Genomic DNA, 273595 nt, shown 5'->3' with positions numbered 1-273595 from the left:
ACTCTTTGCTGAAAATGGATAAAAATGAACAGCAGCTTTAGGAATTTATCGATTAAAAAAAATTTGTTTATAGGAAGAAGAGCAACTATGATATGCATTAGGAAAATATGACAATGATATGTAATGTTTCGAATTGCAGCAGAAAAGAGTGGGTATTGCTTCTTTAGATATATTTTTTTGCTTTTTTGTTGTCACTTTTTATTTTATCCTTTTTATATATTTTTTTTCTCTTTTCTCCCTATCTTTCTTTTTCAATACCGTTTTTTTTTTAAATTTTCTAAAATCTTTTCATAAAAGCTACTCATCAAAAACGCCTGGAAACACTAAATAGGGATAAAAAGCTCCAAATCCTCAAGATGAGTGTTGGTGAGCAGAAATAATAATGAACGATGCCGAAGAGGGCAACGAAAACAAACTTAATGTGTTTTGAGTGTGCTTTCTTTCCAATTCTACTCTGAGAAAGGGAATGCTTTTGGAGATGGTAGGGTTTCTAGCTCAACAATCTTATTTTTTTTAATACCAGCCCGATATTGGGAAAAACGTTACATATGCTGGACTTCATTCTAAATGAAAATGCTTATTTGGCATATATTACAGAAACCTGGCATGGGAGTGTTTGTTCTATTTTGAACACCGGGTTCCTCTGAATTAGGCTGGCAGAGACGTTGCATCTATTTAGTAGAAGTCTGTATTGCTAAACCAGATGTTCCAGCCAGCTGCCTGCTGATTCTGAGTTCAAGCTGGCATGTGCCTGTGGATCAAGGGACAATGTAAGAAACTTCTCCCTGATTCAGAGGTGGCATTCAACCAGTTCTGACAGGTTCTGGAGAACCGGTAGCGGAAATTTTGAGTAGTTCGGAGAACCGGCAAATAGGTTGCCCCCCACCCCACCCCCCTGCTGCCTTTCAGCCTCCCACTGATCTTTTGTTGTTGTTGTTGTTGTTGTTGTCCTGAACTGGAGAACGGAGCTGGAAAGCAGGTTAATGGGGTGGGGAGGGAATGGGGATTTTGCAGTATCCTTCCCCTGCCAATCCAAGCCACGCCCACCAAGCCACACCCACAGAGCCGCTAGTAAAAAAAAATTGAATCCCACCACTGCCCTGATTGGTATAGATTTGCCAGACTCTTTATTCTGCTCCTCTATATCATATTCCTGAAGCAACAGAATGAGAGCTCCCAGCAGTTAAAGTGTTTTTGCTCCCTGACTTTTCCGTAAGATAATCAAGATTACTAAACTTGCGACATCATGAAGTAAATGTTCAAAACAAACCTGAAACCCCAAATGAACCAGCATTCTCTGGCCGTTAATTCTAAAATATTTCCTCCCCCCCCCCTTCCCTTTCTTTTGTATGCTCTGCTTGAGAGCGTCTGCACTAAATATCTTCTTAAATTGTACAATATGGCCTCAAGCACAGAATGTCCTACCAAGAGAAGTATATCGGTGCCCTCTCTAACATGATTCTATTCCCTTTTTTATTATTATTATTTAATTTATTTTTAAATTTATTTAGTTTCATTATTTAAAGAAAACTTTAGGTTGGATTCTTACAATTGCTGTGGCCCTGGAAGACTTCAGGCCCATCAGTCTAAGAGTTGGAGCAGTCCTCCCCCCCCCCACTCTAAAAATTCCTTCTATCATCCTTCTGAAAAAAAGTGGAACATGGAGATATTTTGATCATATCAGGAGAAGACTTCACCCTTCATATGGTCTCAACCACAGAGGCCATAATTATCTTCCAAAATTCATCTCCTTAGTCCCTGAACCCTCTATGTTCCTTTAGAGCTTCCTTTCAGAGTTATTACGTTAAGTTTTAGAATATTTGATTTTGTTTTTAAATTCAGTGACAACTGATTGGTGAGTTCTTGACTCACTGATTAATGGGCTTTCTAGGGGTAGCTTATAAATTGAGCCATTGTCCATCTAATGCAGGGGGGCCAAACATCCCGCCTGCAGGGTGCTTAGATCTGGCCCTTAGGGGCTGCCCTGGAAACCATGAAGGATCAGCCTGCGGTGCCTCTACCAGCAAAAATGGAACTCGGGAGGACCGTGGGTGGCCCCCCCTGAGCTCCATTTTTTGGCTGTGACGGGGTCTTGCAACACTCTGCCAGAAAAAATGGAGTTCAGGAAGGCCATGCGCGGCCCACCCCGAGCTCCGTTTTCACTGGCAGAGTGCTCAGGCCTCCACAAGCCCCCCTGGCACTAGTGACATCAAGCTGGCCATGCCCACCCTGGCTACACACCCCATTCCCCCCCCCCGAGGTCAAACAGAACCCTGATGCGACCCTCAATGAAATCAAGTTTGACACCCCTGATCTAATGGTATATTTCTAATCTGATTTTTAGGCTTCAGCTAGTCCTGGGTGCAGATTTTACAATGAATTGTCTTTCTTCCACTTGGTTTCATTTCATAGGAAATGAAGGAAGGAAGAAATATATTTTTTCCTCTGTTTTGGATACATTTTCTGAATTTTAGAAAATATGTGTGTTTTAGAAAAGAACAAGTGTGACTTATTATTATGGTTGGTTGCACAGTCATCCACATGTATAAACTGGATTTGGCATATAATCTGTCCCAATGCTCAGGATGACAGACTGAGGTGAGACTGAGACCGAGCAAAAGGATAACAGACTTTTTTTAGGCTAACCATTAGGTCTAACCAGCGGCTGCTTGGCTCACTACCACAGCAGCCATTCAGCACTTTTGACAGCTCTTTTCTACCCGGTGCCGTCTGATGCGCAACCCATCAGAGCACCCCTGCTCCCCGCGCTGGGAGCGGACCAAAGTGGAAGCAGGACACAGCACCCCTCCATCATTAGTAGGTGGATTCATAGTCCCGGAGGTATGCTGTGCGACATCTGGTCCTCTCGGATCTATGCAGCCCACCTTTTGGCATTAGCGTAGCCCTGGGTATTTCCAATGATTCTGGAACGGCACACAATGGATCCTCAGCCCCTTTGGTGGTCGGCAACACTGGAATAAAGTCCAAGTCCATTGGTAAGTCCCTTTCATTCCTTGCCTCATATTCGATGTGGTCTCCAGGTTCATCTCTGCCATCTGTCTCTTTGCTAACACTTCCCTTGGGCATGTTTGGCAGGAACTGTACAGCTTATAGATTAGCCTTATAGTCCCACCAGCCCCTTAATTGGTCTATGTGGCGGCACCACATTCGACCATCTCCAAGAATAATTTGGTATGACCTGGGACATGTCACCCCTATAACCGTCCCTGCTAACCATAAGGGGTGCCCTGAGTAATTCCTTGCATAAACAGCATCACCCTCTTGAAATTCCCTGACTTTACTTGTGGAATCCATGGGCTTCTCAGGGGCTACTTGTGGAATCCATGGGGTGTAACTGGTCTAGGCTGTTTTTTATTCTCCTGCCCATTAACAACTCTGCTGGGCTTTGATTGGTTTCAGGACAAGTGGTGGCATGCTGCAGAAGCAGGTATTTTGCTGCCTTTGTGGGCCAATTCCCTGACCCCAACCTGGCTAAAGCTTCTTTTGTGGATTTCACTGTTCTTTCAGCCAATCCATTACTAGAGGGGTGAAAAGGTGCAATCAAGGCGTGCCTGATTCCCTGTTCAGCCATGTATAACTCAAACGACCCTAGTGTCAATTGTGGCCCATTATCTGAGACTAATATATCAGGTAACCCATGGATGACAAATCGGGCTCTAATGCCTCAGTAGTGGTAGAGGCCATCAGTACCTCCACCCATCTGGAATAAGCACCCATCACCACTAGGAACATTTGTCCCTGCAAAATCAAGGTGTATCTGAGACCATGGTGCCCTAGGCTTTTCCCACTCTGTGGGGGGAGCCTTGGGTGGATTTTACCTGGATTCCTTTCACGTGTGGCAGCTTGACACCTTATCTGTGATAGCCTGGTCCATCTTGGGCCACCATACATAACTTAATGCGCCTTCATGCGCACTAGCCCTAGGTGTCCCTCATGTAGAACTCGAGTCCTCAATGGGGAGGGAATGACCACCCTTTTTCTCCACAATAAACAACCTTGCATAGTAGACAGTTCATGTTGTCTTGTCTTGAAAGGTTTGAGTTCCTCCCCCACAGTCTTGGATGGCCAGCCCCTTTTAACATAGTCCATGACCAGGGAAAGTAGCTGGTTCTTTGCAGAGGGTTTAGCCACATCGGCTGCAGTCAAGGGGCACTGTAGCTCCTTGATGAGTAGAACCATGTGTGCAGGTGCTGGGCCTTCTACATTCACGGGCAATGAGCATCTGCTTAAGGCATTCAGCATGACTAAGATGTTTCCCTGGACGATGTATTAGTTTGTATGAATAGACTGCCAGGAATACAGTCCATCTTGTCTTGCGTGGTGACATGACTTGGAGTGTTTGAGTGTCCCCTGAGAGCAACCCAAGCAACAGCTTATGGTCTGTAATCAGTTCAAAACTTCGACCATATAAATACTCATGAAATCTTTTAACCGCAGTGACTAATGCCAATGCCTCTTTATCAATTTGGCTATTGTTCCTTTCAGCCTTAGATAGCATCCTGGGGAAAAATGCAATGGATGCCTCAACTTTTCTTGCCCAATTACTGATTCTGTAAAATATTTCTCTTTTGTAATTGTGAAGCAGTCTTCTCTTCTGTTTGTTGATGTCAAGGAAGTTTTCTTTATAAATGGTGGTCTCATTGAAGGCATCGTTGTGGGTTGAGGAGCTCTGTAAACTTTTGCTAGATGTCCCTTCCTTCCACATCTTAGGCAATCTGTATTTCTGAATTTACAGCTAAGGCATGCTTTTTGAAACATTGTCTTTTCTTTAGTGTCACTGTTATTGCTTGGCAGTCTAAGGTGCTGACCATTGTCTTCTTCGTTTGAGCCTTCCTCTGTTTCTGTTGCCTCAGAATGAATTGATTCCATTTTGGCGGGAAAACCTGAGATGTTTGTTAGCTGGATTTCTGTAGATGATTTGGACAGTTCTGCAGCCTTAACTTCATTTAAAGTTAACTGTAATGGTAGCTCCATTTTGGTCAGTAGGTGATGCTGTAAACAGAGATCTCTAATGCCACATACAAGTCTGCCACATAAGGCATTGTCTAGATTTTCAAATTCGCAAAAGAGGGCTGCTGCTCTTAGTGAGGCAATATATTGATTAATAGTTTCACCGTCTTTTTGGTTTCTGTTAAGTCCTCGAGGCTGCAACACCATTGACTATCATTGCCGGCCCCTGATTGGTTGAGACGCGAGCAGCCAGCTGGCGGGAGAATGCAGCCGTTTTATTGGTTCAGTGTCTGACAGCTCTAGTATAGAAAGGGCTGTCAGCTGTCAAATGTTGCTGTTTGCCGGGTCGAGGTTTGCCTTACATTTTGCCATGTTATACTATTAATAAAGGTTGTGTTGGCTTCAACCTGCCTTGCCCTCAGTTCCTGTCTGCCTCGTTCTCCCTACAGAACAGTTTTTATGATAAAAGGCATGTCGCCTGAGTATAACCGAAGGCATTGGGGAATAATGGCTTTTTAATTTCACCAGTAATGTTTCCCAAGCTACAGTGTGGATTTTCTGAGGTGCCAGTACGTTTCTGGACATTTGGAATACCTCAGTTCCACAGAAGGTTAAGAAATATGCCTTTTTTTCTATCATCAGATATTCTGGTATATTCGTTTGCTAATAAAAAGCATTTGAACTTATCTAGGTATGTGTCCCACGTTTCTGTAGCTGGATCAAAGGTGGCAAAAAATGGTAGGGTTGCCATTATCACTGAATAGGTATCATTGTCCTCACAATCTTCTTTTCTGGTTCTTCTTTACTTCAGCTCGGAATAGTGACAGTTCTTATATTAGTGACTCACTCCATAATCAGCTTCGTTTAGTGCCTCAGTTTGGGATGAATACCATGTTCATCGCCAATTGATCTGTTCCAGTGCTCGGGATGACAGACTGAGGCAAGACTGAGCTGAAGGCTAAAAGACATAATTTAGGCTAATAATTAGCTCCAACCAGCAGCAGCTTGGCTCCCTGAGCCGTCCAGCACTTTTGACCAATGTTTTATTCCCGGAGCCGTTTGACGCACAACCAATCAGAGCGTGCCCTACTCCCTGCACTGGGAGCGGACCAAAGTGGAAGCAGGATGCAGTAGCGTCTTTATCCACTTATTGAGAGTTTCCCAAGAACCTGGGATAGGTAGACGTTGTTGCTTGGTGATGCTAAAGGTATTGTCACAGGATGTAAGCTGCTCTATGTAAAGTTGCCTTTTGCAATTGATTGATGGTGATTTTGTCAATGCCAATAGTGTTCAAAGGATGCTCCAGATATTTATTGTTATTTGAAAATATTTTGATAGCTTTTGTAAACTATTGGCCGGGGGAATCCTCAACTCCATTTTAACATTGCCATCTACTGGAGGAATTAAGAAATGTTAATAAGAGATTTGAACATCTTGTAAAAGAGATATTGATATTTTCCCCCCTGCATAAAATACTTAAAAATTATCTTTAATTTCTCCCCTTCTCCAAAACGTTCTAACAAATCTTAAAGGTGAAATAATGATATTATATACGGTAATTTTCTAAATAAGTTTTATTTTGCAAAGAAATAACCAAGCTGTTAGGATATTTTCTCATGTCTTGAAAGAGTGTCTGCAGGGTGTGCAAAGCAAATATTCCTTAAGATATTATGAATCTCTTTTAAATTCTAAGGTTTAAAGAGTATATGCAAAGTTTTAAGTGCGCCCATTTTAAGAGGAGATATATAATAAAATTTGAACAATGATGTTTCCCAGTGAAATTCTGTAAAAATATGCACAGTTCTTTATTAATGTGACAATAAACATCAAAACTAAATACACAGCATGAAGGAAAAATAATTTTAATCCATAAAGCAGAAAAAGATTTCAATTTCATCAAATTTATTTAATCATTTACAAGAATTACATGGCTCTTTACTTCATACCATGATTCTGGACAGCTCAGAACAATCCACAAAACATAATTAAAAACAAAGGTAGCCTTCCCCCTGGTACCAGACCAAACAGTCTCACAACTCAACCCCCAATCTAGTCCCATGCTTGGGGGGAAAACCAAGTATTCACAGCCCTCTGGAAGGCTGAAAGGGTAGACTACTAGGTTGACCACTGAGAAGGCAGGTGTCCAAGGTCCCATCAGATGGCAACATTTAAGGGATATAAAACATACCCACCCTACATAATAAAGTAGGACAGATAGATAGGCAGTCTTGCAAGTAACCTGGCCTTATGCCCGGGATGGCAAACCTACGGCACACATGCCCGAAGTAGCATGTGGAGCCATGTTGCCTGGCACATGCGGCATCGCCCATTCCTCTTCGGGGTTTCTGGTGCGCATGCACGTGTGATGATCAGCTGGCCTTCATGCATTGCGGCAGTGCCGGAAACTGGAAGAGCTAGTCTTTTGTTTTGCAGCTTGAGCATGCACGCTGGCTAACTGATTATCTCTCGTACATGTGTGCCAGTAACCGTAAGCCTAGATGGCTGGCGCACATGTGCTCGCTGGAAACCAAAAGTGCATTTTCTGGCATGTGCATGCCCCTTGAGCAGCTCCTCTTCCAGGTTGTGTCCCAGATGAGTGCGCATATGTGTGGGCTCCCTTTTCGGCACTCAGTGCCTAAAAGATTCAACATCACTACCCTATGCCATGTAAGACTTTTAAAGGTGATAACCAGGCACCTTGAACTTGCCATTAGAAAGTAGCTAGAAGCAAATGTAGCTCACGCAACAGTGTGGTTACTTGGGTGAATCCTGTTCATGCTGCTATATTCTGACTACCCTAAAATAATACCCAACTGGAAAATAAGCCCTAGCGTGATTTTTCAGGATGCTCATAATATAAGCCCTACTCAAAAAATTAAGCCCGTTAAGATCGTTAGCCAGGCAGATGCATTTAGGGCCGTATTTCACAGAAAATAAGCCCTAACGTATCTTTTGGAGCAAAAAATTAATATAAGACCTGATCTTATTTTGGGGAAAACATGGTAGTTGCTGCTTCTGGCTGGTCTTCAAGGGAAGCCCCATGTAGTGTGTATTGTAGTAATCCAAATATGTGTGTGTATATAAATCACTTTTAAATGTGGAACATAAAATTTACCTGGTGGTTCTGATTTAGCTGGTCAATTTATAATAATCAAACAATAAATTTTTAATAGATATACCGTAATGACAAGTATAATATGGAAACCCTTCTTAATCTTTCTAGAACATTTTATCAAACAAATGAATATGTAATGACAAAAAAATAAGCTAATTCATCAATGACAGGACAATCATGAGATGAACGGCATATGACAATACACAAAAACCACTATTTCTCAATTAAAGAAGCAAAGGAAGTAGCTTGAAGGGATGTTTTTGCTTTGAACTCCCACAAAGCCAAATACCCCTTTTATGCATAGCTTTAATAATTAGAGGGCTGATTTAGTCTAGTGGTTAAGGCACCAGGCTAGAAACCAGGGGGTTCTATTCCTACCTTAGACATGAAAGCCTGATGGTGACTTTGGAGCAGTCAGTCTCTCTCAACCCAACTCACCTCACAGGGTAGTTGTTATTGGAAAAGTAAGAGGAAGAAGGAGTATTATGTACATTCAATTTGGCAGCTATTAAGATTGTTCGGCGTGCAGGCACAAAGATAGCCAGGGAAATGACTGAAGCCTGGGAAACGGGCCCCTTGTCAGTCAACAGGAGAGTTGATTTACCTCCAGCTTATCAGGTACTTAAGAGCCGAGGACTTGGCAGCACAAGGAAACAACAGCCAATCGCTAGCCATCAATACACCATCAATCAATAGGAAGGCACCGCATAAATATGGTGCATAGAATAGGCCAAAGCACACATACTGGTAGAGAGAATTTCCCTGAGGATGGGCTCCAGCATGAGTCTGAAAGCTCAGAAGACAAAACCTCTGCTTCCGGTGAGCATCCCAAATTGCAGTATAATGTATGTTCACCACCTTGAGTCATTTATTAAAAAAAAAAAATGTAGTTGACTTACGACTGTTTGCTAAGCAACTGTTTGAGGTTACAACAGAACCTCGAAAGGGCCAAGTATCTCTGTCTTGGAAATGAGCACCATTTCCAAGTGGCCACAATTCATAGCCTTCGTTGTGTAGGATGGCAGTGTAATGGAGTGGCTGCTTCCAGAAGATCCACCATAAAAGTTAAGTGATTGATGGATGACAGGGTAGGGAGGAAGGTGTGAGACGCATTGGGGTGGGAAGCAGGCCATTGGGGTGGGGACTCTCAGGGGCACAAGATGCCTCAAGGAGTGGAGGAGGCCTTGGGAGGCTCAGGTAAGGTGGACCTGGACCTGCATTGTGTTTTCCAGAACCTTCCATTCCAAAGCAACCCATGATCCACTTTAACATATGCTATTAACCATATTGCAGAATATATAAAGCAGGAGTGTCAAACTCCTGCATGGGCCGGATCTAGCCTGCGGGGTCCTAAATCTCGCCCACGGGGCCAGCCTGGAAATAGCAAAGGACCGGCCCACAGTGCTTCTAGCAAAAACAGCACAGGGGAGGTGTGCACATCCCAGCCCTTCCCATTTTCAGTCTGGACGGTCTCCTGCAGCATTCTGCCCATCAAAATCGGGTGTGGGGGGCATGTGGATCCCGCATGCCATTTTTGGCCTGTTTGGCCTCCTGCAGCACCTTGCCAGCCAAAACAGGGAACAGCAGCATGCATGGCCCCCCGCATCCCATTTTGGCTGGCAGGGTGCTGCATGGGGCGTCCGTCCCATCTGCCGTCTGTCTTGTCTACCCCCGCCCCCACCCGGCCAGCCCGCAGAGGACAACTAAAATGCTGATCCGGCCCTCAAAGAAATCCAGTTTGACACACATAGAATAACAGTATCAGTAATAATCATCGATGCGGAGCTGGAAATTGGGCCTCTGCTCAGAAGTAAATATCAAAATAAGGTTGGCAGCACATTTTGCTACCAAATATCGAAAGTCCACCCCCAGCTAACTCAGCAAAAGCAGCAAAATTGGCAGTTGGAAATAAATAACAGTAGTGAATGCAGCTACCAAGATTAGCAGTAGTGAGCATGGAAAATAACAAAAATCTAAACGTATAAAATAATTCACGAAGTGGAGTTTAATAAATGAGCTTCATTGTTTTCTAATTATCCAATTAATCTGAAAAAGCCACTGATTATGGCTTGGGGGTGGTTTTACTATTTCAATTAGTTTACTGAACAGATTAGATGGAATGTGCTAATTAATGCTCTTAAATCTTTTGAGGGTAATATTGCTTGAGTTATTATTCCATGCGCTATTAACAGAGCAGGATCCTGGAGTTATATGGAAGATCTTTCTTTCTATAGCACAGGGATACCTCTCCCACTAATTCTGGAGGGAGAGCTAGAAAGTCTTCTGTTGTTGGCTTCTGTGAGAGGAGATGGCTTTCTTCCCATTTCAAAAAGTCAAAGTATAAGAAGAGCCCATGGAAATTAAAAGTTCAAGAAGGCAAGAATACAGGATACCTGGCTGGGATATAAATGGGCTTCCGGAGAAGCTTCTCAGCCTTTTTACTGAGCTGCAGTGGTGCAGTGGTTAGAGTGCAGTACTGCAGGCTACTTCTGCTGATCACTGGCTGCCAGTAGTTTGGCAGTTCGAATCTCACCAGGCTCAACATTGACGCAGCCTTCTATCCTTCTGAAGTGGGTAAAATGAGGACCTAGATTGTTGGGGGAAATATGCTTACTTTGTAAACCGCTTAGAGAGGACTGTAAAACACTATGAAGCAGTAGATAAATCTAAGTGCTGTTGCTGTTGCTATTGCTATTTTCCCACCAGTGCCTGGATAAGCTGGATGTCTCTTCCTGCTGTAGAAGACCTTTCACCACAAACAGAGTGTACCTTTTCTGCTGTCTCTCTTGCTGCTTTTACCCTGTAGAATATCATTCCCTACTCCTCCACAATCCCATTAATCTAGTCTGCCTGCCTCTCAAAAAGCCTTAGAGACCGAGTCCGTCTGTCCCCCAAGAATTGGATCTTATCGTATGGAGATCCTCAGTCATCCAGGTCATGGTTGTCCCAAAGGTGCTTTTTCAAAAGGTAACTGGACTTTATTTTTCCTTGAAGACATTTTGCTTCTCATCTAAAAAGCTTTTTCAGTTCTGTGTTGTTCCTTGAATTTTTATATTTTTTTTACGTAGCTTTTATTGATTTTTCCATGATGGACAGTATACACTATATTGCCAAAAGTATTCGCTCACCCATCCAAATAATCAGAATCAGGTGTTCCAATCACTTCCATGGCCACAGATGTATAAAATCAAGTACCTAGGCATGCAGACTGTTTTTACAAACATTTGTGAAAGAATGGGTCCTCTCAGGAGCTCAGTGAATTCTAGCGTGGAACTGTGATAGGATGCCACCTGTGCAACAAATCCAGTCATGAAATTTCCTCGCTCCTAAATATTCCAGTCAACTGTCAGCTGTATTATAAGAATGGGGAAGTGTTTGGGAACGACAGCAACTCAGCCACGAAGTGGTAGGCCACGTAAACTCATCCAACATCAGTGTGTGATCTCACAAATGCGCTTCTGGAAGAATGGTCAAAAATTCCCATAAACACACTCCTAAACCTTGTGGACAGCCTTCCCAGAAGAGTTGAAGCTGTTATAGCTGCAAGGGGTGGACCAACGTCATATTGAACCCTATGGATTAGGAATGGGATGTCACTTACAGTAAGTTCATATGTGAGTAAAGGCAGGTGAGTGAATACTTTTGGCAATATAGTTTATGTTGCCCCAGATCTTGTGCTGAGGAGGGTGGCTATAGAAGTTGACTGATGAAACACATGCATAGCTTTCTTACTAGGAGATTCTGGTCTGAGGCCTTGCACAACTGTCCCAATTTGGAAGCAGGGTGGGGGCCTAATCCTTGTGGGGAACTATTTTCTTCTGCCAAATAATGTTTTGGCCAAAGTCATAAAAATGATCTTAAGGTGTTTTTTTCCTAAGAGAGACAGGTGTGTTCATAATATTTTATGAAAACGCTGAGCCGACTACGAACGTCTATTTGTCTGAAGCTCTGACAGCCAAAACTAAGAACTAGTAAATCATTTTGTGTGTGGTCAAAATGGCCCTGATTAACAATGAGGGGGCGGGGGGGGGAATTGTGTGTGTTTATATTCTCTGGAGAAAATGACATTGCTAAAGCAAAAATAAAACAAACTGCATTTGTAAGGCTTCCCAATGCAAAATTTACCAATGAGCAGAATGCAGATTAAAAACATTTTCAATACCCAAATACGGTTAACAGAAATGAACACAATAGATCCCAGGCGGAAACAAACATGCCCGAACTGAACAAATATTGCATACCGATGTAACTTATCTCAGAGCTTGCGGGGGGCAGGAAGAATGACGTTTTCAGAAATCATCTAAAGCCTTACAGAATCAGGCCAGCCTGAAACTTGGAGGAAATCCAGAGGGCATGAGCCACAACAGGGAAGGTATGCCTCCTAAATTCCTCATATGTCATTACTTTATTGGGGATGAAGGGATAAACCTGTAGCCACTAGAGGCCAATTAATTAATAAATTTCCATCAGGCAATGCTAACTCTTAATCTTGTTGGATCTTTGGTGATTAATAAAAAGCTGAAGACTTAGAGATGAATTTATAGAAAATGAGGTGAGATATGGAATGGAAGTATTTGGTTGCCTTGTAAGAGACGGCAATAAGCAGTTAATGTTGAATATACTTTTGAGAGGTGAAGGGAGAAGTTTCCTAAATTTTCTTTCCCCTGCTTTTTTTGTTGTTGTTTGTTTAGGAGGGGATTCTTCACTTTCTAAATATTTCATTTTTAAAATGTACTTTTGTAGTAGGCTTTTATCTTATCTGTTCAGTATAATCCTTCATAAAATTAAACAAAAAGCAATGTTAACTCTTAGTGGCTGCATAGGTAGATCTTCTCCAGGATGATTTTCCAAAGGTGTATCCATCCTCATTATACAGATAGCCCTCGACTTACAACCACAATTGGGCCCAAAGGTTTTGTGGCTAAGACAATGGTTGAGTGAGTGTTGGCCAATTTTACAACCACCAATTCTTACCATAATTAAGTGAATCACTGCAGTTGTTAAGTTAGTAACACGACTATTAAGTGAATTTTCGTTTCCCCGTTGCCTTCGCTTGTCAAGTAACAAAAGGTAATCACATGACCCCAGGAGACTGCAACCATCATAAATACATGCCAGTTACCAAGTGTCTGAATTTTGATCAGATGACCACAGGGAAATTGCAGTGGTTATTAAGTGTGGGAAATTATCATAAATCACTTTTTTTCCAGTGCCATTGTAATTTCAAACAGTCACTAAATGAATATTGTCCAGTAGAGGACTACCTATAATTAAGTCTATGCACTTTGCTTAATTTGAAGCCTGGTTATTTGTGCCTTGAGTGAAAACTCTGTATTGCTTTGTTTGTTTTCTTGTCTATATCACTAAAATTCTCAGGAATTTCTCCAACACAAATGTTTAAAAGCATAATTACTCTTTCTACTTAAGTCCACAAATACACTACAAATCATCACAGTAATAATGTACTTTTATTCCAGCCAGATAAGCGAATGTATTTTAACGTATTGAAAGTTTCAAGGTAAAGAAATCAAATATCTGTTCTAAACAATCCAATTTACTAGAGGATATTTACTCAGTAAAACTATATTCTCCCTTAATGGCCCCTGTAGAATGTGATAGCAGAACAAAAAATAGAGATTAATACAGTAAATAATACTGTGTTTATAATTTTAATACAACCAATCATTGGCTAACTTTAGTGTGGCTTTTTAACAGTGGACAAAAAAATGACGTCTGACATTTTAAATATATTAAAATGTAGCATAACAAGTCTTTCAATATGTGTATTGATTTACCATAAAAATTACCGTCCTTCAGAATTGACCTCTCACAAATAAGATGAAGTAAGTCTATTTCTGGATTGTTACAGTATATGATAGCAACTGTTTTCTTTCTTTTTCTTTTGCAATAAAAAAAATTACAGAGACAGCAGTTTGAATTTGCAATCCCAGGGGTATTATATCCACTGGAGAAAGACCATTCAATGACACAACATGTTTAAGACCACATCCAGAAGCATCCTTTGCAAGTTGCAATGACATCAAAAGGAAGACATCAAAAGGTCATGAAGTTGCTGTACCAATGAAGGGCTTATGCAATGACATTATGATGCATTCGCATAAGTTGCATAATTTGTGTGATTTCATCACACACGTGTCATTTATTGCCCTTCCAGACAACTCTGACCTTTCTTTTATTCAATAATCACATATGTTCGGCTAAGAGAACCAGAAATAAGGATTTTCAAGCTACAGTGAATAAGTACTGAATAGATGACTTTTCACAAGATGTAAGTTATAACTAAGAAAAATTGAGGTATCCTCTTTCTTTTCAGTAGATTTGATGACACATCTAAAAGTACGATTTACTACTGCTGACATGAACAGCTAAACAAAGGTAGTTACTTTATGAAGGAGATGAACATAGTTTAATAGAATGAAGGCAGCAAGATTCATTATTTTAGTGTTCACACTAAATGCCAGCTTTGCAGTTTCATTTGAAACCAACAGCGATCATGAAACGTCATGAAAGATTTAAAAAAAATCTCCTAGAGCGATTACTAAACGAATCATTATCACACTAGATCAGTAAACCCCAGAAGAAAATAACAACAATAATAATAATACCAGTGTCTTATAATTTAGGTCCTTTTTCTACTCGGTGCCTATTTTTTAGACACAATCCATAAAAATTGGCCACATCGCACATTTCATTTATCTTTAAAATGTTGTATCCCCATAAAAATGCCAGGTACAAAGTCTGACGTTAGCGTCCATCCCTAAATTTAAAAGATCAGCTAAAATAAGTTTAAATTATTACAGTATTTACAAATCCAGCAGGTAGAACAGCCATCATGGCGGCTTCTTTCCCATCTTCCTAGCAGCTGTCATCCTTCAAGCAGCTTTCACGGCTCTGTCACCTTCTAGAAGCTTCCTCATTGATCATCAGTCATTTTGAGCAGTTCTAGAAAAGCCCCCACAGCACCAAAGTAACCCTTCAAAATGATTGAAAAGGAGGAGTTAGCAAAAACAAATCCAAACTAAATTATTGCAATATTTAACAAATTTAATATTGGGAGTATTATTTTAAAGGCGATAAAAGAAAATGCAGAAAATCACAGAGAAAAGTATTAGCATTAGCTAATTTGTATGCATCCAGGTCAGGGGTGGTATTCACTTACTTTCCCTACTGGTTTGCAAATATGAGCATGCGCATGTGAGCTTTGCTCGCATGCGCCCCGTCCGTGCATGAGCTCAGCCTTCTACACATGCACTTTGGCTTGAAAACGTGCTTTAAAAGGATGGCATAGAGCCATTCACCCGCGATTTCCACTACTGGTTCCGGTGAACCGGTCCGAACCAGTTGAATACCACCTCTGAGATTCCAACTACTTAGTAAATATTCGATGTGACAAACAGGTATACAGAACCCAAAGGCGTTATTCTTTTTAAAAAATCACCTCTTATTTTTAATCAAAATCTCAGTTGATTCATTAAAAGATTTCAGTACTCGTATTTTTTTGGGGGGGGATTTACTGCCGGTGACATTACACACTCAACCTGAAACAGCAACACAAGTTTGTTCCCAAGTTTAACATGTAGCAAAAGATAATCTTCTCCAGAATAATTCAAGCAGGGGGGAAAAAAAGTGGGTGGTAAAGCTAAAATTCCTCATATAACCTAGGGCTGTGCAAAATCATTCAGAAGGTCATTCTGTGGGTCTGCTGAGGAGCTCAGTATCAAAACAGTGCATCCCCTCAAGGGCTTAGCAAGGCCGTTCCACACTGAGCTTGCACAAAACACACTTCTGCCAAGACGGCTACACAATGTCATCTGTGCATGATTCTGCACAGCTCTAGTACAAACAAGCTGCTGCTATCTCTACGCTACAGGATATATCAATAATTACTCTGGTAAGGACTTCGAATAGAATTCAGTTACCAATTTATTTCTGAAATTTGTTGGCCACCCATCTTACGTCAATGTAACTCTGGGCGGCTTACACTTTTAAACAAAGGGAAGGTAGAAAATTAGCAATGCAATCCTACCCATCCACTCAGAAGTCCCACAGAATGAAAATTGACTTGTTTGAAAACAAGCAGATTAATTGCAGCCTCCTTACTGCTTTCTGATAGGAGTTTGTTTCTAGAGTCTCTGCTGGATCAAATACTATTTCATCAGCAGAAGGACCCAATGAGATGGAGCCTAATGTTCTTTCTTGTCTAATATTCCTAGATGCCCTCACAACTTTACTAAAACATATGCCTTTATGCAGATATTGCCTTATTCAACAGACAGTAATTTGTTTTCCCATTCATGATTTAGAGCAGAGGTGGGGTACTATGGCCCTTTTATGACTTATGGACTTCAACTCAATTGAAGTCCACAAGTCATAAAGAGGCCATTGTTCCCCACCTCTGATTTAGAGTGAACATTACCAATAATGATAGCTATGACAGGAATTAATTGATGTTGTAAGCCGCCCAGAGTCGCCTTGCAGTGAAACTTCATAAATAAATAAATTCATTACCACATTAACAAATATAATGCTTTCTTTTAAAAATGGTTTTTACCTCATGTTCCAAAAAGAGAGCTTTGAGTTGTCCCTTTGACCAATAGTCCATGGCATAGGCTAGCACCTTCATAGCAACTGTGTTGATTCTCAGGAAGTTGCCTACAAACACCACTCGATCAATATTCTGTAAAATTTAAGTAAAACAAGTGAACTTTGTGCAATTAAAAGGCTCTTATCTCCAACCTTCTACAGTGCAAAATGTTCAACAGTGCTTAATGTTGCATTATTGATATTTTGGACAATAAGACCTTAGGCGGACAATCCAAAATGGATGAACTTAGTTATATAACACAATCAATCCTAAATAACATTTTTCTGCAAACCGACCAACAGGGAAAAGAAATATATACGGTTACAATATTTTGCTTTTTCAAGTTTATTGAAGACTCGTTCTATTCACTGACACATTATTTGTTTACTATCACATAATCTTACATATTTTTAATAGCCATCTCTATAGATTATGAGAATAATCTCTAGCATGTTAATGAACTGGAAAGATAAATTATTCAGGCCTAACTGCACTTCTTTCTATATAACCATACATGGGCTGACTATTTTTTCATTGATAAATGTTCTTTTATAGGTTCTCTGGAAAGGATTCTGGCCACGTATATCCAGCAGGCACTTAATTTTCGTCCCCAAATATAGTGGGTCATCTAAATAATATGTAATTTCGTGCATTCTAGAGAAAGCTTTATTTGTCTAGAACCGCGATGGCAAACCCATGGCACGCGTGCCAGAGGTGGCACACAGAGCTCTCTCTGTGGGCACGTGCGGCGTTGCCAACTGCTCTTCTGGTCTTAACACATGCCGGAGTGCCGGAAGCCCAAAGACCAGCTGGTTTCTTCAGGTTTCCAGCATTCTGGCACGTGCGTTCCGGTTTGGGCAATCGGTACCGAAAAGGTTCGCCATCACTGGTCTAGAACAAACAAATAAAACAAAACAACTATTTTTTAGGCATATCTGTGCTGATGTAGTAGAATCTGCAGCTGAAATGGGAGGAGGAGTTAAGAGTCTGGGGAGTCTGGTCTCCATGAAGGGGGGAGTCAGTAAAGAGGATATGACTTCTTCTCCCCCAAATCCCTTGGGTCCTTATCTAGTTGTTTCCATGAGAAGGCATTTAGTCTGGTGAGATTCTTGTAAATAGGCAAGTAGCAATAAATATACTTCTCTGGTCTGTTTGCTGTGTCTTTCTGTTTCTTGCACCTGACAGCTAAAGCACTGAAGTGATGCATTTCCCCAAGTATTAAAGAAATGTTATAAATACCATGTGGAAGTCTGAGTTTACCAAGCCACAGCCTTTGTGCAATTCACTGAAACTGCCTAGAGACAATTTTGTTCTCATCGTGGAAGATTAAAGTTAATTTTGTTGCTGGCAGTGATGCTAATTGCTGAAACGGCCAGAAAATGTCTGACAGTAAAGAAGGAAAGGAGCATCCAGGTATTTACTAGAATTTCAATATGCTACCACCACCCCACAAAACCCTACGACAGCCTTCCTCTCTCTCTCTATGTGCCTTCCAGATATTAACACTTCCAATTCTCCATATTCTCTGCAATTGACCATAAGAATTGAGGAATTCTGAAAGGGGCACAGGTTAGAAAAGACTGCCTAGAAATTAATTCCATCGCTGCCTATGGCAAGGATATGAATTTGTACTGTAAAAACCAAAGGGGAAAAAAAGACAGCAAAGTTCCACTTTCTGGACAGAGAGGACCACTGGTTTGAAAAAGGAGTCAAAGAGGCCATCTACATTAAGACTGAACACTCTTCTCTCAATAGAGGGTTAGGGATATTACACCACCTCTCTCCTGTTTACAACACAGTCTTTTCAGCAGTTCCAAGAAGGTTCCACATCCATTTGCACTATTCTGGTGACGCCGAGGGCACAGATAAACCTCCAAGTGGCCTCAACAGCTCTCAGAAAGAGCACTAGCGACCAGATGATTGTAAGGAAAATAAATCCTTCCACCCTGCACCATTTAGTCAGAACTGAAGAAGCTTCTTGGATGAGAAGTGAAATGTCTTCAAGAAAAAACAAAGTCCAGTTGCCTTTTGAAAAAGCACCTTTTGGGATCATCACTATTTACTCTTTGTGTATTTTGCTCATCAAAAATATCCTTATTCGCTTCTGCCCCTATAATAAGCTATTTTGAAATTCACCAACATTTGAAAGAATAATTCCCTACCAACCGCAATGAAATCCTTATTTTGATAATATTTTTTCACCTTTAAAGAAGGAAAAATTAATTATCATTCAAGCTTGTAGCTAAACAAGCATCAGCTCCTTTTAGTCATTACTGCAAGTTATTTTTGCTCTGAAATGTTGGAGGTGCTAACATGACAAACCTTAGCATTAATCATGCATATTTTAAGCTTGTCTTTCTTGTCAACCAAGGGGGTCCTCTGTGATCCGGTTTAATTTAGTCTTGGTTTAAATTTTTAATTACTATAAAAACAGAAAAAATACTGTTTCAGATTTTTTTAAAAAATAAGAAAGTTACTACTAATATTTCTGGACATTTTAATACTACAAATTAAGAAACCGGTCACCATTTTTGGTCTAATGAGCTATTACTAGGTGGATTCATTTTTTGGATGCACTAGAAAAACAACCGAAACGTGCCTTTGAGTTCAGACCACAGTTGAAGTTTCTTGAACTGAAGTAACTATGGGATTAAGATGCTGCATAGACAGGTTCTCACAATTTTCACAGTTATGGACTCCAACTATGTACTGTAAGGCATAAGCTTAATTTAGATTTCTCCCAATATTTTGGGAAAATCAGTGCTCAAGCCATGTGGTCATTTGCACTTCTCCCCAGTTATTTTATACAGTCTCACTTTAACCACCAAATCAAATCAATCACAGATCGCCATAAGAACAAGCTACCGTCCGCCACAACTGCAAAATCAGCAAAATTCCATCTGCCCTACAAAACCAGAAACTATTCTTTGAAAAGGCTCCCGATTTGCCAATGTGAGTATTATGTTAAACTTGCTCATGGATTATTAGGCAAGCAGCTGCAAATTGTTAGACCACAACTCAAAAGGCCAGAATTCAAAAGACTGTATTAAACGAGCAGAAATCTCCTGAATTCCAGACTTTTGCAAACATGTGCTGGGATTCACACATCACTGGAACACCTATCTAAAAATTGCAGCCAATTTCTGCTTCTGGAACAGAAATTAGATAGTAACGCAAATGTATAATTTATTTGAAATATAAAGAATCCCATTCACATATGTTCTCGCAAGCCTTCATTAACAATACTCCTCTTTCAAAGCTAAAGAGGTCGTGGTAAGAGTTCTCCCTAGGTCTCTTTATGTTTATCAAGCTGTGTTGCTATTGCAGTTAACTCTCTATGCTTTGATAGCCCTGTACAATGCTGCTTGAACTCCATGCCACAAGGCAACACTGTAAAGAAGCTGAAAGCAAAGAGGAAGTTCGGGACCACTTATTATTGCAGAGGCTTCCACTGATATTCCTATGTAAAATATTCAGGAATATTAAACGCTTATGGTCACCAATACATAGAAGCAACTGAAACAGGCCCTCGCTTTGATACCCTAACATCTTACACCTGCATTTCACCTAACCTACTCAACCATTGAACTATTTGACAGTATGCCAGTGTCTTCCTCGTGTCGTATACTTTCTTAACTATCTTTGACCTGAAACATGGCATAGAGAGGCAATATATTGCCAACATATATTGAACCTGCATGCTGCCAGGTTTTACCAGTGGGCAGTAAGATAAGTATTGTCATTATACACAGCGTCTATCTTAGCTTAGCAGCCACTGTCTGGGATAGGTTATGCCAAGGCCAATTTGCTTGAAGATTTGTTGGCCTTTATAGCTGAAGCCCCCGCATCCACGTTCAACATCCTAGCAACGATGTCACGCTCATAACAGATGCTAGTGATATCTCCGAGGAGGAAACCAGGCTCCAATTTCTTCTCTCCTGCAGATACCATCAGACTCCCGGGGACAAAAGCCTTCTAGGCCCCAGGAGCAGGCGAAACCTGTTTTAAGCAAGGTCTGAGGACTTGGTAGGATGGAAAGCAGCCTCAGATGACGACGGTTCCCAACAACTGACGTACCTTCACAATACTCTGATATAGTCCTGATCAAATCACGTGTATAAACAGGCATTCTTATGGCTTTAACTTTACAAGATTGTGTAGTTTTCTCTGCTATGGCAAACATACACATTGAAAGGTAGATAGCTCTTGCTAATTGTTGTTATGGCAGTGCCACTAAAAACAAAGTTTTCAAAACGTAGATTGGAACCAAGACAGACCATCGGACCAAACAACATATGCAAAGCATACTGAATAGGCTGCCTCAATAACCACCCAACAGTACCATTAAGTTAAGTTAATGGGGTTCACATTCTTTCAGTGTAAATACTGGAGCAGGGGTGTGTAACTGGCTGCCGGCAGGCCGGATACGTCACATGCAGACCACACCCACCGCAGCTTTGCGAATGGGAAAAACGTCGCGAAACATCACGTGACGGCAACGTCACACGGCGAGTTTGTGCCCTAGAGGCTTCAAATTAAACAGCATATCTGAAAAGTAAATCTTGAGCAAACACAGAATCCCACTTACAGGCTCAAAGAATTAGAAGTCTCAGGAATAGTGATCATTCCACTTAGGTGAAGTTCTTAACAACTTAGCGAAGAATTTATAAAATTATATTCGTCTTTTTTTTAAAAAGAAAAATAGTAGAGCCAGTTCATATCATGGAATAACACGCTTTAAAGTAGGGGTATCCAGCCTTGGAAACTTCTGAACTTCAACTCTCATAATTCCTCAGCCAGATATGCTGGCTGAGGAATTCTGGGAGATGAAGTCCACAAGCCTTAAAGTTGCCAAGGTTGGAAACCTCTGCTTTAAAGGATTGTTCACTATTTTCATTGGTAGGAGAAGGTATATAAGCCAAAAATCCCACTCCTCTTAGTAACCCAAAAATAGCTTGCTATTAAAATGATCTCACCTCATTCAAGGCGCACATCCGAGCAATGGAGCCAATGTTATTGGTGATGGTGACTAACGTTGCTCTTGCCAGATCCTCTTTGCTGATTGTCTCTCGCTTTTCTTTGCTCATCATGTTGCCGAAACTGTGTGATAATACTAGAGGATGTGATCTTTCTTATATTTTTTCAGAAAGGCCAAGGTTTCTAAAAATATGTTTTAAAGAATTTGTCTGGGATATACAGAGTCATTCATCCAAGGAAGCAAAACACACACTCACATACAAATGTAGAGAACTAATCAATTCCAATTATAGCTAATCCTATTGTTAAATATAACTTTATCAAGCATATAAGTTATCACAAAAGACTTAATATTGCTTTTTCTGGCTCGCTAACCTTCTAGTGTTCTCAGAGAAGGATATTGTAAAACAATTGAGAATACAGAAAAGTCAAAAGGATCTAGGATTTAAAGAGCATAAAATAAGGAATGCTTACAACACGGTTTAAGTTTAAGAAAAAAAAAGTTATTCCACAGAGGACCAAGACAGAAAGAAAGTAACATGGTAAAAATTCCCAGAATACAGAACTTGGGGCCATCCAGGTCTCGATTTTTTAAAAATATTACTTTACACGGTGCATTGTCAAGTTTTGAAATGTAATATTGCAAGATACAATGTTGGCCACTAATCTGACTGATTTCTAAAGGGAATTGGATTAACTCTTGTAGGATGTAGCCAGTGGTGGGATTCAAATAATTTTAACAACCAGTTCTAGGCCCTAATGACCAGGTGGGTAGGTGTGGCTTGGTGGTCATGTGACCATGTGGGCGTGGTCAACGTCACTCACATCATATGGGTGCTTTGCCTTAGCTATTACAATGTAATAAGGGTTAACTGGAGAGGCAGTTTCTGTAATCAGGACAATAAAGATTAGGCTAGAAACAACACCAGAATGTTTCCTTCCTGCCTTCCTTACAGGATTAGCCCTGTAAAGTGGAAAGAAACAAAATAAGATTTCTTCCAACCACGGGTTCTCCAAACTGCTTACAAAGTTAACAATCGGTTCTCCCGAATAGGTGCGAACTGGCTGAATCCCACCACTGGATGTAGCCCTTGGTCACAATTATCTTGCTTTTATTCTTATAAAACCAACAGAGCCATTGTACTGGTGAGCCTTGGCTCTGATCCAGCATATTTTTTACATTCTTATGAACAAATGTGGGGGAAGTCTGTTTATTCCAGTCCTCTCAAATAAAGTTAAACTATGTTGGGTTTACTGCACACAGACTGGGTTCCTCAATCACAAAACAGTAATCATGATTCAGCTGTAGAGGGCGTGATAAATAAATAAATCTGGAAAGTGGGTGTGCCAGGCCTACAGTAAAACATTCTTGCAGTTTGGCAATTAATTTGAGCAACAGCAGTGATAAATTGAATTGTGCATAATACAATTTACTAGGTATTTTCAGGATGCTGGTTGATTTTCTGATTTCATTTTACAATGTGAAAACCCATTATATTTCATTTTATATTTATCAATCCTGATGAGAGAAGTTAATTCACTGTAGACCATCTAGGGCCGGCCTGTCAAACTAGCAGCGCACAGGCAGGATACAGCCCACGGAGGCCACGGCTACCTCGGCTCCGCAAAGGCAAAAAAGTCATGCTACATCACGATCTGGCCCACGACGTGATCCAGTTTGGATTGCACCCCTGATCTAGAACTTTAAAATGGTTGCTTGTGACTTCTAGAGCATGCTGCAAAAATCTAGCATTTTACTGGAGGTTTAGAATGCACAAAATGCAATTGAAGCATTGAGAAATTATCCCCCAATCCACAAAACCCCATCTTCCCTCTCCGTGTGGCCTGACCCACTTTGTCATCCTCTTATTATTCACTGCAACCTTCAGTGTCAAACCACTCACTGCTGTAACAAAGGAGTGTAGCCATTAGGCTGCAAAACACTTCCTGTCCCTGTTAACAGGACAATAACAGCTGATTGTCATTGCTACAGCTGACTAACATGGAATGGATGGGGATGGTAGTTAGATTAGCATGAAGCAATATGCTATTGTTGAATAATACAAGTATAAATAGAAGGCACAGGATTTGCGTTGTGATTTGTCCATGCGTACCTTGATGCAACAGCAGATCCTTGAAGACCAAACCGTTCATAATCTCCTCCATAAATATCCTTCACCAGCTTATCAACATTGGTGCTGTCTCCTTTAGCTGCCATTTCTAGAGCTTCTTCAAAGGTCTCACAGCCAGTCAGCAAACAACACAGACCCAGGAATGTACCACCACCGAGACTAGAAAGCAAAAAATATCATTTCATATGCTTAACAAGAATTTGGGTTTGTCTGTTCCTATCAGTCCAACAATCCTTCAGGCGGAAGGAGATAACCAAATGTTATACATTTTGGGAGGGAGCCCTACTCCTTAAATTTAAAGAAGTGAAAACAGCCTATTGTAGGCATACAATTAAACCCAGAGCAGTGATTTTGATCTCTAGTTTGGACCAACTGCTGTCAGTTTGATCAGCATTTCCTATGGACAAGATTGTAGGTATCATAATCTGGAACATCTAAAAAACACCAGACTAGATTAGCATTAGATGGGAAAAAGCAAAGCAAGCTGACAATTTCTTTTGCAGAACCATTAAAAGGTGGGATACTTCCTATTTCAAAACTAATCAAAATTGGGTTTTATATTTTTTCTTCTTCCATCCCCATGCCTCAGCTTGAAGTTCAGATCGCACAGGAAGCTCTAATCCCTTTATAATTCACAGCAGAACTTTTCAATCTAAAATAATAAATATGAATAGTGTTGCTCATTGCGCCAATGCCACACCCAAAATGCAAATCTTAGATTCAGCTACTGTGTGGTGGGGATCCCAATTCCCAGCCCAAGAATGAGCTGAGAGTTATTTCGTCAGGAAAAAAAGTTCTTTTGGGAAGATAGCATATTCACCTGGTCCCTGTAACTCTCTTATAGTTGTCTTTGGAATAGACTGCTAAGATGCTGACTCCGGAGCCTATGTTAACTAGCAACATAGGAAAGGGGTTAGCGAGGCAGTAAGGCTTTTTCTGACACCGCTCAGGGGATGAGGGGTTTTCAAAATAATAGCATTCCGGCTGCCCATTGAAGCCGACAGAATCCACATAGAGAAGACCTTGAATCAGGCAGTCCAACTCATCTAGCTTATGAAGCTGGAGGTCAGCAATCTGGAAGAGAAGTTAATAAATGAACATTCGTTGACGCAGCAGAAAAATCCGCAGAAAGTCAAAAACATAACAGGGTTGAAGACTTTGTACTATTTGAATTACCCAATAGATCAACACCCTGAGTATTAAATAATTATTTACACAGGAAGTGTCAAGCCAAGTATGCTGTCTGCCTGACGACACATGTGTTTACCTGGTTGTGTTATGTTTCTGAGAATTAGGAGAAAAGGTTTATTTATTACTTTTTTGACGAGGTCTCACTATTCAGGTCACAGTAGAACAAAAAAATCGAAGATGTTTTGAAAGGAGGATTATAAAGGCAGTCCTCGACTTATAATCACAATTGAGCCCAGAATGTATGTTGTTAACGGAAATTTTGTGAAGTGAGTTTTGTCCCATTCTGTGCCTTTTCTTGCCATATTTGTTAAGTGAATCGCTGAAGTTCTTAAATTTATAACATAGTTGTTAAGTGAATCTGGTTTCCCCATTGACCTGGCTTGTCAGAAAGTCACCCAAAAATGGTCACATGACCTTGGGGCACTGCAACTGTCGTAAATATGAATCAGTTGTCAACCATCTGAATGTAAATCCCATGGAGACGCTGCAACAGTCACAAGTGTGAAAAATGGTCACTTGCTGTTGTAATTTCAGTCACTAAATGAACTGTTGTAAGGACTACCTGTACCAATTTTGCTGTTATTTATTTTGTACAATGACAATAAAGGCTACACTACTGTTCCTCTTTTTCGTGTTTTAACTCTGATCAATCATTTTTTTAAAAATGCACGTCATGTTTTGCAAGTAGTGATGAGATTTTTTTTTAAAAAGTGTGTAGTGTAGAAAAATCCTCAAATCATTTATAATTCTTAGAAACACACAGTTGCAACATGCAGATGTTGTTCACACCAGCAGTCTGTTAAATGTGAAAACCTAACCAAATTTTGTAATTCGCTGTTTCATAACCATTTATTTTCAACGTAACTACAACTAACAACATTTCAGGAAGCTCCAGGGTGATTTCATGAAATGAAACCTTTTTTTTTTCCCAAAAAAATTTTGATTATTATTTTTTAAGGGCTGTAAAATCGAAAAAAAAGTTTCTAATTCTAATTTATATGCTAAATTCAATATCAGGTCAATGGGTCAAAGTTACAACAGCACTAAAAACAGTAGAGTATGACCGTTTTTCAGAGTTTCACTACTTTCCAGCATCCCCATGATCATGGGATCAAAATTCAGATGCTTAGCAACTAGTTCATATTTATGACCGTTGCTGTGTCCCGAGGTCACGTGATCCTCTTTTGTGACCTTCTGACAAGCCAAGTCAATGGGGAAGCCAGGTTGACTTATTGACTTATTAACTGCAGTGATTCACTTAAACCACGGACCTGGGAAAGTTCGTAAAAAGGGAAGCAAAATTCAATTAACAAATGTCTCACTTAACAACAGAAATTTGGAGCTCGAATGGGGTCGTAAGTTGAGGATTACCTATAGGCATAATACAAATGACTACATAATTGAATCAGCAAAAGATTAAAAAAAAAAAGCTCTTTACGTGGCTTCGGTTACACATCTCTTATTACCTTCCCTGCTGTTGAGGGCTCTATCCGTTACCAGTCATGAATTATGTACAATTTGGAACCCATGGCTAGAGCTTTCGTAGCCGATTAATAAAGGTGTTGATAGATTTAAGCGATTCCATTTCAAACAAGGCTGTCTGTGAATGCCTGAAGCATGAAACCCAGCAATGCGGGGCGGAGGTGTGTGTGTGTGATTGTGTTACCTATTCCCCAGGCTACACCCCACCCCAAAAGATATACTGTATACACCTCTCACCTTACCTGCCTTGCCTCACCTTATCCTTCAAGCCAAACAGCCAGTATGAGAAGCACGCTGAATATTGTGTAAGCCTGTGATGGCAAACCTATGGTACGCATGCCAGAGGTGGCACACATAGCCTTTTCTGTGGGCATGCACGCCGTCACCAGCTGGTTTTTGAGGGAGTTAGAGCGCTGGAAAATGGCCCAAAAAAACAGCCAACACTGGCCATAAAATAGGCTGTTGTGGGGCCGTTTTCTGGGCCATTTTAGACAATTTGGGAGCCGTTTTTTGAGCTGTTTTCCTGGCTGTTTTGGGGCCCAAAATGGCCTGAAAAAGGCCCAGAAAAAGGCTTGAAAACTGCCAAAAAACAGGCATGCACACACCGGCCAGCTGATCTTCAGGTTTCTGGTGTTCCAGAAGACCAGCTGGCCGATGCACATGCCAGAAACCCAAAGGCCAGCTGGCTGGTGCATGTGCCAGAAACCCAAAGACCACGTGGCCAGTGCATGTGCCAGAAACCCAAAGACCAGCTGGCCGATGCATGTGCCAGAAACCCAAAGACCAGCTGGTCAGCGCACGTGCCAGAAACCCAAAGTCCAGCTGGCTGGTGCATGTGTGCATTGGCCAGCTGGTCTTCAGGTTTCCAGCACTCTGGTGCGCACACATTGCACGTGCGTTCCGGTTTGGGCACTTGGTGCCGAAAATGTTCGCCATTTCGCCATCATTGGTGTAAGCTGTTAGCATACTCAACAAAAGGCACACAACTATGGAGTTCTCACTGTATCTTTTCATTCCCTGTTTCAAGGAATCTCATTGACAATCATGAGACGGCAGAATGAGAAAATGGGGGGAAACTTTTTTAACAAACGTTTCACGTCACAACATGAATGTTGGGCTCAATTTTGGTCATAAGTCAAAGACTAACTGTATTTGGGTATTTCCTATACTGGTAGTCCTCAACGTATAACCACAATTGAGCCCAACATTAATGTTGTGAAGCTACTGGTCAGAGGTGAAGAACGTTAAGATGCAGGACTCAGTAGTTGGAGAACCAGAGATTTCTCACTGAAAGCAAACACAGGCAGTCCTCGACTTACAACAGTTCACTTAGTGACTGTTCAGTTACGTCACCGAAAAGAGTGCCTTAGGACCGTTTTTCACACGTACGACCATTGCAGCATCCAAAATTCAGATGCTTGGTGACTGACTCATGTTTATGACGGTTGCAGTGTCTCAGGGTCCCTCTTCTGCGACCTTCTGACAAGCAAGCTCCAGGGAGAAACCAGGTTCACTTAACAACCATGTCATTAATTTACCAACTGCGGTGATTCACTTAACAACTGTGGCAAGAAAAATCGTAAAATGGGGCACAGCTCACTAAACAAATGTTTCACTTAACAATGTAAAATTTGGGCTCAATTGAAGACTACCTGTATTACATTCTATAGTTGTATACTAGTCATAAACTAGTATATTTTGGGCTCGATTGTGATTGAGGACTACCAGTATAAGAAATACCCAAATACAGGTAGACCTCGACTTATGATCACAATTGAGTCCAACATTTCTATTGTTAAGTGAAACATTTGTTAAAGGACTTTTCCACGTTCATTTCACTACTGGATTACTAATTTATCACCTGCGGTGATTAAGAACCGTGGCAAGAAAGGTGGTAAAATGGGGCAAAACTCACTTAACAAATATCTCACTTAACAACAGAAATTGTGGGCTCCATTGTGGTCATAAGTCCAGGACTACCTGTATAGACATGACAAATCATTTGGCACAGGTTAATAAGGCTCAGTTTCTGCGGGAAAAAAGCATAGCCACCTAACCAAAAGTAAAGGAAATAATAATAATAAAAAAAACCTCCACTCTTAAAATGTAGCTCAGGTTTGTAAGCTCTCCTAAGTGACTTCTGAATCAGAAAGCCGGAAACGGCCTACCATTCATATGACAGGTTTCCCAATTTTGCTTTATGGGATGCAGGCTGCTATCAAACAGCACTTTTGCAAGATTGATAGCTGTGTAGAGTTTAGCGGGACAAAGTTTACCACAATTCCAATGCAAATAATTTCTTTTTTAAAGTCTCAGTATAGCACAAACCAGTGGTGGGTGCCTACCAGTTTGGACCGGTTCAGCTGAACTGGTAGTGATTTGGTGGCCTGGGTCACTGGAACCAGCAGCGATCCAGGCCTGCCATGCCCCAGAATCGGTTTCCCGGTTCTCCCACCGCCGGTATATTTCTGCGTACGCACAGAACAGTTTTCAGTAAACTGCGCATGTGCAGCAATGTATGTTGGGCGCGCACACGACCGAAGTGAGCAGTGCGCATGCAAAATGCCCTCTCTCAACGAACTGGTAGTAAACTGGCTAGAAACCCACCACTGGCGCAAATGCTGACAGGACAAAATGGCACCCTTCTGCCCCATTGCCATCTAAGATTTGTGAAGTCTGGGCCAAATATACCTACTTACAGTATTAATGCCACTAGAGAATTGTCAGCCTCTGTTTCGCTGTTTGCTTTTGGCTGCCATTGAAACAAGGAGGGGGAGGGGCTGGTATTTGGGAGGGGAAGCTTTAGTACAGGAGAGATTGTAAAGTGCGAGTTTTGGTCTCACCATTACTGTAGCATGCTGGAGATTAGCGCTTGGTGTCGATCAAGGCCAACCGTCCACATACCTACCTGATGATGCTCCTTGAAGATGGGACTCACATGACACCTACAGGATTTACAGATTGGACAGTGGGATGAGGGTTACCAGGGGGAGGGGGTCACATATTGATATGCATGATTTTGCGCGCTTTTGCCTCAGATCTTGCTTTGCTTAGCTGCTATCTTTTCATAACCAATAAAAGTACTCTTAATTCTGAAAAATGGAGTTAAGTGGTTTCCTTCTTGGTTACTGAGGGAGGCCGGCTTGACAGTAAAATGTTCCTCTTAATGAATGCATTTAAGCTAAAAAGTGGATTTGATGTGATTAAAAAAATAAAGACGACTTTCCTGAATTTGATTTGGCCGTTTTACCACAGGGAGTAGGAACGCTCCTGAACTCAGACAGAATGTAAATTCACCTACCATTCGGAAATCTTCTTCAAACTTGTAGGCTCCACCTCCAGTGGCACAAAGCGTGGTATGCAAGCTTGAAAAGTTTTTTTCGCTGCCCATCTGTATAAACCTGTGCATAGCACAGCTCGGGAAACGGATGAAATGGAGATTCCCTTTACGTCCGCACATAGTCAAGTTTTTCAGTTCCAGGTGGACATCTCGGATCCCTGTTTTACCGTAGGCTGTGTTGGAAGTTAGATACTTCCTGATGCTTTTGAGGTTTTCCACTTCTTCCTGCTCTTCTTCAGCAGTAATGTCTTTTGGTTCAAAGTATACCAGTTTAACAAGGGTCCCACCAATGTCCATGCCAAACCATGGGAATGCTAGAGGAAGGAAGGGAATAAAGGTTACTGCAGGAACGCTTTAAACAATAGTTATAGATATTAACTGTAATAGTTATGTTTCCCCGAAAATAAGACAGGGTCTTATTTTCTTTTGACACCCCCCCCCCCCCGAAAAAAGCGCTTTGCCTTATTTTCAGGGAGGTCTTATTATTTCTGAGGTGCAAGAAACAGCGAGTGTGGTCACCTCATGGCTGCTACTGTGTTGCAATATTTTCGGGGAGGGCTTATTTTCAGGGGAGGGCTTATTTTAGCCCATGCGCTCAAAAGCCCAATTGAGCTTATTATCCGGGGAGGTCTTATTTTCAGGGAAACAGGGTAGACCTTTATTATACCACCAAATTATTGCCAAAAGATATAGTTACTAAGATGGCCTAGACCAGCAGCCCAGATCCTTTTGGGCACCTGGGATTGGTTCCATGGAGAGAGGTTTTTCTGAGGAGGCAGGATTTCACGTGCTGCCTACATCCTGTGGCTGGGACTTTGCTTGTTTGCGCAGATGGATTTCTGGCATGCTGTGGACCGGTTAATGGACTGGGGTTTGGGGACCCCTGGCCTAGACCAAACTTCCCCAACCAAGTATTCTCTACATCAGGGGTCCCCAAACCCCAGGCAGCAGCCAGGTGCCATGCCATAGCCTGTTCAGAACTGAGCCATTGGGGCGTGTGCGCATGTAACCATCCCCTCTCCCTTCCCACCACCACTGCCCCTGCTGGTCAGCCAAGCCAGAAAGGTTGGAGCCTGTTAGATTGTTATCATCTAGATAATGCTTCCAAAGGACTGGAAATTATGGAATTTCAAATGCATATCTGGAAAGCCTATTCCATCTTTTAACAGCAACAACAGTGATAACAGTGTTATCAGCCAAGTCAAATGATTAACTGTGCATATTGAATCAGCCTATGATATGCATATTTAGCACAGAGACTCATTCAACTGTTTATAAAGTAATTCAGTGTATATGTTCAGCCAGAAATCATTCTCTTGACCTCAAGGTACCCTATTTTATCTCCTTCCGATGCCTGCCTGAAAGGGTTTTCCCCCCTTTTTTTCTTTTATATTACTGTGACAACTTGCTTTTTCCCACCACATTTTCAGCAACAATATCAGCAAAGTTCAGAATTCTCTTTTCTAAACTTTAATTAAAGGCTCCTTCCCAAAGACTCCTTGAAAAAGGAATCTCTCCTTTTGTTTTATTATATTAAAATATAATGCAATGACCATCAACAACCAAAATACAAATTAATATTGGATTTACTGTTTGAAAAAACAAGTGTCCATGAGCATTATGATAACTTCTTTTTGGTAATTAAATAATTCTTTGAATCTTGAAATTAACAAAAACAACAACCTAATGGAATTTCGCCATAGAGAAGATTCTTGCTTGATGCTACAGGCAAGAAAGCATCTAGATATGCCTGTTTTGGAATATAGCCCATTCATTATTCAACTTTTAAAGATGCCAGGGCTCAAGGAGTACCACATTGCTTCAATTAAATCTACTTTTGTTGAAATGATCAATGCAAATATAAAATAACATATTTATCCCAAAGCTTATTGCTAACTTCCTGCAAATATTGACACAGCAACAATATGCCAATTATTCTGTTTTGTTTTTGTTAAATTACTGAAGCATGATTACAAAGGAAAAAGAAAGGAAAGGAACAAGATAGCCACACTTCTGTGATCTCTTTCCTAGTCTCTGTCCATTAGGAAACAACAGCCCCAAAATAGTCCCTGTTCTAGTTTTGGCATCCCCAATACAACTGTTGAAGGGGGATGCAGTAACGGTTCCACATTCAATCACATGGAAATATCTGCCTCTTATCAAAATATTTTTGCATTAGTATTGTACATTCCACTTACACAATAACTATATATAATTAGTGCCAAAGTACAGTAACTTAAAGTCAGTGCTATAACTAGGAGGCCAAAAAACCATCTATCCATAATCACACATCCCATAGGATTTATAAAACTCCAATTGCAATTTTATGTGCATTCACCAGGAGGCATACCACACTGAATACAAGGCAGTTTATTTTATATAGTCCTATGATCGCCCAAGATCACCGCAGATGGGGACTGCAGCCAAGAAATTAACTTGCTCCTGGGGAAGGAAAGCTATGGCAAATCTGGACAGCATACTAAAAAGCAGAGACATCACCCTGCGTATAGTCAAGGCTATGGTTTCCCCAGTTGCGATGTATGGCTGTGAAAGTTTGGACCATACGAAAGGCTGAGCGCCAAAGAATGGAGGCCTTTGAACTATGGTGCTGGAGAAGACTCCTGCGAGTCCCTTGGACTGCAAGACGATCTAACCAGTCAGTCCTAGAGGAGATCAACCCTGACTGCTCTTTATTTTTTTTTTTTTTTTTTTTTTTATAATAAAATTTTATTGGTTTTTCAAGATTTATAGGGAAAAGGGTAAATGGACAGGTATACAAATTTTGGCAGTTGCAAAGTGTGTGAGGCCCCCCTCCCTCCATACCCATAGTATACATTTAATATAATGCATTAGTATATAATTGATTACAGTCAGCATATTAGTTCTATTATTAAATTCAATCAAATTAAACATTACAGTATAAAATCCAAATATAATTCCATTTTCACTTTCGGTCAGTTTATAATAATATGATTTTCTTGTTTATTTTTGTGATCTGAGTCTTCTTGCTATTGCCCCATCTCCCTCCACTGGCAGAGCTCTGGCCCCTCCCGTGTCCTGCGTGTCCGTTGTGGTATCTGGTGGTTTCTCTAGGAATGTTTTATTTTTTTCCATAAAGGCCTGCGCCTCTATGGGTGAATTAATTCTAATTCTTGTCTCCTCCCAGAATATCAGCATACCTTCAGGCATCAACCATCTAAACCACACCCCTTTCTGGTATAATTTATTCGCTAATTGCGAATAATTTTTTCTTTTTTCTCTAATCTTCTTAGGGATCTGCTTCAGAATGGTTATCTCCATATCATGATATATCAATGCTTGCCCCCTTTGTACACCCAGAATTTCATCTCTTGTGCTTTTTCTAAGAAATTTAATATGAACCTCCCTGGGTACATTGTGTGTTCTAGCGTAAGCTGAATTCACTCTATAAACCAGATCTATATCCCACCCCATCTGTTGTTTTTCTTTGTGTGTGTAGTCAGCCAGAATGTTTGTCATGATGTCCCTTATATTTTCCCCATCTTCTTCTATAACATTTTGAAATCTAAGATAATAGGACATTCTCTCAAATTCTAATTTCATCTGTTGGATGTCAAGATCTTTGTTCCCTTTCTGCACAGCTTCCACCCCCCCCCTCACCTCCTCCACCCCCCCTTCCACAAGATCCAGTCTCTGTGAGTTCTTATAAATTTGGGCTTGATTTTCTTTAATTTCATCTTTCATTTCCCTTAGCTGTTTCTTGATTTCCTCCTGGCCCTGTAAAATTTGTTGAAGCATTTGTTGAAAGTCCATCTCTATAGTCTTAGGTTGCATCAGTTCTGTTATCTTGGACTGTGTGGCTGGACTGGATGTTACAGATGTTGGAGCAGATGTGGCAAAGCCAGATTTCCCAGGAGGTGGTCTTTTGGATGCCATCCTTTATAACATTAGAAGTTCAGTCCATATATAAGATAAACAGTTAGAAAAGAAGGGTAGCCAGGTGAGGTCCGGGAGCAGAAGAACCAGGCAGAAGAGAATCTCTCTAATAAGTCTGGCAATAGATGAAAGGTTTCCCCTAGAAAGTTCAAAAAGACCAATCCACAAGAGATTCCTCTGGGAGACACGGAGACAAAGACCGGAAGCCTGAATTTTAAAGGTGGAGTCAGGTTTCACAGTTCATAAAGACAACGGAAGTGTGCCATCTTGCCCTGCCAGTTTTGGGCACAGAGGCATATCAAAGTTTTAAAAAGTTCCAAAGGTCCTCAAATCTCAGTAAATAGTGAAATTAAATTGCAAAGAAAATCATCCAACCTGGGTGAGGCTTCATTCGTTGGCTCTCCCCCCTCCTCCTTCCCCGGGGGCTGAGAGCAAGATTATTCCTCGCCGCTTATCCAAGGGGGGGGGAAACCCCCCTCCCTCCAGCCGCGCCTCCAAAATACTCCGAAAGTTATTTAAAGAAAGCTAACTAGTTCTTTGTGCAAAATAGGGCATGAAGAGAGAAGCAGCCTCACCGCACCGCAGCTGCTTCCTTCACTTGCTTCATTCTCCCGACGGCTTTAGCGAGGCGCGAAGCGCAGAAACGCGAGGCGCCCTCCGATCTAGCTCCCCGGTGCCTTGGGCGCGCGAGAGACCTCCCGCCGGCCGCCGCCGATGCAGGAGCTCCCCGCGATGCCGCCCCTCCGGCAGGACCCCTCTGAGGGGTGTCCTGTGCCCCCCAAGGAGTGGGGAAGCCCACCGGAGAGCCGGAGCGGGCAAAGAGCTGCCCGTCGCCGCTGCCGCCGGAACCGGAACTCCAACCCTGACTGCTCTTTAGAAGACCAGATTCTGAAGATGAAACTCAAATACTTTGGCCACCTAAGGAGAAGGAAGGACTCACTGGAGAAGAGCCTAATGCTGGGAAACATTGAGGGCAAAAGAAGAAGGGGACGACAGAAAATGAGGTTCCTGGATGGAGTCACTGAAGCAGTCGGCGTGAGCTTAAATGAGCTCCAGAGAGAGGATGGTAAAGGACAGGAAGGCCTGGAGGAACGTTGGGGTCGCAACAAGAACAACAACCAACAACGATCACCCAGTTGAAAAGATTCTGATTCCCACTAATCTCTATGCCATGTGCAGAAGAATGGCACATTGCAGCCACACTAGTATGCAATTGTTACATAAATGGGGAAAATGCAGGGTTTCCAATGACACCATGCTCCCAATGCCAGCTGAAATAGGAGAATGGGTGCAAGGTAGCACTTAAATCAGAATTGAGTAAAAAAGCAGCAAGGTATCCTTGGGCAATGAATTAGTCTTAATCTTCTCTTATGGGCACAAGTCCAAAGTTTGTGAATAATTTCAATAATTTTCCCACTTTTTGCACCGAATCAAAAAATAAAAACATTTTCCAACTCTTTTAATGACTGTGTTTCATGTTTAGTATTGTGTAGCTTTTTGTTTGTTGTCACTGTTCACTGTCCAGAGTCACTTCTGGCGAGATGGGCAGGCATATAAATTTGATTAAATGAATAAAAACTTGCACCATTGGTTTTAAACTTCCATTTAGGGAGAGTATATACGGTATGATCATCTAAGAATCTCCTGAATTTGTTCAGTCACTGTTTTTTATCAGGGCAACTTGGTCTACCCAATTATGGGACGGAGCACACTGCTTCCGCTTTTGCCTTTAAGCCCCAATTCAGGAGCCTTCGGAGGCAGTCATTTTCGTGGCAAATGATTTTTGTGTTAAATTTATATTTACCAACAAAGAAATAAAGAGTTTCGAATCCCAGAAGGGTATGGCTAGCTGACGAGAGCTAAATAGCTTGAAATAGATCTATACTAGACTGCCTTTATTTATTTGTCGGTAAATATAAATTTAACATAAAATTCAGTCACTAAGTTATTTCCAACTCTTCACGATCCCATGGACCATAGCACACCAGATCCCACCCACCCACCCACCCATCCTCCAATGTCTCCCTGAATCTGCACAAACTCATATCCACTACTGTGTTTCCCCGAAAATAAGCCCTCCCGAATAATAAGCCCATGCCCATATTTTGAGCACATGCGCTATAATAATCCCTCCCCCAAAAATAAGCCCTTCCCAAAAATATTGCAAGGCAGCAGCAGCCATGAGGTGACCACACTTGCCTCCTGTGCCTCAAAAATAATAAGACCTCCCTTAAAATAAGGCCAAGTGCTTATTTGGGGGGGGGATGTCAAAAGAAAATAAGACCCTGTCTTATTTTTGGGGAAACACAGTATGTTGATGACATCTCATCCTCTATTGTCCCCTTCTCCTTTAGCCTTCAATCTTTCCCAACAACAGGGACTTTTCTAACAAGTCCACTCTTCTCATTTGATGGCCAAAGTATTTGAGCTTCAGCTTAAGTATCTGCCCTTTCAAAGGACAGTCAGGGTTCATTTCCTTTAGGATTGATTGATTTAATCCCCTGAATGGACAGGGTTAAAGTCTAGCCTACTTTAAACCAAATGTTATTACATCCACTTCAGGCTACAGACAGTTGCAGATTTCAGCAGAAGGCTTCTTGCCCTTTGCCACACAAAACCATAGTTCAATATACCCTCTATCAACTGGATTTAGTCAACAAGAGATAGCAAAAGATGAACGAAAGCCCATTTAAGCCTTGCAGGAAACATCAGTTATTTACAGAATGAAGTATCGGAAATTTCAAAGTCTACAACAAAATTATTTGTACGAAAAAGGAAGTATATAAAGACTGGATTGTATCTTGGAATCTTGTATTTTGGAATCAGTTTAGATTGGTTTTCTACAAATAGATATAAACACATTCAAAATGACATGTTTTCTATACTGATAAAACATTAAAATACGTTTTCATATAAAAACTAAGGACTAGCTTCATGTCACAATACTACAACCATTGAATTTGTATAATTTTGCAAAATCCAGATTATTGATAGTGTACATGCTGGTCAATCTAGACTTGGCCCAAATTTTTATTAATAAGAGTTTCAATATGGCATAGTTGAAGTAACAAACATAGCTGTGAAAGGATCATTCTTGCTAATTTGGCAGGCCAAAATCTCCTAGGTTTTTCAGAACATTATCTTTTCTCTGTTCTGTTGATGCTTCCATAATAATTATCTTGATACAGTACATGCTAAAATCTACCTAACTGGAAACTAATCTAGAAGTCAAAATGGGCAAAAGAGGATTTAGTCTTCATGTCACTTAAGCTACTTCCTATAACAAAACTCTGAAACTTTTACAATAAAAGAAGCATTCATGTAATTATTTCTAATCATGCCTTTTTTAATGTGGACATTTTCTTGATCTTCTCACCACTTCAGAAGAAAAAAAAAATTAATTGTACACATTTTTCCTTCTCAACAACTATAGAGGCAAAATACCTTTTCCTCTGTTTGGAATTTCTGAGAAACAATGGTCTGAAGGACGTACTATATGTAACATCAAGGGGCTTACCTCTTAAATATTAAATAAAATTCCAAGGCCAGATGACAGGGGGAAATATCTTGATTAAATACTGCAAAAGTCAAACAGACCTTAGCAATACTGTATTACAGACCATTAAACCCATAGACTGAATTTTATTACAGTTTTATCCAAATCCTATTTGTTTATTATTTATTATTTATTTATTACTTGAACTTATTAGTCGCCCCCTCTCCCCACAGGGACTCGGGGCGACGTACAAAGGTATTATATAGCATATAGAGGAGGTAAGAATAAATAAATAAGTTACAATACTTAAAAAGTTAAAACCCCAGTGAAATTAACCCTTAAAAACTAAAATTACAATTAAAAATGCCCTGGGCTGGGGAGGTTGTAGAGTTATGCCAGGTCAGCTAGTCGAAACAGGTAGGTTTTCAGCTTCATACGGAAGGAGCGAAGGTCGGTTGTAGTTCTGATGTCTGGGGGGAGGTCATTCCAAAGGGTGGGGCCCACTACAGAGAAGGCCCTACTTCTGGGCGCTGCCCTCTGGCACTCTCTGGAGGACGGCACCCGGAGTAGTCCCTCTCTGTGTGAGTGGACGGGTCGCAGGGATGTATGGGGCAGGACGCGATCCCGCAGGTAACTAGGCCCTGTGCCATGGAGCGCTTTGAAGGTGGTAACCAGTACCTTGAAGCGCACCCGGTAGACCACAGGAAGCCAGTGCAGCTCGCGCAGGATAGGTGTTATATGGGAGAACCTCGATCTCCCCATAATTACCCGCGCGGCTGCATTCTGGACCAACTGCAGTCTCCGGGTGCACCTCAAGGGGAGCCCCATGTAGAGAGCATTACAGTAGTCCAGGCGAGACGTCACCAGCGCGTGAGTGACTGTACGCAAGGCCTCCCGGTCCAAAAGCTGTAGATCTCTCTAATTATATGCTTTTGTCATAACACATGCAAAAATCACAGTTGTCTGTTTCTAGAAGGTTAATTACGATTTCAAAATGCAGTCAAGCACAAATCCACTAGCTCACACAAAAGCAGTACATCCTTGCAACAGTTTTTCATCAAAATGAAGAAGTGCAATATATTTGTCATCTACTTTGTAAGATTTCATCACATTGAAGAAACTTGAAATGTCATGTAAGGGCACATCAGAGATCTCATTTGTTGAAAGTCAAGAACTGGAATGGTTACCTCTAAGACAGGGATGTCAAACCCGATTTCATTGAGGGCCACATCAGGGTTGTGTTTGACTGGGGTTGGGGGGAGGTGGGCATAGCCAGCTCGATGTCATTCATGTCAGGGACACCTGTGGTGGCGCAGGCGGGGCTGGGGGGAATCTTCCTGCAACTGGGGTCCTCCCAAGCTCTGTTTCAACTGGCAGAGACACCGTGAGGGGGTCCTTTGCAGAAAATCAACTGAATGTCCTGTCTCCGTATTAGACCAGGAGTACAAAACTTCAGTGATGTAATAATATCTGAAAGCCACATAAAAGGAGCATTCATAAGAAGCATGTAGCGTAGGAGTTACTTCTTGCTCATTCTGTTTTTAATCTGTTAAATCCTGTGGCTTTATGTAAAAAATCTACTACTTGGGGATGGAAATGCCTAATGGCTGCATAATGTCAGTACCTCACACAACCTCTGCACAGCGAATTATTACATTGGGATTTTCAAAATTCACCTTCAACTTAAAGGTAGTCCTTGAGTTAAGACCACAATTGAGTCTGCACGCTGGCCAGCTGACAAGGCAACGTGTGTGCCCTGACAAGTGGCTCCGCGTGCCACCAGTTCGCCATCACGGCCTTAGTGTATGACGTGCTCTGATTATGTAGCTTCTCTATCTTTTTTTTCCTAAATGAATTAGCACTCAGCAGAAGACACTCATTATTTTTATATTTTAAAGATTCATGCAGGATGGATGTGACATACTTGTAAATAGGAATGATGCTAGAATGTAATGGGGTTCATGGTATTAATAGCAGAAAGGGGGAAAAAATCATTTAAACCAAGCCAAGTTTCCATCATTGCAACTTTGCCTCATGATCCAATGTTTTTGTTTTTTAATCTAACAGGTTCCGTGGACTAAAAATTTGAAAACCCCTGTTCTAGAAGGTAATGTCCTGTGCTCTTTTCTTTTCTAGTCAATAGAATCTTTTTACATAATTAGGTACAGTGGTGCTTAAAAGTTTGTAAACCCTTTTGAATGTTCAGCATTTCTTCACAAATAAGGCCTAAAACCTGATCTGTCTCCATACAAATGAACAAATAGAATGTTTTTCCCCCCACTTATTTGTTTCATTCAATGCTCTATCTAGTTTTACGATGTACCGGTATGTGAAGAACAGATCACATTTTAGCTCACATTTATGCAGAAATACTGAAAATTCAAAAGGCTTCACGAACTTTTAAGCACCACTATAAACTAGGGAGCCTGGCAAGCAGTGTGGAAGCTGCCGACAGATACCACCTCACCTAAGAAACTTTCTCAGAATATCCCAGAACAAATGGAGCATTTTAATAATGTTCCCTGTGCCGACATGGAAAAACTGGGTTTTATTTTGTAATTGGAAGAACACGCATTATGCTACAGGAAGAAATGTGTGTCTCTCTTTTCAGGAAATGCTAGAAGTAAAACAGAGTTTCCAACCCTTCTCTTAACACCCCCCCCCCCCCGGTCATTTGGTTAAGGCAAAATAAATTACTTGTCCTTTGCCCCTCCCAATCCCATAATGAAGCAGATTTTGTTATGCATGCTAACATCAGCATAAGCAAACACGCTTCATTATGTCAGTGTTGTGTTATGTACAACTTGAAACCAATCCAAATCAAAGGAATCTGAACCCAAGGAGAGGAAACCATATGAATGACCTACAGAGGGCAAACAAGCTGTAAAGGCCACATGAGGACAGCAGAGAAATTACGGTACACAAATGACAACTGCAGGACGGTATTGCAGTTACATTCATTGGTTCATTTTTTTGTGGACATGGCATTGCCACATTTGATAGCAGCATGTTAGCATACCCTGACCTATCAGTTCAGCAAACCTTTCCCTACACTGCCTGAGGACTGTGTACTTTGAAGTCAAAGAATTATGAAAATGTGGTTGATCAGTATTACAGTAGCCCTTGACTTCTGAACACAACTGAGCCCAAAACGACTGCTGCTAAGCGAGATAGTCGTTAAAGATAATTTTGCCCCATTTTATGACCTGTCTGGTCATAATTGTTAAGTGAAACGCTGCTGTTCTTAAATTAATAACACCATTGTTAAGTAAATCTGGCTTCCCAATTGACTTTTGCTTTTCAAAAGGTCACAAAAGGTGATCACATGATCCCAGGACACTGCAACCATCATAAATATGAGCCAGTTGTCAAGCATCCAAATTTTGATCACGTGGCCATGGAGGTCGTAAGTATGAAAACCAGCCACTTTTGTCAGTGCTGTTGTAACTTAAAACAGTCACTAAACAAATGGTTGTAAGTCAACCTGTACCTGTATTTCCATCATCAAAAGTTTTCCAGAGAATCAGAATACTGTTGTACTGGAGTTCACCTTTGCCTCCTTGTGTTTTATAGTTTTATGGTTCACAACAGCTAAAAAGCAAGAGGAGGCCTGTCTTTCTGGCATAAAACCAATATTCAAGAACACCACAGAGTTTTGGTTTGTCCAGCAAGGTGGAAAGGGTCCATTTCTGCATTCTTCTAAGTAGATGCTCAGAAACCAGGCCAAACAAAAAGATATTAAGGAATGCACCATCTTTCAAGATCTTGAGAAAGGTTGATTTCTGTAAGTTATAGAAAAGCAGGAGAAGATATAAATAACCAGTTCAATATTTAGTCCACCTTAAATCGAATGTACATGTAATCTAAAGGGAATGTAATGTAATCTAAAGGGACGTGGTGGCTCAGTGGCTAAGACACTGCGCTTGTCAATCAACCACTGAACCACGGCAGTTCGGCAGTTCGAATCCCTAGCGCCATGTAACAGAGTGAGCTCCCACTACTTGTCCCAGCTTCTGCCAACCTAGCAGTTCGAAAGCACATCAAAATTCAAGTAGAAAAATAGGGACCACCTTTGGTGGGAAGGTAACAGCGTTCTGTGCGCCGTCAGTGTTTAGTTATGGCAGGCATACAACCATGGAGATGTCTTCGGACCCGCTGGCTCTTCTGCTTAGAAATGGAGATGAGCACCGCCTCCTAGAGTTGGGAGCAATTAGCACATACAGGTGCAAGGGGAACCTTTACCTTACCTTTAAATCTATTTTCTACATTTTAGATCCAGTACATGACATAGATTGCTTCATGAAGTAATCCATTGCTCCTAAATTCTGCATGAACCAGATTACAATGATTCAGGTGTGCAGTAGATACTGCTTGGTGAGTACAAACAAATTGGCTGCAACCCAGCCAATTTACCTTGGGCAAAACACACAGATCCTTGGTAGGCAGCAAACAAAAATAGAGAAAGATGCTAGAGATTAATTTGGTATGCTGCACCAAGCAAAATATTCAACTGAAACCAAATTATCTAACTAGAAACTTAAATAGATGGAAACCTTCAAAGTCGGAGATCCATTTTAGGAGATAAAAGCAACTTTCTAGTTGTGCATCCACCCTTGCCCTCCTTGATTTCTCTGAACTATACTAGGGATCGGCAACCTTAAACAGTCAAAGAGCCACAGAGGTCCTAACCGGAAGCCCCCCGTGCAATTCTGGAGCCAACCGGAAGTCCGGTTTCCCCACCATAGAGTGTCCTCCTCGCACGGTGTCCTTTTCCCTCTACCTGCCCTAACTGAAAGCCCTATCAATTGTGGAACTGACCGTAAAACCTACCCCTTGCAATAGAGTCTCCTCCTGGTGTGCCGTGCTCCCACCCAACCAGAAGCTCCTCTCAAAACTGTTGCGCAGACCAGCAACAGGGGGCCACAGCAGAGGGATGAAAGAGCCATATACGACTCTAGAGCTGCGGGTTGCTGACCCCTGAACTATACCATCAGCTATGGCAGGGGTGTCAAACTCAAGGCTTAGATCTCGCCCCTGAACTTTACCATTAGCTATGGCAGTGGTGACAAACTCAAGGCTTAGATCTCGCCCATGGGACCGCCCTAGAAACTTGGGAACCTATTTTCGCTGGCAGAGCGCTCAGTCCACCATAGGCACCCCCGACATGCATGACATTGAGCTGGCCACGCTCACCCCAGCCCCAGCCCCAGCCCCCCGAGGTCAAACACAACCCTGATGTGGCCCTCAATGAAATTGAGTTTGATACCCCTGAGCTATGGTATCCTTTTGGATCAGCTCAAAATACTGGGAGTGAGTGGCATTGTGTGGTTACTTCACCTCATTTCTCCATGGTCAATTTTAGTTGGTAATGGTGGGAGGGGCAAGAGACCTTGTATTTGGCCCTACTGTGCGGGATGCTGCAGGGTTCAATGCTTTCTTCACTCTTACTCAGTATCTACATAAGGTCACTGGGTGAGTTCATTGGTTGCCATGGGATGAGGTGTCAAATATACATCTTTGAGCCTGGTAAATTAAACAAGACTGTGGACATTTTATCTCAGTGCCTGGAGGTTATGAGGGTCTAAATAAGGAATAATAGGCTTTAGCTGGCAAGATTGAGTGGCTTAGGAACTGGGGGCTTGCCCGTTTTAGTAGTAGGCCATCTTTAGTGCTTGGTGGAGTTGCACTGTCTCAAACAGACATACTACACAACCTGGAAGTCCTCCTGACTCCTGCATGAAGAACAAGTAGGGCTAATCTTTGCACAACTTCATATCTGGGCACCAGTTGTGCACATTCCTAGATTGGGGGCTTTTGCTAATGGTCACTCATGCCCTATTCACCTCTTAATTGGACTACTGTAATAGGGCTGCCCTTGAAGACTACTGGGAGCTTCAGCTAGTGCAAAATGCAGTAGCATGGGCAGTTTATGTGTGCTCCATTGGTTGCCCCTCTGCTTCTGGGTACTGGTTTTGAATTTCAAAGCTGTCCATGACATGGGGCTGAGTTATCTGAGGAATAAACTCTTCCAGATTACTCAACCCATCTAATCAGATGACGCAGAAGCCGCCAATCCCATCTATTGGGAACCTGGGGAGTCGCCGAAGGTGGGCCTTCTCTGTCTGTCATGTACCCATTTCATGGACCATTCTCTCCCCTGAAGTGAGATTGATTCCATCTTTGTTAGTTTTTTGGAAACCCTTAAAACCTGATTATGCCATCAAGCTGGGGGCTGTAGGGCACCAATTAAGTAATGAGTTAGCTCCATTGTTGTTAAGATCTGCTGTCCTCCTTTAGCCTTTGTGATTTTTTTAAAATAATAATAATTGTGCTTATATGTTAACTGCTTTAGAGTTTTGTAATACACCACCAAGAATTACTTTTTCATGAAATAGGCAGCCATGAAAACTTGAGAAATATATATATGTGTATGTCTGTCTCTGTTTGTCTGTCTGTTTCAGCATAACTCTGGGGCGCCTTGAGTAATTTCAACCAAACTTGGTACACAGATGACTTACTCTCTGGAAACAAATACTGTGGGGGTAAGACACCCCTAACACTCCTCAATGTGTGTGTTCTGTTAAGATACAGACTGTTGTGCCGTAAAATGGTTTCTACTGTACAGCGCAGTAGAGTTGCCATGGTAACAGCTTCACAGTACTCCAAAAGGGGGCTCCCTCTGGTAAGGGGGAAAATCCAATATTAGAAATTATGTTTGGTCTGGACATTTTCAATAAGGCTTTGATTATTTTTGAGGACAAATGGCACAAGGAAAATATTTGTAACTAATTTAATTGTCTCCGAAATCGGGGCTTTTCCTGTCTAATACAGGACTAGGATAAATAAATACCCAAGCAAGGCCGGGTTATCAGCTAGTAAATAAATAAATAAGTTCCATTCTAAAGAACCAAACATGGTATTATTCAACAAGGCACATAATAAAAAGGAATACCACAGGGTTCATAAGACCAATTCTAATTATACTGCAGTAATACCCAGATCTGAGCCAAGGAAAATGAACAAGATTATGATAACGCTGGACTTAGTATTTTTATTTCTCCTTTCTTCTTTCATGTCTAGCAGTCATGTAGCTATGTTCAGAACAAACCAGACGTTAGGCTACTCCAGTTCACCTTAACCTGATGTTCTCCTATTCATTTGTCTGACTCTTGGGAATAACAGAAAACCAAAAATCTGGGAATCCTTGTTGTAAGCAATTATTCACTATTCTGGTGAAATAGTCTTTAAAACAGCAAGTCATCTAAAGCCTGAAAGAAATTTCTCTCCCTTTGTTATTTATCATTTTTTTAAAGTGTCTCTTTTATGAAGAAATTAGTATTTCTGCTCCCAGTAAAATAAAGCAAAAGGTGCAATTGTTTCCTACTATTTTAACTGAATTTCAACACAATCCTGAATCATTACCCTAGGATTGAAACATAGCAACTTGGTTTTCTTTTGTTCAGAAGAATTAGTTGGAATGCACCAACCTTGTTACACAATATTAATAAAACTTCGAGCAGTGGGAGGAGAGGAAATTCAACACTACCATTGTTTTATCAGATATAAAACCTGTATTGGTGCAAGAGAATCCAGTTCTACACACTACACTATTCAAACAGGACAGCATAAAATTAATCATGTCACATGAAGATTCTAGCCGATTACATCTAAAACATTTTAGTACTATTAACTGACATAATGCAAAAATATGATGCTCAACTTCACTCTAGATTCTAGAGTCTAGAATATATTAGAAATCCAAATTGTGTATTATTAATACCAAGAAAATGATGGACTAAGACTCACTTCACACATTGGTATGATAATCCTGGATCTAACTGGTGTTGCATAAGACTGTTGGACAGAATTCATAGGAAGGCAATTATTGATTATGAAAAAAACAATCTAATACCTAGGCAAGAGTTTAGGAAGAAAGCTAGGCTAGACTAAAATATTTTCCCCAATGTCAAGTTTTCTGTCCTTAAAAATATCTTCTATTTAATCACAGGAGCATAATTGCATCTGAAATTATACAGCCCAGACACACATTTGCAATCTCTATCACAACAAGGTCTAAGTAAACAGAAGTAATCCAAAACATTACAAGGGTCATTTAACTTGATGGATGCTAACAGCTGAACTATATAGAGGAAAGTTCATTAATGGACAAGACAAGAGAATCTTTAACATTTTATGAGCCTACCTTTGGACAAGTCTAAGTGTTGCCAAAAACTGATGAACTACGTTTTATTAATGCTTTTATTCTTTATTCTTTTCAAAATACAGGTAAGAGTTTATTTTAATGTACCATGGCAAAAGGGAATTCTGATAGATGTCAATACTTGTGTTCAAAGCCAAAGCTGGAATTAATCTGAAGATGGTAGTTCTTCAATTAATTAACATGGCTTACAAGGATGTAACTGAGATCACAAACCTCTGATGCCAATTTCAGCACAAGTTTACTCCAGAGTACACGCTTATTTGTGTACTATAAATAATAATTAAATTTGGATATATGGAGGCAACACCAGAAAAACAGATGCCCAAAACTGCAACTAAATTTAATGAGCATTCTTCTAAAGTAAATTGCTGAAGTCTTGTGCTCAGTAACCACCACTAACTATTTTCATATAAAAGTTTAAAAGTGATTTTTTTGTTTAGTTGAGCAAAAAAAGTGCTCCCAATGCTGGCCTTTCAAAAAATGTCTTTGGAGGAAAGCATGATATATCCAGATCCAACATTATAGTGGAACAGATATGGTCAATTTGTAAGCATCAGTCATAAGCGCTTTGGTTCACAACATGAAACATGATGCTGAGTCTTGTTTGCCTTAGATTAGTGGTAGCATCCTCTTGTATATAGAGCGTAAAGCTTGAAGCGTAACACTCAGCAATGTAATTCATTGAAAATAAGGCTCTAAGGTGTGGGAGCTACTCTTCCTTTTTCCTCTCTGGGACACACATTTGACTGCAGATTGCTACAACAACAATTAATTTGCAACCATTCCCTAGAAAGCTATGGAAAGGGCACACTTTGATTGGAATTAAGAGGCTGGGCGTAATCACCTGGGAAATCATTTGTTTTCCATAACAATAACCTGGCCTACCCAACTATCAAGGCCATTTCAGTCCTGAAACCAGAAGCAAGCATTTCTTAACTTCTTTAGTATAAATCAGAGGACAATATTCCCTTCATTATCTGAAATTAACACTATCTCCACAACTGTTTACAGTTGTCTTGTTATTATTAGATTCGCACCCTGCTTTTCTGTTGTATAATTCAAAGTGGCATTCATAATGTTCCCAACCTCCTATTTTCAACGACACCAACCCTATGGGGTAAGGTGGGGTTAGCCAACATAGAATGACTGACCAAAGTCACCCAGCCAGCTTTCAGGCCTAAAGGAGGATTAGAACTCATAATCTCCTGGTTTCTAGTCCAGCTATTCCACCAAACTAGCTCCCTGTTAGATGCTTACTATGGTATTGCCAAATAAAACCTGAAGAGACTTTTACATTATGTAAACGGGACAAGTATTGCTTCTTGACTTAAAAAACAAATGATAGCAACCATCTTTTGTATAATGCAAACAAAGTTGGAGTTCCAAGTACAGGTTTCAGGTCCTCTCTTTATTAAGCAACAATCACAAATTACTGCATGCAATTTGTAAAGCACACTTTCACATACAAAACTAATAAGCACCTTTTAACACTGACCTCTAAATAATCCTGCCAAACCAGAATAACCAGATTATTCAGTATTGTGTTTTACACAGGCTTCTTCAGTGAAAATTTCTTATTTTGTTACTCAATGTAAACAGTCCAAAACTTCTAGGAATCTCAGTTTAGATGTTTTATCACACCTTTTCCTTACTCTGCCTCATTCAATTTATTCTCCTTAGAAAATTTGAATTTAAATCCCTGTTTTTCCTAATTAAAGCTCTGACTGTGGAGCTTTCAAGCCATTCTTTGTAAAATATTCTTCACAAACTTTTACCTGTCTTCTTGTAGATCAGATTTAATATCATTAAGCAAGCATTATTTGTTGATAATAGAACAAAGATGAAGACTGCATGATACTAATATTCTTAAGTACAGGATTTAAAGGTAACATCACCAGCAACTGTACAAGCTAAAATCAGAATAACAGAACACTGGAAGGGACCTTGGAGATCTTCTAGTCCAACCCCCTGCTCAAGCAGGAAATCCAATACCAGTTTACATAAATGGTTGGCCAATCTCTTCTTAAAACTCTCCAGTATTGGAGCATATCAGAAAGGCTCTTTTTAACTTTGATGCCTAATGGCAACAAAGATTTGAGAACTGAAGGTAAGAGCCACAAATATTAAGGTTTTTAACATTATGCATATTAAGGTCCCAAAAATAAAGTAACTGTAGACTGTCAGTGTTTGAACAGTTGAAAAACAAGCGAATAGTGCAAACAACTATTATGGATGAGCATAAAAATTAGAATATAACAAAAAACATTAGTTAGTACTGAAATGACTAATTAAATTGATACAGAATAAAGAATTGTTCTGAATTGCATCCTTTTTTTGTTCATATTTACATTGCTACATTTTTCCAAAGAAAACTCACTCCAAGATGAACATGTTTAAACTCTTGCATTACTTTTTTAAAAATGTTATATAAGGCTAGAGCTCTGTTAATTTCAGTGGGGTTCTGTCATGTGCAGAAGTAATCATCACAGATGGGATTCCACAATATTAACTGACGAAAAAAATCAATTAAAAAAATCAAAATCAACAACCATATGCAATCATTTGTGAACTAGATTTACATCAAGTTTCTATGATCTGCCACATTGTAGACATTTCTAATAAATGTAAAGTGTTTCCTAGAAACACTTCTGATGGAAATAAACATCTTCATGTATGCATCATTTTAATAAGTACTTTACTTTCTTTAACCTTTTCCTATTTTATCAGCTTCCGTCTGTTGTCTTAAAATAAAACAAACAACTTCTTACATTGTAAAAGTCCCAATCTATCAGAGAATATAATAGGAAAATAACCCTCCAAATATTTCAATGAAACAATGAGTGAACATGTTTTTGGCTCATCTAGTTTAGGAAAAATGGTTTATCTTTCTCAAAATCCAACCAAAAAAAGCCATCAAAACTTTAGGATATTTTGCTGCTCAGTGGGATTATATCTAAATAGACTGATTCAAGGGTCACATTGAATAAAATAGGGTCTGACTTCCAAGTAAGTTAAGAATCGAATCAAGTTGTGAATGTCATTGTTTTAGCAGCATGCACAGAATGCCTTTTTAAAATCTACTTATAAACTCAACACTGTATTTCTAATTATTATTTTTGAGCACTAAGTTAAACTGCTCTAAACATTGAAGAATCTGCTACATCCACACACATTACTCCAAAACACATGCTAGTGAGACTGATCTTTGAGAAATATATTGAATTTCATAGAATTGAACAGGTAGGAGAATTTTTATTCAAACCCAGTAGTATTCAGATAGCATCCTGCTATCCCTACTACCTAGTCAAACTCTCCCTCGTTCCTTCAGAAGTTAGAAGTTATTAGAAGTCTAATAAACTAACTTCATAAAGATGCCACCAACGGCAGAGAAAACTCCATGCTGATTATGAAATCAAGGGTAGCCTTACCGCAAGTTTCGTCTACTTACAGTGTTTCTTGTCAATGATTAGCCTCATTTTTGAGTTACTTAAAAGGAACAGTTGGCTTGAAGCAGGCAATCCAAGTCAGTCTGACTTTTTTACATCCCCAAAACTGGCAAAGCGCTTTATCAAGGGCATATTTATACAACCCATCCACACTGGGGGGAAAAAAACACCTCTCATTTTAGCGCTCTGGACAGAACAAGAGGGAGACACGAGACCAGCCCACATCTTCCCAGCCTCCTCATTGGTCAAGGCCGGGACCGGCCTACGTGGGATCAGTGGGTGTGCACCAGGAGAACGCGCCCCTATTGGCCAAGCCCGAGACGGTATTTAATGAACTGATGTTTGGGCGGCGGAACAAGAAGCAGGCCGTCTCAAGTCAGAAACGCCGGAGCCGCTCCTGGGGAGGCGAAAGCGCGATCAAATCCTGAACCCAGAAACCGCATCACGGGCAAAAATTTATATATTTATATTAAATATAAATATATATCTCAACGGCTCGCAAAGAAGATTGGGTTTTTTTTTTGGGGGGGGGGTCTTCGAAATAACATTCGCGTTTGCAGCGAGCGACGCAATGAACTCCGCCAAGCCCTCTCTTGCCTCTTCCATCACATGAATGCGCTTTGGAAACATTCCGACGGCACACAAGACACGTGAGCCGGGGCAAAGCTGCCCGGCCGGTCTCATTCACAGATTTTAAGTTTCTCCCCCCCCCCCCCCGGCCGTTAAGGAAACAGCCGCGCCACGCCAACCGAGACCGGTCTGGGGGGAAGGAAACCGCCCGGTGCAACACTTCGCTTCCCAAGGGTCCTTTTTTTTTTTTTGCACGCGGGTTCCTTCCTCCCCAATGCGTTGCAATGCCATGCCAGGCGCCCTTCCGAATCGGAACCTCCCGCAGCCTTCGCTTACGCGGCCTGTTCTTTCTGCCCGAATCCATCCTCCGGCGCGCCCTGCTTTTTTTCGTCGGCGAGTCGTGGCTGGAGAGCGGCAGCTCCGGACGAAAATGCAGCGGGTGGGAAGCCTCGCCATGGCCGGCCGGAACGTGGAAGCCGTTGTGCAGCGGCAGCCCATTGTGCAGCGAGCAGGTGGAGGCAGCCGCTGCCGCCGCCGCCGCTGCCGCCGAAGAGACGCCGGCTTGGCCTCGCAGTCTCTCCCCCATGGCGCCGGCAACAGCTGCAGCCGCCACCCCGAGACCGCCGCCCCGTCCTTTGTCTCGCCCTTCTCCCCGCCGCGGAGCAGGCGAAGGGCAGCGTCCCAAGGCGCCCACCGTGCTGGCTCTCCCGGGACGATGACTCTGCCGCCGCCTTCCCCAGGCAGCGCCAAGCGCAGGCGTCCTGCCCACCGCAGGAGGAGGAGGAAGGAAAGAGGGGCGAAGGATTGCTGGGAAGGGGGGCGGGAGCAGCGCCGCAGAGCGCTCGGCTCCTTCTCGAATTTGGGGCGGGAGCTGCCCTCGTCGTCCCGCACGGGCCCTGAGGAGGATAGACAGCGCTTCTTTCTGGGGAGGAAAGAGAAGGAGCCGGGCTCTCTCGCGAAAGCCACCGACCCAGGAGCTTCGGGGAAGCCAGCCTGGTTAAAGCTCCGTGTCTTTGCCCAAAGGTGTCCCCCCCCCCCCAGGCAACTGGACTTTCTTGGTTTTTTCGTTTGAAGATGTTTCGCTTCTCATCCGGGACGCTTCTTCAGCTCTGACAGGATTCCCCTTCATTCCTCACCATCCTGCCAGAGCTGAAGAAGCGTCTCGGATGAGAAGTGAAACGCCTTCAAAAGGAAAGAAAACCCAAGAAAGTCCAGTTCCCACCTGAAAAATGCAAGGAATATAAATCCTTCCATTCCCCACCATCCAGTCAGAGCTGAAGAAGATTTGAGACAACCATGACCTGGATGAGTGAGAATTTCTACAGGCATTTAGCTGTACAATATGGGATGAACACCCTCGGAATGATGTGGGAGTAGGAATGGATTTCCAGAGGAAAAAACCCTCAGACTACAGGAACCAGGAGCACCAGTCAGGTGACCCTGAGGACACAGATAAACCTCCAAGGGCTTTAATGACCCTCTAAAAGGATGTAAATGACCAGCTGTCTGCAAGGAATATAAATCCTTCCATTCCCCACCATCCAATCAGCTGAAGAAGCTTCTTGGATGAGAAGCGAAAGTCTTCAAAGAAAAAAACGAGAAAGTCTCGTTGCCTCCTGAAAAAGCAACTTTTTCCAGTGCTTACCAACCTCCAGCCAGCACCACTTTCTCAGTTTTCCACCTTTTCTTCAACCCCTTCCCTCTTCCTATAGCTTGCAAATGGTCCTCATTCACTCTCTCTAAAACGAAACACGGTAGCAAACTTAGCTTGTACTGGTTTCTGTGTTCGGCATCCAGATACTCTTGACATTTCTCTTGGCATACCCATTACCTGTAGCCCTGACCCGCGCTCGGTCGGAGGACCTAGCGGCCGCCTCGAATAGGGCGGCGGCTGGGGCCTTGGACCGGGTTGCGCCTTTGCGACCTCTCCTGCGGCAGCGACCCACCCGGGCTCCTTGGTATACCGAGGAGCTGAGGGTGATGAAGCGCCATAGGAGACGTCTAGAGAGCAGGTGGAGGTCCTCACACTCCGAATCTGATCGAACACAGGTAAGAGCCTATTTACGGACCTACCTTGTGGCATTAAGGGCGGCCAAACGTAGATATTGCGCTGCTCTTATTGTGTCCGCGGATAACCGCCCTGCCGCCCTGTTTAGGGTGACCCGCTCCCTCTTGTCACAGAGGACGCAAGGGGCACCCTTGCAGGGCAGAGCAGAGGAGTTTGGGGAATATCTGCAGGATAAAGTCGCTCAGATCCGGAGCGGATGGGCCCCCCTCAGTGGACCGGACGGGCCGCCAACAGCGAGTCTTGTGAGACCATCCTGGGAGGAGTTTGATTCTGTTGCCCCCGAGGATTTGGATAGGTTGCGTGGACGGCTGCGGCCCACCACATGTTTAATGGACCCGTGTCCCTCCTGGTTGGTACTGGCATCTTGGGAGGTGACCCGAGGCTGGCTTCTGGGCCTGGTGAATGCCTCATTGGGTGAGGGATCCTTACCAGCCGCCTTGAAGGAGGCGGTGGTGAGACCCTTACTTAAGAGGCCTGCACTCGACCCAATGGAGCTAGCTAACTATCGTCCAGTCTCCAACCTTCCGTTTTTAGCGAAGGTTGTCGAGAATGTGGTGGCGCAGCAGTTTCCACAACACCTTGACGAATCCGAGTATCTAGACTCACGCCAGTCCGGCTTCCGACCCGGGCACAGCACAGAGACAGCCTTGGTCGCGTTGGTCGATGATCTCTGGAGGGCCAGAGATAGAGGTTGTTCCTCTATCCTGGTCCTATTAGACCTCTCGGCGGCTTTTGATACCATCGACCATGGTATCCTATTGCGCCGGTTGGAGGGGATAGGAGTCGGAGGTACCATTTTGCGGTGGTTCGGCTCCTACCTCTCCGACCGGAGGCAATGTGTGTTGACAGGGGGACAGAGGTCGACCCCGAGGCCACTCACTTGTGGAGTGCCACAGGGGTCGGTCCTCTCGCCTCTCCTGTTCAACACATATGTGAAGCCGCTGGGTGAGATCATCCATGGTTTTGGGGTTGAGTATCACCTCTACGCTGATGATACTCAGCTGTATATTTCAACCCCAAACCACCCCAACGAGGCTGTTGAAGTGATGTCCCGGTGCTTGGAAGCCGTTGGGGTCTGGATGGGGGACAACAGACTTAAACTCAACCCCTCCAAGACCGAGTGGCTGTGGCTACCGGCACCTCGGTTCAGCCAGCTGATTCCATCGCTGGCCATAGGGGGCGAACAATTGCCCCCTGTGGAACGGGCGCGCAATTTGGGCGTCCTCCTTGATGCCCGGCTGTCAATGGATGACCATGTGGCAGCCGTGGCGAGGGGGGCGTTCCACCAGGTTCGCCTGGTGCGCCAATTGCGCCCCCTACTGGACAGGGATGCCCTACGCACGGTCACTCATGCGCTGGTGACGTCCCGCCTGGATTACTGCAACGCTCTCTACATGGGGCTGCCCTTGGGACGCGCCCGGAGACTGCAGTTGGTTCAGAACGCAGCTGCGCGGGCTGTGATGGGGAGTACGAGGTACTCCCACGTAACACCTCTCCTGCGCGAGCTGCACTGGCTACCTGTGGTTTTTCGGGTGCGTTTCAAGGTGCTTATTACCATCTTTAAAGCGCTCCATGGCACGGGACCTAGTTACTTGCAGGATCGCATCCTCCCACATACATCCCTGCGGCCAATTCGCTCACACAGGGAGGGACTTCTCCTGGTGCCGTCCACTAGGCAATGCCAACGGGCGACACCAAGGAGTAGGGCCTTCTCTGTGATGGGCCCAACCCTCTGGAATGACCTCCCCCCCGACATTAGAACCACTTCTGACCTCCGCTCCTTCCGGCAAAAATTGAAGACTCACCTGTTCCGATTAGCAGGCCTGGCATAATTACAACTGTCCCTCCTGGCAAATGTATTATTATCTGGTTATTTTAGGGTTTTTAATCTGTTGTGTCCGTTTTAGGGATTTTAAAAAATTATATTTATTCAGCTTTGTACAGTTCTTTTAATTGCATTTTAACCTCCTCCAAACTACATATTTAATATTTAATTTTTTATTGTATTTTTGTGATATTCTCTATGGACTGTACACCGCCCCGAGTCCCTTCTGGGAGAGGGGGCGGTCTAGAAGCACAAATAAATAAATAAATAATAAATAAATATTATCTCCTCTTACACGCCCTTCTTAAATTCTCATTCATTTAACTACTGTTCCATTTCTCTTGGCATACCCAGCTCTCCCTCCCATATAACTGATGAAAGAAATGTCCTTCTGGGTTCTTTTCACATTCAGGGAAATATAATATTCAACCATTTCAATATTTCCTAGGATATTTCATTTTTCTGGGAGAGGGCTGGGATGGAAGGTCATTTAGAGAGACAGCAGAAAGATCTCTTCAGTGGCTCCCAGAGAGCTTTCAACCATGAAGGTTTAGCAGCCAGGGCACAAGTTGTTGAAAGAAATTTACAGTATCCAATTTTCTATGCCAATTAATATCACATATCACTTTCTGTGAGCTTCCAGACAGGTTTCAAGCAAGCAGAAGTCCCCAAATTCTTCACAGCCATGCTTTTACCTTTTAAATAACTACAGGCTGCCCATTTCTAAGGGATGGTTCTTGAGCCTGCCCTAGCTCTTATTTTAGTGAGGCCAAATTGAGTTTAGGCAGTATGCAATCTAGGCTATTTAGTATTTTAAAATTACACACAATGAACCCGGGGACTCCTACTCATGAGATCACCAGTGCAACATATCCTGCCTTACTGGGCAATGGGGCAGCATCATTTTTGAGTCAGTCAGGACTTGGGTTTTGAAGATCCTTTCTGCTAGCTCTTCAAGTGGGGGAATTGTCTGAGGGGAATTGATCCTCCCCCATGGGATTAACAGGGAGGTATCACTGTTTAGGCTTTTTTGTGCCAGGGCAAAAATCAACCTAGGAGAAGCTTTGTGCGGAGGTAAATCAAGGAGATAGTTTCAATCTAATTCTGAATGGAGAGTCCCCCCCCCTCTCTGTGTGTGTGTGTGTGTGTGTGTGTCCGTAGTCTTTACAGCTGTCTTCTGGGGATTGAAAAGAGTCTCTAGGTCTTTATCCATTTCAGGGTCCTTTCTTTCATATCTGCTGGAAGGTATTAGGCTTGTCTTGCTGGTAAGAGTGGTCATTCAGGCTTGGTAGAGCCTGTCCCAGGCTTGGCAAAGTTTTTTCCTCATGTCAGGTTTTATCAGGATGCAATCACCAGCAGCCAATTCGAGAGTTATGGTTTGAGCTAGCAGTCCTTTGTTTCTGAGGTAAAGAAGAGGAGAGGCCAAGTATACAGTTCTTTAAGACATATCTTTAGTCTCATGTTGTGGAATTTCCCCCATTCTGTCCAAGTGTGGAAATCCAAACATTGTTTCAGAAGGCAGATGATGGAAATTTCATGGAACATGACATTCCCACTGCCTCTATGATTGAAACATTTTTGCAGTAAAATGAGTAAATTTCCAAAAGGGACAACAACTTGTGTTGCAAACAAACAAACAAAATACTATAGGGTAGAGTGCCTTGACTCATAAGCATTTAAAATGCACTCAGGTGTAAAAGAGGGAGGGAAGAAGAACAGTTTTAAAAAAAACTAGCAATAAAAAAGTGGTATTTTGAGTCAACACTCCAAAATATCAGATTCCATTCAGATGGAAGCAAATTCTCATTAAGTATGTTAAAACATTTACAAATGTAAGCAAAATATCTCAAAATTATTTCTTTTTATAGGTTTAATTAAACATTTTAAACCTCAAAAATTTCCAGAAGAAAAAATCAAAATTGTATTCAGAACAGAAAAGGAAATGTAACTGACATTGTATAGTTACAATTACCTCGAGGGTGCACAAAGATTTAGACACACATATACACGAGGACAAGGAGAAAATAAGGGGGGGGGAGAGAACTCTCAGGTTTACACACCCTAGTCATTCCCAGCACAAATCTGTTAAATTAGGGAAGGCACAAATCTTAAGAAACAAACCATGTGGTTGCATAGAAGACAGAGAAAGAGAAAAATAGACAAGAAGAAAACAAAACAGAAACCCCAACATTTTCCCTTTTCTTTTAAGTACCTTTATGTAGCCAAACTAGTTTTCCTGTATCATCTTTCAGCAAAGCCCATTTGTCACACAATTTCCTTGCTCTCTTTCTACTGTCAGCCAAAATCATGGCATCTAAGGAAATCTCCGAGGGCACTTCTGGCCACCCGCGAGCTAACGCTTCCTATGACCCTTTACATGTAGGACTCACTTTGGCCTAGCCGGGTGACCACCCACTGTAAGTTTCAGTGGGGGAGAAAGATTCTGGGAAGGACTTTGATTCCCCCACGAAGTATTCGGCCCCTCCTCTCAGGGAATCACCTGGGTTTTGCAGATCAAAAAGGTAATCTATGAGGACCTCTGCTCCTCTGCAGTTCGTCCCAGGCACCTCTATTCTTTTCAATGCACCATGGGCCTTTGCTTTTTTTGCTTTCACAGGACAAAAGCAGCAACAACAACAACACATTTTCATTCACTTTTCCATCCATTTTCACACACTCTCTCCTTTCCCTAACAGAAGGTCCTGTGCTCTGGCCTGACCCTAATACTTTCCAGGCTCTCTTTGTAAAACACATAGAGGAACCAAGGTCCAGCTGTGATCAGGAGAAGGATCCCACAAACATGAAGGCATACACACATTTCCTACCTTTTGCCATGCTTTAAAATTAAATTTTAGAGAATTAAAATTTAGAGGTACTCACTTTCTTTCTAAGCAGCCTTTGAGCTCAAACTCAAAACCCCTTTAAAACCTACATCCAAATGGCTACGATCAAGGTAAATTCTACCCACAGACTCAATGGGGTCTGTGCCAGCATGGGAGGCTTACCTGGGCCATATCCATTGGTTAGGCTAGCTTGGAGTCCCATCTGGGTCGCGAATTGATGAAAGAAATGTCCGTCTGGGTTTGGCTCCAAGTGGGGAAAAAGACACTGGAGACATGGAGGTTGCTTGGAAAGATGGTTTAATGGTGGACAGGACCACATGGCTTGAGTCCTGAACAGAAAAGGTGATCGCATGCTTCAATGTTGGTGGAGAAGAAGGAAGGGGAAAAGGGTGGAGATGCTGAAAGTCCCTGGTTTTATGCCCTCTCTGGTCTTTGATCTTGAGCTTGTATTCTGATTGGTTGTCAGACTCCCATGGGGCCATGCAGGGGCAACTCTCTAGGCTGTGTTTTGAATCCAGATTTGGTTGAGTTCTCAGATGCCATGTGGTGAGTTGGGTAAAGGGCCAATATTATCATGCCTTAATCCCATCCTCCTGGAGCTGAAGGGGAGAACTCTTTATTATGTAAAGGGACTGGCTTGGGCATCTTAATGGCCCATTGACAAAGGGGAATGGGCAGGAAGCTGCAGGGAGCTATTCTCTCTTTAAAACATGTTTATTCCTTTTCACATTCAGGGAAATATAATATTCTGCCATTTCAATATTTCCTAGGATATTTCATTTTTCTGACAGAGGGCTGGGTGATAACTTTCCACATAACAAATTTGACAGACACTCTCTTGTATGCAGTCATTTTTGCTTCTCTCTCTCTCTCTCTTTTTCTCCCAACAAATTATCTGATAACCATTCTATGAGTATTTACACTGCAATTTCTTAATCTATTTTCCCATGATTAGTCATTCTTATTCTAATAAGGTACAGAAATCCATCTAATCCACTCTAGGTAAGTGCCGTTTAAATACACCTGTAACCATTATTTCCATTTTCTCTGGCAGACCAAACCTGTCTTGGTTTTTGCTGCATTGTCACCTGAGCCAACTTTTCTGGAGATGTGGTAGAATATATCTATCTGGAAGCGTTGCAATTGCTGATTGTCCACTCTGAAGCATAGACCCACTCGGTGGGTTTCCAATTTTTTTACTACCGGTTCGCTTGTGTGGGCACGCGTGTGCGCAATGCTTCTGCACATGCACACAAGCGTCTTGGCAGGTGTGCGGAGCCTCCCTCCGCCACTACTATCAGTTCGCCCGATCCGTGCCAAACCAGGAGCAACCTACCTCTGGACCCACTGAATCTTGCTTATCTCTTCACTGTGGTTCCATCCTTCCCATTTTCCAACAATGCACTCAAGACACATCAGCAATAATAGTGTTTTCTTTTTTGTAGCCAAACTTGTGGGGGACACATCATTTGTATAACTCCTCTTGTGCTTGACACATTTCTGGCTGATGCATTCACTAATTTATTGGTTACAAAAATAGTGGTTTTAATATTTTTTTCTATTAAGAGAAATGTGATGGTACACATCAATTTCACTTGGCTGAAAAATTAATAAGGAACAGGTTCATAATTTCACTGTTCCACTGATGAGATTTTTAAAAAATAAATCTATGGGGACTGGAAGCATCTAGTGCAGTGGTTCTCAACCTTCCCAATGCCATGACCCTTTAATACAGTTCCTCATGTTGTGGTGACCCCAAACCATAAAATTGGTTTGTCCTCCCCCCTCTCCAGACTGAGCGCCATGGCTCAGAACGTGCATGCTCCCTGAGCCTGCCGCAGACATGGGCCACTCCCGTCCTCCCCCCTCCTCTTCCCGACGAATGGTTGCTTCTGGCCTCTTGCATACCGCACATTCCTTGGGGTAGCCAGTCAGTTGGCATACACTTCGCCGATTCGCGCACTATGCACCAAGGATGGCAATATCACATTCCGCAGGCAGGGAGTCCTCTTTTCTGCGGGCACGTGAAAGGTGATCCCAAGGCCGGGGATCCCCATATGTGCATGTGGCATCTAAAATCCTCCGGCGACACAAAAAAGGGGGTGGTGGGTGGAGTTCCTTGGGTGGGAAGGGGGCAGCAGAGCAATGGCCAAAAGGAATTTCGATGTGGGTGACAACGAAGCAAGTTGCATGAACTCCAGGGACAAACTGGTAGGAAACGGCTGCTCTTTTTAAGTGTCTTTTAAGACAAACCATCACCCCAAACTACTGGAAACTAGAGCCAGGAGTTAATGCCACCGAAAAGGCTCCTCTGATATCATAATAGGAGAGGAGAGGAAAACAATTCTGATGCTTTTAGAGCAGTGTCTCTCAACCTGGCAACTTGAAGAGGTCTGGACTTCAACTCCCAGAATTCCCCAGCCAGTATTCCCTGGCTGGGGAATTCTGGGAGTTGAAGTCCAGACCTCTTCAAGTTGCCAAGGTTGGGAAACATTGCACTCTGCTAAGTGACTTAAAACCAGACATTGGGAAACTGGTATCACTTCATCATGCCCATCCATCACATTAAGAATTCACTGAACAGTGAAGTAGTTACTAAATTTTACCGAGTTTACTAAGTTACTAGTTACTAAGGTTCTTGATAAATGACTATCAGACTTTGAAAACCTGGTATCCCTGGATCATGTTCAACAATCTTGTTGAATTAACATTAACCAAAAAGGTTTTTAAATTGGATTTTGAATAAATGTGCAATTAATTGTTAGTTTTGAATTTTCCTGTTACAAACCACCCAGTCACATGATACCCCCCCCCCCAGCCATGTCCACCAAGCCATGCCCACAGAACCGGTAGTAAAAAAATTTGAATTCCACCACTGGGTGGGGGGCAATGAGGATCAGTTTGTAGCACCAAGGGGGCAGTGGAGTGAAAAAGTTTGGGAACCAAACAAAAGTTTGGTTGTCATCATATGACGTATCATGCCTTTTTTCCTTCACTAAACTGGGGGTGGGCGTGGCCAGTGCGTGACGCATCCAGCCCATGGGCCGCGAGTGTGATACCTCCGCTTTAGATAAACGCTTTTTTTTATTTTCTCAAACTATTATATATTTATTTGTATTATCTAATAGTATATTTCATAGGAATAGGGATAATTAATATCCTGTGATCATTTTAAGTATTTTAGGTGCTTGTGATCATTAAGATTGGGTTCCACTCCCCACTGTACATTTTATTTTAATCCTTTTGATTGTATTGATTCCTGTGTTAATTTGATCACTTTAGGAATAAGGTAATGAATGTATCCCTGTTTTAGTAAATATAAAATCCACTGAGGATTTTTTTACATAGAGCTTTGGATATCAGTTGTAGAAGGCCCATGCAAATCATTATTGTTGTCCCTCTGTTCAAATTTATATTTGCGTTTCCTATTTATTTTGGTCTCCTGCTACAGATAATACACACGGTGTAATGTAGCAGTACTCTTTTGCATCAGTGGTTCTGTTTCCTCTGTGGCCATAATATACACACAATTTGCTGCAAAGTCTTTCCAGGAAATCAGTTCCAGTACAAGTTTTTACTAGTTCTTTTTTTTTTTTTTGCATGCATGCATGCATTATTAAACTGCAAACACCCAAATCCACAAATAAGACTTCCATTTGGCAAATGTTTGGGTGTTTCAAACAGGTTTGTTGTTGCTATTTTCTGCATGAAAATAAGGCAGTTAAAACATTTCACAACTTACGCATATGGTGTTGCTTCCAGATATGTCAAAACTGGCATAGCAATGAATGGAAAATGTCACAGAATTTTGAATAGGAGAGAACCTGTGTTATGTAGAAAGAAGGTTTGGTAAGAAGTTGAAACACTATGAAAACATTGCAGATTTCTGTATGAGGAAAATACCGTTTCACTGGGGACATCTTCATGTATAATCAGCATATACAATAATTACCTGGTGCATTTCAATAATTATCAAGTTATTACAAACTACGGTCTTGATGGCGAAACTATGGCACGCGTGCCAGAAGTGGCACAAAGAGCCATCTCTCCTGGTATGCCAGCCGTCGCCCATTGTTCTTTTGGGTTCTGGCAATCGCATGCGCGCTGGCCAGCTAGTCTTCGCGCATGCCAGAGACCAGAAGACCAGGTGACTCACCAGAAGACCAGGTGACTGCCATGCATGGCCACACCAGAAACCAGAAGCTCAGCTCCCCAGTGCGTGTATGCATGCACACCAGGGAACTGCTCTTCTGGTTTCTGACACTCCCGTGTACGCACGCCGACTTCTGGTTTCCAGTGCTCCCCCCGCCCGCCTGCCTGCACCCTCCTGTTTCGGCACTCAGTGCCAAAAAGGTTCGCCAACTCTCATCTAGGGGTTTCTCCTGGATTTATCATTCCTGCTCGAAGAGCAGGCAGCAGTTGTGATTAGGAGAATCTTTGCTCAGCTTTGTGTTTTGCACATTTACACCCTTTCCTGGATCAGGAGGCCATTCTCTTGGTCACACATGTCCTGATCAACTCCTGCAGCGACTATTGCCATGTGCTTCACATGGGGCTACCTGTGAAGAGTATCCAGAAGCTGCAGCTGGTGCAGAATGTGCCCATGGGAGCATTTTGGGTCATGCCAAGGATGGCATCTGTAACAACTTGGCTACCTGAGCTGCATTGGTTGCAAGTCTGATTCTAGGTCCAATTCAAAGTGTTGGTTATTACCTTTAAATACTAACATGATGGCTGCTTGAGGAACAGTGTACCCTCGTCATATCTACCTGAGCCACCCAGTCAGACAGGGAAAACATGTTTTGGACCCCATCAGTTAACAAATTTCAACTTACAGGGTGAAGGAAGAGAGCCTTCCCTGCCATTGCCAACACTTTTTGGAATTTATTTATTTGTATCCCACCTTTTTATTTTTATAAATAACACAAGGCCGCAAACATATCCAACACACCTTCCTCCTCCTATTTACCTCACAACAACCATGTGAGGTGAGGTGAGTTAGGCTGAGTGACTGTCTCAAGACCACCCAGCTGGGTGTCATGGCTAAGGCAGGACATGAACTCATTATCTCCTTCTTTCTAGCCTGGCACCCAGCAGTGGGATCCTGCCGGGTTAACAACCAGTTTGGTGATCATGTGCTTCACTCCGCCCCTGTGCACAGTTTTAACCAAACTTATCTTCCATGTTTCTTCTGGGGAGTAACAAAGCTGAGGCATGACAATATGCTCTGCCACGCGAATCAACTGAGAGGATATAGATAATCAAAGCGCAGGGGCGGGCAGGCAGGCCCACCTGAGTGTCAGAGCGAAATAGTTTGCTCCCCAGCTGATCATTGGACCTGAACAGGTCCGAACCAGCTGAATCCCACTGCTGATACCTAACCACTAGACCAGTGATAGCAAACCTTTTTGTAAAGGTATGCCAAAATTGTGTACATCCACAATTCAATTTGCCCCACCCATGTGTGCATGAGTGCACAACACCCCATGTGGGAGGGATTTTTCGCCCTCCCCAGACTCCGGAGGCTTTCCTGAAGCCCAGGGAGGGCGAAAATGGCCTCCCCCTGCCCTCTGAAAGGCTGAAAATCATCTGGCCAGCACGCATATGTGCATCAGAGCTGACAGTTTGCTGGCAAATATGGCTACGTGTGCCACCTGTGGCACACATGCCATAGGTTTGCCATCACGACACTAGACCAAAAATGGACTCCTACTCTCCTGGCTTTTCAGAAAGGTGTTACTTGCTTATGCCAAGTCGCATAGGACTCACTGAGTGGCATACAACCCCAGAGGTGGTTAGCACTTTGAAGGTGCTTGCCTTGCCACTTAACTTACAATTTATTTTAGCTCTTTTAGGAAACAAAACAAAATCACTCCAACCATTATCCGAATTTTGGTGGCACTATCTGGGAAGGATGGGGGTAGGCTGCAAAAATGGGTACCAGGAGCTATTTGGGTCCTATAAGTTGTAGGCTGCCATGTATGGTTTTGCTGTATGGTATAGCTATATTTAGTATATTTCTCATTTAGTTCTATCTACACTGAAATAAAAGAGAGGCATATTGTGAAAATACCAGTTTCTCTGCCACAGTGGCAGCTGAAGGTTTTTCTTGGGTTACAGCATGAGAGAAAAGAGCTCACATACACAAGCCCTAACAGCTATTAAAAGCAAACAAATGAGCAATGAAACCACCGCTATCTTAAATGCACAGAACATTTAATACATCATCCAATTTGAAGAATGCATTGGGGAATGCTTCAATTCTATCCATTTAGATAAAGAGCTAGTTCACTTCATTATCTGAGTTGCAGATAAATCTTTGCTATTGTCTAGAGAGCAGTGTTTTTCAAATTTGGGACTCTTCCCAGGTGTGGACTTCAACTTCTAGAATTCTCCAGCCAACATGCTGGAGAATTCAACAAGTTGAAGTCTGCAACTGGGTAAGTTCCCAAGTTTGAAAAACACTGGTCTAGATTCTAGACCCTTGATTGCCCTTTGCATTTCTTTCTGGAGAGTAAAACATGGTGCACAGTTCATGTTTTTGTGTAGGAACTTAGCACCCCTCCCCTCCTAGAAGAATGAAAGATTCTGGGAAATATTAAAAAGGCAGAATATTATATTTCACTCGATGAGAAAAGGAGAAACTGTTTTAAAAGACAAAGCAGCTTCCTGCAGCTCCCTCCCCCTCCAGGGTGATGGGATTAAGACATGGCCCTCAAGACATGATAGGATTAGCCCTCTCCCCATCTCACCACATGGCACCTGGGAAGATTACATTACCCAGCAAGGCTTAACCAAGCCTGGGACACAGACAGCCTACAAAGTTAGCTAAGACCCCCACCCCTGGGAGTCTGACAACAGGCCCAGGACCTCAATCCATGTGCTCCTTTTCCACCATTATAAAGCCATCTTTCCACACAGCCACCATGTTTCCAGTGTCTTTGTCCCCACTTGGAACTGAACCCAGGTGGACATTTCTTCCAACAATTGTTATTAATTACACAGGCAGATTAGAGGAAGCCTATAGGTTGATAGACTCGCCATTAGCTAATTGATTCCCATCTTTCTATTTCTTCTGTTCCTTTATTAATAAACAATTAAGACATCGGTAACTGGGAACCAGATTGTCAAGCCAGCCTCCCTCAGTAACCAAGAAAGAAACCACTTAACTCCATTTTTCAGAATTAAGAGTACTTTTATTGGTTATGAAAAGATAGCAGCTAAGCAAAGCAAGATCTGAGGCAAAGGCGCGTGAAATCATACATATCAATATGTGACCAAACCCCCTCCCCCTGGTAACCCTCATCCCACTGTCCATTCTGTAAATCCCTTAGGTGTCATGTGAGTCCCATCTTCAAGGAGCATCATCAGGTAGGTATGTGGACGGTTGGCCTTGACCGACACCAAGCGCTAATCTCCAGCATGCGCAGTAGACAGTGAGATCCAAACTCCCACTTTACAATCTCTCCTGTACTAAAACTTCCCCTCTGTGTGTGTGTTTGTATGTATGTGTGTGTGTGTATACACATACATACATACAGTATATATGTATATATATATATATATATATATATATATATATATATATATATATATATATATATATATATATATATATATATATATATATAAATAATTTGTGCTGATAAATAAAGATGCTTTGATGTAACACACACACATATAGTGTGTGTGTGTGTACGATTTTTAAAAAGGAAGATAAAAACAAATACAAACTGATATAAGATAAATAAACAAATGAAACAGAAAGCTAAAAGTGTAAGAAAAGAAAAGACAAAGAAAAAAATGTATAAAGAAGTAGCTTTACAGCAGTACTATGTAAAATTATAAATGTATCCCTTCCTCTATGGCCATGACTTAATTCTCCTTTATATAATTCATCTTATCAAATTATGAGGACCATAAATCATGAGAGCAGTTTTTTGCTTGTTTCATGCAAAACTCCCACAAGGGATTCCAGTTGGAGATAAAGATAGATATTATCTTTTCTCTAATGAAATAAGGCAAATTAACAATCTCAGTTGGGAGGCAGAACTAGTTGCAGAGGGATGTGGCTGTCGGTTTGTTTTCTTATTTACAGTTGTTGGAAGGATTTGAAGTAGACAAAAGTGTTTATGGTTTTGAGCATTACATCAGTATATGATGACTGCAACAGTATTGGCTCCTACCGGTTTGGACTGGTTCGGCCGGTAGTAGCTAGCTTAGCTGGCCTGGCTCAATTGTAATTGAAATCAGAAACATAGTATAATTGAATCCTGACCTTCCTGGATGGCATTTTAAATTTTTAAATTTTGGGGTTTTAAATTGGTTTTAATTGGAACTATTTTAACTATTATTAGTTTGGTTATTGTACAGACTGTGTGTTTAAGTTGGTTTGTCTGGTTTTGTGTGTTGCTTTGTTACTCTTTTGTATATTTATTGTCTGTACACCGCCCCGAGTCCCTTCGGGGAGAGGGTGCGGTTTATAAATTAAATAAAACTAAAGTAAACTAAACTTGGTCGCTGGAACCGGCAGTGACCCAGGCCTGCCATGCCCCTGAATTGGTTCTCCCGGCGGTGCTGCCATCTTGGTTTTTTTGCTTCTGCGCATGCACAGAGCAATTTTACTTGTACTGCGCATGCGCACGCAGCGTACATCAAGTGCTCCTGCACGGCGCGCCTCTGAGCAAACCAGCAGTAATCTCTGCCGGAACCCATCACTGGACTGCAACAAGATTGTTGTGTGCACAAAGATGGAAAGTTTCAGCACTACCGCCATGAAAATATGATTGGAGAAAATGATGGAATTTGCATTTATAACTTTCCAAGATCAGAATGTTCTTTAACTTTTCTGCTGCTTATTTCAAATTATTAAGATTATGATTAAATTTTTCTTCCATTCAGGTTGGAAGTCCCAAAGGTGCATTTTTTCAAGAGGCAACTGGACTTTCTGGTTTTTCTTTTGATTTTTTTGCTGCTGTGCAAGCAGCTTCTTCAGCTCTGACTGGATGGTGGGGAAAGAAAGGACAGCTGGTCATTTCCATTCTGTTAGCCAGTCATTAAGGCCACCTGGAGGTTGTATCTGTGTCATCAGGGTCATCTGATTGGTGCAAATTGGTGGGGGAGCCTTTTGGAAATGTTGAAAGGATTGGAAACGTTGAAAGAACTGGAGACAGATGATGTCATATCCCTCCCCCCTCTGTTGAAAGAGAGCTTCTTGGATGAGAAGCAAAATGTTTTCAAAGAAAAACCAGAAAGTCCTTTTGCCTCTTGAAAAATGCACCTTTGGGAGACAACCATGACCTGGATGACTCAGAAACTCCATAGACATTCAGGTCTGAAGGCAAGTTCTCCTGGTGTTTTCAAACTTCTCATTTCAAACGTCTTTAATAGCTTGATAATAGTTAATAAGCAATTATCCAAAAGTGATTAGAAAGTCAGGTTAGTCGATTTAGTGTCCTTTGAAAGTCATGGACTGTGGTGAAGCAAAATTGCTATTGCTGTTCTGCAGTCTCCTCGTGAGGAGGAGCACAAATGAATCACCCATCCTCCCTGTCTACTCACCTTGGGCTTTGCTCTTGTTGACTACTTTTACGGAGTTTAAAAAGTTCTGTAGGAAGTTAAAACCCACCCACCCCGTTAGAAAAATGAAATAACCTTAAGAAGGCAAAATATTATATTTCCCTGGATCAGAAATGGAGAAACATGTTTTAGGCAGGAAACAGACTCACTCTTAATAGCCCCCACCTTTGTCAATGGGCCATTAAAAATGCCTGAGCCAGTCTATTCTACATAACAATGATCCCCCCTTCAGCTCCATGGTGATGGAATTATGGCATGATAGTATTAGCCCTTTACCAACTCACCGCAGGGCACCTAGGAACACAACCAAACTTGGGATTCAAAAGTTAGCATACATACAAAGTTAGCTAAGACACACATACCCCACCCCTGGGAGTATGACAACCAATCAGAATACATTTCTTATACAGGAACAGGAAATAGAGAGGTAGGGCTGAACAGAGAGTATAAAAAACTCAGGAACTCTCAGCAAGCCCCTTTGCTTCTTTTTCTTCACTCTACATCTTCGAAGCATGTGATCCCCCTTTTTCCCCAGGACCTCAATCCATGTGGTCCTGTCCACCATTAAACAATCTTTCCAAGCAGCCTCCATGTTTCCAGTATCTTTTCCCCCATTTGGAACTGAACCCAAATATATATATTATTTTTTTTGGTCTGAAGGGAGAGATTATTTTCCATTTTACCAAGCACAACTCTTTTTGAGAGCTTTTTGGAAATAAATGGAAAAGGGTCAGAGATGGGCTGGGAAAGAGTTGGATTTGACTGTGTTAAATTTATTTGGGGCAAGCTACTGCTCCATGGCTTTGAAATGGAACAATTTATTGGACTACACGAAGTTACATTTAGATCTCTAGGCCTAGTACACAAAAGTCTTGAGGTTGCTTCCATAATTCCCAACTGTAGTGGCCTTCTGTGGTAATAAAAATGTTGGGAAAACGCAGAATAGATTAAAGTAAACCACGTTGTTCCTGGACTCCTCTGCTCCCAGTTAATCCCATGAGGAAGACATTGTAAGTGTACAGTAAAATACTTACTGTATTTAGGAGCATGCCAGTTTCACGAAGAACCAGTTACGACGACACATATTATAATATAAAGGCTTTGGAGTAACCAAAGAACACTAAGATCCTGTTGGAAGAAATGTCCTTCTGGGTTCGGCTCCAAGTAGGGAAAAAGACACTGGAGACATGGAGGCTGCTTGGAAAGATGGTTTACTGGTGCACAGGACCACATGGCTTGAGTCCTGAACAGAAAAGGTGATCTCATGCTTCAATGTTGGGTGAGAAGAAGAGAAGGAAGGGAAAAAGGGTGGAGATGCTGAAAGTCCCTGGTTTTATACCCTCTCTGGCCTTTGATCTTGAGCTTGTATTCTGATTGGTTGTCAGACTCCCATGGGGCCATGCAGGGGCAACTCTCTAGGCTGTGTTTTGAATCCAGGTTTGGTTGAGTTCTCAGATGCCATGTGGTGAGTGGGCAAAGGCTAATCATGCCTTAATCCCATCAATTTGGAGCTGAAGGGGAGAACGCTTGGGCATCTTAATGGCCTATTGACAAAGGGGGATGGGCAGGAAGCTGCAGGGAGCTATTCTCTCTTTAAAACATGTTTCTTCCTTTTTCACATCCAGGGAAATATTCTGCCTTTTCAATATTTCCTAGGATATTTCATTTTTCTGGGAGAGGGCTGGGTGATAACTTCCTACAATCCCAAAGACACTATGGCATCTTCAAAAATGCTGTATGCCTAGAAATCACATACGAGCTCTAGATTCACAAGTCCTGATTTAAAAGTTTATGTTACTTACATGTAGTTATTCCATTATTGTCAATATTCGGTTGCATCTCTACTTTCTAGTTATCTTAACTGAAGTTTATTCACTTACAGCCTTCTTATGACATTCATTATCCGAAGTCTTGATGTTGACAAGATTTTTTGAAACAACAGCACTCCCTTCTTAATAAAGTCAGATTAAGAAGAACTGAAACAATTCCAAAGTCCTTCCAGACCAAAGATGTTAAAGATGGTAGTCTAATAGTGTATGATATTCTCAGAAATAGGCTACACCCAGTGCTTAGAAACCTTCCGAAATCATTGCAACACAATTCAATTGCACTCTCTTCGAAACAGGCATTAGAAGGTGCAACATATACTTGGAACACAAGTATCAAAAATATTTCCCAAGGCATTTCATGTAGATTATTCTTACACAATCCTATCTAAAAAGCACATAGGTTAGCTAACTGCAGGTTGTAGAAAACAAGCGAGGAAGTAATATCTATGTCCCATCTGAAATATTTCTCCTCTTGTTATCATTTTCCTGGTACAATTACTCACAGATTGCGTACAAATAACAGAACAATAATGTTGGAAGGGACCATGGAGGTCTTCTAGTCCAACCCCTTGCTCAAGCAGGAAACCTTATATAACAGGGGTGTCAAACTCAATTTCATTGAGGGACTCATCAGAGTTGGCTGTGACGGCCTCCTGCAACCCTCTGTCGGCGAAAACAGAGCTTGGGAGGGCCGCCCGTGGCCTCCCAAGCTCCATTTTCGATGGCAGAGAAACCATGGGCCTGTCCTTCACTGTTTCCAGGGCAGCCCTGTAGGCCACATCTAGGGAGCCCGCGGGGCGGATTTGCCTCACGGGCCTTGAGTTTGACACCCCTGTTATATAACATTTCAGACAGGTGGTTGTTCAATCTCTTCTAAAAACCTCCAATGTTGGAGCACTTCTGTTTCCATTAGACAAAAAGTGAGGAATTGATGGCCTTCCGGCTAAACCTTCGTGCAACTACTAATTCCAGGATTCCTCACCATTTTTAATTTTTGCTGGAGTTAAGGTGAATTGGAGTTTCGCAACAAAATACAAATTAAGGGCAAATAACCCATCCATGATATTTTCAGTTCAGGTGGGAAGGAAGTAGAAACAATCACAGTTGTGACATATGTATCTTCAGTGAATAAGAGGGGAGATGTTCTAATTTTAGAATCAGAAAGAAAATGTACTGTAGATAAGGTGAATCCCCTATGCCAGGGGTGTCCAAACTTGGGAACTTTAAGACTTGTGGACTTCAACTCTGGCTGGGGAATTCTGGGAGTTGAAGTCCACAAGTGTTAAAGTTCCCAAGTTTGGACACCCCTGCCCTATGCCAATGATGGCGAACATTTTTCTTACAGCGTGCCAAAATTGCGCATGTGTGCTATCGCAAGTGTGTGCGTGCCCACTCAATTCCCTGCCCAACTGTGCATGCGCACATGACCGCCCTGCGCATGCATGTGCGACCCTCCCCCGGCTCCCCGGAGGCCCTCTGGAAGCCCGAAATAGATCATTTCTGAACTTCCGGTTTGCCCATTGGGGCTGTTTTTTGCCCTCCCCAGACTCCGGAGTCTTTCCTGAAACCTGGGGAGAACGAAAACTGCCTCTCCTGGCCCTCCGGAAATGTGTGCCGGAGCTGACAGCTGGCATGCCACCAAATATGGCTACGCGTACTACCTGTGACATGCGTGCCATAGGTTCGCCATCACGGCCCTATACTGTATATGGCCTTTCTAGTAATAAAGAACACATGTTAATGGATTTACACCTTGTTTTACAGCTTAATCATATGGTCCAAAGTCACATAGTGAAATTCATAGTCAAGTTTGAACTTGATTGTGCAGCTCACCAATATCTTTACACCAACATTTTAATCAATACATATAGTGGCTAGATTATGATATGCATAAAAAAGACATCCATCACTACAGGTACTGTACATAAATTACAAATCATTTCTTTTTTTCTTTTTCTTTTTTTAAAGATATTTCCGACTTCTTAAAAACAACAGGCAATTCAATATTCACTAGCTTACCTTCTACTATGCTGACTCTGTAAACGGCTTAGAGAGGGCTATAAAGTGCTATAAAGCAGTATATAAGTCTAAGTGGTATCGCTATTGCTATTACAATTACATTGGAAACAGGCATGCTACTTTCATTTCTGATTTATCTTTTCCTTCTTAATCATGTATTTCCTACTTTGGGTAATTTTCAAGTTACGACCACAACTGAGTCCAAAATTTATGTTGCTAAGTGAAACATTTGTTAAGCGAGTTTTGCCCCATTTTATGATATTTCTTGCCAAATTGTTAAGTGGGCCATTGCTTTTGTTAAGTTAGTAACATGGTTATTAAATGAATGTGAATCCCACACTGATTAGCTTGTCATAAGATCTCAAAAGTGATCACATCACCCCAGGACACTGTAACCATCATAAATATGAACCAGTTGCCAAGCATCTGAATTTTGATCATGTGACCTGCAATGGTCATAAGTGTGAAAAACAGTCATAAGTCACTTTTTTCAGTGCTGTTGTAACTTTGAAGGGTAACTGAATGAACTCTTGTAAGTCGAGGGCTATCTGTACTGCATTTCCTTAGGTTTTGTCTTAGCTTGATATTCATGGAGAAGGGTGTAAAAAAAAATTCAAAGAACATGTACTATATTACAACGGCGTTTCCTGTATTTCAATTTGCCTTCTCTAGCTCTTTAGAACTCCCCTTTGTTCTTTTTTAAAAAACAGTTTATTTATACATTTTCATTTAACAAACGTAAGTGCTTTGTGAACAGTGTATAGCCTGGATAAATTTGCTTACATAATAACACTTCCCCTGCTCTTAATTTCTACCTCTATTATCCAACCATTTATAAAATAAGTCCCATGTTTGAAAACACTCTGTATCTTCTTTTTCTTTTATTTTTAATGTCAATGTATCCATTTCTGCACAATCTAATATTTTTTTAATTACTGTGTTTTCCCAAAAATATGACAGGGTCTTATTTTCTTTTTACCTGCAAAATATGGTTTGGGCTTTATTATGGGGGGAGGGTTTATTGTTTTGGGGTTGCCAGGCAGGTGCTCTCTTGTGAGCGGGCTCCCAAAGAGCCGAGCACAACCTCATGGGCGAATGGCTGTGTTGCGCTGTCGCAGCAGCGCAACACAACAACCATGAAGCGACCATGCTCACGAGCAGCTACCCGGCAAACCCCCTTTGCAGCCGGGCACAGCACCATTCACTGACCTAAGGGTATCGCCAAGCTGCGTGAGCACCTGTTTGCCACCACCCGGCTCCCGCGGCTTGGTGCCTTCCAAATGCTAGTGAATGGCGCTCAGCACGGCTGGAGAGGGGGGTTGCGTGAGTGGCTGTTCCGCTCTCGCTCACCCTCCTCCCAGCCTCACAATGCATGGCCCAGCTCTCATTACGGAACCAGGGCACCTCCGCCACCACCACCATCCCAGCCTGGCTTTTTCCGTGGCTTACAACCCGAGTCTTTCGGCAGTGGCCACTCTGGGCGCATGCTCTATGGTTGTGGGCCAGCTGTCTGCGGAGCATATACTTAACAAAAATATTTCTGGCCTGTCACGATGTTAAAAAGTTTGCTAGACATGAACTGACTGAAACTGACACTCAAGAGTTAAACTAAGAAAGCTTTATTGCGCAGGTCATAAATGTTATCTGAAAGTGATTTATTGCGCATACTTCACACATTCCAAAACTTTTCCTTTGTTCTTTTGTCCGGCTGCCAAGTTGGCAGACGGAGCTTTTATTATCAAAATGTAACCATTAGTTAACTTTCTGTTTTATTTACTTTTATTAAAGTTTGTTTATTAATTAGAATATACTTCTCAAAGACTTTTATTTCTTTTCTTAACATCTCAATGATATGAAGGGAATCAGCCCGGTCCATAAACCTCATTTTTCATCGGGGTGTTTTTCCCCTGACATGGCCTATAAACTATATGCAGCTTTAACATGTTTTCTAACCATGTATGTATTTTGTCCAATATTTCTTTACTTTCACACATGTCCACCACATGTGATAATATGTGCCCATTGTCTGATTACAGTTCCAGCATTTGGCGGACATTTGACTCCCCTTTGTTCTGAGAAATGATTTGCCACATTCTTTTTTTTCTAAATTAACATGCCCAGATAGCATGATACATATTGACTAAATAACCTACCAGTGGAGTCCCAGCAAGGTAACACACTGCATTCATGTTTGCAGTCCTTGATGGTCAGCAGAAAGGAGGCTGTTGTCCTGCGTCACAACTTGTTTGATTTTTCTCCTGCCAGCTATTTGAGAGTTCACAGGGCATTGCTTATGGGGAAACCTAAAGCAATGAAAACCTCCCACCTCTGTCAGTCATTGTTCCATGTTGCATCAATCCATTTCTTACATCAATACCATTCAGGTCTACAGTAGCACCTTGCCACATTATCACCTGCCTTCCTGCACTGAGTACAAGATGTGGGTAAACACCCAAGAAATGCTTGGCACGTAAGTACAGCTAGTTCTTCATTGCCAATCTGTGACATAAGCACAGCTATCCAGCAAGAACGGCTTAGCAGAGGACCTGCCCTCCTGAAGGAGAAATTCTTAATCATTACCTTGGAAGTTATCACAAAGAAAGCATCAATCAATACTTTGCAGCAGAATAGAGACAAAAACGCCAAAATTATTGTACGGTTAGGTTTACATTGGAAATGTAGTCAAAAGGCGGTGTGTTTGCTTGAGATTCCGTCTGTTATCATATGTCTCCTGCGGTTTTAAGAATAAACTACAGCGAAGCAACCTTGTCATATTTTCTCTTAAGATTTTCCAGCAAGATTTGCTTAATGTATTGATGAGCCTAAGTGACAGGCGTTATTCAGAATGTTGGATGAATTTGATGGATTTTAGTTTACTAAACAAATCTGTTATGCAAACCATGCCTTGATATGATATATGAAGCACCAGCCAGGAAGACATATGGAAGCAGCATTTGCTGTCCCTTCAAGAACCCTGGCCATCCCTTCAGACTCTTAGTGAGATATATTACTGGTGTCAAACTTGATCGCGTCATGTGATGTATTGTGATGCATCGCAACATTTTTTGTCTTTGCAAAGCTGGGGTGGGCATGGCCTGTGCGTGACGCATCCAGGCCACAAGCCGCCAGTCTGACAGACCTGCTGTAAATTATTCTTTACTCATTTGTCACTATTATTTCCTAAAATTCTTATAAAATGCCATTAAATACATAGACCACCTCATTGTTTTAATTAATGGGTTGGAATTTCAATCCCAAGGAATATATATATGCGTAAATTTTCATGGGTGTAGGTATGCTGGTCTTGTTGCATTCGGGTCTTTTCCTGTGTAAGATTGAGATTGTCTTGGCAACGTTTCGGCGAGGTCTCACTCGCCATCTGCGTTCTTGTGTTCTGCAATGTGTGCATTTATTCTCCGGTTCGTTTGTCCTATGTATGTTGCAGGACAGATTTTGCATGGTATTTCGTAGACTCCTTGGTTTTCTAGCTGGATATTGTCTTGGGGGTTTCTTAAGATGTTGGCTATTTTTTGGTCAGTGTTGAAGGCTGTCTTGATATTGTGTTTGTGGAGAATTTTGCTGATTTTATCTGTGGTGCCTTTGATGTAGGGGATGAGGGTGATGCTGTTGTCCTGTTCTGTGCCCCGGTTTTTGGGGGGAGTCTCCCTTTCGATTAGGTTGGTAATTGTTTTTCTTTGGAATCTGGAGATGAGGGTCTTGGCTACAGAGTTGATCTGTGCAGGGTGGTGATGGGATTGTGCATTTAAGTAGTGGTTGGTGTGTGCTTTTTTTCGGTAGATGGTGTGTCCTAGGGAGCCCTTGTGGTTTTTGTAGATTAGGATGTCCAGAAAGGGAAGTTGGTTGTTTGCTTCTATTTCCATGGTGAATTGAATTTTGGGATGTAGGCTGTTGAGATGTGTGAGGAAGTTATCCAGTTTTTCTTTCCCGTGTGGCCAAATCACCAAAGTGTCATCAACATATCTAAGCCAGAGTTTGGGTTTGTGTTCAGATTTATCTAAGGCGTTAGTTTCAAAATGTTCCGTGTATAAGTTTGTGATGACAGGTGAGAGGGGTGATCCATGGGTGCTCCTTCTATCTGTTTGTATCTTTGTCCATTATGGATGAAATATGTGTTGGTTAGGCAGTGGTTGGTCAGGTCCTGGATGTCCTTAGGGGCGCTGTGTTTGTTCTGGATAGCTGTCAAGGCTTCTTTTATAGGCACTTGAGTGAAGAGGGATATGACATCAAAGTTCACGAGTAGGTTGCTGGGTTGTAGGTTTTGTTTCTTTATTGTTTCTATGAAGTGGAGTGAGTTTTGTACGTGTGAGGTGATGGATTCTGCGTAGGGTTGGAGTTGTTTGGCGGGGAATTTGGCACGATTTGTAGAGGTGAGCCTATGGAGCTGACTATGGGTCTGAGTGGTGTTCCTTCTTTGTGTATCTTGGGGAGGCCATAGAGTTTGGGGCATCTGGAAGATTTCTCTCTGGCGATGATTCTTTGCTGGATCTCTTCACTGATGGGAGAGGCTTTTATTTTGGAGTTGGTGTTTTTTTCCAGGTAGGTGGTGGGGTCTGTGTTTAGAGGTTTGTAAGCAGGGTTTTGGAATAGGTTGGATAGGTTGGCTTGGTAGTCATACGTGTTCATCACCACTGTGGCGTTACCTTTGTCTGCTGGGAGAATGATTATGTTGTTGTCTTTCCTCAGGTTGGTGAGTGCTTTTTGTTCTTCTTGCTGTAAATTGCTTCTGAGTGGATTACTGGAGCAAAGGACGTTGGTGACTGCAAGTCTGATTTTATTGGCTTTATCTGGATTGATTTTGGTGAGTGTAGCTTCAACTCTGCATATGATGTCTTCAGTGGGGATGCGTTTAGGGTCAACTGCAAAGTTGAATCCTCTGGAAAGGACATTGGTTTCAGCTGTGGTGAGGGTTCTGTCTGATATGTTGTGTACTGTTTGTTTCATGAGTTGCTGTGGAGGGAGTTGGGCTTCTGTTGTTTTTCTAGTCTGTGGAGTTTGTTGGTGTGTTTGTCTGTCTTATAGGAGGTTTCTGTTTCGGCTCTCCAGAGGGCTAGTTGTTTGGATTTGTCCCTGAGTGTTGTGCGGATATTGTTGCTGAGTTTGAGGTGAAGAGTGAGTAGGTCCCAATTGGTTTGGTCTAGTAGGAATCTTTTCCTGTGGAGTTCGTTTCTGATTAGGGCTAATTCAGTTCTTTTCAGGATCCTTTCAGTGGCTGAGGTTTTAGAATGGAATTTTAGTTGGAAGCATGTGGGGATGAGGCTTTTGCCTTGGCAGTTGCATAGGAATGTGAGGTCACATAAGATGGTGGCGCTTCGGACTTCAAGTTTCTCATAGGATCTGGTGAGCAGGAAGGTTTCCTCCCCGTAGAGGTAAGATATTTGTTTTTGTAAATTTTCACGGGTGTAGGTATGCTGGTCTTGTTGTATTTGGGTGTTTTCCCATGTAAGATTGAGATTAGTCAGCTCCATAGGCTCACCTCTTCAGAATCTTGCCAAATTCCTCGCCAAACAACTCCAACCTTACGCAGAATCCATCACCTCACACGTACAAAACTCACTCCACTTCATAGAAACAATAAAGAAACAAAACCTACAACCCAGCGATCTACTCGTGAACTTCGATGTCATATCCCTCTTCACCCAAGTGCCTATTAAAGAAGCCTTGACAGTTATCCAAAACAAATACAACCCTCCCCCCAACCACATCCTGGACCTGACCAACCACTGCCTAACCAACACATACTTCATCCACAATGGACAAAGAAACAAACAGATAGAAGGAGCACCTATGGGATCACCCCTCTCACCTGTCATCACAAACCTATACATGGAACATTTTGAAACTAACGCCTTAGATAAATCTGAACACAAACCCAAACTCTGGCTTAGATATGTAGATGACATTTTCGTAATTTGGCCACACAGGAAAGAAAAACTGGCAACTTCCTCACACATCTCAACAGCCTACACCCCAAAAAACAATTTACTTTGGAAATAGAAGCTAACAACCAATTCCCTTTCTGGATGTCCTAATGTACAAAAAAACAATGGCTCCCTAGGACACACCATCTACCAGAAAAAAACACACACCAACCGCTACTTAAACGCACAATCCCTACCCTGCACAGATCAGCTCTGTAGCCAAGACCCCTCATCTCCAGAACCAAACACCTAGCTGACAAAGAACACCTGAAAACTGAATTACACACCTTCACAAACGTATTAATTTCCAACGGATTAAAAAATTTTACCAACCTAATCCAAAGGGAGACACCCCCCAAGAACCGAGATGCAAAACAAGACAATGGCCTCACCCTCCTCCCTTACATCAAAGGCACCACAGATAAAATCAGCAAAATTCTCCACAAACACAATATCAAGACAGCCTTCGGCACTAACAAAAAAATAGCCAACATCTTAAGAAACCCCAAAAACAAAATCCAGCTATAAAACCAAGGAGTCTATGAAATACCATGCAAATTCTGCCCAGCCACATACATTGGACAAACTAATAGGAGAATAAATGCATGCATCGCAGAACACAAGAACGCAGTCAGAAAAGAAGAAAAAACTTCCTCCCTTTTCCAGCACCTTAAAGCAACAGGACATGAAATTGATTTTGAAGGAACCAAATTACTCTCCAGAACTGAACACTTCAACAAGAGAATAATTATGGAAGCTATCAAAATAGAGAAACACCCCCACAATATGAATAAATGTGATGATACTTCCCGCCTACCAGACATCTGGAAACTAGCCCTAGTCAATAAACAAGTCCCAGCCAGAAAAACCGACACAGGACCCAGAACAACACAGGACACCATCACCAATCACCATCACCAAACATCAATTCCATCAACCAATCAAGATGTCACAACACAGCCAACCAATCTGTTTAAAGCAACAAAGTCAACATTCCACACACCCCCACCTATATTTATAGAAAAATGGCAGCTCCGATCACGCTTTGCTCGCACAAGCATAAAGCCAAAGGCACCAGCCTGAAGATAATGAGTGTGACCTCGTCAAAACATCGCCAAGATACTGTCAATCTTACACGGGAAAAGACCCGGATACACCAAGACCTGCATACATAGTATGTATGTATGTATGTATGTATGTATGTATGTATGTATGTATGTATGTATGTATGTATCTGGCAACATCATTCTGCAGAATTCCAGATGGTCTGGCTATAATTTGTTTTGACAAATTATTCTTTTTTTTTCAATAGTAATTTTATTAAACATTACATTTAAAAAGATAAGAACAAGTGCAAATTAAAAATAGAACCCAAAATAGAAAAAAAAGAAAAAATAACACTACAGTAAAGTAAAAGAAAAGAAATATCTGAAGAAATGACTTCCTCCTTTATAACAAGTATAAATAACAAGTATAAATAATTTTAGTAATTTATCACCTTCTATTAAAATACAATAAATAATCTCTTTTCCCCATATTTCATCTCTATCTATAAACAAATCTTTACAGTCTCATCATTTCACTCTGGATGACAGCAAAAGTCCATTCAAATCATCTGGGTCATTTGTAATTTTCAAATCAGTTCTAATCAGTATTTTGCTGTTTATTTTTTTAAAAAGTAATTCCTTAAACTTGCATTTAAAACTTGGTTCATTACAAATTGAAGTAGACTCATTCAGTGCTCAAAAACCTGTCATTGAAAAAGTTCCTAATAGCTGTAAAGCAGTTCTTTAGGATTTCTAGTTCGCCATGAATCCTTACCATAACTCTCATACTTTGGTGAATTATTCCTGCTGTAGAATTGAACAGCAAATTTTATGGCCAAGTTTCCATATTGTTCAAAAACATAGTTTGCATAAACTTTAAATAAGGACAAAACTTTCTGAATTCACATAGCGTGCCAAGCTATAAAGCGTTGAGCAAAACTTCAATAAACCATTGTAAGACTTAGCATAATGTGTGAACCCAGCCCATGTTGTATGGTGATCTTAATCTGGTATTCTCCAGATATTCTGGATGATCACCACTTTCAGCCAGGTTGAATAAAATCAAGGAGACAATGGAAACTTTAATCCAAGAACGGGAATGTTACAAGGACAAGAAAAAAAATCCAGTACAGGATTCCTGGATACAGAATACTTGTTCTTCTGTATTATTATTTTTTTAAAAGAATTGATCTGCAGGAAGTAGCTTTAATCATTTAAAAGCGTTATCTCTGCCAATTGCATTGGTTCATTTCTCATTCTTCTAGTAGCTGTGTAACATTCCACAAAAGCTTGCAAGTTCATACACATTTATCTACAAGCAAACTTTCCTAATTTCATGGCACTGACATCTGAGAAGAGATTGACAAACTTAATTGCCACAGGAGTTTTAACCAAACCCTATTGAGAAAGTCTGCAATATGCATCAGGCAATTAATGGAATGTTCTATGTTTGTCCTTCTGCATGTTCTTCCAGTAAGATTTGGACAGGCAAATATACTGTACAATCCTTGAGTGCAAGGCAATGTTTTCCTTTTCTCCGTTCAAAGTTGTTTTAGATGCCTTACAGCCATTTGATGAGGCAAAACAAAAATTGTAAACAGGTTCAACTGGAAGAGCTTTGCTGTTGAGCCCAAAGTCGACCCATCTGCTTGCAATATCTGCATTTTTTCCAACATAATAATTAAGTACTAGCTGAGGCAACCCTTTGTTTTGATGTGTAGCTGTAAATTAAACTCACTAAGTCTGATGATGCCAATAATAAAATTTGGCCAGGCCTATAACCTTTGCGGCAACATAACAATTACTGAAGTTATTTCTAGCTGCTACTATGGTTGTTATCGAAGTAATCTACTATTCCCATAAGTCTTCTGATGATGATGATAATGATAATGATGATAATAACAATAACAATAACAACAACAACAACAGACTGACAGGCACTTGGCCTACAACACACCTGACATAACAATAGTTGAAAAGAAAAAAGTTTGGTTCATTGACATTGCAATACTTGGTGATGCACGAATTGAAGATAAGTAGCAAGAAAAAAATCACAAAGTACCGGGACTTGCAAATTGAAGTTGAGCGACTATGGAAAAAAAAATTGAGTGTTGTCCCAACTGTAATTGGAGCCCTTTGAGCAATACCTAAAAGGCTACCTCGCTATTTGGAAATTCTAAATTTATCGGACTTGAACATTCTGACTTTACACAAAACCACCCTACTTGGAACAGCTTATATCCTCTGACGTTACCTTTACAGTTCCTAGGTCCTTGGTTAGGACTCGAACTGTTGAGCTACCAACTATCCCCAAAGGCTATGAATCTCACCAAAGATTAACCACATAACAGCAGCAGCAGCAGCAGCAACAACAACAACAACAACAACAACAACAAACTGCGCTACTCGGAACATCGTATATTTTAAGAAGGTACTTGCTTGATACCTAGAATGCTGGCAGCAACCCGTAGCAACCATTAGCAGTAGTCAATGGTATTTGTGATGCATTTCTGAATGTTCAGTTGACTGAATTTCATACTTAAGGAAATCATCATCATCATCATCATCATCATCATCATCGGAAGTACCTTACCCTTTTCCAAAATTCAGGCAACTTAAAGATTTCCATGTTTGATCCATATAGTTACCAAAAGTCATGTAATTTTCCAGTGAGGTCAGTCCTGAGGTAGCCCAGGTCAAATATTCGGCTACTATTAGATTTCTCCATTGTGGCTGCCACACTATGAAATCATTGGTGGGATTCAGCCAGTTCGCACCACTTTGGGAGAACCGGTTGTTAACTTTCTGAGCAGTTTGGTGAACTGGTTGTTGGAAGAAATCATTAGAGCAGAGAACCAGTTGTTAAATTATTTGAATCCCACCACTGTATGAAATGCATCCCTACTCTTTTGGTATTTAGGAAAATTATAAATATCCATTGCTTTCACCAAGGCTTTATTAGTTATTATAATATAGCTTTTAAATTTTGGCTTTGAACATAACTGTTGCGTGGCACATTCTGTACTTGTAGTTGTTGCAAGCCACTGAGATAGTACAAGCAGAAGGGTGTATATACAGTGTTCAAGGCATCTCTGCCATCTCACTTGGGGCTCATTGAAGAGCACACAGCCTGGGGCTGTAGAATGCCCTGAAGGTCCTTTCCCTACTTTTTAATTAACTTTTAATATTAATTTTTAACTATTCTTACCTCTTTTTTCAATTTTTATGTTCAGTTTTTATGTTTTTTACAGCTTATTTGTTCACCACCCAAAGTCACACCGGGAGACTTTGAAACATACGAAGAAGGGTTGCAGGAATTGGGTTAAGATCAGTCTAAAGAAAGAAGGATTAGGGGTGACACGATAACAGTATTCAGGTATTTGAGAGGCTGCTACAAAGAAGAGGAGAGCCAACTTGTTTTCAAAGCACTAGAAGGCAAGGCAAGGAACAATGGATGGAATCTAATCAAGGAGAGAAGCAACTTAGAATTAAGGAGAAACTTCCTGACAATGAGGACAATTAACTGGTAGAAGAGCTTGCCTTCAGAAGTCGTGGGTGCTTCATCACTGGAGGTTTTCAAGAAAAGGCTGGACAGCCACATAGCTGAAATAGTATAGAGTCTCCCACTTGAGCAGGGGGTTGGACTAGAAGACCTTCACGCTCCCTTCCAGCTCTATTCTGATTGAGGGAGATGGGCTCTTTCTAAATGTGATAAATAAGTAATACATAAAAATAATAAATACATTTTTTTAGCACAAAACTATGGCTGCCAGCCCCACACCTTATTGAAACCAAGGTATTTAAGGCACAAGGACTTACCTGTCCTGAATGTAAGTACAGCTTCCTTGTTAAATTACCCCCTGGCCTAGATTAATCTTAAAGTATACAGGTGAGGACTTCCTCACTATTCTTAAGACTAAAGAAACTATTTGGCAAGGAAAACATGATCATTCTTGGTCATGCATCATCTTGGGGCTGATTCTATTTTACATATGCAAATGAGAGATCAGAAAACTGAAGAGGGGAATGGGGAAAAGAATTTGAAACAATAGAAGCAGAAGGGATTGGGCAGAAAAAGAGGCAAAGGAAGGAGGGAAGTTTTTTCAGTTTTATTCCATTATTTTTCCATCACATTACAAGTAGGTCTTGCTTAATAAACGTAGTCCTCGACTTACAGCAGTTCATTTAGTGATCATGCAAAGTTACAATGGCACTGAAAATAGTGACTTATGACCATTTTTAAACACTTACGACCATTTTTCACACTTACAACCACTGCAGCCTCTCCATGGTCACATGATTAAAATTCAAATGCTTGGCAACTGACTTCTATTTATGACAGTTGCGGTGTCCCGGGGGTCATGTGATCACCCTTTGTGACCTTCTTATCTGCTAAGTCAGTGGGGAAGCCAGATTCATTTAACAACCATTTTATTAACCGAACCACTGCAGTGTGATTCACTTAGCAACTGTGGCAAGAAACAAGGTGCAATGAGGCAAAATTCACTTACCAAATGATCTGCTTAGCATTAGAAATATTGGGCTCCCTTGCAGTCGTAAGTCGAGGACTACTTGTAGTGAGGGAGACGGGCAGTTAAGAAATATAAATAAACGATAACTGATCAAACTTACAATGGACTCAAAAAATGCTACAAGTGCTACCCCTGCCCTCCAAATTGCATGATTGCATTCTGGGTGCTTGGCAACCAGCTTGCATTTATGATGATTTGCAGCTTTCCTCAGACATATGACCGTGATTTGCAACTGGAATTTTGCTGTCTGAATTCCTGTTCCTAGCCAGTCATACAGTATGTGTTGGGCCTGGTTTCTGGGTCTTATGGGAATTTCATTGTATGGTATACTGTGTATATATGTACAATGACAATAAAGTATTCTTCTTGAGAAAGATTGCCTTTGCTAGCTTTCTAGGCATCAGCTGGGGGCAGCTGTCAACAGAAAAAGAGAATGGTAAGTGGACCCGGATAATAATAATAATAATAATAATAATAATAATAATAATAATAATAATAATAATAATAATAATAATAATAATAATAATAATAATAATAATTATTTCTTAGCCGCACCCTCTCCCGAAGGACTCGGGGCGGCGTACAATAAAAAACACATAAAATACAATATGGACAATACACACACAAAATAAACGAATACGTGTACATGGAGGAGGTAGGCAGATGAATAAAGACAATTAAAAACACAATTTAAAATCCCCTAATAAAATTCCAAAAACCACAAAATTAAAAAAAACCCGGATGTGGTGGGGCAGAAAAAAAAGCCCAGGCCTCTCAGGAGAAGAGAAGGGGGAAAGGAGGAGCCTTGCAGGCCTAGCTGACTGAGGCCTCCTGGCCTATGGCAAGTTTCCTTTGCTGATGGCTGCCAGGTCTCCACCATCCCCTGAAACCCCTCCCTGCGGTCACTTAACATCTTGCAACAGGGAGAGCTGGGATTGTGGTCGTTGAGCAAGGTGTTTCGCTTAATGAGCACAACTATGGCTAAAATCCGACATACAAATTGTGTTTTGTTTTTTTTATTTCCAGGATCACCTGTACCCCAACAGAACTCTGACACTTCAGACCATCCATTTGTTGTAATTATGTATGAATCAAGACCCAAACCATTTCAAATCCATTATAAAAGAAGAATGACTAGGGCTGAAAAAGACAAGGCAGTCCAGAAGCTAGACTGAGCACTGAAAAGGAATCTCCTTTATTTATCTGATATAGACCTCCAGAGGAGGCTCTCCAAAAATGCCTGGATAGATACAGTACATAAAGGAGGGGAAACCCATTGAAATAGCCTTGATCTCAAATCATCCAAGTCTAGGAAGAGCAAATAAGGGGGATGGCTATAAGAGAGGACTTATATTTACAAAGTCTTGTTATCGGACAGAATGTTCTCACACTCTGGACTGAATTAAGTTAAGAAGAAACATGACAGTGGTGGGTTCCTGCGGGTTCGGACTGGTTCGGCTGAACCGGTAGTGGTTTAGAGGCCTGGGTCGCTGGAACCGGCAGCGACCCAGGCCTGCCACGCCCCCCAACCAGTCCTCCGGCCAGCGCTGTAGGCGCCGCCATCTTGTTTTTCAGTGCTGCGCATGCGCAGAACAATTTTAATTGTACTGCGCATGCACGCACGGGGCACACACATGAGCGATTAGGCAGTAGTGCCTACCGGAACCCACCCCTGAATCATCGTTTCCCCAAAGGAAAGCTGGCTACAATTGGACTGTGGTGAACAAAAGTAAGGAAAGAAACGGGAACAGTTTTGACAACAAAGGCAAGGGAGCCAATCAGAATCGGTTCCTTTTTAATGTCTTACTAACAAATGAGTAGAACCACCAGCAATGAAAATTTCAGGAGGAGTTGTGAATGTATCTCCCATAATCCTTGTCAAAAATTGGATATATGGCCTGGAGAAAGAGAAACACAAAAGGACATGTTCAAAAACATAACTTTTTATTAATCATGCATTAAGAACAAGGGGGGGGTAAAGTACAAAAGAAGGAGAGGACTGGCAGAAATTGTCTAGAGAGCCTTTCCCCCCATCAAATCAACAAGGAGGATTTTTGCATATCTCAGCAGTCTAGGTCCTAATTTGTGAGCCCCAAGGATGCCAACTTGCAACAGCTGTCTTAGTAAAATGCAGGAAAACAGCCAGCAACACCTGTCAGCTAGAGAGTCACTTAGTTTTGTTAATTAATTCCCTGAGAGAATGAGTCAGCCAGGCAGAAGTTAGTAATCACTTCTATTTTTGTACTAACTGCGATGGAGATGGCCTATATTCCTCATGACTTAAGGCCCGGCTGCTTACTGATGCTGGGCCCCATTTTAATAGAGATCTGGCAATAGGATTCAATACAAAACTAAAGTCAGCAAAGCATCTACTTCTGATCTGTGCATGTGTATTTGCTCTCTGTTTATTGAAATTGTTGGGAGAAATATCCACCTGGTCCAGTTCCAAGCCAAGGAAAAGATACTGAAGACAAAATTTATTTATTTTATTTTATTTAGCCATAAACACATAAAAAGAGTACATATAAATGGGACAGTAGGACAAGGACGGTAGGCGCACTGATGCGTTAATGCACACCCCCTTAGCAGTGATGGGTTTCAAAAATTTTTAGAACCTCTTCTGTAGGTGTGGCCTGCTTTGTGGAAGTGGCTTGCCAACCATGTGACTGGGTGGGTGTGGCTTGTCGGCCATGTGACCAAGTGGGAGTGGCTTGCCAGCCATGTGACCAGGTGGGCGTAGCCAACTTGTGAAATGTGTTGAAACTCCCTTAACAACACTCTTGCTTAACAACCAAAATGTTGGCTCAGAAACTCTGGCATTTGAAGCACGCAAGTCTTAAAGCTGTCAAGCTACAAGACCCTTGCACCCCTAACCCTTTAGAACCCCCCCCCTGGGGTGTTCAAACCTGACAGCTTTAAGACTTGTGGACTTCAACTCCCAGAATTCCTCCTCTCGCTCTTCATCTTGATGATGTGCAGACGGGCAGGGGGAGGGAGCTGGAACCGGTTCTAACCGGCACTGTAGATTTGTGGAACCTCTTCTATAGAAAAGGTTAGAACTGGTAGGAACCCATCCCTGCCCTTTAGGGACCTCTTAAGAAATACGTAAACAGCTTAAGGTAAAAGTTAGGGGAGTTAAAAATGGAGGCTGGAGGCTGATTGGAAAGATGGTCATTGATGAAGCAGAAGCACATGGGTGGTTCTGGGCAGCTGCTGACCACATGGAGTTGAGAGTGGGAGGTATTTATACCTTTTCTTGGGCTTTGCACTTGAACTTCCTGTTCTTGTGCAAGAAAATGTATTGTATTGGCTGTTGTCAGACTCCCATGGTGTCATGTACGAATCCTAGGAGTTTGCCTGAGCTACGTTTGGTTGAGCTTTGGAGGGTGATGCAATGAAGGGGCTTGTTGGGCAATTCCTATTGTGGTGGAGGGCTAATCCTACCTTTGTTCAGACCTTGCTGCAGGGAATTTACTTATGAATAGAGCTAGCTAGCTCTTAAGTGCTGACATCTGCTGCGGGCTATTAAGAAAGGTGGGGGCTATTAATAGCGGCTCTGCTTCCTGCTGCTAAAAAACCCCATGTTTCCAGGGAAATACAGTATTTGGCTTTTTAATACTTCTCAAAATATTTACAATACAATACAATACAATAGCAGAGTTGGAAGGCACCTTGGAGGTCTTCTAGTCCAACCCCCTGCCTAGGCAGGAAACCCTATACCGTTTCAGACAAATGGCTAACCAACATCTTCTTAAAGACTTCCAGTGTTGGGGCATTCACAACTTCTGGAGGCAAGCTGTTCCACTGATTAATTGTTCTAACTGTCAGGAAAGTTCTCCTCAGTTCTAAGTTGCTTCTTTCTTTCTTTCCTTCTTTCTTTCTTTCTTTCTTTCTTTCTTTCTTTCTTTCTTTCTTTCTTTCTTTCTTTCTTTCTTTCTTTCTTTCTTCTAGGAGAAGAGTGGGCGCTAACTTTCTACAACATGTTTAGTTGCCTTCCTTGTGAGGTTATATATAGGTGTACCATATAGGTTTCCACAGCTTGCCACAATCATGGAACAATGACATGTACACAGTGAGATTGCAGTGCTGGGTTTTATACCCTAGTCCCGTCCCACCCACCCCCACACACAATATGTCCTTTGCTTGCTTGAAGTTTACAAGAGTTGAAGTTAAACTTATCAAAAGGCCATCAGGAGAAGTAGAATGACTACAAGGAAGCCCGGTTCACCATGCATTACTAAGTCATGTTTTGTTTTTGCTCAACAAACCATCAGCAGGTAGCTTTGCTTAATGTAGCCCAAGGACTGAGGCCAAGTCAAACCCAGATTATGATTTAGTCCAATGAATTGGCTCATTCAGAGATTCGTGTAGCAACAATGTGGTTTCTGGCAAGAATGTTTCACAATATTACTCACTAACAATCAGTCTTGATTCAAGCATTACCTTTATACTGCATCCAGTTTTGGTCACCACCAGTTTGGTCACCACCAGTTTTGGTCACCACACTATAAAAAAGATGTTGTGGAGTGCCGCAGGGGTCGGTCCTCTCGCCCCTTCTGTTCAATACATATGTGAAGCCGCTGGGCGAGATCATCGGTGGTTTTGGGGTTGAATACCATCTGTACGCTGACGACACTCAGCTGTACATTTCAACCCCGAGCCACCCCAACGAGGCTGTTGAAGTGATGTCCCGGTGTCTGGAAGCCGTCGGGGTCTGGATGGGGGACAACAGACTCAAACTCAACCCCTCCAAGACTGAGTGGCTGTGGCTACCGGCGCCTCGGTTCAGCCAGCTGACCCCATCGCTGGCCATAGGGGGCGAGCAATTGCCCCCTGTGGAACGGGCGCGCAATTTGGGCGTCCTCCTAGATGCCCGGCTGTCAATGGATGACCATGTGGCAGCCATGGCAAGGGGGGCGTTCCACCAGGTTCGCCTGGTGCGCCAATTGCGCCCCCTTCTGGATCGGGATGCCCTACGCACAGTCACTCATGCGCTGGTGACGTCTCGCCTAGACTACTGTAACGCTCTCTACATGGGGCTTCCCTTGGGACGCGCCCGGAGACTGCAGCTAGTCCAGAATGTGGCCGCGCGGGTTGTCATGGGGAGCTCTACATACTCCCATGTAACACCTCTCCTGCGCGAGCTGCACTGGCTACCTGTAGTTTTTCGGGTGCGTTTCAAGGTCCTGATTACCATCTTTAAAGCGCTCCATGGCACAGGACCTAGTTACTTGCGGGATCGCATCCTCCCACATACATCCCTGCGGCCAATCCGCTCTCACAGGGAGGGGCTTCTCCAGGTGCCGTCCACTAGGCAATGCCAGCGGGCGACGCCAAGGAGTAGGGCCTTCTCTGTGATGGGCCCAACCCTCTGGAATGACCTCCCCCCCGATATCAGAACCACCACAGACTTCCGCTCCTTCCGACAAAAATTGAAGACTCACCTGTTTCGATTAGCTGGCCTGGCATAATTATAATTGTGACAACTGTTACCTCCTGGAAACATATTCTTACCTGGTTATTTATAGGGTACGGTTTTAAATTTAACTGATTTTAGGGTTTTTAGAACCAGATTTATATTCTTCCGTACAGTTCTTTTTAAATTTTTAACCTCCTCCTTATGTGTATTTATATCTGTATTTATATTTGTATTTGATACTTATTGTTAGTTGTGTGGACTGTACACCGCCCCGAGTCCTTTTCGGGAGAGGGGGCGGTCTAGAAATTCGAAGAAAATAAAATAAATAAAATAAAATGTTGAAACTCTAGAAAGGGTGCAGAGAAGAGCAACCAAGATGATTAGGGGCAGTGTTGGGTTTCAAAAATTTTTAGAACGTCTTCTGTAGGTGTGCCCTGCTTTGTGGGAGTAGTTTGCCGGCCATATGACTGGGTGGGCGTGGCCAACTTGTAAAATGTGATGAAACTCACTTAACAATGCTCTTGCTTAGCAACCAAAATGTTGGCTCAGAAACTCTGGCATTTGAAGCACGCAAGTCTTAAAGCTGTCAAGTTACAAGACCCTTGCACCCCTAACCCTTTAGAGAAAAAACCCAGGGGTATTCAAACTTGACAGCTTTAAGACTTGTGGACTTCAAGTCCCAGAATTCCTCCTCCAGTCATATTGGCTCAGGAACTCTGGCATTGAAATGTGCAAGTCTTAAAGCTGTCAAGTTACAAGACCTTTGCACCCCTAACCTTTTAGAAAAAAAAAACCCAGGGGTGTTCAAACTTGACAGCTTTAAGACTTGTGGACTTCAACTCCCAGAATTCCTCCTCTCGCTCTTCATCTTGATGATGTGCGGACAGGTGGGGGGAGGGAGCTTGAACAGGTTCTAAACGGCACTGTAGATTTGTGGAACCTCTTCTATAGAAGAGGTTAGAACTGGCAGGAACCCACCCCTCATTAGGGGACTGGAAGCTAAAACATACAATGAACGGTTGCAGGAAATGGGCATGGCTACTCTAGTGAAGAGAAGGACCAGAGGAGACATGATAGTAAGTGTCCCAATATTTGAGGGGCTGCCATAGAGAGGAGGGGGTCAAACAGGGGTGGTATTCAGCAGGTTCTGAGCAGTTCTGGAAAACCGGTAGTGGAAATTTTGATTAGTTCAGAGAAACGGTAAATACTACCTCTGACTGGCTCCACCCCTGTTACATACTGACAGCCAGTATGGTAGGTTCCACCAAGGTCCTCTGATCTGGTGGGAAAATACTAAAAGCCGATTGACCGAGCCGTTTGAAAGTTCCCTATAAAAGAGCTAGCTGTCCAACAGAATGGTGCTGGATTGTAAATAGTTGTCAAATAAAGAGCTGTTGTTTGTCACTGAAGCCTGAGTCTGTCTCATCCATTTACCTGATCTAACAGTCCCAGGTGATCAGGAGGGAATGGGGATTTTGCAGTAGCCTTCCCCTGGAGTGGGGGAGGGGAATGGAGATTTTAAAGTGTCCTTCCCCTGCCACGCCCACCGAGCCACACCCACAGAACCAATAGTAAAAAGTTTTGAATTCCAGCAACTGGTCAAAAAGCTTGTTTTATTTTTCTATATGTCATTCTGACTCACATATTATATTTTGTCATTTCAGCATGGAAGTAGGTGCAGCTTAAATATATATTAATATTCTTCTAGCACTGTGAGAGAGGGTGGAGCCCAAAATGTTTCACATGCATTTACATTGCAATTACCTTAAAGCAATCCTGTGTAACAAGTCTGTATTTATATTCCAATAATATGGGTGAAGGGGCGGAATTAATGCAGCTTGCCTAACGCAAAGGTTCAGTTAAATGGAAATCCTTTTTTAATTATTTACTCATCACCACTTTGCTTAGGTAAACACTGTAGCTTTGTATTGAACCCTAGTGCCAGATCTCAGGAAAAAGATATTCTCAGATAAGGTAAGTTAGAGTTTCCTCAAATCTACTATGCAGGGGGCTGTCTTATTTACTGCCTGTGTTTACATAAACCCACAATGTAGTTCTTCTCAAAATGTTTCATTGATCTAATTTACAGTTCAGCATGTTGTGGGAATCCCTCCATATGTACATTGTTTAATAAATAAGTAAACCATAACTTAGCGTAACATTTGGAGCCTTTTAATGGATAGTTAGAAAAAGTATTTTGCTCGGTTTTAGAGGTGATGCTCCCAATGACCCCCCAAAAATATCTTTTAAGCCTTGTCAGGATTTGCCCAACATATTGAGCTCTGTCTGATTGGATTTGCTCAACAAGCCAAGATAAATCAGCCAATCACATATGTTAGCCCTATGCGGTTAGTGATGGCTAACCTTTTTGCCATCGTGTGCCAAAAGTGGGGGGAGCACAAGAGGGTTGTGCATGGGTGTGCCCACACCCATAATTCTATGCATGTGCCCCCACGCATACATGCTCAACCCCCACCTGCGCATGCATGGTGACCCCCACCATCCCCCTGCTTTTTGTGCGCGATGGACCCGTTTTTGCCCTCCCCAGGTTCCACAGGCTTTCTAGGAGCCTGGGGAGGGCGAAAACAGCCTCCCCTGCCCCCCGGAGGCCCCCTGGAGGCTTCAGGAGGCTTCCTGGAAGCCTCCGGAGGGCAAAAAACACCCCTATGGGCTACCCGGAAATTCGGGAACAGACTTCAATCAGGCCTAATACCCCTGTTTTGCTGAGACCTAAACCTCACAAAGTTAGACATCGCAAAAAGCATAACAAAAATATGTTTACATATTTCCTCACACTTTATATTAGTTTCTATTAGTTTCTATTTTCTTAAAATTTTTAAGAAGGATGTCATTTATTTTATTTATTTATTTTATTTATTTCTTAGATTTTTAGACCGCCCCTCTCCCAGAAAGGGACTCGGGGCGGTGTACAGTCAATACAAATAAAATCGGTCATAATAATAAAATACATTTAAGATACATTTGGAGGGGGAGATAGGCTGTACTAAGAAATAAATATATTCTAATCCTAAAAACATCACAATTAAAACCCCAAACCGAATTAAAATAAAATAAATCCCCGGGAGGTAAAACTAAGAAAGTGCCAGGCCAGCTGATTGAAATAGGTGAGTCTTTAACTTTTGCCGGAAGGAACGGAGGTTGGTGGTAGTTCGAATGTCTGGGGGGAGGTCATTCTAGAGGGTTGGGCCCATCACAGAGAAGGATCTACTCCTAGGCGTCGCCCACTGGCATTGCCTAGCAGACGGCACCAGGAGGAGCCCCTCCCTGTGTGAGCGGATAGGTCGCAGGGACGTGTGTGGTAGGATGCGATCCTGCAGATAACTAGGTCCTATGCCATGGAGCGCTTTAAAGATGGTGATCAATACCTTGAAACGCACCCGAAAGGCCACAGGTAGCCAGTGCAGCTCGCGCAGGAGAGGTGTTACGTGGGAGTAACGTGTACTTCCCATAATAACCCGCGCGGCTGCGTTCTGAACTAGCTGCAGTCTCCGGATGCGTCCCAAGGGAAGCCCCATGTAGAGGGCATTGCAGTAGTCCAGGCGAGACGTCACCAGCGCATGAGTGACCGTGCGCAGGGCACTCCAGTCCAGTAGGGGGCACAATTGGCGCACCAGGCGGACCTGGTGGAACGCCCCCCTTGCCACGGCTGCCACATGGTCCTCCATTGACAGCCGGGCATCGAGGAGGACGCCCAAGTTGCGCGCCCGCTCCACGGGGGACAGTTGTTCGCCCCCTATGGCCAGCGATGGAGTCAGCTGGCTGAACCGAGGCGCCGGTACCCACAGCCACTCAGTCTTGGAGGGGTTGAGTTTGAGTCTGTTGTCCCCCATCCAGACCCCGACGGCTTCCAAACACCGGGACATCACTTCGACAGCCTCGTTGGGGTGGTTTGGGGTTGAAATGTACAGCTGAGTATCATCAGCGTAAAGATGGTACTCAACCCCAAAACCACGGATGATCTCACCCAGCGGCTGATTTCACATGCTTGCATGAAAAGCGTGCAAGCATGTGAAATCAGCTTTGCACAAATCGGGGTCTGAATTTGACCCTGCTTCTTCCAAACAGGTTTTCCCTAGTGCAGACACTTGTCTGTGCCACTGTGGATGTGGCATTGACCCTACTGGATAGATGTCTTCCATTAGTCACATTCTTTCTTCAGCCACCATGTCTGATGCTTGCAGGAACTGCCAGCCTCTGAGAGCTCTGCTAATAAATCCTTCAAAGGGCTGTTGGTAGAGAATGTGCCTATCATCTGATCCTGCTTGCTTTCTTGCAGGAAGGCAAGCTGAGCAGGTGTCTCATCTGCAGCAAGGGAGCCGCCACACCTACTGCCATCCCTTCAAGACAGACAGCTGCTACTTCTTAGCCTTCATCAGCATCCTTAGGATGCCAACTCCAAGGGAAAAGCCCTAAGGATGCCAATTCTAAGCTTATAAGTATAAGGTATAAGCTTCCTCTAACCCCTGGGTACTCTTTGATCCACCGTTTGACTTGTTCTCTGAGCAAATGAAATGTTGGTGACACCAAAAGCCCCGTGGTAGTTCCTGAATGGAAAAATGAATTGCAAACTGGATCTTTCTGATGGCTGAGACCAATTGCAGTTCGTTCAGAACCTATAGTCCAGTGCAGGGGTGGGTTCCGGCTGCTGCTACTGCCGTTCCGCTCAGGGACATGCTGGGTGTGCGCACTTTGCACATGCACATGCTTGATGTGCGCTATGCATGCATGCGCAGTACTAAAAATGCTTTTGCACATGCACAGAAGCAAAAAAACTTCACCATAGAGAGAAGAAGCTGTTCAAAGGTATGGCAGGCCGAGTTACTACCTACTCGGCCAAACCAGTCCGAACCGGTAGGAACCCACCTCTGGTCCAGCGGTCTCCAACCTTTCCAGCTTGGTGGGCAGGGGAGAGAGAGAGAATGCTTCCATATGTGGAAAGTTATCACCCAGCCCCCTCCCAGAAAAATGAAATATCCTAGGAAATATTGAAAAGGCAGAATATTATAGTTACCTGAATGTGAAAAGGAAGAAACATGTTTAAAGAGAGAATAGCTCTTTGTAGCTTCCTGCCTCAACCCACTTTGTCAATGGGCCATTAAGATGCCCAAGCCAGTCCCTTTACATAATAAAGAGTTCTCCCCTTCAGCTCCAGGGGGATGGGATTAAGGCATGATAATATTGGCCCTTTACCTAACTCCCCACATGGCATCTGAGAACTCAACCAAACCTGGATTCAAGACGCAGCCTAGAGATTTGCCCCTGCATGGCCCCATGGGAGTCTGACAACCAATCAGAATATAAGCTCAAGATCAAAGGCCAGAGAGGGCATAAAACCAGGGACTTTCAGCATCTCAGCCCTTCCTTCTCTTCTTCTCCACCAACATTGAAGCATGTGATCACCTTTTCTGTTCAGGACACAAGCAATGTGGTCCTGATCACCATTAAAACCATCTTTCCAAGCAGCCTCCATGTCTCCAGTGTCTTTTTCCCCACTTGGAGCCGAACCCAGAAGGATATTTCTTTCAACACATGCAAGCGGCAGGCATGTGTGACCTCTGCCTGCACAAATGCAGCTTCACACGTGAGCTCCAGGGGTGGGCTGCTGGGGGTTTGCAGGGGTGCGAGAGAACCTCGAAGTAAGATTCTGTGCAGTTCAGAGAACCCCCAAAATCCCACTCCTGGCTAGCCCTGCCCACCCCTCCCCTCCCGTCCCAGAAGTCCCCACATGGTCCATTTTGGATGCAGGTAACTGCATGGCACGCGTGGAGGTTCAGGGGGGGGGGGAACGACGACACAAAAAACAGGCCTACCGGTAGTTTGGAAACGGGCCTGTTTCCAGCCTCCAGAGTGCCTCTGGAGCCTGGGGAGGCCATTTTCACCCTCCTGGAGGCTTGAGGAAAGCCTCTGGAGCTTGGGGAGGGCAAAAACACCACCACCAACCCACCGTGGTGCAGGAGGCCAACTAGGCCATGCCCCCCATGGCCATGCCCACCTAGCAATCGGGCAGAGAAGCGCTTGCTAACATTTTTGAAGCCCACTCCTGGTGAGCTTAGGCAAATGGAGCTGGGTGCGCATACTCTCGCCTGCCGCTTGTGTGTCCCAGTTCTGAACAGGCTGTCGCCCAGGGGTTGAGGACATCAGGCATTAGAAGGCAGGAGAAACTAAGGTCTGTATATACAAGCATGTTCTTGGACAAGTGGAATTGAACTGTGTGAATCCCCGAAACATTCCCTCCAGGGGTGGGTTCCTGCCAGTTCTAACCTCTTCTATAGAAGAGGTTCCACAAATCTACAGTGCCGTTTAGAACCGGTTCCAGCTCCCTCCCCCCGCCCATCTGCACATCATCAAGATGAAGAGCGAGAGGAGGAATTCGGGGAGTTGAAGTCCACAAGTCTTAAAGCTGTCAAGTTTGGACACCCCTGGGGGTTTTTTTCTAAAGGGTTAGGTGTGCAAGGGTCTTGTAACTTGACAGCTTTAAGACTTGCGTGCTTCAAATGCCAGAGTTTTTGAGCCAACATTTTGGTTGCTAAGCAAGATGGTTGTTAAGTGAGTTTCATCACATTTTACAAGTTGGCCACGCCCACTGTCACATGGCTGGCAAGCCACTCCCACCCAGTCACATGGCCAGCAAGCCACTCCCACAAAGCAGGCCACACCTACTGAAGAGGTTCTAAAAAATTTTGAAACCCACCACTGATTCAGAGGCCCAAAGGACACCAACACCTGGTTTTTCTTCTGGTGATATTGGCAGAGAATCCACATCCACATTTGAATAGAATCTCACATAAGAAGAGGATGACAGAGCCATCTCCTCTTGCAGTTTTCTTAAAGGAAATGCACAAGTTTTCAAGCAGGAAGGAAAGTGGAAAGTTCTCTAAAAGAGCAGTTTCATTCTTCCCTTCACAGCAGGAGGTATGTGGCGGTGGAAAGAGAGACAGGAGTGTTATGAGAAGAAACAGGGATCCCCCTTCCTTGTGCGATCCTATCTGTAACAAGACATGGGCAGCATATAAATATGATAAATAAACAGCTGTGGAATTAAAAGCACATTTTAATGTTTATAACAGGAAATCAGAATGAATAGCAAGGTAGAAGCTGTGTGATACTGATTCGTGTTACCATACCTTCCTGAAATTGAAGCCTGTGGCAAACTTTTAGTGGCAAAACCAGTCAGATCAACTTCCTAAGTATATAAAGTTGGTAAACGGCAAAGAAGCTTTTTGAAATACAAAGGAAATACAATCGCGAAGAGGAACAAATAAGATCCCGGCTGTATAATGGAGTTGTAGTCCAAGATGAATCCAAGATAGCAGGCAGCGAGGAATAAAATTTGGGATTTAAGAGCTAGGCAGCCATAATCATCAATGGCGTTCAGAGATCAGTGCTGTGTCTGATTCCTTTATCTTCAGTTGCAAAGGTCAACTTAAGAATATTCAAGGACTCCGGGGTCCCAAAAGTAATCAATATTGATTCCAAGAGTTGATGGGACTGCCCAAGGGATCAATAAATGATTGGAGGTGAAAAGAGGACCAGTCACCAGTCAATGAATGGCTGATAAATGATTGGAGTTAATTACATCTTTTGGGGTTTCTGTAGAGCTCCATGCCAGTCCCTAATCCTGAAAGTGAAGTTTTACCCAGTATTGGATGGTCAGCTCCCAGCATTAGTGGTCTTGAGTTGTCTCTATTATTGGTGTATACACAAGAATGTGAAATCCCAGCTGCCAAGTCCTTTAACTGGTGTTGGCTTTCATATGCATTGACTTCTTCCCAACAACCTAGGGTGTCATTAATGCATTAGTATAGTACTATGATGGCGAACGTATGACACACATGGCACAGGTGGCACACGGAGCCATTTGTTAGGGCACCCGAGGCGTTGCCCTGTCAGCTCCAATGCGCAAGCACGCGCTGGCCAATTGACTTCGCCATTCTTTTTTGGCTGTTTTTCACCCTCCGGAGGGTTTCCTGAAGCCTCCAGAGGGCGAAAAACAATCCAACACGCAAACTGGAAGTTTGGGAACAAACCTGTGGTTTGCACGTTGGGCCATTTTTAGCTCTCCAGAGTCTTCAGAGAAGCCTCCTGAAGCCTCCAGGGGGCCTCTGTATGGGCGGGGGAGTCCGGTTTTGCGCTGTTTAGGCTCCTAGAAAGCCTCTGGAGCCTGGAGTAGGCGAACAATGGGTCCTGTGCGCGCAAAAAGTGGGAGGAGGGGGGGTCACACGTGCATGCGCAGGGGGGTCATGCACATAGAATTATGGGTGCGCTCATAATCTGCGCTCCCCCCACTTTTAGCATGCAATGGCAAAAAGGTTATCCATCAGTGGTATAGTATATCTGCAAGAGGGACATGGTGGCTTGGTGGTTAAGACGCTGAGCTTGTCAAACAGAAAGGTCGACAGTTTGGTGGTTCGAATCCCTAGTGCCGCGTAACAGAGTGAGCTCCCGTTACTTGTCCCAGCTTCTGCCTACCTAGCAGTTCGAAAGCATGTAAAAAATGCAAATAGAAAAATAGGCACCACCTTTGGTGGGAAGGTAACAGCATTCCGTGCACCTTTGCTGTTTAGTTGTGCCAGCCACATGACCACAGAGACATCTTCTGACAGTGCTGGCTCTTCGGCTTTGAAATGGAGATAAGCACAGTTCCTTAGAGTCAGGAACGACTAGCACATATGTCTGAGGGGAACCTTTACCTTTTATAGTATATCTGCAGATCTAGCATGGCCTTTTGCAATTGACTGATGGAATATTTATTAGTTCATGCACTTAAGTCATTTTCATATAAGTGTTTCTCAACCGTAGCAACTTAAGATGTGTGGACTTCAATATTGAGAATTCTCCAGCCATCCTGCAGAATGTGGAATTCTGGGAGTTAGCCGACACATCTTAAAAGTTGCCAAGGTTGAGACACAATGTAATCAATTTTTGGTGATCAATGAAGAATCTCAAACCTCATGCTGGGGGTGATGACCAGAGGACTTTGGGGATCCCTGCTTTAACCTACTGTGGGATTAACTGTGGCTCCTTAAAATGTGTGTTGAGTTCCCCACGGATGAAGTTTGTATGTAGTTTGTACCAATGGTTACACAATGGGTTGACTTTGGTACATTATTAGCAAGACCTGCCAATTTTACTGGCCAACCCACAATCTGTGAACAATGTTCCCTCTAAGGTGCGCGCCTACATGGCCGCGCATGTGGCAAGAAAGCACCGTGCAGCAGTTTCCAAGGGGCCTCCTAGGGGCCGGCTGCGCCGCTCAAACTACCGTCAGTCGCCCCATATTCAGCAAAGCAAGCACGGGGAAGTCCTTTGCAGGCGGCTAGAACTGGCCGCCCGCAAAGGACCTCCACAGACTTGCTTTGATGAGCATGGGGCGACTGACGGTAGTTTGCGTTGTTTGAGGTGAAGCCGCCAAAGCTCCCGCCCCCACTGGAATAACTGCTGCCTCCTCCTCCTCCAACAGCACTGTTGGATTTGCCGCTCGGTGCTGCGGCTGAGGTGAAGCCGCCAAAGCTCCCGCCGGTGCCCCCATCCATGGCAGCAGTGGCAGTGCCTTCCCCTCTGCTCGGAGCACCTGAGCTGGGCCCCATGTTATCTCTGCCGCCTCCTCCTCTGCCGCCGTGCTTTTGAAGAGCCACGACGCCTTTTTTTCCTTGGGGCGGGAGCTGTACGGCAGGTGCAAACTGACTGTGGAAGGGGAAAAGGGCGCCGGAGCCCTGACAAAGGTGAGGTGGCGAGGAGGAACCCGATGGCAGTGCCATCGCGGGAGCCAGTAGGAAGGCGGCAGAGGGGGCGGGAGCAAGAAAAATAAGGCTTCAAGGCTCCTCAAAAGCATGGTGGCAGAGGAGGCGGCGACAGGGATAACATGGGCCCAGCTCAGGTGCTCCGAGCAGAGGGGAAGGCACCGCCACTGCTGCTAAGAGTGGGGGCGCCGGCGGGAGCTTTGGCGGCTTCACCTCAGCCGCAACACAGGGCAGGAAATGCAGTGGTGCTGTTGGAGGAGGAGCGGCAGCAGGTATTCTGGTGGCGGGCGGTGGGGGCTCGTTGGCATCTTCAGCAGCGGCCCTGACCCCAGTGAAAAAACCAAAGATGGAGCAGATCCAGGCTGATAACGTCGCCACAGCTGCCAGGTCTGGACGGAGGTAGCCAGAGCGGCGCCGAGGCGAAAGAGCAACATGACTTGAGGAATTCTGGGAGTTGAAGTCCACAAGTCTTAAAAGCTGTCAAGTCTTCTAACTTGACAGCTTTAAGACTTGCACACTTCAATGCCAGATTTCCTGAGCCAACATGACTGGAGGAGGAATTCTGGGAGTTGAAGTCCACAAGTCTTAAAGCTGTGAAGAGTGAACACCACTGTTTTTTTTCTAAAGTCTTGTAAGTTGACAGCTTTAAGACTTGCGCACTTCAAGTGGCAGAGTTTCTGAACCAACATTTTGGTTGCTAAGGAGGAGCGTTGTTAAGTGATACTGATATTATATAACACTTTTAATTAAGCAGGTACCTTGAATAAACATAACTTTGAGTTTCAAATAATACTGATTTCGTTGTTGTCTTAGGTGACATCTGTGAAAAAAATTCAGGTGCTCAGGCATGAAAATGTGCCGCTCAAATACTATACTTTTCTGCTCACACTGAAAAAAAATTAGAGGGAACATTGTGAAATCTCTCCAATGCTTTGAGCCACGTACTGTGATTCTGACGCAATGTTCATTTTATTAGATTACTATCGAGAAGGTTAAAAACTGAAACAAGATGGGGCTTGCTTGTGTTGGAAGAAATGTCCTTCTGGGTTCAGGTACAAGTGGGGAAAAAGACACTGGAAAGATGGAGACTGTTTGGAAAGATGGTGTAGGAAGTTATCACCTAGCCCTCTCCCAGAAAAATGAAATATCCTAGGAAATATTGATAAGGCAGAATATTATATTTTCCTGGATGTGAAAAAGGGAGAAACACATTTTAAACACTAAATTCCTACAGCTTCCTGCCCAGCCCCACTTTGTCAATGGGCCATTAAGAAGGCCAAGCTAGTCCACTTTACATAATAAAGAGTTCAGCTCCAGGGGGATGGGTGTAGAGTTCTGGCAGTGACAATGAAGGCATGATAATATAAGCCTTTACTCAACTGACCACATGGCATCTGAACTCAATCAAACCTGGATTCAAAACAGCCTAGAGGGTTGCCCCTGCATGGGCCCATGTGAGTCTGGCAACCAATCAGAATACATTTCTTACACAGGAACAGGAAACAGATAGGTGGGGCAGAACAGATTATAAAAAATCCCTGCAAGCCCTTCTTCTTGTCTGCTCTTCTCTTTCTCTTCCCTTCTCCACCAACATTGAAGCATGTGATCACCTTTGCTGTTCAGGGATCAGGCCATGTGGTCCTGTCCACCATTAAAACCATCTTTCCAAGCAGCCTCCATGTCTCCAGTGTCTTTTTCCCCACTTGGAGCCGAACCCAGAAGGACATTTCTTCCAACAATGGTTTGAATGGTGGACAGGGTCACATGCTTCAAGATCTTGGGTGAAGAAAAAAAGCTAAGAGATGCTGAGAGTGCCTGAGGTTTGTACCCTTTCCGGCCATTTGAATTTGAGCTTGTATTCTGATTGGTTGTCAGGCTCCCATGGGGACATGCAGGGGCAACTCTCTAGGTTGTCCTGAGTCCCAAGCTTGGTTGATCCTTGCTGGGCGATGATGTAATGAAAGGACTTTGACAAATTCTTACTATGGCTCTCCCTGAAAAGAGGTAGATCTTTGTTATGTAGAATAGACTGACTCATGCCTTAATTGCCCATTGACAAAGGTATGTGGGGGTGAGTTTCCGCCTCCCTTTTAGGGGGAATATTCTGCCCTTTTAATATTTCCTAAAATATCTCATTTTCCTAGGAGAGGGGTGGGGGTTAACCAGTGGTGGGTTCCTACTGGTTAGGACCAGTTTGGCCGAACCAGTAGTGGTTTGGTGGCCTGGGAATCGGCAGCGACCCAGGGCTGCCATGCCCTTGAACAGTTCTGTGCAGAATTTTAATTGCACTGCACATGCACGCAAAGTACGCCCAAAGCGTGCACACAAGTGAACCGGCAGTCGTGCCTGCCCGAACCCACCCCTGGTGCTAACTTCCTACACTTGCTTGCTTAATGTTATGGGAAACTGACCCCAAATGTACATAAGAAGGAATTTTTTGTGCGCCTCTCTTCAATTTCCTCCTATTTACTTTGAATAGAGGCTCTCTAAGAAGCAAATCCAACAGAACCTAACAGGAATGACTTCCAAATATGCAAGCACCTGTTTGCAAAGACCTTCCGCGAGAATTCTGGCGAGAACCGACACGCGTGTTTCTGTGTGCCAGTCCTTAAAATCATCGCATCATACTAGTCAGCATACTAATCATACTAAAATCATACTAGTCGACGAATACGTCCATACCACGAACCGCAGAGGAAGCAAAGGCTTCTACCGCAGTTTTGGAGAGAGACAGAAAGTGGGGTGGTGGTGAAAACTACTCTTCCCAGGGTCCTTTTCGGCCTAGACGTTTAGCTCCCATCAGCCTTTGCGGCTGGATTTGAAAAAGCCGCGATTCAGGTGCCTTAAAGCGAATGACGCGCTTGCTCCGCCGGTGGTTTTGAACGTGGGGTGGGAGGCGTGGGGGGTCTGCTGTGCCCCTGACTTTTTTGCACGGTTTTGAAGCGTGCATTGCAGCGGGGAGAACATTTTTTTATCGTGGCTTCTCGGGGGAGAAGGGGAGAAGGTGGATTGTAATGGGACGCCAAGGATCCCAGGACGTGATTTCCGCTTTCTAGTGTGGGGGAGAACGGAGCCCCCGCCCCAGATTCCTGACTCGATTTCTCGTCGGTCCCTCCAATAGTTTTGGAAGCAAAAGTAAGTAAACGAAACGCTCTCTTTCGCCTCCCTGAAAGATACAGCCAGGATTCAGGTCAATTCCAGTTTTATGAAATCCAAAACTGAGTTGGAACTTTTCCTGAATCCTTTTTTCTTTTTTAGGTTGACGTGCATTCTTTTGAATATTTGAAACCATATTATAATCTATTTGAAAATAATATATTTGAATGTGATAATCTTGGGATATTTTCTTTTGTGGGAATAATTTCCTCCCTGGACTAGGCCCTGCAGTTTTCTTGGCAAGTATTTTCAGAAATAATTGCATTCTTCCTAGGGCTCACTGGCCCAAAATTACTCACCTTCCAGTTTCTAACCTGGAATCTAACCACTAGACCAAACTCCTTAACTTTGCACAATAAAATTACCTATAAACCAACTGACTTATAAACCAAACCAATGAGGTTTGCACACTAAAGCTCCCTTCCTCATTGCTAAGTAGTAATGCTCCCTACACACCAAACAATTCCCTCACCACTGTCAAATTATTCACCAAGGCTGCATTACTATTATTATTAGTCTTCTCACCGTTCCTATCACCCATCTTCTCCCACTTATGACTGCAGGACTGTAACTTTGTTGCTTGTATCCTTTTGATTTATACTGATATTGATTGTTTCCTGATTGCTTATTTGTATCCTATGACTATCATTAAATGTTGTACCTTATGATTCTTGACGAATGTATCTTTTCTTTTATGTACACTGAGAACATATGCACCAAAGACAAATTCCTTGTGTGTCCAATCACACTTGGCCAATAAAGAATTCAATTCTATTCCATTCCATTTCATTCTCTCTTACTCGGCAGAAAACTAACCCAATATAGTATGAGACGTTTCCCCCCACTACTGATTCCTGCCCTGATTCTATGCTTCTACTCCTAATCGCTGTGGTCTTGAAGTGAATGCGTAATAATGCTTAGTAGATATTAAAAAAGGGGCTGGGGAAAGGCATATTTAACAATAGAGTTGTTGAGAGTTGAGTAGCATCCAACAACAACTCTCTTATTAAAGAGCTGCCAAGTAAGACATGAGTAAGAGAGTGTTTACACTCAGCAATGAAGAAGGGACATTAGTATGCAAACCTCATTAGTTTGGTAACATTATTACTATTGGCACAGTTGAATAGGGATACTTAAGCCTGCCTCACTCATGGGCTGGAGATGAGGGCAATATTATGGGCACAGCAGAAATAAGCTCTTGACAGAAGTAGGTTGTGGTCTACTTTGTCGAATGCCTTGCTAAGGTTTAAGTATATTTCTGTTCACAGCATTTTGCTGGTCTACTAATTTAGTCCCTTTGTCAAAGAATGAAATAAGATTGGTCTGGTATGATCTGTTTTTAACAAACCCATGCTGGCTTTTAGTTATAACTTGATTTCTAGAAGTTTGCAAATCAGTTTTTTGATTATCTTTTCCAGTATCTTCCCAGGTATTGCTGTTAGGCTGATTGCTTTCCTGATTTCATCTTTGCTGATCCAGGCTATCTGCTGATACTCTGCCTTAGTTATGTGTCCCTCTTTCCATTTTTTGGTATTTATCTTTTTTTTCCTTTCAGTTTATCATCAGAGAGATCTTTGGGCAGCCATGCTGGTTTCTTCTTGGATTTTCTTTTCTTTTTCTTGTGCTGGACTGGGCTTTTATGACCATATTTTTAGTTTCCCACCAATGTTCCCTCTAATTTTTTTTCAGTGTGAGCAGAAAAGTATAGTGTTTGCGCGGCACATTTTTATGCCTGAGCAGCACCTGAATTTTTTTCACAGGTGTCACCTAAGACAACAACAAAATCAGTATTATTTGAAACTCAAAGTTATGTTTATTCAAGGTACCCGCTTAATTAAAAGTGTTATATAGTATCACTTAACAACGCTCCTGCTTAGCAACAAAATGTTGGGTCAGAAACTCTGGCATTTGAAGCACGCAAGTCTTAAAGCTGTCAAGTTACAAGATCCTTGCATCCCTGACCCTTTAGGAAAAAAAACCCCAAGGGGTCTTCAAACTTGACAGCTTTAAGACTTGTGGACTTCAACTCCCAGAATTCTCCTCCAGTCATGTTGGCTCAGGAACTCTGGTACTGAAGCATGCAAGTCTTAAAGCTGTCAAGTTGCAAGACCCTTGCACCCTTAACCCTTTAGAAAAAAAAACCCCAGGGTCTTCAAACCTGACAGCTTGAAGACTTGTGGACTTCAACTCCCAGAATTCCTCCTCCAGTCATGTTGCGGCGAAGTCATCTGCGTGGATCTGCTCCATCTTTGGGTTTTTTCACAGGGGGCAGGGCTGCTGCTGAAAATGCCAACGAGCTCCTGCCGCCACCAGAATAACAGCTGCCTCCTTTTCCTCCTCCAACAGCACCACCACATTTGGAGTGAAGCCGCCAAAGCTCCCGCTGGCGCCCCCGCCCGTGGCAGCAGTGGCGGCGCGTCCCCCTCCACTCGGAGCACCTGAACTGGGCACCGCGTTACCTCTGCTGCCCCCTCCTCCTCCGCCGTGCTTTGGAGAAGCCATGAGGCTTTTTTTCCCCCTGCTGCCCCCGCCGCCTTCCTACTGGCTCCCGCGGCCTCATGGCTCCTCAAAAGCACAGCAGAGGAGGAGGGGGCAGGGGTAACGCGGGGCTCAGCTCAGGTGCTCCGAACAGAGGGGGAGGCGCCACTGCCATGGGTGGGGGCGCCGGCGGGAGCTTTGGTGGCTTCACTTCTCACTGTCAGGAAATCTGCCACAGCGTCGGAGAGCAAATGTGGTGCTGTTAGAGGAGGAGGAGGCAGCAGCAGATATTCCAGTAGCGGCAGGGGCTTTGTGGGTTTATATTAGCCGCAGCGCCGGGCGCAAGCAGCTAGGATTGACCGCCCACAAAGGACCTCCCTGGGCTTGCTTTGCTGAACTAGCGTCAGTCGCCCCGCGCTCACCAAAACAAGTCCGGGGAGGTCCTTTGCGGGCAGCCAGTTCTAGCCGTCTGCAAAGGACCTCCCCAGCCTCCGGCGCCTGTGACAGTACAAAACACTGCGCGGCAGTTGTTTTGTTGCCACCTGCGCACCTGCGCACCCGCGCACCTTAGGGGGAACAGTGTTTCCCACACTTGAGTTGTTTTTCCTCTTTAGGATTTTCATCCATGGAGTTTTTCTTAGGCTTTCTCCGAGTTTGCTAAAATCAGCTCTTTTAAAGCTTAAGATGCTGGATTATGTTCTAATGCTTGTGTTTGCATTATATTGAATTCCAATATGATGTCAGTCACCCAAAGTTCTGTCAACTTCAACTTCCTCTATCACTTCTCTATTAGTAAGAATTAGGTCCAGTATAGTTTTTCCTCTAATTCCCTCCTCTACCTTTTGGATGACAAAGTTGTCAGCTAGGTTGGTTAGGAATCTGTTTGATCTCCTACTTGCTTCAGAGTTCGTCTCCCAGTTGATATCAGGGCAGTTAAAGTCGCCCATTACTATTGTGGTATGTTTCCTACGTACATTTGTTAGTTGTTTAGCAAAAACTTCATCTTCTACTTGATTGTGTGGTCTGTAGTATATGCCTATAGCAATGTCATTCTTTTTTCCTTTCATATTGACCCGTATGGATCCTAGGATGTTTTCATCCTTGGTTTTTTGGATTTCTGTAGAGATGTAGTGATTTTTTATGTATAATGCAACTCCATCTCTGGTCTGCTTCTTTTGAATAGTTTGTATTCTTCCATCAGTATATTCCAGTGATGAGTTTCATCCGACTATGGTTCAGTAATGGCAACTATATAATATTTACCTTATATACTTCAAGTTCCCTCTGTTCCCCCTAAACTTTGAGCACTTGAGTATAGGCATTTTAGTCCTTTATGGGTCTTGGGTATTTCTTATATCTCCTACTTTGCAACTGGGATTTCCATCCTTCCCACCACTCCATTATGTTTTTCCTATTTTTTCTTCGTTACTCCCTACCTCCTTGTATAATTGATAGTGCTTTTTCCTTTGAATTAGTTTCTAAAGTTCTTGAAGATTGCCTATCCCGTTCCCCTTTAATTTTAGTTTAAAGGCCTTCTGATAAGATGAGCCAATCATTTTTTGAAATAATATAATATAATAGGCCTAAACGAGTATAATAGCTGGTGGCAGCGATAAGGGACCAAAACGCAAGACAGCAAAGCTGCAGACTTCTATAGTAGGTTTGGGGCAAGCACTATGAACCTAATAGGGGCAGCTTCTCAATAAACAGTCTTGGAAATGGGTTGTATATTCCTTTTGGACAAAATGCTATAGACGTTGCAGCCCTTCAAGGTAGAACAGGCTAAGAAATAAACCAAATACCATGTACATCAGAATTACCTTTATTGTAAAGCTTTAGAAATAAAACCTTGCAGGTTTGAACGTGCTTCTGGTTTTGTTCATGTTTTCTGATCTAAGGAGGGTTTTGTCTGATAATAGATAGAATAGAATAGAATAACAGCGTTGGAAGGGACCTTGGAGGTCTTCTAGTCCAACCCCCTGCTTAGGCAGGAAACCCTACACCACTTCAGACAAATGGTTATCCAACATCTTCTTAAAAACTTCCAGTGTTGGGGCATTCACAACTTCTGGAGGCAGGTTGTTCCACTGATTAATTGTTCTAACTGTGAGGAAATTTCTCCTCAGTTCTAGGTTGCTTCTCTCCTTGATTAGCTTTTCCCATCAAAACCTTGTTTTGCACATTATGTTACGCACTGTTATTCAGAATGGGACAGCATAGAAGTTTAATAAATGTTGTTGTTATACCTGCTCTTTGTATTGCCAATGATTAAGATTGTTGTGGGGGGAAAATAAGAGGGGGAAGATGTGCTGCATGTGTTTACCCCTTGAGTTGTTTGTAAAAAATACATCTATGCTGTAATTGTCAACTTTACAGTGCCTTGGTTAACCTACCTTCAAGTTCTTTTTCGTATTCTAATAGAATGGAGGCAGATCTGGATAAACAGACAGTGTCCAGACCTTCCTTTCTTTCAGCAGTTGAGCTATCTCCAAGGACTGGACCTGTGGATGCTACCGATGTTAAAAAAAATCTATATGGTGATTTTTCTTCAACTTTTAATACAAGCCAGGTAAGAGAATAAACACTGGAAATGTATTTATTCAGTTTCTATGACCACCCATATCAAACAAGTGACTTTGGGGTGATGAACAATCAGAAATCAATTAAAATCATAAATCAATTAAAATCAATTGCAAACATTATGAAATTTATACAGTATGTACAGCAGCTAAGAAAAATTATAATCAATAGATGTTATTATGAACTGGAAACGGGCCCCTAACACACACAGGATCTCCTTTTTTCTCAAAGATCCTGTTTCACCGTGAGAGGAAGATTTTTTAAAAGAAAAATCTTAAATATAACTATGGAAATAATGGCTTAGGAAATTTGAGTAAATGTGGTAGTATGGATTTCTTGGTTTGATTTCACTAGTCATTTGTTGGCAGAAGACTCTTAACACAGTTTGAAACTTTATTTTTTAAAAAAAGTTGTCTTGTAGGAGAGAGTCCAGTCCAATGTTACTTTGAGGTAGTTTGGATGGGGATTACAGGGGAGTAAATTATTGTTTAAGTAGATCGTCAGAGCTTCATCCGCTAGTTTGTTGTTAAGGTAGGAAAGCACGTAGGTACTGTTTTGCTGCTGCAAAAGATACACCTGAAAATATGGCGGCAAAAATCAACACTAGGATAACATACTCCAGAAATTATGTGGAACCAAATGAGGAGCTTCATCTACCCTTAAATTTAAGTTTATCATTTTCAGTGATCAAGCCTTAAGCTAAATTCAAAGATCTAAAATCTTGAGACAGTAGTGCAACGCCCTTTTTAAAACAGCTGACAGTACTACCTTACATGCTGTCATGTTGCACAAAAATGAGAGTTATCAATATAGTGTGTTTAGGAATAGCTAGTGGGCTTTTTCATAGTGACGAACCAATAAGGCTTTGCTATAATTGAAATGTTTATTCTCTGCGTACGAGATGAAGAGAAAGGAGATGACTGTGGCAAAAGGCTTGACTAAGGGGGGAAAAACTTCTCTGCAGTTATAAGTTTGGGGCATTCGAAAATCATTGGGCATGAACTAGATTTTTACCCCTTTTTCTTTTAATCAGAGAGATAGCCTGGAATCCAAAGAACGAATTCATGTTTGTCTTCGAGTCAAACCAATTTTAGAGTTGGAAAAAGAACATGATGCTGAGGTATTATTCAGCTAAAAGAGCTAAAAGCAAAACTTCATTAAAATTATGCTATCTGCCTGGCTCTAAAGGATTCATCCCCCCCCTCCTCCCCCCATTTTTCTTATAGGGTTGTGTTTCTGTGGTTGACTCAACAAGTATTATATTAAAAGCTCCTAAAGGCTCCAAGACATTTCGCCTTAGTGAAAAAAACCTGCGGCAATTGGTGCAGAAATTTACTTTTTCCCAGGTATGGCCAGCTTCCTGATCAGTAATATGAAATTGTTATGCGTGTTTAACAGAATTATTAAACAATTAAAGAAGCCTTTAGAAGTGAAGACTCAATATGTTTTCTGCAGTTTTTATAATTGAAAACTTAAAGGCTTTTCTTGTATGTTTCTTAGGTATTTGGGCCCAAAACAACACAAGAAGAACTCTTCAATGGTGCTGTGAAGCAGTCTATGTTAGATTTCCTAAGGGGGCACAGTCGGCTAATATTCACTTACGGTGTTACAAATGCTGGGAAAACCCACACCTACCGGGGTACATCTGAGAATCCCTGATTTATTTAAGCTGTACATTTCAGCTAAGGTTGCTTATTGTTTCTTGGTGGTACACAATAATTGCACAGTTCTGGCTGTTACTTTTGGGGGGATATTTAGATTTGAGAAGATGAAAAGTTCAGACTTTTCTGTTTTTCATTAGTAGCAACTTCAAAGCCTTAAGCTGTCTTTCCTGTCTCTACAACCTGGGTTTCAAATAGATGGCAGAGATTGCGTCTTCTTGCATGCAAAATGTGCCCTCTACTATTCAGTTGGAGTCCTTTCACTCAGCTGAAGGAAGGTACCCTTCTTGAATTCAATAAATGTGCCAGTGTATGCATTTAAGGGATGCGGTGGGTCAGTGGCTAAAACACTGAGTTTGTCAATCAGAAAGGTCGGCAGCTTGGCGGTTCGAATCCTTAGTGCTGCGTAATGGAGTGAGCTCCTGTTACTTGTTCCAGCTTCTGCCAACCTAGCAGTTTGAAACATGTAAAAATACAAGTAGAAATATAGAAACCACCTTTGGTGGGAAAGTAAGAAGCGTTCTGTGTGCCTTTGGCATTTAGTCATGCCGGCCACATGACTACGGAGATGTCTTTGGACAGTGCTGGCTCTTCGGCTTTGAAACAGAGATGAGCACCGCCCCCTAGAGTCAGGAATGACTAGCACATCTGTCCGAGGGGAACTTTTATCTTTACCTTTATGTATTTAAGATGAAAAGTAAGGCAGTATCTAACATAGCAATGGTGCTTTAGTCTTAAACTCCTCAGCTGCCTTAACCAAGTGATCATCTTTTAGCATTATCATTGGTAATAAGGAATGAATAAATCCAGGAATCAGAAGGGTGTGTTCCCTTTCCCCATGCTGGCCATGTCAGTGTTGATACATTTGGTTAGGAAAAATGCAGATAGCTAAAAAAAAAAACCAACTATCCCAGAACCCACAAGTATTTTTCACTAGGAGGTGAGGAGGAGAGAAAAGACCAAGGAAACATTTTCCATCTAAATGATATAATGCTAAATGAATGAGTTGTATTCATTGAATGATTTGCGTTATTTTTGTTTTTGGTAACAAAGAAATTATCAATATATATAATCTGGAAGTAAGACCCACTAAGAGACATGGCGGGTCAGTGGCTAAGACGCTGAGCTTGTCAATCAGAAGATCGGCAGTTCAATGGTTCAAATCCCTAGTGCCATGTAGTGGAGTGAGCTCCCGTTAATTGTCCCAGCTTCTGCCAACCTAGCAGTTCGAAACGATGTAAAAATGCAAGAAGAAAAACAGGGACCACTTTGGTGGGAAGATAACAGTGTTCCATGCGCCTTCGGTGTTTAGTCATGCTGACCGCGTGACCATGGAGAAGTTTTCGGACAGCGCTGGCTCTTCGGCTTTGAAACGGAGATGAGCACCTCCCCTTAGAGTCAGGAACGGCTAGCACATATGTGCGAGGGGAAACTTTACCTTTATCTAAGACCCACTGAATGCAAATAGAGCTCACTATTAGGATGAGTTAAGTAAGTTCAAAACAGTATAAGAACACTTGGTGCCTTATGTCAATTTAAAAGCGAAGCAAGTCAATATTTGCTATCTGTTGTAAAACAGTACAAAATTGTATTTACCTGAAGGATGGCTCCATTTCAGCCTTCTGCAACCCGGATCCAGCAAATATTTTGGATTTCTTTGGCCAGCAGTTATAGAGGCCAGGGTATAGCATATATGGACAGCAAAGGTTGGGGGATAATGACAGTCATTCAAAATATATTTAGTTCAGAAAGTTCAATCTTTCTTTTATCTCTTTTCCAACAACTTGGGATTCTATCTAAGTCTTAAATTCTGTATGCCAGGTACCGATGAAGATAGAGGCATTCTCCCCAGGATTCTGGATATGGTATTTCAAAGCATTGGAAACAAGCTGTATCCAGACATGAATCTCAAGCCCCATCGATGTAGGGAGTTTAGAAATCTGTCCAAAGAAGAAGTGCGAGAAGAAATATCTCTAAAAAATTCATTGCTTCGCCTCCTGAAAGAGGTATTGTGACTCAACCCCCTCTCCCCCCCACACACACCAAAGCAAACTTTATAGCAGCTTTTAGTTGAATAAACCCAGAAAAACTATGTGTTTGATAATAAAGAAGCATTTAGTGGAATGTAATGACAAGAATATTGCCCGATTGTTGGATTAATACATATGTCACCCCCCCTCCACACCATCAGTTTGGGTGATGTTCAGGGGTTACATTAAAATTCACGGACACCGTACACATTAGGTCAGAGGTCTTCAAACTTGACAACTTTAAGACTTGTGGACTTCAACTCCCAGAATTCTGGGAGTTGAAGTCCCATAAGTCTTAAAGTTGCCAAGGGTGGGAACCTCTGCATTAGGTGAATGCTCTGTGATCTGATTTTATTTGTTTTTAGCTATTGGAGGATATTAGGATACAAGGGATGATGAGAGAAACCTGTGACCAAATATTTGTGGTAACCCAAATTTTGTTCCTCACTTAATTTTCAGGCAGATTGCCACAGCAACAGTAGTAGAACAACAACAACAACAACGACAGATAATTGTGAAGGTAAGTTAGGTTGTTCACACTCATTTGCAAAACCATGGTTTACTGAAGAGGATTGGGTTCACAAATGAGACTCAGCTAGTGTCACCAAGGCCATCTTGGCTTTGGAATAGTGTAATGGGACCAATCTTCAAGAGATTGGTAGGATCAAGATAAAGTGAACAAAGTCCAGACAATTTCTGCATATATTGTATTATGCCAACCACAAAGTCTGGGTCTGCATAACATGTTAAACCCTAATCAAGCATTATTGATATTAATGTAAAAAATGAATGTTGCTACCGGTAGTGGTCACATTGTTGAGTTCATTGCTGTAGTTAGCAAAGTCTCAGACAAATCCAATTTCATTGAGGGCCGTATTCGGGTGGCCATGGCCAGGTCGACATCACTCGTCTCAGGGACACCTGTGATGGCCAAGTGCTAAGGACTTCCCTCAGGCCCTCCCTCACTCATTATAATCTTCCTTCCTTCCTTCCTTCCTTCCTTCCTTCCTTCCTTCCTTCCTTCCTTCCTTCCTTCCTTCCTTCCTTCCTTCCTCTTCCTTCTCCTTTCTTCTTCCTTCTCCTCTTTCCTTATTTTTTCTTCCTTGCTCTCTTCCCATCTTTTCCTTTGTCTTTCCTCTTTCCCTTTCTCCTTTTCTGTCCCTTCTCGCATGCTCAAATGCAAAAGGGGAAATATTTCTCCTTTTGTTTTATTTTTACTTTGTTTTGCTAGCCCTTTGCCGGTGAAAATGGAGCTCAGGGAGGCCATGTGCAACCCTCCCAAGCTCGGTTTTTGTTGGCAGAGACACCACAGGCCGGTCCTTTGCTGTTTCCAGGGCTGCCCCGCGGGCCAGATCTAAGCACCCCATGGACCGGATCCGGCCCCTGGGACTTGAGTTTGACACCCCTGGTCTAAGAGTTAACTCTGTGATACATCCAAGCTGGGTTTATATCTTCCATACCAATTGCCCACTACTGAATAATATGGTTTTGCATTATAACTTACTCCAATCTTTTGCCAGATAAGAAAGAACCAGAAAAAGAAGCAGACCAGTCTGTCCTCGAAGAGCAGAGAAATGTAAAATATTCCCTTTGGGTCTCTTTCTGTGAAATTTACAATGAGTGCATTCATGACTTACTGCTTCCAATATCTAATGACAAGAGGAGAAAAATGCTGCGCCTGGCTCAGGACATAAAAGGCTATTCCTACGTAAAAGGTAATGAAATGTTTAGCAATTTATCATAATTTCAATAACTTACAAATGCCGTCCTTTTTCAATATGAGATGGGCTTCCTTTGATTAAAATTATGTATTATATTATGCTATCTATCCATCCATCCACCCACCCCTATATACATACATCATTGTAAAGTGGATAATATGATGCAGGTTAATATTTTCATTCTTTGACTTTTACCTTCACTTGTTAAACACTTTATTTGCAATTTCTTTATATAATGAGTAGATTTAATTTATTCCATTGTTTTAACCAAATCTTGCTATTTAGCAATTCAGAGATGCAGACTATTATCTTAAAAACTCAACTTTGATCTAACCATATCGCTCCTGACGGGTTTTTAATTGGGTATTTTAATTATATTTAATTATTTAGGGGTTTTTTAATCACTGTATTCTAATTGTTTTTTATTCATCAGCCGACCTCCTCCTTGTGTATGTCTCGGTATATGTCTCTGTTATATGTTTGTTTTGTCCACATATTTATTTCATATGTTTCATTGTACGCCGCCCCGAGTCCTTCGGGAGAGGGTGCGGCTAAGAAATAAATATTTATTTATTTATTTATTTATTTATTTATTTATTTATTTATTTATTTATTTATTTATTTATTTATTTATTTATAAAAGTACCTCTACTAACAATTATTAACTCTTCATTGGCATTTATTAGGATAAATGCCAATGAAGGTCACTGCTTATGTAATAGTTTTTGTTCAATTTGCTTTCAAAGAGAAGATTCCAAGAAAATTCATGCAGATTGACATATATTTTATAACATCTTAATTCTCTGCATGAGCCTGTAGGGTGTCTTGACGGGCATGGAAGTCTATCCTGTGTTCCTGCTAATTTTCCTCCACAATAATTTCCTCTTTAAAAAGTGTAAGATCTTAGTCACATACATCTGAAGTTCCAACAGGTTAATTAGCTATGTGGGGAAAAGTTCCTGTTCTTGAAGCTTATTTACATCCTCCATGTATGTCTAATCTAGAACCAGCCAATGTGTAAGGTAACTCCGTATTTTTCAGAGCATAAGATACACACACCCTAAAAGAGGGTGAAAATTTGTTTGTGTCTTATACACCGAATGTAGTCGCCCCCATTGGCCTATGTCTCCCAGCAATTTGCCTCCTTCCATCAAACAGCTAACAGTTTGTTTCAGCTTTAGCACAGCTTGATTAGCACTAGCAGCTGGTTGGATCAGCCTCTCGACCATCAGCTGTTTCAGGCTGCGGGGATTGCTGTTGCTTATTGCCGCCTCTGTGCGCCCCCTTTTCAGCCTCCACGTGCCCCACTTTCCACCCATTCTGAATCTGCCCATTCTGATTGCCCTGAATGCAGGGCAATCCCTTCAGCCTGAAACAGCTGATCTTCGGGAGGCCAATCCAACTAACAATCAGCTGCTTGTGCTAATCAAGCTGTGCTGAAATTGAAACTGAAACACGCTGTTTGCTGCAAGGACGGCAAATTGCTGGGAGGCAGAGGTAGATTTTTTTTCTTGTTTTCCTCCCCAAAAGCTAGGTGTGTCTTATACTTTGGAGCGTCTTATACTTTGAAAAACATGGTAATTTCAAAGGCAAAATGTTGCTAAATCAAATATCTATTACCGAATTCTATTTTTTCCAATTAAATTTTTCCAATTACATTTTTCCAATTACTTTATCTACATTTACATATCTTATAGGGCTTTGTTGTTGTTCCCTAACTAATAAATTACTCTTGTTTCTTGAAAGATCTACAATGGGTTCAAGTTTCAAACTCAAAAGAAGCTTATAAACTTATGAAAGTAGGCTTGAGACATCAGAGCTATGCTTCTACAAAGCTGAATGCCAACTCAAGTAGAAGGTAAAGCAGGAAATGCTTGGTGTGGAACAGACAATTGTATGCTTTGTATTTAATTTGGAAATCTTATCCAGTCCAGACTTAATGCTCCCAAATGCTTCTTGTTCATAATGTTTTTTGATCTACCAAGTCAAATATTCTCGTTTTGTATGTTTCCTTCCACAAACAACCACAAGATGGAGCTTACAAGCTGTCATTTTCATTTCTGACCAACCTGTGTTTGCCTTAATAATAGCTGACTGTTTCAGACAATCTTTAAACCTTCCATTTAAAGAAATTATAGCCAAGACCTATTAAGTTGTTATTGATGTCAGGGTTCCAAATAGCATCCAAAAGTAAATCAGAGTCTGAAGCAAAGTATTGTTCAAAGTTCCAATTTATTAAGAGAGCCATGTTGGCACATCTGGGAAAACCCGACTCTGAAAAGTTCCCGATTTTCCTCATCCAGTTGAAAGTTCAAGATCTTGCCCCCACACCCACAAGTCCATCACATGGTCCAATCTCCCACTGCCATGCTGGCCGTTCCACCCAGCCAGTTCTGATCAGGTGTAGAGGTGCAAAGACAAAGGATGACCTTGGCTTTCTAGAAAGAATTTTGTTATGGCTTCATAGCATCTAACTCCGTACAATCCCTCCTCCCATTTTCCCACAATAGAAAATGTATAGCAGAATAATAGAAAGTGTGGCAGGCCAAAGATCCAAAAGAAAAGATGGCTGCAGGCCTGACAATTGAGCTTATAAACCACTCCAATCACAATGAACTATTAGCAGCCTACAAGTCTTCCTTTCTAGCTCAGATTAAAAAAGCAAACTATAATGAAAACAAAACTATAAAAGCCCAATAGTTATTTGGGAATAGCTGCAGGCCATTCTTCTCCCATCTCATTATTTCATGTATGTATCACTGGTATTTCAATTAGTAGAGGGGTAAATACCTCATTCAAATTTCCAGGGATTGAATAGTTTGAATAGCTAAGTCTTTATAGACTTTGCAAATGTCAATCAGGAGGGCACCATTCAAATGTCCAAAAGAATGCTGTACCAAAACGAAGGGAACAGCAAAGTATGCTTCCACAGCCCTAGATATGGGAAAAGTCTGGGCAAAGACATGCAAAAAGAAACTGATCTTATTGGAGAGGCAGATATTGTCCGAGAGATATCCAGGGACTGAAACATGTAAGCTTTTGAATGTCACAGCCAGCAATCAGTGCAGTGATTAACGGGGTGGATCCACGAATCAGCAACAGGAAATCAAAAGTAAAAACTTCTAAATTTGTAGTTGTGAGCGTATCTGAGGATGTTAGCGTGTGAGTATTCCAGGATGCTAGAATGATTTGGGTCTCACTGAACCCTAGAATGACATGATTTTTGGAATCTATCCGCTCTGAAGAGCAAGGAAGATACTTTGCATGTGCAAGGAATTGCAAACAGAATGTTGGCTGGGTGGATGAATTCATTTATTGGTTGGTAGCAAGCTGGGTGTAACTTATTAAAGTACAGGTAGTCCTTGCTTAACAACAATTTATTTAGTGACAATTCAAAGTTATGACTACTGAAAAAGTGACAACCAGTTCTCACACCTAAGACACTCCAGTGTCCCTGTAGTCATGTGATCACAATGTGGGCGCTTGGCAACCATTGCTTTTTTATGTCACAGCTTCCCAGTCACATGGTAACCATTTGTGACCTTCCCAGCGGGTTTGTGACAAACAAAACTAATGGGGAAATAACAGGAGGTCACAAATCACAGTCATGTGATCCAATGACTGTAATGGGACTGCCATCACTAAGTGAGGCAGTCATGTGATATTTCACTCATGGAACTGCTTCACTTAGCAATGGAATTGCTGGTCATTAATTGGGGAATGGAAATCTTTTTACATTTATGTAAGAATTGAATTTGTTGGCTTTTGAGCTACGTACAGGTGAGCAAACTACCATTTGCACCCAGAGGTGCTGGAAGTAACCTTTTTGTTTTCTCTTACAGCCATAGCATATTTACCGTGAAAATGCTAAAAATTGATTCAGAAACCACCCGTGTGATGCAAGTCAATGAGTAAGTCTTGAATAGTCTTAACGTTTCAGGAAATCATGATCTCTTTAAAACCATTGTGCGATGTGTGTCTGTGCTGAATTGGGTGCCGCTTTTGTCTTCTAGGTTATTTCTCTGTGATCTCGCTGGCTCGGAGCGCTGCACGAGAACCTGCAACGAAGGGGAAAGATTAAAAGAGAGCGGAAACATTAACACGTCATTGCTTATTCTAGGCAAATGCATCGGTGCCTTGAAATCCAACCAACAAACAAAGTAAGGACTGGAGGGTGTTTTTTTTTTCAGACTAGGCAAAGCTTGGGACATCTCAGCCACCCATTTATAGAAAGGGAAAAAAATGCTAAATAGGAAAGAAAAGTTTCTTTTACTTTCTTCCTGATTCCTCTTAATTTTCTTTCTAACTATAAAAAAATAAAAAAAATATGTATCCCCCGCTTAGTATTCTCCTAACCCTAGTTAAAAAAAAATGCTTGATAGTTTCTTGCCCTCCGTTTCTGTGTAAGAGAGAAAGAATAAAAAAAGGAGGGAATTTAGTAAAACGGGGGCTCAACTGTCCTTTGTGGAATGCCTTCAATTTCCAGGAACCCACAGAATTGCACTATGTGTAGTCCTCAACTTATAACCCTTCATTCAGAAAAGTTACAGAGGCACTGAAATACATGACTTAAGGCTGGCCCTCATACTTACAATTGCAGCAACAAACCCTTGGTCACAGGATCAAACTTTGGGCATGTGGCAACTGGCATATACTATTTACGACAGACGCCATTTTGTGACCTTTCCAGCCAGCTTGCGACAGGCAAAGTTCACTTAACAACCATGTGAATCACTTAACAACTGCAGTGATTTGCTTAGCCACTGTGGCAAAAATTGTTCTGAAAACGGGCCCAATTCACTTTGCTCAGGAATGTAAATTCTGGGCCCGACTGTGATTGTATGCTGAGGATTATTTGTTTTGAGTTTAAAATATGCAATGTCTGCTTAGCTCTCATCAGCTAGCCATACCCTTACTGGGAATCAAACCTGGGCTGTATTACATATCAGGCAGTATTAGCCACTAAGCCTGAAATAGATCTATACTAGTCTCCCTTTATTTATTTATCAGCACAAATGCAACACAAATGTAACAAAGGCAACATAAAAAATGGCTTTCTGCCTGAATGGCTCCTAGGGTGAGCTGAAAGACAGAAAAGGGAAGCAGTATGCTTCCTCCCATATTTGGGCATACCAGGGGACACCATACATACATACACACATACATACATATGTTTTTGTAGATTTTCACGGGTGTAGGTATGCTGCTCTTGTTGTATTCGGGTCTTTTCCTGTGTAAGATTGAGATTGTCTTGGCAACGTTTCAGCGTGGTCTCACTTGCCATCTTCAGGTTGTGTTTTGGGCTTAAAATGTGATGGGAGCTGCTGTCTTTCTATAAATCTTGATGGGTGTGTGTGGAGTGCTGGCTTTGTTTCAGTAAGCGGAATGATTGGTTGTGTGGCTGTATCATGATTGGTAGATTGGTGCTGATTGGTGCTGACTGTGTGTCCATTGTTGTTTCGTGTTGTAACGGCCTGGGTGGTGGGTGGGGCTAGTTTGTTGACTAGGGCTGGTTTCCAGATGTCTGGTAGGCGGGAGGTATTATCACGTTTATTCATGTTGTGGGGGTGTTTCACTATTCCGATAGCTTCCATAATTATTCATAATTAAAGGAGGAGGAGCTTCCGGGGGCAATGGTAGCCCTTCCTAGAGCTCCGTGAATGATGGGGCTCCCTGGCAGGGATAGCGGGCACTTTCGGCCCCCACCGGTCATTCTGGGGGGTCTGGAGCTGGTCAGTGGCAACCCTGGCTGTCTTTGAGAACAACTGGGACCCGGGTGGAACAGCTGAGACCTGGGAGAATCAGGCAGCCAGATGGACAGGAGATTGAGGATTGAATGAGAACGCTGAATGCTGAGGCTGGGCCGCGGCAGCAGACAAACTGGAAAAACTGGAAAAGCGGAGGATGAGGTTTGTGTGGCTGCCAGGGCGGCGAGACAGCGGTGAGACAGCTGAGGAGCGGAGGAGCGATTCCATGAGGGGAGTGAGTCGGTGAGGAGGAGAACGGATTACATCTTGTTCGGGGGCAGCGTGTGGGCCCGACCGGCGATGGCGATGACGGCAGCAGCGGCGGAGATGGCGCTGGAACACCGGGCGCCATATCTTCTTCCACCTCTCTGACCGCGGTGAGCTGCCTATTTAGGAGGCCGGAGGGGGCGGAGAGGAGTTGCGGGGATCGAAGAAGCAAGCCAGGGGGGTCGCCGGAGGTTTGGATGACCCCCAGAAGATCAACAGGCCAGGAAACTGGCCTGGGCACTTCGCCCATTCCCCCCCCCCGCCCCCCCCCACCCCCGTGGATTTGCAATTTGTGGTTTCTACACACTTTAAGAACTTAAGAAGCACCTTAAAAACTACCTCTGAGCCTCGATGGTGGACTGTTTAGACTATTGTGGTTTGGCGATGTAGGCTTCCTCTCTCCTTCAGTTACCTTTTACATCTATTTACATCTTGGCCTTTTTACATTTATTTACATCTTGGACCTATTGCAAAGAAAACCCTGCCATAGCCATACTCACGGACTTATTAACATCATAATTTATTCTAGGGCTGACATTCTACGACTGCGAGGGTCCCCCCTCTCGCAGGTATGCCCCCCCTGCCCTGTTGAGGGCCCACCTTGATGAAGGGTTTATTAACCCAGAGAGGTGGAGGAAGCGGGGGATTAGGGGTTTTTTAGCAAAATGTTTTTTAAAATTTTTAAGGGGTTCCAGGGAGGGGGGGAGGGTTATTCAACCTGGGGGTATGGATACAGCCAGGTCAACAGGTGGGATCAGGACGGAGGGGAGCGGAGTGGGGGAGGCGAGAGGATACAGCATTCCTATAAGGGGGATCCCGATAGCGACGGTCGTAGGAAGGGGCGGGCGCGAGGACACCAAAAGAACGCATGGTCGGTTGGGAGAACGGGGCTGTTGGACACGCCCGGTCGCTTGTACCAACCCCCGCAGCCTAGGTGGACAGGATCGGCAGAGCCTGGGCCTTAGGCTGATGTTATGTAACGCAAGGTCCGTGGTTAACAAGGCCCCCCTCATCAGGGACTTGATCTCAGAGGGGGAGCCGGACCTCGCAGGAATAACGGAAACCTGGTTGGGCACGGAGGGGGGGGGTTGCCCCTCGGGGAAATGTGCCCTCCAGGTTACCGGGTATTCCATCAGCCACGGGCCCAGGGTAGGGGCGGTGGGGTAGCGATAATCATCCGGGAAGACTTGGCTCCGAGAGAATTCACTGTGTCGCAGACATCTGGTTGTCAGTTGGGTCTGTTGATAGTATACCTGGCTCCCCGCCATACATCAACGGCCCTGCCCGGACTCCTCGAGCTGATCGCGGAGATGGCGGTTGAGACCCCCAAGCTATTAGTGATGGGGGATTTCAATCTGCCGTCGACGGGAGAGGCATCCGAGGCAGCCCGGGAATTCATGGCCTCCATGACAGCCATGGATCTGACTCAAGTAGTTCGGGACCCCACACACGAAAGAGGCCGTATACTGGATCTTATGTTTGTCTCCGACCAGTGGACGAGTGATCTGGGAAGAGGGAATTTAGTCATCACACCCCTGTCATGGTCAGATCACTCACTTCTCCAGCTGGACTTCCCTGGCGCTGCTCCCCGCCGCGGGGAGGCGGAACCAGATTGTCCCAGATGGTTCCGCCCCAGGCGTCTGATGGAACCAGATAGGTTCCAGGCGGAGCTTGGGCCACCTCCTGCAGACCTGTCCCGCTCCCGGGCAGAGGACCTGGTGGCCGCGTGGAACAGTGCGGCCGCCGGAGCCTTGGACCGGGTTGCGCCTTTGCGGCCTCTCCGATGGCAACGATCGACCCGGGCCCCCTGGTTTAACGGGGAGCTAAGGGCGATGAAACGCCACAGGAGACGCCTAGAGAACAAGTGGAGATCCTCCCGCTCCGAATCTGATCGAACACAGGTAAGAGCCTATTTAAGGACCTACCTTGTGGCAATAAGGGTGGCCAAATGTCAATATTGTGCCACCCTTATAGCGTCCGCAGAGAACCGCCCTGCCGCCCTGTTTCGGGTGACCCGCTCCCTGCTGTCGCAGGGTCAGCGGGACCCCCCATTGCAGGGCAGGGCAGAGGAGTTTGGGGAATACCTGCAGGATAAAATTGATCAGATCCGGAGGGGGTGGACCCACTCCAGTACTCCAGAGCGGGCGTCCGAGGCTAGTCTTGAGATTCCACGCTGGGAGGAGTTTGACCCTGTTGTCACCTAAGATTTGGACAGGTTGCGTGGGCGACTGCGAGCCACCACATGTTTATTGGACCCGTGTCCTTCCTGGTTGGTACTGGCTTCCTGGGAGGGTTCACGAGGCTGGCTCCTGGGACTAGTGAATGCTTCATTGGGTGAGGGGTCCTTACCGGCCACCTTGAAAGAGGCGGTGGTGAGGCCCTTACTCAAGAAGCCTTCTCTGGACCCGGCAGAGCTAGCTAATTATCGTCCCGTCTCCAACCTTCCCTTTTTAGCAAAGGTTGTAGAGAGTGTGGTGGCTCAGCAGTTCCCACGTCACCTGGAGGAAGATGATTATCTAGACCCGCGCCAGTCCGGCTTCCGGCCCGGTCACAGCACGGAGACGGCCTTGGTCGCGTTGGTGGATGATCTCTGGAGGGCAAAGGATGGAGGTTGTTCCTCCATCCTTGTCCTATTAGACCTCTCGGCGGCTTTCGATAACATCGACCATGGTATCCTATTGCGCCGTCTGGAGGGGTTGGGGATCGGGGGCACCGTATTGCGGTGGTTCCGCTCCTACCTCTCTGGCCGGACGCAATATGTGTTGACAGGGGAGCAGAGGTCGACCCCGAGGCCCCTTACTTGCGGGGTCCCACAGGGGTCGATCCTCTCGCCTCTCCTGTTCAACACATATATGAAACCGCTGGGCGAGATCATCCGTGGTTTTGGGGTGGGATATCATCTCTACGCTGATGACACTCAGCTGTATATTTCCACCCCAAACCACCCCAACGAGGCTGTCGAAGTGATGTCCCGTTGTCTGGAAGCCGTGCGGGTCTGGATGGGTGACAACAGGCTCAGGCTCAACCCCTCCAAGACAGAGTGGCTGTGGCTTCCGGCTCCCCGGTACAACCAGCACATTCCATCGCTGGCCATCGGGGATGAACAATTAGCCCCGGTGGAACGGGCATGCAATTTGGGCGTCCTCCTTGATGCCCGGCTGGCTATGGAAGATCATGTGGCAGCCGTGGTGAGGGGGACGGTCCACCAGGTTCGCCTGGTGCGCCAATTGCGACCCCTTTTGGACCGGGAGGCCCTGCGCACAGTCACTCACACGCTGGTGACGTCTCGCCTGGACTACTGTAATGCTCTCTACATGGGGCTCCCCTTGAGGTGCACCCGGAGACTGCAGTTGGTCCAGAATGCAGCCGCGCGGGTAATTATGGGGAGATCGAGGTTCTCCCATATAACACCTCTCCTGCGCGAGCTGCACTGGCTTCCTGTGGCCTACCGGGTGCGCTTCAAGGTGTTAGTTACCATCTTCAAAGCGCTCCATGGCATAGGGCCTAGTTACCTGCGGGATCGTGTCCTGCCCCATACATCCCTGCGGCCCATTCGCTCACACAGAGAGGGTCTCCTCCGGGTGCCGTCCTCTAGAGATTGTCAGAGGGCGGTGCCCAGGAGTAGGTCCTTCTCTGTGGCGGGCCCCACCCTTTGGAACGACCTCCCCCCAGACATTAGAACAACAACCGATCTCCGCTCCTTCCGCAGTAAACTGAAGACCCACCTGTTTCGGCTAGCCGGCCTGGCATAACTCGACAACTTTTCCACCCCTAGGTCATTTTTTAATTGTTAATTTTAGTTTTTAAACTATTAATGTTATTGGGGTTTTAACCTTTTTGAGTATTGTAATTATTTATTTATTTTTTACCTCCTCTGTATGACATTGTGCTGATTGTTGCTTGTGTACGTCGCCCCGAGTCCCTGTGGGGAGAGGGGGCGACTAATAAGTTTAAATAAATAAATAAATAAATAAATAAATTCTCTTGTTGAAGTGTTCTGTTTTGAAGATTAACCTGGTTCCTTCAAAATTAATTTCATGTCCTGTAGCTTTAACGTGCTGGAAAAGGGAGGAAGCTTTTTCTTTTTTTCGTACTGCGTTCTTGTGTTCTGCGATGCGTGCATTTATTCTCCTGTTCGTTTGTCCTATGTATGTTGCAGGGCAGATTTTGCATGGTATTTCGTAGACTCCTTGGTTTTCTAGCTGGATTTTGTCTTTGGGGTTTCTTAAGATGTTGGCTATTTTTGGGTCAGTGTTGAAGGATGTCTTGATATTTGTGTTTGTGGAGAATTTTGCTGATTTTATCTTTGATGTAAGGGAGGAGGGCGATGCCATTGTCCTGTTCTGTGCCTTGGTTTTTGGGGGGAGTCTCCCTTTGGATTAGGTTGGTAATTGTTTTTCTTTGGAATCCGTTGGAGATTAATACGTTTGTGAGAGTGTGTAATTCAGTTTTCAGGTGGTCTTTGTCAGCTAGGCGTTTGGTTCTGGAGATGAGGGTCTTAGCTACAGAATTGATCTGTGCAGGGTGGTGATGGGATTGTGCATTTAAGTAGCGGTTGGTGTGTGTTTTTTTCTGGTAGATGGTGCGTCCTAGTGAGCCATTGGGTTTTTTGTAGATTAGGACGTCCAGAAAGGGAAGTTGGTTGTTTGCTTCTATTTCCATGGTGAATTGTATTTTGGGGTGTAGGCTGTTGAGATGTGTGAGGAAGTTGTCCAGTTTTTCTTTCCCATATGGCCAAATCATGAAAGTGTCATCAACATATCTAAGCCAGAGTTTGTGTTTGTGTTCAGATTTATCTAAGGCGTTAGTTTCAAAATGTTCCATGTCTAAGTTTGTGATAACGGGTGAGAGGGGTTATAACATAACCACATGTATACTATTACATAACCAACATCGTATTATATTATTAAATTATTAAATTCATCTTACCATCAACTCCCAAAAACAATTAATGGCTCTTCTGTTCTCCATACACCGTATTTGTACCTTATCCATCACTTTCTTCTCCCCTCCTCCTCCCTACCTCCTTTCTTCCCTCTGTCATCCTTCTCTTCTCTACTTCCCCTTCCTCTCTCCTTCTCCTCTCTCCCCTTTCCACTCTTTCTCTCCTCCTATTCCCCCCGCCCTCTCTCTTATTCCTCTCTTCTTCCCCTACCTCTCCTCTACTTCACACTCTTATTCAGATGATTTTTTTAAGGTTCTTGATCTTTGCTGTAAAGGTCCAAAGATTACCTGTCTTCCAGATCTTGGTTGACCCTAGGCCTCCACAGTCAGTCCAGAAGATTTTCCTTTTTTGTTAATTTTCTAGAGATACCCTTTTGTTGTGGCAAGCCTACTGATCTGTTATTTATCAGAAAAACAGTTTCCAAGCAGACGTAATCTTTTGGTTTGGAAACTTAAATGGCAGGGCTACGTGTGTTTAGATCAGGGGTGTCAAACATGTGTGGTCACGTGATGTATTACCACTTTTCCCCCTTTGCTAAACCGGGCGTGGGAGTGGCCAGTGCGTGATGCATCTGGCCCACGGGCCGCAAGTTTCATAGCCCTTGTTTAGACTATTTTTCTTCTTGTTAGTTCTCTATGTTGATGTAGCAAGCTTTAAAACCTCTTTAACAATAAACATCTAAGTTAAAAATAGCAGACAAGTTTGTTTCAATCATCATCTACCTGCACAGCCTATTAACTTTGGGATATCTGTTTAGAAAGAACTCTATCCATTGTGTTTCTCCACCATGTATCTTCATTTTCTTTCACGAATTCAAGTTTAGCTTTTGCTTGTTTAGCCAGTTAACATGTACAGTATTTCATTAGAACCAAAGTTAGACGAACCTTAAGCCTATTTGTAGGGACGGGTTTTGCACTTATTACTGTAGTAAAAGTTTGCAGCTAACTTTCTATATGTTTTAAACCTTGCTGCAATGTGTGTGTGTGTGTGTGTGTGTGTGTGTTTGTGTATATATATACATACATATATATATATGTGTGTGTGTTTGTGTTACACATTTTATCAGCACAAATACAACACACACACACACACACACACATATATATATATATGTGTGTGTGTGTGTGTGTGTGTGTGTGTGTGTGTTGTATTTGTGCTGATAAATAAATAAATAAAGGGAGACTAGTATAGATCTATTTCAAGCTATTTAGCTCTCATCAGCTTTGGGCATACCAGGGGTTGTAACACAAATACATATATATATATATTCTCGTGCTTCATTCCAGGCTGCAGCAGCATATTCCTTTTCGAGAAAGCAAGCTCACTCACTTCTTCCAAGGTTTCTTCAGTGGGAAAGGAAAGGTTTGCATGATAGTTAATGTCAGCCAGAGCCCCTCTGCGTACGATGAAACACTCAACGTGCTCAAGTTCTCTGCAATTGCTCAAAAGGTAAATGGGTGCCAATGATTAGTGGCCGGGAATGAATGCCTATGACAAAATTACTGGGTTGCAAAAACTTTCAAGTTGTCAAGTTAATAATAAATCTCAGCTTTCTGGATATAGGTGGTTTTCGAGTTACAACAGTTCATTTAGTGACCGTTTGAAGTTATAACAGCAGTGAATAAAAGTAACTTTGGACCATTTTTCACACTTAAGACCGCTGCACTATCTCCGTGGTAACAACCACAGTGATTCATTTAACAATTGTGATGAGAAAAATCATAAAATGGGGCAAAACCTCACAAATTTCTCACTTAGAAACATAAATGCTGGACTCCATTGTGGTCGTAAGTCAAGGATGATCTGTACTTAAAACTTTATTCAGTACTAGGCTAATTTTGAACTGGGACATGGTGGCTCAGTGGCTAAGACGCTGAGCTTTTTGGTCAGAAAGGTCGGCAGTTTGGTGGTTCGAATCCCTAGTGCAGCGTAACAGAGTGAGCTTCCGTTACTTGTCCCAATTTGTGCCAACCTAGCAGTTTGAAAGCATGTAAAAGTGCAAATAGAAAAATAGGAAACACCTTTGGTGGGAAGGTAACAGCATTCCATGCGCCTTTGGCATTTAGTCATGCCGGCCACATGTCCACCGAGACGTCTTCGGACAGCAGTGGCTCTTCGGCTTTGAAATGGAGATACAATAATACAATAATACAATAGTAGAGTTGGAAGGGACCTTGGAGGTCTTCTAGTCCAACCCCCTGCCTAGGCAGGAAACCCTTTACCATTTCAGACAAATAGCTATCCAACATCTTCTTAAAGACTTCCAGTGTTGGGGCATTCACAACTTCTGGAGGCAAGCTGTTCCACTGATTCATTGTTCTAACTGTCAGGAAATTTCTCCTCAGTTCTAAGTTGCTTCTCTCCTTGATTAGTTTCCATTGATGAGCATGAAGGATGAGCACATATGCGTGAGGGGAACCTTTACTTTTTAGCTTTGGGCTAATTTTGACAGAAGCTTCTGAGGTACAATTTGGCTAGATGAGAAGCTTTACTGGAGACAAGAATTAAGCTACTGTTGATTTGTTCACAGTAGTGCAAAGCAGTAGTTGAAACTAGTTTTTTCCCCTTCCTTTTAGAGCTAACAGATTCTTAATCAATCTGTTGCTGCCTTGGGGAAACATCTGGTTCATTTTGAGATCAATTCTCAAATGGAAATTACAGAAGTCTCTACCCTTACTTCTGTCTTCATGTCTCAGATGTGCTAATTAGCAGTTTAAAGTGTAGAAAGGTCAGTGCGGGGTAGTGGTAAAATTGTTGAAGTAAATCCAAAACAAAACAGATTGAAATCCACCCTCAGCAATGGAAGCAGCCTGGGTCACTTTAGGATAATCCCCTTATCCCATTGGATTCTTGTGAGGCTAGTTAGAAGTGAGGATCTCTTGAATGACTCCCAAATGAAAGGTAGGGCCATGGATCTAACAAACAAGGATGTGTATTTTGAACCTAATCCTCACGATATTTCAAAACTGGTTACATCAGTATATATAAGAAGCGATATGGTTGTAAGTTGCATTGCTTTTGCACTTACCATATTTTTCGGAGTATAAGACGCTCTGGAGTATAAGGCACACCAAGGTTTTGAAGAGACAAATTAAAAAAAAAGTAGGTAGGTAGATAGAGGGATAGACAGGGAGAGAAAGAGAGAGAAATACAGTAGGTAGGTAGGGAGAGAGAGAGAGAGTAGGTAGGTAGGTAGATAAAGGGATAGAGAGAGAGAAAGAGAGAGAGAGAGAGAGAAATACAGTAGGTAGGTAGGTGTTTCTGCTGGCACAGCACTTAATCAATGTAATTCTCATCAATCAGTTAAAGAGCTTTCCAAAAGAGAAAAAAAAGTTTTTGCACACTGCAAACCTCCCAAAAATGGGCCCATTTTTCTTAAAAGGCATGAATAGCCTTGGGGGAGGGGCTTGCAGAGTGGGGTGGCCCCCCCACAAATGAGCAAAAAATGGCCTGTTTTTCGTGAAAACGGGACCTTTTTTGTTTAAAAAAATTGCATGCATAGCATTATGGAGGCTTATAGAGTGCTGCTGGGGGCTGGGGGGATATAAACGGCCTGTTTTTTTGCTCATTTCTGCTCTCCCCATCCCCTAGGAGCTCTCTAAAAGCCTCCCTAAGGATATGCACGGCCATTTTGGTGAAGGGGCGGGGCTTTGGGAGGCAAAAAAAAGGCTGTATTCGATGTATAAGACGCACCCAGATTTTCAGCCTCTTTTTTGAGGACAAAGGGTGTGTCTTATACTCTGAAAAATGCGGTAGATTCCATTTTGTCCTATTTCTTCTACAAGAATATGATGGAAATACTGCACGGGCGATCCTGAACTTACAACAGTTCATTTGGTGACCGTTCAAAGTTACAACAACCCTTGATACTCACTTAACAACTACAGTGATTTACTTGTTTGTTTGTTTTGTTTTATTGGATTTATATGCTGCCCTTCTCCCAAAGGACTCAGGGCGGCGTACAGCATTAAAAAACACATATTACAAAGTTAAAAGGAAATTAGAAACAATCCAAAAAACAAATCCAATTTATATAACACTCACATTTAAAAAATGAGTTAAAATTAACAGGTCAGGCCGGCTTGCTGGAAAAGCCAACTTTTTAGGGTGTGTCGAAAGGACCGGAGGTCGGGGATTATGCAAAGCTCCGGGGGCAGCTCATTCCAGAGGGAAGGCGCTCTCACAGATAAGACTCTCCCCCTGGGAGTCGCTAGCCGACACTGTCTGGCTGACGGCACTCTGAGGAGGCCAACTCTGTGGGATTGCACTGGACAGTGGGAGGCTACTGGTGGCAGTAGGTGGTCTCGCAGGTACCCTGGGCCTAAGCCATGGAGCGCTTTAAAGGTCATAATTAGTACCTTGAATCGCACCCGGAAAACAACTGACAACCAGTGCAGGCCGCCTAAAAGGGGTGTAACATGGGAGCACCTAGGTACCCCCATGATTTACTTAACATATATGGCAAGAAAGATTATAAAAAGGAGCACAATTCACTTAACAGGTGTCTCACTTAGCAACAGAAATTTTGGGCTCAATTGGGATCATAAGTTGGGGACTACCTGTAGTGTCTTTGGAGAGCTTTTTTAAAATCATATGCGGTGAGCATCTATAACAGTTACGATTTTGGGGCGGGGAATGGATAAGGATGAGTATAAGATATTCATAAATGCTAAAAGAATCCCATTGTTGCTTTAAACACATTTTGTGACATCTACCTTGAATAGGTCATGGTACTGGATCCTGAGTCTCCCCTATTAGAGAGAGTTGACCATCTGTCCTTCAAAGCAGAATCCGAAAGCATCCTTGATGACGGTGTCCGTTTACCCACCAAAAGAACAACTATATTTTGGGAGGGGACTCTGGAAGATGTAATGGAAGATGAAGAAGAGCTGGTGGAAGAGGGTACCGAAGCACACCTGGGGGATTGTTTGGGAGAAGACACACGTGCAAAGGAAGCTGACCCAACCGATGAGATGGAAAGTCAACTCGAAGACGAAGATAGTGATATCATTCTCAAAAAAGAACAATATCAGGTATGTCTTCTGCTGGTGTCCATGTGTCTCAATCTTCAACCAAAAAGACTCTAATGAGCATGGCTAGCATCAAGGCAATTTAAAATTAGGATGGGGCATTGAAGAGAAGTGGGATGTGGTAGCTCAGTGGCTAAGATGCTGAACTTGGTCGAAAGGTCAACAGTTCAGTGGTTTGAATCCCTAGTGCCACGTAACGGGGTGAGCTCCCGTTACTTGTCCCAGCTTTTGCCAACCTAGCAGTTTGAAAGCACGTAAGAACTAGGGACCACTGGTGAGAAGGTAACAGCATTCTGTGCACTTCGGCATTTAGTCATGCCGGCCACATGACCACAGAGACGTTTTCGGACAGCGCTGGCTCTTTGGTTTTGAAACGGAGATGAGCACTGCCCCCTAGAGTCGGGAACGACTATCTCATATGTGCAAGGGGAACCTTTACCTTTATCTTTAGTGAAGAGAGAGAGAGAGAGAAAAAGGAACCTTGTGCATCAGTTCCTATTAGAATTAATGCAGTTCATTAAGAGCAGGTATTTTATCAGGATTGATGGATGGGCTCTGCTTCCTTTCACATCGTTTCTTTGTAGTATAGCAAAGAAGATAGATTACCTTCAAACAACAAAGTCATATCTGGCTGATATCACTAGAAACTAAGGAAGATTAGTAAGAATATGGGACATAGACTACACTGAGAAGATTTTTTAAAAAACCTGGAAAATTGATATCAAGTCATTAAACTGTTGCTAAGAAAATTACACAGAAGTAGCTGAATAATGTTGGGAGATATCCCAAGTGGAACAACCAACAAGGTGGAGTAGAGTTAACAAGGTGTATTTGGGGGGTAGGGGAGGGAAACGAACATTGAGCACTTCTCCAGAAAGAGAAAAGGTATTTAATAAAATCATTTTTTGTCTAATCAATGATCAATAGCTACACAAGATTACATTATGCTACATGCATTCAGTATAGGCAGCCTCTCTTTAGCTGTTGATGAGGACCAGTTCTGTTTAATTTAGGTCTAAAGTGTTTGTGCCGACTTGTAAGATTAAAGCCATTTTCTTTGAGGTTATCTTGCCCCTGTGACTGCATCATCTGCTTGCTTAATATAGTTCCTTTTATTAGCCAAGTTCCTTCCATGGTAGTAACAGGAACTGAGCTGGACTCAAAGGGGCCTTTGCCTAGCAACCAAAAAGCAGAATTTTATATATGAAAAGAAATCTAGCTTCCGTTTATCCTGCATATCTGTAGCTTGCTTTTCTACAACAACCGATACTCCAAGTTGATTTTCAATGCTCTAATTTGACCACAAGAATAAAATAAAATATAAAAAATGTTATAAAAGCCATCCTGTTAGATAGCAAATTAAAGAGTATAATAAATCCGGCTGCTTTTAGAAATGAATTTAGACATAAAAGGGAGTCCTGCAGAAAGCAAGTTAGAGGGGTATCCATCCGTCAGAATAGAGCTAGAAGGGACCTTGGAGTTCTTCTAGTCCAACCTCTTGTTCAAGCAGGAGGGTTGGACCTGACCAGTGATGGCGAACCTTTTTTGCCTCGGGTGCCGAAAGTACGCGCGTGCGCGCTATCATGCTTGCTCCCCCATAATTTAATGCCCACGCCATGGCACATGCGCATGTGACAGCCTCCCCCCCCTTCCCCCCGTTGCTCCGTGCATGTTCGCACGGCTTTCTTTGGGAATGGACTTCTGGGTTGCCATCTGATTTTGGGGTGTTTTTCTCTTTCTGGAGATTCCCTCAAGCCTCCGGAGGGCAAAAAATAGCCCAATGTGCAAAAGCAGAAGTCCATTCCTGAACTTACGGTTTGCACATTGGGCGGGTTTTTTGCCTTCAGAGGCTTCAGGGAAGGGTGAAAAACATTCGAAAATCAGCTGGCCAGCACGCGCATGCGCACTGGAGCTGACAGGGCAATGCCTTGCGTGCCCTCAGAAATGGCTCCGCGTACCACCTGTGGCACACGTACCATAGGTTCGCCATCACGGGACTAGACTATTTCATATCATTTCAGACAGGTACCTATCTAGTCTCTTCTTCAAAAACCACCAGTGATGAAGCACCTACAACTTCTGAAAGGCAAGCTCTTCCACTGGTTAATTGTTTTCACTGTTAGGAAGTTTCTTCTTAATTCCAGGTTGCTTCTCTCCTTGATTAGTTTTCATCCGTTGTTTTTTATCCTTCCTACAGGTGCTTTGGTAAATAGGTTGACTCCCTCCTCTTCGTAGCAACCTCTCAAATACTGGAATACTGCTATCATGCCCCCCCCCTCCCCAGTCCTTTTTTCTCTAGACTAGCCAAACCCAAGTCCTGAAACCATTCTTCATATGTTTTAGTCCCCAGGCCTTTAATCATCTTAGTTGCTCTTCTCTGCACTTTCTCCAAATCTCAACATCTTTTTTGGGGGGATGTGTATTTTCTGTCCATGGGTTGTGGTCAAACAAGTCGATGTGGTGGCTGCGATAGTATAATCAAAGCTGCACCCGTTTCTTTATGAGCTTGGATTGTACATTGTGGCTGTTATCTTGGATTTTTTTAAACCACATCCTGAGATACTCTGGCAGATTCTTCTTTTTAGGTGCCTGGTCCCTAGTTTAGGAGGAAATGTTGTAAAACACGGGTGTCAAACTCAAGGCCCGCGGGCCGGATCCATCCTGTAGGGTGCTTAGCTCTGGCCCGCGGGGCCAGCCAGGAAATAACAAAGGACTTGGCCTATGGTGCCTCTGCTAGCGAAAATGGGGTGTCCGGGGGCTGCTCGTGGGTTTCCTGCCCTCCGTTTTGGCTAGCAGGTGCTGCAGGAGGTCGGCCATCCCGTCTCCTTCCCCCCCTACCTGCCCCCTCTCCCAGAGGACAACTACAATGCTGATCCGGCCCTCCAAGAAATCCAGTTTGACACCCCTGCTGTGGAAAGAAAGGAGCAGGATTGCCTAGGACAGTGATGGCCAGTCTTTTTCTCACGGTGTGCCAAAATTGTGCATGTGTGCGCTATAGCCTGTTCGTGCATGCCCACTGAATCCTCTCCACCCACCTGCACATGTGCATGATACACCCCCCCTCCCTCTCTGGCCATTTTTGCCCTCCCCAGGCTTCAGGAAAGCCTCCAGAGGGAGAAAAACAACCCCAATGGCCCAACCGGAGCTTCAGGAGTGAAGCTCCGGAGGCTTTCTTGAAGCCTGGGGTGGGTGAAAACTGCCTCCCCTGGCCCTCCGGAAGGGCAAAAAATCAGCTGGCTAGCGCACACATGCACACTGGAACTGATGGCTGGCATGCCACCAAATATGGCTCCTTGTGCCATCTGTGGCACGCGTGCCATAGGTTTGCCATCACGGGCCTAGGAGGTGCTGAGCCAATTACTGTTGCCTGTAATGGTCAGAACCAATGACCTTGAAGAACAAGCGAAAGAGCCACTACCAAAACGATGCTGGGATAAAAGGAATCAGAGTTCAGGCCAGAAACTGTATTCAAGGAAGCATCTCAAATAAGACCCTCCCTTATTATCACAAAAATAAAAGGGAGGGAAGCATGTGCAAGCTGGCAAGATTCTGTCATTCTATAATAAAAGCAGTGCTGGCTTGCATGACCTCTGTTTCCTAGTCTGGCCTGACTGGGTCCTATCTTAAAGTGGGTGGCTTCACAATTAAATTGTTAGCAATGAATAGATGAGCCACGGATGTTAAAAGGATGCAGCCCAGTGTAGGATGCTGCGTGGATGCACAATTTATATGCCTGTAAGCCACCTCCAGGTGCCTCTTTGCTATATGACTCAAGAGGAAGTGTAGGAAGCACAATTTGGCTTTCTTTACCCTATTGTCAGGGTTCCAAATAGCATCCAAAAGTAAATCAGAATCCAAGGCAAAGCATTGCTCAAATTTCCAATTCATTAAGAGAGCCATGTTGGCACATCTGGGAAAACCAGAATCTGAAAGCTTCCAGTTGAAAGTTCAAGATCTTGCCCCCACATCCACAAGTCCATCACATGGTCCAATCTCCCACTGCCATGCTGGCCGTTCCACCCATCCAGTTCCTGTCAGGTGCAGAGGTGCAAAGACAAAGGATGACCTTGGCTTTCTAGAAAGAATTTTGTTATGGCTTCGTAGCATCTAACTCCGTACAATCCCTCCTCCCATTTTCGCACAATAGAAAATGCGCAATAGAAAATGCTCCAAGCCAAAGATCCAAAAGATAAGATGGCTACAGGCTTGACACCATTCATGTTTCCTTGGAGAAAAGAAGCAGCTTCCTCCAAGTTCCTATTACGTTTTCTTGCAGGGTTAGATAACTACAGGCATATCCTGAATGAAACATTGAATCAATAATACAGGTAATCCTAGTGACTGTTCAGAGTTACAACGGGAGTGAAACAAGGGACTTACGACAGTTGTGTACACTTGCAACCGTTGCAGCATCCCCCGTGGCCACGTGATCAAAATTTAGATGCTTGGCAACTGACTCATATTTGTGACAGTTGCAGTGATGATGAATCTTTTAGACAATGAGTGCCCAAACTGCGTGCAAGCATACCCAAACCTTATGATTCTTGACGAATGTGTCTTGTCTATTTATGTACACTGAGAGCATATGCACCAAAGACAAAGTCCTTGTGTGTCCAATCACACTTGGCCAATAAAGAATTCTATTCTATTCTAAAGGTGCATGCGCAAACACATGGACATATGTGTACATGCGCAAGTGTGCACATGCATGAACTTGCGCATGCGTGGGCATGCGTAGCAGAGACCCTAAGACCAGCTGGCCGGTGGGCGGAGGGAGGCATCCCAACACCGGCAGAAATGCTACGGCAATCTGACCCGGGCAACGGCGTGCATGCTATCAGAGAGGACTCTGGTGCCAACTCTGGCACGCATACCCTAGGTCAGGGGTGTCCAAACTTGGGAACTTTAAGACTTGTGGACTTCAACTCCCAGAATTCCCCAGCCAGCCATGGCTGGCTGGGGAATTCTGGGAGTTGAAGTCCACAAGTCTTAAAGTTCCCAAGTTTGGACACCCCTGACCTAGGTTCACCACCACGGCCCTTAGGGTCATGTGATCCCCTTTTGTGACCTTCTGACAAACAAAGTCAATGGGAAAGCCGGATTCGCTTAACAACCGTGTGACTAACTTTACGACTGCAGCAATTCAGTTAACCGCTATGGCTGAAAACATCATAACGTGGGGCAAAATTCACTGAACAAATGTTTCACTAGGCAACAAAAATGTTAGGCTCCGTCGTGGTCGTAAGTCGAGGACTACCTGTAATGGGTAAAGAAGAAAATGGGGCATAACTATACGGGTACATCTGTTGATAATATAGGCCAGGAGTATCCAAACTTGGCAACTTTAAGACTTGTGGACTTCAACTCCCAGAGTTCAACTTCCTCCTCTGCTGGCTGGGGAATTCTGGGAGTTGAAGTCCACAAGTCTTAAAGTTGCCAAGTTTGGATACCCCTGATATAGGGTGTACTGTGAATGTATTGATTTAGGAAGCGTTCCGTCTTTGCTTAAAGACTGCCTTATTCAGTACTGCATCTTTTGCCTAAGAGACAGGATTACTAGAGTTTAGCATCATGTCTACAGAAACTCAGCTTGCATGTCGTAACATAGAAAGTCTCATAATATTTTTTCCTGGTTCTCCTGTTTAGAAGTTACTTGATGTCATAGAAGAATTAAGGAATAAGTTGATAGAGGGGAAAAAGGCTGAGCTGTACAAGGAGCTCAAAATTCGCGAAGAAGTTACTCAAGAATGTTTCAAGTACTTCAATGCAAAAGAGAGTGATCTCAAGTAAGTCTTCTGGGGTGGTGGTGGTTGTTTTGTGCGCCTGGGAAGTTACAGGATATTTTCTAGTATGCAACAAAGGTGTGTGCATATTGTTTCAGAGTTTGTCAAGATCAGGCAGCAAATTACTTAGCAGTGGTGGGACTATTTCTTGTGCATTTTTTAGATAAAACAAGGATTGGAAAAAAGTTTTAGACACTACTCAACATTTAAGACTCCAATCACCCTGGCCACAGCCCACTACCAGGCCATGACCTAGTTGCCACAGGGCGGCGCACATGCATATGTGCGCTGGCCTGGTGTTCAGGTAAGTTGAGCTGCATGCACATTGCCCCACCTCCCACTTGTGTGGCCCGGTTCCTCTCTGCCCCCCCCCTCCCGCCCCTGGCCAGGCCACCAAGTCCCAAAGATTGGGGGACTTCTGCTTTAGCCTATTTATTTAGAAATGGGAAGTTTATAAGGAAAACCTTCTAGAATTTGATTTGCCTGTGTGAGACATACTACAAATTAGATGGAGTGACACTGGAAGCCTTGTCCATCAGTTAAAATCATGTGTTTACCTAAATTAATGGTATAGTGCGATTTTCCCATTCCCAGTAAGCAAATGGCCAGTTTTCCTCCTGCATTTCTTCCGGGTTCATCGTGATAATAAAGTTGTTATACATAATAAGGAACTTGCATATGAAGTGCAATTTCTCATATCCAATACGTTCATCTCTTCCAGCTAAGGTGTTTTTTTTTTAAGAATTAGTTGAAGGGGGTAGATTGGTATGATTTGTTTCCAAGACAAATTATGTTATAATATGATATTATTTCCAAGACAAATGATTAAGAGAATTATTTCTCTTTCTGATCTATTTAGGGAGATCTATACCTATAAAGAAGAAATAATGGCGACCACGTGTGAGGAGCGGATGAATATTTACAAGGACCTGGTGAAGGACTGCACCGCTCCCCCAGATGGCCACGGAGGAGCAGAAGAGACCCTAAAAGAGGACGAAAAAGCGGTAAGTTGTGTTCCAGCAAATGTAAGCGGTTGTATTAACAGGCAGTCCTCAGCTAATGACCACTTGTTCAGAGATCAAAATTAAGGCAGTGCTGAACAAGGAGACTTACAATGGGGTCCTCGACGGTGCAGCATCCCCATGGTGGTGAAGATTTTGACAACTGGCTCACAATTTCAACGGTAGCGGTGGTCATTTGATGGCCATTTGCAACCTTCCTTTCGGGTTCTGACCAGGAAAAAAGTCCGTGGGAAATGAGGATCATGTGACAATCGTGTTTAAGAGCTACACAGGATTTGCTTAAGTACCGCAACAAATTGCTGCGTCTGCCGCTGTAAATTGGCACGTGTCAGAGTTTGTTGCAGAAAAATCACACCCAGAAAGCACCCACGGATAACTAATTCAGCAGGATTCCTTAACTCCTTTATATACGTAATAACACATGAGTAAAAGTACAATACCAACAATGGTTCTTCAGTTTCAGATCAGAGCAGCAGATCCAGAGTAGTTTCATTTCCAGCACAGAGCTTAATAAAGACTGAGAGAACCTCCTCTATGCAGGACAGTTAAGCTAAGCCTAAGCCACCTAGCTGTCTCCATCAAATACTGTTTCAGTTTCTACTGTAAGCAGCCAACCTCATTGGCCAACCTGTTACCATGTCTCTGCCAGTCATGAATATTATGACAGCATGGCTATGTGACATCAGGATTTACAGCCACCTCATTTAGCGACAAAGTTGCCAACCTCAAGGAATGTAGTTAAACAAGGACTTCCTGTATTTACCTCTTCCTACTAGGTCAGCCTGTCAGCTTTGAGATACGGCCAGTGAAGGTGCCATCTTTGGCTTATTGTCAGCGAGCAATGCTTGAGCAAGCCATGGCTTAATTTGATTTCTGAACCCATGCCTGTTTTCCTTTTTTCCCTTTTTTTCCTTTTCCCGAATGGATCGGGAGGTTTCCAATAATGCTGTTAATTTACTAGACAATGCCATGGGGCGGCGCCTAGGAGCAGAGCCTTCTCTGTGGCGGGCCCAGCCCTGTGGAATGACCTCCCCCCGGATATTAGGACCACTACAGACCTCCGCTCCTTCCGTGTTAAGCTCAAGACCCACCTTTTTCAAATATCTGGCCTGGCCCAACCATAACTTCGTTACGCTCCTGAGGGGTTTTTAATTTAGCAATTTTATTTAGGGGATTTTAAACTGTGTTTTAACTGTGTTTTTAGCTGTGTTTATTGTCTTTCACTTACAAGTCTACTCTCCTCCATGCACAAATGTAATTGTCCTTGTTTTTTCGTATGTATGTGTGTCCTATGTGTATTTTATCCTTTTGATTGTACGCCGCCCCGAGTCCTTCGGGAGAGGGTTGCGGCTAATCAAATAAAATTTATTATTATTATTATTATTATTACGCTTCTGAGACTTTCGACGTACTTGCATGTTTTATGTACCCTTCTTCTTTTCTCTCCTGATTTTAAATGTCCTGTTTTTTTTTTCCGGGGGGGGGGGTTGTTTGCTTTTTTTTTTGCAACAAGGGAGGTGAAGATGGAGAACCTGGAAGCGCAGCTGATTTTCCCAGTATGGTGGGGTCACTGGAGCAGAATGTTGCTGATATTAAGCAACAGGCAGAGATGGCGTTTGGCATGCTGGATGCTTTGGAAGAACCTCAACTGACCATTGAGCGACTTCAAAAGCAATTGGCTGACACTACAGCAAAGCTCGCCCAGACTCAAGAGGACCTTTTTAGCCGGGATAAAGGTACACAAAGAGCAAAAAAACCCCAAACCCAATAAAACTACAGGTAGTCCACAATTGAGACCAGAATTTATGTTGCTAAGGGAGACATTTGTAAAGTGAGTTTTGCCCAAATTTTACTACTTTTCTTGCCACATTTGTTAAGTGAATCACTGCACTTGTTGAATGAGTAACATGGTTGTTAAGTGAATCTGGCTTCCCCATTGACTTCGCTTGTCAGAAGGTCGCAAAAGGTGAATCGCATGACCCCGGGACACTGCAACTGTCATAAATGTGAATCAGTTGCCAAACATCCGAATGTAAATCATATCACCATGAGGATGCTGCAGTGGTCACAAGTGTGAAAAATGGTCGTAAGTCGCTTTTTCCCCCAGTGCCGTTGTAACTTTGAACGGTCACTAAATGAACTGTTGTAAATCGAGGACTACTTGCATTGGCTGCAATCTGAAGCCAGTTTCGCATGCCAGGAATGTGTGTCGAGGGACTGATTTCAGCTTGTCTTTAATTTTTAGCAATTTAAAAGGGAAATTAGTGTTCTTCAGTATATACTGGTAGTCCTCAACTTACAAAAATTCATTTAGTGACTGTTTAAAGTTACAACGACACTGAAAAAAAGTGACTTATGACCATTTTTCACAAAACTCACTTAAGAAATGTATCACTTAGCAACAGAAATTTTGGACTCTATTGTAGTCATAAGTTGAGGACTGCCTGTACTATCAAGGCTTGGAAATGAATTTGGTTCCAGGTCCAAAGAAACTCTAAAACTCAATAAAAGCATTCTATAAATCAGTATGTAGATTAAGTCTATGTCTTCATTGTTTGAAAATAAAAATGAACCAGTGATGAATATTAAAGATCCATTAAACTGCTTACATTCCAGCAGCGGTAATGCTAGAAGATAAACTGACTGAATCTACTAAAGTCCTGCAAGATGCTACTGAGGTAAAGATTGTTCATTCCATTGAAATCAGGAACAAATAGTCTCTTTGTCCCAAAAGCACAACAAAAGTAGATGGGTCCAAGGAGAGAAAAATGGGGAGACAATAAAATCACTTGCTCCCATCCATGCAAAAAAAACCCCTCAGAAAAATCATTACTCTTTCTTCTTCTTCTTCTTCTTCTTCTTCTTCTTCTTCTTCTTCTTCTTCTTCTTCTTCTTCTTCTTCTTCTTCTTCTTCTTCTTCTTCTTCTTCTTCTTCTTCTTCTTCTTCTTCTTCTTCTTCTTCCTCCTCTTCCTCTTCCTCTTCTTCTTGTTCCTCCTCCTCTTCTTCTTCTTCTTCTTCTTCTTCTTCTTCTTCTTCTTCTTCTTCTTCTTCTTCTTCTTCTTCTTCTTCTTCTTCTTCTTCTTCTTCTTCTTCTTCTTCTTCCTCCTCCTCTTCTTCTTCCTCCTCCTCTTCTTCTTTTTCTTCTTCTATTTTTTCTTTTCGTATGTATGTATGTATGTATGTATGTATGTATGTATGTATGTATGTATGTATGTTCCAGCGTAACTCTGGAATGCCTCAAGCAATTTCAACCAAAATTGGTACACAGATGACTTACCCTTTGGAAACAAATATTGAGGGGGACGGGGACGGGACACACCCCTGGTGCGTGTGTGTTCCAGCATAACTCTGGAATGCATGGCCCGTTATGGAGAGCGAGTGCAGTGTCCTAGAGCAGCAATTGTTTGTGATGTCACTTCCTTCGCAGCTTCCTCTGGAAAGCCAGTGGTGACGTTCGCTCTCCGTGCCAGAATCGTAGACAGGGCAGGAAAGAGGAGCGCATGGGAGAGGGGAGGGCAGGGATGGTGGGCATGGGAGATGGGGAAGAAAGGCCCCTCTCAATGGCTCCCTGTCAGACCAACGCTCGGGGCAAAGTGCCAGGATCGTGGGAAAGAGGAGCGCATGGGAGGGGATGGGCAGAAACAATGGACATGGGAGTAGGGGGAAGAAAGTCCCTCTCAATGGCTCCCTTTCAGACAAGCGCTTTGACGTCTATAAATACCCAGGCAATGCTGGGTTATCAGCTAGTGAAAAAAAGAAAAAAACATTGACAGTTGTTAGAAGGCACTTTGTCAGTGAATATTGGCATACAGAGAAATAGACTTTCAAACTGAGGAGGAAACTGTAACTCACATCAGGGATCATCTGTAGCTCATTGGTTGTCTTTTCCTTCTGCAGAGGATTTGGGACAATCTTCTGTAACTTTCTAAACCAGGACTTAATGAAGCTAGCGCAACCCAGCTTGAGACGATATTTTGTTGTAAGTTGCCAACTGTGCGCAAACACATCTCTTCTCAGACTTCTTTCTCTTTTCCCCCCCCCCCCCAAGAAAATGGCTCTACAGAACAAACACATTCAGGAGCTGAGCCAAGCTGTGCAACAAAAGGACAGGGAAATAAGTCAGCTACAAACTCTGGTTGGTCACTTGGAAGCGACCATAGAAGATTCGGTGAGTATTTCATCTGTCTCCCTGATCATTTCAAAGATGTAGCTGTGTCTCCTGTTAATGTTACGGTTTGCTAAGCTTTTAGAGGTAATCCAAAAGTCAATGGGAATTGGGCTCCAAAGACAACCTTTCCAATTTTAATTTTTTTTATAAGTCAGTGTTCTAACCCCCCCCCCCTCCACACCTGTGAACAAGCCAAAACACAGGCTCGGCTGTTTGCCACTGTTTTAATTGCAAGATAACAAACCTTTTGGCAGAAGGCCCAGATAACTCAGAATACAAGAAACAAACCAGATATTTAGACATGGCTCTAAGACATCGACTTTCTTCACTGCTAATTTCGGTTGTTTCCTGCAAATGTCCCCTCCCAACGCCTCACCTGTAAGATCTCTTGGGAGGGGCCAATCTACAACCACCTGTGCTAATTATCATCTGTGAGCCTGCCTACGAAGCTGCTGCTTTCTCTCAGCCCTCACATCAGGGACTGCCTGCCTTTGATCTTCCCCACTGCTCCATGCCTCAGGCGCCTCCTGGTGGCCAACCAGCCCCTCTGGTCCCTGCTCTGAATCTGCAACCTGCACAGGGTCTTCTACATCATCCAGGGCAGACTCAAATGATCCCTCACTATCTGAGTCCAGCATCAGCTGAACCGGATCCTGCTGGGCTACAACAAGTCAGCCTTTATGTTTCCAATCTTTTAAGCTGAAGACTTTTGAAGACAGTGGGCCAAATACGTTTCCCCACTCCTTGATTTTCTGCTCTATGGTTTTGTTTTATTTTGCCCATAATGGAACATAACTGCAGGAAGAAAAGTAATGTTTGACTTGCTGTTGGACATTAGAAAAAAATGTCTGCTGTCCTAGAGGCAGTCTATACATCCCATCACGGCTCTTGAGATAGCACTGAGCAATAGCACCTGGACTTATATACTGCTTCACAGTGCTTTACAGTCTTCTCTAAGCGGTTTACAGAGTCAAGAACCCTAACAATCTAGGTTCTCATATTTTACCCGCTTCGGAAGGATGGAAGGCTGAGTCAACCTTGAGCCTGGTGAGATTTTGCTGGCAGCTGGCAGTCAACAGAAATAGCCTGCAGTACTGCATTCTAACTACTGCGCCACCACAGCTCTGATGATGATGATGATGATGATGAACAATTAACTTAAGTTTGAAGGTGTCAGCTTCATTCTTTGTAGATTTGCTGATTCAGTGAAACCATTGCTCTGGACAATCAGCCTTCTTTTCTACATTATGAAATCACTTTCAAAATGAAGCAAAGCCTCTTCAGTTCCATCCCTTTGGATCATTGCCATTGTATCATAAACAGAAACAATACTTTATGCATCTTCTCACAGCTTAACCTGAAGGAATGCCTTCGTAGTGGCCATGTGACTGGGAGCTTCCATGCACCCTTATGATAAATCCTCCTTTGGGGAAAATGGTAATGATGAAGAGACTTTCTTTCTCCATTGACCCAAGGAGCTACACCATTAATATGGAGTCATCCATAGGCACGACAAAGGAAGATTAGACTAAATGTGATCTGTGGAAGAGGAAAATCCCAACTTCCTCCAGTAGTTTGCCAAAAACAAAGGGATACCATACAGTTGGGATATCATCATGAGATTAGAAGATGAGCCCTCCAGATCAGAAAGAATTCAAAAAGCCAGGAAAAGCAAAGGCCAAGTATGAGCATTTATGTTGTAGATGGAGCAATGTTGAAATGTCAACTAACATAGCCATACCAGGAGGAAAGGCTGGTGCTGTAAAGATACAAATGCACACCATTGGTAAATGAAACATCAGATCCACGTGCCACAACAAACTTGATGTCAGAGTAGAAATGTCAACATTTTAGTTTGATATTCTGGGAGCCAGCAAACTGAGACAGATTTCTCTTTTTCTGAAAAGTTTTTTTATTTTTTATTCTCTTACATACAATTATAGGTATACATTCATATAGTTAATATTCTTCTTTACATTTCTTATTCTTATACATTTCTTATTCCATTTAAAAGATTATAATATACAGTTTGGGTTGCTTTATTTACCATCCCATCTGCCTGTTTTAACACCACCTTATTTTTCCTTTCTTTTCTCCCTTCCTCCCTTCTCTACTTTTTCCTTCCTCCTGTCCTTCCCCTTCCTTCTTCCTTTACCTCTCCCCTACTCTTCTTCTTCCCCTTCCTACCCTCTCTCCTTCTCTTTCTTTCCTTTCCACCCATCTTTCCTTACCTCTTCCTTCCTTCCCTCCTCTTCCTCTAAATTCTTCACCTCAAAGAACCATCAGATTGTAGACTAGGCATCATTAACAAAAAAAGGTGTCAACGTTAGAGCCCCCGATACCGTCTTGGTTCTGAGTCAATTCAAGACTCTGAAGCTGTGGCTTCCTCAAAAATCTTGTTTATTGGGTATATCCTATTGGCAGGGTCAAATGTGAAACCAACATGGAATAATTCCCGAGCTTTGGTATAATTAAAGAATAGATACTGCCCATCCCTCCCTGTGTCACAGGTGACGTTAGGCAACCAAGCAAGTGATGAACTTCTCAGCATTCCTCCTACTACCGTGTTTCCCCCAAAATATGACATGTCCTGATAATAAGGCCATACCACATTTTTCTGGTGGGCAAAAATATAAGCCCTCCCCTGCAAATAAGCCCCCTGGAAAATTCCCTCCCCCCCCCGGCCAGGCAGAGCGCCGCTCACCAACCTAGCGGTATCCTGAAGGTACCAAGCTACGGGAACCGGGGGGGGCGGCAAAGGTGATCGCGTTGCCTGGCAACTTTGGGATACCGTTAGGTTGTTGAGCAGCCCTATGCCCAGCTGGAGAGGGGGTTGCTGGGCGGCTGCTCTCTTGTGAGCGGGCTCCCAAAGAGCCGGGCACAGCCTCAGGGGTGAACAGCTGGGTTGCACTGTTGCAGCAGCGCAACATAGCAACCATGAAGCGACCACACTTTCAAGCAGCCACCTGGCAACCCTCCTTTCCAGCCGGGCACAGCGCCATTCACTGACCTAGGAGTATCGCCAAGCCGTGTAAGTACCTGATCGCCCACAGCTTGTTGCCTTCGAAATGCCAGTGAATGGCGCTCTGCATGGCTGGAGAGGGGGGTTTGCGTGAGCGGCTGTTCCACTCCCACTCGCATGCCTCCCAGCCTCACGATGCCCTAGCCCAGCTCTCCCTGCAGATCCAGGGCACCTCCGCTGCTGCCATCCCAGAATAGCTTTTTTGGCGGCTTCCAAACCGAGTCTTCTGCCAGTGGCCGCTCTGGGCGTACGCTCTATGGTTGTGGGCCAGCTGCCGGCAGAGCGTACTCCCAGAGCGTACAACCATAGAGCGTACGCCTAGAGTGGCCACTGCCGGAAGACTCAGTTTGGAAGCCCCCGAAAAAGCCATGCTGGGATGGTGGCGGCGGCAGCGGATGTGCCCTGGCTCTGCAGGGAGAGCTGGGCCAGGGCATCATGAGGCTGGGAGGCTGTGCCTGGCTCTTTGGGAGCCCACTCACAAGAGAGCAGCCGCCCGGCAACCCCAAAACAATAAGCCCTCCCCTGATAATAAGGCCTAAACCATATTTTGTGGGTCTAAAGAAAATAACGCCCTGTCTTATTTTGGGGGAAGCAGGGTACTGTTAGGGCACGTTGCTCTGGCCTTCGTTCTAAGGAGCCTTATTGTTGTTATGTCTGGCACATCGGAGGAAAACATTCTACATTCCATAAGTCCCCCCTCGCCCCCCTCCCCCAGATGCATGGCAACTAAGAAACGAAGCAAGAAAAATATGGCTTCAGCTAGAGTCCTTTTGAGAGTTGACAGATACAACCTCTATAAATTATAACTGAAACTAAAGGAAACAAAGTCACCTCACCAAGAAGATATTACTTCAGCAGTATTCCTTTATCTTTGGCAGATGCAAATAATTGCTTTAATGCCTTAGATTTGGCAAGTCAAATGCCTGAAGAACTTTAGATTGAAATCTGTGACATCATTTAAGACGAAACCAACAACAATACCCTGAAATGAAAAGAAAATCAAATGAAATCAAAGCTGCGTCTGAGGACTGAAGTTAAGATGTCTAGAGAGATGCTTACCATGAAATGTGGTGCTTGCTACTAGTTTGGCTGGCTTCAGAAAAGAATTGGATCAATTCATGGAAGTCCGGGTGATCAGTGACTCTTAGCCTTGATGGCAGTGTGACCACCTCTGAAGGCCATCTGCTAAACAGGGATCTCCAACCGTGGCAACTTTAAGCCTGGTGGACTTCAACTCCCAGAATTCCCCAGCCAACTTTTGAATTCTGGGAGTTGAAGTCCGCCAGTCTTATAGTTGCCAAGGTTGGAGACCCCTGTGCTAGAAGACGAGTGGGTTTCTTTGTGGAGTTGGTTAGCCACTGTGTGAAAGAGTGCTGGACTAGATGGTCCAGGGGTCTTATCCAGCAGGGCACCACTTACAATTTATTTGGGAGAAAATCAATAAGAAACATGGTCAAAACATTAATGTCAGACTGTGAGGTGGCATCTCTGATGATTAACGTGCCGAGAAATTGAATGTCCCCAAAGTTACATATTGCTCATGTCATGGCTTTCCCAATTGTAATGTAGAGCCATCAGGAAACTGATGCCATCAGGAAAAAGTAATGGAAGAAAAACTGATGCTTTCGAATTGTGCTGGTGAAGATGGCTCAGAATACCTTTGACTGGATAGAATCTAATTCAGTACTGGATGAAATAAATCCAAAGAGCAAATTGGAAGTCGTAATAATGAAGCTAAAGCAAAATTAAATAATTTTGGCACATAAAGGCCAGAGTCAATGAAGAAAACCCTGAAGCTTGAAAAAAAATCAAAGAAGACAAAGCCAGATAGATACTATCACTAGTATGATTCAAACCACAACTTACAAGAATTCAATGAAGCAGCTCCTGACAGACAATCTCATTGATATATGTGCATTGAGGTACAGAGATTTAAAAGCAAGTGGACAGTAACAAAATGATCCAAACTAAGGCCCCATTCAAAAAGGCACACAGCCTTGTGTGAGCAGAAAAACCTTTGTGGTGTCCTCATTTTTCATGTCATTACACAAGCTGTTCCTAAAACATAAGGAGCTTTAGGGAGCAACTTCTTAAGCAGCGTGGGAAGTGTGATTCTCACACCTAGAAATGTTTTCCCAGGCAAGTTGATGTTCTCTTGACTGAGTCTGTCATCTGCACCTCTATGATTGTCTGGTTTGGTTCTGCAACCCAACAAGACAGACACAGACTTCAGAGGATAATCAGAACTGCAGAAAAAACAATTACTGCCAACCTGCCTTCCATTGAGGACCTGTATACTGCATGAATCAAAAAGAGGGTTGTGAAAATATTTACAGACCCCTCGCATCCTAGACATAAATTGTTTCAACTCCTACCCTCAAAATGATGCGATAGAGCACTGCACATCAGGACAACTAGATACAAGAACAGTTTTTCCCGAACGCCATCACCCTGCTAAACAAATAATTCTCACCACTGTCAAACCATTCACTAAGGCTGCATTACTATTACTATTAGTCTTCTCCTTATTCTTATCACCCATCTCTTCCCACTTACGACTGCAGGACTATAACTTTGTTGCTTGTATCCTTACAATTTATATTGATAGGTTCCTAGTATGACTTGACTGCTTATTTGTACCCTAGGACTATCATTAAGAGTTGTACTTTATAATTCGTGATGACTGTATCTTTTCTTTTATGTACACTGAAAGCATATGCATCAGACAAATTTCTTGTGTGTCCAATCACATTTGGCCAATAAAGAATTCTGTTCTGTTCTCGTTCCCGTTTCCATTCCCATTCCCATTCTATTCCCATTTCTATTCTATTCTATTCATTCTAATAGCATACATTGGTGGTTAGGTCTTGGTGCTCCGTGGCCATAAAAGGTATTTAAAGGGGGTCCATGATAAAGAAAAGGTTGAGAACCACTGACATACAGTACATGATTTAAACCTTCAAAGAGCAACTTCCATGAGAGAGAGGAAGAGAGAGTCTCGTGATACCTTTTGAAGGGCAGTCGTTCTGTTTATCTTTGGTGTTACCATGTAAAACAGTTATCTAACTTTGAGCCTGCTCTTTGAAGTAGATAATTGGAAACAACAATCTACTTTGGATGTTTTATGAATAAAATCTGAAGGAAATATTTTATGATCATGAAAAGACAAAGAATTATAGAAGAGAAGTGATGTTATATATAGTATAGATCCACTGTGTGGCACCCTTTATAAGGACACTCCCTCTATCCCACAGCCAACTCCATTTTTATTTTACATATGTGAGAAGTAAGCATTATCGCTATAAAAGATAGAGCAGTGGTAATGCCATGTTTAGCTGGCATTAGGATAGGCTGTCTGTAATGATGCTAAAAGTAACAATGCTGACTATAATAGCAGCTGTCAAACAGGGTGGAGAATACATCAAAAGGGATGGAGACTACTGGAAATGAGTAAAATGGGATGGAAGTTACGGGAAGAGGGCCCTTACACCAAAATTTAGCCAATAGGATGAGTGGGCAGTAACAAGGCTGAGCTGAAAATGTTTATATACATTTATAATATATAAATATATAACTATATTTATAACTATCATGTATTTCTCCTTGGCTCTGCAAAAGATAATAAATGGCTCTATTATTGTTCAGCTGTCTCTTGGTAATTTCACACCAAAAGGGCTATTCCGTAGGAGTTATTCTCACTCCATAAAAGACCCTATCAAAGTTATCTGATCTTAGGCATCACAATAGGGAGCAATCTAGGGAATAAGGTATTTTTTTCTTATTTGTCCGCATCAAGTTTCAGATGAGAGCACTAACATTCTTATGGTATTGGAAGGGAGCAATTGCCAAATTACTAAGAAGTTACCATACTTACTCAGTACCTATATTAGTGTTACTAATATTCCACGCAGAAATAATAGTTTTGGAGACCCTACCAAAGGTAAGGTAAGGTAAAGGGGCCCCTGCAGATTTTACTCCGCTAATCATTGCTGACTCTAGGGGGCAGTGCTTATCTCCATTTCAAGACTGTTGAGCCAGTGCTGTCCAAAGATATTTCCGCAATCATGTGGCCAGCCTGACATCAAGGAGTAAATAGATACCTACTCACCAAAGTGGTATCTATTTATCTAGTTGCATTTGCATGCTTTCGAACTGCTAGGTCGGTAGGAGCTGGAGTGAGAATGGGAGTTCACTCCGTCGTGCGGGGCTTAGGTCTCGAACATGGGCTCTCAGCTTTCCAGCTGACAGGTCCAGTGTCTGAATTGCTGAGCCACTTCACCACCCAAGATGTAAGGAGTTAGTGAAACTTAGCAGAGTATCTAAAATAAGTGATCTTGACATTGTCTGGAATGCTACATTCCAGTGTCTGTGAGGAGGAATTTGGGAGGGAGGGGAATCCTATTTATCTTTTTTAATTGTAGGAGTCATTTAAACTAGAAATGGCAAAGCATGTGAATTGTTAAAGATTCTGACCTTTAAGAATTGGTTTCTTTATTTTAATGCAGGAGGTTGCCATTGCGAATATAAAACAGCAAATGGAGCAGGAAAACTGCAGTGAATCCAAGAAGAAAAGCATTGACTCAAGAAGGAAACGATATTTAGAAAGGGATGAAGAAGGCCCCCCTTCAAAGCAAGGTATTGCTTCCTCTTCTGCATATACCGAAAGGCTGCTGAGGTCTAAAATTACTTCTATATCGAAATGAAAAGTTAATAAAGTACAGAATTAAATGTTGAGAACCAGAAGGCGGCTGTCACATCAGATGTGCATCTTGCATGAACTCTTATTATTTTCTATAAAAATCAGAAATAAACAGCTTTAAATGGAACATCGCCTTTTCCATGTAGTATGTGCGTTTCTCATCAGAGTGGTGCAGTGGCCTAGAGGTGGAGCTCTTGCCTCAAAATCAGGAGGCTGTGAGTTCGATCCTAAGTAGTGGCTGATATTTCTCTCTCTGGACACAATGAGAAAATATCTGCAGCAGACTCTGCATTGGCGGCAGGAAGGGCATCTGGCCAGTAAAACACTCAGCTCCATTCAGTTGCCTCCAGGTGCATTGATTCTACCCTGATGCAAGGGATTTTGGGGTCATTAAAAGAAAAAAATATATATGCACGTTTCTCATCAAATTGATGTCATGAACTATCTTCTGTTTTGTGAATCTGCTGGGCCTGCTCAAGTGCGCATCTCTCTGAGTGTGTATGCATGTCATTTTGATTCTCCTAAATGCACTAGTCCAGTGGTCGGCAAGCCGCGGCTCGCGAGCCACATGCGGCTCTTTACACACTTTAATGCGGCTCTTCTGTGTGCCGGGCGCCCGCTCCCCTCTCTCCTCTCGGGCACCCTTTCCCTTTTTTCTTTTCGACCCACAATGATTAGGGAGGATCCTGAAGTCGGGCGGGGACGAGAAGCAAGGAGGCAGAAAAAGAAACGGAGGCCAAGGAGCTTCCCCCCCGCCCCCTCCCAGCAAAAATCTAACCGGGGAGCCGGGCGGGCAGTAGCAAATTAGCCGATCACGCCGCGTGATCGGTTAATTTGCTACTGCCCATGCGGCGTGATCGGCTAATTTGCTACTGCCCGCCTGGCTCCCCGGTTAGATTTTTGCTGGGAGGGGGCGGGGGGAAGCTCCTTGGCCTCCGTTTCTTTTTCTGCCTCCTCGCTTCTTGGGGCTCCACCAATGGGGGAGCAAGGCCCGCCCAGCGCCAGGCTTTGGGCTAACACAGAGGTCTGCAAAGTTGGCTGTTTTAAGACTGGTGGACTTCAATTCTCAGAATTCTGGGAGTTGAAGTCCACCAGTCTTAAGAGCCAATTTTGCAGATCCCTGGGCTAATATGATTGATGCCCTTGGTGGACTTCAACTCTCAGAATTCTGGGAGTTGAAGTCCACAAGTCTTCAAGCTGTCAGGTTTGAAGACCCTGGTTTTTTTTTTTCTAAAGGGTTAGGGGTGCAAGGGTCTTGCAACTTGACAGCTTTAAGACTTGCATGCTTCAATGCCAGAGTTTCTGAGCCAACATGACTGGAGGAGGAATTCTGGGAGTTGAAGTCCACAAGTCTTAAAGCTGTCAGGTTTGAAGACCCCTTGGGGTTTTTTTCCTAAAGGGTTAGGGATGCAAGGATCTTGTAACTTGACAGCTTTAAGACTTGCGTGCTTCAAATGCCAGAGTTTATTGAAACTAAAAACAGTGTACCATCCTATGTATTTTCGGTTTTAAAAATGTGGCTCTCAAAATAAATTTCAATCGTGGTTTTGGCGAGATTTGGCTCAGTTGAAAAAAAAGGTTGCCCACCACTGCACTAGTCAATGGAAATTCCAAGATCCTATCTTTGTCAATCTACTAAAAAAGTTATGCTTCTTTTAGTAAAAGAGCTGGCTTGCTCTGCAAGATCCTGCATCTTTTCTATCCGCATTATTATTCCCATTTTTTTTACAGTCAGCAATTTACATGGTAGTTTATATTTTTGGTTTGAAATTCATACAGCTCCCCCCCCCAAAAAAAAATTGTTAGAGAATCTTTAAAGGTCACCAGAATAAAACCCATTACTCTGTATTACATGCCAAGTATATGAATTGACTAATCTCTGTCTCATTTATCTGGATCAGTGCTTCTCAACTTTGGCAACTATACGTTGCATGGACTTTAAGCCCTAAATCTGTAGGTATTACTGGCTAGGGAATCCTGGGCATTGACGTCCATACATCTTACATTTGTAAAGGTTGAAAATCACTGGTCTACTCTAAACCATTTATGGCAAACCTTTTTGGCACTGTGTGTTGAAAATGTCATGCGCTTGTCGGGACCACGTTCCGGAAAACTTGAACTTCCGGGTTCTAGTGAGTATGCGCACCCGATGCCAGTGCACATGCACACACCAGTTTTCAGCACTGCCATGCATGCGAAGGATAGCTGATTGTCGTACACACATGCACATCAGAAACCCGGAAGACAAGTGGACAATGCTGTGTGTGCCGGGAGACATGGTTTCACTTGCCACTTTGGGCATGCGTGCCATAGGTGCATCATCACTATCATGTCTTGTACATAGAGCATCAAAAATCCTAAATCCAAGAACTGCACGGATAGAAATTAAAAGGGAACGTTGGTCCTCACCTGAAGGTTAGTTTTCTGTGGGTAGATATGGGAGGGGCTACTCGGTATCAACACACCCTGATTCGCCCAGAGACTGAAGGAATTTCTTAGCCACACCTCCTCCCCCCTTCTGGCTCCCAGTTTCCGTAAGGTTACGGCTAGCAGTCCACCTGAAAGGCATAACAAAATAACCAGGCCACCCCCAGCCCTTCACCTAACCACTACGTCTTGCTAGGGAGGGATATAGCCCCTCCCATATCTACACACAGAAAACTAACGTTCAGGTAAGGACCAACGTTCCTTTTTCCTGTGTGTGATATCGGAGGGGCTATTTGTTGGACGCACCCAAGCTATCATCCCTAGGAAGGAGTCTAGGACGTAGAAGCTGGGATGGCTATCACCTGTTGGAGAACCCTGCGACCAAAGGAAATCTCAGAGGACGCGAAGGCATCCAGCCGATAATGGTGAATAAAGGGCGATGGGGTGGACCACATGGCTGCCCTGCAAATGTCCTCGAACGGAGCCCTGTTCAACCAAGCTGCCATGGTCGCCACACTCCGTGTGAAATGGGCCATAATCCCTGCCGGAGGGACCTGACCTGAGACCTCATAGGCCATGACAATGGCTTGCCAAATCCACTTCCCGATGGTGGAAGGGGTGACCCTAGCTCCCATGGTAGCGGGTAGGAATGATACAAACAGCTTCAGACCTGCAGCTTGAGGCCGTGCGTCGGAGGTATATCTGAAGAGCCCTTCGGACATCCAATCTGTGCCACAGACATTCCCTGTTGTGAGAGGGGGCAGGAACCACCTGCACCCTGTGCAAAGGGGAGTTCAACTTAGGTAGGAAGGATGGGTCCAACCTGAGGACCACCCAGTCCTGATGAAACACACAGAGGCCCCCCCTGGATGACAGCACCCCCAGCTCTGAGATGCGTCTGGCTGATGTTATTGCCAAAAAGAATGCCACCTTTAAGGTCAGGAGCCATGGATCGACCGTCTTTAATGGCTCGAAGGGCGACCTCATCAGAGCCCAAAGAACCAAGGACAGATCCCAGGAGGGAAACCTATGTATCATGGGCGGGTGAATATTCGGCACCCCCCGAAGGAACCGTTTGACCGTCGGGAGTTGGGAAAGAGGAACAAGACCCTCCCGGGTGAGCACCGTAGACAGTGCCGACACCTGGCGACGGAGGGTGCTATGAGACAACCCCCTGTCCAACCCATCCTGCAGAAAGTCCAATACCTGAGGGGGGGATGCTGGAACGTTCACGGAGGCACACCAACTCACGAACTCCGCCCATGTAGAATCGTATATCCTAGTGGTCGATGGACACCTGAGGCCTCGATGGTCGTGATAACCCTCGATGAGAGGTTGGCGTTCCTCAGGAGGCTCTGTTCAAGTGCCAGGCGGTTAAGTGGAGCCACTGAGGCTCCAGATGGACCAGGACCCCTTGGCACAAGGAGAACCCCTCCTGAGGAATTCTCCACGGGGGCGAGATGGACATCTGGACCAGGTCTGCAAATCACGGCCGTCTGGGCCAGTGCGGGGCCAGGATGACAGCTCTCTCTACCTCTACCTTCCTCAGGGTCCCCGGGATTAACGGAAGGGGTGGAAACATGTAGAGTAGTCCTCTTGGCCAATTGCTCTGGAGGGCGTCAGTCCCGTCTACTCCCTGTGCTGGAAACCGTGAAAAGACACGCAGAGCTGTGGTTCACCGCTGTTGCAAAGAGGTCCACCAGGGGAGTGCTGAATCTCTGGCAAATCCTCTGGAACAGATCGGGGTGAAGCTGCCACTCCCCATGGTCCACGGTTGCACAGCTGAGCCAGTCGGCCTGATGGTTGGCCATCCCTGAGATGTGCTCTGCCACTATTGATGACAAGTGTCTCTCTGCCCATGACCCGAGCTTCAGGGCTTTGAGCTACAGGCTCCTCGAGTGCGTGCCCGCCTGGCAATTTACGTGCGCTTTTGTGGTGACGTTGTCCGTCAGAAGAAGAACATGCCGGCCGGCCAAGATGTGAAAGTGGCGAAGCACCAGACAAACCGCCTTCAACTCCAGCCAATTTATATTGTGGTGCAGGCCTGACACCATCCACTGACCCTGTGCCAGCTGGGAGCCCATCAGCATCCTCCAGCCGAAAAGGCTCGCATCCGTCGTAACCTTGATGCGGATTGGTTCCCTGAACTCGACTCCCTGATCCATCATTGGAGACAGCCACCACCGGAGGGAAAGCCGCAAGGTGATGAGAACTGCAGAATTGCTAAGCAGGCGCCGTTGGTATGGAATGAGTGCCCATTGAAGAGGCCTGGCATGCAGGCGTGCCCATGGTATGATGCCGATGCAAGAGACCATCTTGCCCAGGAGATGGGACAGGTCCAAGATGGAAATGGACCTTTTTGTGCGCACCTGCTGAACCAAGGTCCTGAGGCTCGACCGACCGTCTGAAGAAAGCAGCATCCGGCCTGCCACAGAGTATGAAGAATCCTTGTTGAAGGTAACAGATGACTTTTTGCAAAATTCATTGAAAACCCCAGCATCTGTAGTGTCTGGATTGTGAGATTCAGATCGTACAGTGCCTGTGAGGGGGAATGGGCCTGAACTAGGATGTTGTAGAGGTAGCAGACGAGTCTCACCGGAACAGACCGCAGCACTTTTGTGAAGATGTGCGGGGCCGATGCCAGCCTGAACAGGAGAGCCCTATACTGAAAGTGGTGCCTCGACTGAGATAACCTGAGATATCTGTGATGACGAGGGAGAATCTGGATGTGTAAATAGGCCTCTGTGAAGTCCACTGACGCTAAGTGATCCCTCCTCCTAATCCCCTGCAAGTTGGATCTTAGGGAGGCCATCTTGAAGTGCCTGTAAACCAGATAGGCGTTCAGCCGTTTGAGGTCGAGGATCGCCCTCAACCCCCCCTCCCCGAACTCTTCAAGACAACAAAAAGATTGGAGTAGAACCCCAACCCTTGTTCCGCCAGCGGACCTGGCTCTATCGCCTGGATCTCCAAGAGGTGGTGAATGACAAGATCCATCAGGTGACATCGCTCCGGGTCCGTCAATGGGGGAAAGGTCCTGAAGAGTTTCAGAGGAGAGGAGAGAAACTCCAGCCTCAGACCATCCCTCACTGTGGACAGAACCCAGGCAGCCGAGGTGATTTCCGCCCAACGATTCGCAAAGAGAGCCAGGCGGCCGCCTATGGGAAGACTCGGCTTCGAGTTATTTCTCTTTGCAGAAGGGAGGCCCCCCCTCCCTGTGAAAGGGCCGCTTGGACTCGCTCTGAAAAGGGTTCCTGTCCTAGTAATACAGGCGAGTAGTCTGCCTATCTGATCTGGGTGAGAAGTACCTCTGGCTTTGGGCCTGCGGTAATACGGGATGGGGCGGGCCTCAGCCCGTTTGGCATTGGAAGGCAACACTCTTTTCTTATCCTTATCCTCTATCAGGATAGGATCCAGGGTCTCCCCGAACAAGGAGGAGGCTGAGTAAGGTGCTACCGCCAGGTTCCATTTGTTCTTATTGTCCACCTGCCAATTGCGCAGCCAGAGGAGATGCCTGGCCATCACAGAAGTGGACAGGGCCCGAGATGCATACATGACAGAGTCAAGCGTAGCATCTGTGCAGAACTTGGTCACTGACATGATCTTAGTTATATCCTGCAAAAGATGTTTGTCAGACGCTGGGATATGGTCCTGAAACTGGTGCAACCATAGGACTATGGTGCAATTGAAATAGGAAGCTGCTGCCGCCGACTTAATAGTCCACGCAGAAGCTTGGAAATTCTTACGTAAGGCAAGCTCTGCCCGCCTATCCTCAGGCTTAAGCTTATCAGCAGCATCGCCCAACACTATGGTCGAGGAGGTTGCCAATGCCGCCACCGGTGCATCCACAGTGGGGACCTGAAGAGCCTGCGCAAAGACCTGATCTATATTATAAAAATGAGGGTTGTTACTCCCTAGATTCGGGAATGCCGAAGTCCGCGTCCACTGCTTCTTCACAACCTCCTGAAAGAGAGGGGGCGCTGGAACCTTTTCCTTATAGGAAGATGTAGCAGTGAACATGGCTTGGGAGCCCCCGGGGTGCTCCCCCCAATTTAGTGGTAGCCCTAGCCTTTTGCAGGAGTGCCTTGAAATGTGAAGGAAGAAACAAACTCAGGAATGCCCGGGGATCAGGAGGGAGTGCCTCCTCATCCTCAGAAAACTCAGCCTCATGCTGAGTCTCCTCCCCCATGACAGGTCCTTCACTGACCACGGATGGGGAGCATGGCCTGGAAGCCTCCCGGGAAGAAGCCCTATCACTAGAGCGCCTGACCTGAGACTTCTCACAAGGTTCCCTGTGGCCCTGAGAACAGGCCCTTTGCTGGCTCAGGCCTGTGGCGATGCCCTGAGATATGGCAGAGGCAATGAGCCTCCTGATGCTCCCTGGAAGTAGATCCAAATCCTTCAGATCTTCCTCAGTGGACCCCTGAGTTTCAGCCCCTTGGGGAGCCAAAACGGGGAGGGAGATAATCCCGAGAGGTGCCCTCCAAAGGATACCCCATAACATCATTAACTGCCCTGGGGGAAGAAGGAGTCGATGGAGAAACCACCTGCCTAGTCTGCCTGGAAGGCCTGGCAGGGGACCCAGGAGAGGAAATGGAAGGACTAAAGCCCCTGGCAGGCGATCTGGATCTGTGCAATGAGCTGGCCCTGCTGGCCCGAGTCTCCTGTTGCCTGCCTGTGGGTTCCCGGATTGCAGCCCTGGAAGGGCGCTGGGTGGCTAGAAGCTTTGAGGTAGCTGCCCTGGTGCGGGGCCTGGGGTCGTTCTCCTCTGCCTCCGAGGCCCGGTGCTCTCCTGGGGATTCTGGCCCAGTTGCAGCCCTGGCTGCCATCGTACTCACAGCCTGGCCTCTGCTGACAATGCCGCTGGAAAACCCTCAGGCACTGCGGCTATGGGAGATCTCCGGCTGCTTTCAGCTCTACAAGCTTTCCCCGGCCTCGATTAGTGGCTGCGATGGAGAAAGTCGATCTGGCATTCAATGTCACACTCAAAATGGCCACCGCCTCATGGTGCCTGGAGGACACTCAAGAAGGCCGCCACCACTCGGTGCCAAAACTCTGCCAGACCAACCTTGCCAGAGCAGACTTTCCCGAGGAGCTGTGAAAAGGAGGCTGTCACTCCCAAATTCCCAGGGACCAGGCAGCGCTCCGTGTGGCAATCGGGGGGAGAGAAAATGCCGATCTGGCTCTCCACCCCTCCAGGTGGCAACGGAAAAATGGCCCCTTTACAGCCAGCAGCTCAGGTAATTTAGAATTTAGAATATCCAATTAGTCAAATAAAGATAGCTTTAATAGTTCAAGCACGAGCCAAAAAACACAGTCTGCTTGGACCAAAGACTGAAGGAAACTGGGAGCCAGAAGGGAGGAGGAGGTGTGGCTAAGAAATTCCTTCAGTTTCTGGATCAATCAGGCTGTGTTGATGCCCACGAGTAGCCCCTCTCATATCACACACAGGAAAATTAAGGATGTCTTCACAAATGTGCAAAGGATTCTATCCTGATTTTTTCCTCCGCTTATAACCATTTTCTAAGCTACATACAAATAAAAGTACAGTTTCAATGCAACATTATATCTTATTTTCTATTGGTTTTTCCCCTTTATTTTTTTCTTAATTTTTCAAACTAGAGAAAACCTCAATCCCTTGCCTTCAACAGAGAAAAATCTCCCCCACCACTCCCAATGAGATTTAAAATGCTAAATTGGTCCTTTTCATTAAAAAAATGAAATATGCTGTTGGACTTTTTGATAAATTTAAAATAAATCTTCCCCTCTTTTTACTTCTTTCTCTTTCCCGTACGTCAGATGTCTGTGATAAAAGAAGGAAGGTCATGTTTGTATAGCTAAATGTCTGGTCATGTGTTGTTCTGTGGCCAATCCGCTGCTCTCTGAGCTTGGCTGCTTTCTTGCATACGTTTCAATGCCAATGTAGGGAGTGGAGTTTGTGTGTTGTACAACTCTGCATGCTTGTGTTGTACAGCAGGAGTCCCCAGCCCCCGGGCCGCGGTCCAGTACTGGGTTGTGAGCTGTTTGGAACCGGAAGTGGCGGGTGAGCATTCAGGAGCATGCACGCATCCCCACTTGTGTGAGTAGCAGGCAAGCACATGCTCTTGTGTTTCATTTGTGTGAATGGCAGGCACATGTGCCCAATGTTCCTGCAAATAGAGCTGTGATCATGCATGCTTGGCGCCACTTGCACAGAACCATCCCCATGTCCCCCTCTCCCCCGCTGGCCCGCAAAGTTGGAAAGGTTGGGGAACTATTTTTCAGGGCAGTAGTGGAATTCAACTTTTTTTTTACTAGCGGTTCTGTGGGCGTGGCGTGGCTTGGTGGACATGGCAGGGGACGGTTACTGCAAAATCCCCATTCCCACCTCACTAACCTGCTTCCCAGGTCCATTCTCCCATGCAGGGCAACAAACAAAGACCCAGCCGATCAGCTGGGACTTGGGAGGCAGCGAATAGATTGGGGGCGAGGCCAACCAAAGATGGTATTTGCTGGTCCCAAATTACTCAAAATTTCCGCTATCAGTTCTCCAGAACCGTTCAGAACTGACTCTGGTTAAGTGGGATATTTCTTCTGGATCAGATTGAAGTTTGTTGGTATCCTGCAATTCAAGTAGCTTTCTATTACTGTACATTTTCATGCCTCTGCAAAATTACATTCCACAAAGGCTTATCTTCCAATACCTATGTGTTTTATAATATTAGCTGTTGTCCTTTAATGTCCCCTTCTATTCTTGGCCTGTCAGTAAGCGTGACTTACCATTTAGTATGTAGAAATACAGGTAGTCCTCGGCATACATTGAGCACAAAATTTCTGTTTGCTAAGTGAAACATTTGTTAAGTGAGTTTTGCCCTGTTTTACGACTTTTCTTGCCACAATTGTTAAGTGACTCACTGCAGCTGTTAACTTAGTGACACAGTTGTTAAGTGAATCTGCTTCCCCACCCCCCCCATTGACTGCTTGTCAGAAGGTCACAAAAGGGGATCACATCCACCCCGCCAAGGACACTGCAACCATCGTAAATATGAGTCAGTTGCCAAGCATCTGAATTTTGATCCCATGGCCATGGGGATGCTGCAATGGTTGTTAAGTGTGAAAAACGGTCATAAATCATTTTTTTCAGAGACATTATAACTTTGAACAGTCACTAAATGAACTGTTGTAAGTCAAGGACTACCTGTATCAAACTTTTGAAAAGCACAAAGGTTATGGGGAAAGTTACATTTGTCCCTCTATTTTGTCATTGAATACAATCTAATGTGTCTGTGTGTTTGTGTGCCTATAAGTTTTTCTTCATCATTCCTCCCTTCAGATGTGTGCTAAATACCATTTGGCTACATCTGGACTAGCAATTTCAGGTTTCAATTACTAGTGATTAGTTTGGATTTTAACTAGAGTGGCTAACCACATTATTCTCCTTGAGCAGGAAGAATTTTTTTGGGTAGGTCAACCTTGCCATGCTATATAAAAACACCACAGATTCCTTTTTGCAACTGATGCTGTTGATGCCTGGTTTGTCGAGATTTAAAGTTTATTTTTGCAGCTAATGTTTTTATTAATGTCATTGCAATCCCAGTAGAATATTTTTAAAAAATTACCTCAGCTCCCCTCCAAAAAAAGTTATAAAGAACACAATATATTTGATAGTATATTACAGTAAGATAAAAATAGCAATAACACTTAGACTTACCGTATTTTCCGGATATAAGATGCACCGGAGTATAAGACACACAAAGATTTTGAAGAGGCAAATTTAAAAAAAGGGTAGGGTGGTAGATAGAGGGATAGACAGGGAGAGAGAGAAATACAGTAGGTAGGTAGGGAGAGAGAGAGTACTGCATTCTAACCACTGTGCCGCCACCAAGGCTCTTTATGTAAAAATCAAATAACAATATGTTTTATTTTGTTGACAGCAACAAATAAGGAAATAAAGACTTCAGGAAGTTTTGTGGTGTCTAAACTATATATTCATTTAGACTTCTGCCTCAAGCAGTGTTATCACTGCAGATAAGCTAGTCTGCACAACAGTGTCAACTTCTTAAACAGTTGCCCAGGGATAGTTAATTGACTAGAGTAGACTACACTTGTAAGGCAAGTCAGCTGTCTGGTTTCTCCAAAATTGATTTGAAGGAAACAAGAAACTAAAAATGGTCTCTGAAATAACATTTTCAGATCTTTTATTCACGTGGCAAATTTTTAAAAAATGTTGTTCCAAATATGTCGGCCGTTGACGGTTGAATAAAATCCATCTTTTTAATTTTTGTAGGATTCATTCACCACAGTTCTAACGATGCCGTAGTCTCAGAGAAAGCTGATGAAACGCAATCCCATCCTTTGAAGGGAAAGGGAGACACGGTGGCCTTGGATGAAAAAATTAAAATGCTCGAAGTTCAGGGGGCCTCACTTAGAGAGAAGTTAGAAAAAGAGGAAAACGAGAAGGAGGGATTTTCCAGGGAAATTGCTAGATTGTCTCAAGCTCTTTCTTTAGAAAAGGAAAGAGTTTCTGGCTTGAATAGAGAGCTCCAGCAACAGCAGACAATTCAAGAGGAGGCAACAATTGAATTAGCTGTGCTGAAAGAGAGAAATAAGAGTCAGGAGGAGAAAATTCAGATTCTGCTTCAAGAGATAGGTGCTGCTAGCCAAATCTCTGTAGAGGAAAAATCACAGGTAAAGACACTTGATGCAGAATTGGGTTTATTGAACAGGTTAGGCTCACATTGCCCTTTGGTAGATGTTGACTTGGCAAAGCAAGAATTTATGTCAAGAGACGAGCCGTTGCCAACTCGTGTTAATGCGGATCAAAAGAGCACATTCCATTGTAGCGTTGAAGGCATCTGGAAAATAAGCCAGCAGATCATTAACGCCTCGTCTCAAAAAAGCAGTTGCATTTCAGACCTCATGCAACAGGTTGAACAGTTACAGAGGAAAACGTCCGAGGCCGATGAGGAGAATTCTCAGCTGACATTGAAACTGAGCGAAACTATAAGTCAGAGAGATGCATTTGTGCAGGAGAAGACATCCCTCCTTAATCAGCTGAGGGACCTAGAGCAGAAGAATGCTTTTTATGCTGAAAAATATAAGGAAGAGGAAAATAGAACAGTTGAGAGAATAAAAACAAACGAGGACTTATTGGAAGAGTGTAGGGCAAAAGATGTCAGAATAGTTTCTTTAGAGCAAACGGTGAAAGATAAAGATTCGGCCATTTTAGTGATGAAACAATCCGTTCAAGACGTGGAAGAGAAGCTTGGCATTTCAGAAGCTAAAATCAGAAAATTTATGGATCAGGAATCACAACTGAAGGTGGAAGTTCTAGACCTGAAGAGATTGAATGAAGTTGAAAGAGAGAAGAGTGAAGAGTTAAAGCAAGTCACAAAAGAGTAAGTTTTTATTGTCTTCCTGCTAAATAATACATGGATACAAATATAAATATTGGAGTGAAATTAGACCATGTACAGTCTTTCCTTTCTCCCAAGAAATGCTTAATTTAGGATATTTTCTAGGAGTTGAATTCCCACTTCTAGGCTTGCGTAATTGAAGTCATTGAATGACCTATTGTCTTAATATAAGTTGGTCAATTTCCTATTCCCTTGATTCTGTGTCAAACGACCGAGAAAAGTAGCCACATTTCTCATTGTTATCTCTGAACTCTTTTCTAAAAGTTAAGTGAAAGTGGTCTAAACGAATATAATAGCTGGTGGCAGCGATAAGGGACCAAAATGCAAGACAGCAAAGCTGCAGACTTCTATAGTAGCTTTGGGGCAAGCACTATGAACCTAATAGGGGCTGCTTCTCAATAAACAGTCTTTGGAATGAGTTGTATATTCTTTTTGGACAAAATGCAATAGAAGTGGCAGCTTTCAAGGTAGACCAGGCTAGGAAACCAAATACCATGTACATCAGTGTTACTTTTATTATAAAGCTTTAGAAACAAAACCTTGCAGGTCTGAACGTGCTTCTGGTTTTGTTCACGTTGTGTGATCTAAGGAGGGATTTGTCTGAGAATAGAATAGAATAGAATAGAATAACAGAGTTGGAAGGGACCTTGGAGGTCTTCTAGTCCAAACCCCTGCTTAGCACCACTTCAGACAAATGATTGTCCAAACTCTTCTTTAAAACTTTCAGTATTGGAGAATTCACAAGTTCTGGAGGCAAGTTGATCCACTGGTTAATTGTTCTGTCAGGAAATTTCTCCTTAGTTCTAGGTTGCTTCTCTCCTTGATTAGTTTCCACCCATTGCTTCTTGTCCTGCCCTCAGGTGCCTTGGAGAATAGTTTGACTCCCTCTTCTTTGTGGCAGCCCCTGAGATATTGGAAGACTGCTATCATGTCTCTCCTAGTCCTTCTTTTCATTAAACTAGACATACCCAATTCCAGCAACCGTTCTTTATATGTTTTAGCCTCCAGTCCCCTAATCATATTAATCCTAAAGATGTTACATTACATTTTAGACCTGGGCTCAGACCCTTCCCGCCCACCCCATCAATTGTTGGGGGCGGGCAACATGGCTTCGTGTGCCATCTTGGGCACGTGTGCCATAGGTACATCATCACGGGTCTATAGCTTTAGTGTAACTTATGCCTCATAGATAGTCTACCTATAGCTTCTCACCCTTTGTGGCTTTCCCTGAATATCCCTTAAACAACATTATTGCTTTGTTCTATTTCCTGATCATATACCAAATAGGTGTATTAAGTTTCTTCTTCTTTTTTTAAATAACCCCCGGGAACATAACTAACAATTATAAAATTGGAAATGCATATTTGGGGCCCATACAAGGGACACTGCTTGCCATGACTTAGTGATACTGGAGTGGGCCCCAAATGCCCTGGGGCTCTTGGAAGCAAAGACCAACCTGAAAAATTAAAAGGCACAAATAATTGTTCATTCCTATCCAAGAAGAACATTTTCAAGGTAGAGACCGAGCCATTTTACATTGAAATATGTTTGACTTTTGGCTCTGTTTCTGATTTGTTAAGCTAGAACTCCGCCGCTTAGGGAGTTATTTCTAAAAGACTTACACTCTCTCTTTCTCGCACTCACGCACAGTGGTTGGTTGTTTCTCTTTCAGATTGAAAGAAGAGCTATCAAAGAGTACCGATCTTTCTTCCCGTCTCCAAGCAGAAATCCAGCAGAAAGATGAAGAATATGCAGATCTGAAGGAGAAGTTGGCTGATACCAAAAAGCAGATTGAACAGGTTCAAAGACAGGTCTGTAAAAGGAAAAAAAATTTTTTTTCCCGTCATTCTGTATGCAACTCTTCTTTTGCCTTCTGCACTTACAGGTAGTCCTCGACTTACAACAGTTCATTTAGTGACAAATCAAAATTACAACAGCACTGGAAAAAGTGACTTATGACCATTTTTAGTACTTACAGCCATTAGGGCTCAGCAACTGGTTCATATTTATGATGGTTGTGGTCTTCCAGAGTCGTGTGATCACCTTTTTTGAACTTCTGACAAGCAAAGTCAATGGGGCGGGGGGGGGGGCAGATTTACATCGCAACATCATTGCTAACTTAACAACTGCAATGATTCAATTCACAACAGAGGAAGAAAGATCATAAAATGGGGCAAATCTCACTTAACACATGTTTTGATTAACAACAGAAATTTTGGGGCTCAATTGTGGTCATTAAGTTGAGGACTGCCTGTACTTCTAATTTGGTTAATCATGCTTGAACATGGTTAAATTGAGTTAAATTGAAGCATTCCAGGAAGAAACTAAACAGATTGGTGTTCCATGGTCATCAGATGAGAACCTTGTTTGAAAGTTTATGGATGGTGGTGGATATTTTTTGTTTGAGTTTTGTTCAAAGCCTCTTTAGGCCAATATTACTGGGCAATTTCCATTCCCACTGGTGTAACAAAAATATCAACTCCCAGATTTTTCTGGCTGTTTCCTTTTTTTCCTTGCAGTTTGTCCAGATCAAGATCTTTTTTTCCTCCCTGCTATTGGAAGTTCTGCTTTCAAAAGATGACACATGTTCCTGCTGGACTTCCTCTCTCTTCTCACATCAATGCTTGATTTGTCCTCCTCCTCTGTAGTTCAAATTGCAACTCAGATATGTGGGGAAAGTAGTGCTTTCTCTCCAACTGGGTATAATATACCTCCATTGAATCTTTTTACAGGTGAGCAGCATGCGTGCTGAAGAGAAATTGCTGCAGAGTAAAGTTAATGAACTTGAGAAGGCCAAAGGCCAGCTAACTCAAGAGCTGGATCTCAAGCAGCGGACGATCCAGCAATTTAAGAAGGTGCCACAGAAAGTTTCCATCTTGGTAACATTATAAGGGGAATGTGGGGTGCTGAAGATGACTTGCGTAACATAACCCTTGGAGGGCAGTCTGTGCTTTGCGCGTGAATCTCCTAGTGAAGACAGTGTTTTCCATGTGAAGCTCCTAGTGAAGACAGTCGGTGCTTTGCATGTGAATCTCCCAGTGAAGACAGTCGATGCTTTGCGTGTGAATCTCCTAGTGAAGACAGTCGATGCTTGGTGTATAAATCTCCTAGTGAAGACAGTTGATGCTTGGTGTATAAATCTCCTAGTGAAGACAGTCGATGCTTTGCGTGTGTATATCCTAGTGAAGACATTTGGTGCGTTGCGTGTGAATCTCCTAGTGAAGACAGTCGGTGCTTTGCTGTGAATTTCCTAGTGAAGACAGTCAGTGCTTTGCATGTGAATCTCCTAGTGAAGAGTCGGTGCTTTGCGTGTAAATCTCCTAGAGAAGACAGTCGGTGCTTTGCGTGTGAATCTCCTAGTGAAGACAGTCGGTGCGTTGAGTGTGAATCTCCTAGTGAAGACAGTTGGTGCTTTGCGTGTGAATCTAGTGAAGACAGTCGATGCTTTGCGTGTGAATCTCCTAGTGAAGATGGTGCTTTGCGTGTGAATCTCCGAGTGATGACAGTTGGCGTTTTGCGTGTGAAGGCTGTGAAGATCCGGAGAGACCCAGTCAAAGACAGACTGAATTGAATGTGGTTTATTGCTCTATGTATTTAGGACTTCTCCCTGCAACTGAGCACAGTGACTGACTTTAGAATTACCCAGTTTTTATGGTTTTAAAAAACTTACAAAATGTTTAGTGCCTATGCCTGATGTTTTTATTTCTGTGTCCCAATCAGGATGATCTAAGTAAGAAGCTGGATGACCTTTTACAGCAGTACCAAGAATCATCTGAAGGTATGTAACCACTAGGAAGGAGACAGAGAGAGAGAGAATGAGAATCAGTGTGGGTATATGTGTCCATGCATCTAAATGTTTCTGCTTCTTATTCTCTCTGGATTTTACCATTTTGTTAATCTATATATTGTATTGATATGAAGTACTATATCAATAAGACCCTTGCTCCTCACATTAGCATGCTTCCTTTCTGCATAGAGCAGGAAGCTGAAGCAGAGAATCACTTGGGTTGGAAAAGTGGTCCTGGGGCCCACAGCCATGTCTCCCTGTTCCCCAAAGAATTCACCTCTTGGAAGGACTGCACAGAAGATTTACAAGAGTAGCCATTTTTATTTCAAACTTTAGATGTACGATGCAAAGAGAAGATTATTGACGACATGAGACTGACCTTAGAGGAGCAAGAACGGACTCAGTCTGAACAAGATCAAATTCTTCAGGCCACCTTAGCAGAGAATGAAAGGTGTACGGCAGGTAAGCCACAATGGAGTATGGTGTGCATTAGTCTCCCAAGTGACCTTATGTAAGGGAGCAGAGGGAATGTCAGTTGGTCTTACCTGATCTGCATGTCTCAAAGGTCCTGTGGGAGGAGTCACAGATGGGTATTCTCACGTCCAATCTGCCCGGAGACTGAGGTTAAATTCGAGGCCACTCCTCTCTACTTCCTCTTCCTTGCTCTCCCAGATTAATTGAAGGTCAAAGTCCAAAGCAGAACCTGGGAAGGAAGGCAATAGGAAAGACAACGCCACACTCCCCCCAGAGTCTGCAAAGTGTTAATTGTGCGACCCTGCTCTCCCTTAGCCTGGTCTGCCGTCGTGGTTTATATGAGGATGTCATCAAGGTAGCATTGTAACCGGACTGGTATGGAACGGAGATGGCCTGCTGCTACAGGTAGCACCTTTGTGAAGGTTCTGGGAGCTGATGCCAACCCAAAGGGGAGGGCCTTGTATTGCTAGTGGACCCTTCTGTATGAAAACCTGAGAAACCTACGGTGATCCGGGGCAATAATATGGAGGTATGACTCTGTGAGGTTAACGGGTGCCCAAAAATCTCCCTGTCTAATCCCCTCCAGGATGGATTTGAGGGATGCCATTCTAAACTTGTGATAGACCAGGCTATAATTTAACAGTTTCAGGTCTAAGATCACCCTCCACCCCCCTGAACTCTTGGGAACGACAAACAAGTTGGAATAAAAGCCCAACCCCCTCCCCCCCTCTGGAACCAGCTCCAACGCTCTGATATCCAGCAGATGCCGGATGGCCTTGCGCATGAGATTGCGCTTGACCGGGTTCCTAGAAGACACGGAATCTATTCAGGGGATGGGAACAGAACTCTAACTTTAACCCAAACCTAACGGTGTGAAGCACCCAAGCATCAGTGGTGATGCAGTCCCAGCGATCCTCAAACAAGGTAAGGCAGCCGCCAATCAGATGATATGAGCCTGAATCACTTGTTTCTGCGGTATGGACGGCCATCTGCCGCCTTCTCCCCCGCAGTTACTCACAGTAGAAGTCTCCTCCTCCTCTGCCCTCCTAATTGCCACTGAAGCCGGGGCTACTATGTGCGGTTTGGAGTTTCCTAGAACCTGCATGCCCATGCAATCACTGCCGCCGATCTGCGACTGGAATCCGCTGCCTTGCTGAGAGCTCTCCCTGGTTTGATGGTGGAGCACCGGCCCTGGTTGGTGCTCCTCAGAACTGGTGGCGGCTTCTGAGTGCCTGCAGCAAGCTGTACAGGAGTGCTGAGCCCCGCGCTCAAGCCACATGCATCTCCAAGATGGCCCCCACACAAAATGGCGACCGCCGACCACACGGTCCAATTGCCTGAGCCAGCTCTGACCAAGCCGCTCCTCCAGAAGCCTCTGGACTGCTTCGCGACCCCCTTGATGCAAAAATGGGGTCACGGATCTCAGCGTCCCCCGGCGCGCTGCCTGGAGCCCCCCCTTGACTGCCCAGCAGCTTGGGGACTCTCACTCACACAGCAGCATGCCCAGCTTGTGCACAACACACAGAAAGAGACAGGGACGCAAGGGAGGGAGATGGGAGGAATCACAGTTGGACAAAGGAACAATTCTCAAGTCCAAAACGAAGAGCCAGTAAAAAACAGTACTCCTTCGGGCCGAGACTGAAATTAATCTGGGAGAGCCAGGAAGTTTAAGTAGAGAGGAGTGGCCTCGAATTTAACCTCAGCCTCCCGGCAGATTGGACATGAGAATACCCATCTGAGACTCCTCCCACAGGACCTTTGAGACATGCAGTTCAGGTAAGACCAACTGACATTCCCTCTGCTTCCTTTACATAAAAATGCCAGGCTGCCTTCGAAGCTGAGATGTAGATTTCAACCAGAAATCTACTTGCAACTGTTCATTTAGTCAACTTGCAAAAGTTCATTTAGTCAACTTGCAACATTTCCTTGACTTGCAACAGTTCATTTAGTGGCCGCTCAAAGTGACGACGGCACTGAAAAAGGTATCCATTTTTCACAGTTACAACCTTTGCAGCATCCCCACGATCAGGTGATCAGAATTCAGATGCTTGGCAACCAGTTCATATTTACGACGGTTGCTACATCCCAGGATCATGTGACCTGACAAGCAAAGTCAATGGGGAAGCCAGATTCACTTAACAACCGGGTTACTAATGTCAACTCCTAAAGTTGCCATGGTGAGAAAAGGGGGGGAGCGGATTCCACGCATACTTTCAGCTAGAGTTGGATCTCAGATTACCGCAACAGACTTGGGAGGGGTGCACCTCATTGGGGAATGTGATTTATGACAGACTGAGGGGAGGGAAGGAACAGGGTAAAGTTCAGCTATAATTCAAATAAGGCTCAGATCTGACTGCAAAAAGGGCTTGCCAAAATAAATGCTCCTAATAAATGATTAATTTGTTTTGCAATTTGGCTTGACAATCAATTAGGGCATTTTTTGGAAACCTGACAACTAACTTATCAGCTTTACTGATTCACTTAAAAACTGAGGCAAGAAAGGTCATACAACGGGGCAAAGATCACTTAATGAATGTCTCACGGAACAACGCACACCTTGGGCTCAGTTGTGGTTGTAAGTGGAGGACTACCTATATAGATACATATGCAACTTGCAGGAGTATTTAGTCATGAAAGTTGCCTCCTTTGTTTCACGTGGCAGGAAATTTGACCTGTCCAATCTCTTGATCGTTTGAAGTTTCATCTTGCACCAGCTGCTTGAATTCTGTGATTTTTTTTTTTGTAGGCAAATTGTGGGCAACTGTCTTCAGTTGCTGCTAATGGGGTTCATTTGGTCTGTATGTCATCTTGTATGTCAGTTGTATGTCAACTTGCTAATGCACTTGTTTCGCTGTAGAATTGAAAGAATGGGAGAGAAAACACCAAGAGCTAAAGGAGCAGAAGAATGATCTGAGGCCGCAAGACGTCAATGAAGGCTGTGCAAAGGACGACAAGTTGCTTCACGAAAAATTAAAACAATTGCAAGGGAAATTGGAGGTAATGCGTCAGTTCCTGTCACATTTAGTGGCAAATATGGGACTTCATGCCAAACCACTTGTGGAGATCATGTGCCTGTTTAATTTGTTTCTCAAAAAAACCCTAATAAACTAGCATTGGTAGTCTTGTCAGAAGGAGGATTTTATAACAACATGATCAAAACAGCATTGTTCTAATTGTTACAAATTTCAATGCCCCACTAACTACACTTAGGTTCTTGGGTAGGAATATATGGGAAAACATATATCCTTAGATGCTGTCAGCTTTAAAAATGGAGGGCTTATTTGGTTTGTATTAACATTGTAATCCAATGCTAACGGCAAGAAGGAAGCCACCATTTTGAGCAGAATTGATTAAAAAAAGAATTGGGACGCCCACTCTTTACTCTTATTCAGCTGAATATTCAGTCTATGAGTAGGATCATGAAGAAAAACAGAAGCTGATTCAAGGCAAATATTATTGGAGATGGAATAAAACCTGTTTCCCTTTCCAATATATGAAAGAAGTGAATATAATGCACCCTATGGATGTGAATGGATGTACATACAGCAAGGGTATCTCCAGGGCGTGGTCGGCAAATTCAAGATGGCAGCTGCAATGGTGCAATCAAAGCTCTGCTTGTTTCTATGTATGTTGGGCCTGCAAACCTGGAATCACACCATTAGAGTTCCATCTTGCTTCTTTTGACCCAACGTGATGAAAAGGATGAAATGACAGCAAATAATGGGCAAGAATGGAAAAATTCCCCTGTGATTCCTTGATTAGAAACAGTTTTCATTGAGACCTTCACTTGGCTTTGTACGAAGTCTGTGTTGCTCAAATTCAGATGAAACAAGATGAGAGAAATGAAGAGACCCTTTTTCTAGAGTTCAGTGTTACATGTGAATTTGATATTTAAACACTTGCTGTTTTGACAGGAAGGCAAGCATGTTTTGAGGGAGTTGGACAGTGAGAGTGGAGATTTTCACTTTTCAATGGTTTTGTCTCGAGAGCATTTTCAGTTCCATTAGAAGAAAAGGTGTAACTCTGATTCCTTTTAAAACAGGAATGCAAAGAACAGCATGAAACAGATCGTAGGAAATGGCTGGCAGAAAAGATGCTCCTTATAACTCAGGCGAAAGAAGCGGAAACTCTCCGTAACAAGGAGATGAAAAAATTTGCTGGAGATAAAGAATATTATGCCAAGCAACTCACAGAAGCAGTAAGAGTGAATTTTTGCTTTTCTTTGTATCTCTGAAAAACCCCAGGAAAAAAGACTTGTGAATGAATGTCTTCCAAAACGACACTTGTTCTCCTCAAGCAATCCAGCTGAGAACTCTCCATAACTCTTCATGACTGAAAATTTCCCCTGTGATTCCTTGATTAGAAACAGTTTTCATGAGACGTTCACTTGGCTTTGTACGAAGTCTGTGTTTCTCAAATTCAGATGAAACAAGATGAGAGAAGGTTGCCGGGAGGTTTCTGTTAAGTAATTAAGCTCCCCGTTAGAAAAGCGAGTATGCAGAGAAGCGTAATGAGAGTGATATGGAATAACACGCACAAACCAGCATACAGAGACACTGAATAGTATAAAAATATAGTAGTTTATTATGTAGAAATATAGAGGTATTCAGAGTCCGGTTAACAGTCCAAGTCATACACGGTTCAGTAATTCAGTTATCAAAATAGTCAGTCTAACACACAAAGTACAGCTAAATAGTAGCAAACCACAATACCTCAAAATATACCTGATCAGCTTCTAACAAAACAGAGAGAGAGATCTAACAACCATTCTGGCTCCCTCTTATGGCTGCTTGAGGTAACAAGCCAATTACATCTGTTAAGCATTTAAAGTAACAGTAAAGTAATCATAGCTTATATACATTGTCAAGCCAAGCCTAGGATTACATCCCTAACATTTTCCACTGAGAACATTCACTGATAACTGACTGAGAACAATTCATGACTGATTGCTGATTGATTTCCACTCTGGGTCACGAGGTGATGGGTGGGGTGCAGCCTAAATACCAATTAAAGTATAAAGGTGGTGGGGATCACCGGATGTCAGCTCTGACAATTTATTCATTGCCCTAGTGCAGTGGTCGGCAAGCCGCGGCTCGTGAGCCAAATGCGGCTCTTTGCACATTTTAATGCGGCTCTTCTGTGCGCCGGGCGCCCGCTTCCCTCCCTCCTCTCGGGCTTTGGAGGGAAGCTTCTGCAAAAGCCCGGGCATGACAAGTCTCCCAGGCTGTAATTTGCCGAGCTGTACGCGCGCGCCTGTTTTCCACGGTGTGGAGCAGCGGCAAGATTCTGCGCGGCGAGCGATGATTCCGGGGGGCATCAGTGGGGGGGCAGGGTCCCCCTCGCGTTCCTCATCTTCCCGGATGGCCCCTGGAATCATCGCTCGCCGCGCAGAATCTCGCCGCTGCTCCACGCCGTGGAAAACAGGCGCGTACGCACAGCTCGGCAAATTAAAGCCTGGGAGACTTGTTGCCACTCGCTGCAGAAGCTTCCCTCCGAAGCGTTCCAAGGGAGGGCTGTAAACTTCCCTCCGAAGTCTTGGGAAGTTCTGAGGAGCCCCCCAAGGCAAAACGCCACTGCCAGGTAGCTAAAAGTACGTCTCTGATTCGTCTCTGTCAGTCTCTCTCTGATTCCCTCTCTCACTCCCTCTCTCTGAACAGAGAGAGGGAGTGAGGGAGGGAATCAGAGAGAGACTGACAGACACACACACACACACACACACACACACACACACACACACACACACAGAGACAGAGAGGGGGAGGGAGGGAGAGAAAGATAGACAGAGAGAGAGAGAGACACACACAGAGTGAGTGATTAAGTGAATGAGTGAGAGACAGACACACCCACATGCACAGAGTGACAGAGAGAGGAAGGGAGGGGAGAGAGACAGAGGGAGAGACAGACAGACACACACACACACACACACACACACAGACAGAGGGGGAGGGAGGGAGAGAAAGATAGACAGACAGAGAGAGAGACACATACAGAGTGAGTGATTAAGTGAATGAGTGAGAGACAGACATACCCACATACACAGAGTGACAGAGAGAGAGGAAGGGAGGGGAGAGAGACAGAGGGAGAGACAGACACACACACACACAAACACAGAGTGAGTGAGAGACAGACAGACAGACACACACACACAGAGTGACAGAGATGGGGGAAGGAGGAGAGAGAGACAGAGATACAGAGAGAGAGACAGACAGATAGACACCCAGAGAAAATGACAGAGGGAGACAGGGAGGGAGGGAGGGAGAGAGAGACAAAGAGCCAGAGAGAGAGAGAGAAAGAAAAAGAAAAAAAGAAAGAAAGTGGGAGAGAGAGATGAAAGAAAGAAAGAAAAACAACATATGACCACAATTGAGCCCAAAATTTTGGTTGCTAAGCAAGAGCGTCGTTAAGTGAGTTTCACCACATTTTCCAAGTTAGCCATGCCCACCTGATCACATGACTGCCAAGCCACTCCCACCAGGTCACATGGCCGGCAAGCCACTCCCACAAAGGAGGCCACACCCACAGAGTAGGTTCCAAAAAAATTTGAAACCCACCACTGGGATGAATATGAACTATATGCCTCTGAACTTGGAAATGAGAGATGTGGGCAGGGCCAGGGAGAGACAAATGAAAGGGGTGACTGATGGCCATCATGGAGGGGGGGGATGATTATGAATTATGTACTCATATGAGAGATGTGAACTGTGAACAGGGCAAAAAGAAAGGGGTGACTGATGGCCATCATGGGAGGGGGGGTGATTATGAATTAAGTGTGCCTAACTATGGAAATGAGAAATGTGAACAGGGCAGGGTAAAAAGAAAGGCGTGATGGCCATCATGGAGGGGGGGGGAATGTGACATGAGGGGGGAGAAATGTGACATGAGGGGGAGAAATGTGACATGGAGGGGCAGAAATGTGACATGAGGGGAGAAATGTGACATTGTGGGATTGACATAAAAAGGGTTGATGTGAAAAGGGGTGTGTGGACATAAAATTGCGGAATATCGTAATCTAGGAGCCAGCAAAATAAGTTAGTGGCCAGTGCGTCATCCACAGATAAATAACAGTGTGTCATCCAATATTACTTCTTTTATGTGATTAAGGATGCCGGTTTGGTGTTGGTGGCTTTATTTTAAAATGAAACATTTTTATAGGTGCCCTGTTTGACATGGCTACAAAGAAAAAACAACGAAAAACGGAAGACGAAAACCGTGAATTTAAAGTGGAATGGACCGAGGCTTTCGCGTTTCAGAACGTAAATGGCTTTCCGACCTGTCTTATTTGTAAAGAAAAATTGGCGCATAACAAAAAATCTAATTTGGAGAGACACTTTACAACAAAACACTTGTCCTTTAGTAATAAATATCCTGTTGGTGATGCAAGGAAGAAAGAGAGTTGAGGAACTTCTGAAGAGTAAAGAAAAATCAAGTTCTGCATTTAATCAGTGGGTGCAGTCTTCCAACTATGTTAATTTTGCAAGTTTTGCGGTTAGTCAAGAGATTGCTAAGAGAGGCAAACCATATACAGATGGCGAATACATAAAACGTTGTTTTATAAGTGCATCAGAAGAGTTATTCAGGGATTTTAAGAACAAAGAAGAAATTCTAAAAAAAATTAAAGAGTTGCCATTGTCTGCTAAAACAGTGAAGGATAGAACAGCCAAAATGTCTTCCAATATAACCAACCAACAAGTTGATGATCTTAAAGTGGTTTCAGCTTTATCAATAGCAGTTGACGAGTCTTGTGACTTAAATGATACAGCTCAAGTTTCACTTTTTGTAAGATTTATGTCAGCTACAGGTCCTAAAGAAGAACTTTTAGGATTATTGCCACTGAAAGGTCAAACACGTGGAGAGGATATAGCAAATGCTGTAATTGGTTGCATTGAAAAATATCATATTCCACTTGATAAAATCGTCTCAATTGCAACAGAGGGGGCAAAAAGTATGACCGGCGTAAGAAATGGATTTGTTGCTATTATGAAAGAAAAAATTAGTCACGAGATACTTACATACCATTGCATCATACATCTAGAAGCACTTTGTGCACAGACATTTCCAGAAGAAATGCGCAAAGTTATGGAATTGGTGATTAAGATGATCAACTCCATTGTAGCTAAAGCTCTTCATCATCGCCAATTTAAAGAATTTTTAGTTGAAATGGAGAGTGAGTACGCAGATCTTCTGCTGCATAACAAGGTACGTTGGTTATCAAGAGGAAACATTTTGAAACATTTTGCTTCCTTATTATCAGAAATCAAAGCATTTTTCCTCGAGAAGGGTGTTCACTATCCAGAATTAACAAACGATCAGTGGATCCAAAAACTCTATTTCATGGTGGATGTTACTTCCCATCTAAATCAGCTTAATCATAAACTACAGGGGAAAGGAAACACAATTTTTTCGATGTTAGAAGAAGTTATTTCGTTTGAAAACCAATTATCTGTTTTTGCTCAAGATTTTGACAGAAAAACTTTGTTTCACTTTCCAAGCCTGTTGAAACATCGGCAAGAAAATAATTCTGATATTGACATTACCTATTTTAAAACAGCACTTTTAAATATGAGGGAAGCTTTTCTCAAGAGGTTTCAGGAATTCAGAAACAGCAAAGCGACGTTGGCCTTTGTTAAAAAACCTCTGGATGCCACTGTAACAGAATTAAATTTTTCTCCCTTTAATATCGACATTGGCAACTTTGAAATGCAATTGCTGGATTTAAAAAACAAAGAACTGTGGAGTTCGAAATTTGAACGTCTTTGTGCTGATTTAGAAAGATTGGAGAAAAACAAATGTGAACTTAGTTCACAGCACAAGTGGTCTGCTTTGAAAGACCTGGAGAAGGATGATATGTTGATTTTTAACACCTGAAGATATGTTGATTTTTAACACCTAGTATTCCTGACTCATATAATCAACTAAAAAAGCTAGCGTTTGCTGTTCTTTCCTTGTTCGGGTCTACATATTTATGCGAACAATCATTTTCAAGCATGAACCTTATCAAGAGTAAATTGAGAAATCGTCTCATCGATGAGAACCTGGAATCGTGCCTAAAATTAAAAACAACAACATACAAACCTGACTTACTCAAACTATCCAAGGAAATGCAAGGCCAATGTTCACATTAGTGGTTGTGACTTTGTCAGTCATTGTCAGGATGTAATTTTCTCTACATTGTAAGGCAAATTTTATGGAATTTAACGTTATCGATAAATAATATTGTTCTAAAGTTTTTGTTTTATTAGTTGTGTTATTTATATCCTCCCGACCTATGTGGATACTTGCATGCAGAATATTCTCAATAAAAACTTATTGAAACTAAAAACAGTGTACCATCCTATGTATTTTCGGTTTTAAAAATGCGGCTCTCCAAATAAATTTCAATCGTGGTTTTGGCGAGATTTGGCTCAGTTGAAAAAAAAGGTTGCCCACCACTGCCCTAGTGCTTTGTTGGTCCGTTCACTTTTCAAACCGTCTCTGTGTTTGGGCTGTTTTTCTTAACCCTTCGGAACCTGACATCGTGGTTGTTTCTGTTTTTAATCGGCTTTTATATTTTACTTTGTACATTTGTAAACTACAAAGAATCATTCATGGTAACCACAACACACCTGTCATCGTCGCCGTCAACATCTCTGCTTTCTCTCCAGGGAAAACAGGTGGCAGAAAAAGACCATGACCTTCAAAGATGGCGGGTAGAAAGAGACCAGTTGGTGGCAGCTCTGGAAGTTCAGCTGAGTTCTCTAATCTCAAGTAACGTACAGAAAGATAAAGAAATGGAGGAATTGAAAAAGATGATGCCGCAATCTTCTGGGAAGGTTTGTAGGGTATTGTTACTCCTTCACAAGTCTTTTTTCTTCGCTATTTTCAATTTGCCTACCATGGGAGGACAGGTGTGGTTAAAAAAAAGAGGAAGACAAAGTTCTTGTCAAGGTAATCAAAGGCCTGCTGCATTTGTACATACATGTATATTGATTTCCTTGCCGTGGCGATCATCTGACATTTTTGACATCTATGTTCCACGAACACTCGTGTCTACCTATTGCCACTTCACAACATTGATTAATTGATGTACACGCCACTTGATTTCCAGTGACAGCTTATAGAAAAAACAAGGGAATTATAAAAGAGTAAAGGAGTGTAGCAATAAAAAAAGATAACCCAGAAAGCAGAGATGGGAAAACAGGGCACCAACAAAACACATATCTACTCCTTGGTAGTAGCTACTCCCATCTTAACTCAAGGCCTGATTGAAGAGCCAAGTGTTCAAGGCCTTCCAGTAGGATGGCAACCACCTAGGTTTTTTGGGGTGGTGGTGGCAAGCTCATTCCAGAGGGCATCTCTGGTGGAAGCCTTTTGGGTAGTATGTTGAGGCCCTGGAGAACAACTTTACCTTCACAAGGAAACTTCTGGAGACAATGCACTCATTATTTGTCAGGAAAATAGACACACCACTTCAACTAATATGATACTAGGAAACATCTGCCTTACGCAGAGATGAGTATAGCCTACGTAGTTGCACAACTAGAAGAACTGATTCCAATGCTGAAGTAGATAAGATGGTGAGTTGAGCAAGGGGGATTTTTGTTCTAATCCTGCTCTCACACAAGCTTGGTGTTTTCTACATAGTCTCTTTTAAGAAATTATCGGCGGCTATGCAGGTAATAGGTTACATAACTAAGCACTGCATTCTCCACATCCTTTGGCTGCAGGCCAAGCTCTTGATATTTAAAGTTGCTGATTGAAAGTTCACAAGAATCCAGTGCGACCTTTGGAGGTACAAAATCACCAGCAGGCTGTATCTCTTTCTTCTCTCTCCAATTCCAAGTGCTTCCACAGCATAGGCTGGTTAGGAACTGTCAGGTCGCTTCCACAACCAATAATAAAGATTGTGATTTATGCTTTCTCGGGAAGCCTAGGTCAGAACATGGGCAACCTGTGAGACCATTAAAACCTCCCTATTTCAATTTCCTTCTGCCTTGAATTACAATGAGCACCACTTACATTAATTAGTATCCTTCTTTTTAGTATCCCATTTGGGTCGGTCCCCAGAACTTCACGTTTGGTCTTCTGAGCTTTTGGACTTAGGTTAGAGACTCCTCAGGGAACTAGCAGTGTGTGCTTAGTATCTTCTTCTTCTTCTTCTTCTTCTTCTTCTTCTTCTTCTTCTTCTTCTTCTTCTTCTTCTTCTTCTTCTTCTTCTTCTTCTTCTTCTTCTTCTTCTTCTTCCTCCTCCTCCTCCTCCTCCTCCTCCTCCTCCTCCTCCTCCTCCTCTTCTTCTTCTTCTTAGTTTTAATTTGCAATCTTATTCTGCTTCCTTGTGCACTACTTAGAACCGTGATGGTGACTCTATGGGATGCATGCTACAGGTGGCACGCAGAGCCCTCTCTGCGGGCATGTGAGCCATCGCCCCAGCCCAGCTCCACCACCCATGCGCGGGTGCTTCCTGCCGGCCAGCTGGTTTTTGGGTCTCTGCCACGCATGCGCAGGTGGTGGGGCGCAAGTGGGGGCCTGTGCACACATAGACGGGGGATTGCAGTGCAGCCCCTTCCCCCCCCCGGGTCTGTTTTTGCCCCCAGGAGGCTGCAGGGAGGCCTACTAGACCCAAAACAGGGCATGGGGGGGTGTACATCCATGGGAAGGGGGGGTCGAGCATGCATACACAGTGGCGCAGGGGGTGCGGCATTGCAAGCATGCACTTTCGGCATGACAAAAAGGTTAGCCATCATTGACTTAGACTCTCCACTGATTGGGATAGTTTATAAATATTGCAAATAACCGAGTAGGCTTATTTTATTTAAAAAATTTTGAGAGAGAATGAGGAGAGATCCCCGTATATACCTGAAAACGTGGTTCTGCCAGCAAGATTGGGGAACTCAATGTGGGATGGAGTCCATTAAATGACTAGTATGAATGTGTGTTGTTGCCGGGGTGGAGGGGTTATTATTATTTTTCTTTTTTTATTATTTTTATTTCTTTTATATTGTGTTTTTATGTCCTTGCAAGCTGCCTTGAACCGACATGTGCAAGCAGGCAGCAAGGTAAATTTTCTAAATAAATAAATATCATCTTAAATTCCCAAAGGAAAACCAGGCTACAGATTCAATGAATAAAGAATATGTTTAAATTAAATACTATTGAACAGAAAATGTACTGAAATCCCCATATTGATCCACACTTTGCTGCATTTTAAATTGTCTTCTTATTGATCCTGTCTGAATCTATTTTGCTAAATATACAATGTCTCTTCCCCCCCCCTCCCCTGTAAAGGAGCACAACATTATTGCTGAAGAATTGCGAGATGATGATTCCAAGGAACTAACTAAGATTGGATCCGAGAATATTGCCTCTGCAGTGTTGACTGCAGAAAAAACTCAGATGGAAGAGTCCAGGGACTGTAAGCAGCTGCAGGTAATGGAGTTCTTCTTAGCCCATGGGGATTTACCTTGAGGTAAAGGAGTGGTGTGGTTCTCTTCCATTTTGAAGGAGAAGGCCTTAGGGTAAAGCAAAGTGTAGGCGGGAGCACATCTACCCTAATAATCCCATGGAAATCCCAAAGGTGCTTTTTCAGGAAGCAATTGGACTTTGTTTTTTTTTTCTTTTGAGCATATTTTGCTTCTCATCCAAGAAGCTCCTTCAGCTCTGACAGGATAGTGGGGACTGGAAGGATTTATGTTCCTTGCAGACAGCTGGTAAGCTGCATCCTTTTAGAGGGTCTTGAGGGATGCAGATGACATACTTATCCCATCTAATCTGCTTCCAACAGCATGCCCCATCTTCCTGTGATAAGTATGATCCCAGGCCAGGACCATGAACGTGGGACCCTAGTTTTGATTATAGATGCCCACCGTCTGCTTCAAGCCAACAAGAAACGGTCAACTCTTTTTTTTTTTCCCCCAAAAAAATATTTTTTAAACAAACACAGACAGAACAAAAAACATAAAACCACCTTCTGTTACAAATTACAGAAAGTGTATCAGTTGGTTACAAGTTTCCTGTGCATCCCTTCCGTAGTCATCACTTACATTCATATCAAATCACATATTTTTAAATCAAATATATATGTAATGTGTGTGTGCGTGTGTGTGTGCGCGCACACACACACACTACTATTATTGTAGAATTATTCTTGTCTTTACTCTAATAGCTTTCATTTCCGAGTTATTATCTCAATCACATACAAAGCTTTGTGTTTTCTTAAATAGTCCCCTCTTACAATTTAAACAGATTCTCATATCAACAATCCAAAATATATATAAAAGATTCATATAATTGTTAAACCTTAATTTGATATAATTCTTTTTGCATCCTTTTATGTAAATTAAAGTAAAATTATATCATGGTATTCCATTATATCCGTCTAAAATAATCCAATAACATTACATCTTTATAACATGTTCTGAATAAAGATTAGTTGTATTCAATAACAAAACGTTTAAACCACCTCTCATAGTCTCCATTTACAGTTCATATAAAATTTCATATCAAACTAATGTATATATACGTTATTATCATTATTAATCATTTATTTAACTATAACTATTATCACTCCATTTTATACATAATATTCTGTTAAACTAAGTTTAACTTAATTTTTATTATAAACTTTCATTACATCAACCTGTATCTTTCCAGTAGTGGTGCAGTCTTATGTCTTTTGCCATTTGTAGCCTTAATATTCTGGTTACTTTCCTAATAAATCTTGTATGTACTTCTCTTTGCATCTTGTTGCTCATTTTGTATTTTATGAAGACTCAAAATCCTCCATCTGCTCCTTCCATCAGCTTGACTGATCCTTCTGTCAAGATTTCTCTCCTTCCATCCATCAATTTTTCTCTCTTTTCTTCTTCTATATTTTGCAATTGGGGGTAAAGTTCCAGTCCATCCATCTCCCTTTTCCATGTTCCACTCTTTCCATTTCCAACCATGCTCAATTTACTGTCAGTATCAACAATTTTCTTGTTTCTTTGCTCATTTTTTCTTCAACTTTTAGAACTCTGTCCTCCAGATTCTTCAGTTGATAAATATCCTCAGTTTTTCCATCAATTTTTACTGTTTTGCGTTCTATATTTTCCATTCTTTTCTCAATTTTCTCTGTTACTACTAGTAATTTTTGGATTTCAAACAATCATTTGCAATGTTTTGATTTCTTTTTCATGATGCGCCATTCTTCCAATTTATAAACACTGCCGCTATAGCATTCAAGGCTTTTTATTAGATTTCAAGCAAGTTCATTATAATCTTTCAAGTCAAGGCTTTGTCTTCACTCCAGCCCATCTGTTGATAGCACTCCCGAGGAGCACCTGTGTAAACAACCTGCGCCCTTCCTACCATCACTCTCAATAAACAAATTGAAAAGCCATGAAGTGTAAATCAAATGATCAAAGAGAGAGAAAAAATTGTTTCCAAGCCTCCAGCCTCTAAGTGGCAGTGTTACTTCTTTTCCTCTGTTGTTACAGCCTTCTTTTTATTCCTCTTTGTATTTCAAATTTAAAAAAGAAAAAAGTTTTTAAGTGGAAAGAAAAACAGTCCCATCAAACGTTGTAAAAAAAAATGAGAAAGGAACTTCTAATCCATAAGTAGAGCAAAGAGTAGAAAGTACAAAAAGAAAAACTAAGCCATTCGGTTTAAAAAATAGGAAACAATTGCAAAAAGAAAGATTACAAAAGATAACACTCTGAGTTTAATATGGCTTAATTTCACCGCTTACTCTCCTCTCTTTCCGCTTTCCTTCCGTTCTGGAGCTGTCCCAACTTCAGCTTTAGGGGCTGCATTTCTGTCGTCAGAAAAAAGAGCTTCTCCTGGATCAATCAGGGACTTTGCGGTGTCTCTGAGATCAGCAGGATATGCCCTTCTCTATCACCGTCTCTGCGGGACGGTTTAGGTCCAAAAGGACCGTCCAGCGGCAGAAATATCGACTGCGATCTCAGAGCTCCAAGATTGCATGTCGTGTCGGCGCGACGTCAGCGCCTCCTCCTGGAAACAGTCCACTCTGACCATGCTGCAAGATGTAGGATTGTAAATTGAAAAACAGTCTGTGAGTTAAAACCAAAGCAGCCAAGCAAAACCAACAGCTGACCACTTCACATACTGTTTTGGAATTTGTCCTGGAGAACAAATGAAATTGGATCTGAGTTCAGGACTTAACACCAGATGTATGCATGAGCTATCAGAACCCCTGCCCATCTTGTAAAGGTCCCTCTGTAGATAAGAAGCTCATAGAATATCTCTGTGGACTGTATTAACGCAAAATAAGAAACGGGAAGTAAATCCATAATTAGCTTTCCTGAAGAGCCCAACACCATAAACAGTGCCCCCCTGCCAGTGGTGATCCAGTAATCAATTCATAGCCATTGGAAGAGCAAGAAACTAAGATTCCTTAGAACAATGGCCCCAAATTTTGGGCACCAGGGACCGGTTCCGGGGAGAGAGTTTTTCCCACGGTCTGAAGGAGGTGTGGTTTGCATGCTCCCTGCATTCCATGGATGGGGTTTTGCTTGTTTGTGTGGCCCAGTTTGTGGCATGCCATGGTTGGAGACCGGCGGTTGGAGACCCTTGCCTTAGAAGATTAAAACTGGAATCTGGTGGTTCTATTTTCCTTATCCAGCATACTTTTTTCTTTTTGTTTCATAAAGCCTTTCCAAAAAAAGAGAAGAGTAGTTATAAATAAATTTAAAAGAGAACTTATTGGCAGGAAGGCAAATCAGGAGGCAATTTAATGGTTGCAAATATCAAGATAATTTTTTTCCTGTCTTCCAGAAACTGGCTTATTTCTGAAAATGGGCAAAATAAATTTTTGTTGACGATTGAACCTTCCCATATATACAATATGAAATATTGATCGTGCACTACTTGTATTCTGATCCCGCATGAATTATTAGTTAAAGTTTAGCTAAGCATGCCAGAGCCTACTCACTTAAAAAATATTGGAGCAGTTTCTCTAAATTGAACAAAACTCTAGTCTGGTTAACTTTCAACTATGCTTAGTTTGGAAGAGAAGGATTAGAAAGGATTAAATCAGCACAACACTTCTTTCTATTAGGATCTTTAGCAATTGTTCTTTGTACTCTCCTAAATAGGTTAAATTCCTGAATTAAAGACTATTAGTGGTAGGTTATTGTTGTTAAAAAAAAATGTGTGTGGGTAAGGGAGAAAAACAATGCCCACCATTTTTTAAGAAATATTTTTGCTTTGAGGGTCTCAATTTACTCCTGCAATCAACTGGGGAAGTCACATTTAATGTCACTAAAAGGGTATAGCTGAATTTATTTTTTTATTTTTCCTTTAGTGGAAGAGTTGTGGAGAGGAGAAAACAAATAGTTTGGGAGGCAAACTGCTCACATTTTTCATCTCTTCCAGTGGCTCAGAATTGTTTTGCCACATTTGAGCATCACAGTAGCCAAATGTTAGCCCTGCAATTCTTGGGTTGTTTGGGGAAGAATAAGAATAGAAATGGGGGTGTTGTCTTTCAGAAGTCTCCCAGTCATTATCCCACCTGAGACAAAAAATAATATTACCCCCAAGTGACCTATATTTTGCTGGATGTGGTTGGCACAATACTAGAAGTCACATATAGTTTAGCAATCATCTGTTACCAGTTGCTTATGCAGACAATTTTGGAGGTATTAGAAGAAAGTGGTTGCTTTATCTGATTATCTACAGCAAACTTCCAACTTACCATAAAACTTTTTTTAAAAAATGTTTTTCGTTCCAGGTAGCCTGACACATTCAGGTGCCATTTTCTCAAGCAGACATAGCCCATAATTCTACAATGCAGCATACGTTATTTTCATGATTGACAAAACAAGGTACTTGGAGCAGGAGATAAAGTTGCAATGGAGTGGTATTCTATTAGGAAGATATTTCAGCATGTGGTCACCAATGTGGTAGAAATCAGGTTCCTCATCTTGTCCTCTTATACCACTGGTGGCAGCAAAATCATGTGTATTTCTGAATAATGTCGATTTTAAAGTCCCATCAAATTCTTTCTTCCACAGCTTAAAGATAAACAAACTAACTTGTCAAATGGCTCATTACAGCAAATGTCTAGCAAGGTATCTTCAGAAGATAATATTCAGGTAAGCCCCTACCTTGTTTGGTGTATGGTTAGGGCATCAGGCTAGAAACTAGGAGATTGTGAGTTTGTTCTGCTTTAAGGGGGAAAAAACCATCTGGCTAACCTTGGCCAGTCATTCTCTCTCAGCCCTAGGGAAGAGGAAATAGCAAATCATTTCCAAATATCTTGCCAAGAAAACTGTAGAGACTAGTTCACACAGTTAGCAGGAGTCAAACAATGATTCCAAGATTTTTTTTTAAAAAAAAGGGCCCATGCAGAAAAGATTGCATTTTTCTCAATGGCATTTAATCCTAGATATAGAATTGAGGCCCAAAGCATTCTGCTTCTTGCTATCGGATTTTGCTGCACTGAAAGATTTATTTATTTGACTTATCAGATATTTAGTTTTCAGATAAAACTGGCCTTCTGGGAGTAAATCGCTTTAGCTTTATTAATGCACTTCTATGCTGCTTTTCAGTGTTCTGTCCTCCAGTAAAACTGACCTACTGCAAAGATTTGAACAATGACAGTGTGTGCAAAAGAGTCACTTTTTTTTAGAGATTTCTGTTCAGTTGCTCACCTTATTCTCACCAAAATTGTTTGTTTTCGTCCTCATTTTAAGAGCAAAGCAAATAGTTTTTTCCCTCTGCTTTCTATTTTATGTCATGTTATTGTACTTGTAGGACCAACCAGATGCTGTCTTAGATTCTTATGAAGTGTCTTCTGAGAGTGAAAAAATTAGCCGCTTCCCAAAATCTGAAATGGAAATTCAGTTTTCACCTTTGCAGCCCAATAAGATGGAAATAAAGCATCAAGGGAGTCCTTCCACTGTGACTCTTAAGGTGCCCAGGACAAGAAAAAGGAAGAGCTGCACTATGGATGAGGTATCATGTTTGGAAGAAAGCATATATTCTTATTATATTTCTTATACACTTCTGGAAATAGTACTTCTGAAAGAAATCTAAAAAGTTGATTGTTAAATCACCGAAGGATATACCATATTTTTCGGAGTATAAGACCCACCAGAGTATAAGACGCACCAAGGTTTTGAAGAGGCAAATTAAAACAAAAAGTAGGTAGGTAGATAGGGAGAGAAAGAGAGAGAAATACAGTAGGTGGGCAGGGAGAGAGAGAGAGAGGGTAGGTAGGTAGATAAAGGGATAGAGAGAGAGAGAGAAATAGAGAGAGATAGAGAAATACAGTAGGTAGGTAGGGGGAGACAGAAAGAGGGTAGGTAGGTAGGTAGGTAGAGGGATAGAGATAAATACAGAGATAGAGAGAGAAATACAGCAGATAGGTAAGGAGAGAGGGAGAGAATAGGTAGGTTGGTAGCAGGGGTGGGTTCTTGCCAGTCCAACCTCTTCTATAGAAGAGGTTCCACAAATCTACGTTGCCGTTTAGAACCGGTTCCAGCTCCCTCCCCCTGCCCGTCCGCACATCATCAAGATGAAGAGTGAGAGGAGGAATTCTGGGAGTTGAAGTCCACAAGTCTTAAAGCTGTCAAGTTTGAACACCCCTGGGGTTTTTTTCCTAAAGGGTTAGGGGTGCAAGGGTCTTGTAACTTGACAGCTTTAAGACTTGCACACTTCAATGCCAGAGTTCCTGAGCCAATATGACTGGAGGAGGAATTCTGGGAGTTGAAGTCCACAAGTCTTAAAGCTGTCACATTTGAACATCCCTGTGGTTCTTTTTCTAAAGTGTTAGGGGTGCAAGGGTCTTGTAACTTGACAGCTTTAAGACTTGCGTGCTTCAAATGCCAGAGTTTCTGAGCCAACATTTTGGTTGCTAAGCAAGATGGTTGTTAAGTGAGTTTCACCACATTTTACAAGTTGGCCACCCCCACCCAGTCACATGGCTGGCAAGCTGCTCCCACCCAGTCACATGGCCGGTAAGCCGCTCCCACAAAGCAGGCCACACCTACAGAAGAGGTTAAAATTTTTGAAACCCACCACTGATTGGTAGGTAGAGGGATAGAGAGAGAAATAGAGAGAGAAATACAGATAGGTAGGGAGGGAGAGGGAGTAGGTAGGTTGGTAGGTAGAGGGATAGAGAGAGGGAAATACGGTAGGTAGGGAGAGAGAGTAGGTAGGTAGGTACGTAGGTAGATAGAGGGGGTAGAGAGAAATACAGTACGTAGTTAGGGAGAGAGTGAGTAAGAAGGTAAAGAGAGAGAGAAATACAGTAGATAAGTAGGGAGAGAGAGAGGGTAGATAGGTAGATAGAAGGATAGAGAGAGAGAGAAATACAGTAGGGAGGGAGGGAAAGAGAGTAGGTAGGTAGATGTTTCCAGGTATATTATCCATGTGCTGGAGAAGGAAATCGCTGACAATCTGCAGCACCTAAGACTTTGTTTCTGCTGGCACTACACTTGATCAATCTAATTCTCATCAATCAGTTAAAGAGCTTTCCAAAAGAGGGAAAAAAACATTTTTGCACTTTGCAAATGTCCCAAAAATGGGCCCAGTTTTTTTTTAAAAAGGCATGAATAGCTTTGGGGGGGGGGGGGAGCTTGCAGAGTGCTCTTGAGGGGGTGGGGTGGCCAAAAACAAGCAAAGAATGGTCCATTTTTCACGAAAACCGGTCTGTTTCTTGTCAAAACAATTGCATGCAGTGGCTTATAGAGTGCTGCTGGGGGCTGGGGGGGGGGGGCAAAAAACGGCCTGTTTTTTGCTCATTTCTGCCCTTTCCAGCCCCCAGGAACTCTCTGAAAGCCTCCATAAGGGTATGCACAGCCATTTTGGTGAAGGGGGCGGTGTTTCAGGAGGCAAAAAATGCTGTATTCGATGTATAAGACGCACCCAAATTTTCAGCCTCTTTTTTGAGGAAAAAAAGGTGTGTCTTATACTCCGAAAAATACGGCAATCGCAAACCAAAGAATAAGTCTCGTTGGATACAGTAGGACACACTTTCTTTTAAATGTACATGGTTTCTTAAAGATTTGGCTAGTACAATTATATGTGATTTTTTAAAAGGAATTGGATGCATCTGGTTCTATCATTATAATCTGGGCCAGTGTTTCTCAACCTTGGCAACTTTAAGACATGTGGACTTCAACTCCCAGAATTCCCCAGCCAGCATGAGAAATTCTGGGAGTTGAAGTCTAGACGTCTTAAAGTTGCCAAGGTTGAGAAAAACTGATCTAGGTAGGCAGTTACTCTGGTACTAAAATAAGGGTACACTTTGCTTTAATTGTCACCAAGAAAATAATAGGAATGTGTCCATGGAGCCACCAGGGCTCAAGTCAAAAGAATTTTTAAAACTACCTGTACTGATATTTATATCAGTAGTAGTCTTTTTGTTTAATTTATTTGGGGAAAAACAGGTTCTAGCCTGAAAGCATGGACCCTGTTTATCACAAGTCTCAGCAGTAATGTGTTCTACATGGCTAACTGATGCCCCTGAAGTTATGATAGAATTGAAATGGCATAATGTGAGCTGTAGATGTAACTCTAATTTTCTAGGTATCTGTATATGCCTAAATCTTAGGTGAGAAACACAAGCCTGTACATCAAGCATGTCTCTTCCCCGCCCCCCCCAAAAAACCAGAAAAATCCACTCTCGGGGATCTGAATGTGTAGCTAAGATCTGACCTTGATCAGTGCCCTCAAACATTAAAACCATTTCTTAACCATCAATACTATTTTTTTTTTCAAAAATCACATTTCTAAAAGGGACGGTTTAACTTCAGGTTTGAAATTGTATATGTATACTTTGGGGTGACTGCATGGAAAAATAACGTCTTCTCAACTGTGTTTCCTTCAAAAACAAACTTAGAAATTTGGGTACTGAATCTCTTTAAGCTTACGAGGTAGATAAACCAGTACAAGTAGATAACAATACTTTAATTCAGGGGTCCCTAACCCCCCCCCAGGTCGCGGCCCACTACCAGACCATGCCCTATTTGGAACCGGGCCACGCATGCAGCAGGCCAGCACAAATGCATACAGCCCGACTTGTGTGAGTGGCGGGCTGTGCATAGAAGTCAAGGTGCGCATACATGTCCGTGTGCACTGTCCCACTGCTCGCGTGGCCTGGTTCCCATCTCGTTCCCGCAAGACAGGCCGCCAAGCCGCAGAGGTTGGGGATTGCTGCTTTAATCCTTCTTCATATTTCACCCAAATAGCATATTTATATTATAACTATTATCACAGTTGTTCTTTCATCTACTATTTCTTACCATTTCTTGTAATCAAACCTGCTTTACCAATATACAGTAAAACTTCAATTTAATGGACCATTTTGAAGAGAAAAGGATATCCATTAAGCTGAATACCCATTATATTTGAATTTTTGTATTAAATTTACTGTATTTTTCAGAATATAAGACACACCTTTTTTCCTCAAAAAAGAGGCTGAAAATCTGGGTGTGTCTTATACATTGAATACAGCATTTTTTGCCTCCCGAAACCCTGCCCGCTTCACCAAAATGGCCGTGCATAGTCTTATGGAGGCTTTCAGAGAGCTCCTGGGGGCTGGGGAGGGCAGAAATGAGCAAACAACGGGCTATTTTTTGCCCCCCCCCAGGCCCCAGCAAGACTCTATAAGCCTCCATAAGGCTATGCATGCAATTTTTTTTGACAAAAATGGGCCGTTTCTTGCTCGTCCCCCCCCCCTCCGCCCGGGAGCACTCTGCAAGCCCCCAAAAGGCTATTCATGCCTTAAAAAAAAAACAATGGGCCCGTTAACTGATTGATGAGAATTAGATTGCTCAAGTGGTGTGTCAGCAGAAACAAAGTCTTAGGTGCTGCAGATTGTCAGTGATTTCCTTCTCCAGCACATGGATAAGTACACCTGGAAACATCTACCTATCTACCTACTCTCTCTCTCCCTATCTATGTACTGTATTTCTCTCTCTCTCTCTATCCCTCTATCTACCTACCTACCTCCTCTCTCTCCCTCCCTCCCCATCTACTGTATTTCTCTTTCTCTCTCTCCCCCTCTATCTACCTACTACCTACCTACTCTCTCCTCTCTCTCTCTCTCTCTCCCTACCTATCTACTGGATCTCTCTCTCTATCCCTTTCTCTCTCTCTCTCCCTCTACCTACCAACCTAACTACTCTCTCTTTCCCTACCTATCTACTGTATTTCTCTCTCTTTCTCTCCCTCTCTATCCCTCTATCTACCTACCTACTTTTTTAAAAAAAATTGCCTCTTCAAAACCTTGGTGTGTCTTATACTCCGGTGGGCCTCATACTCCGGTGGGTCTTATACTCCGAAAAATATGGCAAGTCATGTAATTTGATGCCAATTTATAGCATTTGCTTAAATGCCTAAGTGGAAATTGATACAAATAATGTGTTTTTATAAATGATCTCTACTATTTTGGAAACCACGTTCATTGTTTAAGGGTTAAATTTTAAGCACATTTTGTTCACAGTATATCAAGTCCACTGAATTGGAATCTGTGAATTGAGGTTTTACTGTATCTGTCTTTTGATCAGAATCATTGCTAACTAACTGAAATCTGCCATTATTTATTCATAATAAATTAATTAATATTAATAGTTTTGTGAGATGGTCATAATCTTGTGGGTTTGAAAATAAATTTCACTTGAACATGTTTTATTTTACTGCTTTAATATAATAATAAAAAGAGGAAAAACCAAAATTGTATGTATGTGAATAACACACAAGATATAGAGAAACAGAGAGAAAACTTTAGCAAAATAAAAGATAATCACAACCATAATGTCTCAATTAAGTGGTAGTTTTTGAACACTGAATTGATCTTCACCACATGTATAATAAATCTATATATGGTTCCTCCCCTTGCAGGTCTTCTTTATTCCACATTAGCCTTTGGCACAAAATACAAAGGCAGGTTGGTTCCAGCTAGCAGGCACTAAAAATATATATATCAAAATTCTATTATATTCCTACCCTGCCCTACCATTCCATCCTTCCCTCCTATTTAGACTTTTTTTTCATTCATGAAGAATGTAATGAGCAATACAATATTGTGCCAATCTCTAAATTCAGTCTGAAGAACAAACTAATGCTTGTGCACGGATTGCAAGTATTCATCTTTGCTTAAGAAGTGCCTGTATATATTAGATTAAAATCCTGCCACTCTGATATACTTAGTGAAAAATCTCAGCACTCAGAATCCACATGGTGTTTAGGGAGAAATTGCTGAAGGTTCTCCCAGAGACCTGTGACTGATCCTGAGTCCTTCATTCTAAAACTGGAATGGTGTCCAATGTAATATAAAGCAAAAACCAATTTAATACAAAGCAAAACTTTTTTTTTTTTTGCAAAAAGAATAATAGACAAATGTATAAAGTGGATAAAAATGGCAGAACCGTTTAGCTTAATTTGGAAGTATGTTTTTTTTTTCATGTTCACAGATTAAACAATATGGGATTAATACAGAACAGGACAGAATTATAAATGCAGCCAAAATAAAATTGACAGTATTTCTCTTCCTTTGCTGAAATTCCTAGAGGTTATAACATCCAGAAAATCACAGATTGCTTTGTCCCTAATGGAATAATTCATGATTATTGGAAAATTGCCTTGGATTTAATTTGAATTTAAAATGAACCATAGCAAATATATAATGAGATGTAAATGCCCTCTCATGAGAGCTTGTAAGAGTTTGGCTTTTAAAAATTGTTATTTTTTTAATGTCTGTGATAACATGCTCCGTCCAATGTATGAAAAGTTTGGCAGTCTTGGTTAAAGCTGTCCCATTTCCCTCTAAAAAGAATTTAACAATCCAATATTGAGACTGTAACTCATTACTAAACACACCTTTCTCTTCCTAAGGACTCCTTGAAAAATGAAAATGAAAAGAATGTAAAATTGCCAGCTAATATGAATGTGTGGTCTGATTCCTTAAGGAGACAAGGAAAAAAGGTATAACTTTAATATAATGCTGCAGCAGTAGTTTGACACAGAATAGCTTTATTTTGATGATATAATAATTATTAGATTGCATACATTCCTGATTTGAGCAATTGTGTAAACCACTTGGTCTCCTAGGTTATCCCGTGGGAGGAGTCATTGATAGGATATTCTCAGACCCCATTTGCCTTGAGACTGAGGTTAAATTGAGGCCACTCCCCTCTGCCTCACTTCCTGGCTCACAGTTTAATCTCAGTCTTTTGGCCTAATAGGAAACTTTTTTCTTGGCTCCTGACTTTATTCAATTTGGTGTGAGAATTTTCCATCCTTACCTTCCCCACCTCCTCCCTTGTCTTCCCTGAGTGATTGTGACTGCGCTGGGCTTTGCAGGAGCGCCTCAGGCTCTAAGACTGCTTGCAGTCTCTGGGGAGCCTCCGAAGCCAGCCTCCAGGAGATCAGAAGAGGAAATGCATTTCCACCCCATCGGAGGCTGCTGGAGCTCCTCCAGGCCTCTGGGTGGCGCTGTTGAGGCAGAGCTCCTGGAGGAATCTGGCCGCGTGGTTGGCGGCTGCCATCTTGGATCCCTGCCAGCTTCCGGGAAGATGCACGTAGCCAGGGCAGCCATTAGAGCTCTGCAGACGGCCACGTGCAGAGGCACTCTCCCCGTGAACCGGGGAACCGCCTCCAGCTGCTCCTTCCAGCCTTCCACAATCGAGCCACGGATCGGTGGCATTGGGGCTACGTGCACGGAGGCACGGGGCCCTTCAGGATCGCTGGCAGCGTTCTTTTTCTTCTGTGAGGCGCAGAGGAGGCCGCAGAGAGCCTGGTGAGCCATCTGAGGAGCTGTGAGTACCTGAGGCTTTTGGGGAAGCTGTTCTTAATGGCGGATGCCACGAGGTGACGAGGGGCGGCAGCACCGGATTCCCCTGTGGATCCTGAGCCTGGCAAGGGGACTTCCAGAGGCCCCCCCCCACATCCAGAGAGAGGGTCTCGGGCAAGAGGCCCATATCTAAGTCTGCCACAGCAGGGGGCTCTCACAGCGGGCATGAGGGAGTGCTACCAGGGCTTCCTCTCCAAGAGCCAGGGACTGCATTAGCCCTTCCCCCTCCAGGTCCCGTTCTCCTCTTAGGCTCAGGCCTGAGGCTGAATCACCCGCTAGATCCCGGGGATCTTCCGGGTGGGGGTGTTTCCATGCCCCCCCCATCACTCCTGAGCACCCTGGGGTCCAAAGAGGGGAGACTTTCGGTAGGCATGTTACTGGGCTGGGAGGACCTAGGCTGGCTCCTCAATCTGCTGAGGCAGAGCTGGTTTTGGGGCCTCCCACTCTTTCCCCAGCATTTCCTGAGCTTCCAGAGAGGTTTCAGCAGATTATTGCCCAGGCAATTTTGAAGGTATTGCCACAGGCATGAGAAAAAAATCTAGATCCACTAGGAGGAGTTCTTCTCATGGGACACCGGGAGGTCATCCAAACCAACCCACAACTTCTTCTGCTCGTAAGCATAGGCAGAGTTCCCCCTCTACAGCTAGTGAGGATTCTGTGTTAGATGAAGGGGGTCAGAAGGAGGTTGGTTTCTCTGATGATGATGAACCTGTTCCGGAGGCTTCTGTGTTCACTGGTTTATTTCCCCCCTCCTAATTTGGTTCCCTTCTTCGCAAGGCTAAGACCATTGCGGAGTTGGAGGTGGCTCCCGCTGCTGGGGGCACTCCAGTTACCCCGGCTCCATGCACAAAAAAGGGGCCATTCCACAAGTCCCCAGTAGAAAAGGATGAGATCCCTACCCCCCCCCCCATGTTCATGAAGGTTCTCAAGTCCCAGTGGGCGAAGCTAATGGCCTTTCCTACCCCAGGCAGCAACGATCGCTGGTTTTATAACCTTAATCCTAGTTTCTCTCAGGCTTTACAGATTCCGACAGTGGACCCACCTGTGGCGGCTTTGGCGTCCTCCTCTCTGATGGCTGGCAACATCACCAACAACCTTAAGGCGGAAGATAGGAGAGCTGAACTGACTCTGCGCAAGAACTTCCAGGCGGCCACGTGGGCAATCAAGGCAGCGGCTGCGGCCTCCTTCTTCGATAGGTCTACCCTTCTCTGGCTGACCCAGATGCAGGAGAGGGTTCCTGCTACGGAAGTAAAGCTCATTGCGGGTGCTCACTGCGGGTGCTCAGTTCTCAGCAGATACCACATTTCATGCGGTCAACTACGCGTCCAAAGCGCTCAACACGTCGGTGATGTCCAGGAGACTGCTTTGGCTCCATAGTTGGCAGGGGGAGGCCTGGTCCAAGTGGACCTTAGCGGCAGCAGAGTATTCCGGAGACAAGCTATTTGGAGCATCCCTGGACCCACTGCTGGTGGAGGACAAGAACAAACGTAAGATCCTTCCTTCTTCTTCCAAGTGGGCAGAGCAAGGATCGATGCCCTATCAGAGGAGGCCTGCATATCGGCCTCCAGAGCAGGACTACCAGCAGCAACAGAGGTACCCTCTCCCTAGGTACCCTCGCCAAGAGGATAGGCAATATTATAGAGATAGGAATCGATACCAACAGCCCAACAAGCGGCCCTTTTGTGGGGGGGGGGCAGCCTTTCCTATCGCAGGAATAAATGATCCGGGCTCAGATCTTCCTATTGGCGGTCGCCTTGCTCACTTTGTGGACCACTGGGACCTCATCATCTCTGATGAATGGGTCCTCCACACTGTTCGTTGTGGGTTGCATTTGGAGTTTCGTTCTCACCTCCCTTCTCGTTTCCGGATCTTCTCCTCTTCCGGGAACTCGATGAAGCATGAGCTTATGCGCAAGGCCATCCAGCACCTGCTGGACATTCAGGCCGTGGAACTGGTTCCGGAGGACCAGAGAGGTTCTGGTTTCTATTCCAACCTTTTTGTAGTTCCGAAGAGTTCAGGGGGCTGGAGAGCCATTCTAGATCTAAAGTTGCTTAACTCCAGCCTGGCTTACCGGAAGTTTAAAATGGCTTCTTTGAAGTCTATCCTCGAAGAGATTGGGCTTGGGGATTTCTGGCCTCCATCGATCTTACGGAAGCCTATCTCCATATCCTGATTGCACCAGACTATAGGAGGTTCCTTGGATTTTCATATGCAGGGGTCCATTATCTGTACAGGGCCCTTACCTTTGGTCTGGCTTCGGCCCTCAGGACCTTCACTAAGGTGTTGACAGTGGTCGCGGGTTACCTCAGGTCTGTCCCGATTCGAATTCAATTTTATTTAGATGATGTCCTAGTTCAGGGGCGCAGTCCTGGGACTGCGAAGAAGGACCTTCAGTTCACCGTTAGGACTTTGCAGTCCTTGGGCTTCTCCGTAAATTTCGAGAAGAGCCATTTAGAGCCCTCTACACACTTGCAACACCTGGGGGTGGTCATTGACATGGTGGACAGTAGGGTGTACTTCTCAAAAGATCGTAGGGACAGTATCTGCCAACTGGTCCAGCAGATCTGTAGGCGCACTCTGTCCCCGTAGTGTTGCTCTCGCATTTGCTGGGGAAGTGCATCTCCTGCATAGCGATTGTCCCGTGGGCTCAACTTCACTCCAGAGAACTGCAATGGCTGCTGCTTCCGTACCAGAGGGACGGTGCCAGCGATGCGACGTTCCAGATTCCCGTTCTGCCCCAAGTCCGTCTGTTTCTGCACTGGTGGACGTCTCCCGCCATGGACAAAGAGGGCTCTATTCAGAGAGCCAGACAGGTTGGTGTTGATGACCGATGCGAGTCTCTTTGGTTGGGGGGGCACATCTCGACTCCCAGCTGGTCCAGGGACGTTGATTGGCCTCTGACTTGTGTCAAAACATCAACTGGCTGGAGCTCAGGGCGATCCACCTAGCCCTCCGTCATTTCAAGGAGAAGGTCAAGGGGAAGCACTTGCTGGTGCTGACAGACAACATCGCCGCGAAAGCCAGGCACCCATAGAGGATATTTGCAGGGCGGCAGCCTGGACTTCCCCTACGCCTTTCATTCGACATTACCGGGTGGATGCTTACTTACACTTCGGCGGAGGCTTCATTCAGTAGGCGGGTTCTGCAGAGAGTGTTAGAACCTTGGGAGGCTCAGGCTTCTGATTCCCTCCCTGGGACATCGATCGTTGGTATGTCCCATCAATGACTCCTCCCACGGGATCACCTAGGAGACTGTCAGTTGGTCTTATCTGAACTGCAGGCCTCTAGGTTCCCGTGGGAGGAATCACTTCCCATCCCAATTGGGTGCTGACGCGGGAAGTACCTGAGCGTTCTTGTTGTATTGGGTCGGGTCGGTTCTTGACTGGTTTGGTTGTTGTTCTTGCGTTCTGTTTGCTGTTCCTTACCATTCCTACCAGATTTCTCTTATACCGTTGACCTTCGATAAACTGGGAGCCAGGAAGTGAGGCAGAGGGGAGTGGCCTAAATTTAACCTCAGTCTCAAGGCAAATGGGGTATGAGAATATCCCATCAATGACTCCTCCCACGGGAACCTAGAGACCTGCAGTTCAGGTAAGACCAACTGACATTCTGTTATATTGCAGATAAAAAGGAGATAACTTGTCAAAGGACACTACCTTAGCTAACCCTAAATAGGCCAGAGTAATGGGCTGTTTCTTTTCTTCTAACAACTACCATGTTTCCCCGAAAATAAGACAGGGTCTTATTTTCTTTTGACTCCCCAAAATAAGCGCTTGGCCTTATTTTCGGGGACGTCTTATTATTATTATTTTTTTCCAAAAAAATTTATTGGTTTTTACACATACATGGGAAAAGGTATAGGGATATACAAAAAATTTTTGGCAGCTCCCATACTAGTGATAAAAACCCATCCAACACTCACAATTTTTACAATCTTAAAAACAAAATATAAAAGATAAACAGAAAACAAGGTCTTATTCTATATTGTCAACCATGTGTTCATTCATTTTCCTTATTATTTCATCTTAATATTTTTGAGATGGTGGCGAGCGTGGTCACCTCATGGCTGCTGCTGTGTTGCAATATTTTCAGGGAGGGCTTATTTTAGCACATGCGCTCAAAAGCCCGTTTGGGCTTATTATCCCGGGAAGGCGTATTTTCAAGGAAACAGGGTGATTATCTTTTTCTCCTATCCAAAGTACACATGCAAAGTGCTTTAAAGCAAGGTGAATAAAAATTGATGATTTTTTAAAAAAATAAATCATTTAAATTTTTTTAAAATCGGATTTAAAAAAATATTTTTATCATATTTATTTTAATAAAATGCTTTTAGGGTAAAAATCTATTTAAAGATAGTTTCTGTTTAAGGTACATTAATAATTTAGTTTATTCAGCATGAAATGGAGTTTTGTTATGTGGCCTGAGGCTGTCTATTCTGCAATAGTGGGACTGTTGGTGAGTCAAAGCAGGTCAGAGAAGGAGCTGCTGCAGGATAGAGATGACAGTGGCTCTTTAAAAAGCATGATTTAAGTCGAGTTGATTTAAATCAAGCCTTTTTATTAGTGATTTAAATCATGATTTGAATCGTGACTTAAATCAACTTGATTTAAATCAAATCCACCCTGCTTCAAAGTGCTTTTCATTAACCTATCAACAGCCAGTCTTCATTATCTAAGCCAGGGGTGCCCAAACTTGGGAACTTTAAGACTTGTGGACTTCAACTCCCAGAATTCCCCAGCCAGCATGGCTGGCTGGGGAATTCTGGGAGTTGAAGTCCACAAGTCTTAAAGTTCCCAAGTTTGGACTCCCCTGATCTAAGCCTTTAGCCTACTTGAACGGTCAGCCTACTTCAACTTTTATGACCTTCAGTTGTCTGGACTCTTTGGGAATTCCCTGACCAACAAAGCTGAGAATTCTGGGTCACGAAATCCAGACATCTGGAGCAGTGGTGGGTTCCTCTCCCCGTTGCTACCGGTACGCTGCTCACGGGGCCGCACATCCTGTTTGTGCATGCACTGTACACACATGCACACTCCAATGCCCCTGCAACACCCAGCTGCTTGTCAGAGCTCATGCAGGCGCCGCACACTGTGCACGCATGCGCAATTGGCCGATTACTTTAAAAACAGGTATGGAACACCAGCGGGTGGGTGGGCCAAACAAGCCACTGTAACGGTACCCTGTCAGCTGCTCCTGGCTACTACCGGTACGGCCATACCGGGCGGAACCCACCACTAATCTGGAGACTTGCTCAGATTGGGCAAAGCAGAGATAATAGCAGTAGCTGTAAACCATCTAGGCAATGTAGAGCTACTAAGGAATAAGACAAGGACTACACAAATGAACTCCAATTCTTTTAAGTAGAGATGTATTAATATATTGGAAATATGTGTGAGAACTAAGTTCAATAGCTAATGTTCAAAACATGGTAATAAATTGATGCAGGTATACTTTTTACAAAGGACAATATAATTTAGCAAATGTCTTTAGTTCCTGAATAAAATGTTTCAAATATGTTTTAATGTTTTCTATTGCTTTAGACTGCTCCTCCTAACGTCGTTCTCAGAAATAATTATTCCTTAAGAAATAAACATGCATCAAATATACAATCCACAGCCTCCCCAGGTGGAACCCTATACAAATTTGGCAATCTCTTGCAGAATTCCCCTGCAATCATACAAACTACAGGTAAGCAAAACAAAGAAGCTTATTCCATTAATGTGAGGCAATTAGGAATTATTTCCCTTGTTCCCTCTGAAAGACTGCATATTTTAAAAGAGATGGTTGATATTTAAACTACACAGCTGAAGAACTCCATTTTGGGCATCACTTGTGCTCTTGGGGTGTTTTTTAATTGCTTGTAATACTTTGCTGGAGGGACTAATTTAATTAGTTTCAGCCTCACCTCATTTAGAGACAGGTTTTAACTGGAGAGCTTCCCTTTCCTGAAGTGATTGCCTCTAGAAGCCTGTAAAGTACTTCAAGTTCAACGTGTTCTCTCTTGAGTTTGAATCAGCTGTTCCAAAATTACTGGAAACCTTCCAAACGCTGCCTTGACAATTCTGGAAGTGTCAAAGCCAGCCTTATTTTGAATTCAAAACAGTGTCATTTTGACTTTAGATTCCTCCAGAAGGTTTGAGATTCTTTGAGAGAAGGGTCTGTTTTTGAGCTTGAACAATTTTAAATCCAGAATCTTTGCATACCTCATAGAAAGGTTCTGTAAATCTTAAAAATATGGTGTGATAAATTGTTGAACTAAAAACAAGGAAGATCAGATTTCAAATTCTCACGTGGACATGACTGCTATAAAGTCACCAAGGTCACACTGTTTGTGTCATAAGTTTGCTTAGGATTGTTGGAAGAAATGACCACCTGAGTTCCAAATGGGGAGAAAGACACTGGAAACATGGAGACTGCTTAGAAAGATGGTTTAATGGTGGACAGGTTTGAGGTCCTAGGCCAAAAGGGGAGAGATGCTGAGAGTGCCTGGGTTTTATGCCCTCTCTGGGCTTTTGAATTTGAGCTTGTATTCTGATTGGTTGTCAGACTCACATGGGGCCCTGCAGGGATAGCTTTCTAGGTTGTGTTTTGAGTCCCAAGTTTGGTTGAGCCTTGCTGAGTGATGATGTCATGAAGGGCTTTGGGCAATTCCTACTATGGCTCTGTTTGAAGGAGGTAGATCTTTGTTATGTAGAATAGACTGGCCCAGGCCTTAATGGCCCATTAACAAAGGTGGCGGGGGATGAGTTTCTGCCTCTCTTTTAGGGGAAATATTCTGCCCTTTTAATATTTCCTAAAATATCTCATTTTTCTAGGAGAGGGGTGGGTGCTAACTTCCTACAGGATAAAATGAGTCAGAGAATCAAGCATATTAAAGAAAATGTGCAGGACTGCATGTAGGTAATGGAATGTACATATAATTATTTATAAAGATACGCATAAGGAAGGCAGAAAATGCAGTTGGGTGAGAGTGAACCAGTAATGCTCAACATAAAACTGTGAGGGGCAGAGTACACATACCACATATTGGCAATTTGTGGTCGCCCTCTCCCTCTCATTGCCTCCCTCCCTTGGCTGGGGAATTCTGGGAGGAGAAACCCACCTGTCATAAAGTTGCCAAAGTTGAAAAGCATTGTCTCAAAACATTGCTTTCAAGATTTTCCCCTTTGTTGAATGAATTTCAGTTGTAGGAATCATGACTTTTAAAGATGACTTCCAGGAGAAGAAAGGAAGAATTTTAATTGAGAAAAGATTAGTCTTTAAACTTTTTGATTCACTGATGGTCTAAATCAGAGTCTCTCAAGAGAACTGCATGTACTTCTAATGCAATGCTAGAGTTTCACAGAATGCAATTCAACACCCCCACCCCCACCACCCCCGGTCTAGATACAAATAGAGCAAATAAGATAGAATTGGACTGTTTTGAATTTAAAAACAAATGTTTCCTACTGTTCCCTTTCCAGCAAAGAAGCTGATGGCAACAATGAAATCTCCCAAATCTACTGATGAAGAAACTGTTAAGAAAAATGATGACAAACCCAAGAAAGCTAAGCGGAAGCTGCACTCAACCAATATTTCTACTCCCGTTGAATTTTCTGGGCCTGTGGTGAGTGATTCCACAAAGCATTTTGATCAATTCAGAGTGTACAGCCTTTTGAAAGATGGAAATTATACCTAATTGGGGGTGGGGGGGGGGAGAGACATGTTATAGAAATGATGTTATAAAAAAGCTCATGATGCTCAGAAGAAATAAGGTTAGGTCAAAGATGAGGGCAATGGCAGGAGTTACCATATTTTTGTTTGGCAAGGGGGATAAGCTTTAGGATTTTGTACTACCAGGTAGTCCTCAACTTACAACCACCATTGAGCTCAAAATTTATGTTGCTAAGCGAGACAATTGTTAAGTGAGTTTTGCTCCACCTTACAACCTATTTTGCCACAGTTGGGAAGTGAATCACTGCATTTGCTCAGGTAGTAACACAGTTGTTAAGTGAATGTGGCTACCCCATTTGCTCGTCAGAAGGCCGCAATAGGGGATCGAATGACCTCAGGACGCCACAACCGTCAGAAATACGAGTCAGTTGTCAACCATCTGAATTTTGCTCACATAACCATGGGGATGCTGCAACAGTTGTAAGTCCAAAAAATGGTCGTAAGTCAACTTTTTTCAGGCCAACTTTGAACGGTCATTAAACAAACTGTTGTAAGTCGAGGACTACCTCTATATTAAATCAATTTTACAGGTTTCTCTGAAAGAAAGGCAGAGAAATAGGTGACAGATAGATATTATAGACCAGCGATGGCGAACCTTTTTTGGCTCGCGTGCAACAAGGGGGGGAGCGCAGGGGGGGTCGTGTGCGGGCGTGCCGCACCCATAATGCAATGCGCGACGCCCCATGCGCATGCGCGCACAACGTGTGACCCCCCCCCACATTTTTACATGATTTTTTCGCCCTCCCCAGGCTCCAGAGGGTTTATAGGAGCCTGGGGAGGGCGAAAAGAGCCTCCCCCCCCCGGAGGCCCTCCGGAGGCTTCAAGGAACGTCCGGAGGCTTCCCTGAAGCCTTTGGAACGCTTAAAACAACCCTCCGGGCAAACCTGGACTACTGCAATGCCCTCTACATAGGGCTTCCCTTGGGACGCATCCGAAGACTACAGCTAGTCCAGAACGCAGCCGCGCGGGTGATTATGGGGAGCTCAAGATACTCCCACGTGACACCTCTCCTGCGCGAGCTGCACTGGCTACCTGTGGTTTTTCAGGTGCGTTTCAAGGTATTGATTACCATCTTTAAAGCGCTCCATGGCATAGGACCCAGTTACCTGCGGGATCGTATCCTCCCGCACACATCCCTACGACCAATCCGCTCTCACAGGGAGGGACTACTACTGGTGCCGTCCACTAGGCAGTGCCAGCGGGCGACGCCTAGGGGTAGGACCTTCTCTGTGATGGGCCCAACCCTCTGGAATGACCTCCCCCCCGACATTAGAACTACCACTGACTTCCGTTCCTTCCGTCAAAAATTAAAGACTCACCTGTTTCGATTAGCTGGCCTGGCACATTCTTAGTTTTTACCTCCCGGTGGATATATTTTAATGGGTAATTTTGGGTAATATTTTAACTCCTGGGTTATTAGAGTTTTTAATATACTATATTTATTATTCTATATACAGTCTTGCAACCTCCTCCACCTACGTATTTAATTATTTAACTGTTTTATGTATGTATTTTATAATGCATTTTAGTGACTGTACACCGCCCCGAGTCCCTTTCGGGAGAGGGGGCGGTCTATAAATACGAATAATAAATAAATAAATAAATAAATAAATAAACCGGAAGTGACTTCCGGTTTGCTCGGAGGGTCGTTTTAAGCGCTCCGAAGGCGTCAGGGAAGCCTCCGGACGGTCCCTGAAGCCTTCGGAACGCTTAAAACGACCCTCCGAGGAACCCGGAAGTCACTTCCGGTTTGCTCGGAGGGTTGTTTTAAGCGTTCCAAAGGCTTCAGGGAAGCCTCCGGACGGTCCCTGAAGCCTCCGGAGGGTCTCCGGAGGGGGGCGGGGGAGGCTCTTTTCGCCCTCCCCAGGCTCCTATAAAGCCTCTGGAGCCTGGGGAGGGCAAAAAATGGCTTTTAAAAAGGTGAACTCAGCTGGCCAGCGTGCGCATGCGCGCTGGCCAGCTGACAGGGCAGCACCTCGCGTGCCCTGACAAATGGCTCCGCGTGCCACCTGTGGCACAAGTGCCATAGAATCGCCATCACTGTTATAGACTATGATACTGGTATATTGTATAGAGAGACAACATAGATTTAGGATTTTGTTTTTAAATTTTTCCATTATTATTTGGCCCATCCCTGCCATCTTCTGGGAATAACTGAAACAGATGCATTTCCTATTGCATTCCATGTCTGTTCTCCTTAACTGTATCCCTCTCTTTAGTATTATTTTATGTACTTCTACTTAATTGAAGTCTGTACAGTCCAGTGGGTTTGTCCAAAGTAAATGTGCATAAGTTGAGAGGCTTAATCTTTATCCTCAACAATAGGATTTCAGCAAAATCACCATTTCCCACTTCTGTCGTGCCTTCAAAGCTGTCATTATTTTGGCTTGAATAAGATGTATTGATTATATATCAGATACTCAGTACTCCTTAAACTTACGTCCTGCCTCACTTCTCAACTGCAAGGTTAACACAAAATCATAAAGTCCTGATATGGGTCAACCCGAATGAAGCATTATATCCAACTTAAAAGTAAACAGCTTAATCATAAATGAAGCCGAGAAGAGCAAGCAAAGTTCATTAACTGTATTTGCATTTGGCTTGTTTTTATTATTTTTAGGTGAGATTAGTGATACTAATTGGTTTAGAAGCTTTATTGATCCCAATATCCAGATATGCCTTATAGCTGTGCTGGAGGAGGTCACATATGTTTCTGGTTTGCTCAAGGTACAAATAAAACAGATAATAATCACCCAATTAAATCACTGGTTAATGTTTCAGAGCAATTCAGTTATCTCAATCTTTAACTATGTTTTGTTGAAATAGGTCCTAAGCTAATTAGCTTAAAATGCTAAACCGTAACGATTGCATTTACACATGTTAAACCATAGGTCAAGTCACACTTTTAATGGGGGAACACCAAACACTCAAAGAGCCACAAAGGTCCTAACCAGAAGCCCCCTGTTCAATTGACGGGCCTTTCTTCCTCCTATTCGGATTGCCCATCATCCCTGCCCTCTCCCTCCCACGTCCCATGCGCTCATCTTTCCCCTGCTGTCTACGGTCCTGGCACTTTGCCCCAAATCCATCAGGCGCTTCCCCATTGGTCCACTGGAGGGTGAATGTCATGGCTGGCTTTCCAGAGGAAGCTGCGAAGGAACTGACATCACAAACAATTGCCGCTCTAGGACACCGCACTTGCTCTCCTTAACGGCACAAGCTCTCCCTTTTCCCTCCCATGACATCACAAGCAATTGTCACTCTAGGACGCCGCACTCACTCTCCTTAACGCCCAGGTGTTACAGAGTTATGCAGGAACACACACACACACACACACACACTCCCAGGATGTATTACCAGAGGTAAGTCATCCGTGTATCAAGTTTAATTGAACATCATGCAGTTATTTGGGCACCAGAGTTACTTGATCGCTGGCCTCTCTAACTTGAAACCTCTTGTAAACCTGGGAGGTTCAGCTTCTTCTTTATTGTTCCGAGAAAGAATTTGCTCTGATTCTCACACTTTGACCAAGTAGTATCTGCGTACCTGATTGGTTAGAAAACTTTTTTAATTATTATTTTTTTTTAGATCTTTGAGGATCAAAAGGAAACCGATCATGAAATCATCAAACGACGGCTTCGAATGAAAAAAAAATAGCAATATTCTTTTCATGGATAGTCATGTATAGAATTGTTTTATATATCTTATCAATGCTGTAACTGCTACTTTTCAAAATTTTGGTGTAGATTTTGTTGATATTGCTGTACAAATGAGCGAAGGGAAATTAAAATATGTTGAAGAGCCCATGGTCTTTTTTTTTAAAATATGTAGTCTCTTCAAAAGCCATATTACACAAGGCTCAATCTCCTATTTTAACTGTATGGTATAACGATTAAGACATTGGAGTAGAACTGGGATGAATCTGACTTTAGTCCATTCTCAATTACAAAGAGAGCTAGTTTAGTGTAGTGATTTAGAAACCAGGAATTCTAGCCCTGTTTTAGACACAAAGCCAGCTGGGTGACCTCAGACCAGTCAATCCCTCTCAGCCATAAGAAGGAGGCATTTAGAAATCACCCCTGAAAAACCTTCCCCCCAAAAAACTGCAGGGATTCAAAAACTGACTCAGATACATATACACACGCAATCACAAAAGCTTACTGGATAATGCTGGGCAGGTCACTCTGTCTTAGTCCAGCCCTGGGGTCGGCAACCTTAAACACTGAAAGAGCCACAAATGTCCTAACCGGAAGCCCCCCATTCAATTCTGAAGCCGACCAGAAGTCCGGTTCCTCCACCATAGAGTCTCCTCCTAGCATGGTGTCATTTTTCCTCTACTTGTCCTAACCAAAAGCCCTATCAACTGTGGAGCCAACCGGCGACAGGAAGCCGCAGCAGAGATGAAAGAGCCACATGCAGCTCCGGAGCCGCAGTTTGCTGACCCCTGGTCCTGCCTATCTCACAGAGATATTGTAAGAAAGATAGAAGGAGGAAATGCTCTATATGCTACCATATTACGGTATTACTGTAAACTCCTGAATAAAAAGCAGAAGGTAAATCAAATAAATAAATGCTCCCAAATATTCCTCGGTTGTGGAACTTAGCATCTTCATGACCTTGGCTTGGAAAGATTTTTAAAACAAGCCATGTTTCTAGACTTTGAGTTGTTAAACTTGACAATAGGTCCTGGGGGAACTACTGTTAACATTCTGGTCATTATAAGGCCCTGGGCCTTTACAGGCACTCCTGGACTTAAAACCTCAACTGAGCCCAAAATTTCTGTTGTTGCTAAGTGAAAAAGTTGCTAAGTGAGTCTTGTCCCATTTTTTGACCTTTCTTGCTGCAGTTGCAAGATGAATCTCTGCAGTTGTTAAGTTAATGACACGAAGGTCGCAAAAGGCGATCATATAACCCCTGGACACTGCAACCGTCATAAATATGAGGCAGTTGCCAGGTGTCCACATTTTGATTACGTGACCATGGGAGTGCTGCAATGGTCATAAGGGTGAAAAATGGCCACAACTCACTTTTCTCCCAAGTTGGTGGAGACAGCGGTCATGCATGGATTAACTCAGTCAGTAACCAATAGAACTGAGTCTACCAAAGTGATGTCATCGTCTCTGAGGAGCATGCTCCCGCTTTTTTAGACTCAGTTCGATTGGAACTGGCTGTGCTAATCGCTTTCTACTTCAAACAATTCTGAATAATTGACTATTTTAATTGGTTTTTTTCTCAAAACGACTAACAAAATTACTTCATCTAAATTGATTTCGGATTAAGCTTCGGCTGAAGCTCGAAACTACTCTCAATAGCCTCCTGAGGCTGGAGAGTATTGCCTCGCCTCAGCGAGGCTTGCCTTGTATTGCCTTCGGGTTTTAAGACTTCCTGGAGCAGCAGCGGTACTGTCTGCAGTTTGCTCCTCAGCGAGGAAACGCAAGGCCTCTGCCTTGCCGCCTGCTCTGCTCACTGCTGCTGCCGCCGCCGCCAGGAGCCTCCAAAAGCTGCAGAGCTCATAAAAGCCACGTGGAGCCACCTCGCAGCTGGAAAACGCCACTGCTGCCGCCACGCCTCGCCATCAACGCTCCGGCCACCGCTGCCATTCCGCGGCTTCGCCCTTGGCCCCACAGCCTTGCCGCAGGGCCTTCAGTGCCCACACTTGCATCGCGGCCTCGGCTACCTGGTGGCGCTAGCCCATAGGCTCTTTAGCCTCAGTGGCCATTTTGTTTGGGCGCGAAAATTGTCCAGTGGCCATTTTGAAGAGCAAGAAACTGTGAGTACTGGCTATGGCCTCCTCTCCTATCCCTGGGCCTCAACTGCCTCCAGTCTCCGTGAATCCAGCCCCCACCACCGAGTCCCCTGCTCCTAGGGGCCGAAGGCGCAGGCCTGCTCCAGAGGAGACCATTGAGCCCTCTCCCAAGGATCCAAGACCTAACCAGGGGGGCGTGGAGGATCCTCGTGAGGAGGACAGGGCCTCACAGGCCCCGGCTAAGAAGGACAGGTCCAAGACTAAGCACACTGAGCCTTGCATTTTTCGGGCCCAGATGCCTGTCCATTCAAGCCCTCCTCCTGACATCATCTGATTCGGAGGATGACATCTCCCCTGCTGCCTCAATCCTGCAGCCCGAGGATGCTAGGGGCACAGAGGCTTTGGCCAACAGTGGGGATGATTCAGATTGTGGCAGGAGCATTACCCCTGATGAGGATCCCCTCTACCAGGAAGATATTTCTCTCCCCCACACACACACACCATCGCCGCTCTTACTCGCCAGGCATGGCTGATATGATCTCTGAGGCCATTGAATGTGGTATTGTGGCTGGCCTTAAACGCAGGTCCTCAAATCACTCTGCTTCTCGCAGGTCTGCTTCTTCCTCTAGCTCCAGACACAGGGATGGTGATCTCTCGGCTTCTTCGTCGAACGACCTACCCGGCACCTCCAACCAACAGTCGGTCTCGGGGAGAGGATCGCCCGACAAGAGACTCAGATCTATCAGAGGATGAGGGTCTTCCCCCCGATCCACCTCCCTTTGTCGGTTTGTTTAAACCTGCTGTTTTTCACTCTCTCCTTTTTAAGGCCAGAAATATCGCAGGCATTCCTTCTCCTAGGACGACTCAGACTGCGGAAGCAGACAAGGTTGACACCACCGATCCGCTCTTCACCCAGCCTACAATGGAGAAGGAGGTGATTCCATCACCACGGTTCTTCATAGATGTTGTCCAGAATCAATGGGCATCTCCAGGTACCGCACCCCTCCCCAATGCCTCGGATAAGCGCCTGTACAATGTCTCTCCTGACCTCGCCAAGGCTTTGGAGGTACCTTCTATTGACTTACCTATCATTGCCCTTTCCTCTCCCAACGCAGCCTCAGCAGCTCCTGAGGAAACGCTGCGACCTGAGGACAAGAGAATAGAACAAACTCTGGTTAAAGGCCATCAGGCCTCAGCTTGGTCTGTTAGAGCGGGCACCTCTGCTTCCTTCTTTAGTTGCTCTGCTCCTGTGGCTGAGACAACATCAAGCTCGCCTTCCAGCCAGGGATTCTAGAGCTTGCAGGTACATTAACAAAATTAAGGTGGCCCTAGAATACACAGCAGATGCCTCCTTGGATGTGGCCCGGTTTGCTTCCAAAGCCATTGCATCTTCCATCTCTACCCGCCGGCTTCTCTGGCTAAAACAGTGGCAGACCGAAGCGCGGCCAAGTGGAGACTTGCTTCCTCTCCTTACTCTTCATCACTTCTCTTTGGTCCTCCATTAGAGCCCCTTCTGGTAGAGTCCAAGGATAAAAGGAAGGTCCTTCAACCGGCCACTAAAAAGCAGGAAGGTTGGAGCCAATCCTTTTACCGCAGACAGCCCTTTCATGGCCAGGATGGGGGTGCTTCCACCTCCCGTCCGCAACGACAGGCCCCTCCCAGATAGACCCCCTCCTTCTCCAATAGATCAGGCAGGAACAACCAGAGATTCCAGCCCAGAAAGCCTTTCAGGGACAATTCCAACCATTCCTTTAAGAGGCAGAAGTGACTGCCCGGAGAATCTCCCAATAGGAGGATGTCTGGCTGCCTTCGCGGATCGTTGGGACGACATCACCAATGACGCGTGGGTCAGGTCCACAATCAGATTCGGCCTTCTTCTAGATTTGCGCTCCAGCCCTCCGAACCACTTTGTCGCGTGCCCAATCTCCAGGGACCCTCAAAAAAGGCTCCTGGTAGAGCAGGCCGTTCTCCATCTGCTCCACATTCGGGCCATTCAACCTGTGCCTTCAGGCCAGGAACGGCGGGGGTTTTACTCTTTATCGTGCCAAAGTCTTCGGGGGGCTGGAGGGCCATCCTCGATCTAAAATTTCTAAATCAATTCATCAGGTACAGGAGATTCAAAATGCACTCTCTCCTTTCAATTCTGGAGAGTGTTCGCAGACACAATCTCCTAACATCAGTGGATCTCACGGAGGCCTACCTCCACGTGCCCATACACAGGCATCACAGACGTTTTCTCTGCTTCGTACATCCGGGCCACCACTTCCAATATCAGGCCCTTCCCTTCGGGCTGTCCTCAGCCCCGAGGGTTTTCACGAAGGTTCTTTCAGTCGTAGCCGCCCATCTGCGGGCCATGCCCATCCGGATATTCTGCTACCTGGACGACATCCTTTTGTTGTCCAGATCTCGCCCTCAGGGACCTCCAGGACACCCTTCAGGTGTTTCAAGACGTGGGGTTCTCCAACAATCAGGAGAAAAGTCACTTCGTCTCCACGTCTCGCCTGGTGCACCTGGCAGCCCTCATAGACTCCTCTCAAGGTAAAGTCTTCCTCTCTCAGGACCGCCAGAGCAGTCTCAGGGAGTTAGCCAAGGAGGTACGAGGGAGACAATGGGTCCCTCTTCTTCAGCTGTCTCAACTGCTGGGGAAGAAGGTCTCCTGCTTCTCCATCGTCCCTTGGGCACGGCTTCACAGCCGCTGCCTCCAGTGGTTTCTTCTGCCATTCCAGAAGACTAACAGCAGCTGTTCCCTAGTGAAAGTCAGCCTGACTCAGAGGTTCAGCGCTCTCTGGATTGGTGGATCTCCCCGGCCATAGCTCAGGGATCTCTTGTCAGGGAACCTCCGCGTCTCGTGGTAACGACGGACGCGAGTCTAAGGGTTGGGGAGCTCACCTGTGGAATCAAGTAGCCCAGGGTCTTTGGACCAACTCCGACTTATCCCACAGTATGAATTGGCTGGAGTTAAAGGCCATCCACCTGGCCCTCCTCCATTTCCAGAACTCCCTTCACAACACCCACGTGCTGATCCGGACGGACAACACTACGGCCAAGGCGCATGTCAACCGCCGGGGGGGACAAGAGCGGTGTCTCTCATGGAGTGTGCCTTTCACCTAGGGACTTGGGCAGAAGCCAACCTTCTCTCCCTACACACCGAGCACATCTCGGGGTCAGACAACACCACAGCAAACTGGCTGAGCTGCACAATGATCGACCCAGCAGAGTGGAGCCTGAATCGCCGCATATTTCTTCAGCTGTCATCCAGGTACGGGACTCCAATCCTGGATCTCTTTACAGCTGCATCCAACCACCAGCTGCCCAGGTACCTGTCTCGATACAGGACACCAGGCGCGGAAGGGACGGACGCCCTAAGGTGCAGGTGGCCTCGCTGTCTCCTGTACGCATTCCCTCCCTTCCCCCTGATTCAGAGGGTAATTCGGAAGGTGATAGAGGAAGAGGCCGAGCTCACCTAATCGCACTCAATTGGCCACACCGACCATGGTATTCAGACCTGATCTATTTGTCTGTGGAACCTCAGTGGCTTCTACCAATGATTCCGGCCCTCCTTAATCAGGGCTCCCTCCACCACCCTGACCTGCGCTGGCTACACCTAACCGCTTGGAGGCTGAGCGGGCGGTCCTGAGGGCGGATAATCTTTCCGAGATTGTAATCAATACCATTCAGGCCTCCCGCCGTCCAGCTACGAATAGGATCTACGAATCTACATGGCAGACCTCTGTAGCTTGGTGCCGGGCCCAAGGAGTAGATCCTCTGAAGGCGTCAGTATCCCAACTTCTGGACTTTCTGCAGCAGGGTCTTGATAAGGGACTTTCCCCGAACACTTTACGGTGGCAGGTATCGGCTCTCTCTTCTATCTCTTCATTGTGATGAACCCCTCTCATTGCACCCTCACGTCTGCAGATTCATTAAAGGGGCATCCAATCTCTACCCCCCTGTCATTCACCGTTTTCCCTCCTGGGATCTGACCAAAGCCCTGGACTTCCTTACTGACCCGCCCTTTGAACCTCTCAGGTCGGCAACCTTACATCACCTCACACTTGACGGCCTTTTTGGTGGCCATAACAACGGCATGGAAGGTTTCAGAGCTGGCGGTCCTTTCTATCCGATCGGCCTTGTGTGTATTTCACCCAGACCGAGTGGTACTTCACATCGATCCAACCTTTGTCCCGAAAGTGAACTCAGCATTCCATCACTCACTAGACCTCACTCTTCCAAATTTCTGCCCTGCTCCATCTCACAGGCTGGAGCACAAATGGCACAAACTAGATGTCAAGCGGGCGTTAAAAGTCTACATCGCCAAGACGGCGGTCTTCAGATGCAGCAAAGCCCTCTTCGTATCCTTCCACCCTACCAACAAGGGGCTGAAAGCTTCTCCATCCATGATTGGAGGATGGATCAGGTCTGCCATTGCTCAAGCTTACAGCATGCACCATCTCACTCCTCCACCTAACATTACGGCTCACTCCATGCGAAGCGCGGCTACATCAGAGGCGTGGGCACGGCAGGCCTCAGTGGAAGAAATCTGCAAGGCAGCTACCTGGTCTACTCCTAATTCGGTTATACGACATTACAAGGTGGACAGATATGCATCGGCCAGTCTCATGCCCTCCCGGGGACACGCCAGCTTTGGTACGTCACATGCATGACCGCTGTCTCCACCAACTTGGAAGAATGGGGCGTTGGTTCTTACCTGATACGCCCCTTCTCCGAGTAGGTGGAGACAGCGGTCATCCCCACCCTTACGGTCCTGGCCTACCTCACAGGGAGGATCTGGGAGCATGTTGTGTAGTCACTGAAAGGAAAGCGATTGTTCACAGCACAGCAGTCTACTTATTTCCTTAGTCAAGAAAAGCGAGAGCATGCTCCTCAGGGACAATGACATCACTTTGGTAGACTCAGTTCTATTGGTTACTGACTGAATTAACCCATGCATGACCGCTGTCTCCACCTGCCCGGAGAAGAGGCATATCAGGTAAGAACCAACGCCCCATTTTCAGTGCCATTGTAACTTAAAACGGTCACTAAAAGAACTTGTAAGTCAAGGACTATCTGTAATTCAACAACTCTATGGTTGAAGCAGTGGCGAAATCTAACTTTTTCTCAATAAGGTGGGGATACCAGAGACCAGTGGCAATAATATTTCAATATTTTATCAGAATAACAGAATAATAGAGCTGGAAGGGACCCCTGAGGTCTTCTAGTCCAATGCTATATCGTTTCAGACAAATGATTCTCCAATCTCTTCTTAAAAACTTCCAGTGTTGGAGCACTCACAATTTCTGGAGGCAAATCGTTTAATTGATCAATTGTTCTGTTATGAAATTTCTCCTTAGTTCTAGGTTGCTTCTCTCCTTAAATTAGTTTCCATCCATTGGTTCTTGTCCTGATTTCTTGTCAACCAATAAGACTTGGATGTCGAGTTGGTTGCTATGCTATCCCTTTTTGCCCTATTCTTGCTTGCTCTTTCAATTCTGCTTATGCATACATTTAAAATAATGCATTTTGTCTTTCTATAAAGAGGGAAATTAATCAGCATTGAATAATAGCTTGGAAAATAATTAGTATTAGATAATTAACAGTTCCAAGTTTGAGCTAGTTGGGTCTATGCACAGTTAACTGTTAGACTGAGCTGGTGGCCCCGCTTCATTCTGAGCTCTAACTCAAGCAATAGTTCATCAAATAAGATCTGATATGTTTGCTTCTGGAATTGAATTTGCGACTAACTGATTTTTGTCTGGGTCTCTCTGGTTTAGTTTGAATTAGGAGATAAAGAAACCTCCACTAGATGGCACTTCAGCACCTTTTTAAAATTAAAAGTAAAAAGAACCCCATTCTGAAATGTCTGACAAGAGTTTTTAGGTTGCAGAAAGAGGGGGGGAATGTTTATTTGGACTAAAACACAATGCAGTACAGCCAAACAGGTAACCGTTGAGGCCTTAGTCACCACCTAGCACATCTACTTTGGGCATTAAATGGTGTGTGACATACTCTTTAAAATATTCTCCAGGTTGAGCTTCTGAAAATAATAATGGATGTTCAGTTGCTGGGGACGGGGGGGGGGGGGGGGAGAGGGATGGGGGGGAGAGGAGCAGGGGTGGGACACACAAAAGAAAACCCCTCCTGTTCAAGAGCAAAAATAAGCCTTCGCCTTGGGAGTGCTATTTTATTGTTTTGAAGTAACGTTTCTTTTTTAAAAGGAAGTTGCCGGTAGAGGGTGTGTGTGCTTTGAGAGCTGGTCATGTCTGGCTAATTTGTAAGAGGATTGGAGGTCTTAAATCTAGATAGCAATGCATTAAAAGACAAATGTGTCCTCAGGGACATAAATCTGCAGTGGCTGGGCTCCCCATTTCCCTCAGCCATAATGCAGTTGATTCAATTGTAGGCATAACGTGTTGTGTGAACGCAGCCATTGAGGCTAATAAACCATGGTGTTTGAAATTAGGCAGTGTCTAGGGCCTAGGCACATAAAGGATAAACAGAAGAGCCCTCTCAGATGATAGGATTCATGGTAGGGCTTGTTTTTTAAATGAGTTGGCTCCCAGGTGGAGTGAGAGACTTTTAAAGGGGAGGGCCTGGAGGAAGGAAGAAAAGAAAGAATAGAAATCACCCACTTTTTTCCTCTGTTCACATTTCCTCCTTATTCCTTTGTCACTGATATTTTAAGAAGCCTTGACACTATGTTTTAATAGAGAATGTTGAATAATTGTTTTCAAACAATGGTCGAGATTCTAAGGCGCTTAGATAATAACAGAAATGTGGATCCTTATTCATAAAGGAGATAGAAATCACATTTTAGGTAGAGAAAAGAAAAGAGTTTCTATTTAGAAATCCGTGGTTGATTGTGGTCAGAGCTCCTTATCTACCATCTCTTGTGAGCTCCTTATCTACCATCTCTTTATATTTTTGCCAAGATATATAAATCTTTGGTACTTTATAAGCAGCTTGATGTTCAAGGGACTGTAAACCAGTGGTGGGTTGCAGGTGGTACGCCCCAGTATGGGCATACCGGAGCCTGCCCGGAGCACTGGGTACCGTTCCAGTACGGGGCTCCGGAGGGCCCACCCACCTGCCCGAGGTCCTTACCTGTGCTTTAAGCTTTTGGTGCATACAGCGCCTGCGCGACGCTCTGCCGAGCAGCTGGAACGTCGCAGAGTCTTGCAGAGGTGTCGCAGGCAGATACAATGTTGCGCGCATCCATGTGGGTGACGCCGAGCCTGTTCCAACACTGTACCGGTTGAACAGGATCCAGAACCCACCATTGGTGCAAACATATTTACATTAGATTCGTTTAACTGAAAGGCTTTCCAGAACTGGAGAAAGTCTTGTTGGTTGCTTTGTTTCCAATTAAGATTGTAACTAAATTCAGGCTCTGTGGCTTTTTTTCCTGGCTATGCTGTCTTTGGATCTGACCTTTGGATGTGTGATCCTTTCTAAAGATGCTATCAAATTTGTCTGTTTTAATGTGCCAGAAGGGGAAGATGACTAAAGCTACCGTATTTAATAATTCAGTTGAAATTAAATTAAATTTAAAATTTAAAAAATCTCATTTACTCTGCCATAAAGAACAAAGGTAGCCCTTACTCCTTATTTTGGGGTGATGAAGCACTCCAAAGCACATCCCTTCAATTGAACTTAAATTGGTCTAATAAAACTACATCCTTTTTTAGATGAAAGGCTGCTTTCATCCTTTACTTGGCATGCTATCCAAAGAGGAAAAGAAAAATTGCATTCTCTAGCAGAGGGAGCAGGACCAAGCTAACCTTGGCTAATCTTGAAAAAGTGGAGCTGAGTTAGGTGTGGTTATTGCTTGGAAAACAGACCACTAGGAAATCTACAGCCTAGAAAATATTCAAGAAAAAGGCTGTAGCAAATTATTTCTGGATTGTTACCAAGAAAAAACAACTAGTGCCATTGGGAAGGATTTTTTTCTGTTGTATTTTATTTGCATTGCCTGATTGTTTTTACTGTATGTCACCCAGAGTTATAGTAAAGTTGAGCGGTCTTATCAATTTCTAAAAGCAAGCAAATATAGTCCTCGGGAACTGACCTTAACTCAAGGAAGAGTTTGTTTACTTGGTTTTAATATAGATTTGTTATTTTCATATGGCAGCACAGCTCTTTTCGCTTATGGGGTTTCTAAAATATGTCGTTATAGGAACAAAGACATTTGGCTTAATTTCAACATTCAAACATTGAAACTTAGCCAAGAAAGTAGAACGAGTGGTTTACATTTTAAATGTTACTCTTAGTTGCGAATGATCATATTTATAGTCATTTAGCTAAAAATGTACAACTCACGGCATTTGTGTAAACTAGGCATAGGCAGCATGGTGCTAGTGAGCAAGTTCGTGCCTGGAGCCGTTTTTATTGGTGCCCAGTAGTCTCTTTGCGCCACTTGACTTTAATGCTTGTTTAGATTCTTTTAATTAAAAATAGTAATAACTGGGAAGGTAGCAAAGCAAAGCACCAGTCTCTAGAAGAATATTTAATTACAAGAATGGCACAGGCTCTACAGCTATAACAATCACAACACCCCCACCCCCCATGCGGTACAAACACACTGTCATGTTCCGAAGGGTTAAGGAAAACAGCCAAACACAGAGACGGTTTGAAAATGCAGCTTATCTTCCTCTAGCACGAACGGACCAACAAAGTACTAAGGCAATGAATAACTGACATCCGGTGCTCCTCACTACCTTTTATACTTTAATTGGTATTTAGGCATCACCCCACCCCCACGCGTGCACACACCCATCACTTCGTGACCCAGAGTGAAAACCACCCGGCAATCAGTCATGGATTGTTCTGAGTCAGTTATCAGTTATGGAATGTTCTCAGTGGAAACCACATGGCAGTCAGTCATGAAGAGTTATGGAGAATTCTCAGCTGGATTGCTTGTGGAGGCAGTTCTCTCTCCCCCCACCCTCCACCCCCACCCCCCAGAATGGCAGTTCCGGGCCTGTGGGCACGCTGGAGCTAAGACACACTGAAGTAACACAGTGCATATAAATAGGAGCAGAGGAATAACATGATTGGTTGAGCAACTTATGAATCCTCTCACTTACTCATCATAAAAAACTGTCTGAAATCAAGGAAGGAAGGAAGGAAGGAAGGAAGGAATCCCATAGTTTTAACTTGGTGTTGGAATAGAAGCTTGTAAAAGAATAATAATACTGATACTTCCAGAAACGTTCTACATTGGAGAAGGCTGCCCAGATTCCAAATATGGTGGCATCTAGAACAGGACTTCAAGTGGTTATCTCAATAAATGGTCAGTGTCTCGCGTGCGAAGATACATCTTCAGATGGTCTAGTTTTAAGGCATTAATAATACTTTGAATTACATTTTTTTTTAAAAAAGGAAGCTGAAGATATTTTAAGCACTTGAATGCTAACAAACAAGGGACAATACTCTGCTGACTAATCTGGTCACCATAGTCTAAGATTATTGAAATTTCCTGTCTTATTTTTTTAAAGTTTGTCAAAAGATGGCCAAACTAGCTTCCTTTTCTGCAGAAGATGAGGACCTGATCCATAAATGTTTATGTATATATTTAAAAATATGTGTCTAACCTTAGATTACAAGGAACTAACGATAAATATTTGAGGAACGCTAGCATTTCTTACCATGGATAAACACATGTCTGAAATATCACCATGTTGTGAAATTGGTTCCTACTATGTTTGACTCCAATTAAGAACAGGATAAATACTGTGTGCACATATGGACCCCCTATTTCCAGCAGCTAAATCTTTTCTAGGTAAGATGGAAGGATATGTGCCAACACACTTCCTACAAACACAACCAGTGATGAATCCAACTTGGGAAAAGCATTCAATGGATCCTCTTACACCAGTATTTTTTCAAACTTGGCAACTTTAAGATGTGTGAACTTCAACTCCCAGCACAACCTAAAGTTGCCAGGTTTGAAAAACACCGACTTATCCTGAAACGCTTGAACTAATTACACACCCTACCATGTGCTTATAAAAGTAAACAAGCAGCAACACTTGAAATAAAATATAGCCAAGAACCTAAACATCTCCAGGTGTATTTCTAAGTTTCATGCCAGCAGCTGTCAGTTTGTCAAGTCCCATGCAACAGACAAGTCAAGGAAGTGAGAATTGTAGAGATTTCAATTCTTGTATGTTTAATGCTTGCCTTAGGACAGGGGTGTCAAACTCAATGCTCGTGGGCCAGATCTGGCCCGCAGGGTACTTAGATCTGGCCTGCGGGGCCGCCCTGTTCATGACGCCCTGTTTAGTGTCATGAATTACTTATAAACTAATAAAGTATGTAAGTCCTTTTAATAAACTAATAAAGGCAGGATAAAAATCAAATAAACAAAATGTCCCAGGAGTTTCCACTAGCTTCAGTGACTGATAGGAGCAGTAGAATAAGCTCAATGTCAGGGAGATGAGGTCAATTTTTTGATCAGGTACTAAGAAGAAGACATGCTTCAGATTTCATACAAACACTGCAGCTCACTGCTATTCATTAGAGCAGCCCAACTTTTTTCAGGCTGATCCACAAGGCAAGGTTTATTCATTTCATTATTTATTATTCAAATGTATCCAGTCACCCACTTCATATATATAACTCTGGCTAGCCTTTCACTGAGAAATATGTAAAGTCTGGGATTACTAATTTTGTTCCTATTACCGTATTTTTCAGAGTATAAGACACTACTTTTTCCCTCAAAGAGGGTGAAAATCTGGGTGTGTCTTATACACTGAATACAGCATTTTCTGGCCTCCTGAAACCCCACCCGCTTTGCAAAAATGGCTGTGCATAGCCTTTAGGAGGCTTTCAGAGTGCTCCTGCGGGCTGGGGAGGGCAAAAATGAGTGAAAAATGGACCATTTTTTTCTCGTTTTTGCCCCCCCCCCCCAGCTCCCAGGAGCAATCTATAAGCCTCCTAAAGTCTATGCATACCCTTTTTTTTGATGAAAAACGGGCCATTTTGGGGAGGTCTGCAGAGTGCAAAAGCTTTTTTTAAAATTTGCTTCTTCAAAATCTTGGTGCGTTTTATACTCCGAAAAATATGCTGAGTAAGGAATAGGACGGAAAAAATGATGGAAAAATGCAGGAACTATTATCTAGGCAAAAGGAGTTGAAACATTCTCAGTCCAGAGCATCAAGGCTGCATTTGGCAGTGTGGTTCAGGCAGATACTCCACTAATTCACTGGATTATAAGAAAGACGATGAAGATTGTACATCAAATCTGCAAGCTCACTAGGAGGAAATCAACTCCTGAGGAAGACTACAACTATTTTTTACTGAGATGGTCTATAATAAGATAACCTTGCAAGTCTGAGGGTGGTTCCTGCATATTTTCATCAAGGTTATCTGCTGTACTCTCCATTCTGTCAAGTAGCAGAAGTAGCACTTAGCAATATTTATCAGCCCGTATCTACCTTGGTGTTCCAAATATTCTGAGCTAAACTGTAGTTTACATATCTAACGGTTGGCTTCCCTCAGGACTCTAAGTCAAAACCCAAACCAAGACCATGTTATATGCCTGGGATGGCGAAGCTATGGTACGCGAACGTCTCTGCGGGCATGCAAGCTGTCACTCAGCTCAGCTCCACCGCACATACCTGCATGCCACCCACTGGCCAGCTGATTTTTGGTACTCTGCTCCGCATGCAGGAGATATGCATGCATGCATGCGTGGGGGGGGGATCGTGTGTGTATGCATGGGGTGTGGGGGGAGGCTGTGCCCTGTTTTTGGTCCCAGGAGGCTTCAGGGAGGCCTGCTAGGCCCAAAACAGGATGTGTGTGGGGGGACGCGTGCATTTGTGGGGCGGCAGGGGAAAGCGGGGGGGGGTGTCACACATGCAGGCACAGGGGGGAAGGGCCCATGGGAGGGTGTCACACATGTATTGCATTATGGGTGTGGGCATGCGCACACACTCGTACGCACACACTTTCAGTACGCAAGGACAAAAAGTTTAGCCAACACTGTTATGTGCTTTAAATTTGGGGAAAAGAGAAATCAAATGGAGCCATTCTATATTAGCAGCATGTCATCATTCAACAAAAGGCAGTCAGTTCCTTGCCTCTCCTGCTAGCAAATTAAAGTGAATTGATACAAGGGCCTTGTAAGAACGTTTGTGCTATAATAGAATTCTCTGAAGTGAATTTTCTTTTTTTACTACTCCGGAGGGGAAAATAACCAATTGAAACTTTGAAGGAGCAAGGACGGACTTCACAGATTTTTAAGTAAAGACAAACATTTCTTCTGGAATTACAGTACATGTTAGGGAGCAGAGTCCCTTGTTGCAATAGCAATGCCACAGACAGCAGTACTTATGTCTCATAATAGCCATTGAGGAAGATTTGTCTCTGCACTTAAAGGGCATGTTATTCGGTTTCAATGTTTCTGCTATTCTTAAAAAGCAAAATTTGCCCCCCATTTACAGTTAAAAAATATCATAGCCAACTTTTTTTTAAAAAAACTCTGGTTGCATGTTTTATTTAGTCCCAAAGGTGCTTTTTCTTCTTCTTCAAAAGGCAGCTGGACTTGTTTTTCCTGAGGGTGGGGTTAAACATGTCAACAGTTGGGAATCTTTGCACTTCCACAAGAGACCTAACTCAAATCACCTGTGAATTCTCTTGAACCTTACCTAGTACCAGTTTAGCTTTGACCATTAGTTGAGCAGATTCTTGTGTATAGGTAACAATAATAAACTCTCCTGTGCCTTGAACTCAATGAATGTTTCTGGTTATTTGCACCTGATAGATGATGAGCTGCTAATCTTACACCAGTTGGCCATTTCAGGCAGCGCAGATCCATCCTCTCCCTGGGTACACCTCTCCCAAGGCCCACTATTCCTTCTAGCTTGCCCTATAGCTGATGGGAGGCAGGGGTGAGGCTTTTTATTAAAGAGGGGGGAAATCAGATCTCTGGAGGTATCATTCTTCAGGTTACAGTGACAAACAAGATTGGCAGCAGGGACAGGAAGTGTTATTATGTTGATGTTTTTTTGACAGCCTTTGTGGGAAAAGGTGAATGACTGATTGCACACTAGCCATTGTCTTATTATCATATTATCACCGAAAAGGAAATTCCCATTTCTCTGACACAGATCCATCCATGCTTCTTAAGTGAGATTGGAATAAAATGGGAATTCTGGGAGCGAATAGCTTTTCTCCCTGTTAAAAAGGATTCTCCTTATTCTGCTATTTGATTGTTTTCTGTAACTTTAGACCAGGGGTCAGCAACCTGCAGCTCTGGAGCTGTGTGTGGCTCTTTCCTCCCTCTGCTGAGGCTCCCTGTCGCCGGTCGGCTCCATAATTGATAGAGCTTTCGGTTAGGACAGGTAGAGGAAAAAGGATGCCGCACTAGGAGGAGACTCTATGGTGGGGGAAGTGGACTTCTGGTCGCCTTCTGAATTGAACAGGGGGCTTCCGGTTAGGACCTTTGTGGCTCTTTGAGGGTTTAATGTTGCCGACTCCTGCTGCTTTAGACCAATGGGAAAATGTATTAAATGGTCCCAGGAAAGTCAGTCTTGGCTCTTCTGCTCTTCAATATTTTTTATCAATAGTTTGGAGGGGGGAAAAGGGGGGGGGGAGAAATGTGTAACAAATGTAGAGGTGAATCAAAATTTGATGGGCTAACTAATACTTTGACAGCTGTTTTGGTGTAATAGTTAAGAACAATCTAGAAACCGGAAGGCTGTGAGTTTTAGTCCTGCCAGGCTCAAAAGTCAATTGGGTGACTTTAAGCTGTCTCTTGGCCCTAAGAAGCAGGCAATGGCAACCCACTTCTGAAAATATTGCTAAGAAAACTGCATGGATTTGTACAGGCAGTTGCCAGGACTGAAAGTCCAGACACATACACAAAGACAATATACTAGAAAACAGAGAGAAGGGATTCAAAATGACTCTAATAGGTTGGAGAAATGCCCTGAAGCTATGAAAATATTAAAGGGGCAGAATGAAGTTTCACAGAGATATTTAGGAAACTCAAATCACAACCAGAGGTGGAAGATACCTAGTTTTGAAGCAATGTTCTTTTTCTGACAGTTGCAACTGTCAGTTACAGCATAGAACCTCTGTGTTTCTCTAGGGAGCAAGTCAAGGAAGCATCACATCTAGCTTGAACAGGTTGGGAGGCAGAGTTAGGGCAAAAATCTGTGCAAGAAAATTAACTTCATCTTCTTTTAACAACCCCATAATCCCTTGGGGGTGGAGTCTGGGCAACTGAATGGAACTAGCAGAGTGTTTAATGGCTGGATGCCCTTCCTGTCACCAATGCAGAGTTTTGTTTAGCAGATTATTCCCATTGTGCCCAGAGAGAGAAATATCTGCCTCTACCTAGGATCAAACTCACAGCCTCCTGAAAGTGAGGCGAGAGCTCCACCTCTAGGCCACTGTACCACTCCTGTGCAAGAAAATTAACATGAATATGGAAAATCCATCTGGGTGGGTCTTTGGATTTTTTTTTTTTGTACAGAGCTTGTGAAACTGTTTGTTCCATCTATTCAGAGATGAACCAAGTAAGAAATGCTATGAAGGGAAAATCAGCATTTGACCAAAGTCATAGAGGTCCATTGTGAAAAACTTCTCCCCCCCCCCAATTTGAGCTGTACCACAAGCGTACCAAAAGAGCATTGCCTTGGCTGACAAAGAAGGATGAGAAGAGCAATCTTGATCTCTTTGCGCCGGGTCAGTGCAAACATTGCATGGGGAGAGACCATAAGTATTTCACTCAAGTTGACTTCTGCCTTTCTTACATGAAAAAGGAAACAATGAGAAAGCAGAATTATATGAAACAAGCTCTCTTTCCTATGATATATTTCAGTGATGGCTAATCTGTTTCTCCTTGTGTGCCAAAATTGCACATGGGCATGCGACAGCATGTGACAGTGTCTGTGTGTGCCCAAACTCATAATGCAATGAGCCCTGCCCCCGGCGCATGTGCACACAACCCCACTCACCCTCCTCCCATTCCCCTCCACATGTGCATGAACCCCCCTGCACCCCATTTTGGGCCTAGCAGACCTCCCTGAAGCCTACTGGGACCAAAACAGGCCATGGAGGCCTCCACTCCTCCCCCATGCTCCTCCCCTAAAATCAGCTAACCAGCAGGAGGCGCATGCCCGCAGAGAGGGCCCCGTGTGCCACCTATGGCACTCGTGCCATATGTTCACCATCCTGGATATATGTTTTAGATAAGTAAACCTATCATAGGTCAAAACAAAAAAGATAAACAGAAATGATATCAGAGCTTTCAATGTTTATTCAGGCCTACTTTAAATAGATTACTGCAACGCTCTCTACATGGGGCTCCCCTTGAGATGCACCCGAAGACTACAGCTGGTCCAGAATGCGGCTGCGCGGGCAATTATGGGGAGTACTAGATACTCCCATGTAACACCTTTCCTGTGCGAGCTGCACTGGCTCCCTGTGGTCTACCGGGTGCGTTTCAAGGTGTTGATCACCATCTTTAAAGTGCTCCATGGCACAGGACCTAGTTACCTGCGGGATCGCATCCTACCCCATACATCCCTGCGACCAATTTGCTCTCACAGAGAGGGACTCCTCCGGGTGCCGTCCACTAAGCAGTGCCAGCGGGCAACGCCCAGGAGTAGAGCCTTCTCTGTGATGGGCCCAGCCCTCTGGAATGACCTCCCCCCTGACATTAGGGCTACCACTGATCTCTGCTCCTTCCGCAAGAAACTCAAGACCCACCTGTTCCAACTAGCTGGCCTGGCTTAACTACAACTCTATTTTCTAATCCTCCTGGCAATTTTTAAATTTTAGGGTAGTTTTTAATGTTATTTTAATCCTATTATTATTGTATTATTTTATGAAATGTAATATTGTTGTTATGTTTTTATACCTCCTCCATGCAACATATAATATATATCTTTGATTGTACGCCACCCTGAGTCCCTTTGAGGAGAGGGAGTGGCTTATAAATCTAATAAAATGAAAATGAAATGAAAAGATGTGACACCTCTGCTGTAGATAAAGACGCAGATTTTTTGTTTTGTTTTTGTTTTTTTGCAACCTCCTATTTACTAACTTTAGAGGATGCTGACTGACACGTCCAATCGATGTGCTTGGAGTTATGTGGTGCCGGTGAGATTTACTTTGATTTCATCTAAAATTGCGTCTGGGCAGGAAGAGCTTGACAATATTAGAGAAACCGAAGTCAAGTATCCGCAGCCCATTATTTCGAAGGACTTACTGTACTATGTTGAATTATAGCAATTGTGGAGAGAGGGAGGAAATTTTCTTCAAGTATGTTGGTTTTTAAGATTTTTGAGTTGCGCCATACAGACTCAGTTGGACTTTAGTTTGAAATCTTTTTTTTCTCTTCTGTTCAATTGCTCTCGGAGAGTGGCTGGACAAATCCCTGCAGTTTTCTTGGCAAGATTTTTCAGAAGTGGTTTGCTGTTGCTAGCCCAAAAATGCTTTGACATTCATAATTGGAAGGTGTACCTTGGAGCTCTCTGAAGCGTACTGTTACTCTGCAAAGTTGCTCAACTTGTTTTAAGATTCTCACAACCTGAGATAAAAGGTGCTACTGCTAAAAGACTATGTTAGCTCAGTAGATGGATTCCTTAAAGTAATGGCATTTTTTTGTTTGTTTCAGGATTGCATCCCAGGCTGGAAAATAGTTGTGAGAACTGGCATAGAGGCACTATAATTGCTTGTAAGAAGTCCAAAAGACGTCTGAATTATTTTTGAAGCATGTATATCGCCTAATGTTTAATTTCATATATTCCGACCACAATTAAATATATATTTTAAGTCATCTTGCTCTTAGAGAACAGCTGTCCCTGCTGCTCCATTCTTCAGTCACATCCCCTTGACCTGGACATGTGATACTCTGTGCATTGGAGGCAGATGGCATAAAGTGATGGACTTGGTCCATTGTTTGGAATCTGTGCCAAGTTCTAAATTATGTATATGCATTTGTGCCCCCTTGTATCGTAAAGAGAGCTGCCTATTTCAGACTTTTGGATTTTGAAGGCATGGAGCGGGTGTGCAGGAGAGGGCTGTTATGTGGATGGATCAAGTTATGTGATCCTTCCTCTAATCATTAAGTGATTTGAAATATGCAAGCATTGTACTATTTGTAGTTGGAGTTTGCTTTGGAACCATTCTATCTCAAAGCCAGCAAAGAAAATAACTGTAGTGAAATGATAAACCACTCTACTGATAGAATCCAAATATAGAATTAATGGGCCACTTCCATCTAAGGAAGGCAAAATCATCCGGAAAAACTTGAGTTTGGTGGAGAGCATGTCAAATGGAAAGCAAAAAATCACAGACTCCAGTATTGGAAAGTGTCCTTCAACAAAATTTAATTCAGAAGCATGTTATCAAAAGAGACAGCAAAATCCTGGTCCATCTTATTCCCTGTCTCCCCCCCGCCCCAAATCTGCCGACTATAGACTCCCAAGAGTAACAAGCATTTTCAGTTCTGCATGAGTTCCCAGGAAAGTGGTGGAAGATAATTTGGCAGAGTTTTAATCTGGGTCTTTTAAACATGCAAATTTAGTTCCTTTGTACAAAACATTACAGACATCAAATCTGCTTGATTTCCCCCCTTATTTTAATTGCTATTGTATCCATTTTCATGTGATTGTGCGAAGCATCAGCTTGGTCAACTGCATTTCATTTGTATGTTGGAAGGTGAGTGCAAAATTTGCCCTTGTAGGAAGGATGTTGGGTGTTTGAGAGTATTTTTCTACATCCTTTACCAACCCTTGCAAATGTGTTCCACAAGCACAATAGAATCAAGGTGTTATGAGATTTGGTGGCTTATTCTATTGAAATATCTACAAGGGTGGAAACTTTCCTTAATGAATGCATATTTTGAAAGGTACGAACTTTCAAAGGGAGAATAACAAAAATGCTTTTACGAAGACTCAAGGCCGATTACAAATTTGATATGTTTCTCTTTATTATTCGTACAATGCACATCCCCAAACAAAACAAAATGCAGGAAGTATGAAAATAAAGAGCCTTGTTTTGATCTATTTACATTTTTAGATAATCTTTCAGATTGTGAGAAAAGAAGCCTTACAATAGCTTGATGATATAATAAATGGTCCAGGTTGTCTTCTGGTTTCATCCTTTGTTGATATAACAGCACTAATAAGACAAAAGGTTTTTTCAGCAGAAGTCACCCTAATGATAGATTTAAAGACTAAATGGAGAACACTTACATGGCTCTAATATTAGGAAATTTGTGTCTATCCAGGTTAGAAGCCACAATTACATTAACCGCAATGAGATTATGCAAATGACACAAAATATGTAATTTGCATCAGTATTACATAATCCGTATCTGAATGCATCCATTTTGGTTGTCCACCCACCTCTCTTGTTGGCTGCCAGGTTCCCTGCTGTACTTCCTCTTAATTTATTTTTAGATATTCTTCTAGTTTTTAAAAAATTAGAATCTGATATGCTGAAAATTAATCACCGTCCTTTTTCCCCAAGACGTATTTGAGAGACCAGAAATATTAAACAATATAAATGGTAGAGAGGTACAGTCTAAAATATTGTTTCGTAGTACACCTATTTGCTTAGAAAAAAACACACAGGAAACCTGAAGAGGTAGATAGTAGAAGTCGGCAAAAATATGTAATAATTCACACCAGAAAGTTCATGATGTTCTAGAGAAACAACCTAGAACTAAGGAGAAATTTCCTGACAGTTAGAACAATTAATCAGTGGAACAAGCTGGCTTCAGAAGTTGTAAATGCTCCAACACTGGAAGCAGGGGTGGGTTCCAGCAGCTACTACTACTGGTTTGCTCGTGGCCCCACCACACACATGCGCAATACAAGAGAAATTATTTTGTGCATGCGCAGAACCAAAAAACAAGATGGCGGCACTTATGGCTGCACCCGGCGAACCAGTTCAGGGGTGTGGCAGGTCTGGGTCGCTGCAAGTTCCAGTAGCCAAACCACTACCAGTTCGGCCAAACCGGGCTGAACCAGTAGGAACCCACCACTGCCTGGAAGTTTTTAAAATGAGATTGGATAATCATTTGTCTGAAATGATATAGGGTTTCCTGCCTAAGCAGGGGTTTGACTAGAAGACCTCCAAGATCCCTTCCAACTCTGTTATTCTATTCTATTCTATCTATTCTATTCTACATGCGTGTGCACCGGAGTGCCGGAAACCTGAAGCTAGGTGGCTAGCACGTGCATGCACACTGGCCACCTGACCTTCAGGTTTCTGGCACTCCGGCATGCACAAAGACCAGCTGGCCGGCACGCATGTGCACACCGGAAACCAGAAGAGAGGCTGATGATGGCGCTCATGCCCTCAGAGAGGGCTCTGTGTGCCACCTCTGGCACATGTGTCATAGGTTCACCATCATGGTTATAGAGGGTGGTGGGAAGCCCCATGCATTAACATTTATTAAACAGATGTTTTCTTCTAGTAAACGGACATGGCCGTCATTTCTGAATTATAGATTGCAATAGTACATAGCATGCTCATCACACTCCTTTGTGTTTTGATTAATTTCAGTCCCACAGTGGACATCAGCTGCCACTCTGGAAATCATTCTGCATTCTGCATTTTTAAAATCAAAAATACTTAGAAGGCTGTTTCTGAAAATATATGTGATGATTTGTGTTTTTGTTTGAGCTCTGTGATAATGTGTGAAAAAACAGGTCATGCCTTAAAGCCATATTGATAGTAGAAATTCTTATTCGTTCAGAGACAGTCTTTTCTGCAGAGATATTCAACTATAAAGATTGCAGACTGTTGCAGTCTGTAGAGATCCAGTCAGCACACAAACAAATCATTCAGCAGGATTCAATACAATATACAATAATATAAAACATGATGCATGTATACAATACCCATGCGGCTCTTGCAATGTAGTAGAGAGAAGTAGTAGCAAGCAAGCACAAGGAACAAGAACAAGAAGGGGCAAGAAAGAAGCAAATGCAAACTCTTATATACCCAGAACAGTTAAGATAAGCCACGCCCAGGCTCCAAGCCATCTGACATGGCTCACAACAAATCCTGTGTCTCAGGTACCAAACAGTTCCCATTGGCTGACTTGTTTCTTTTTTTTAAAAAAAGTTTTTTTTAAAACAAAAAAGACAAACAAAACATGAAACATAAAACCCTCATCAATTACATATAGCATGTTGTTAGGTTACAAGCATTTGTGCATCACCCCTTTCAATTGTATATAAGGTCACAGATTATCCATCAAGCATACATAGATACATTATTATCATTGTACATCATATTGTTCAGTTATAATTGATATTCCTTCGTTTTAGACAAATATTCTAGAAACTAGATTCACATATGTATATACCAATATTCCATTGCATCCTTATTTGTCTATTTAATAATAGTATGTCTTTATAGAGTCACCTATCTCATTATATTATTTTTACAATATGAAAGAATTCTCCATTTTATATTTATGCATCACTACTTTCAGTTGTATATAGAATCACAGATTGTCCATCGAGTATACATAGGTACATTGTTATCATTGTACATCATATGTTCAACTATAATTGTTATTCCTTCATTTTAAACAAAATGTTCTAGATATTTGATTAATGTATATACCAATATTCCATTACATTATTGTTAGTCTATTTAATAATAATACGTCTTTATAGTATCACCTATCTTATTCTATTATTCTTACAATATGAAAAGCTTCTCCAACATTTTTCATTTCCATGTTTTTTTATCTAGCCATTGATAAAATAAGTCCCATACCTTATAAAATTTTACATCTTCTTGTTCTCTAATTTCAAATGTCAATTTACTCATTTCAGCACATTCCATTATTTTTCGAATAACTTCCTCCTGTGTTGGTATTTTCTCATTTTTCCAATTTTTCGCAAATACAATTCTAGCTGCTGTTAAAACATTTACATTCAAATATTTCAAATCTTTGTTATATGTTTCTGGTATAATTCCCAATAAAAAAAATCTCTGGTTTAAGGTCTATGTGTTTTTGTATCATTTTCTCCAACCACGTGTGGATTTTAGTCCAGTATCTTTCAGCTTCTATGCAAGTCCACCACATATGGTAATATGAGCCCAGTGTCTGATGACATTTCCAACACTTTTCCGACTTGTTCTTGAACATTCTTGCTATTCTCGTTGGGGGTAGGTGCCACCTGTAAAACATCTTATACAAATTTTCCTTATATGCTGTTGACATTTTCATTTTATAATTTTGAGACCATAATTTCTGCCATTTCTCTAATTCAATCCCATGTCCAAATTTCCCCCCCCCCAAGCTATCATGGTTTCTTGGACTTGTTCTTCCTTTAGCTTAACCTCTAGTACAGTGGTTCTCAACCTTTCCAATGCCTTGACCCTTTAATACAGTTCTTCATGTTGTGGTGACTCCCAACCATAAAATTGCTGTCTCGGTTCCTAAGACCATCAAAAATATGTGTTTTCCAATGGTCTTAGGCGACCCCTGTGAAAGGGTCATTCAACCCCCAAAGGGGTCCCGACCCACAGGTTGAGAACCACTGCTCTAGTAGATGTCCATATAATTTTTAAATTACTTTTTCATCAGTACCTGTCAAAATTTTATCTAATTCAGTATTTTATCATAGAAACCTTCCACTTTATGATCTGTATCATATCTAGATTGTATTTGCACATATGAAAACCAATTCATTCCTATTCCTTCCTGTTTCAACTCTTGCATAGATTTAAGTTCACCCTCTGCATTCAATATTTCACCATATCTGTTTGTTCCTTTTTATATATTATTGGATATGAAAAAGCTTCAATAGTTGATAGTCAAACTGGAATTTTTAGGTAATATTGCCTTTTGATCTTCTCCCAATTTAGTAACAAAGCCTCTTGTATATAGTGTCTTCTAAAATAACCCTGTGTTTTAGTTTCCTTATACAATAAAAAAGCATGCCATCCCGACAACATCATGTCCTACTACAGTCAATATTCTAGAATTTCTTAACGTTATCCACACCTTAATCCACATCAAATTCGTTGCCTGATAATATAATTCCCAGTCAAGTAGGCCCAATCCTCCTCTTATTCTAGCTTCTTGTAACAATTTTGATTTTATTCTTGCTTTTTCCCCTTGCCAGATGAATTTCAACACTGTTTTATTGAGTTCATCAAAATTGTCTTTCCCCAATCTAATTGGGATTGTCTGGAACAAATATAGTATTCTGGATAAAATGTTCATTTTGATTGTAAATATTCTCCCTATCATTTATAAATGTAAGTTTTCCAATTTCATCAAATCAGTCGCAACCTGCTGCTTGAGTCTATGATAGTTGTTCTCTTTAAGTGTACCATATCTAGCAGTTAAATATATCCCCAAATATTTAACCTTATTTGTAACTTGAATCTCCAAAGTTTCCGCCAATTCTTCCTTTTGTCTCAATGATATATTCTTTGTCAGAATCTTCATTTTATCTTTATTTATTTTCAAGCCTGCTACTTTTCCATATTCCTCTATTCTTTCTATCAATTTTGATGCAGTTTCTAATGGATCCTCAAGGACAAAAACCAGACCATCTGCAACTGCTTGTAGTTTATATTTTTCTTTTTTTAATTTTCATTCCTTTTATTTATTTCTCTTCTCTAATCTTTCCATTTAAAACACCTAATGTTAAGACAAAAAGTAAAGGTGATAGTGGGCAGCCTTGTCTTGTTCCTCTCTTTATTTCGATAGAATCTGTCAGTTCTCCATTTATCATTATCTTTGCTGTTTGTGGTTTATGGTTTGTATGGCTTGGGTAAATTTCTTACCAAAATTCATCTGTTCCAGTTGTAGAAACATAAATCGCCAGTTCACATTGTCAAATGCTTTCTGCGCATCTAAAAACATCAAAGCCACTTGTTTTTCGGGATGCGCCTCATAGTACTCCAAAGTGTCCAAAATTATTCTCATATTATCTTTAATTTGTCTTTTTGGTAAAAACCATTTTGATCAGGGTGGATTAAACTGTATAGATATTTTTTAAGTTCTTCTGCTAATATCAAAGCAAATAGCTGATAATCTGAGTTTAACAAGGAGATGGGTCTGTAGTTCTTGATTTGTGTTAGATCAGCCTCCTCTTTTGGCAGAAATGTAATATATGCTTCTAACCATGATTTGGGTATCCTGCTCTTGGAGGTCACCTCATTCATAACTTCTAATAGTGGGAGGGACAACGATTCCTGAAATGTCTTGTAAAATTCTACTGGTAAGCCATCCGGGTCTGGGGCCTTTCTGTTATTTTGTTTCTTAAGTGCTTCAGTTAGCTCCATCATAGTTATTTTGCCTTCTAATATTGTTTCAGTTTCTTTGAGCATTTGTGGGAGATTGGCTTCCTGTAGATATTGTTTAATTCCTCCCTCTTCTATATTCTCTTGTTCATACAGTTACCATAGTAGTCTTGTATAATTTTTTTCTTCTCAACATTTCCATAATGGATTTGCCCTTGATCATCTCTTAATTGCAATATTTTCTTTGATTCTCTCTCTTTTTTCAATTTATACGCCAAACATCTACCTGATTTGTTTGCATTTTCAAAGTAGTTCTGTTTAGCACCTCTAATTTTTGTGCCAATTCCTCCTTTTCCAATAGATCCATTTTGTGTTTTTTTTCAAGGTTATCTTGTTAAGGCTTGATAGTGAGAGGAACACAGTTGTTTATACAGGTGTCCCTTGTGAAACTTTCAATGTCTGGAAACCTATCTTGAAAGAATTAATAAAAAATTTAAGGGAAAGCCCAGAGTGACCTTGGAAAGGCTTTCACACTACAAAAGCTTTGAACTCCTTTTCTTTTCCTTCGGTGGCAGTGTTTACTTACTCGTTATGGAAGCTGTGACTCCTTTCTGTCTCCCTTTTCTTTTTTGAATGAGGCATTTTGTGAGCTTGTTTTAAGTGGATTGGACCAAAGGAACAGTTAAATATTATTTTTTCCTCTTTTTTTTCCTTTTTCTAATTTTAACTTTTGCATTTTCATATTTTCATATTTTTATATTTTTATTTGGAAATTGTGTTCCCCTTTTTATTTTCTTACTTTTTCTTTCCCCTCCTTTTTAATTGGAACCAATTGGATAAGGGCATACAAGAGACTAAAGATTTTTATCCTTTTGGTTTTTTATATTATTATATCTTTTTCTCTTTGTGGCTCTTCTGTTGCCCCCTAATCCCTGTTTAGTGTTTTATTTCTTATTTGTTGACCTCCCCATGGTCACGTGGGACCGCTATTTCATTTTACATTAGGTGGATTAAAACACACAAAAGAAAAAATCTGGAAGATGAGTATAAAAATAACAACCATTGGCTAAGCAACAACAACTCCCTCCTCTTCACCTGCAGGAGGACAAAGATCAATACAGATGATGCTCCAACAGGAAAAAGATAAGGGAGTAACATTAGAGGCAATCATGCAAAGAATACAAAAACTACAAGTAAGAGCAGAAAGCATTGAAAAGAGAACAGAGAATATGGAAAAGAGAATTGAGACGATAGAACAATGAACAGAAAACATAGAACAAAAGACAGGTAAACAGAGGAAAAACTTGAAAACATTCAATAATGGATGATGAAATATGAGGATAGATTACAAAAAATTGAAGAAAGAGATGAACAAAGAGAGAAGAAAGTTGAGGATATTGATAGTAGATTGAGTATTGTGGAAAAAGATAACAGCGGAATATTGGGATGGGAGATGGATCGGTCAGATTTTTAAAAAAGATTTCAGAACATAGAAGAAGAAAAAGGAGAGAACTTGGTACATATATTATCAGAAATTCTGACATATGTGTTAGAGATACCCCAAGAGAAGATGATAGACAGTATAGACAAGGCGTTTCAAGTTTACACAAGAGATGCAGCAAGAAATGCTCTCCCAAAGGAAGTTCATGTAAGATTTACCAAGAAAACAATTAAGTCACAAATACTAAGAAAATAAGAGATAGAAAATTGGAATATAAAGGCAAGGAGATTGTAGTTCTGAAACAAATTCCAAGAAGAGTGAGAGAGACAAAAAGAGAATATCAATTCCTGACTAAGATTTTACTCAAAAAAGGCATCAATTATAGATGGCTTATACTGGAAGGTTTAATCTTTGTATGGCAAGGACAAAGATATAGAATAGATACAACTGAAAAAGCAGAAGCATTTTATATGGAACACCTGGGAGGGAAGGCTGAGAAGGCTGGAAAAGAAGAATTATTGGTAGATCTTCAAGAGGCACCCACAGCCAAGACTGAGAAAGTAGTAGGTGCTGTAGGTGGGATCGAAACAGAAGAAGGTGCTATAGGAGGTGTAGACATCAGAGAACCACGAGAACCGAGATCAACTAGAGCAGTGGTTCCCAAAGTGGGTGCTACCGCCCCCTAGGGGGCGGTGAGATGGCTTAGGGGGGCGGTAAGAGGCCAGGGGGGCGGCAGAGGGGCGGTAAGAGGCAAGGGGGGCAGCAAAGGATTGCTGGAGGTGCCTCCTCTAGCGAGCTATTCAGAACAAGTTTGCTCACTCACCCCCGCCCATCCAGAAGCTGCTCGATGGCTTGCTTCTCCCGCCCATCTGCACTATGCTAGCCCTGCCCACTCACTAATTGGCTGGCTCACCAATCGCCCCGCCTGCCTCTAAGAGCCCTATCTAAACCCAGTTAACTTTTTTTCTGCTTGGCTTTCTATAGATAGGGCTCTTAGAGGTGGGCAGGACGATTGGTGAGCCAGCCAATCAGTGAGAGCAGGGCTATCATTGTGCGGACAGGCGGGGGGAGCGAGTGATCAAAGGGAGGCCATTTCGTCTCCCTTCGATCCCACTTTGTCTTGATGAGGTCTCTGCAGCTGCGGGCGTGGACGGACGGAGGTAGCCAGAGTGGTGGGGAAGCCCGGGGGGGGGGGGCGAGCAAGCAAGCAAGAGAGCTGCCTGATCCTCCATTGCTCGCCCGCTCGCCCGCCCGGGCCGCTTTGGCTACCTCCGACTATGCCCAGAAGTTGCAGCAACCTCATCAAGACAAAGTGGGAGGCGAAGGGGCCTCGGTGCCCTGCCTGATCCTCCTTCACTCGCTATTTTGCCTGCATGGGGAGCCTCGGCGGAAGCCCTTTGCTGGCGGCCAGACCTCCCCTCCCCGGGACGACAGCACATCCATGATCACCGTCCCAGTAACGCTGCGGCCGCTTGGCCTGCGAAGAGAGGGAGGGAGTAAGAGTGAAGGGGGAGGGGGAGCAGCAGGGGCTCTCTGCAGGGGCTCTGCATTCCCCCCCCCCACTGGAGCCTTCCCAGAGGAGGTGGGGCTGGGGAATGTGGGGCGAGAAGACACTGTCTGGGGTGGGACTATATGACCTCTGGGGGTACCAACCGGCCCTTCTGACTCTGGAGACCAGAAGCAAGCAAGCAAACACACACACACACACACACACACAAAGCAAAAGTGTCTGGTTTTGAATATAATCCTCCCTAGTGCTTGGGGAAAAAATAAGAGGAACATTTGGATATACATTTTGAATCAACTTGGAAAGAAAATTGCTAAAATCACTTTTAGTTGTGTTCTGCATTAAGAATTCATGCAGTAGCATTTCTTGTTGAATTAGCAGAGTAATATTTACAACAGCCAGCTAAGATAGTTTTATCTGTCTTATAATGTGCGTGGGTAGAGGACTTAGGCATAAGTGCAATGTTTGCCTGTGATTATATAATAAATTCACAGCTTATACATTTGAATTAGATGTTTTTCAATTCATGTTTAACCTATACTTGATATACTTGTATTCAATACATAAGGTGTTAATTATGTCAATGGAAGAGATGGGAAACTGCATTAGTGATATATATGTCAATACGTTGATTTGTATTAAAAATGTTTAGTTTAAAGAAGTTATAAGGAATCACAAATATGAGTGTGGAAAATGTAATGTAGTTGTGGATGACCCTTTGCATGAGTTGTATTGGGAAAAATAAATACATAATAATAATAATAATAATAATAATAATAATAATAATAATAATAATAATAAATGATTCCCCAAAGAGGTAAAAGGCTGCATTTTGCTAGAGTTATTCTTCCAAACTGTTGAGGAGGGGGATTGGACTCCATTGCCTATATTTCCCTTTTCATCCCCATGGTTCTTTAGTGAAAATTATAACCCAAGAACATATAGATCTGTTAAAATGTTCCCATTCTCACTTTCCATATTGGGAATCCCTAGGTACCATGCAATAATCTCATCAAATAATTCAAGCAATTGTTGGTGACATTGAGTGAAGCCAAAGTTCAAGAAATTGTACCAAGAGTTTTAGTTACAGAAAGAAATTTATGATCACTATCCTGCACTATGAACAGTGGTTAAGAAGCTCCTTGTTGCATTTCCAACATCATATTTGGTGGAACATGGCTTCAGTGTGGTCTCCAAGCAAAGAAAATGACTCCAGATTACTGAATGTGGTGATTTAAGACTCCTGCTAAGTGACTTAAAACCAGACATTGGGAAACTGGTATCACTTCATCAAGCCCATCCATCACATTAAGAATGTACTGAACAGTGAAGTAGTTACTAAATTTTGCTAAGTTTACTAAGTTACTAGTTACTAAGGTTCTTGATAAATGACTATCAGACTTTGAAAACCTGGTATCACTGGATCATGTTCAACAATTTTGTTGAATTAACTAACTACAAAGGTTTTTAAATTGGATTTTGAATAATTGTGCAATTAATTGTTACAGTTTTGAATTTTACTGTTACCATCTTTATTCCTTCATGCAAATCACCCAGTCACATGACTCCTCCAGCCACGCCCATCAAGCCACGCCCACAGAACCGGTCGTAAAAAAAATTTGAATTCCACCACTGGGTGGGGGGCACTGAGGATCAGTTTGCAGCACCAAGGGGGCGGTGGACTGAAAAAGTTTGGGAACCACTGAACTAGAGCTATAAATCCTACTTATAAAATATAAACATGGAAGAGAAAGAAATGATTACAATCAATATAAATTGACTTAATTCAGCAATTAAAATAAGATGAATATTTCACAAATTAGAAAAATTAAAATTGGACATAATTTGTCTACAAGAAGCACATATTCAAAAACAACATGAACACTTATTGGTACAGCCAAAATTTGGAAAAATGTTTATTGCATTGGCAAGCTGTAAAAAAAGAGGAGTGATCTTTTATATTAAATTCCAGCGAAACAAATTTATACAGATGACGATGGAAGAATTCTGATGGTGGAAATTATGGACAACACTAATAAAATACTTTTAATTGCAATTTATGCCCCCAATGATAAACAAGATGAATTCTATAGAAAACTACACAGGAAAATAATTGATTTGGACTATGCTGATATCTGTATGATGGGAGATTTTAATGGAATTGTAGATCAGAACATAGACTATAAAGCACAAAAACAACAAAACTAAATAGAAAACCATTCCCCAAATCCTTTTTCAAGATGGTAGATGAAATAAACTTAAAAGATGTTTAGAGAGAAAGAAACCCTACAAAAGAACAATATACTTTTTATTCAAATAGACATTTATCATGTTCCAGAATTGACATGGTATGGGCTACAATGGAATTGACTTGTAATGTACAGGAAATTGAGATTGAAACAAGTACCTGGGCAGATCACAATCCAATTACAATTAAATTGAAAGGTCAAAGGATAAGATCTAGATGGACATTAAATAATACTATATTAAAAGAGAAGGGCTTCATTCAGAAAATGGAAAAAGAATTGGCTTTCTTCTTCAAAGAAAATAGAAAAGAAGATACATCAATACAGAACCTTTGGGATACAATGAAGGCCTTCACCAGAGGTTTGATAACAAACTATACAAGAAAGAGAAACATAAAGAAAAGACAAACTTTTAAAAGTTTAGAGAATGACTGTAAGGCTCTTGAAAAAGAGTTACAGAAATCCCCACAAAAAAAGACATTAAAATAAAAATGGCTGACCTGTTTCTATGGCTATTTCAGTTAATAAATTCTTAGACACTTACACAGACCTGTCCCGAGAAGCTGAGTAAGTTCTTAGCCATTGTCTTTTAATATCCCAGACACTTTTACCGAATACCAAATAATGTCCGAGCCCATCAGAAGTACATTGCTGTGCTGGGCTTAAATAATCCATGTTTAATTTAGTGTCAAAATGTTAATGTTCATCAAAACAAGCCTGTTCAGCTCATTTAGAACTATCCATGAAACACAATGTGACATCCATCCGTCCTCAGAACATTATGCACTTGCTTGCTTTCCTAAGTGGCCTTTCAGAAACAACAGGAGAATCATTACCACATCCCTGAAAGATTGTTCTTTACTGCTCCTTGATTAAGATTTTCTTCTCCCACAAGGCACAGCTCCATATAGTTAAGTTTTAAGTAAATATGGTGGGTGTCCCTTCATTTTGGCCCACAAAGCCAGAAAGAGACAGCAAAGTTAGTAAATAGCACTTGAATAAATACCATGCGTATGTGATAAAGCACAATATGGGGCCTGCTGTTTTAATGAGTTCTGTCTGCCAAATTTCCTAGCTCACATTGGCCAAAGCAATCAGTATACCCTGTGACCAATTTTCCCTTGTTTGCCATTGTGGGAGGACAACACTTAGCCTACTGATTTTAAAAGTATGAAACTGCACAATCTCTTAGTTGTTTAAACAAAGTTGGCCTTAGGTACAGCAAAGAAACACTATATCTGTCCTTCTGAGAGCTGAAAGATAGTTTATGTGTAATATGTAGGCCTTGACTTATGACTACAGTTGGGCCTAAAATTTCCAATGCTAAGCAAGACAGATGTTAATTTTGTCCCATTTTTATGACCTTTCTTGCTGTACTTGTTAAGTGAATAATTGTTAAGTGAATCACTGCAATTGTTAAACTAATAGCAATATCACTTAGACTTTTATACTGCTTGACAGTGCTTTACAACTCTCTCTAAGCCATTTACAGAGTCACCCATTTACAGAGTCACCCCCAACAATCTGGGTCCTCATTTTACCCACCTCAGAAGGATGGAAGGATGAGTCAACCTTGAGCCGGGTGAGATTTGAACTGTCAAATTGCAGGCAGCAGAAGTAGCCTGCAGTACTGCACTCTAATCACTGCGCCACTGTGGCTCATAACATGGTTGTTAAGTGAATCTGGCTTTCCCATTGACTTTCCTTGTCAGAAGGTCACAAAAGGTGATTGCATGACCCCTGTGCCGTAACTGTGGGGGAACAATAACCCGGTTCCCCCATAACAGACAGCCTCTTTGCACCAAGAGTTCCAGTTGCCTCGTAGCAAAAGGACAGAACTCCCCTGGCAGATGCCCTTCCAGCCATCACCTTTTTACTCAATCCAAAACTTGGGTGATATCTTTAGCAGAATAGGCTGTAATGTCAGTGGCAGAGAGAAGGACTGGAAAGTCCTCCACAAGCATGACAGAAGCAGAGGGGGCAGGGGCAGTGATTGGCAAGGGGAGGGGGCAGTGACTAAGAGCATCAGCATGCCCCAAATCTTTGCCAGGCCAATAGACAAGGCAGTAATTGTAGGCAGCTAGAAATTCTGCCCAGCGGGACATTCTAGGGGAGAGAATCAAAGGAGTTTACTTATCTCCAGCCAACAATCCCAACAACAGTTTGTGGTCAGAGACAAGCTCAAAATAGCGACTGTATAAATAATTGTGGAAGCGCTTTACACGAGCCACTAGGGCCAGGGCCTCCTCCTCAATGTGGCCATAATTACGTTATGTAGAGGACAACGTGCGAGAGTAATAGGCAAGAGGTGCTTCAGAGCCATTGGGTAGCCTATGGCTAAGCACAGCTCCAATGCCATATGGACGCACGCGAGGACAAGAGGCAGGGAGTTCTATACTGAACTAATACAGAATCCGACATTAACAAATTAAACTGAAGAGCGGGGACAGAGAATTAATAGATACAGAACATCTCTGTCCCCAGCAAACTAAAATTCATAGGGTTATAAATGCATGTAACATAGATGTGTGTGGGGGTAAGATTATCACTCCTGCTGTCAAGCAAAATCAAGCATGTAATAGTGATTGCCATACCACGTGCATGAATCACACAAATGGCAAGAAATTAGGGGCAGTCAGGCATAACACAGGTTATGTAGACAGTAAACACAAGGTCAATCAAAATGGACTCAAATGTCTATACACCAATGCACAGAGTATGAGGAATAAACAGGGAGAATTAGAAATTCAAGTAAAAGAGGGCAGATATGATATTATTGCCATTACAGAAACTTGGTGGGATGAAACTGACAAATGGAACATACAGCTAGAAGGATTTAAATTATTTAAAAGAAATAGACCAAATAAAAGAGGAGGTGGAGTTGCACTATATATAAGAAATAATTACCTCTCTACAGAAATAGAGCACAACAATGATGAGAACTATCTTGAATGCATTTGGGTCAATATTAAAGGTTGTGGGGGAAATGACATTGCCATAGGTCTATACTACAGGCCACCCAACCAAGCAGAGGAAGTAGATGAACTTTTTGCTAGTCAGCTAACTAAGGTATGTAGGAAGCACACCACAATAGTAATGGGAGATTTTAACTACCCTGACATCAACTGGGAAACAAACTGCACCAAGTGGAAGATCCAACAGGTTCCTAACAAACCTAGCAGACAACTTTGTTTTCCAAAAAGTAGAGAAGGGAACAAGGGGATCAGCCATATTGGACTTAATTCTCACTAACAGAGAGGAAATGATAGAAGGTGTTGAAGCCATAGGAACCCTGGGGGCAAGTGACCATGCAATATTGGAATTCAACATTATGCAAACACAAGTAGTAGAACAAAGTCAAACTAGAGTCTTGGACTTTAAGAAAGCTAATTTCAATAAACTTAGAGAGAGCTTGGGAAAAATTCCATGGATGAGAATCCTCAAGGGGAAAACAACTCAAGAAGCTTGGGAAATTTTGAAAAATGAGATTACAAAAGCCCAGTCTAGCACAATACCAATGAAGAAGAAAAATAACAGCTCCCAAAAGAAACCAGCATGGCTGCATAAAGAACTATCTGACAAACTGAAAGACAAAAAAGTTAAGTATAAAAAGTGGAAGGAGGGGGACATAACTAAGGCAGAATATCAGCAAATAGCCCGAGCCTGTAAAGATGAAGTGAGGAAAGCTAAGGCTCACAATGAAGAAAGGCTTGCCACAAAAGTAAAAATTAACAAAAAAAGCTTCTTCCAACATGTTAAAAACAAGAAAAAAGTTAAGGAAACAATTGGTCCATTGCTAGGAGAAAGTGGCAAGAAGGTGACAAGCAACAGGGAGAAAGCAGAACTATTTAACTCATGTTTTGCATCTGTCTTTACACAAAGGGATAAAACAGTCCAACCTATCAAAAACAGCACCACAAAAATCAGATTAGGAATACAAATTGAAATAGGGAAGAAAATGGTAAGTGAGCACCTGTCTACCCTAGACGAGTTCAAATCACCAGGACCGGATGGATTACACCCCAGGGTTCTGAAGGAACTAGCAGACGAGATCTCAGAACCACTGAATTATATCTTTCAGAGATCCTGGAACACCGGGGAACTACCAGAGGACTGGAAAAGAGCTGATGTGGTTCCCATCTTCAAAAAAGGGAAAAAATTAGATCCAGGAAACTACAGACCTATCAGCCTAACCTCAATACCAGGAAAGATTCTGGAAAAAATAATCAAGCAACGAATTTGCGAACACCTAGAAGCAAACAAAGTAATAGCCAAAAGCCAACATGGATTTGTCAAAAACAGATCATGCCAGACTAATCTTATTGCATTCTTTGATAATGTGACAAAATTAGTGGACCAGAGGAATGCCGTTGATATAGTTTACTTGGACTTCAGTAAGGCTTTTGATAAGGTAGACCATAACCTACTACTAGATAAAGTAGAAGAATGTGGGTTAGACAGCATCACCACCAGATGGATTCGTAACTGGCTGACCAACCGCACTCAACGTGTAGTTCTCAATGGAACTGCATCTACATGGAGGGAAGTATGCAGTGGAGTACCCCAAGGCTCTGTTTTAGGCCCAGTACTCTTCAACATCTTCATCAATGATTTGGATGAGGGAATAAATGGGGAACTCATCAAATTTGCAGATGATACCAAGCTGGCAGGAAGAGCCAACACTCCAGAAGATAGGCTTAAGATACAGAAGGATCTTGACAAACTTGAACATTGGGCACTATCTAATAAAATGAAATTCAATGGTGAAAAGAGTAAGGTTCTACATTTAGGCAACAAAAATGGAATGCACAGGTACAGTATAGGTGATACCTTGCTCAGTAGTAGTAACTGTGAAAGGGATCTTGGAGTCCTAGTGGACAACCATTTAAATATGAGCCAGCAGTGTGCAGCAGCTGCCAAAAAAGCCAACACAGTTCTAGGCTGCATCAACAGAGGGATAGAATCAAGATCACGTGAAGTGTTAATACCACTTTATAATGCCTTGGTAAGGCCACACTTGGAATACTGCATTCAGTTCTGGTCGCCACGATGTAAAAAAGATGTGGAGACTCTAGAAAGAGTACAGAGAAGAGCAACAAAGATGATTAGGGGACTGGAGACTAAAACATATGAAGAACGGTTGCAGGAACTGGGTATGTTTAGCTTAAGAGAAAGAAGGACTAGGGGAGACATGATAGCATTGTTCCAATATCTCAGAGGTTGCCACAAAGAAGAGGGAGTCAAACTATTGTCTGAAACGGTATAGGGTTTCCTGCCTAGGCAGGGGGTTGGACTAGAAGACCTCCAAGGTCCCTTCCAACTCTACTATTGTATTGTATTGTATAACAAGGACTTGACAGCTGCAAAAGCGCGGGCTTCTGCCTTGCCCCATTTCCAGGTTGCTTTCTTGTCGAGGAGCCAGTGGAGAGGCTCAGCAACTGAAGCTTTTTGTGGCAAGAAAGCAGCGTAGAAATTTAGGAGACCTAAAAAGGATTGGAGCTCCACTTTATTTTTAGGGGTAGGGGCATGATGGATGGCTTCTAACTAGACGGGGTGGGATGGATGCCAAACTTATCTACAAGGTACCCCAGAAATTCTACTTGTGGGACCCCAATTTTGCATTTAGATTTTTTTAAGCGCAACCCAACGTTGCGGAACCTGGTGAGGACAGTGCGCAAGGTGGCAATGAGTGCATGCTGGTCATTAGTGCTGACCAGCACACCATCAAAATAGGGAACAACCCAAGGGATCTCTTGGAGCAGGTGCTCCATCAGACTTTGAAAGATCCCTGAGGCTGTACTGACCCCAAACTGCAGGCACCGACAGAGGAATGCATCCCTGTGGGTAACGATTGTCTGTGCATCAGCAGTGGCATCATCCACAGAGAGCTGCTGTGCTAGGTCGAGCTTTTCAAAAATGGAACCCTGTCCCAGGGAATGAAGCAGATGTTGTACCACTGGGACAGGGTAAGGATTAGCCTGCAATGCTCTGTTCAATGTCACCTTGTAATCAGCGCACACCCTTATAGACCCATCTGGCTTAATTGGGATAACGATTGGTGTTTCCCAACGCGCATGATCCACAGGTTCTAACCCCCCCTGGCTAATTAATTCATCCAATTCAGCATCCAGCTTAGGGCGGAGTGCTAACGGAATCCTTCTAGGCTTAAGGCGAATTGGAGCTACCTGGGGATCCAAATTAAAAGATATTGGGGTGCCTGTATATTTACCTAAACCATCTTTGAACACATCTATGAATTCGGTGGTTAAGGACTGGAAATCTTCAGCTGCCGTGGCTTGGATGTGAATGACGTCAAGCCCCAATGCCTGGAACCAGTCGAGACCCAGCAATGTAGGGAGGGGGTCTTGGACCACAATGAGCAGAAGGCGACCAGTGAAACACTTGGTGGCTACCTTAAAGAGGCTGCTGCCTAGGATAGGGATTGACTGTCCTTGGTAGTCATGCAGATGGACGGCACAGGGAGAGAGATGATTCTTCGCTATGGAGGGCACTAAATGCTTTAAAGTGCTCCAAGAAATGAGGGAGCATGAAGACTCAGTGTCCACCTCTATCTGACAGGGTGCTCCTTCAATGTGGACACTGAGGAAAATTTATTCCTGGTTTTTTTCTTTAGCTTGATTGATAGACAGCTTTAAGTCATCACTATCATTAGAGATAGCATAACAGTCCTCCCTCAGCCTGGTTGGATGTCTGGGAAGCTTTGCACTAGTTGGCTTACTTGGTTGGTGCTCTGGCACAGGGGATGGAGCCTGACAGACCCTGGCTAGGTGGCCTTTTTGCCCGCAACAGCGGCACACAAAAGCTTTAAACCTGCACATTTCCCTGGCATGATTGCCTCCGCAGCCAGCACAGGAGGTGGAGGGGGCGTCCCTACGCCCAGTGCGCCTCTTGAAAGGGGTTGTTCGCAGACAGCTGACATTATCTTCCTCTTCAGAGATATCATCCCCCTCTTCCTCATCATCCTGGTGGACGCTCGCAAGGTGGAGGAAGGGGCATTTTGATATCTTTGGATTTCTGCAGATGATTTCTTGGCCATCTCAGAAGCCCTTGCTTCATCCAAGGTGGTTTTGAGAGTCAGCTCTGTGCGCGCTATCAGGCGATGCTGTAGTTTCAAAACACTGACCCCACAAACCAATTGATCTAGTAAGTTCTCTTCTAGGTCAGTGAAATCACAGTAGAGGGCAGCTGACCGGAGGGCGGCTATGTACTGGTTAATTGACTCTCCCTCTAACTGAAATCTTTGCCTGAAAGTGCATCTTTGGGCAATTTTGGATGGCGCGGGGGCGTAATGTGCCCTCAGTTTCTCAATTAAGACATCCCATGGGACAGAATGTACAAGCTGAGGAACACAAACACTTCTGGTCCGCAGGCACTTAGGAAACATGATCTTTTTTGGCTGCCAGACCACCCTGTAAGATCGTGAGCTTCTAGGAAGCATTCAAATCGCTCTACAAAAGCTTCCCAAGACTCTGTTGCCGGACAGAAAGCTGTGAACGAGGCTAAGGTGGCCATCCTGAAAAGGACGACAACTCAGGTTGCCTCAGGAGAGAGAGAGGGATTGAAAACCCCTTTTTCAATCCTTCTTCACGGCATTCCGTTCGAACACCTCAGCTCAGATTCAGTGACTCAGCCGATCCGTTGCTCAATCCTGATATCCCACCTTTGTCGCCAGTGTTCTTAAGGGTGACGGAGGGAACAGGGCTGAGGCAAGACGGATCTAATGCAACTTGGTTTATTAACGTAACAAGTAACAAGCAGCAGCAGCTCTGAACCAGCAACAACACGCCGCCCGTTTGACAGTTCTTTTATACCCCAGCTGTCAAACGGGCAGCCAATGAACTGTCTTTATTTTCCCGCTCTGGCTGACACACCTCCAGTCAATCACCACAGCTTGTGGCGTCACGTCTTTGGAGCCTGGACACAACAGCAACCATCATAAATATAGTTAGTTGTCAAGCAACTGAATTTTGATCACATCACATTAGAATGGCTTGCAAGGGCGGAAAAGGAGTCATAAGTCACTTTTTCCAGTATCATTGTACCTTTGAATGGTCACTAAATGAAAGGTTGTAAGTCGAGGACTACCCATAAATGTTAGGCTGTGTGTGTATTGGTTAGCAGGGAGGACAATTAAGAAGGATTTTCCTGTGGCAGCCCCTCCCCCTCAGTTTTTTCTGAAGAAAAGCTTCTAAGGAAAATTTTGAGAGGCAGCACCCATAGTGCAGAATGAGAGGGAGAAACAAGATAAATGAAGAAAAATGTGAACGATGAGAGTGACACAAAATGAAAAAGTGAATCCAATTTCTTCAATTGATGTTGCTCGCCAGAAGCTGGCTGGGAAGGGTGCATATTGTGATCTCATGATCATAAGATGCTGCAGCTATCGTAAATACATGTCAGTTGTCAAGCACCTAAGTTGTAATTACATGACCGTGGGAGTGGTACAAAACCATAACTTCATGGACAGATTATAAGTCACTTTTTCCAAGGCCTTCATAACTTCAAACTGTTGTTAAACGAACAGTTAGAAGTCAAGGACTAGAATGCATTGCCGAAAACACTGGAACAGCTAAAGAAAAATGGAGGCTGTATGCACACAAGCAGGAAGGCCATGTCACGAGGATGGGCTAGTGTAGCAATTGTGAACCTTTTTTTGGCTTGCGTACCATAAGGGGGGGAGCGCAGGGAGGGTCGTCCATGGGCGTGCCGCACCCATAATGCAACACACGACCCCCACAGTGCACATGCGTGCATGAGAGGTGCTCCCCCTCATTTTTTGCATGCTTTTTTCACCCTCCCCAGGCTCCAGAGGCTTTATAGGAGCCTGGGGAGGGCAAAAACAGCCTCCCTGCTCCCCTCTGAGGCCCTCTGGAGGCTTCAGGGACCTTCAGGAAGCTTCCCTCCTGAACTGGAAGTGAGGCGTTGCCTTGAACCAGAAGTGAGTCATTGCACGCTGGCCAGCTGAGTTCAGCCTTTTTCAAAGCCATTTTTTGCCTTCCGCAGGCTCCAGATGCTTTATAGGAGCCTGGGGAGGGTGAAAAGAGCCCCCAGCCCCGCTGGAGGCCCTCTGGACGGTTCAGGAGCTTCTCTGAAGCTTCCAGAGCGCAAAAAACCTGGCCCTATGGGCAAACCGGAAGTTCGGGAATGGACTTCCGGTTTGCTCGGAGAGTCGGTTTATGCCCCCTGGAGGCTTCAGGGACCTTCAGGATGCTTTCCTGAAACCTCCAGAGGACTAAAAACGACCCTACGAGCAAACCGGAAGTCCGTTCCCAAACTTCCGGTTTATCCATAGGGCCAGTTTTGTGTGCTCCAGAGGGCCTCCGGGGGGGGGGCTCTTTTTGCCCTTCCCAGGCTCCTATAAAGCCTCTGGAGCCTGGGAAGCGCGAAAAATGGCTTTAAAAAGGGCTGAATTCAGCTGGCCAGCTGACAGGGCAATGCCTCGTGTGCCCTGACAAATGGCTCTGCCTGCCACCTGTGGCACGTGTGCCATAGGTTTGCCATCCCAAGGATAGTGGAACATCTTTGATTGCGGTTATCAAGATGTGAAGATAAGTCTTGAAAAAGTTATACTTACAATAATTTAAATGAGGTAACAACTATCCATGTGGTCTGGAAACACAGAAATAGGGCTGCAAAAATGCAGATGTCCATGAGATGGCAGCAAGGAGATAACTAGAATTCTTGGTTGCCATCTTATCTAAAGCCCAGATCTGGTAGCAATAGCACTTAGTGTCAGGGTTCCAAATAGCATCCAAAATTAAATCAGAGTCCAAGGCAAAATATTGATCAAAGTTCCAATTTATTAAGAGAGCCATGTTGGCACATCTGGGAAAACCCGAATCTGAAAGCTTCACAGTTTCCCCACCCAATTGAAAGTTCATGATCTTGCCCCCACACCCACAAGTCCATCACATGGTCCAATCTTCCACTGCCATGCTGGCAGTTCCACCCATCCAGTTCCTGTCAGGTGCAGAGGTGCAAAGACAAAGGATGACCTTGCCTTTCTAGAAAAAAATTTGTTATGGCTTCGTAGCATCTAACTCCGTACAATCCCTCCTCCCATTTTCCTACAATAGAAAAGGCATAGTAGAATAATAGAAAGTGTGGCAGGCCAAAGATCCAAAAGGAAGATGGCTGCAGGCCTGACACTTAGACTTATATACTATTTAACAGTGCTTGACAGCTCTAAGCGGTTTACCGAGTTAGCATATCACTCCCAACAATTTGGGTTTCCGTTTTACCAACTTTGGAAAGATGGAAGGCTGAGTCAACATTGAGCCCATCAGAATCGAATTCTGGGCTGTGGGCAGAATCAGTCTGCATACTGCATTCTACCCACTGGGCCACCATAGCTCATTAAACAAGGAGATTTCAAGAATACCTACTATACTAATAAAGCTAATTAAAAATTGAACATTTCCTGACAACCAAAATATTAGAAGGCATGCTTAACTTTCTTTTTCCCTACAATTTTCTGTTACCTTCATCCTATGGTCTTCAATTGATTTTCCCCTAGGTCTCATTAACAAACTGGGAAACTGTGAATATGTATCCTCCCTCCCCCTGCAGCCCCCCAAATCAATTTGTTTTAAGAAATGAGAGTTTGGGACTTATAAATGTCAGGATAACCTCTGGTTTTACGCTTAGCCATCGCTCCCTATTGGTACAGCCAGCAATACAATTGCTTTTCTTCTGCAAAATGTGCATTTTGGAGATTGAACCTGCTTTGTTGCACAATGAAATAAACATGGCAACAGCTGCTGTTCAGCGCTGGACAAAAGAACCTTCAACTTTTGTTTACTGTCAGTCAACAGAGGAACAAGACACATATTCTGAAAACTGGGCAAGAAGACGGACATTGAAGCCACATCTCTGTTCTATTGCAATTCCCCCCACCCCCTTTCTCTCCCTCCCACTTGGAATAGAACAACTCACCACTGCCAGTTCACCATAGCCAACTTGCTGTGGCCAGCTCACCATGGGAAAAATTCGCCAAAGGAAAACGTGGCGGCAGAACAATTCAACAGTTTTATTTAAATATTTAAGATAATTTTAAAAATATTTAAGTTCTTGTCATTCACGTTTCATTTTGTCCCTCCTTCTGCATCCTTTCTTTAGTGATATAGCTGGTTTCTTTCATGCTGAATTCAGAGGGGGGGGGATTCTCCTGTTATAGTGGGGGATTGCTCTTCTCCCCATCACCCCGGAGCTTCCCCTCTATGGTGCTAACCCCTCCAGGGCCAGACTTTGCCTCTATGGGCCTCCAGACATGAAAATTCAGATCGAAGAAACGGAGCCTCGTATTCCTCTACCGCACCACCGTGATGTCACCCTGATATTATGTAATTTTTAATCCCATGGCCAGTTGACCCGTGATGATTTGGCCGTGGTGAATTGTCCCGTGGAGAATTTTGTCCGCAGCGAGCTGGTCACAGCAAGTTGGCTGCGGTGAATTGGCTGTGGCGAGTTGTTCTAGACCTCTCCCACTAAGTCTTTGGATGGAAATTGAAGTCTTTCTAGACTGAAATCTTTCACGGAATAAAATGAACCTCTTTTCCACCGTAGTTTAAACAGTCCACAGTTTTGACTCATAGAAAAGCTTTTTTAAAAAACCAATCTAGATATTATTATAGCCCATTGCACAATCAGCTCGATGTTTAGACTGGATCTTGCATTTTTATCCACCTATCAAATCCTTCCAAAGGGCCTAGGATGGGTAGATGTTGCTGTTTGATGTGTGAAAGTATCATCACAAGATGTAAGTTGTTCCAGGTAAAGCTGGCTTTTGCAATTGACTGGTGGCGAATCTGTCAATGCCGACAGTGTTCAACGGGTGCTCCAGTTCTGGGATTGCGTGCAAGGCATCCATCACTATTGGTACTCTCTTTGCTTTATTTTGCAATCATTCCTCTTCTAGTTGATCTTATGTTTTGTGATCCCTCCTCTCCACCCCCACCCCCCCGCAGTTCTTTCCCTTCTACTCTGCTGTCTCCGGAGACTGCAATGTTCACAATCCAGATTTATTTTGGCTTTCTTTTGACAATTGTTAAATCTGGGGTGTTCTGTGGCAGATGCTTGTGTGTTTCAATTCTAAAGTCCCAGAGCGGTTTAGCTTCTTCGTTTTGTATTGCTTTCTCTTATTCCATGGTCTCACCAATGCTTAATTGCAGGCAAATGGTGTTACTTGCAGACTTGGTCATGCTGTAGTCTGCAAGTCTTCGTAGTCTGTGTGATTTTCTTGCAGCAGCTAACTAGGTGGTCCACCGTTTCTTCAGCTGCTTTGCAAAGGTGACGTTTTGTGGTCTGTTGCTATCTTCTCAATTCTGGCTTTGTATGCCTTTGTTCTTAAGGCTTGGTTTTATGCATCCAGAATTAGTTCCTCTGTCCCTTTCTTCAACTTTTCTGCTTTTAGCATTGCCAAATCTTATTATTAACCATATCGGGGAAGGCATCTCAGGGTGCATAATGTCTACATCAGTGGGGAAATTCAATTTTTTTTACTACCAGTTCTGTGGGTGTGGCTTGGTGGCCGTGGTGTGGCTTGGTGGGCATGGCTGGGGAAGGATAGTGCAAAATCTCTATTATCACCCCACTCTGGGGCCAGCCAGAGGTGGCATTTGCTGATTCTCTGAACTACTCAAAATTGCTGCTATTGGTTCTCCAGAGCCTGTCAGAACCTGCTGGATTTCAGCCCTGGTCTACATCTTTAAATTTGTGGACCAAGAAGTCCTGCAGTTTCTCACCAACAAGGCATATATGGAAAAGAGCAGCCACTTACGAACAGTCCATCCTAAAATTAAGCATCTTTAAATGTTATGGATTTCAATGACTAATCTTTTCTCCATGGAAAGCCATGGACCTGAGGAACAGGGCATCTCCTTCCTCTCTCCATCTAATCCAGCTGATGCCAAAAAATAATATGTGTCCACCTCAAGAAGAATAGAGCAGGAATCAATCTGAACCTATAAAAGTCTATCTCTGTCCAACCCATCCAAAATGGAAGAAACCTGCTTACAAGCAGCTGGTACAGGACCACTTTTCAATTGGCAGGAAAATGGATGGCTTGCATGACCACACTAGCTATTCAGAGATGAATACATTTATTGATGTCTCTGTTCCAATTTGCTTGAACCCTCCAGTAAAGCAAAGCTGTTTCTGAAGTCACTTTGTCTTTCAATTGAAGCTTCCGGGAAGCTCTTTATACACGTCTGCAGTTTGTGACACCTCTTTCCTGGTTTGGGCTTTTGCAAACTGGCCACAGGGACACCGGGAAAGCCGCATTAAAGGCAGTGAAGCATGGCAGGACCGCAGGGAAGGGGGCAGGGGCTTACCTGCCAGACAGATCAAGGGTGCAGTGCTTCAAGCAGGCAAGCTGCAGAGGAGAGACGAGGCGGGGCAGGGCAAGCGGGTGATGACCAGGGAACTGGTTCAGGGGCGTGGCCAGGCTGCCATTACTACCGGTTCGGAAAGGTATGCCAGATTTTTACTACCTATTCGGCCAAACTGGACTGAACTAGTAGGAATCCACCTCTGGGTTTGAGGGAGGAATTTTTCTCCGGGTTCCTGGGCTCAAATCTCCCAATACCTAACAACTACAATGAAGCTTTATACTCTTTGCACTTCCTTAAGATGTTTAGAGTTATTTTTGGAGTTTGTCTGCTTGTACATGCATTGTTTTAGAAACTGTCTCCTTCGTTTTCCCCTTTTTTCCAAATCCAGGGAGTAACATGCAGCTAAACAGCTGCTGAGAAAGGTACCTGCAGAATTGCTGGCATGGTAGCTTCACAAGTCACAGGGTTTTATTCAGTGGTGGGATTTAGCCAATTTGCACCTATTTGGGAGAACCGATTGTTAACTTTCTAAGCGGTTCAGAGAACCGGTTGTTGGAAGAAATATCATTTTGTTTTTTCCACTTTACCAGGCTAATCCTATAAAGGAAGGCAGGAAGGAAACAGTCTGGTGTTGTTTCTAGCCTAATCTTTATTGCTCTGCTTACAAAAACGGCCTCTCCAGTTAACCCTTATTACATTGTAACAGCTAAGGCGATGTAAGTGATGTTGAGTTGGCCATGCCCACCCAGTCACATGACCACTGAGCCACGCCCACCCAGCTGGTTTGTTAACTGAATCACTGCAGTTGTTAAATTAGTAACACAGTTCTCAAGTAAATCTGCTTTTCCCATTGACCTTGCTTGCCAGAAGGATGCAGAAGGGGATCACATGACCCCAGGATGCTGCAACCATCCTAAGTGTGAATCAGTTATCAAGCATCTGAATGTAAATCACTTGAGCATGAGGATGCTGCATTGATTGTAAGTGTGAAAAATGGTCATAAATCACTTTTTTCAGGGCTGTTTTTTCAGTTCACTAAGTGAACTGTTGCAAGTCAAGGATTATCTGTATACAACTGCATCCATCTTTTCCCACATGGCTGTCCTTCATAGCATACCACCTTTTTTGGAGTGTAAGACACACATTTTTTTCCCCAAAACAGAGGGTGAAAATCTGGGTGCGTCTTATACACTGAATACAGCATTTTTGGCCTCCGGAAACCCCCTCCCCTTCGCAAAAATGGATGTGCAGAGGGTTTGGGAGGCCTGCAAAGTGATCCTGGGGGCTGGGGAGGGCAAAAATGAGTGAAAAATGGGCCGGTTTTGCTCGTTTTTGACCCCCCCAGGCCCCAGGAGCACTCTACAAGCCTCCTAAAGGCTATGCATGCCCTTTTGGGGGCAAAAAACAGGGTATTTGTTTGTTTCTTTTTGCCCCACCCACACCCTCCAGCCCCTAGGAGCACTTTGCAGGCCTCTCAACCTCTCTGCATGCCCCGTTTTTCACAAAAAATGAGACATGCAGAGGGTTTGGGAGGTCTGCAGAGTGCAAAACCTTTGTTAAAAAAATTACGTCTTCAAAATCTTAGTGCGTCTTATACTCCAGTGCGTCTTATACTTCAAAAAATACAGTATCTCTCAGATTGTTACTATTTTCTTGCAAACCACCAAGTAAGCAATTACTAGCAATTCATTTCCTTTTATTTTGTACTTTACACCTGACAGTGATCAGGAGTGGGACTTTTATTGGGTGTTATTCTTTGCATCGTCCTACTAGTGTGCTGAAGTTAACAAAGGATGAACATCAGATGGGTGTTTTCATGGTGCTGTTTGCAAATACTAAACCTGCAAAGGGAGAGCAGAGGGTTTCAATGTCATCAGAAAACTAAAGCCTGCAGATGATTTTGAGTCCCACTTCAGATGGCTTTATGGAGAAGATTAGGTCTCAAAACCTAGGAGATATGGCAGCGCCTTAGAAAGATTGATGCATTCAACTATAATGGAAAGAAATGTATTGTTCTTTCTTTATAGGATGCCCCTGCAGTCAAGACAATGTTTCATCACTCATACCAAGCACCAGATTGTCAAAATAAAAGAAAAAAAAATAACGTACCTCCTCAACCTGTCTCCTGCTAGTAGAAGCAATGTTATTCTTGCAAACTTTTCAAGAAGATAAAAGGGGACAAGATCAGTATTTCATAACTGAACTCTGTGAAATAATGCTGATGTTAAAAAAAAACTAAGAGAGATAAGGTAGATGATAGATAGATAGATAGATAGATAGATAGATAGATAGATAGATAGATAGATAGATAGAACAAAGATGCCAATTAAGTTGATCTTTATTTCAGCAACCGCACAAGGAACATATACAGTTGGTTTATACACAACAATATAGAAGTGGTCTCCCATTTCTTTTTTCTGGGGTGTTTTTCAGTTTTTCACCCTAGCCCAGGGGTCTGCAACCTTAAACACTCAAAGAGGCATTTGGACCTGCTTCCCACACAAACAAAATACCAGGAGTCACAAAACCTGGGTGGGCGTGGCCAACTTGATGTCACTCGCTCCTACTGAGTCACATGACTCCTCCAGTCACACCTACCCAGTTTTGTGGCTCTCTATGTTTTCTATTTCCTATTTCCTATGGGAAACAGGTATCTTTCTCTTTCTCTCTTTCTCCCTCTCTCATTCCTTATCTCTCCCCCCTCTCTTTTTCTCCCTCTCTCCCTCTCCCATTTCTCTCTTTTGCCCTCCCTCTCTCATCTCTTTTTCTTTCTCTCTCTCTCTCCCTGCCTCCCTCAATCCCTCTCCCTCTCTTCCATCTTTCTCCCCCTCCCATCTCTTTCTCCCCCTCCCTCCCTCTCACCTCTTTCTCCCCTTCCCTCCCTCCCCATCTCTCTTTCTCCCTCCCCATCTGCCTCTCTCTCCTCCCCTCTCTCATCTGTCTCTTTCTGTCTTCCTCTCCCATCTTTCTCTCTTTCTCCCTCGCTCTATTTCTCTCCCCGCTCTTCCCCCTTTCCCCTCCTTCTCTCATCTCTCTTTTTCTCTCCCTCCCTCTCCCCATCCCTCTTTCTCCCCCTCTCTCTATCTCCCTCTCCCCTTCTCTCCTTATCTTCCCCTATCTTCCCCTCTCTTTCCCCCTCTCTGTATCTCTTCCCCCCTCTCCCTTTGTATCTCTCTCTGTATCTCTCCCTCTCCCTATCTTCCCCCCTCTCCCCCTCTCTGTGAATTACCCTGTTTGTCTCTCTCTATGTCTCTCTCTCCCCTCTCTCTGTATCTCTGTGTGTGTGTCTGTGTGTGTGTGTCTGTCTGTCTGTCTGCCTGCCTGCCTGCTGTCTCCCTCTCTCCCTCTCTCTTTTCCCCCTCTTTCTCTGAAAGCCATGGTTGGTCCAAGCCAGCAAGCTCTCCTTGGGGTTCTTCGCTACACCTTTTATTTCTTCTTTTTGGAAATCTAGGCTGGCTGAAAAACAATCGCTGTGGCAGAACCGGGAGGGCGCACATGGGTGGAAACCCTCCTCCAGCGAGTGCCTTTATGAATTTGTACAGACAAATGGACAATGCCAATCAAATCAGAGTGCATGTGTATGTTTAGGAGGGAACTTATTTTTTAAAAATCTGCTCTATTTGTATTTCCTGAAAAAAATACATGGAAAAATCCCATTGGCGGAAATATCCACTTAGGGTTAGGGTTAGGCCACCATGAATTCGGACAGAAAAATGGACGTCACCAATGAATTTGCAGTGCATTGATATATTTAGGACACTTTCTTTTCGAGTCTGGCTTTTCTAGTTTTTCTGGTAAAATACATGGGAAAATCCGATTGGGGGAAAAATCAGCTTAGGGTTAGGGTTAGGCCTCCATGAATTTGGACAGAAAAATGGATGTCAGCAACGAATTCACAGCACATGGGTATTTTTAGGAAGACACTTACTTTTCGAGTCTGGCTTTTCTGCATTTCCTGGTAAAATACATGGGAAATTAGGTTTAGGGTTCGGCCTCGATGAATTTGGAGAGAAAAATGGATATCGCCAATCAATTTGGAGCGCACGGGTATGTTTAGCACGGCACTTACTTTCTGAATGTGGTCTATCTGTATTTCCTGGAAAAATACATGGGAAAATCCCATTGGCAGAAAAATCCACATAGTCCCATCCCTGTTAACCTTGAAAAGTGGGTTTGTGCTAAAGCAGGGTGGACAATTAATTTTCCCAAAGGGCCACATGAACGGTTGCAGGAATTGGGTATGGCTAGTCTAGAAAAAAGAAGGACTAGGAGTGACATGATAACAGCATTCCAGTATTTGAGGGGCTGACACAAAGAAGAGGGAGACAACTTCTTTTCCAAAGCACCAGAAGGCAAGACAAGGAACAATGGATGGAAATTACTCAAGGAGAGAAGCAACTTGGAATTAAGGAGAAACTTCCTAACAAGTGAGAACAATATACCGGTGGAACAGCTTGCCACTAGAAGTTGTGGGTACCTCATCACTGGATTTTTTCAAGAAAAGACTGGACAGTCACCTGTCTGAAAGAGTATAGGGTCTCCTGCTTGAGCAGGGGTTTGGACTAGAAGACCTCCAAGGTCCCTTCCAGCTCTATTCTGATTAAGGGAGATGGGTTGTTTCTAAACATAATAAATAAGTAATACATAAAAATACTAAATACAAATTCTTTCTTAGCTCAAAGCTATAGTTGCCAGCCCCACATCCTATCTACGTGGGCCAGACAGGGACAGTTGAAGGGTTGGCTGTGGCCCAGGGGCTGTAAAATATCCAGGTCTGTGCTTGAGGTTGGGGTCCCTAGGCATAGATTAGAACCTGTCTCTTGGTTGTATGTGTTGGATTCGGGCAACGAGAGAACAGACGGAGGACACGTAGTGACTTATCAGCTCTTTATTAGTAGTAGTAGTAGTGATCCAGCTTCCTCTGTGGCCGGAGGGTTCCCCTTTTATAGGAATCGGGTACGCCTCTCGACCAATCAGAACGATACCTGTTTCCCGCTGTAGCGGTGGACCAGAGAGGAGACCTGCTGCGATATATGCTAATATCTAACACCCCTCCCCTCTTAGATGGAGCATTCCAGTTAGTTACATAGTCCTTAAGATACGTGGGTGTTTGCCTAACCCGGGTGGAACGCCGCAGTTCTGGTTGATCTGGAGTGGTTTCAGGATCGGTTGCTTTTTCTGCTTCGCGTTCGGGGGTCTGCCGGCTTTCGTTGCTTTGGCGTTGTTCAGTTTCTCCTTCGACCTCTTGTTCTATCCTGGGCTTGTAGGCGTCGTGGTTCTCTGTGTTGGGGCTCTCGAGTGGCTGACTTTGTGCTGGCAGATAGTTCTCATCGTCAGCCCGCAGGTCTGAGTGTGCCAGGCAACCTCATAGTTGATCGATGTGCCTTTTCCAATTTCGTCCGTCTTCAAGCTCTAACAGATATGATCGTGGACCCGTGATGCCAATGACCCTTGCCGGCATCCACAATGTTCCCCCCGCATAGTTGTGGGCGTATACTGAATCCCCTATGTTAAAATTCCGAATTTTGCTTGTAGAGTCTGGGGGCGATGTGGCAGAGTAATTAGGGTGAAGACGGTCCAGGTGAGACCGTAGACGGTGGCCCATGAGTAGTTCAGCGGGGCTCCTACCCGTCGTTGCGCTGGGGGTAATATGTTGAATTAAGAGGTAATGGTCAATGCGTGTTTGCCAATCACCTGGACCCATCCTAGCGAGGGCCTCTTTTGCGGATCGCACCATTCTCTCTGCCTGTCCGTTTGATGCCGGATGGAATGGCGCGACGAGGGCATGCCAAACTCCCTGACCTGCTAAGTACGTTTCAAATTGCATGGCCGTGAACTGGGGCCCATTATCAGAGACCAGGAGGTCGGGCAGGCCATGAGTGGCGAAAAGTCGACGTAGAACCTTAATGACTGCCTCTGCCGTGGTTGAAGTCATTAGGACTACTTCTAGCCATTTGGAGTATGCATCCACAACTATAAGGAAGGTCTGACCTTGGACTGGCCCTGCGAAATCGATGTGTATTCGTGACCAGGGTGCTTTAGGCTTCTCCCATTCAGTGGCGGGCGCTTCCGGGGGTGCTGGTCTCGATTCTTGGCATGGATCACAAGTGGCCACCCATTCCTCTATTTCTTTGTCCATGTTGGGCCACCAAACATAACTTCTTGCTAATGCCTTCATTCTAACGATCCCCGGATGCCCCACATGTAATGCCTCTAATACATTTCTACGTAACGCATAAGGAATAACAACTCGATCCCCCCACAATAAACAACCTTGCAACACTGAAAGCTCATCACGTTTTCCCCAAAATAGCTTGAATTCCGGGCCCACGTTACCTTTCGGCCACCCCCTCCAAACCCAGGTTTGAACTTGCTTTATTATAGTGTCCCTAGCAGAGAATCTGGCAACGTCGCAGGAAGAGACCGGTCCTGAGTCCAAACAGTCAATCAACAATACCGGTACCTCGGGAGTGGGGTCTGGCAAGAGATCCGGAAGTGGGCAACGGCTGAGTGCGTCTGCATGTCCTAGAGTGGAGCCCGGTCGATGAATTAACTTGTATGAGTACGCGGCCAGGAAAACAGTCCACCTGGTCATGCGTGGAGAAAGAGAGACTGGTGTGGGGCGGTTTCCCGCCAAAAGTCCCAACAGTGGTTTATGATCTGTAATCAGTTCAAAATCGCGGCCGTAGAGGTATTCGTGGAAACGTTTTACTCCAGCAACAGCAGCTAACTCTTCCCTGTCCATCTGGCTGTAATTCCTCTCGGCCGAAGAAAGAGTCCTGGAGTAAAAGGCGATGGGTGCTTCGTTCCCGTTTGGCATCCTGTGGCTGAGGACTGCGCCGACGCCGAATGGGGATGCGTCGCAGGTCAATACCAGTGGTAGCGTCTGGCTGTATTGCACTAGCAGCGAGTCGGTGGTGAGCAGGCGCTTTACTGCGGCAAAAGCTGCTGCTTCGGATCGTCCCCATCTCCATGTTGCGTTCCTTTGGAGTAGCCGATGAAGCGGTTCAGCAACGGTCGCCTTCTGTCTCAGAAAAACGCTGTAGAAGTTAAGTAGTCCCAGGAAGGCCTGCAACTCGGTCTGATTTCGTGGTGTGGGGGCGTCCTGGATCGCCTTAATTTTCTTTGAAGTGGGGTGTATTCCCTGACCATCGATTCTATATCCCAGGAATTCTACACTAGGCACGTTAATTTGGCATTTCTCCTTTTTGAGGCGGAGACCCTTTTCTCTGATTCTGGCCAAAACAGTCCTGACTCTCTTTAATAGCTGCTCCTCGTTTGCAGTGGATACCAAGATGTCGTCGAAATAGGGGACGACTCCCGGTATCCCTTGCAAAAGCCGTTCCATGATGCTCTGGAACAGACCTGGAGCAATACTCACACCGAATTGTAGCCGATTGCATTTGAATGCTCCTCTGTGCGTCACTATAGTTTGGGCCTCTGCCGTGGCGCTGTCCACGGGCAACTGCTGGTAAGCTTGTGCCATGTCTAACTTAGCAAATATTTTTCCTGGCCCCAACGAGTGCAATAAGTGTTGTACTACGGGCACAGGATATGCGCTTTGTTGTAGCGCGACATTAATTGTGCATTTATAGTCCGCGCAGATGCGGACTGACCCGTCTGGTTTGACTGGGGTCACAATGGGAGTTTCCCAGCGCGCGTGATCCACCGGCTCAAGGATCCCTTGCTCTACTAACTTATCTATCTCTTTATCTATTTTTGGGCGGAGTGCAAAGGGCACTCGTCTCGGTTTAAGTCGGATTGGCGCCACTTTGGGGTCTAAATTGAATGAAATTGGTTTACCCACATACTTACCAAGACCGGGGCTGAACACATCCTCGAACTCCTTAAAAATCTGTTCAGCGCTGCTGTTCTCCACGGCGTTGATTCCGGTGACTTCTAATCCCAAAGCTTCAAACCAATCAAGTCCTAGAAGGTTCTGTAGCGGTGCGCTGGCGATGGTCACGGGCAGCTGGGCTCTGATGTCCTTGAAACGAATCTGGAACGTGCCTTGGCCCACGATGGGGACTCGGTTCCCCTGGTAGTCTCGTAGCAGGATGTCTGGTGCGCGTAGTTGGCTCTTTTTGAGGCTAGGGATAGCCTTTTTCATGGAAGCCCATGAAATGATCGTCAGGGACGATCCTGTGTCAACTTCTAGCTCGCAAGGAGAGCCCTCCAAGAGGACTGTGACTTTCAGCTTTTTAGGTCGCTTGGTGCGGACCTGACTTATTGTGGTGAGATAGGTTCGCAATTCCTCTCTCTGGGTCAACTCTATCTCAGCATCGGTATCCTGAAAATACTCTCGTTGAGCGTCTTGGTAGAACGCTCTCTCAGCTCTTTGTGTATAATCTCTCTGGGGAAACGCCCTTTCAGCTCTTTGGGAATTGTCTCTCTGGGTAAACACTTGTGGATTTCTCTCTGGGCGCCCTTTTTGAATTCGCCAAGTCCCTGAGTTGGGCTTTTGTTGGCGGTATGTAGACGGCTGCCGTGAGGCAGGGACTTCGCTCCGACACACTCGTGCGATGTGCCCAAGTTTGTTGCAGTGTGAACAAACAACGTTCCTGAACCGACAGGTAGACCGGGGGTGATTCCCTCCGCAGCTTGCGCAGGGCGGCAAACGGAATCCGGGTCTCCCCCCAGGCCTCATGTGACTGCTCCGCATCAGGTGACTGTCCTCGAACTCGGGATCCTCGTAGTCGGGGTATGTGTCCTCGTAGTGGACTCTGGTGTGTCTGGGTGCTGGCTGGCTCACGTTGAATCTGCGCTGTATGGTTTCCGACGATCTTTCCGCTGACTCTGATGCTCTTGCTTCGTTTAGTGCTATTTGTAGGGTTAAATTCGGGTTTGCCAACAGCCTTTTTTGTAGCGAGATGTCCCTTAACCAACAAACAAATCTTGCCAGGATGTGCTCGTCCAGATCCCTGAACTCGCAGTGAGTTGCTGCTTTTCGTAGGGCTGCAACATATTGGTTGATTGATTCTCCCACCTTCTGGTTCCGCGTGTTGAATTCCTGGCGGCAAACGTGGCGGGAAGGTTTTGGCGCGTAATGAGTCTGTAGAGTCTGTTGCAATGCCGTCCATGATACCGCTTGTATCGGAGTAGGCGCGGTGAGGTCTCTGGCTGTGTTGAAAACTTCTCGCCCACAGTAGCCGAGGAAAATGTTTTTCTTGCGGGCATCTGTTATTCCCGTGTATTCGTTCGCTTCGAGAAAACACTCGAAGCGAATCATGAAAGCCTCCCATTCGTCGTTCGTTGGGTCGAATGGAGCGGGTGGAGTGTGCATCGCCATCTTCTCTCCGTTTGAATTTGCCGCGCTGCGGTGTCCTGAGATGGCTGCCGGAATTTCTGCCGAATTCCTGGTCTGGATCGAATCCGGGGATTCTGTAGTAGCTCTCTGCGTCCTGTCTGCCTCTCGATCCCACCTTCATCGCCAATGTTGGATTCGGGCAACGAGAGAACAGACGGAGGACACGTAGTGACTTATCAGCTCTTTATTAGTAGTAGTAGTGATCCAGCTTGCTCTGTGGCCGGAGGGTTCCCCTTTTATAGGAATCGGGTACGCCTCTCGACCAATCAGAACGATACCTGTTTCCCGCTGTAGCGGCGGACCAGAGAGGAGACCTGCTGCGATATATGCTAATATCTAACAGTATGTATAATTTGTATCGTCCCCTGATGCTATTTGTTTTTGTTTTACGCATTGTATTTTGTTTCATTGTAAGCTCCCTAGAGTCACATAAAAGTGAGATGGGCCACTCTATAAATGGAATAAATAAACAAATAAATAAATTTCCTTACAGTCAAAGCCAATCCTTATAGGAGGAAAAGAAATAACAATCAATGAGGGAAAATTATTGGAACAGCTGAGGATGGAAATCTACTGTTCAGTTAGTGATAATGGCCTCTCTACTTTTTATAGCCAGTTATACCTAGGAGAACTGGAATAAAAACGAGAGGAACAGTAGCTTGTCACCCAACTATTTCCTGTCAAATATATCATTTGAACAGTGTTGGAAGTCCCAGCACTGAAGACTTCCAGCATCAAACTGTTCTTGACCTTTCTCTGATCTCAATTTAAGACTGGCAATTTTTCAATTAGGGTCAGTCTCCCATTGGCAGAGACATAGATTAAAGAAGCCATCAAAACTTCTTTCTAATTTTTATGAAATGCCTGGCAAAAAGATCCTTGTCTACCCTGAACTTCAGCAGCTGCTGTTTTAAAGCTTTTTTTTTTTTAAGATAGTTTCTTAGAAAATCAGATTGCAGTGGAAAATGAGCGCTACCGAATGGCCTACTGTGGGTTTTTTCCAGTTAGAGGAAGAATTGTACTAATAGGTATATTTTTTAAAAAAAGCAGTTCTGTTTCTTTTGAGGAGTTTATGATTTGTATAGTACTCCTTCAGAGAAAGAAACAGTAAAAACAAATACCTGCTCTCAAAAGAGAAGCAGTTGTTTGCTAGATTAAAATCATTTTTGAAATTCTTACGCAAATAATACTTCCCCAAACATTATTTTATTCACACTGTGATTTTTGAATTAGCGCACATAATATTTGGGAAAAAAAAGAATTAATTTTGCCGAAGCTAGAAGGAGCAGCGTACAATTCTCCTATTTGAAGAGAACTTTCATGGACTTTCCTCCCCTTTTTTTGTCTCTAAATGTTCTCATATTATAAACGTTTAATCATTGCTCTATGCACTAAAACTACTTTCCTTCAAATAATGTGTAGCCTCTCTCCCCCCCTCCCTCCCTCTCCTTCCTAAACCTAATGTATTTCAGCGCTTATGTAATGATTTTTAATATCTTACACCTTAGGCTCTATTACAACTGCTGCTAGGAAGCAAATTTTCAAGGAAGCATGTGGTGGTGTAAAACATTTAAAAAGGTTAAAAAAAAACATCTGGGATCGACACTAAAATATTTCAATATTTTTTTCTGTCCTATGCAAACAGGGAGATAATTTGAACTGGGAAACAGAGTTTGAGTCTCAACCAGAAAATGCAGCCCCCTCAAACGGAGACCAGAATAAGCCTGCTGGCCATGCAGAAGGCATAGAGAGATTGCAATATGTGCATGGAATTTCAGAGACGGCAAGTGAAGACAGCCCTGGAAGGCATTATTAGAGCCTGCAAGAAAACATGGGAATTATGACTTTTTTTTTAGTGTATCCCACGCCCAATGATTTGTTCTAGAGAACTCTCCTCTCCTCTGCATATTCCTTTCTACTCTCTCACCCATTTTCCTTTTCATTTGGTCTTCAGTCTTTGATGCCTTCCAAAAATCCAGCACAAACCTATTCTTTTTTTTTTAATTAGAGAGTTTTAATAAAGTTGGTGACCATAATGTTACAGTCAAAACCCCACCTATGTTTATATGCCTTGTTTGAACTGTACTACATTTTCACAGCTCTCACCTCAACATTTTTGACCCTAACCTTCGGAGGCTCCTGTGAACTCATGTGGTGGAATCTGGTCCAAATTCCTAGGAGGGAGTGGCTCTATTCCAGAGGAATAAGAAGCAATGAAGTTTAGATAACTTGGTTGGGAGGAAGAAGGTCTATATGATGGATGATATGGATGCTTTCCCAGATGTCAGCTCGGGGGAAGATGAACCAGTTCCAGGCATATCTATAAGGAGGGGAGTCGGTCAATGGCTCGGAGCAGGGAAAGATGTTCAAAGAAAACCAGAAAATCCAGTTGCCTCTTCAAAAAGCACCTTTGGGTCAACCATGACCTGGATGACTAGAATCTCCATAGACATGTCCTATTTTAGTTGAAGGTAAGCAATATTTTCATTATCTAATTGACTTTGTATATTGTCCTTCAAAGTAGATTAGAGATGCTCCAGCTTCAGCAGGAGCACACTCTGTTTACCTTAGCTGAACTCAGAAGTTAAGGAGGAGTAACCCTGGTGACTATTTGATTGGAGGACAAATGGAGTCAAAACACACCATGGAAGAAAGCAATGATAATGACTTCCATAATGCTTTGGGGATGCAGTCGCCAGGAACTGACCTCAATATGAGGGCATCTTCATATGTATTTTAGGTACTACAAAATAATGTCTTGTTCTGTCCTTAAAGGCCAGCAGTATCTAAGACAGAATCCATTAATCTATTTCCCTCTTCCAAAAAGCAACCCATCTTATTAAATGGTGTGGAAACTTGATTTATACACAGGTTACAAAAACAAATGACAACCTGCTGAGTTACATCTCCAAAGTTGTATTTTAATGCAAGCTCATATAGCATAAATTATACTTAATGGCTAAGGGAAATGTTGAACTCTTGCAAATCTGGAATTTTCTTATGGCATTTCAGTGAGTCATCTTTTTAGATACAGATGGTCCTCCACTTACAACCTTAATGGATCCTGGAATTTCTCTTGTAAGTCATGATAGTTGTAAGTCAAAGCACCCATTGGACCAGTCCAATGTTACCTTTTTTGTGGTGGTCGTTAATCAAATGCAGCAGTCATTAAATAAATCAATGCATTCCTAGGAACAAGTTTTTTGCTGGAAACTGAGCAAAAAGACCAGTTTCCAGCAAATAAAAAGGCACAAATCATGTCATATAAACACAGAGCGATGCAACTGGCCATAAAAGCAAATCAGGTGCCAAGCACCTGACATGAGGTCATGTGACTATGGGGAGTTGCTACCATTGGATCTCCAAAATTGAGTTGTAAGTACCTTTTGAGGGGTACATTGTAACTCTGAACAGTCACTGAGTGAGCAGTCATTAAGTGCGGACTACTTATATTCTAGATCTTTCTCTTTCATTTGGTCACCACACTATAAAAAAGATGTTGAAACTCTAGAAAGAGTGCCGAGAAGAGCAACCAAGATGATTAGGGGACTGGAGACTAAAGCATATGAAGAACGGTTGCAGGAACTGGGCATGGCTAGTCTAGTGAAGAGAAGGACCAGGGGAGACATGATAGCAGCCTTCCAATATTTGAGGGGCTGCCACAGAGAGAAAGGGGTCAAGCTATTTTCCAAAGCACCCGAAGGCCAGACAAGGAATAATGGATGGAAACTGAACAAGGAGAGATTCAACCTGGAAATAAGGAGAAATTTTCTCACAGTGAGAGCAATCAACCAAAGGAACAGAAGTTGCTTTCAGAAGCTGTGAGAGCTTCATCACTGGAAGCTTTCAAGAAAAGTGGGAGAGAGAGCAGTGGGAGAGAGAGAAGGGAAAAAGTGTTTTTCTGCATCGGTGAATGCTCATCCCTCACCTGGAGCAACTTGAGGAGGTGGCGGTGGCAGTCATCGTGTGAGGGGACCCGGGCTCAGCTACCCTCTGCTGCCTCAGTCAAAGCACAACCTTGTGGGTGAGTGGGTGGAGTACAGCCAGCAGCTAGCAAGCAGGGACTACAGTGGCAGTTGTGGCAGAAGAATATTGAGCAGAATTCAGTTCAGCCAATTGGTTTGGCTCTCCACAACCATTCCAGTTTCTCATATGGACCCTTGGGAAGATTAATCTCCCATCCCTGCTCCAGTTTATCATGCTGCTTCCCAGCTCTCCAAGAAGAGAAGCATCTCCACCAGCTTTTTTCCTCCCCAAAGGCAGAGAAACTTCACCCATACATGCTAATAAGATTTAAATATCTACTCTGCTGTGCTCTGCCCTGCCCTATCTTGCCATTAATTAGCTTAATTGACAAAGAGTAGACAATATATTATTTGCCACAATTAAAAGCATTAATACTTTCTGCAGGGAAAATGTCTTCCTTGAAAATCTAAAACGAAAACAAAAACGTTCTCCAGTGAAGATGTTATTGAGAGACTCATGCCCTGAAAGACCAAGAAACAGGAGTTTAATAATAAGCTTATTTTTCTAAAATATATAGGCCATCATCACATACCGAAGTTGCTTAGCATTTTAACATCTACAGAGCATTTCACGTAACAAAGATCTTGGCCCTGTGAAGCACAGAGACCTTAGATGACATTTGGAAGCCTTAGTAAGACCACACCTAGAATACTGCATCCGGTTTTGGCCACCACACTATAAAAAAGATGGTGAGACTGTAGAAAAAGTGCAGAGAAGAGCAACCAAGATGATTAGGGGATTAGAGACTAAAACATATGAAGAACAGTTACAGGAACTGGGCATGATTAGGCTAGTGAAGAGAAGGCCAAGGGAGACATGATAGCAATGTTCCAATATTTGAGGGGCTGCCACAGAGAGGAGTGGGTCAAGCTATTTTCCAAAGCACCTGAAGGCTAGACAAAGCTACAATAATGGATGGAAACTGACTATGGAGAGATTTAAGCTAGAATTAAGGAAGAACTATCTGACAGTGAGAACAATCAACCAAAGGAGCAGAAGTTGCCTTCAGAAGTTGTGGGAGCTTCATCACTGGAGGCTTTCAAGAAGACACTGGACTGCCATTTGTCAGAAATGGTGTAGGTCTCCTGCTTGGGCTGCGGGTTGGACTAGTTGACCTACAAGGTCTCTTCAAACTCTGTTAATCTGTTATCTGTTAGAATGTAGCCACTTTTACAAACTGCTCATCAAAGCTGAGAGATGGTAGAGCAGGGACAAGCTGAAATCCACCCTCATCCATAGAAGACTTCAAGCCTTCAGGCTTTCATGGAGCTTTTGTTTGAAGTAAAAAAGGGAAGAGGCATCATTGCATATTCTTCCCTCAGTTCTTGAAGGAAAAATCAGGTGGAAACTCTGAAGAATTAAGGGCAGGGGAAAAAAGAGAGTGTAATTTCCTCAATAATTATTCTCCAGGTGGGCTCTGCACATCTTGAAAATGCTGGAGACAAAGTAGCTTGTTCTGTGGGCAAGCACAAAACTTCATTCTTCTGTTGGTAGAAATGGGTTTAGCTCCAAGTGGGGCAAAAGACACTGGAGACATGGAGGCTGCTTGGAAAGATGGTTTAATGGTGGACAGGACTACATGACTTGAGGTCCTGAACAGAAAAGGTGATCACATGCTTCCAGATGTTGGGTGAAGAAGAAAAAGAGAAAGAAGGGCTGAAAGTTCCTGGCTTTATACGCTCTGTTCACCCCACCTCTCTGTTTCCTGTTCCTGTGTAAGAAATGTATTCTGATTGGTTGTCCGACTCCCATGGGGCTATGCAGGGGCAACTCTCTAGACTGTGTTTTGAGTCCAAGTTTGGTTGAGCATTGCTTCTTCTCAGGTGCCCTATGGTGAGATGGGTAGAGGGCTAATACTATCATGCCTTAATCTCATCACCCTGGAGCTGAAGGGGGGAAACTCTTTCTTATGTAGAATTGAGTAGCTTGGGCATTTTAATGGCCCATTAAAGAAAGTGGGGGCTATTAAGAGTGAGTCTGTTTCCTGCCTAAGAACACGTTTCTCATTTCTGATCCAGGGAAATATAATATTCTGCCTTTTCAATATTTCCTAGGATATTTCATTTTCCTAGGAGTGGGGGCGGGGTTGCTAACTTCCTACATTTCCCAAGGACATGAAACTGTTGACTTTTACAAAAAGAGTCCAGGATCATTGTCAAGCATGAATTTCCACCCCAAATCTTATTCTGGCATTGGTTTTTTTGTTTGAGTCCCTCCCCCGCCCACTTCCTACAACACCCACCTATTGTTAGCACCAGGATTTTTCTTGCGGGCATCCGAAATGGTCAATTTTTAAAGAAAATCCAGGACCGTTTCTAAGCAAGACATTAACCCTGAGTCTAATACCAGCATCCATTTTTCCTTTGAATTGAATAATTTTACCACCTCTCTGCTGCACACATCTAACTGCCAGCAGTGTGAATTCTATTCTTGGGTCCTTGAAATGGTTGATTTTTGAGAAGGGCACCGGGGATTATTTCTAAGTATGAAATTCCAGCCTGATTATTGTCCTGGCATCAGTTTTTATATTCGGGTTGAAAATCTGACTTTACCTCCCTGTCACGCACTCCTACCTCTGACAGGATTTTTTTTTTTTTGATGGGGATCCAAACAGTGCATCAATTTTTGAGAAGGGCATCTGGGATCAATTCAAAGCATGAAATTGGGCCTTGAATTTTGTCTCAATGTCCATTTTTCTGAAAATTGAGCTTCACCTCCCTGCCCCATACTCAATTTTTATAAAAGAGCATCCATTTCTAAGCATGAAATTCCATCCTGAATCTTATCCTGGCAGCCATTTTTGGATTCGGGTACACAAAAAATTTCACCACCCTCGCCACTACTACAGAATCAGGATTATTTTTCCTTAGGCAAACAAAATGGTTGATTAAAAAAAACATTCAAGACTATTTCTAAGCATGAAATTCCACCCAGAATCTTATCCTGGTGTCTGTTTGCATGTTCAAACTGAAAACAATTGTCACTTCCTGGCCAGGACCTGAAAAACTAAGAATAAAAAGTGTTGCTTTTATAATGAACAGTACTTGGTGCAGTACAGTGCAATCCATGGCTGAATAATATGGATTAGACTTTGTGGGCAGCACTTTGCAGATCAACATTTGATAAAGCATCCATGAAGGCCCTGGAAAAGATATTCAAATGTCATGGTGTGTCTATATGTTCTGTCCTCGATGGCTTCCTATTTTTATACCCTAACCATTCCCAAGTATAGAAGAGCTTTTTCCCTAGCTCGCTTCAATGTCTTGCCCTCAGCACTTCTGGATGGTCGTTTCATTAATCGGGAGCGATTAATGAGCGGCTGTGCCCTTGTGACAGAGCCGAGGTTGAGACAGTGGAGCATGTCCTCCTATTTTGCCCTATGTATAGCGCGGACAGATCTAGGTTACTGTCTCTTCCTGAAATCGTCCCTTCTGGTCCTGATGGCTGTGATTTGTTTGTGCATTGCCTTGGGGATGTCTCCTCGTACATCACCTCTCAGGTTTCCAGGTTTTTCTTGAGAGCTGTGACCATTAGAGGAGAGAGCTGTAACCTCCCTTAGTTGGGCTTTTGGTGACTGGCTGCTGTGTCTCTTTTGTAGTGGTCGTGTTTTGGTCTGTGACTGTAAATAAAGTATTATTATTATAAAACCACCTATCCGCCAATAAAACAGACTGTGTGCGTAGATTTGAATACTTTAGGGAAAGAACAGGATATGGTGAACCTGGGGAAAATAGGAATATATACAATGAGAACCAAATACAAGATAGACAGTACTGAGTTACTGCTGAACATTAATAAATACAAGTCATTTAAATCTCACCAATGATGCTCTGTGTGGGATGTGGGTTTGACCTTGGGTGCCCATGTGCCACAGATTAAGATGGATTCTTCTTTGTGCTTCTGCCTTTTCCAAATGTTAAAGGGAATGGAGTCTGATTTCCTAGCATCCACTTGTTTTGAGGGTGCAGGCTGATGGATAAAGAGGTCGGGACAGCTTCAAACAATATGCTTGGTATTTGTCCCTCTGACCACTAGATGGGGCTAGAGAGCAACAACAGCATATAAAGTCATGTGCTGGGGCATGGCACTATACTTACAAAAATCAGAATCATGTGGGTGTGATATTCCCTCTGCAGAAGTTAGACTTGAAAGAAGCAGAAAAGGAAGTCTATTGATGCTTTTGAATTTTGATGTTGGAGAAAACTGTTGAGAATATTGTGGACAGCCAAGAAACTAAACCAATCATTAAACGAATCAGGTCAGGTTAGAATAACTTTATTGTCACTTTAAATGTACATTAATCTGCATACATTAAAATGAAATTTCATGCTCACTTCAGGCCAAAATTGACCAGGTTCAAATTATCCTACTTATAGTTTACAGCCTGCCTTTTCCTCCAAGGATGATTATGTATCTTTAGGTTATAAACAAAACATAAAATCGTAATTAAATACCAAAATCATAAAATAACAAATAAAAAAATCATCAATAAAATCAGTAGTTGCAGAATGAAATGTCCAGTGAACTCACAGTCTACTAAATGTGAACCGCAGCAAATAATTCTTTGAAATTTTACTTTTAAGTCATCAAAAAGAGCCATATATGTCTCATGGAAAAATATTCCAAAATTTGAAGCTGATGCAGAAAAGACCTGATCCTAGATATCCTTCAGTTTTACAGTTCTTTGTAAGATTGAGAAATACTGTCTTAGATTAGAACATCAGGCAAGATATGCACCTTTGATTTACTGTCCAAAGTATTATCAGCAATCAAGGCAGTTTGGAACCCCAAACCAGATTGGAATCAAAATAATCCAATATTGTGTGCATGGACATGCAAAGGTTTATGGAGCTGAGTAGCCTCATGGCATCTTTCAACCATTACAAGGTTCTAATGCAGAGCTGCTGTGAGGCACAGGATAGGATAAGATAGGATAGGATAAGATAGAAGAATTAGGAAATTACGAGAAGACAGGGTAGGAAAGGTAAGTTAAGATATACTAACTTAAGAAAAGGATATACAACATAATTCCTGTGTTGTTTTTAAGTTACGTGTTTGTCTTTGTTGATGTGTGTAAGTGTTTAAAATTAAAAAAATATAAAAAAAGAATAGAATAGAATAGAATAGAATTCTTTATTAGCCAAGTGTGATTGGACACAAAACGAATTTGTCTTTGGTGCATATGCTCTCAGTGTACATAAAAAGACATGAAAGATACATTCGTCAAGAATCATAAGGTACAACACTTAATGATAGTCATAGGGTGAAAATAAGCAATCAGGAAACAAATAATATCAATATAAATTGTAAGGATACAAGCAACAAAATTACAGTCCTGCAGTCATAAGTGGGAGGAGATGGGTGATAGGAATGATGAGAAGACTAATAGTAACGCAGCCTTAGTGAATGGTTTGACAGTGGTGAGGGAATTATTTGTTTAGCAGAGTGATGGCATTTGGGAAAAAACTGTTCTTGTGTCTAGTTGTCTTGGTGTACAGTGCTCTATAGCGTCATTTTGAGGGTCGGAGTTGAAACAATTTATGTCCAGGATGCGAGCAGTCTGTAAATATTTTCATGGCCCTCTTTTTGATCATGGTTGGTGGAAGACAACTGAAATGGGTTTGGCTAAATTATCTGTTTCTGTGGCGTCTCTTGACCCTTTTGCCAGTATAGATTCTGACATAGTGACTACCAACATATGCGCTTCTGCATCAACTGGTCAATTGCAAGAGGTGAAAAGATGAATATTTCCGAGCAATTTTTGCTGTAGAAAAAGGGCCTCTTGGTAAAACCCAGTAAGTGGATATAATAGTAAGCTTATAAATATTTAACATTTTACAAGCAGAATGAAAGTGATTATCTTGGATTTATGGAATGTACAATAATTGCCCAATTGTCTAGTGGAGGAAGCTTCGTTTGGTGAGGCTTCTGATAGAAGATAAAGGGAAAATCCTCTTCCTATGTGGTCAAAGGGCTGTTAATTCTATCACTTTATGAGCTGCACAGATTTGTTCTTGGTCTTCGTTCTTCAAAAGGTGGTGGTACAATAATAGCAAACTTCTCTTTGTACTTTGGGGATGAAAGCAATGTAAAGGGCAGTTTGGAAAACTCTTTCTAAGTTCTCTGAAGCTACGTAAGAGTGTATATGAGCTCATACATGATGGGACTGTCTAAAATATCCATGTTTTTGAATTTTAGTCATTCTTTTTTGTAGCTGGATATTTGCAATTACTCAGAAGTACCCTGTACTGAACCCAGTGTAGAATTGTAGCTTAAAATGAATTAAATGTACCACAATAGGGCTACGTTCTCTCTTCCTTTTCTTCAGCCGTTTTCTCTCCTTTTCCTTGAATAGACCCGTCTGATAATTGATCGTTTATGTTTCAAAGAGCTGTCATAAAACATTCTTATTCTTGGTAATCCATCATTCTCTCTTTCTGTTCCTTATCAATAGCATCTAAAAATAGTGAGGGGAGCTATTTATTGAGAAGAAAGGGAAAGGAAGGGAAGGAACATAAATAGTTCATTCTCTATTGGCATTCATAATATTTATAGCGCAGCAAATCTTGTTGCTGTACTAAGTGCATCCTGGCTCAAACCCCAGGCCATTCATCTGCACTTTGGTTGATGGTGCAGCTTCTTCTTGGAGAACATGAAATAGTGGAGGAATCCACATTGCAACTCTTCTTGCCAGCTTCACCCTTCTTTAAATTTACAGTAATATTTGGGAATCGACTGCCAATCTGGCTCTTTATTTAGCCGGGCTGACAGTATTTCTAGTTCCAATGGAAGAGAATATCTGTAGCTCAGTGTTAAACTGTGGAATCCTTGGTAGGTTTTGAGCTTGGTTATTTGCTCAAATATGATCAGTCACTGGGGAGTTTGCTCTCTTTTTATGCACAGTAGCTTAGCCTGCCGGTGTGGAAAGAAGACTCTCTTTGTTAGTTACTTGATTATGGTATTGTTTTCTGCTTTATTGTTTCACTGTTATTAATATCTGCTTATTTGGATGCTTATACTCTTGCTTCCTATTTTCTCCACAACAACAACCCTTTGAGATGGATTTAGCTGAGTGAGAATAACTGGTCTGAAGTCATTCCACCAGTTAGCATGCCTAAAGCAGGACTAGAACTCACAGAATCCTGGTTTCTAGACTAGCACCTTAACCACACCACCAAATCAGGTCTCTGTCTGTAAGGTGCAGGTCTCGAAACCAGGAAACGGTAAGTTCTAGTCCTGTTTTAGGCATGATAACTGGTGGAATGACTTCAGGCCATTGGGTCTAGCCATTAAATCCAATTTGATTTGTTCCTTTTATATTTATATCTCTATTTCTATTAAGCATATCCCCCTTATTTCTTCTCTTTAGATAAAATCTTTAAAACACAGTCATCTAGTTACCAGAAATAGCAAGCCATTTATTTTAACCTTGATCAAATAAACCAATGTTATGTTCTTTTTTTTATTGCTCCCAATAATGTTTAGATCCCTCAAACAAAGTTCTAACATCTGCCTTCAAAGTCGTCTGATCAGTTGTTTCCAAATCTAAACATATAAACAATTCTTTTAATTAACTTTAAAGTTTTCAAAGTCCCTCTGAGTCCTTAATTAATTTAAAATTTTGTAAAGCCAACACTAATTACACCTTTGTTGTTTATTCAAAAGCATTTTTAACAAATCTTTCAACTTCTAGCCAAAGCTTCTTTTTTTAAGGGATTGAAGAAAACTCATCGTGACTTCCAAAAGATTTCCAGATCAGGAGGTTCTTAACCTTTTAAAAGCATAAAGAAACAAACAAATCCAAAGTGATTAAGAGGTGAGCTTCAGTTCATATAGGCTACATGAGTGGCTACAATCTTGATGAAATCCTGTAACTCCTAGCCAATTGCAAGCCAACCACAAAAATGCAGCGTCTGCTGTCTGCTCATAAAACTTTCTAACCATATGGAGAATGCGTGGGTAATCTTGAGATCTCTTTTCTCCAGAGAGATTTTGGTAGCCTGAATCCAGAATTCATGCACTATGTTTAGTCTCAATGTCCCTCTGCTCTAGGATTGTCAAATCTCCATGGTATTCATTGAAGGTCCCTCCACCTCCCATCTCTCTTATAGATCATTACACTTTGTTCCTGGCTTCTGGTGAACTTCATCTGCTACCTATAGATTAGTCCTAATACTTACATTGATTTGTAAACTGCGCTTTTGGATCAAGCTAAATTTGAATGTATTTTGATTTGTTTGCTTATTAATTATGGTTGCGCCTCCATGATTGTTGCCAGTGGACAAAATTTAAGAATTAAAATCATATGAATAAGTGTAAGACTCCACAACACTTAATCTAAATAGTACCTTTGTTGAAGGTATCTTTGTCTACATCATTTTAGGGAAGCAGAAAGAGTTGCATCTAGCTTAAGAGGCACATGCATTGTCTAGATTGGTTTCCAAAAGAAGAAATGTTCACCAATTATTGATGTAGGATCACCAAGAAATGATGTTTAGGAATGGAGATATTATAGAATTAACCCAGATTTGTTTATGATTTCTATGCAATCTATGGACTAGACCAGGGGTATCAAACTGGATTTATTTGAAGGCTGGATCAGCATTGTAGTTCTCCTCTGCAGGCCGGTAGCGGGGAGTGGATGGGAGATGGGATGGATGTCTCCTGCAGCACTCTGCTGATCAAAATTGGGCATGGGGGAGCCATGTGTGGCCCTTTCTCTGTCCCATTTTTGGCCGGAATGGGACATGGGCACACAGCCCCCAATGCCTCATTTTTGCCTCCATGGCCTCCTGAAGCATTCTGCTGGCCAAAAACAAGCCAAAAATGGGCTGTTTTTGCTCAGCAGAGTGCTGCAGGAGGCAACAGAGGTAAAAAATGGACCCTGCCCCCCCCGCACATGGCCAGTTTTAGCTGGGGGAGGCACTGTGGGCCGGTCCTTTGATATGCCCAGGCCGGTCCCATGGGCTGGATTTAAGGATCCCATGGGCCTTGCGTTTGACACCCTTGGATTAGACTATAAATCTGGGAAGTCATAATGCATAAAAACCTAGTAGTCCCACATTTCTATGTTGGATAATAGTCATCCAGAAGTAGTAGTCCTGAAGGCTAAAGATAGAACTTCTTCCTTTATGCAATGGTTTTAGGAAGAGATAGAGACCTGGCGGGGGGACGGAGGGAGAGAGAGAGATGCCATTTGTCTTTTAAAAGGACTAAGGACAAAATAGCATGAACATTTCTGTAAAAAATGGATTTGCTAATTTGAATTTTACAGCTAATTTGACATTTAGTTCTTAGAGAGAAAAAATTGTTGCAATCACCCAACCAGAATCAGATGCATTAAATTTTATTTTTCCTTAGGAACAAATTAATTCACAAGCTTCAGTTAATTAGGTTAACTTCTGAAGAGGAGTTTTTTTTTAAAGAACTGGAACCATTAAAAAAAAGAACAACCCAGAGAAATTGTTTAAATGCTTCAGCAGAAGAACTCGACAAAATCCACCATGATGTTACAATATGACTTATTTAAACTGTGGCTGAGGTAAAAAGCAAATGAAATAGCTGCCTCAACTGGATTGTGGTGTTTGAAAGGGCAATATGTCTGTGTTTGCCTTCAGCTAGATTTCTTATACCATAAGCTGTCGGAAGCTGTCTCCCATCCAATTCTTCTCACCTACCAACTGGTCAATAGAAAACAAACAGCTTGTTAAAGATTTGTTTATTTTAAAAAAACGTCTGTTGCCTTCTCTTTCTTCACAGATGCTCAGCTCAAGATTGCTGGTTTCTTGATCTCTGTGAAGGGTTGCTAAAAGAAGGTGGTATGATGAAAAATAACATAGGCCTAGCCTTGGGAAAGGGGGAAAAATGAATGAACTTTAAGGGGAGAACCTACAAAGAATATTAAAGAATCCTTAGAAACAGGAAAGCAGAGCAAAAATACTCAAAACAATCCCATCCTGATTTTTTTTTTAGTGTATAACAGGTCAGGGTGAAACTTGGATAGGCTTTCAAAATTCTAGCTTAGTACAATAAAAAGCATTTTCAGAATGTCTACCCTGCCTGTTTTTTAACTCAGTCACCTTGAAAGGATGACAAATAAGCTTCCCAATCTTCTCCCAGGAAACCACTCTGCCTTCTTTTCTAACAGCTCATTTTTAGATTGGTTGTGGAAGGATAACAGTTTGATTGCATGTGAGAATCTTGCATGAAAGGCATGCAACTATGAGTGCTCAAGAGAGGAGACAAACGGGGAGAGAGTGTGGGAGGAATAAATAAGAATCTGTGTACAAAAACAATATTTCATAATTTGGAGTATGGGCGATGGAATCAGGTAAAGACCTACACACAGACATTATGCATGACCACCTTCCCAAAACCAGTCCAGACACATCTACAGTCCTTGGAGACAAAAAAAACATTTGCCCATGGTAATAGCCTCCACCTGATTTCCTGCCACCTGTCTTGGATAATTCTGAAAGCTTGTGCCCCTCAAGGGGAAGTCTGCACAGATCCTATGACCTTCTGGAATTGGCCTGACTCTGCAATTGGTCTGGGCCCAGTGGAGGCATGTCATACTGGAGATGGTTAATGGACTGAGATAAGATCCCATTTCCCACCTATGTACATCTTTCTTTCTCCCTTCCTTGCTATCTTTGTTAATTTTAAAATCAATTTTAGGGTTATTTATTATTTTAATGTTGTATCTTTTTGCTTTTATTTGTTGTGAGATGCCTAAGTCACTGCCAAATGAGATAGGTAGCATATAGGCTGAATACATACATACAGTACATACATACACACACACACGTGTGTGTGTGTGTATGTGTGTGTGTGTATGTTGCATTTGTACTGATAAATAAATAAAGGGAGACTTGTACTGATAAATAAATAAAGGGAGACTAGTACAAGACTATTTCAAGTTATTTAGCTCTCATCAGCTAGCCATACACTCACTGGGATTTGAACCTGAACTGTTTTACATGTTAGGCAGTTGTATTAGCCTCTAAGCCACAATCTCTCCTCCCTTATCAGCTGAGCCAAGGAAATAATTGTTAGGTCAAAGCACCCAGCGTGCCAAGATTCAAATCCCAGTAAGGGTATGGCTAGCTGATGAGAGCTAAATAGCTTGAAATAGATCTATACTAGTCTCCCTTTATTTATTTATCAGTATAAATGCAACACAAAAATGGTTTCCTGCCTGGAAGGCTCCTAGGGTGGAGCTGAAAGACAAAAGGGAAGCAGTATGCTCCCTCCCATATTTGGGCACACCGAGTGCTTTGACATATACATATATGGCTTAGATATGGAAGCAGTGGTGGGTTTCAAAATTTTTTAGAACCTCTTCTGTAGGTGTGGCCTGCTTTGTGGGAGTGGCTTGCTGGCCATGTGACTGGGTGGGACTGGCTTGCCAGCCATGTGACTGGATGGGCGTGGCCAACTTGTAAAATGTGGCGAAACTCACTTAACAATACTCTTGCTTAGCAACCAAAATGTTGGCTCAAAAACTCTGGCATTTAAAGCTGTCAAGTTACAAGTTACAAGACCCTTGCACCCCTAACCCTTTAGAAAAAAAAAACTCCCAGGGGTGTTCAAACTTGACAGCTTTAAGACTTGTGGACTTCAACTCACAGAAATCCTCCTCCAGTCATGTTGGCTCAGGAACTCTGGCATTGAAGCACGGAAGTCTTAGAGCTGTCAAGTTACAACACCCCTGCACCCCTAACCCTTTAGAAAAAACCCCCCAGGGTGTTCAAACTTGACAGCTTTAAGACTTGTGGACTTCAACTCCCAGAATTCCTCCTCTCGCTCTTCATCTTGATGATGTGCGGACGGGCGGGGGGAGGAAGCTGGAACAGGTTCTAAACAGCACTGTAGATTTGTGGAACCTCTTCTATAGAAGAGGTTAGAACTGGCAGGAACTTACTCCTGTATGGAAGACTGTCATAGACTATTAAAAGACCACCCTAGTCCTGAGTGTTTATTTAATTTGATTCGGTGAATTGTGCCTTGGGGTTCACTCTTCTCCTGAAATAATGACAATTTGTCCGAACTGTGCAGCAGAAGTAACAGCAAATTGTATGAATTAAACAGCAGAGCTGTCCAACAGGCTCTAAGCTACATTTGTTGAAATGGCCTGGAAGCTATCCATCTCTATAACAAGGAGCAAGATCTATACAAATTGCTGAACAAGGGTGAAAGCCAATTTGCAAATGAGAGACATCAAATGCCTTTTAATGTCTAGGACACCATGAATTTTATTAAGGGTGCTTGATCTTGACCGTACTCCAGTCTAGAATCAATTGAAGCCCATAGACATTTCAACATAGGTAGTAAATCAGTCTGCTGGTTGAAAAGCAATACTTCTCTTCCTGATAATTCTTGCTGCCTTTATTCCTATTTTCTTGAGCTAATTGTGATGAGTATGTATGTATGTGTTATGTATGTATGTATGTATGTATGTATGTATGTATGTATGTATGTATGTGTGTTACAACCCCTGGTATGCCCAAATATGGGAGGGAGCTCACTACTCCCCCTTTCTGTCCTTCGCCTCATTACAGAAGACCATCCAGGCAGAAAACCATATTTTTATTTTTAATGTTGCCTTTGCTATGTTTGTGTTGTATTTGTGCTGATAAATAAATAAAGGGAGACTAGTATAGATCTATTTCAAGCTATTTAGCTCTCATCGGCTAGCCATATCCTTACTGGCCATATTTGGGCATACCAGGGGTTGTAACACAAATACATATCTATTTCCCTGGCTCAGCTGATAAGGAGGAGAGCCTGTGGCTTAGTGGCTAATACATCTGCCTAATATGTAATACAGCCCAGGTTCTAATCCCAGTAAGGGTATGGCTAGCTGATGAGAGCTAAATAGCTTGAAATAGATCTATACTAGTCTCCCTTTATTTATTTATCAGCACAAATACAGCACACACACACACACACACACACACACACGAGGGAAATAGAAAAGCAACTGATTCCCAAGATGCAGGAACCGTTGGTGTTGTTGGGCTCTTGTGAAACCTTTAGAAAAAGTCTGACATAAGCGCGGGGACATTTCTCATCAAGGATGTTTCCTCCAATTCAAAGACATATGGTCAGGATGTATCATTTTACAACTTGTTTCAAGAATTTTCAGGACGTCCCTGTAAGCTTTGGCTATAAAAGAGTATTATCTTTGGTCTTCTGAAATGTCAGGTGTTTCAAATGAGGCTCCTCTGAATATGGACAAAGTTCTTTTGATAAGGAGAATGGAATTATAATATTTCTTACATAAGAACAACCAATTTTCCCCCAAATCTCTCTCCCTCTTTGTAGCCTTAAGATCCCCTTGAACTCTGCTCCTGAAAAATAGCAATACAGTTTCCTGTCATTCTGAAGAAAAATTGTAGACATGCTATAAAATGGGTTTATGTACTGTGGGTGGAGATACATCCCAAAGTTTTTTCCCCCCAAAGTCAATGGTGGGAAAAAATTCCTAAATATATCACGTAACCTTCAGCAGTCATGTAATATTAGATGTGGACCTAACCAGCTAAAACTTACTGACCATGGGATATTTAATTTATTAATGCTTTCCAGTTAATCTGGAAATTTCCTGCGTCTTAAATCTAGAATTGTTTGTCTTAGGTACCTGAGTAATGTACACTTAAAGGTGATCTTTGATTTACAACTTTTTCTTTAGTGACCATTCAAAGTTACAATAACGTTGGAAAAAGCAACTTACAACCTGTTCTCATGCTGACAAGCATCATAGCATCTCCATGTTCAGAGGATCAACATGTGGGTGCTTAGCAATCAGGATGTATTTATGATGCTTGCAGTGTCCCAAAATCATGTGATTTGCCATTTGTCACCTCCCCAACAAGTTCTGGCAAACAAAATCAATGGGGAAGCCGGATTCGCTTAACAACAGCAGTGCATCACTTAACAACCATGGCAGAAAAGATAATAAACGTGACTCAGTTCACTTAACAACTGCCTGGCTTAATAAGGGAAATTCCGATCCCAATTGTGGTTGTAAGTTGAGGATTACCTGTACAGTGCCAGATAAAACATGGGACAAAATGGCTCATTGCTAATTTGACTGAGAGAGAATTTAGAATTATTGTTACGTTCTGCAATGACTGGAGGGACAATAGAAGGAAGTGCAATCTTTTGGGAGTTTGCCATAAATGGTACATCCCCTCTTTACTTGTACCTGCTTTTGTTAAAGGTAGACCACCATCTTCTACTGGATTTTCCCCCCACCCCCCGCCTCAGGTTTTTCATTCAGCAGAAAATTAATTCGTGTTCAAATATGAAAAGCACAGCAGTACAATTCAATTCAGTGTATTACAGTCATAGACCAGAGACCAAAAACACAGCAGTAATAAACAATAGCATCTGGTTAATCTTGAAAAGCTAAGCAGGTTTAGATTTGGTTGGTATTTAAAGGGGAGACCACTTGGAAATATGTAGGTTTTAGATAGGAGTGGGAAATAGAACAATGCTTTTGGAAGGAGGTTCTTCCAAGTAAATCACATGGGTACATCCAAGCAGCATCTCTTGAAGGAGCTTTACTTTTATCAGTGGAGAAACATCTACGTATCTTTTAAGTAACTAGGTAAGATATCTTTAATTTTAAATTAAAAGGAAGTTTACCAGTGCAATTGCTGGGGATGGGATGTTTCTGAACTACTCATATCTCTATGAGATATGAGAGCTGTGGCGGCACAATGGTTAGAATACAATATTGCAGGCTAACTCTGCCAACTGCCAGCAGTTCGATCCTGCAGGCTTAAGGCCGACTCAGCCTTCCATCCTTCTGAGGTTGGTAAAATGAGAACCCAGATCGTTAGGGGAAATACAGTGAAATTGTAAACCATTCAGAGAGGGCTGTAAAATACCATGGGGAGGTATATGAGTCTAAGTGCTATTGCTATCTCAAATAATTGGATTGTAGGAACTAAGCACGGTGATAATAAAGTTCATCTTTTATATGATGTTGAACTACCATAACAAGCCACTATGGTCAGCGCTGAGTAATATTGATTGTTATTGTTTGGCAAGGTTTGGAGGGAGATTTTATAGGTTCCTACTTCTGAACTAACAGACAGAAGGGAATTAAGCCCATTAACCAGGCTACAAATTGGAGGGGGGGGGGAAAGGCATGCAGAAATTCACTGTATTCTGTTGCTTCTTATAGAGCAAAAGGAAGTAAAGGGGTTGACAGGGAAGCTTCCATTAAAATTCAGGTACTCTACATTTATGTTAACACTCTCAATTTATGAATTAGAATTCCTTTTTTGTCACGCTGAAATGGCTTCTCTTTTCAAAACAGTCACTTGTTAATCTTTCTAAAACAGGATGCACAACGGGTGCTCCCATTGGCCACACTAGAATTTTTTCTGCGGGGAGGAGGAAGAGGAACGGAATGAATGAATTTAGAGGCACAGATAAACTTTAATAAAAAAACATTGCCCTGCATATTACAACACTCGCACAGAAAGATACCCAGTATTTTCCCTTAATGCAATTGAAATCCGCAAAGTTCAGTACAAGGGCTTTGCTTTAAATCCTCCAGATCTAGGGAGCTGGAGGAATGCCATGTGCAAATTATCCTGAAGTGATTAGGTTTAAGTCATAAATAAATAAAGTTATAAATGGGTAGAATAGGATCCCAATGATCAACTAAAGGGCTAAAGGGTGTTTGGAAACACTGCTCATTGTTCCATCTAATGGAGCCAAGTTATATGTGGCAGTGTTTTGCATACAGTGATATATGATCCCATTTTTCATTTGGACCGATAAATAGGTTTCAAACTTTGTTTACTTGACCCGGACACATTCTGAGCTGGTGCTGTTAGCCAGAAGAAAAATTAAAGTGGCCGTTTTCAGAGCTGAAATGGCTCCCATTTCACGTTTTTGAAATGCCACTTGATTTTGGCACCTGTGCGGCTATATTGGCAGTACTGAATGAATGCATTGACAAACGCACAAGGCAGAGTAATGGCTGCATGCTGAAAACACTTACGCATGGATGATTTCGCTTGTTTTCCATGCAATTTACATATAGGCACCTTTATTTATTTATTTTTGAAGTCCACATCTGTGCAATGAGCTTAAGCTCATGTAACAGGGTTCCTGTCTCATTTTCATAAATGCTGCTCTTTCGCAAATGTTGCTCTGTCGGCAGATTGTGAATATACTGTTCATTGTTGTAGACTGAATTCCGGAGGAAGGAAGAGTCCCAAAGGTGCTTTTTCAAGAGGCAACTGGACTTCCTTGTTTTTCTTTGAAGATGTTTCGCTTCTCATTCAAGAAGCTTCTTCAGATCTGACTGGATGGTGGGGCAATGGAAGGATTTATATTTCTTGCAGACAGCTGGTCATTTGCATTCTTTTAGAGAGTCATTGAGGCCACCTGGAGTTGTACCTCTTCCAAGAAGACTCCATGTCTATTTGCATTACTCAGGTGACCCTGAGAACCCAGGCAAACCTCCAAGTGGCCTCAACAACCATGCAAATGACCAGTTGTCTGCAAGGAATATAAATCCTTCCATTCCCCACCATCTGAAGACGCTTCTTGGATGAGAAGCGAAATGTCTTCAAAGAAAAAACAAGAAAGTCCAGTTGCCTCTTGAAAAACCATCTTTGGGACAACCATGACCTGGATGACTGAGACTCTCCATTGTGGAGTACAGAGTTGATCCTGCAGAAAATACGCAGAAATGATGAGCAAACCCTGAATTCAGTATGAGAAAACAAGACAGCTGTGAGGGGGGAAAAATCTTAGGGTTGCTTGCCTTGACATTTTTTTGGTATAGGACAGAGGGAAGAGGAAGTGCTACCAGGATTTCAAGATTTTCTTATTCTAGTTGATATCAAAAGGAAAGTTCTAGTAACTTTCATGGTGCCTATTTCCTGACAGGGCTTACCTCAAAGAGCTGGCATATATGGATGGGGCAGTTTGAGGCTGTTGAGGAAGATCAGCATTTCTCTGTGTGCTTTTTGCACAGAACATCCAAAATGCTGAGCTCTGAATGATAAAAGCCACCCTTCAGAATTTTTAAACGTGGCCTCCACGGTGTTATCAGGAGTGGGAGAAATATCAAGATCTCTGTTAAAACCATGTGACTGAAACCAGGGTTGGGATTGAAAAATGTTAGCCACTGGTTCTCTGCCTGGTTGCTGGGTGGGTGTGGCCATGGTGGGCATGGCCTACTTGGCCTCCTGCACCGTGGTGGTGGTGGGGGAATGTTTTCGCCCTCCCCAGGCTCCTGAGGCTTTCCTCAAGCCTCTGGGAGGACAATAATGGCCTCCCTGAGCTCCGGAGGCTCTCTGAAGGCCAGAAATAGGCTTCCGGGAGGCCCATTTTTTGTCCTCCCAGAGCCTCCATGTGAGCCCTGCACTTGCCTGGCCTGATGAACGGGCCACGTGGAGACTCTTGGGATGGGAGGGGAGGGGTGAGCAGTGCCAGCCGATCCTTGCAACAACCAGTTTGGTGAACTGGATGCAAAATTAACATCTGGTTCACCTGAACCAGTGCAAACCAGCTGAATCCCACCCCTGACTGAAACCCTGGCTCTTTTTCTTTCTTTTTTACATGTGTTGTGGCTTGGATCATACAGTTGAAGTTAATACTTTGACTTTTTTGCCCGCCCCTGTGGAGGCTAGTTCATTGAGTCCAACACTGAACTCACTTTGAAGATATCCAAGCCTATGTATCACCCACCCAAAACTATGTATTAGTTATAAACATTTTTGGGGGAGAGGGAACACTCTACGTATAGTCACTGAACAAAACATTTCTCTATAGGTTTGATGGATGGTTCTTGAATGAAGAGGATGTCAAAATAAGATAGCTAGCTTGATTTTTAAAAAAAATGTCATATAGCTTCCCTGGGCTGGGCCTGATCTTAACACATTGAACACAGATGTCTTTAAGTGGAAAACCTCCACATTTTCATCTTAGCAATCCATTTCTGAACGAACAAAAACACAATCTATTTATCTGGTTGCCAAGTATCGATGACTTAATTGCTCATAAGCACTCCATCGATCAATCACAGAACTTCATTCATTTCATATCTCATTTCTTCTCCTCTAAAGAAACAGTGTGCACTGAGCATGGAAAACATGAAATCAGCGATGGAAGAAACAAAATACTCTTCTGTAAAAATCAATGCATGTACATTGATTTGTGAAGTTAGCACTGAAAATAGAGAGGCCCCATGAGATGACAGGGCCTAGATTGCATCCTATTAATCCATGCCTTAAGCTGGGCTCAAAAGAGTTCTGAATTAAATTACCTTGTTAAATCTGATCATTAGATTAGAGGAAAAAATGCCAGTGGGGATTTTTCCCATCAATTCCGCATGCTTCTTCCTCCTCCTCCCTTTAACCAGCCCAGTTCAGCCCCAGTCTGGAAGAAACCCAAAACAATTCCCAGCAGAAATGAGCTTTTAAATAGATTCTACTTAGATCACTGGAGGTTTTTTTTTAAAGTCTCATTGACCCTTATGGTGAGTTTTTGTGCAGGCAGCCTTTGTTGGAGAAGGAATGATAAATGCAGGGCAACAAGAACAACAAGAACAACAACAACAACAACAATAATAACATAAAAAAGTGGCAATCTTAATTGCATCATCTAAGCTCCACCTGCTTTTTATGTTCATGTATGATGCATATCAAAAACAGGTACAGCTGCCATCACAGGACTGCAGCCAGCATCTTGAATTTTTGACCATACCCTACTGATGTTCCAGAATAAGTTCTTTTTCCCCTATTCTCTTGAAAAATAATTATTCTCAGATTTCTAGGGAAGAAGAAGAAATTGAAGAGAGCTCCACTAATAGCAGAGTTGATGATTATGGTAGAATGAAAAGCTGTCTTTTTTGATCATTTCTTTCCGGGTAAGGAAAGGACTTGAGATCACCCAAAATGCAGTTGCTCCCCCTGAAGAGACTGTAAGAGATATCTTTGGTGGGTTTTGAACTCTGAGAGATGAGGGAATAACTGTCTTGCTACTACTGCAGTTGTAGCCTTTGTGGATACTGGATTTGCACACTTCCCTTTCTAATCACTTTTGGGTAATTGGACTCAGAAATTAATTTTAAGAGTCTCTGCCTCTATAGATAGACTGTGCTTAAAAGATGTTATGGAAGAGGAACAACTGGAAAAGGCTGAGACTAATCTGAAAGTGGATAGGCTTGTTAAAGCTTTGAAGAATGTTGTAAGAAGGGACAAAGAAAAATAATGACAAAATCCAGTTTTAGGAATTTATTTAAAGGGATTAAAGGGATCAAGACTGTTAAAACTAAACAGAAGGAATATAAAGTTGGTTTATTTGATCAAAGCAAAATAGATATGTTGTTATCTCTGGAAACCCTTAATGGCCTTTTTTTTAATCAGAACTGAAGTGACAAGATTTTAAGGCTTTGTTTATACATAAGAGATGTGATATGAGAAGAAGAGATCATATGTCATAATTTAAGAAAAGGTAATAATTTACTAAAAGTCTTTATACTTATACTTGTATTAT

At 43.1% G+C, this 273595-nt stretch overlaps 2 protein-coding genes across 4 annotated transcripts; one reads left to right on the top strand and one right to left on the bottom strand.

Moving 5' to 3' along the window:
• Nucleotides 1-6819: 6819 nt before the first annotated feature.
• PANK1 (pantothenate kinase 1) lies at nt 6820-50232 on the bottom strand. Of its 2 annotated transcripts, none has more exons than XM_081956479.1 (7): nt 49798-50232; nt 29775-30127; nt 24621-24874; nt 23783-23959; nt 21668-21791; nt 16659-16784; nt 6820-15080 (listed from the first exon to the last, which is right to left on the bottom strand). In XM_081956479.1, the coding sequence occupies exons 1-7, from the start codon at nt 50045-50047 to the stop codon at nt 15021-15023; spliced, it is 1344 nt and encodes a 447-aa protein (XP_081812605.1). In that variant the 5' UTR covers nt 50048-50232; the 3' UTR covers nt 6820-15020. The 2 variants fall into 2 exon arrangements, with proteins under 2 accessions (XP_081812605.1, XP_081812606.1); XM_081956480.1 differs by lacking the exon at nt 49798-50232 and adding an exon at nt 48894-49053.
• A 24294-nt stretch (nt 50233-74526) lies between these two features.
• On the top strand, nt 74527-196995 carry KIF20B (kinesin family member 20B). 2 transcript variants are annotated; one of them, XM_081956478.1, is made up of 34 exons: nt 74527-74545; nt 104377-104524; nt 105569-105655; nt 105762-105881; nt 106036-106174; nt 108018-108202; nt 108686-108746; nt 109747-109941; nt 111694-111805; nt 113790-113858; nt 113961-114107; nt 122193-122355; nt 125631-125939; nt 131583-131722; nt 132579-132723; nt 134255-134477; nt 135358-135419; nt 136791-136910; nt 144438-144567; nt 155322-156432; nt 158123-158261; nt 159183-159305; nt 160171-160228; nt 160574-160699; nt 163569-163708; nt 164754-164909; nt 170353-170520; nt 172973-173113; nt 177700-177780; nt 178442-178642; nt 184529-184618; nt 191027-191174; nt 192950-193092; nt 196788-196995. In XM_081956478.1, the coding sequence occupies exons 2-34, from the start codon at nt 104378-104380 to the stop codon at nt 196854-196856; spliced, it is 5448 nt and encodes a 1815-aa protein (XP_081812604.1). In that variant the 5' UTR covers nt 74527-74545; nt 104377; the 3' UTR covers nt 196857-196995. The 2 variants fall into 2 exon arrangements, with proteins under 2 accessions (XP_081812604.1, XP_081812603.1); XM_081956477.1 differs by lacking the exon at nt 74527-74545 and adding an exon at nt 99218-99456.
• The last annotated feature ends 76600 nt before the right edge of the window (nt 196996-273595 follow it).

This window comes from Natrix helvetica (assembly GCF_964273705.1).
Source record: "Natrix helvetica genome assembly, chromosome: 5".
Lineage (NCBI taxonomy): Eukaryota > Metazoa > Chordata > Lepidosauria > Squamata > Natricidae > Natrix > Natrix helvetica.
The sequence above is the reverse complement of the archived record's forward strand: the minus strand, read 5'-3'. Positions and strand labels throughout refer to the sequence as shown.

Excerpts from the sequence above, each read along its gene's own strand:
- PANK1 (XM_081956479.1), bottom strand. The coding sequence starts at position 50,047 with ATGGGGGAGAGACTGCGAGGCCAAGCCGGCGTCTCTTCGGCGGCAGCG. Across the intron at positions 21,792-23,782 it reads GGATCTGCTGTTGCATCAAG|TTTCGGCAACATGATGAGCA; the intron begins GTACGCATGGAC and ends ATTATCACACAG. Across the intron at positions 16,785-21,667 it reads GGATGTGCGCCTTGAATGAG|AATATTGATCGAGTGGTGTT; the intron begins GTGAGATCATTT and ends TAAATTTTACAG.
- KIF20B (XM_081956478.1), top strand. The coding sequence starts at position 104,378 with ATGGAGGCAGATCTGGATAAACAGACAGTGTCCAGACCTTCCTTTCTT. Across the intron at positions 108,203-108,685 it reads TGCTTCGCCTCCTGAAAGAG|GCAGATTGCCACAGCAACAG; the intron begins GTATTGTGACTC and ends CTTAATTTTCAG. Across the intron at positions 108,747-109,746 it reads AACGACAGATAATTGTGAAG|ATAAGAAAGAACCAGAAAAA; the intron begins GTAAGTTAGGTT and ends ATCTTTTGCCAG.